The sequence below is a fragment of the Melozone crissalis genome, unplaced genomic scaffold (genome assembly GCF_028551555.1).
Source record: "Melozone crissalis strain CALT ecotype California unplaced genomic scaffold, PUWL_Pcris_2 ptg000014l_1, whole genome shotgun sequence".
Classification (NCBI taxonomy): Eukaryota; Metazoa; Chordata; class Aves; order Passeriformes; family Passerellidae; genus Melozone; species Melozone crissalis.
Genome location: NW_026535792.1, coordinates 19,032,473 through 19,320,830, shown reverse-complemented (window position 1 = coordinate 19,320,830; position 288,358 = coordinate 19,032,473). Strand labels below are relative to the sequence as shown.

At 40.2% G+C, this 288,358-nt stretch overlaps 3 protein-coding genes across 7 annotated transcripts; 1 reads left to right on the top strand and 2 right to left on the bottom strand.

Annotated features, from left to right (window-relative positions):
- Nucleotides 1–15,469: 15,469 nt before the first annotated feature.
- Nucleotides 15,470–89,813, bottom strand: VPS13C (vacuolar protein sorting 13 homolog C). 2 transcript variants are annotated; one of them, XM_054273108.1, is made up of 85 exons: nucleotides 89,666–89,813; nucleotides 88,094–88,137; nucleotides 87,086–87,128; nucleotides 86,281–86,376; nucleotides 85,447–85,548; nucleotides 83,027–83,089; nucleotides 81,333–81,398; nucleotides 79,493–79,602; nucleotides 78,599–78,658; nucleotides 77,980–78,039; nucleotides 77,148–77,228; nucleotides 76,459–76,516; nucleotides 76,041–76,168; nucleotides 75,062–75,168; nucleotides 74,232–74,403; nucleotides 73,718–73,780; nucleotides 72,978–73,113; nucleotides 72,333–72,427; nucleotides 71,586–71,728; nucleotides 70,232–70,424; nucleotides 69,978–70,092; nucleotides 69,484–69,620; nucleotides 68,659–68,785; nucleotides 67,950–68,067; nucleotides 67,483–67,612; nucleotides 67,114–67,192; nucleotides 66,218–66,357; nucleotides 65,509–65,662; nucleotides 65,030–65,106; nucleotides 64,794–64,853; nucleotides 63,321–63,477; nucleotides 63,053–63,169; nucleotides 61,967–62,070; nucleotides 61,505–61,672; nucleotides 60,456–60,760; nucleotides 60,061–60,208; nucleotides 59,265–59,373; nucleotides 58,700–58,833; nucleotides 58,244–58,400; nucleotides 57,501–57,580; nucleotides 56,652–56,711; nucleotides 55,413–55,578; nucleotides 54,354–54,470; nucleotides 53,718–53,821; nucleotides 53,129–53,296; nucleotides 52,398–52,702; nucleotides 51,877–52,021; nucleotides 50,592–50,748; nucleotides 49,607–49,737; nucleotides 48,469–48,638; nucleotides 47,688–47,926; nucleotides 47,242–47,471; nucleotides 46,423–46,515; nucleotides 45,549–45,914; nucleotides 44,304–44,393; nucleotides 43,731–43,886; nucleotides 42,430–42,694; nucleotides 40,847–41,004; nucleotides 40,288–40,409; nucleotides 39,767–40,061; nucleotides 37,977–38,366; nucleotides 37,167–37,271; nucleotides 36,470–36,634; nucleotides 36,002–36,130; nucleotides 35,307–35,440; nucleotides 34,926–35,052; nucleotides 33,752–33,987; nucleotides 33,279–33,429; nucleotides 32,097–32,237; nucleotides 30,503–30,584; nucleotides 30,343–30,412; nucleotides 29,792–29,903; nucleotides 29,367–29,480; nucleotides 28,796–28,932; nucleotides 28,442–28,523; nucleotides 28,115–28,228; nucleotides 27,791–27,866; nucleotides 27,076–27,239; nucleotides 26,225–26,270; nucleotides 25,085–25,208; nucleotides 24,305–24,419; nucleotides 18,505–18,596; nucleotides 17,402–17,525; nucleotides 17,055–17,141; nucleotides 15,470–15,734 (listed from the first exon to the last, which is right to left on the bottom strand). In XM_054273108.1, exons 1-85 carry the CDS (start codon nucleotides 89,763–89,765, stop codon nucleotides 15,645–15,647), a joined length of 11,280 nt encoding a protein of 3,759 aa, XP_054129083.1. In that variant the 5' UTR covers nucleotides 89,766–89,813; the 3' UTR covers nucleotides 15,470–15,644. The 2 variants fall into 2 exon arrangements, with proteins under 2 accessions (XP_054129083.1, XP_054129084.1); XM_054273109.1 differs by lacking the exons at nucleotides 15,470–15,734; nucleotides 17,055–17,141; nucleotides 17,402–17,525; nucleotides 18,505–18,596 and adding an exon at nucleotides 22,065–23,501.
- A 27,303-nt stretch (nucleotides 89,814–117,116) lies between these two features.
- Nucleotides 117,117–118,431, bottom strand: LOC128934942 (C2 calcium-dependent domain-containing protein 4C-like). The gene has a single exon (XM_054272886.1). The coding sequence runs from the start codon at nucleotides 118,413–118,415 to the stop codon at nucleotides 117,117–117,119; it is 1,299 nt and encodes a 432-aa protein (XP_054128861.1). The 5' UTR covers nucleotides 118,416–118,431.
- Nucleotides 118,432–145,733: 27,302 nt separating this feature from the next.
- Nucleotides 145,734–287,104, top strand: TLN2 (talin 2). Of its 4 annotated transcripts, none has more exons than XM_054272473.1 (59): nucleotides 145,749–145,815; nucleotides 149,932–150,041; nucleotides 187,500–187,582; nucleotides 198,684–198,854; nucleotides 202,634–202,704; nucleotides 203,572–203,701; nucleotides 204,991–205,143; nucleotides 206,450–206,592; nucleotides 208,035–208,162; nucleotides 213,177–213,240; nucleotides 215,354–215,458; nucleotides 216,218–216,373; nucleotides 217,262–217,363; nucleotides 220,216–220,292; nucleotides 221,849–222,029; nucleotides 223,591–223,704; nucleotides 224,342–224,450; nucleotides 225,127–225,335; nucleotides 225,478–225,576; nucleotides 227,029–227,196; nucleotides 227,320–227,614; nucleotides 228,929–229,095; nucleotides 230,165–230,293; nucleotides 231,707–231,820; nucleotides 232,116–232,229; nucleotides 233,523–233,657; nucleotides 234,549–234,677; nucleotides 235,298–235,400; nucleotides 236,928–237,136; nucleotides 237,881–238,000; nucleotides 238,844–239,041; nucleotides 241,072–241,211; nucleotides 243,878–243,971; nucleotides 245,476–245,565; nucleotides 246,741–246,863; nucleotides 248,118–248,261; nucleotides 248,895–249,056; nucleotides 250,154–250,294; nucleotides 251,380–251,561; nucleotides 251,975–252,107; nucleotides 253,520–253,621; nucleotides 254,372–254,542; nucleotides 255,146–255,292; nucleotides 256,158–256,259; nucleotides 257,577–257,696; nucleotides 259,209–259,355; nucleotides 260,081–260,247; nucleotides 260,962–261,145; nucleotides 261,771–261,896; nucleotides 262,189–262,305; nucleotides 264,304–264,489; nucleotides 268,121–268,228; nucleotides 270,177–270,282; nucleotides 271,914–272,038; nucleotides 278,635–278,760; nucleotides 280,505–280,567; nucleotides 280,661–280,843; nucleotides 282,924–283,049; nucleotides 284,023–287,104. In XM_054272473.1, exons 4-59 carry the CDS (start codon nucleotides 198,719–198,721, stop codon nucleotides 284,149–284,151), a joined length of 7,602 nt encoding a protein of 2,533 aa, XP_054128448.1. In that variant the 5' UTR covers nucleotides 145,749–145,815; nucleotides 149,932–150,041; nucleotides 187,500–187,582; nucleotides 198,684–198,718; the 3' UTR covers nucleotides 284,152–287,104. The 4 variants fall into 4 exon arrangements, with proteins under 4 accessions (XP_054128446.1, XP_054128448.1, XP_054128445.1 ...); XM_054272470.1 differs by having other exon boundaries at nucleotides 202,607–202,704; XM_054272471.1 differs by lacking the exon at nucleotides 149,932–150,041 and having other exon boundaries at nucleotides 145,734–145,815; nucleotides 202,607–202,704.
- Nucleotides 287,105–288,358: the final 1,254 nt, after the last annotated feature.

Here is a 288,358-nt window from a genome sequence, read left to right as displayed (position 1 = left end):
GGAATGCATCAATTTACAGGGGCAAAATTTGTATTTCTTCGCCACAAAAGGTATAGCATATTGCAAATTTTCACACTGCAAAATGCAGCATTTTTTGTGGGTAGAATCATTATGTTTTGGCTACCCTGGTGTGTCTGTATCTACTAAAAGACTTTTAGTTCACTGGCTAGATCCCTAATTTCCAGATATATTTTTTTAGTTCTGTTCTCCAGAATTAATTTTGGGGTTCTTGTACTCTGTTTCCACTAGGAGAAAACAAGAGGTAATCTGGTATTTCTCTGATGTATGACATCATTTACAAAGAGAAAATACAATCCCTGTATTCCTGATCATGGCTGATTAGGAAAACACCCCATCAAATATCAGGGAGAACCTTTGTTTCCAGAGCATTTTAACTTGTCTTATTTAGGATAAGCCTTCAGATCCAACCATTTTAACTTGTCTTGCCTAGGACACGCTTCCAGATAGCACCTTCATATGCATGTTGAATAAGAGCATGAATATCCCCAGGAGAGATTCCACCTGGCTGCCTCCTGCTGCCCCCAGGCTGCCATGTGGCTGTGCCAGTCCCACCGTCTGCAGGGCCAGGCTGTGCCTTGGACAAGAAACCTGACCCAGGTGAAGAAATACTTTTTAAACACTTCCTTGCTTTGTTCACAAGCACAGCTGATATATGGGTCTCCTCAAGCTAGGTCTCATGAGCTCTTGGAGATATATTTCACACCCAAGATATCTCAGCTACCTTAGCAGGCATAAAATCAGCAGGATGGCTTCTGTGGCGGTGTTGGAGACAAAAAGTTTTAATAAAAAGCAAAATAACAAAACTCTTTACAGAGAAAAACTGAGCTAAGTGCAAGAGGTTCTTGCTCCTGATAAACACCTCACAAAAGCCATTGGTTTCTTTGTTCTCTTCTTTCTCTAGTAAATTGCTTAGGCAGGACTTTGGACTCCTGTCCAATTGGCCATCCTTAGGTTTGAGGTGAAGTCCCCCAGGTCCTATGAGCTGTCTTTTCACCTAATTGAGGAGAGAAACTTCTGGGTTTTTTTCCTTTTTAAGGAGACAAAGGACAGTTTTGCCAGTCCATCACCAGAGGACACATTCCTACACACAGCTGCATGAACAGTGGTGACACCACAACAGGGCAAACACTGAGCTCCAGCAGCAGCAGGAGGATTCCTGAGGTAATCACAGTATTTACTCACATGGCACTGACTGGTACATGGGCAATTGCCAGGTATCTGCTATCAATTCCAACTGCAATGCCATGTTCTTGGTGTGTTTTGGTGTATCACTGCTCCTGACAATTGGCAAAATAGCTACTGGCTACCTGTAACACTGAGAAGGAAGCCATGTCCAAAGCGGACAGCTGGAAGGATAGAAGAGGCAAAAACTATGAGCAGAAAGCAGAGTGGTGCAGCAAAAGCAGCCTGTAATGAAAGATAACTCTTTATAATCAAATAAGGTACAAAGTCCTGCTGATCCAGCTCCTACTGAACCATTAATAACACCAAAGCTGCTGTGAATTCTGAGATCCAGGTTCAGGAAGGCTTCAACTATAATGATGCAATCAGATTCCAACTCAAACATCATGCCTCACTTGGGTTCTTGCTCTTTATTGTGAAAACAACACTGGAAGTGCAGCATCAGATCTCAGATTTGGATCAGCTTATGGCATCTCAAATGCTGGGGGAACAATATGGAGGGAAAAAGAAGTTTACATTTAGTTCAACAACCTTCAAGGGCTCCAGCAGGACTGGGAGATGTTCAAGCCTAGTCAGCCATTTGAGCATATGGCTACACATCCCTTCATAATTAATGAGACCACTCTGAAAGTTGCATTGAAGCTATAACACTCCTTTTTCCTCCTATCAAAACCAAAGGACATTTTTCACATCCAGCTGTAAATACACTGGGTGGGAGCCCAACATGTCACAAATGTGGAACCTGGCATTTTAGTGCCTCCCCTACAGCAGCTTGGAGTTATTCAAAATCAATAAAAATTCTGACCATGCTTTTCTCAGATAAAATACAGCAGAAAATTCAAAGGTTCTTTCTGTAACAGATTAAGCATCAGCTAATGCTGAAACCTTTTGTGAAATTTAAGTGGTGTATTTGCTTTATTGTGGCGGTGTCACTGCTCTGATGTGCTTGGTGTGCATGTAGGACTTTCTGTCTTCATAAAAAGATATTGCCTTTTTCTTTCCTTTTTTTTTTAACCTGTCAGTGTATCTTGATCACCAGAAACAGAGCAATTCTTCACAAACAAAAGTGGTTTTAAAGTTCACCTTCATTTTGAGTAATGAAATCTCCAAACCAGTGCACTGTCCCCATTATATAAAATTCAGCTGCCATCACTGTAACATTCTCTTGAAATAAGGAAATTCTTTATAGGTTTTCCAAAGCCCATATTCCTACAAACCCAGTCACTATGTGCTCCTGTTTTCACAGATTTGATAGAAAACTAACCAAGATCGAATTACTACAGTCTGCTAATTGAACTTCATGAAATAAACATGAACACTCACCAAAAAACAAAGCAAACAAACCCGAATTTAATTCCTTAATCCCTCTAAATGGCACCTGATTGCTAGCTTTGCTCCTCAGGCTAGTGCAGGATCCAGTCTGGAAGATATTTTCCACAAACAGATTGTTCCATGTGGAACAATGTCTGCCTGAGACAGCTTCCACTCCTGCTGCCTATGTGCAACAGAAATGTGGACCTTCACAAAAATAACTGCTCAGCAGTTGTCTCTCTGTGGTACTTAGATTTCAAATAAATATGATCAGAGGAAAAGATAACTTGGTTTTTCTCAATATTTCTGGATTTCCTTAAATGAGCCACTGTCAAGAATTGTGGTCTAACACAGAACACAGATAGAATACAAGGTTCTTGTGTGGAGAAATTTAATACCAAACCATGGAAAACTGGTTTTTAAAGTAATTTTATCATTATGCTGTTCATTAACAGCATCAGCTCCTCCATAGGCTTGTTTTGAGCAACAAAGTTCTTGCAAGGTAGTTAAAATCTGGTATCAGAACTTCTTTCTTAGAACTGCCAGTGCTGACAGTTCCTGCTGAAAAGGAACACTGAAAAACACCTTCCTTGGTGGTCAAGAGGGAAAATGCACACAGTGTACAAAACCAGCTTCAGCCCAGAACAGAACTGAACCCAGACTGACTGTTCAGACCTTCCTGCTCATAATATTCTGTTTGGATAAACAATGGCAACTGGCAGGTACCATCCATCATTTGCATTATGTTTACAGCAAATCTTAAATAATTGTCTCTTTGGAAAGGAAGGCAATTGAGACAGATCAGGAACTGACACAAGCAGAAAGCTCTGTAATAGAGGGGTTTAGATGAAAAGTATTCAACTTAAGCAGTGGCTGGGCAGGCCATGGAGCTTTTACACATGATGATGGCTCACTAATGACATTTATCTGTAGAAACTCTGCACAGGAGAAATGCTGGGAGCTTCACTGTGAACTAGGAATAAGTCTGGGCAAAACTATGCATAATCAGAGTAGAAGCCAGTTTTCTTATATGAAATAAATGGCTTAGAAAGTGAATTTCAGCACATTGAGTGTGATTGAAGGTATAATAAACAGTGCTCACTGGTTTAGCACTGACAGCAGTGAAGACAGAAACAAGTAAAACATGTGTGCCTAATTTTTGGGGTTTAAAAGTTTAAGGCTTTTTTTAAACCTTGTGAAAAATCTTTGGAGGAATTTACTTATTATCACAAAGCTATTATTTTAACTAACTTCATGTAGACCTCCAAATGCACAAAATAAAGAGTTCTGGTGTTAAATGTAACCTAAAAATACTCCATGCTTTTATTTACTATGCTTCTAAAGTTCTTAAGAAAATTATCTAGATAAGCATTATATCTTTTCTAAACAGAAAGAGCTAGCCATCTCCATTTCCTCTTTTAATTCTCAGACTGTTACAGAAATATCTCACAAAGAAGCAAACAAAGTTTAAGCAGTTTGCTGTCCCTACAGATGGCCAATTCAAATGCTCAAACACCCACACAGGAGAAATATAGCTCCAGCCTCTCTAGAACACTGGTGTCTTGAGAAGAATTCAGCACTGCCTCATGTTCTCCATTCCACAGTATCATGCAAAGACTGATATACTCAGCAGACAATTTTTTTTCCTAAGGCTTAATAGGAAAATGTAAGAGGAGCAGGTGGAATCTAAAACCCAGCTATGAAAAAAATCTAATTTCCTGTTCCAGTAATACCTTTTTCACTTTTTCCTTCAGCACCCATTAGGACAAAACCACTAAGTTTTGGAGGTTCCATGATAAAATCAAAGCAAAATTTCAGCAGCATTTGGTTACCTGGAATGTGGAGGCTGCAGCTCTGATCCACGTGTCACTGCTCTTCATTGAGGGAAGAGGGACAGAAGTCTCTGGTTTTGATTTCACTTCTTAACTCAACCCAAGCAGCTCTTCTTCAAATCAATGTGTCACCATACTTACCCTTTTAACTAATCTCCTTTCCCTCCCATTAACAAAATAGGAACACAATATTTCATTTATGAAACTTGAACAAGAACATTCTTTCCTAAGTTTTTGCATACATTATTTGGAAGGCTAACAACCCACTGTGTTTAAATTTTGTGCCATCCCTGAGAGGTTTGGCTCAAGAGATCCAATCAGCTTTGCAAAAAATTCTTAAGTTTGAAAGTTTTGCTTTTACTAGGATTGAAGAAACAACATTTCAAAAAACAACTATTCCAATTTTTGTGCGCTGCTCTAATAGGGAGGTAGATCTGATCAAGCAGTGAGTAGGAGGTCTGGATAGCAAAGAAGCACTTTGTCTTTAAACCTATTTCTTTTTAAAAATTCCAGTTTGACATAATTCAGCTGTTAAGATTTCAGGGAATGTTTTTATTAAAATATTGAGCAGCAATTATTACTGTATTTTAAAGTGCCCCACAGGAACTCTAACTAATTGTTACAGAAGTGAGGGGCAAGGTGTATGAAGAGACAGATATATTTGGCATGTTTTAGTTCACAAGCATCAGCCAAAATGAGCATGTGTAAAGGGATTAATATTTCTGATGTTTATAAAACATCAAAGGATCAACAAACATCTATCATTCCTTGTTACTGACATATGTGCTCTGTCAATGCACAGAATCACTTGAACAGAGATTTAACAGGAGTTAACAGTATCTACATTAATTACATTTGATTACTTGACAATTTTAAACATCAAATACCAGTCATTTACAAAAGCATTGCAATCCTGCTTGCCAGATGGGAAGCCAGAGTGTTTAAGGGTGAGGCTTTAAAAAGCACATAAAAACTCTGCTGTAAGACACCCTCAAAGTCAGTGTTAGCAACTGCACACCAACCCCAAAGTAGCACTGTCATCCCCAGCTCTGCCTTTCCCAGTGAAAAGCAAGTGCCTAAGTCAACCACCTGGGAAAGGAAACCTTAAATTATTGTGATCAGTGGCTCCAGCATTGCTTATCAAGTGGCTAAGATACCTTCCATATGTCTTGTTGCTGAAGTCTGCTACTCTCACAGTTTTCCAATGTTCCAAGCTCAAAATGGCTTTTATGCACCATAATACACTATTCTTGTCACAACTTCTTGGGAGGTCTCAGCCACCTCATCTTGTATGTCACTTAGCTTCTATAAGCTGACAGGATTGCAAAAGACATAAAACTCTCTTAATTTCATTTTCTAACATCACCACTATATTCTAATACAGACTATAGGAATTAGTACTCACTAGCATGGCACCTTCAGCACTCACACAAATCTTTTAGTGTTTACAAGTTTCAATACAGAAGTCATTTTCCCTATGGTCCACTCTTCCAACATTTACTGTAATTTATGAAAGAAATGTGAGACTATATTGTGCTTTCCCCTCCCCATTTTAGTCCAGAGTGAATGCTAAAAATGGGGTTTATAATTATCTTAATTATAAGGTTTTTCCCAAGCCCTTATCACCTGTAACAGGGTAGGCCTGGTGGAACAGCTGAATAATAAATTATGCAGGCAATCACTTATGCTATGATCTCCACCTGGATGCTTAAAGAGAAGAATATTTTCTCAAGAAAAGCTGGTAAGAAAAGCATTCACCTGTGTTGCAAGGACAATGCTATTCCTCTGTCCTGTATTGCTTTGTATCTCACCAACTGAATCTATTCCAGGTTCCACTGAAATGCACAATAAGTCTCTTAGCTGAACTGCTAGAAGTTCAGATCCACGCTGTGCTCTCCCACCATTTCCTTTGTGTATTTATAAACATAAAATGTGAAGAGGTCTTTGTTCCCAAATCTCCTCAGAAAGCCAGTGCATAGCTGCTCTGCTCCCAAGTGCACAGGTATGCTCACACCTTGGACAGACTCCATCCTGCAAAGCTTTTATATCAATTTATCTTCACTAGGTGCACTGGTGACTGGATCCTCAATCATGGCCTGTTTACTGCCCACTGGCATCTGCCTGACTAATGTCACTGCAAGGACTTGGAGCTTTAGCTGCCTGCTTGTTGCTCATCTGGCAGAGCCCTTTGGAAATGCCACACTTGAGTATTTGCTGCTGCATTGATCAACAGCCTGCCTGCCAACAGCCTCCCTGCTAGAACTTCACACTCCTTCCTTTGCTTCCTTCCTGTTTTGGGGCATTTTGTGGAGTCCACTCTGCCAGTGGGAGCATTATTGATGTGCCCCAGAAGTGGTCACAGAGCTCAGTATTGTATTTGTGGGGTACCCTGACGAAGGCAGGAATGATGGATCTGACTCCATGTTCTCAGAAGGCTAATTTATTCTTTTATGATACCATACTATATTAAAGAATACTAAACTAAACTATACTAAAGAATACAGAAAGGACACTTACAGAAGGCTATAAAGATAATAATGAAAACTCATGACTCTTTCAAGAGTCTGACACAGCTTAACCATAATTGGCCAATAAGTTAAAATAATTCACAGAAAATCAATGAAACAATCACCTGTGGGTAAACAATCTCCAAACACACTCCAAAACAGCAAAATACAGAAGAAGCAAATGAGATAATATTGTTTTCCTTTTTCTCTGAGGCTTCTCAGCTTCCCAGGAGAAGAATCCTGGGCAAAGGGATTTTTCCAGAAAATTTGACTGTGATACCTCAGCACACAGAAAAGAACAGAACCAATGAAGCCTCTGAACCTCATATCAGACAACACTGGAACCCTTCAAAACCAGACTATTTCAGCTTCCAGATGAATTTTTTTTATTTTTCTGGTACTCAATTCTTCAGTGCCAACAAAAATGGAAATACTTTAAAAAGGAGTCACTTTTCAATTAAAACTTCATTCAAATGAAAGTCCCCATTTCAGCATGCAACTTGAGTTAAAAAACATGTACTAATTCTTTAGCATTTCTAACTTCAGCAATGAAACAGCAACATAAGAGCTAGAGGTAGAACATGTAACACATCTACAGAGCAAACCTGAAGAACTCCTCCATATGACTTCCATCCATAACCAAAAAAAAGCCTCTATCAAAAGCAAAGTTTTAAAGAACATCTTACAAGTCAAATATAAATGTTTCTGCCACCTAGGTTATGTTAAGGTTTTAAACTTTGTGAGTACAGATCACAGAGAGCAAGTACTGGAGTCAGAACATGATTCTCAAGTCTCTTGGCCTGTTCAGGTTTCTCCACTTTTCATTCTCCCTTTTTCCTTTGTTCTAAGCTCCCCAAATCCTTCAAATGTCACTAGATTAGTCAGGAATGAGCCAAAGAAATTATCAGAAGGAAATGAGAGGCCACCCAGAATTTGTTACTCGGGTTATCACAAGTGTGTCAGTGCTACCACAGCTGGCTCAGTTTGTCTTTGTGCCAATGGAAGCCTTAACCTTTCCCCAAAAATGGGCAGATATTAACCCAGACACAATGTCCAGCAGAATTCTTTGAATAAAAAGGCCAAACTGGGAACTAAAATACAATCTTTGTTACTTTCTGGCTAAGCTGGATACATTAGCTGGACCACAGAGTCCCAAGGTATTTTCTCCTCCTGGCTAGGATGAGAGCAGCTGGGCAGAGTCTACAAAAGGAGTAGGGCAGCAATCTCATTCCAAATGCCTCATCTCCCTTTTTCCTGCCTTCTCCTCAGCTCTCAGCCCTAAATGCTCCAAGGTTAGGAAACTGTGAGTGATGGCAGGAGGATCTGAGCAGCCCTCAGAACCCAGCACAGAGCACTCGTTGCCTGACAATACCAGAAATAACCTGGTTTAGAATGTCTAATTCCCCTACAATCAAGACTGTCTTTTCTCCCATATGCCCTTCCAGGAATATTTTCTCTCACTAAATATTTTTATGCCTGTAAAAAATCCAGCCAAATTATGAAACATTTAGGTAGCCTTACTTTGCAAAGAACTGGGAAGAGAGGTTTAGAAAGAAGGAACTGGAAAGGATCCTAAAACAAGACAGAGACTTGCAACAAACAACACAGACACAAAAAGGGCAAAGGAGCTTATGCACCTCAAGTTCTTGCATGCTGCAAAGGAACATCCATGACTCTGAGCCCTGGGAGCTCAGGGGTGTGAGAATGGCTCCTAAAACTGAGCCACACAAGCTGAGTGAGGACTCTTTCTCTTTATCAGCAGCTTGTTGTGGCAGTCTCTAAGGAAAGAAGCAGAAGTCATGACCAAAATACAGAATAATATTTCTAATTTTTGTTTTGTTTGCATTACTCTTAGATTTTAAATACTATTTGAAACAGGTGCAGTATCTACCATAAAGTACTAAGAAAAATTAGATTTTTATTAACTTTAGCTAAAAAGCACAAAGTACACAACCCTGTTAAAGAGTCCTCTGATGGCTCCTTGGGCTGCCTTAGATCTCTCTGAATTTATCAGATACAGAGGGGGAAAATATGACACTGCCTGTTACACAGACACCTACAGATCAATAATACCATTAACAGATTGAACACATAAGTAAAAACCACACAGAAAAGCTTTTAAACTGAAACATTCCCTACTAAAGAAATCTGTACCCATGGAAATCTGCATCAACTCAGATTATTTATTACACTGTGTACAAATAAGAAATAACATGTGAATGATCATTGTAGTATGTTTTTTCAACACTTGTAAAACTCCAGATTTGGATCTACAGCTTGAAAAGCCCCTGACAGGCTCTGATTTACTGCTCCATGCTCTGCATTGACCACATCAAGCAGGTGATTTTAAAACCCAGGCAGGAGGAGGGGGGCCAGGAAAGATGCAAGACAACAGCAGTGAAATACAAAGGTCCATTCCCCCACCTTGTGGGTAACTACTGGAACAACAATTTACAGCAGCATCCCTTCATTTGCAGCCCTGCCACACTCATCTGTGCCACTCCACACAGATTTCTGCTGTGCTACAGCCAGTGTGCAACTGTAAAACATCTTTGTGATTAACTCCAAGTTGTTTTAAGTAATATTCTCTTTTATTTTTTAAACTTCACAGCAACTTAGAGAATGATGTTTATCAGCATCAGTTACTTAAGGTTAGTGCACTCTGTTAAAGTGTGGAGAAGTTCCTAAAGAGTTAGCTGTTCAACTGTTCCAAGTTTCTCATTATACTAAAACTGCATTTTCTTGTTATTTGATTATATCCCTTTGTGCTGCTTTTACTGACAATTAATCTACAACAATCCAATGGGATCAGCTGCAGAAGTCTTTTTGGATTCCTTATGAGCACCTTAGTGCAATGTCATAGATCTTGAGAAGTCAACAGCAAATTTCTTTCCAGCAGGGAAAGGGAAAGCACAGCCAGAGGTGAAGATGACAAACAGGAGAGGAAGGTTCATAAGCACAACCCAGCCCTCATACATCAACTCAACCAAGGGCACATTCAGGGCCACATTTATCAGTGCAGAGACCAGACCTGTACAGCTCAGTGATTTAGCTATAAAGCTTTTATTCTATGTGAGAGGAATGTATGTCACACCTGGTGGGGAGATGCTTCAAATCCCTGGAAACTCACTCCATTATTTAGTGCACAAACTGCTTCCCTACTTTTCAAGTCTTTCGTTTTGGACAAGTGTTTTGCAGACTTGGACATCTTTACTGTGCCTCTGATAAACAGCAGAGTGTAAAAACAATGTGGACACACACACAAGACCAGCACTGGAATTTGAGTGCTGTCATTTTAGCAATAAAGTGCATTTTCAGTGCTCTATCTGCTGACTCCAGTAAAGTACCTGGGAATGGCACTACCTCTGAATGAAATCAAATCCAATTCTTTTCCTTGTTAAAATCTAACAAAGTTACTGTTTTCAATACTGCTGTTGGTCTTCACAACTAGCTATTTTCCCAATTGCTGATGTAAAAGGAATTTGCGTCAGGATACCAAATCAGGTTTTTAATAATTTGGTTTTACCTCAGAAGGCCTAGCCGTTTCATGGATTTATCACTCTACTGCTTCCACCTTCCTCCACTCCCAACCTACCATGTCAATATTATGGGGTTCCTCCCATCCTCCTTGTTCCCCTGGCCTCTATGCCATCTAAAGATCAGGATAAACAATTGACCATCTCATTTTATAATAAATAATATAAAATGTTGTCAACCTAGAGGTTTACTTGTTGACTTACAGTGAACTGAATCAAGCTTTAAATCCACACATTCCTTTCAACAGGTCAGTTTTTCTCCTTCAGAAGTTACTTCTGCTTTTATGTTTCAGCTTTTCTCCCTCAGACAAATGAGGTAACCAGATTAAGCTACCACCTTAGCTGATGATAAATATCTAGAAAAATCCAAAACAGAAGCAAATTGCAGCACAGAGATAAAAAATAGTGAGATCTGGAGATCTGTGTATTTGCCTCACTGTTACTCAGTGATTGTGCAAATATGATCCATAATCCAAGGGGTGGAATTGCATTAGGATCATTAGTAAACTAAACAAATATTCACATACCTGGAACCAATTATAATTGGATAACTATTTCGAAAACAACTTTTCCCCCCTACTTTGATCTGTCCTTCTCCTGCTATGTGGCATCACAGGTTTAACTGGGAACTGCCCTCTCCCTCCAAAGCATACCTTTGTCCAGGAAATCTTAATAAATAAGCTTAACAGCTTGTAAACAAAGCTGAATGAAAAAGCTTTGATTTGTCCAATGAAACTTGAAGCTGTATGTGTTGATTCTCAAATCCCTCCACTTGTTTCATATGATAAAACGTCTCTGGTCAGTCCACTGGGGCATCTATTCCAAATTAAGTCTTCACACTCAGTTTTGATGAAATGCAACTTTATAAACTGTTGAAAGAATTATTTTTTCAAACAGATGTTAGCTAGTTTCAAAAGGTTTCACAAGTCATTTTACACTGTTAAAACTAAATCTTTTTAATTTTATTTTTAAATCTCCTGAGTGACCCAAGGTACCCTTATATAAATAATCTTTGTTGCCAAGCATAGCCCAAGATTAGGATACACCTACTGTAATCTCTGTGTTATTACACTGCCAGAAATGAAATAAGAACATTAACTTGATTGTTGAGCTGAAATACTTATCCCCTGTTTCAACTTCATCATTTATCCCCTTCAAAACTATTTATTCTCTTACTGGTAAACTACTCCCTATTCTCCCTATAAAAAAACCAAACAATCTTCCAGGCTCTGCAAACTTTGAGAAAATGGTTAAATGTGATAGTGAGAGGTATGAGTTCTTTTGATGCATATACTTTAGCACTGGAAACACAAATGGGTAATTTCAGGTAATTTTCCAAATTCTCCTGGGTAATTTTCTTTGGTGTTGGGGGGAGAGGGGGCATTTTAGATTTCCTGTTGTGACAGAATCCCAGATCAGCAGAGCTTTAAGGCATCTCCTGAGACTGCACAGTCAGGCACAGAGTGCTGTCCAGGACCACGTGGACTCAGGCTGCAAACATCTGCAATGATATCCCACAGTCTGAGGGGGTTTGAGAATGCTGTGATGCTATTTGTTTCTTTAAAATTCCACAGAAGTACTTGTAAGTGGTTGGTTTATTGTAATTCTCTAGAATTACAATACAGAATTGTAGAGAATATAGAATACAATACAGAAATGTAGAGAATGACTGGCAGTACACAATGAATACAGGGTCACTTTGAGAGGAAAAAGCCTAAATAAAATCCATTAAAAATTATCATTGAAAGAGAGCCTAAAATCCCCTTGAACAGTTAACAGCAAAATGGACCAAGCTTGTATAAGAAATTAGTAAAGAAGCTGACTGCATTTTAAAAATACAACATTTCAGCAGGTGAATATTTACTTGTCTCCAGACTGGGCAGAAACTCAAGGAAAATTCTCAAAGTAAGATGCCCCTTAAAGCTCATGGTTAAGTGGAACTGGTAGCACTATCCTGGGAAGAAGCACACACAGCCATTATCTACTCCTCAAGTTCTCACATCATTATCTCTTTTTGTAAAGAATTAAATGGCTCTAAATATGTAAGCACAAGGATATTAATGTGTTTTCCAATGAAACAGCTTGACTGTATTATCATTTTCCTGCTACTCTTTTTTTAAAATGGTCACTGGGTCACAGACCTACACTGAGGGAGGCTGTACTGTGCTCTGCCTTGGGGACAACTGAGCATGCCAGGGCACAGAGGGCACAGAGGGCACAAAGGACTGAGTGAGTTTCACAAGGCTTTCAGGAGGCTGCAGCTGGAGCTACAGACCGAGAAACAGTCACAAGGACTCAACATTCACCCACACCTTGTGACAAAAACACTTTTGAAGAGCTGGAGAAACCTATGATGAGCCAGAAAGCAAAGGAGTAACAAAAACAAAGCAAGGACCTAGGCCTGACCTAAATGCTTGGAGTTCTCATTAACACTAATTTTACTGTCTTAATATTTGGTAAAAAATTGCCTTTGAGACAGCAAAAAGCTTCTGAGCACTCACTAAAAGGAAAAGGTAGGAAGATGTCAACAGCTTGGCAACCTGGTGTGCTCAGTAATACTGAAAAACTCCACAGCTTCACAGAGGCATAAAATCCTCAAGGTATGGAAAAACATTCTGTTGTCAGATACTTAAAAAAATAAAACACAAAATGAACAACAACAAAACAAAACAAAAAACTCCCCACAACAATACCAAAATCTTTGAAAACTCTTTTCACTTGCACCACATCACCTGGTTGAAATTCATCACTCAAGACTGTCTGAAACACACAGTTACCCTCTTACCCCAACAGATGATACAAAAATAATTTAATTCTGCACTTTTTCTTCTGCTGGACATACAGACAGAGATTAGGCAAGAGCCTCTCCTTGTCCCTTAACTTCCTCAGCCAGCACTTCAAGAACATGGACCAGCTTAAGGAAAAGAACTGGCAGGAAAAGTTCCCAAAGTCAGAGAGCAAAGCTCAGGTAGAGCCAACAGCAGCTGCAGAGGATGCAGCTATGCCAAAAGCCACTTTAAAAACAAAGCACAGCCAGGAGATAGGGTAAAGTGGAATGGAACACTAGAGGAAAGCCCAGGACAAGCACTGGAAGCCTATTCATCCCAAACATCCATCTTCATTTAAACAAGAAATGGAATTCCTCTCTCACGTCCTCTTGGTCCAAGTGGCAAAGAAGGTCATTCATCACTCCAGCTGGAGGTCACCTACCAGCTCAAATTCACCTAGCAACCCAAACTGCAAAGATGTGCAGATCAAAACAGAACCTACTGCTTCTTCAGACTATTTTAAATAGAATTTTCTTCATTGAACCTTATCACAAATAGTGAGCAAATGAAATATCTCCTGTTTACAATTCAAGCCAGAATGTTTATCAAAATCACGAGGAAGTAAATAAGGGAATCAAGCAGAAGACTGGAGTCAGAAAGGTGTCTTCAGAACTGTTTTAAACTCTAATTCACCTAAAAGCAGGCACATGGTGCTGTCTGAGCATGCACCAAGTAGACTGAAGTGACATCTATTCTCAAATATGAATTAAGAGGCAGTACTCACACACCTGTCCCTAAATGTCAGATCACAAGATGCAGCAACTGCTGAGCTGTAGAAAGCTCTTTTGCAGTACCTTTGTACTCTGATGGATTTCTTAGTGTCAGTGACATGAGGCAAACCAAAGCACTTGAGAAGAAACAAAACTTTAAATCATAGCACAAATACTTGCATATAAAAATTTATTGTCTTTTTTTTTAAAACATGAACTTGATATACATACAAGCTGGATAGCTATTTTCTTTATTGTTGAGCAGAGCTTTCTAGAAAACAGGTGATAGCAAGAATTAAAGCTGTACCACATTTTACCCCTTGTAGCAAAGTGGATTAATGGCCATGTGCATACAACAACAATCAAATCATGTGTGCAATGCTCTCTGCAAATTCTGTGTTTGGCAGCATACAAATACCTTAAACTTTCTAACTTTGGTGAGCTCATAGGTGCAGGTAAAGAGTGCATTTATACAATGCACCAGCCCTTAAGTGTAGAGTTTAAAAATCCAGGCCTGGTGCACTGTATGGATCTGTAGAAAAATACTGTCATTTTAGTTCATCAAGTTTGTATCTACAGCCGTTATCTAGCACAAAAGAGAAGTAAGAAATAGAAAATATTGTTTCCAAGAAAAGGAAATTAGGAAGGTCAAATTTTCATGAGTTTTTGCAAGGACACTGATTTTCTGATCTGACAGCAACAGCTCCCAGTTCCCTGATCACTGAGCTCAAATCTGTTTGCTCCTCTAGTCCTGACTCAATTACCTATGGATGGACCTAAGAATGGAACTTGTCTCAAGGAAGTTCATGGGGTTATTCATTCCAGGTTTTAAACACTTTGTGCTTAACTGTTGTGTTAAACTGAATGCTGACAGCCTTCAGGAGGAGAAACTGCAACAAAAGTTGCATCAGAGGTGAGTTTTAACTCAGTGAGATGGCATTCTTCCAGTGGAGCAACTGTACACTGAAATATGGACAGCTAATTTCTCAGATTTAAGTTTCTGACATCCAATGCTAAACCCGGTGTGCTGTTCCTCCTGGAGAGTTCTTTAGGTTACAGTGACACAACCAAAACCATAAACAGGCACATGACAGGTGAATAATATTTTCCATTTTTAAAGTGCAGATTTTCATTTACAATGTGACAACATTTCAAAGTAAACATTTCCAGACAACCATAGCCTATTTCTTTTATATATAGAAATTATTACATTGCTTCTATGTAGTATTTTCTAATACTAAACATTCAGAGATGAAATTATATAAGCTAAATTGTGTAGAGTCATTTAAGGAGAATCTTGTCTAAAATAGAGTTCTTAATTTGTTTCAATCACTAACAGAAGTGCTCCATCTGAAAAAACACCACAACCACTACCACTGGTCTGTAAACCATAACCTTAGAGTGCAAATAAGGTAACCACTTCATTTTAGAATCTCTGACATTAAAAGGACAGAAAATAAAATTTCAGAGTGGGAAAACATTTTATCCAAAAATGGAATTTTTAAACTGAAATACAAGTTTTAGAAGCCCATTCCTTCCAAATGATCCATAACTTCTAAAACTGAAGTGTTAATGGCTGCTAACTTTGAAAGAAGACCTCAGAGATTTTATTTTCACTTTTTGCCCAATGTTTCCATGTTGCTTCTAATCAATTTTAGGGAGAAAATTGCATACCAAGTGTCAAACTCGAGAAATCCTGTCATTATCAAGACAGCATTTAAGGTTTCCTCCACTTTAAGGATGCTCTCTTCACCAGCTTCTCCTGTTTTCGTGTTGCCAGGGCTTCCTGAATGGCACCACAGACCCTCTGCAAAACAACACAGAGAGAGCAAACAGCAATGAAAGCAGGTAGCACTCTTCTTCCATACGATGCTACTGTAACATAATTCAACAAAGATGTAAATCCACACACACACAGGCTGGTCTAATTTAGGTACTTAGCTCCTGATTCATATGCACAATATTCAAGTGATAAACAGAAATCCACAAATAGTAAATGGGTAATGTTGTAGTTGAGAGCAGAAAAATTGATTTTTAACATATAGATACCAGCATAAACATTAGCAAAGCAAAGTGCAGTAAGGAAATAATTCCAAAAAAGGTAATTAAATACAAGAAAGTCTCCTTCTAGTGTGACCTGTGTGCTTTGGCCATGCCACTAAGACACAGAGAAACTAAAAGGATTTCAATTACTTAATGCCAAGTGTGATTTGGACAACATGCTGGAAGAGAAAGCTGAAGGAACATTTTTAGACAAGACACAGTGAAGAACTAAGACAGACTCTTCCAGTATATAAAGTGCCTCAAAATTATAGCAATTTTTTTCCTTCCCAGTCTAACCCATTATTTCAGGAGGCTCAGTCAATTTAATAGCAGCAATTTGGCCCTGGTTCTGATTCCATCTGCTGACTTGCCATTTACTGCAGCTACAATTTCAAGCATGCTCCCAAGACACTGTGGCCCTAATTGATTTCACATTTGGTATCAGAACACCTCCTCCCTCATCACCTGGTACAACACCACAGTCACACACATGGTTTCCTAGGTAAATTTTTCTATTCTTGAAGTACCCTGGAATTTCCCCAAATTGATGGATCACCTTGGGTAAGTTAACTACAAGATCCAACCATCCACAGAACAAAGGCTCACAAAACACTCCAGCCTCCCTGGCACTAACAGGAACAAACATTTAGAGATAAATGGTAGAAAAAAAACATGTCTGGGAGGAATCTAAATAAGCGTGTGCATACAAGGCTTAGGTGATCTTGAAATAATGAGGAGCTATGTGGAATCCTACAGACTATAGGGAATTTAATACAACCTAGTACTTTAGATATTGGAGTTATTTTCCTTTAATGAGCTTTAACATACAAACCTTAAGACTATGTAGCTTCAACATTAAATTATTGTTGCATAAACTCTCTTGAATGCTTTGGACTATCTGGTCTCATCATACACTTGGTAAAACACGTTTTTCAACACAAAATTTTGGTAAATGGTCCTCAGGCACAGCAGCCTATTCTCTAACAAGTCTTTGGACATTACCATCTTTTTACACACTGAGTTTCAATAACTGCTAACAATATCATAAGAAAAGAAGATTAAATTTAAAAAGAAAATAATATACCCTTGCTGTAGCTTCATCCCAAAGCTGAACAGTCTTTACACATTCATAACCTGCACTGTCCTTTCTTTGGAACATGTTTTGTTCTTCCTGCAGAGGGGAACAAAAATGTGCTTCAGATGTCTCACAAAACAAGAATGCAGAATCTCATACATAAATGGTTTGAATGCCAACTTCAGGTGAAATTTCAACATGGTCTCTGTCCAACCCAACTGTAATACTTTCAAGAAACATTCAGCAAATCCTGTTACACAGTCTCTTAGTTAGCAGTTAGAACCATAAATAAGCTAAATGCATGTATGGACCTCTAGTGAATATTAAATACAAAAAAATTTACATGCTATTCTTACCCAAACAGTAATTTTTAAAATATTTGCTTCATAGGAGGGGTAACGTGTGAATTCTTCAAATAAGTAATCCCACTCTGTTGTTAAATGGCCTAAGATTTCCACTTCTTTCACATATATCACTCTCCTGTTCAAGAAAAAAAGAAGTTCATACTCAATTTCTCCCTGGGATTAGAAGTCTGCTAGGAAAACTAAACAAAATGAAAGCATTTGTTGAAGAAGGCATTTTCTGTGCAGATTACAAGTACCCACTCAGCCACAGTGCACCCATATTTCCTTAATGCATTCTGAGACAATCACTTGGTATTTAAAAGCCACAGATGATCCAAGACATCACACAGAATGAGCAGGCCAAGGACTGGGCAAAGGAGAGAAGGGCACATTTAGCTAAGGCTGCAAACAACTAAACTGCCCAATTATCCTCCATGGCCTTGAAATCTCATCCATCTGCAGTCTGAATCCTGAGCTGGGCTGGTCACTATCAAAAAAACCACACTGGGAAACCTCCATGGTCTTATTACGGATGAGCCTCTCTCATACATTCAGGCAAGGTGCAAACTGGTGACCTGTGAGATGTGGAGATCATAGTCCTTTTCATTATCTAAGCATATTTAGAAAGTTTTGAGTCCTCAAACTCAGGACTGCCAACATCTTGAATTCTAAAACCTGTCAGATTAATTAAATAATAATTTTCATACTGGTACAAAGACTTAAGACTTCATTTAGAATATTCTTTAATTAACAATATGATAAACATGTATTACCAAATTGTTAGCTTGACTGCAAACACTTATAACAAGCTAATTTGAAAAATCAAAAATGAAGAGGGGGAAAAAAAGACTATTTCCCCCCACTATGATGAAAGGATCACTGATCTCAGAGTAAACCATCTTCCCAAATTAGTATCCAGCTCTGACATCACAACTAAATCACATTGCCCATTAACGAAACAAAATTAAATATTTTAAAAAATCAAAAAGAAAATAGAGAAGGAAAATATATGCAGAATATATGCAGAAAAGAGCAATCAGTTTAGACTTAGCCAGAAGTCTAATCCCCAAGCTGAAATCATCTCAAGCCCTTAGAAAGCACACAATATTCAATACCTGTTGGTAACAATAAGATTTGCTCTTCTGCCTCTTGGAATTGGACAGTGGTATCTATAAACCTCTTTTTCCAACTTCCTGATGTGCAACTTCTGAAACAGAAACAGAAAATAATTCTGGGGCTGAACAGAAACAAACAAACAAACAAACAACCAAAACCAAAAAAATAAAATAAAAAAAAAAAACAAAAAAACAAAACACAAAACACTAAACACCAAAAACCACAAATCAAATTGGTGTCTTGAACTGAAAAGCCTTCTGAAAAGTTACCTCATGGTTAGTTCTTTTAGTTCTTTAAAGGGAGGTTCTCACAGTGCTCTCAGTCCTGAAGCTGAGTCACTGAGAAGTCTGATCCATTCCACTCAAAGGCAGAACACTGACACTGCTGTATCAGACTATTTCTTCAGCTTTGATTTCCTTCCTGTGCTAGCAATTGTTTAATAATGTTCATGCTGCTACAGCCCATGCTGCAGGCTTCATTCAAGAGTGAAAACCCTGCAAAGGTCATCTATTTTTATAAGGCACATGACTCAGACCCTCAGAAAGAAACTCTCAAGATACAAATTCTCAATACACCTCAAAATCAGGCTTCTGAACTGAGCAGATATGACCATTCAATACCCAAAATACAAAGGTGTATGACAGTGCAGATTAAATCACTCATCACGTTTTGATTAGACAACCACAACTCAAGTGACAACCTGCAAACACAGAAAAAGTTTTGAAATGAAGTACTGAAGGATAGGGTCCTATGATACTCCTAGGATTTTTTTGGCACTTATTCATTGAGGTTTTTTTCAGATTTCCCATTCTGTGCATTCTCTTTGACTAAAGTAAAATGTTTCCTAGAGCATGTCACCAGGATTACAATATTCCATCAACAACACAGCACAGAACACAGGCTCACAGTCACCCCCACACCCAGCTCCCAATAACACTGGATTAAAGACAAGCAAGACTCACAGAGTGGTACCTGAACATGTTTGTGGGAAAGGAACACACATCAAAACATGCAGAAAAAGATTAAAGTATGAAATTAATAACATGCTACTAGTGGGAACCTAGCCTCAAAGTGGATATGAAAATAAATCTATATCAACTACTGGTTTTCCTAATACACAGTAAGTCTTTTTTTAAAGACACTTGTAAATAGTGGTTAATTAGCAAAAATTAGCAAGACAATTATATAAGTATAAAGTCAATGTATATTGACTTTGGTCAATACCCTCCAAGGTATTGACTAAAGTCAACAGCACCCTCCAGGTGAATACAAGCACCTTTTTTATGATATAAACTGTTTTAAGGGAAAATGGGCAGCTCCTGTTAGAAAAATGGGGAAACAGAAGGAAGAATGCCTGGATGCAGCATGCAAATACTTCAGATCAACTTCTAGCAAATGGGTGCCCCAAAACTGGTTTGATATTCTTCAGAGCAAAGTATGATGACTTTCAGTTCATTTTACAGCTCTTATTGTGGAATTCAGCCTCTATAACAGTAAATTCCTCAAGGTCTCATTCCTCAAGTTTCTGACAAACCAGTAACAATAACCTGAAGAGGAAAGACTAAGAATTCAGTAGGTTTTTAGTTATTTCTTGTAAATAGCCATTTCTTTTTTATTTCCTTAGATGGACCCAAAAACCAATGAGATGACAATAGAGGCTGCACTTGACTCCACATTTGTCTGTCTGTGATTAACAGGTTTCATTCTATGCAGTTTCAGTAACCAAAATTGAAAGATCAGCTTACATAAGAATCAATTAAAAGAACATTTGAATTTTTTTATTTGCATTTTATTTTCATATATTCAAAAGTTCAACAAATATCTTAAAGCATCATCATACATCACAACTGACTCCAAAAAATCCTTTAATCTCAAAAGTGGATGAATATTCAAGAGCTGAAATCAACAGCATAGTGTTTTCCTAGACTTGCTCTCTAGTGATGTTATGTTTTGAAACACATTTTAATCCAGCATTTTTTAGTAAGCAAAACCATAGGGTCCACCAATATTTTCTATTAAAAATATCCCTTTCTGACCATCTTAAAAATTTCTGAAACTGTACAGTGTACATATGAAAGGAAAAAAAGATGCCAGAAAAACTGCTTATCTCAAAGCCTCTTCAAAACATTAGAAGAAACATGGCAGCATATGACTAAAATGAAAATATGAACTCACATTTTATACCTGAACCTTAGCTGTTTCAAAAACAAGTTAAAAATTTAAGAAATAGAAAACCCACCACCATGTGAGAACTGTAATTCAAAGGCTGCAATCCATATTCTGCATCCTTTTGTTGAATATGAAGAAATTAGACATGCCACATATTTAAACAGATTTATTCATAAGCATATTTCTCTATTCAAACTCAAAGCTTTGGAGAGAAAGCCTGTTTCTCATAACTTCAGAAACAATCCCAATAGTATTTTTAGATTTTACATGCAATATGTTACCAAAGTAAGAGCTCCCACTGAGGCCTGTGCCTAAAAGATGCTGTGTTTGTGAGCTATTCTCAATACACCTGATAGATGCCAGCACAATGGTGGTGGCATTATGTAAAAAGGAGCTTGCTCTTGATGGAAATTACTCCATGATCTGCACACTCTTAAAATTTAGACATCTTAATCAAAAGCTGTTATTTTCATGAGCATACTACAGCACTTTGAAGAAGTTAACTCATTCTTATTTTACATGGAAATGAAAGAAGCAATGCAGATTTACACAGCAGAACAGTGAGTCAAGCAGAAATAGAATCTGCAGTTTCCAGCATAGTCTATGCTCTGCCTCACCACCCTGCCTCAATTATTCATGAGGTGTTCTGCATTCTTTATAAAGCTCCTGCTTTAACTGGGATGTGAAACAAAGTAATGCCACGGGCATTGAATAATGCATGAGTGACATCATGGCAGCCCTGAGGAGCTGGGCCAGCACAGCCCTGCCAGCACAGGCACAGCCCCACCACACCAAGGGCTCCCGGCACCTGCTCCTGCAAAGCTCAGCTCCAACACTGCTCAGGCCATGACTGGCACTCTTGAGAAGTGATTCCTTGGAAAACAATTCCCCTAGAGCTGCCCTATTTGCCCTCTGAGTTCTGCTGTGCATTTCTGAGTAGCAAAGCCATGGTGTGCTGCCCATGAGCTGAGGCACAGCCTGCTCACATCACATCTCACTCCCAGCTTTGGGACTCACTGAGCACATCCCACAGACATCACAGCCAGCACTTCTGGGACAAGGAACTGCACAAACAACTTTGCACAACTCAACTCATCCACTTCACCCTCAGTTGGCACCAAAACCCTCACTTTCTTTTTCCTCACTTTTCTTTTAAATCCTACATTTTGCTCCTCTAAGACAAGCTCTAATGCCTACATTTCACACAAAAGTAATTAAGTAAAACATTTTTCCATCCAATCACTGGATGGTACTGAGGCATCTGATCCTTAAGGTAACTTTACAAGGTTTCCACCTCGTGAGTTTATATTTATTTTAAAGGGACATATGCATTGAATGTAGTTAAAGTAGATGAGAAGGTGTGGGTCCTGGTTGAACTACTTCTAATACAGGATTCAAAAATAAGCAGCACTTGTACCTATTGTGATTAAATTTGTAAATGCACATAGGACTGACTCATTTTTTTCATTAAATATCCAATTTCATGTAAAGACACTGTCCTGTCTTGCTTTACATTGCTTGCTAGCTTACATTAGAAAACAAAGCCTTCCCAACACTGACCTCTAGCACAAAAACCAAGAACAGTTAATTACACCTCTCATGTATTCCATTAAGTGACTTGTTGAAAGAAACCAACTGTACTTAGTGAACTGTACAGAGGATCTATTCCTGGTTTGTATTCTGCTCCAATGTACACCTCTTAAGAAAGTACAAATACCAGATGTGGAAGAACTGCATAATATCAAATTTTCCGTGTTGACTGTGCCATCTTTTCCTTTTTGCCAGATATAAAAGACATAGGGAGAAAAAAAAACCAAACCAAAACATTCAAGAAGAAAAAATTGGGCCTGCTTAGTATATCACAACTTAATCTCATTTAATCCTCTAAAAAAACTCACTAAATGTTCTTTTGAATGATTTTAAATTGACCATTACATTCTAAAAGGCATTGCCAGCAAAAATGCTTCTGTTCAACAAATTTTCACATATAATAGGCAAAAAATTTGCTCTGACAACAGCTTAAGCTTAGCTTGCTAATTTCTAAAATGTATTAGTAATGAAGTTTATGGCATTGCTTAGTACAGAAATACATGTATACTTATTTATATATGTGTGTGTGTGTAGATTCCTGTTAACAGCTGACAGTTTATACTTATTTTTTATGTTGAAGAATAAAGCCCCTGAAGATTCTGTGACTAAAAGCTAGAGTCAACTAAGCTAGCTGTATGCTTAACCGAGCAAATTCATAAAGAACCAGCAGTAGTAACTTGAAGGCAGAGTGGGTCAGCAGACGTGTAGCTGTCAGGGCTATGGCACAGCACAGAAACCACAAGTACAGGTTTTCTCAGCACTTCTGTAAAAACTTGAAATTACAAACAATTTCCCAGAAGTAAATTCCATTCTCTATCACTATTTTAAATTTTACTCAAGATCTGCTCTACCCCTCTGTCCACAGCTCCACCTCTGGAGAGCACCAATAAATAAATAAATTCAGGATCTAACCTACTGTGATCCTTTTTTCCAAGTGCCTTCTGTTGTTGCCATTCATAAGGAGCTAAGCATCCTCAGAAAAATAAATATACAGGAAACAAGCCCTCCCTGTCTCTCCCATCTAATCTTACTGAAGATGGTTATTCAAGTTTGTTTTCTGAGCCTGGACAACATCAAACACCATTTTATTCAACTGCTACACAGAAAAGATTGAGAAGGGGAGAGGTCATGGTAAATGCAATCATGCCCTTGATCTAAATACTTAAGGCAGATGAAAAACCGTGAGGGAAACAGACAAGAAATATGGAAAATGTTTACTCCATTATTCCAGTTCTTGCTGCATGCCAAGAGAGAAGGAGAAAGAAAAGAAATGTTAGAAATAGAACAGGGAATAAGGATTAAAGGACCATGTACAAGCAACTAGCAAATATCCAAGTTAATGTAGACAGTTATTCTACTCCAAACTTTTTAGCAACAGAGTAAAGCAAAAATAAGCATTTAAATGAACATTTAAAGTTAAGTATTAAAATCACAAAGTCTAAAATACAAATTAACTGATTCTGACTATCAAGAACTTGAAAACTCATGTTGTTCATCTCCCATATGTTAGGCACATCCACATGAGAAAGCAGGCTAAATGTCCACACAGTGCCTGTAGCTATGACAGATTGCTATTATGAACAACATAAGGAAAAACCAAACAGCAGTGGTATGAAAATTCATGCAGTTTTTTTAATTGCTGATACAACCAAACAATTCAAGGTCCATTGCTTAGTTGCTTAGTCTGTAAACCAACCTTAGCTTTGTTATAAAGACAAAGATCTGGATCTATCAAAATGGGGGGTTCTCACATATTTAAATCTTAATCATTATAATTTTTAATCCTACTACCTCCTTCCAGAGTATGAGAAGTGAATGTAAAATGGAGAAAATAGAACAGCAATGCTGCAGTTTCCATTTTGCATTCAGCTTACTCCAAGCACTGGGCCTTCCCTGCTATCCAGGTTTGCTTTACGAAATATGCTGGGGCAAATTTTTATTTCAGATAATGACTGCTACAGATTGATTGCACTTAATCCTTTATGGAGCCCTAAAATTCTCTAAAGAGAGTTTTAACTGTGTTTACAATGCAGAACATACCTCAAATAAATCATAGCCCTCAGCCTCCACCCTGTTGTAGGGCCGGATGATGCCATCCTCACGGATGAGGCGTGGGGGACGCAGATTTGACACTTCCTCAGTTGATTCTGCCACCCTGCCACAGACAGTGCAACATGATTCTGGTAAGCTTAAAACAAGCCTGAGTTTCACCAGTACATCTTTAGAAGTCAGCTTTTCATTTGCCACACATCCCACTTACACATCCTGGGTACCCTGCAGATGTAAATAGTAAAGACAGACTGCTAATAATAAATCAAAAGTAGCACTAGTCAATTAAACAGCTACAGAATAAGCTGGAGAAGTTGATTCCCAAATGCAGATAACTTACTAAGGGTTCTCAAGTTTATTAACACACTGTCCTAAGGTCCCATTAAAACACAAGAAGGCCCTGATGGGCACTGCTAACCAAATTTCAGACTGGGAAGTTTTACCCTGAAAATTTCAGTGGTCTGTTTTCACTGTAAATTTAACAGACATTTCTCCTCAGTGCAAGGAGCAAAACGAAAAAATGGATTAGTTACTGTCTGCCTGAACTACCACAGTGATTAGTTACTGTCTACCTGAACTACCACAGAGCAGCATATTCTCTGAAGCACAAATTCCTCGTCATCACAAAATAGATTTGTTACAGGCTACTGGACATTCCTCAACCTCACATATCATCCTGATTTTTGTATTTACAAATAGTTGTGTGGCACTACTAGAGCACTTTACCACCCAGTATCCACCAAAGGAGGAGAACTTCCCCTTGCAGTGTACCTTTGAATTCCCTGGAAGGTGCTGCTTGCCATATCCACAATGCCTCCCGTCGGCCGGGCTACCACTCCTACCAGCCCCTTTCCAATGCCTTTAAAGAATCCAGCTGCACCTTCTTTTTTAGCCCCTTGAAAATAACAGAAACAGAAAAAGAAATGTTTTCATGACCTACTTAATCACAGAATTAAACCGTTATTGCTACAGGGGAGCTGGTTTGTGTTGGAAACAGCCCACAGCCAGTGATTGCAGAGTCCTATTGTACAAAGAGCTGTCTGTGGAAAGTCACCCACTGCCTCCTGGTCTGCTCAGACACATCACTGGTCACTGAACACCTCACCAGCCTCTGAAGGGCCCAGAACTGAGATGTTACCAAGATTCTCCTTCTCACACTTTCCATCTGGACTATAGGCCAATAGACAAGTTTTTTATAGGTTGACAGTAATGACAAAATGTTCTGAAGACACTAAGATGCAGAAGTGTGATAGAAGTTAACTATTTCTATCTCAAAATTACATAGTGCTGGTGATATATCACTATGGGAGAACCAAAGGAGTGTTCAGAAAGCAGGTGAGGTCACCCACCCAAGAGACAAGGACTACGTATCTAAGTATACACAAAAGCTGTAAAACACCACACAGCTACAGCTGACTCCCAACATTAAAATCACTGCCACATGAAGATTAATAAGAGGCATTTTATCCCAGATATTTTTCATCATCTATAATTCTCATGAAGTAACAGGAACAAATATTGACCTCAGGCACAAAACTAGATTTGTTTTTTAAGATTTGTGACCTTTAGAGCCCCAAAAAACTTTTTCAGCTGGTGATTTTTACTTTGTTATTTTTACTATCTTTATTCTGGCTTCAGACAATGAATTGGGTACTACAGCAGGCCTAACAAAATATATCACAGAGATAACCTATTCTTAACCATACAAATGTTTAAAAGGTGGTAAAGCCAACAACAGATATAAAGACATTTGAGGAAATCATCATGTAAATTCACATTAGAATAAGAAATATAAAAATTTTGCTATGCCTTAGCATCACCATACTTGGTTTGCTATTTCTTAACATTACAAAATAAATTGTCAAGTATTGAGAAACCACTTAAGCAGTGCAATGCATCCTTTGTGCTTACCTTCTACTGGTTTAGTGATGATGCCTGTCACACCTCCAACAACACCCTAAAACAAAGATAATTAAGTTCCCAATGAGAAACTGAAATGCTGTCAGTCCAGCTGGGCAATCTGTTGTCTCAAATCTTTATTTTAATAGCTTATAATGTAAAGTTCAGTATCAGAAACAATGTTTGTCTAGGGACTTTGGCTTTGTTTTTTCTCTTAATATTTTTAAGAAAACTATAACTGAGGCATAGACTTGAAAGACAGAATTCACTGCAAGGTCAGGTAAGGGCCTGGTGCACCACACGTCACAGCTGAGATGGCCATGATGCACAGAGTATTACCATGCAATGTCAGAAAGCTTCAACCCAAACAGAGTAACACCTCACCACTTAAGAAGGCTGCCAGCATCTGCTCCTCTTGTTCTTCAGCCCAACCTTTTACACCCCTGATGTTGATGCATTGCCCTGTGTGCCCTCTGCTCCCTTGGGTGGTTGCTCAGTGCCCCTGGGCACTCCATGGCTCATTGCTGCCAGTGCTGCTCACAGCTGTGCCCATCCCCAATTACCACAACCTGTGTACCTACCAGGGCCCAGTTACCTTGATTACCTAACACATTTGTTGAATATGAGTAACTATTTATTTATTTATACAATACACAGCAGAAATTGGTGTTATTTCCTGTTCAAATGCTAACTTCAATTCCTCAGGTGACCAGAAACATGACCTCAAACACTACACCGAGTCTCCTATAAACCCACTGCCTGTCTCTTCTGCTTAGTTAGTTAACTGACAAAAAAGATATCAGACTTGCTGCAGGTGATTTTCAAGCAAGCTGGCACATGAAACACTCATCCCCAGACCATACCCTTAACAGGCCTTTTCCTCCTTTGGCCAGGCTCTCCCCAAAGTCCTTTGGCTGCCGACCCATCTCCTCTCTCCTTTTCTGCTGAAATTCCTCATCCAGAGTGATGGCAGCCAAGCCCTTGCCAACAGTGCCAGTGATCCTGGACACCATCCCTGCTGCCCCACCTGAGGGAACACAAAGAAGGAGTTACTGTGCTTTCACATCTTAACAGCAAACAACACACAGCCAGCAAGTACATAGCAATTTCCCTTCCTATTCACTTTAGACATGGTGAATTCACACAGAGCCATGCTATCCATGAGAAGATTCCAGAATGTGGTCTGATATCTATACATACAGCAACAGAGAACATTTATAGCACTTTACTACATGTTACATAGCAAAATAGATTAAATAGTGTTTTCTCTAATTACTGTCAAGACACACCTAAATAAAAATCTAAAGTAATTGTAACAGAACACTTCTCAGGCTTCTCCAGACATTTTAGAACCATTAAAATAATGCTTTTTATTTATCCAGAGCATGTTACTAATTTAGTTATATATGTAATGTTTCTCACCTTGGTTGCTTAGTCTACAAACAGATATTCAGATGGTCTCAGGTAAATTATCTGTGAATGATCTGTACCACAAACACTGGCAACAGTATGACAACCTTAAATACTCACTAGAAAAATAATGTGGGAATTCACCAAAAAAGAACACTATGAACATACCCACTGTGTGCCCAAGAAGACTTCTAACACCAATTACAAAACCTTCAGCAAATTCTTCAGGTCCTTGAACAGCTCCCTAAAAATGAAATTAAGAAGGAATAGCAGAAAATTACACGATGATGCATCTGTTTCAAGAAAAACTAGGAATTTCTTTACATTGATGCAAGGCCATCTGAATAGGTTATTCCTTTGAAATTCACATTAAAAAATTACTGCTGCCTGCCTGTTCAGGGTGTGGAGTGTAGTGACAATAAACTATAACCCCTACCAGTACATTCAAACAGCCCTTTATAAAGGCACAGTTGAAGAATCAGGAACTCCTACCTGGAATGGCTCATAGAAGAAAGCTTCAACTCCCTCAGACAGCCCTCTGATCAAACCAAATGGATTTCCAAGAACATCTAATCCAAGTACAAGAACATACATCTGTTTCAGGAACTAAATGATGGGAGGGAAGAAAAAAGGCAAACAACAAAAGCAGTGTTAAGAACTGTTGTTACACATGCCAGAACACCAGCCTGGTTCATTTTTTAATTTACTACCCAAGTAAGGTATTAGAGTGCCCAAATATGTATTTGGTGAAGAAAAATAAAATTTTCTTTAAGATACATACTCAAAATTGTACACAAAGACTTGACTAAATAAGCTTACTTGTTCACTGTAATGTCTAATAACTCTCATCCTCAGTTCATCTCTCTTGTAGAACTGGTATTTAATTTCAAAGAAAGCAAGTCTGGAAGACAAGTAATCATACATTAATTAAAGACACCCTTCCTCATTCAAATACTTCTCTGCTTTCCTTCAGAGAATCCTGAAGACTATTGCCTTAAAAAGGATCCCAAACCCCATTTTCTCTCCATTCCTCCCTTTCCCCTAACACTGTATAAATTTACACTACAGTCAGTCAGTAAAGTTTACCATAGACCCAATTATTAAGTGTACAGCAGTCAAAGTATTAAACAAAAAAACCCAAACAAACAACCCCAACCAACTGAATTCACTTACTTGAAAACAACATCATCCACATCTGTTAGAGTAGCTCCAATACTTTTCAACAGCAAATTCAGAGAATGGATGGCTATCATTTCTTCCCCCTTATCTGATGCTTCTCCACCAGAAGCCAGAGACAAACTCAAATGCAACTGTCAAGGCAGAATTAGTAAAACAAGACAAATCAAGACCAAAGGAAAGCCAAACCAGAGCAGGTCATGTGGTGCACATGTAAACAAATCAGTGATGAAAGTTGAGGAAAGCTATCATTTCATCTACTGATGATTTTTCTTCTCTTGCTCCAAAAAAAATCTATCTGCTTTAAGAGAGATATGAAGATAATCCCATCAAAGTGTATTTTAATGCTATTTATGATACATTATCCAGTATTTTATCTGGCTTTCAGCATTACTATACCCACTGATCTCCCCTCTTAGTTATGGTTAAGGTCTGTTTGCACTCATGGGCAACAGAGAAAGTTTTCCAACAAAGTATTAAATTCTAGAGAATGTAAAATCCCCACTAGGGATTTAATGTAATGAATTAATTGGATGATTTATTAACCAATCATCTCTCTACTGCATACCTTAATTGGAGAAATATGGAAATGTTCAAAGAAGCTGAGCATTGACACATCTGTTAGGGAAGACTCCATCAGCTCGGTGTTAAGTGCATCCAAATCTTGCTGAATTAATTTAGACTGGTTTCAATATTTAAAAGAAAAAAAGGAAGTTAATCTCATCCATATATGTAATACAATTAATCATATTATATCTAAATGTATTCATATATATATAAATAAACAGTAGAAAAAATAGTAATAGTTAAATAGTTAACTAACTACTTAAATATGAATGTACTAATGAATCCAGAAAAAAAACCCCAAACAACCCATAACAGACACAAAATTTCTGGGTGATTTTCCCATTTTTTATTATATTGATTTTCACCTAAATTCCTCAATCACTTAAGGTCCCATTCCAGCAAAAATCTGTTTCTCTCATACATTACCCTTTGTCTTTCAGCTTCTGGGTCTGTAGATGGAGTGAAGAGTTCACTAAGTGCTCCTAAAAATCCTTGATCAATTTTCAGTGCCATTTCCTGGATAAGAACCATGAAGTACCTAAAATGAGAAAGAAAGTGTATACCTGTATAAATTCAACTCAAATATTACATGCTTAGCCTACACCAGTGAAGCCTTGCTGTGCAGTGTCACATACTAAGAATTACAATCCACAATATCAATTTATAGTTAGAAGTGCTTACTGGCCAGCATTGCAAAGCAAACACACACACAACTCTGATACTGTAACTCTGATACCGTAGTACAAGAAGAAAATAATTCTGATTACTAAAGAATTTGCAGAACAGTCCCTTCACATGGTCAGTCCTTATTTTCTAAAATTAAGTTCCTTTTTGACTGATGTTTTTTATTGGAGACATTTAAAAACTCAATCTGAAGTCAAAAGTGGTTTAGATAGGAGAACAAACTTAAGAACAAAGTTACCTTCTAAAATATATCACATCTGTAAAATGAAATTACAATTCACTGTTACACTCACTTGAATTGCAGGACTTGGCTGTATTCATTGAATCTAGTGATGATGCTGATGTCAATGAAGGGTTTTGGTTCTAAAAAGAAAAACAAAACTTAAAAATCAATTGCCAAGCTCCTCCTTTCAAGGCTGAATAAATCTGATATTACTATAGGCTTTCTCTTACCTGAATCCAAAGCAATGGACTTGGGAGGGGCCACAGGGTGAAATACAACAGGAAACATCGATCCTGGTAATTGATTATCAACCTAAAAATTTATTACATAATTACAGGAATATTTTAGTGACATGATAATCAAACAGTTCTCATTTCAGAAGGTTTGAGTAACTTGTTTATAAATTGTGTTCAAGAGGAATGCTCTACTTATCAGGGTGGAAGGAGGAAAGAGCAAAAGGATTACTCTGATACCATTGTGGACTGTTACTCATTCAGTTATAAGAGTTCAGATGGTTCCAAGTGCTGCACAAGGGATGCTTAGAGATGTTCACACCCACAAAGACTCCCTTACAAGGTCTGCAGCTGATGGCAAACTGACTGTATAGTGAAAACCACCTTCAGGAAAAAGTAAAAACAAAATGAAAGATAAAAGGAAGGAGCAAACTTCCCACAAGCTGGTCAGAAAAAGCACCAGGGCCCTCAGAGAAGGGCAGCAAATGGAGATGAAGATGGCAATGATGATCACTCAACATCATCTCCCTCTAGCACTGAACAGTTCTTGCCAGTACCTGCTAAAGTATTTTAGCATAAATTAGAGCAATAAATTTGCTCTACTGGCAAATTTAGCAACACTATTAGTACTGACAGGACTATGCTGATCTGCTGCAAGTGTTGCACATTAATTCTGTGTTAATATTACAGGCAGATACATTACTGCATACTATTTGAGCATATTTAAATGCCTGTTCTCTACTTCCCATTAGACAGACAGTTTTTGTACTAAGGTCTCTAAACTCCTAGATAATGTAGATAACTCTGTAGAATAATGTTACACTTCTGTGTAAAAAACACAGTAAAATTTTGAAAAAGGTTGAGGTTTTAGAACACCAAAACACAGCTCTTTAGAAATAAACTCTCCACCATAGCACCCTGCTGTACATTAGCACACAGTTTTGTGGAATTCTTCCCACACTACTTCAAAACCCTGGGATGACAATTCTGCAATACTTTTCCATCACAGCACCCCTGCTACTCTGATGTAGAGAGACAGGCACCACATGCATATGAATTTCAAGATACTTCTTTGTGGCATTCACATTCTCTGAAAAAATTCCTTCACCCAGGGTTTTTCTCCTGGGAAGCTGAAAGGCAGCGAGAGGCCTCAGAGAAAATGAAAATAATTCTTATCTCATTTGCTTCTCCTGTGTTGTGCTCATATGTGGAATGTGTTTGGAGATTGTTTACCCACAGGTGATTTTTCCATTGGATTCTGCTGCGAGTTGTTTTCACTCATTGGCCAGTTGGGGCAAAGTTGTGTTGGGGTCTTGAAAGTCACAAGTTTTCATTATTATCGTCTTTTTAGCATTCTGTAAGTATCCTTTCTGTATTCTTTAATATAGTATAGTATTCTTTAATATAGTATAATGTAATAAAGTAATAAATTTGCCTTCTGAGAACAGGGAGTCAGATGCATCATTCCTGCCTTTGTCTGGGCATCCCTGATTTTTCAATACTTCTTCACATAAATGAAGGAAATCAAAGCCTTAATATGTCTGTCTGGTTTTGAAACCAGAGGAAGGATTAAATATTAAATTGTAGGTACCTGCAGCCAGTAGAGCTGAGCCCGTAGGCTCCTTTGGTGAGGTGACTGCTTGAATTCAACCTGAATTCCTGACAGGAAGTTACGGCGGATGCTGCATCTGACGGGGAGACGCATTTCCATTGGGGACTTGCTAAAATTCACCTGCAAGTGTAAGGAAGCAGAGCTAAGATACAGGTTAATTTGGGAAACAATAAAATTGACAGACTAGCAAATAAACCCTGTGGTTTTCCTCATTATCAGATCACAGGCTGCTGAATTTCTCCATCTAATTAACTGCATGGAAAACAGTGAAAACCACCAGTTAGTCTGACAAGGACATTACATGGCAGCTTTAGCTGTCCCAAGCAGGAACCTCTGTGTCATCTAAGTAGCTATTTCTTCATGAGTTATATACTACACTGGCATAATTAAAGATATTTATATGCAGCTGATTTACTTTCCCAACTGACATTTCCCCCCTGATCCTGCAACTTTTAAGTTATGAGAAGCAGAAGCATAAAGCTCTCCTTTATTGAGAGTGCAATGCAATGACCTACAGATAAAAGATTTGATACCGTGTATTATAAATGCACTACTGCAATGGTCAAAATTCAAGTTTTCAAAGAGCTGAGGGCATATACATGTTTTTCAAATGAAAGGATGATATAGGAAACAAGCCTGACGATGGTACTTTAAAATGGTTGTATTGGACTTAGCCATTTGAATACACTTTCTATGCATGGAATACAGGGATGTATAATTAATGTCTGAACAAGCTCAGGTAAGTGGATTAATTTCCCGAGTCCTTGAACACTGAAGACACCTTTACCATATCAAGTAATGGGAACTGCACCTTATTAAAAAGCTAAAACCAAAATTTTTGCAAAGAATTTAGGGTATATACTGCAAATATAGGTTCACAACTAATGTGCAGACACTGAGCAATCTTTTCTACTACACAAAAGAAAAATCCTTTAAAATTCCTGCTTCATAATACAAGCCTGGATAATACCTCAGTACTGCCTCAGTATCACAAGACAAAAACATTCTACTGTGTAAAATGTGTAACTACTTAAATAAAAATCCTGCCTCTTATTTCTGTTTCTCTTCACACAGCATCTATCCCAACTTAGCAAACCAGAAATCTGTTTCAACTGTTGCACTTGTTCAGCAAGCATTTAAACACTAAAACTCAATACCTACCTCAGTATTGCTGTCCAGTTTATGCCAACCAGGACCTTGGAAAGCAGTCTTGGAGAGATACTTTTGATATGCCTGTTCCAATAGGTTTATTTGTTTTTGATTAAATGGTTTCCACTTTTGCCTTGGTTTCCGTTCCCAAACAACATCAGAACTGCAAGACAAATAACAAAGTTAACAAGTTTAGAGTACTTATACTTTTCTTATGCATGCAAACCATGTAAAACATAATTTTATAATTTCTCAGGCTCAAAAAACTCTATTATGTCTTTTTTAATGTAAGCTAAAAAAGGGGGGCAGTTAAATCCTGTTGGTTCTAATTCCACTATAGGAGTAAATGCAAAATTTAATTTTAATTAAAAATGTTTCACTTAATTTAACTTGAAACATATCCCCTTCAACTCTATTGCTAAAATTATAATACACTGCCAAATTTTGATTATTCAAAGCAATATTTACACTTCCATGGGCAGTACCTAGTAATTCCTATGTAAGAGATTTCTTTTTTATTTTCATTGTTAACTAGAGAAAGTCCAAGACTATGGATTGACAAGTTTATTTCTTGGTCAGGTTGCTCCAGCTCCTCTGCTTGTCGTGCTTTGGAAACCAGAGCCACATCATCTGTGAAAAGCAGCACTCGCTGTCGTCCATCCAGGAAAGACACCCAGTGAATTTGAGTGTTTGCATTGTAGGGGAACTGGCCACAGTCATCCTGTATCAAGGGAAAAAAAAAGTATATTACATGAGTAAACCCCTTCTGTTGTCTGTAAACTTGCTTATAAACATAGAGCAAACACCAACCAGAACTCAGTATTTTTCCTGTTTGTTCAGTTTACTGCACTGTCCTGACTTGGTTGCACCTTGTACCCTAAAACTGGAAAGAAGTTGAGGTTGGGATATTTTTTCCCACTTTTGCAAACTAAACATTCCAGCAATATGTGTTGTTTAGAATAATATTGGAAATCATTAGGGAACAAAAGCCTTCAGAGCAAAGCAAAAGGCTTCAAATCTTAGTAATGGCAGAAGAAGGCAATAAATCATATACCATGAAACAGTGAAACCAGACAATTACTAAGATCTCTGCTTTTCAAAAGCACATACTCCTTATTTTTAATTTGTAAGGCAAAACTGAGATAATTAAAGCCCTTTACTCAAAAGCCCCAAAGAATCATGAATGCAACCCTAATTATATGGTAAGGAAATGGGTTTTAAACTAAAACCATTTTTAAAAGTGAAAAATTTGACCCAAGGATGTGCTTATACAGTAAAGCACACTGTCACTGGTTCTGTCTGAGTTCAGGTGTGTGAAATTAAACCCATTTCCAGTACAACTGAAACTCAAATTTGCTTTCCTACACCTTCTTTTAGCTAGCAAAACTTTTCAATCTTGTCAACTCTGTGTTACTCAACAGAAAAACCAAGCCACCTCTGAAGAATTCATTGTAGTGTAAGGTGCAAGTGGGCAGCTAATTAAAGACAGACACACTGGACTATCAAAACATCTAAAATCTTGCTTCTTGACAGTAGCTATAAGTCTCCTACAGGATGACACAGAGGCAAAGTTACTGATAAAGCTTTCTCCCAGATAGTTTTAATTTTGAAATAGTCCTAAATTGGTTCAGCATTTCCATCTCCCCTCAGAAAATTTACCTTAAGTAGGTCATGTTCACCAAAACATTGAGAGTAGCCCCAAGTCAATTTTCTCGGTTTGGTTGGATCTGTCCAGGCAAAGAGGCATACTTGCCTTGGTTTCAACTCCATTTCCTCCTGTAATCCACTGCAGGTTAAAAGAGAAGGAGAAAATAACAGCACTCAGTGGTTAAAAGCACTGATGGAAGTGGTGCAAGAAAACCCCAGTACTAACAACTCCACCCCTCCAGCAGTGAGGCATGAGGGGCCTAAGCCATTCACCCCAGACAAGTCCAGCTGCTGGTACATCAGCTCTTGGTGATACCCATGTGACACCTTGCTGATGTTTAACCAGGATATCCCTGGGTAAACAAGCAATGGTGAATTGTTCCTTGCACATACCTCTGTTTATATCTGAGGGAGTCCCATGGAGTGTGGTTCACAATCAGAGCTGGGGCAGCTCCCTCGTGGTAATCCATGAAGCTGATCACAGTGGAATGCTCTGAGACATTCACATCTACCAGCAAGCCCCCATTCTGGAGAGGAAGTTAGACAAAGCCCAGCATTAATTCAGGTTAGAACTATGATAAACATTATATCCAAAGACTTTACTGAACATGGTTCCTTTATAAACATATTCCCTAATGCTAGGCTAGGGTGAGTTCTGAAATGATAATAATCTTAATTAGAATCAAATTAATTTAACCATGAACTGTGTGTCTCCAACATGTTATAGCTGATCAAGAAATCCTAAAATAGAATCTATTTTTTGTTACCTACTTAAACAAACTGAAGGCATCCAAGACATATCCTCTGCAAAAAGCCCAGATGTCAGAGGTGCAGTATACCATTGTAACTTAATAGCAATAGAGCTGTTCAGTTTCCTATAAGCTTGTCACAAGCAAATCAACTTGACTACACAGCTATGAAAACAACACTGCAAACTTGATTCATAACTTTTTTAATGCAACAGAGCTGAATGAAGAGCAGTGTACCCATAACTTAAGAGACAAGGTTTTGATGTTGATTTTATTGAGTCAAGCTACCACCGAGCTAAAATGGAGAATTAACAACAGACTACACAAAGTCAGTCTCACCAATTCTTCCAGTTTCAGCAGAGTACCATTATCCTGGGCTTTAAACAGGAATGGTTTGGATGAGCTTTCATAGCCAACTACTCTTACACAAAGTTCACCAGATGAGTTTTCAGGCCAAAATGGAAGACACTGTAAGACAAGAAATACACATGACTTTAACATTTCATATATGTTCAATGTGGTAACTCAGCAGTAAAACAAACAGGGTTGTGTGACTGAGACTATTTCACATGTCTTAGTTCTTAGCCAAGTATCTCCTGATGAACACATCCACATCTAAACTGAAGGACTTGATTAATGTACCAGCACATACAACCTGTACAGTTCAAGTTCCCTTGGGATGTGAAATATCCATGTCATGCCACCAAAGAGACAGCTTCTGTAAGGGAACTCCTCTTCCTTCAAGTGACACCTAAACACAGCTGTTTGTCTACAGTGATATCAAAAGGAAAAAACATGAAGCATTACCTCTGAAGCTGAGATATAATTCCATTTATTAGTTGGAAGAGAACCATTAGGACCAATTTCTCCAACTTCAAGTTCCAGAGAAGATTTGTTTGCTATTGTGTAGAATGGAGTGAAGGTAACTATTCTGGTAAGGTTGAAACTGCTCATTCTGATGCTGACTCCAACCTGTTGAACAAGGAGAATTTGAGCAAATAATCAACAAGAAGCTAAGGAGAAAAGTCAGGATAGAAAAGCCAACAGCAGTGTAATTACAAAGCCTAACACACAACACTCCTGTTCCTTCCACCTGAAGTAAAAGCACCAACCATGCAGTAAAATCAGCAGATTATGCAACACAACTAACACAAGTGTAATCTGACAGGGTTAGCAGGAGCATTTTGCAGCTGTAGCTTTTGTGGGGAAAATCCACCAGAAATCCCTCTAGAGTAAGTCCTGACAACTTAAAATGACCATTATCATCAGAACACAGTTAAACAGTACATGAAAACACAACTCCCCACATCTCTTTATCTGCTTAGTTGTGAAAATGCAGTCTTGGATAAGGAGTGCAGATCCAAACACTTGCTAACAATTGTGAACAATTATCTCCACCATGCACATCCATCATTGTGTTTTCAAACAGAGAGTACTACATGTTTGTAAAAAGTCAACCCAAAAGAACACAGAGATCTTCACAAATCACTGCAACAGATCTTACCAGGTAGTCCATGTTATTAGCTGGACACTTGACACATCCGTAGCTTCCTACAGTATCAAGGGAAAAGCTGTTGGACCAAGTGCTGGTTGAAATACACAGCTGGATCTACACACAAAAAACAACAACATGCAAAGTAATTCAGTAAACTCATTTTCATTCTGTGGTTCATGCATTATGGACTGCAGTTATATCACATATAGCAATGTAAACACAACACTTCAGTGCTTTTAGCACCTCCCCTAAATTAGGATAACCTAACAATGTAGTATCACTATTAATATTGTGATTTATTAATCTGTGATTGAGTTCTGGGAAAGATGTTACAGTAGAAGGTATCAAAGCAGAGTAGTTCTCATTGACTCATGCTCATGACAGCACACATAGATGGGGAAAAAAAGCCCAAGCTTCACAAACTTGAAGAGATGGAAGGAAATAATCAAATTAATAGTTTTTCAACCATTTCTTCAACTATTGTTAGGTAAAAAAAAGTTATTTAAAAAATTCTAAATTCCAAAAAAATTCAATTTTTTTTTCCAAAATCCAAAAGTATTTAAAAAAACTTGTACTGCAGTGCTCTTCACTTGACCATGTAAACATCACATCACCCTAAAATCAAAATAAGAGGAATGTGTGTAACACAAAACAGAATATTTACAGTGTGCATTTTAAATGTCCAAGTACCAAAGAAAACAGCAGTCAAATTAAACTCTTTAGACTTAAAAACTACACAAAAATATTCCTTTCATAACAAGTGTGTGTGTTTTCTCCCTCAGAACACGGCCTGAAGATTGCCACCTAAATTAAGCATACCTTGTTCTTACTAAAAATATTTTTCTTTTTAAAAGAGAACAAAACAATATCTCTGTAGTCTGCTGGATGCTTCACATGAGTGTCTTCAGCTCGGTACTGCAGAACTCGGGAGGTCTTGTTGATAATCCAGTAGGGGCTGAACACAGACAGGACCATGTGGCCCCCGACCCGCCTGGCATGGATGTGAACATCCACGGCCAGCTCTGAGGCACTGTGGGACATGAAACGCACGGGGAAAAATTCACACATCCCATCACAGATTTTAAGATGGCCATGCCAGTCTTTGCCTTGGTATTTTAACAACACAAGCTCCATTATTTCTCCACTGATTCTTGAGTGAAAAACATCTGCAGCACTGCCTTCAGTCAATTCACGGTCTTCTGCAGTTCCCTGTAGCAAAATTAGATAAGGTAAATTAAGTTTTCAACACATAAAAATTAGATTTTATATGCTGGTTCAAGAACCAGTGTTTTATTCTCTTGTAAGATGTACATTTCAGATACCTCAGTAACCCATGCCTTAATCTCCAATCACTTTCACTTGAGATTTATCCTGTGAATAATTTGAGAGCATCACTTTACTTGCAGAGCAGTACAGACTGCTTAATTCTGGATCTCAGGGAGGCAAACTTGCTCTAACACATCCCTTGCTTCCACTCCCTCCCTCTCTCCTCCATGATTTCCAAAGGATTTTGGCAATGATTTCTTATTCATATTCTTACAATTCTGGGTGTAACACTGCACTGGACTATGCTGCAGATCCACAGCCAGGATTTATCACACTAAAGAACCCCCAAGGCACAGACCTGCCAGTTCTGCCATGCTATTTGGTAGCACAACTTGGCTCAGGAAGTAGCATCCAACAACAACAGCTTTCCTAATTTTTACTGATAAAACATTTTTACTGATAAACACTATACTTAACAGTATGGAATAGTAGCCAGGCTTGATTAGCACAGGGATGTGAAGACAATAAGCACAAACCCTTGTACAGGTACAGTGACTTCAGAAATAGATATGAATTACTGGTTTCTAGCTCCTCAGTCAAGGAAACACCACTCTGTTCTACATTCTGTAGTTACATTCTTCAGTTACTCCAAGTACTGAAGTACAATGGAGGTGAGGAAAACTGGGAATAGTGCCAATGTGATGTTGGACAGAGTGAAAGAAAGAAAGATCTCAATGAATGTCACAGCCAGTTATGCAAGCAGGACAAAACAGAACAAACAAGGATGGTGGTTCTAAATGCTCACACCTCTTGTATTTACTAAAATCACTCAGATTAATGAAGAAATACTAGATACTGAAAATATTGAACACACAGAGGAAAACTGTCTGTGTAGCATCCTTCAAAGATTCTTCCAATTTGTACAAGACCTCACAATAGTCACCAGTAAAGAATCAGTGTCAGAATGGAGAGAATTTTCAATTTCTACATAGAAAAAAAAAGGCTCTAGAAATTATAGATGCTTTCTCTTATACCTCTTCTTGGGAAGCTAAAGACAGCTCGCAAAACAGAAATAGAATCTCAGAAGTATGTAAAAGAAAAAGACTAATCCAGTACAGGATTCCTGATAAAGGAGCAAGGCAGAGCTGGTCAGGTACACACAAATTTTTTAAAAAATCTCCAAAACATCCAGAATGTTATATCAGCCTCATTCATTTACAACAGAAAATACAAAACCCAACATTCAGCATCTTCCACACTGCATTCACCTTCACTTCTAACTAAATGCATTCTTACTCAAAACCAAGGCAGGGATTTACAAATAAAACCATGAAGTAACTTACCTCAAGTAAAAATCTCAAGGTGTATGGTAGAAGATTCCTCACAGTCAGTGTAGGGCAAAGGTGGATAATGTAGGCAGGATCCAACTCCTCTACAGAACTTGAAATAAAATTCAGTTCATCAGGTACAGCTGCTGAGCTGATTATTAGAGGCAAGAAATTGGTCTCAGTGGCTGGGCACTGTAACAAGCACTTGACTTCATCACTCCTGTGTAGCTCTTCCCTCCAGGCAATGTAAGTTGTAGACTCCTTGTACTGACCCTCAAATATTCCTGTTGGTTGGACATACAGATGGCACCTGTAAGAAAACAGCAGGAATTGTACACAGTGGCTTTGCACTGACACCTAACTTCATCTATTTTAAAGTCATGGCTTTTGCAGCACACTAATTACCTAACAAAGACAGCACTTTGGAGTTTTAGCCCACTCAGGAAGACTTTCACATACAAATTAAGGTTTCAAAACTAATGCTGTATTTGTGCATCAGTGTGACAGACTGGCCCTACAGAGCAGAGGAAATGTACCTGTATGAATGCAAAGGAACATGAAACTCTTCTTCTGGCTTGGATATGCCAATTGGCTTCAGCAACTTGGAGCCTTTAGCCAGCTGGTAGATCACAAACGGAATTGAGAAATGGTTCTTGATCTGGAATCAGAATGAGTAATTTTTCATTACATTTCTATGGTACGAATTTCTACGGTACAAATTTCTAAAGGAAAAAGTATCAGTAACAACAAGGAAAACCAACATTAGTAGATATAACCAAATTCCTCTAGAAAACAAACTTGAGCTGTCTTAATAAACAAGTGTATGAGAAAACTCTAAGCTCCAAGAATTGAAAAACATGCTTAAAACGTCACATAGCATAAAAAGCATCCCCAATGCTGAGGATATTAGAAAGCCAAACAGGAAAGGGAAAACCAAAGGAAAACTCACATAACAAAGAGAGCAAAACACTTAGTAAGTGGCCTTTAAGTAACATTTTGGAAAAGTACGATCTCGAAGAAATGCCTTAAGGAAGCCAAGGAAGGAGGCTGATGAAGAGCAGTGCTGCCAGGGCTGGTGTCTGTGGCTGGTTTTACCTGCAGAGGGGAGCGCACAGTAATGACTTTATTTCCTTCCGTGGCGTCGATCTGCACCAGCACGGAGTCGGGGCGGTCGGCGCCGTCCCTGACGCTGTACAGGCGCCGGCCTGGCTTGGCCACGGGAATGCTCAGGGCCTCCTTGTATCCCTCCAGTTCTGATCCACAAAAACAGACAAAAGACTTTATTAGGAACACAAATCACACTACCATTTCCTATTTGAACAGTGCTTAAGCTACTGAAAACTCAGCAACAACCAGAACCAAAGTGTCAGAATTCAGGACATCCCTCTGGCTGTCCTGGATTGCCCAAACCCCTGCCAGGGGGCTCAGAGACCTTGGCACAGAGCCTAAGATGCCTCTGCCTTTGATTATGACCCATGGAAAAAATTACCAACCTTGCATGAGGATCTGCAAGCCACGAAAGTCTAAATAGAATAATAATTAGTTTGTCACAGGGTGAAAAATAGATTTTTTGGGGTTTTTAGAATGGGGGTTCAGGAGGCAAGATGGAGGAATCTGGGCATGTCCAGCCTTTCTCCTTCTTCTTGGCCTCCATCTTCTGCTGTGATGCTGGCACTTTTGGATTGGTTTAAGGTAGAAACTCACTGTCTAACACAGGTGATAGGTATTGGGAAGTTATAGTAAATAATGTACACGCAGTTTTTAGTATAAAAAGATAACACCACCCTGAGGGCAGCCAGAGCACCTCTGACCTGCTGAACAAACCTCAGCAGGCCAGAGAAAGAATTTTATACATAAGAAACAATAAACAACCTTGAGAAATTAGATAGAAGAGTCCTGACCTCTTCTTCAGCTGCTGGGCTGAGAAAAGAGACTTTCTGACATATCTCAGGGTCACTCTGAGCAGCAGAAGTCCCAAGACACCAAAGTATCCTCTGGCAAAAACACCTTAAATGGTATTCAAATACCACTGAAGGAAAGCTTTGGGGTCCAAATACTCCTCAACTCCACAACTTTAGATTATGATTTATATACAGCATGGGGAATACTGCAAGCAGTTATTAAAGGTATTGGTTGGCTGAGTTAATGAACACAGAACAAGCCTTGTATCACCTTCATATGGAATGTGATGGAAAGGGAAAAACTCAGATGATTACATATTAGTGGCTATTGTAACTTGTTTTCTCAGGAATATTTCCTGGCAAAGCTAAAACCACAGCATCATAACTGGTCTCAAGTAGCTGGGTAACTACAGAAAGCCAAATAAAAGTAGTGATAGGAGAAAGGGAAATCCTGTTTAACAGGAGCTGGAACACACAGGCCTGTGTCACAGGGGCCTCTAAGATAGTTTATCAATGACTCCACTAGAATAGCTTCCAGTTCTCCCAAGGGGTAGAAAAAAATATCATTCTTTTCTCCTTCTGAAAACTGGAGCAGAGGAATTTTCCATCTTTTTAAGAAGCCCAGTACCTGTTTTGTGGTGTTTTTTTTAATTGGCATCAATATTCAAAGGTAATTCCAACACAACACACTTGACCTGCATTTCTACCACATTGAATTAAACTCCCATCTTCCCATGCCCAGCCTGTGATAGCAAACAGCACTCCTTAGCATAATACCTAAATTTAAAGAGAAGACAGAGCTTTCCTGTCGGTGCAGTGCAGACAACCTTCCTCGCTGGGGGGCTTCAAAAACAGAATACTCCAGTTCCATGCTCTGACCAGTTTCTATTTCATTCACATTTTCTTTTTCAGCTGAACCCACTATCCGAAAATTGGAGCTAGGAATCACTTTGAGAGGAACACCCAGGGCATTCTTCACTATGATAGGTGCTGTCTCTTTAAAGGAATAGCCAAAGGTGGATGCAGTTGCTTCTGAAAATGCCTGTAAATAAAAACATTTACAATATGTCATACATAAATAGCCACAATAACATACCTATAAGGGCTTTAAAAGACAGTTCCTAGCAACTACCTTTTTAATGAGGAGAGGAACTATATACAGTAGATCTATGTTTTGTACAGCAATATTTCAGGCAAGTACGGTTATTTCCAGAGAATCTAATTTCCTTCTGTGATTTGCAGCAAATGTTGATGCTACAATAACCCTTCATGCTCCTCACAGGGAGTCTTTCCAAATCTTAGGTTTGAGAGAAACATAAGATCTGGGACACAGAAGTCACAAGGAGATGGAGCACAAGCTCCAAATTCAATCACAACTTGCACTTACAAACTTTTGTTTGGTTGCACAAAAGCCAAAGTAACTGACTGCCAATACAGGCTTACAGTGTAAGCAAGTACTTACAGAACTGCTGATCATTCAGAATTAAAAAATAAATAGGCATAAGTCAAACTCAAGTGTTTCTGTAAAAACAGATTGATTTAGCGACCAAAATTTCTTCACAACAGAAAAAATAGGAGGGGAAAGCATCCTTGACCATTCAGAAGCACACCTACTATAAAAAGTAAAAGGTAAAAGGGGTAAAAGGTATTTTTAACACATGGGACATTCTACTCCTGCAGTTTAAAGGCCAATCCTAAAATGCACACTTTTCTTAGTATTCAATTAAACAGAAAACATGGAAAGGGAGTAAATTTTTGTTTTAATATTTCAGAAGGAATATGGTAGGAAACAGCTGTGTTTATTAGAGCATTTCATGTTCAGTTAACCTGCAGATGTGACACTTCCTAAGTCCTGCATAGGCACATTTGTTGGTCTAACACAGAAGCTACTTTCTGTGTAGATAAAAAGATAACCCCACCTTTTTGCTGAGCCTAAAGGAGCTGAGTAAAACTCCTCAGCCCTTCCAGGTAACATTTGTCATAGCTGCAGAGAAGCCATTTGACTGGGAGCCAATATAGTTCTTAAAACAAAGATAATTCAGAATTTCCTATGGAAGCACATAACTGATTGTTATTACCTTGGCTAGGTTACTGAAAACAGCAAGACAACATTTGGATATTGTAATATTCATTGTGTCCATTGAAGAGATGTTAATTGCAGTTTGTGGCTCAGGAATAACAATGAAATCATCCCCAGGCAGCAGACTTCTCTCCTGGACAGGGTTAGTCTTCATCTGAAAGAAAAATTCCATTAGACAATTACAAACCTATAGGTTACTTTCTCCTATGTTAAAACAGGAAAAAACTACTTGACTTACATGTGGCAATTATGCAAGTAAAGTAATATCTACTTTGCCTTGTAAATCTCAGATGTTTTAAGCAAAGATGGGAATTTTATACCAACACAGGAGGCAAATTTGTTTCTCTTCTCTGCATGGTTACACACTTCATTGCATCCATGCATTGATAATTCACATTACAGATAAACCTTAAGATCTCTAAAGAAAGATTATTTTTTTTTTTCATGTAAAACTGCATAGCTCCTTCAAGCAACAGCATTCAAAAGGTCAATGTCCCACAAAACTTCAAAGGAATTTAAAAATAGCTGCCTGTACAAACCATTGCACATAATGTCAAGTATCTTTACATACCTCCAGCTTTAAATTCCATTGCTTCCTTCCTCCTTCAACTCGTTCAATAAGTGGCTCCCACACTGCATAGGTTTCATTGTAATAATGAACCTAAAGAAATATACAAAATTAAATAAGGTCTCTAAATACAAAGCATTTTTTATGAAAAACATTAATAAAAATACAACAAATCTTTATGTCATGTTTTGGAGGTCAACTATTAACTTTTAATGGTTTTAAAAACTAATACACAGAAGTGTAATAAATCATATATTTTTCACAAATTACACCTTTTTCAAGAGTTCATTTTCTGGCTTGCTTTGAGAGCAACCAAGCATCCTGGTAATGCCATATCTTTTTAACACTTTCAATTAACGTAATCAAGTCTCTTATCTGCCCCCACATGGTTTGAGAGAAATACTTTGAGACCGGGAACTTCACTGCCACAAATACTTTTTAGTACTATGAAATAATAATTAGTTTGAGCCAATTATAGTCTGAATCTGGCCCACTGGAATGACTCCTCTAACTCATAGCCAACACCAAGTTTTTAATTTGCTTCCATCACTGCAGATCTGAATAGAAGCTGTGGACTCAGGAGTTGTGGATGCTCCCTTTCAGCTATTCTGCTTGTCCCTCCTGGAACCACAGTGACCTCCCCCAGGGATACACAATCAAGCATCCAAACTCCACCAGGATTTGCACACAGGGCAATGGAAGAAAGCTACTTGGATATCCAGGAACAGAATGAAAAAAGAGGTAATTTGGTAAAATGACAAAGGGTAGTAAATGCATTGCATAAAGCAGCTGCACATCTGGCTGTATGAAATTCTAACATGCTGTCTCCATAAGAGACTTTTACCATCTCAGAATGGAATCTCATTTTGCAAAAGAAGTCTAACTTCTACCTTACCAATAAACACAATGCTGGAGAAACAAACAAAATGGGGGGGGCAAGAAGAGTTAAATATGACTATTCAAGTAAGCCAAGCTCATTGTTCACACAGCAGAACTTCAATATGCAAAAATAATACAAAGACAGAGGACTAGATTATTTCACATTACAACTGCCTTTAAAATCCAACTTTCTGTACATCCAACTTTCTGTACAAAGCACATTATGCTCACTTGCCTGACTAAAGAAATCCTGAGAGCATTTCAGTTTAAAGCTATCATTAATTCAGCACATATAAAGTATATTGAAAAGTTATTTGAACTCAGGTACTGTGCAGAAGTGTTTTAAACTAAGAGTTTGACCCCACATACCTCCAGTGACATATCAGCAGTGACCTCCATCAGTGAGGACCAGTTTTTAAGGACACCTGAAAATGTAGATTCCACTAACAACAAAGGGACAGTCCGATGGCCCAGGCCACATTCCAAGGTCATCTGAACTGATTTCACTACAATATCAAATTTCTCTTGCTTCAGAATTTGTTCATGGTCCCTAAAAGTTTCTGTTGCTTCTGTGGCTATGTCAACACCAAGGAACCAAGCATTGCACTCATCCACAGGCTTCACTTGCCACAAGTTCTCAGAAACTTCTGCTGCTCCTCTGGAATCCTCCTCTGTTGTTTTGGGTTTTAGGGCAGCCATAATGGTCACAACAGTATTCAAAATTATTGGTGATATCTTGAAAAAAGAAAAAAGTCTTCAATTAAAATACAAAATATATGATGAATAGAAATAGCAAACATGAAACGTCTTTTCAGGGATGAAACTTCATTTCCAAAGAAAAGAATCTATTCATGGACCTCCTCCTGTTTTCCTTTCCTGTAAAATATCCCAAAAATAGTGGTGGCAGCAGCAGGGGGAAGAGTTATTTTGTAACTTTGGAGGGAAGTGGTAGGAGGAATCCTAGAATCTGAAGTATTTAACTTACTCCTTTCTAGTCAAGGGACTGTCAAAATGACAAACACACAATGACTTCTCCCAACACAGAGCAGTTTTAAAATGCATATTTCTGGCATTAACTTCATGGGAAAATAAAAAACGTAAATAACAATATGCAAACAAAATAAAATAAAATTATAATAATAATAATTTTAAAATAATTTTTTAAACCCAACACAACAACAAAAAACGAGCTACAGTTTGAGAAATGTAGCTGTTCTACCAAAGACAATTTTAATAATCTTACCTTAATAGTTAGTTCCTCCATTGTTACTGCCACAGTGTGTAACCCTGAAGTGTGCACCATATTTTCCATGACCAAAAAGCATGGCCGTAACACCTGAGTGAAAACAATTTCATTATTAAGGTGACTCCTTAAATCTAACCTTTTCATAAGGTCTTGCATTTTTTTCCCTCCATAGGGCAAAGGGGCACTGATCCCATGAAGCAACAACATGTTTCAGAGTAAAAACATTCCATACAGTGCAGCAATCCCACATCCCAATTTGCACAAGCACCACTTTGTACTGGAAGATTAAAAGCCAGTGAAATAAAAGCTTCTGACATAATGCTTAAAAAGCAGACAAAACAAAAGCCCAACACACAGTGATAAAATAGTAAAAAAACCCCTGAATCCTTAAAATCCTGAATGTATAAGGGAAGATAAGCACATGTGAGATGAAGCACATAGGCCACCTTTGGCCTTTGGCAGGAATGTGCCCATCAAGTTCCAGACAAAATGCTGCTCGGGGCTCTACTGCAACAAGGAAACCAACAGGCACTGAAAAACACTGCAAAAGGTTCTGGGCTTCTAAACCCCTCATACAGTTTCTTCACTAAGAAACTTTTAATGTCATTTACAGATGCACAGCACAGGTTTTAGACAGAGCTCTAAGTGCTCAAGTCCTGCACCTACTGATAAAAGATTCACCTTTAAATGGCACAGGCCCCTCCTCTCTCCTGAATAATCAGTGATATGAAAACAGAGTTTTGAGTGCTACAGATATGCCAGCTAAGGGAGATGCCTGCCACCCCTTCTAATTGCTTTTTTCACTGGTTTCCTTACCGTAGTAACATTCTTGCCTTGTTTTTCTTTGAGAAAAGCACAGGCCAACACTTTGAAGGCCATCACTTGAGCAGTCATCCGTTGTGCAAGCTTGTCTGATGTCAAAGAAAAGTCACATTGGAAGGAAACTTTTAAGGCAGGGGCATCAGCACTGGTCAAATTAGCAACAAATACAATTTCTGGATCCAGAATCACAGCTTTTACTGTCATGTTTGGCCGTACAGATATCTCTGTGAAAACAAGGTAAAAAAACCACCTTGAATATAAAAACCAGAAAGAGGAAAGGTATCTACTCTGTCAGTGGCCAATCTACACATCCTGAAGAATAAACTAATTTCTTAAGTCTGATACCAAGACAGCATCTTGAAAGCTTTTGAATGAATAATTTTCAGAACGAAATCTGCAAAGGAGGGAAATGGAGGTGTGTGGAAACTGGTTTTACAGACCTGTATCTGCCCTGGATTTCCCAGCAGCAACTTGCTTTAATTGGAATTGCGCAGATCCTTCAGCTGAAGATACTGGCATTGACTTAATGAAAAACTGTGCTACTGCCAACAAAAATTCCATACTAGCACATATGTACAGCTTGTCGAGGACAGCAACAACTTCAGTTCCATTTTTATCCTGCTTGTATCTTATATCAATCATAGAAGTGTCATTTGTGTCATCTTTCTTGTCTATCATTCTGGAAAACAAGTTCAATAAGAAACATCTCAAACATCATAACACTAGATCTAGAAAAATAAAGATGCAGAAGTACTGCCATTTTTTCTCCCCATGCCCTTTATAAAGAAGAATTACTATATAAACAAGCAGTGTTTCTTCTAGAAATAAAAGGGTGGAGGCTTTTCTTGTAGAAGAGTAATTTCATTTAAGACTAGTTGCTACAGTTTTGAAAGTATGCATGTAGCACATGACAATCACACTGAAGTTTCAGTGCATACAACTCTCTCATTGAGGCTGGGTGCTCTCTATTCAGCTGTTCTACTGCAATATGCTAGCCTCCAAGATTTCTTTTTGTTTTAGATAACTTGAGAAATCAACATAAAAGAGTAGAAACTTCTTGAATGTTGTTAAAATTGTTCATTGCTTAAGCACAGATTATTACAGGCCACAACTGACAGCACTACTGGGTTTTATCAATCCCATGTGAAGCAAAGTACACAACAAGGAAAAAGCCTTCCTCATAAGCTGGAGTTGTTTCATTTCTGATGCATTCAAACCCACCTTGCAGTGACATTCTGAATTCCTTCTCTGAGATCATCCAAGGTGCATGACTTGAGTTTGACAGTGATGTCCATGGAGCCATCTGAGAACATCTCCCCTGCGGATGCCATGAGGTGCAGCCGGAGCTCCCCGAGGCGCAGCTTGTCACTGTGCACGGAGAGCAGAGACTCCTGCACAAGGACAGAGTGCAGGGTTGGGGACCCTCAACAAAGCTGTGACACATTTGCCTTGCTGCTAGCCACGTGCATCATCATCCAGCAACTGAAAGATCTGACTAGCCTGTTGCTGTCATCAGTCCTCCACTCATACAAATGAGTTCAAGAAATTCACTGAGAAAACCAAAATCCTGCTGGGCTGCAGTGAAGCTGTTTCTGCACCACAGTGGCAGCAGTTGCTCAGAATGCTTCACTGAAGGACAATCCATTTGAACTCTAGATCCCTTCCCAAAGGATCCCTCCACTCTCATCACTCTAACTCATCTACAAGAGCACCTCAGCAATAAGTGGGAATTATATAGCAGTGAAATAAAAATAATATCCCATTACAGTGTCCTTCCTTGTGAGGCTCACTGCACAAGAACATCTTAAAAATTATACACTAAAAACATTCACTATACACTATAAAGCAAGCACCTTCACATCTACACAAAGCAGACTTGATTAAGTCATAAAAACAAGACAACATTTCGCTTCTTTCTCTTCTGTTTTCAGCAGAGAGAGGATGCCCATGATTGCTCATACCCAGGGATATGCAAGAGGAAATTATGGGCAATATACAGCTTGGATCTGCTTGCTAACTCTAGAGGCACCATGCATAGAACTAGCACTGCCTGAACTAACAATTCCTACTTTTCAAATATTCATTTTTATTTTGGCTAACTGGAACCAAAGTTTGAATGGCCAAATCAAATGCTGGGTGGTTTTGGTGGTTTGGTACTATTTTTAGTGTGACTTTCAGAAATGCACACACCTTCTTCCTCTTAAGGACACTGCCTGCCCAGGAAAGCTCAAGGCTCCACTAGGAAAGCATTACAAAGCCAGTGCAGCTGATATAACTTCATTTTTCTGACCTGAGTTCTGTCCATGTGAGAAACCCTGGCTGCCCACCCCACCTGTGTGTTAAAATCTTTGTCACAAACCTGAGTTATGTCACTGTTGTACAGAGTTACAGAAAGGGACTCAAAATTGAAGTCAAATTTAAGCAATGTAGAGCACTCCACAGAAGACTGAACTGCAGAATCACATTTTTGTCCAGAATCAACAAGGGTACCTGTCAGTGAAAAGAAGACATTTTTACATTTCTTCTGAACACTGGGCTTGCTGGTTTTAGGTTTTTTTGTTGTTGGCTGCTTTTTTTTTTTTTTTTTTTTTTTTTGTTGTTGGTTAGTTTGGTGTTTGGGGTTTTCTAAATTAAGATCAGAAAACCCCAAAAAGAGGGAAAGCTCTAAATTCAGAAAACTACTCCAAATAATTCACATTTTTAATTTTGTTCTATCCAATGCATACTAAAATTATCTAGCACAGAGTGGATCAGAACCTTAAAAGAAGCTGTCATTAGTTTACTGAAGTTCTTTGTTCACTTTAATGAAGAACAACACAAAGTACCAAATCTGCTCAAGGAGTCTGCACTACCCTTCCTTTCAGTTCCTATTCACAGCAGAGCCATTCAACTATTGGCTAAAGAGCAATTTTTTGACAGTGAAAATGTTAAGTTTGGGGAAGAAATAGATTTGGCAAAGTGTTAATATTTCATCCAGAGACATGCACTGTTTACACTGACTCACTATTTGAATATTTGTATCCTCCTTGATTGTTATAATTGTGCATTAACATTCTGGGGTAGATGATTTGGCTTTTTTCTTTTTTATCCACATGCAGACAGAAGAGTGACTGATATAAACTGAACAACACCATCATATGAGAAATGAATCACAAAAAACCACCACAAAAACTTCTGACCATCAGGAGCCCACACTCCATGTAAGTGCCTACATTCTTATTTATAACTTTTCATGTATACAATATATTTGTAACAGTTAATTTGTAGTACTTCAGAAAAAATTGATATTTGAATCTGCAAACAGCCCTCTGCCTACACATATTCAGCCTCTGAATTGAACATACCCTCAGAGCCATCTGATTCATGTGGAGCTTTCCCTTTTTTAGGTATCTGCATATCCTCAATATTCTCCTGCACAGTATGTGGCTGGGAAGAAGCCCCTCCAAGGTTTTCAAGTAAAATTTTCATGATAACAGTTAGATCACCTTCACTGAGTGCAATCTGTGAAGTGATAAAGCCACAAGTTCAGTTTTGGTGACAACATTGCTCCCAATACAGTATGCAAGCATTGAGGAGAAACAATGGGCTGCTTCCAGCAGAAACAAATGGGACAATCACAATTATCCTGTCCAAAATAATCAAAATTATCTGCCCATTTCTCCTGTATCATTTTTTACTTGTTATAAACAGGAGTTACAAGAAGAAATAACAGTCCACACGATAAATACTTTCTAGATTTGTAAAGGATCTTTGCCTATTAAAAATATGGGTAATTGAGAAACATAAGCACTTCTCAACAATTCAGTAACCCAAAAACATGACCAGAAAACATTAAAGCCAAGATTTGCATTGTACACACTAAAGCAATTGCCATTCAGTAAGCCTTCAAAGATTTCATGAATAAGTATCCAGTCATAACATTACAGAATCACAGAAAAGCAAGCAGTGCTAAGTGACAAGATGCAGTCACTTAGCCCATAGCACGCAGTGTAAAAATATTTTTCCTACATTTGATTCATTTTGCTGGTACTCCTTTAAATCTCTTATTTCCCTGTGCTTCACCAATGTGACATTTGGCCACAGCACAGATACAGGAATGAACAAGTAAAAGGGCTCAGGAAAAAGGAAAAGGTGCCCCAGTTTAGTTTTACCCATTAAAATCCACATGGTTAATGCAGGAAAAGAAAAATAGAGCCCTCCCTCTGCAAAGATAATTTTAAATTGTTGTATACTAGAGATAACCTTTTCATTCCTAATACATCTAATAAGCATTCAAATAACCTGAATGTTACAGATTAAACAATTTAAATTGTCAAATTTTGGTTTTAGATGGTAACTCAGCAAATAATCTCAATGATTTTACTGCCTGTAGAGTCCATGGATATTTCCAATAGACCTCCAGAAAAATAAAACCACATTTTGTTCCACTTGCATGCAGCTACACCAAAACTATTCATTATACACTATCAAAACTCTAAGAAATCTATAAACTGGATGATCCAGCTGGAAGTCTTTCAACAAACTGTAAAGGACACTAACTGAAATGAGTTTAAAAGATCCTTAACTAAGCTGAGGACTATTCTGAGAATCTGCCTAACTTTTGATATAATTACTCATTATATTTATTACCTGCATTGGTTTTAGGTCTCCCTTGATGCCAATTGTTGGGCATTTACGATACCATGCTGCTGCTAAATTTCTCTGGACCATTAAAGTCAAACTCACAGGACGCAGGATTTCAGAATCTGGTTGTGAATCTGTGGATATAATGCACCTGAAAAAAGACAATGGAAGTAACAAAGGAAAAATGTTGACTAGTTGCAGAAGACCAAATAATATCATATTAATCTAGCAAAATTACAGGCATAATTCATTCAAGAATAAGCTCATAGGCACTTACACCCTTATATGCTCTCTAGATGAACTCAAGTTACTGTGCTATCATTGCTTTCTTTCCAAGAAGCTTTAGAGATTGTTGACCTGTGACTCTCTCTAAAAGCACTCCTAAACTTAGCTTGGCATGGTTTTTTGCTTGGTTTTAGCATGTTCTCATTGCCTACCATGTTCAAATAAGAGAAGAATGCTACATGCAGAACATGGACACTTTTCCTTTACAAAGACACCAACTCAGGAAACAGCTCCATATTTACCTTGATAATTTCAAGTGAGTCAGCTGCACATCCATGTTGTCAATGACTGGAGGAAGAGGAGATTCATCTGAGGACACCAGCTTGAATTCATTCTGAACTCTGATTAAGCCAAGATCAGCTACCAAAGCATTAGATGAAGCTGAAGATTCAGGGACAACTATGACTGGAGCTTTCAAGTTGACATCCATCAGGAGGCGGAAGCTCTTTTTAGCAAAGTCCTTCATGCTGGAAGCAGCCATTTCTGCTGCCTGTGCAGTGACTGCAGTCAGGGCTTCTTGTGCTGCTTGGAAATTGTTCAGGAAGTTCTATTCACAGGTAGGAAAAAAAGTAAAAGTTCCATGAAAACAAGTAAGCTTCTCAAAGGCAACGTCCAGGCAAAATGCAAATTTAAAAAAATTAACATCTCTGGTTTAAATATGAAATTGCTAATTCAACCACACTTGTTTCAAAAGAGAAAAATGTTAAAATCATGCATAAGCTTAAACATTATTTAACTGTGTAATTTTTAAGATATTATGAAAGCTATCAGCTCCATTCATTACTTCTGTCACCATTCTCCTTGGCAATCTTCTGTAAAGCAGTGCAACTTAAATGGTAACTCTAATGCAAAATACTTCTATGTGCTTGCACATCAGCTCACCACCAGGTACAGGGCAAAATGAGCTGATTGCATTTTATCTCATTAAAAAGAACTTTGAATGTCAAGAAAAGAACTTAAACTAATGTCTTACCAAGAGAGACATGAAAAACTTATGCAGGTAAATTATTTGGATGCAGCCCACTTTCAGAGACATTTTACCATCCACTCTTGACATATCAGCATAGGCCTCCCCTGCAGTGGCATCTGGATAAAGTGACATGTGAAATCTAAACACTTCATCTCCCATTATGGAGACAGCCTAGAAGATTAAGTTCACACAGTTAATACTACCAGGTATTTATGAAACAAAAACTATTTCCCCAGAAAGATCCACAGCAACTTAGAAGCAGTACTTGGACACATGGTAGGCACAAAAGAAAACAGAATTCCCTATTTTATAGTACATGCCTCTTCTTACTTGCTTATCCATAGCCCATTTTATATTTAACCCCTGCTCCTCAGAATTAAACATACCAGTGCAAACGTAATTAAAAAGAACTAAACATTAATTGGAAGAATGTTTTGCTTCTCTGAGGGGAAGGAAATTAACCAATACATTTTGCTTAGTATTACATTGTATATTGCATTCTGTTACACAGCAAATTAAACTACAGTGCCGTCACTAAATCACTTGAAAAACTGGGTCTCATCAGCTGTTTACAATCTGCTCAACACATTACCTTTTTATGGATTGTTTTTGGATCAACATTTGTAATTACAATGTCCTTAAGTCTGGAGAACACTTTAACCTCTTTAGGCTTCATAGCCACAGATGCATCCATTCCTGAATGAAACAAAAGAAGGAAGGAAATAAATGCAGTTCAACAAATTTCTAAGTAAACACTTCTGCTAAAAAACAAACAAACAATCAAACCCCCAGAATTATTTGCTACTGAATATAAAGAATAAAAACAGCTTTAAATCCAGCCTTTTCCTATGTAACAATGATTGCTAAGCCTGAGAGAGAAGTCAGGGCCTTACTGCACATGACAAAGTTGCCAACATAACCTGATTGTAAGAGTAGAGTACAATTCCCCAACACTATCTAGGATCTAGCTATTAAAAAATGGAAGTCTGTGTTATCTAAAACATAGTGCCTTCACTTCTTTTAATTTTACTACACTTGGAAATCATCTTTGTTTTCTGAATCAAACATTTTTTTCCTTGCAGATCATTTCATACAATCAAAATATATTTCAACAAATGTTAGAGACACCTGCAGTGCACACACTGGCCCTTTAGAAGTGAAGGGAGGGAAACAGCCTATTTCTGGCTACAGCCAGTTTCATTTAGTATTTAAATAAAAACCACCTTACCTTGTACTCTAATGTCTGCAATTGTGCAGGTCTGATCACACACTGTAATACTGAATGCATTTAGCTTTGCAGTGAGCTTTAATTCAGAGACATCATCACAGACTGCATCACCAGACACTGGACAGGAAACACAAGGGACATACAAGGAGTTCAAGTATTACAAGCCCGCTGTTTAAACAAATATTAGACTAGTAGTTCTGTAAATATATGAACTATTCAAAGGAACCTGCAGTCATTCCCTAGAAGATATGATAATCCTCAGTCAAAATGTGAAAAAAGTCATTTATTAAGAGTTTCCTTCAGGCACACAAACTGTCACCAATCAACAAAGCCATCAAGATGTCTTTTCTCCTCATTAATACCTACTTTTCATGCATCAGTTGCTGAGTGCAGTATACACCACATTATTTGAAACACTATCTCATCACATGAGAAGTGTTCCTCTCTGTGTCAAGTAGCAAAGCCAATTTAGGCATATTAGCTGCAGCAACACTGCACAATCAGAAAATGGAACAGCCACTGGACTCAATCCCAATAGTTTTAGGATTAGAAAACTCTGAATTTCACAAAAACTACAAGCACAAGAATCAACAACACAGGACCTGACAAAATATTCGGGAGCTTCCATGCAAAAACTCTTCCTATTTCAAGGTTACAAAGACCCATACCTAAAATAAATACACCACCCCTTCAGTTCAGAACTTCTCTTTGCTTCCCCAGAGCAGTATTTATTTTCAGCAATGTAAGCACTCTTTAGAGCCTTCAGATTGCAAAGCTACATGGTTGTGACACTAAACCTTTGGAAAGGCTGCACACTGCAACATCATTTATTCAACTTTGATTATGAAAATATTGAGTAAGGAGAATTCGTAAAATTAAGCAGCAGGAAAAATGTCTGCTAGGGCTTTTTTTAATAAGATTTTCTCCCCATTTACAGTTGTGCATGCTTTGTTTTCCACCAAATAGACTGCAATGCTATCATTTGAAATACTATCCTGTGAAACTGAAGGTGAGATGTTGTTAAACAACACAAGTGTAGCCTGTGTAATATGACACTACCTGGTCTAAGAGTGCTTCCTTTTTCCTGTTCTTTCATTTGAGGCTTGTGCTCTGATGATTTCTCAGTACTGGGAAGGCCACCTGATGGAACACTGAAGGTGAGGAAACTCATGATGGAAAGCAAAGCCTCTGTGTGAAGCACTATATCCAAACAGGAAAAGATGACCTAAAAGGAAGGCAAGGAGACAAAGTCATCTTGTGATTTAGTAGCAGTTTATACTCTAATAACTCAGAGCTGCTGTCATAGAACCAAGGAAAAAAGCCTCTTCCTCAATTTCACAAGTATTTGACTCTTCTATCTCCATCCCCTTCAGCTTCACAAGCTCCAGAACAGATGAGGGAGCTGTGGAAGGGAAGCTGACAGCAGCTACAGAGGAACTGTGCCAATCTAAAAACTGATGCCTCATGTGATTGTGCCTTTTCAGGACAGTCTCTGGAGTTCTGCTGCATTTCATTGATTGCATTGCATTCAGCATTTTGATTGACAACTTCAGAACCACGTGTGCAGATGTCTTAGGAGATATGGCACAACAACAACAACAAAAAACCCACTAAGATCCAAAATTTGCAATCAGAGCAGGGAGTATGTGAGCAGCAACCACTCCTGCCAGTGCTGCTGAGTGAAACCCAGCATCAGTCACTTATTCCACACAAGGCCCTCAAGAAGCTGCTTGACCCACCACTACTGTTTTAAAGGAAACATTTCAAAAGCACAATGACATGCTTACTCCAGAAGTCACTTGAAAAACTACTCATGAATAGCTGCTTCCAGGAGAAGTAAAAGGACTAATTGCACTCAAGATCCCTGAGAATGCTCCTTGGATATTCCAGCTCACATCTCAATTTCACTGTTACTGTTACAAGCTCAGAAACACAAGGCCCTGGTTTATCCCTGTGCCAAGTGGATCACTCCAGAAACAAAGCACATGCTAAAGGCCTCACTTAAAATTCATAAGGACATTTTTCTAACTAGCAAAAACTGTATAGTTTTTAGTTTAAATAAATTATTACAAACAATACTTCAGTAAATAAATAAATCTTTTTTTTCTACCTGGATTTGATTTTGAAGTAGTTAAATATAAAGCAGTATGTTTTAATGATGAGAGTCAGGGCTTTGGTTTTGGGTTGGGTTTGTTCCCTTTTTTTCTCTCTTCAATGAGAAGTAAAAAGGGAGTAACTAACACAGCTGCTATGATTCAAAAAGCTTAAAAAAATAAATTAAGTACATCCAGTACTTACATTCATGTTTTGCTTGGTGCTTTGGTAAGTAGTAACAAAGTCTGGTCCATCAGGATCAGCCTAAAGAGGAAAAGAAAGAAAAGGGACACAGTCAGTCTCTATTGAATTAGCCAATAATTAATTATGAATACTTTTATTAACTGAATTGCTTGAATTTAGCCTACACACAAGGTTTATCCCAATTGCAAAAGAAAACAAAGGAAAGTGATGAAGCCTGAACAAACAAGTTCTTCAAATAATGCACAAGCAAGATAACCAGAATGGCTTATTCACAATGCTCTGCTCAGGGGCATTTCATAGCACATATTTTGTGAAAATTCAACTGGCTAGTTACAAAACTTCGTCTCGTCTAGAATCTACTTAAACTGGATCCATTTATGCTTAATCCTTTGCCAGTACAAATTAATTACTTTTCACTATGTAAGTGATGCCAGTCCAGATAAGAGTATTGAGGAGCCCACTGGCTCTACAACCTATCAGATTCCCAAGTATTCCTGCAATTTTTAAAGGCTTTTTAAGCTACCAACATATCACTCTCCAAATGCAGTTTCATCACCTGTAGGGTCACTCTTCACTTGCAAAGACCATCACACCTGTTAAGTTTCACAGGGCTCATTTGTGCTGTACACACAGAACGCAAACAAATATTTGTCTTGCCAGTGATTCCAGTAATAGCACTGACTTATGAAGCAAGAGCTATATGGAAGCAGTGGAGAATTAAATGAAATGTTAAACTGAAAAACAGGTATTTGGGAGAAGGCCTGAGTAGGTTTTAGATACCAATCTACAGGCTCAGTATGGAAGCCTTACTTTCCTCCCCATGTAATTTTACTGAAAACGTATTGAAACCTTAATATATTCCATTTTCAAAAGATGTTCATCTGTCTCACTTGAGGAATTAAGAATGCAAAGAGGATCTCCTTTTGAGTCTGCAAACAAAGAAATAAAAATGTCAAGTGTTTCCACTCACAAGCTTTACTCCACCTTTGTGCAATGACTCCATGCTAATTCTCTATTACATACTAACTAAATACTATTCTTGCTGAAATAGTGAAAGTAAACAGCTATTTTCACTGAGAAGCTACACATGAAGCATTATTTTGTGAAATGCTATATTCACTTCATTTTAAATTAAACTAGTAAAAATTAACTTATCTTGCTCTTGAAGCAAGACTTAAAACAAAGTTCTTTGCATTCCTACCTTCATGCTTTCACACTCAAAACCTTACTTTTCTACTTTGGATAACTGGCTATTTCAGTTATCACTTCACTGTCACTTTGAATTGTTACCTGACGAACCAAAGAAGCATTTCCAGTGCTGCCAGAACTGGTCATAAAGCACAGAATCAGCTCATCAAAACCCACTGAACAGCTGCAATATTTCTCAGGAACACTCCTGCTCAAAGTACTCAACTCACTCAAACACATTAACTCCAGCAATGGCAGTAAAACTTGGTATCAGGTAAAACAGATTAATTCTATCTAAATTACCCTTTCCCCTCCCCTCATTATTGGTTGCTATATGTTATCCTCTGGCTATAAATCCAGTTGCACACACTCTACTGATTGTATCAGTTCCCTAGAAGACTTACCATGTATTTCAGTGCATCTCATTGTAATTTTCTTCAGATATGCTGCTGCAGCCAATTCATGATTTCTAATTTTGGTTTTGGTGCCAAGCTGTAGCACAGTTAGAATATGTAATGGATATCTCTCCTTCTGAACCTGCTTCATCAAGGTTATTACAACCTTGAATATAGAAAGGAAAGTAAGTTCAGTATTTCAGTGAAGCTGTTCAGACACAGCAGGCAGTTATAAACAGGCTACATGTGAAACTTAATATTAATCTAGACATTTTGCATTTTTATAAATAGACCCTATAAGACCAATCTGCTAAAGATTTCCCCTGGCCCCCTGCTCTCTTTCACTTGTTTGTTTTCTTTTAGTTGCCAAGTCAAAGTGTTAAAATGGACTTTATAGGCCACTACTTCTAAGAAACAGATGAGTACAGGGCTCAGATTGAGTAAGTTGTACAGATGGATACATACCTCTTTGATTTCAAAATTAAGTAGCATATTGATTACATCTTCATTTAATGTTATTTTTCTCTTTTCAGACAGCATTCCTTCTGAAACACTCTTATCCTGTATCAATACTGATCTCTCCAGTTCCTTCATTTTACCTGGAATATTCAATATATTGCTCAATTTTTGAAACTGCCACCATTTGTTTAGCTGAAGAAACACATCCAATTCTTTCATTCATTTGGATGGATTACATTCACCTTAGATAAGCTAATAACATTTCCATAAGCAGAGCCTCTGAAAGGGAAAGAGAAATATGTTCTGGCAATAAGATGACTCTGACATCTCAAAACCTTGCTAGTTCCTTGACAACTTAGCCAACACAACTACTAAATTTTGTCTTGTAATGTTTCCAATTTTTTTTAAGCATCAAAGTATGAACATTGTCCTTGCAAATTAAAGAGTTTATCGATTAGACTCAGCTTATTACCATACTCTCAGATCTAAACTTCCTTTCCAGAAAATAAATGCTTTTCCTTACTCCTGAAAGCAAACACACTTAGTATTCACAACAAATTCCATCTCTGACCTTCCTTTTGCAGCACTGACTTTGCACTCTTTTGAGTTTCTTCTGCTTCACCCAGGTTTTCCGTCAACACTTTGAGACAGACATTCAAATCCTCTTGACTTAACACAACCTAAAAAGTCGCAGATCACAATTGTCAGGAAAAAACACATTGTTCCTTGAACTTATCACCTGCTAACAAAGCAGAACAATGTTTCCTGGCAAGAAGAATGCTTATTTACAGCTATTTTGCCAGCAGAATCATCGCTTCAATAAGAAAATTAAATTCTTTCAATCATTTATTGTAAAAGTCTGAGGAGATTAAAGGTTTTGACCTCCAGTGCTGTATCAATATACATTGCAGCAGTTAATGCAGTTTCTATCCTTTTAATACATTCCTGTCAGTGGCATGCCCCTCCATGATATTTTCATTTCAGTTTCAACCAAGATGTCCCTGGTACTTTCTTTCACAGTACATAAAATGCCACAACAAAGGGCATGGGTGATAGGAAGGTAGGAAGCTGGAGTTACTAAAGCAAATGTTTGCATTAATTTAAACTCCTCTCAAGATGATTCTGTTTCTAAAGAAGAAAAGAATTCTTGCTTCACTTCAAAGAGTTCTTGCTCAGAGAACTGGTCACAAAACCATTTATGTGATCCCCTCAAACCACTGCATTCACCTAGGTGGGGTTAAGTCCTATTTCTTTGCTGAAATCCACTCCACACCTACTAAAACTTGCAGCTTGAAGCCCCTTTGTGCCCAGAAATAACATTAAGGCTTGCTCTCACAGTATTATCACCACCTTCTCACAAGACTTACATTCATTGTATCCAGATACCCTGTGACCTCCAACACTGGTAACTTGTGAAACCAAGCTGCAGAGAGATTTCTTTTCACAGACAAGCTTAAATTAATAGGGCGAAGTATCTGAATATCTGGATGTGTCAAATCTGTCTCCAAAGTGATCCTTGAAACACAGAAAGGGAAAAAAAAGAAAACAGTTGGAAAGTTGGAAGTCACATGTTAGATTTTCGAAAATCATAGAATCTCAAATGCAGCACCAAACACTTTGCTAAGCAGAACAGTTTCTGATTTTGTTACTGATCTAACTGCTCTAAGATAAAGGGTATTTTAATAGCAGATATTTGACACTAGCACCAATCATGGTTTCTAGGCATGAACATTCACGTTCTGCAGAGCATTAGTCACTCTACCTTGACAGTTTCAGCTTTGTCAGCTGCACATCCATTTTGTCAATGACTGGAGGGAGTGAACTGCCCTCTGAGGACACCAAGACAAACTGGTTCTGAACCTTAATCAAGCCCAGATCTATTACTATGGCATTGGGGGAAATGGAGGACTGGGGGATAACTATGACTGGTGCTTTCAAGTGAATGTCCATGGCAAGGCGGAAACTCCTCTGGGCCAGGTCCTTCACACTGGTAGCAGCCTTCTCTGCAGCCTGGACTGTGGCAGCACTCAGGGTCTCCTTGGCTGTCTGGAAGTTGTTCAAGAAGGTCTAGAAAAGCAGTTGAAGAGAATGGAGAAATGTCTGTAAATAGTTTTTACTCTAGGTTAGATTACTTTTTCATTTTCCACCATCATCCACCAATTATTGCTGCCAGTTATGCTGCCTACATCAATGGGAGTTGAATTTTCCACAGAAAAGGCAACCGAGTATCTTCTGCACGACCTCTAATGGAGGGTCAAAGAAGTTCTAACCAGGGCAATCCACTTATTCTAAATTCATCTCTATTCTTCCTTCTTTCCTTAGCTCATTAGCTTTTAGGGACACAATTTTGAAAGCTCCTCTTGCCCTCCCTGAATAGTATTGAATTCCTATTAAAGAACCTATTGAATGAGAGAAAGCCCACTGGTGCTTTATTGAAAAAGCTATCATTAGGGTACTCAGACACACTGATATTTACACTGGTTAATTTTCAGGAAGATTTTCCTCTAGTGTTAGCTCTGACATGTCTGCAATGAACTCAGAATTTTGCTAGGGGTGGAAAGGGCAGCCAACATAAAACCTCCATACTACCTCAATAGCACCAAGTTTTTCTCTGTTTCCAAAACTGAGGGTGGGAAGTGACCCAATTGAAATTTAAATCAGTTACTAACCAAAGTTTTTAATAGCACACAGGAAAAATTAAACCCATCCCTTGTCTTTCAGGAAATGAAACCTAACACTTGTACTGAGAGCACAGCCCAGAAGACTAATCTGAGAATGCTGCAGAAACACAGAAAGGGAAATAAGACTTACCAGGAGAGACATGAGAAATTTGTGAAGGTACACCAGCTGGATGCAGCCCACTTTCAAACATACAGAACCATCCACTTTTGACATGTCAGTGTAGGCTTCTCCCTCAGTAGCATGAGGATTTAATGTCAGATTGAAACTGAAAACCTCATCTCCCACTATAGACACAGCCTAGAAAGAGAAACAGCACCCACCAGCCATCAACAGCTTCTACAGAGGTAATGACACTAAGCACTAAAGATACCATCAGCCTATCAGATTACAAGTTAGATTACTAGTTTTTCTAATCCTTTCAGAAATCCATTCTTGTAATATGAATTTTTTTTATGATGTATCTTACTTGAAAATACTTATTCATGACAAATCAAATACTTTTAGAAGAGTGGAATGTGTATTACATTTCACTTTTATACACATCAAACTAACCAAGAATCAAGTAAAAGTTAAAATCTTGTAGTTGAGTACTTTTTTATGAAGGGTCCTTGAATCAACATCTGTGACAACTATGTCCTTAAGTCGGGCAAAGAATACAGTTTGGCTTGGCTGAAGGCAAAGAGATGAGTCAAGACCTGCAAAGTACAAAAATAGAAACAGAGTCTTGCACAGCAGAAAGGGTGGGGACACCAGCAGAGGAAGTGAGGAAAAGTTAATAAGTTACTTTAAGCATGACTGTACTACAGCTTCAACCAAAACAAAATAGAAATACTTGTAATACAAATACTGTCTCAATATCAATCATCTCTGGAAATAACTGAGCTACAATTTATAGAAAAATAATCAATCCTCTACTTCTTAATAAGCAAGTTATTGAGTGAGTGCATTTCAAGCTATTGAGTGAGTGCACTGAGATTTCTATCAGGAAAGATGTTACTAAACTGAACTATTTGAATCCAATAATTTTGCATACATAATCTTGTGTGAATACATCATATGATTTAGAGATGGGCCCAAGCAAAAGACTTTATGAACTGCACTACTAATCTTGCATATCACACATTCTTAAATATCCGTGAGAGTGTTAGCAACTATGAGGATGGCAGTTAAAGTCAGACAAAAGTGAAACTCCCAAAAGAATTATTGCTAGCCCTTTCAAGGGGTAAAACCAATCAAGAAAACAAAACCAAAAGAAGGAACCCAAACAAACCCCTAGGGTTAAAAACTAAAGAAAACATTTTGAAGGGGTTTTCTTATCCTACATCATAATTTATCCTAAATAACTTAACAGTATACCATAAACTATCTTAGTGCAACATGAAAAACACTTAGTGCAACATGAAAAGCCACCCATAATCAATCTCCCTCAAAAGATGAACCTAATTATTTGAGTAATAACATAGCACATCTTTCTAGCTGGAGGCTAAAACATTACGACAGACTCGAAGGCTGACTTTAAAAACAGGACAACAAGCCATTCTTGCACAGATAACAATAAATAAACAAATAAATCAAAACAGATGCTGCATGTTTACACCTTATTTTTTAGGCCAACGATTAGCAATTGCTTTGAAACTAAATTACCAGAGCAGTTACTTCAAATAAAGAATTTAATACCTTGTATCTTGATCTCTGCAATGTTCTTTTTTTCATCACAAATATTTAAACAGAAGGCATCCAGCTTGGCAAAAAGCTTGAAGTCAAACACATCCTTATCCTTGGAAGGTTTAGACACTAGAAATAAGAGAAGGTGGGATTTTCAAGGTACCTATAAGTCTTTTTTTCACTTTCATCTTTACTTCTACAAAGCTCATTGTGTTTCACTGGATTTGCTTGTATGCAACACATCCTTCTAGAACCATCATTTGGATAATCACAACTGTACCTTTCTTCAATCTAGAGTCATCTTCTTGCTTTTTCTCTTCTTTGGATGGTGTCTCTCCACTCCTTTCACTGCCTGATGGACTAACAGCTGTTAGAAAACTGACAGCAGACATAAGGGCCTCTGTGTGCAACAGGAGGTTCAGTGATGAAAATGTCACCTGTTGAAAACATGAGAGTCCATAGGACCAAACAGTTACTTACAGGTGTCAGAGTCAGATTGAGGTGCAAAAGCACCCAGTGCAACAGAACCATTCCTAAAAAACAGAGAAGCTGCATGTGTGGCCAGCAACAGATCATGAAGGAAAAAGCTTTCTGTAAAGCAGAATGGGGATAAGCTTAGAAAATAAGGGAACCTAGCAAGATCCCAGCTCTTACAGCTGTAACTGCTAACCTGTAACCTCCACAGTACAAAAAAAGTGATGCAAAATTAATTTAGTCAAACACAGCCTTGGGCTTGAATGCCCCTGCAATAACAGTACTACAGCAGGTGGCTGACATGTAGATATTTAGAATATGGGTATTCCTCAAAAAATCCACTAAGGAGTCTAAAAGGTAAGTAAGTGCCTGCTCTGTAGTTTTAAAAAAATTGTCCACTGGAATGGGCTTGAAACTGGAAACAGAGCCCAAATGCAATTCTTCCAGGCACACAAGTCCCCCTGAAGAGCTGCAAGGCAACAGCAACTCCAGATGATGTACAGAAAATTGAGTTCTCTTGACATTAGCACTAGCCCATAGTATGAAGACAGGTAACTCAGCAGCACTGGAGTATTAGAACTCTCATCTCCTGCTGCAGCTTCAGGAACTGCTTTTTGGCAAAAAGATTTCAGTAATTAAAGCTCTCAGATGAAATCTATAGACACCTAAAACTATTACATAACAAGTGAAATATTTCAGTCTTCATACTAAAATAAGGCAGGTAAAATAATGCCATAGAGGTATAAAGAGGAGAAATAACCTATTACAAAAAACACCATCCTTTCAAGATCATCTATTTCAAGAATGCCTCAAGCCACTCTTTTTCTTTAGACTAAAATCTGCCTCAGAAATACACCATCAGTAAAATAAAAAATCACAGTCAGACATGGGTTTAGACTCCTTATAAAAGACAGCCAGCAGAGTGCTGAATTCATGGCACTCACAACACAGATTATTTGACATGAAAGTGAAAGACTTTGTGACTCCACTGTAGTTTCCCACACTGGGCCCCTGAATGTCATGATCCCTGATGCATGAGAAGGTGCATTCTAACAGTAGTTTGAATTTCATCCACATGAGCTACACAGACACTTTTTCAGCACTTCAACAGACAAACATTCTGCTCTAAAGTGGTATAAAAATTTTCAAGGACGTTTTATCACCTGAAGTCTCCTGCTGGAAGGCAGGAAAACAGGAAAGCAAAACAAGTCTTACTAATTCTTCCATTCTGAGCAAGCAAACCAAAAGAAAATAAGCAATAAAATCTGTAAATACTCACTTGAATCATCTGTTCAGTGTTGTTAAAAATTGTCTGAAAATGTGGCCCATTTCTGTCAGCCTGAAAATAATGATTTGCATGATGTTTAATATTAATTCCAACCAGTCACTGTTCTCTTCAGAAGATACAAAATAATCCAACTAGCTCTGAATAGTAGCTATAGGACTATATATAGACTATATATTAAGAATATGGAGAAATGCTTTAAAAATAATTTTAAAAAGCTTTGTGTATACCTTGACATATTCCACCTTCAGAAGGTCTAAGCCAGGCTTGTCTGAGGAACTAATTAGATGAATGGGTCCTTTTTTACCTGTAAAACACCACATGAGATAAACAGGAATTAGGATAATTTCTGTTCTTTCAGAGAACCAAAAAATTTGTGCCTTGAAGGTAGGGATTAACTTTCAGTACCATTTGCTAAAATACATTGCAGCACTAAATATGAGTCACTGGTTTCTCTTTGCTAAATCCAAAATGGCAAATCCCTTCTCCATCCAAAGACTGAGCTCTAAGCCATTTATTTATCCCATAAGCATTATGGTGAGATTCCAGAGCTTACCAACTCTATCAGTGGCACAAGCACTGCAATGGACAGCTGCACATGAGCTGGGAAACTGGAACAACATTTGCATTTCAGAGAGCACAAGGCACAGGAGAGCTCCAGCTAACTGCTATACACACACAAGTCCACTTCTCTGCCCCTGCTTATTACCTCCAATTCCATAGTAATCCAAGCTTATCTTCTTCAAATAAGATACAGCTGCTAAATTGTAGGTTTTGACAGTAGCTTCTGTCCCAAGATGCATTACATCAAATACAAGTACTGTTTCCTCAATTGTCTTTTGTCTGGTGAGTTCTACTAAAACCTGGATGAACAAGAAATGCAGTTATGCCATATTCTCACATGCAGTATTCTCAGCATTTAAACCAACAACAGAAGTGTAAGATTACTGCCCTCCCTGCTTTGTCAGAAGCACTGTTTTTATTACAGATTTTAAAGTATACAATAGAAAGGAGAAGTGATTGATGGTGAAAGATATATATACAAAAAATATTTGGGGATTTTCTCTTTGCAAGAGATCTGCCTGGGACTGAATTTGTTTCTCCAGTGCAAAATTCCCACTTCTGACACCCTAATTATGAGTTGGTATTAATTTTTTCTAGTAAAAATACTCCAATAAGGAACTTTTTTCTTTTTTTTTTTAATACATCTGTGTGTATGCATCATGTTTTATTTATATGCATCCCATACAGACAAGAAATATCTCATATGCATAGAAATATGTGTGTGTGTATACATGAAGGGTTTTTTGTTTGATGATTATGTTTCTGCATCCACTAATCTGGAGAATACTGGTAAAAGAATATTGGAATTTTTTTAAGTATTCTTTAGGCAGGGGAAAACAGAATTAGAGACATACTTCTTTAATTTCAAACTTGAGGTGAAGATCTGTCAGTTCCTCCTGAGTAGGCTCGTCTTTTCTTATTTCTTCTCCTTTAATTACTGAACTGTCAGTTGGTTCAGAGCTTTCCTCAAAATCAAAATATTCTTCTTCAGAGTCTACAGAAGCAAAATTACTTTGTAAATAAACCTTTTCCAGAAACAGAGCTAAATATCCCACTCTCTCTTTCCCATTCCAATTGCATTTTTAACAGCATGATCACTTCAAATCTAACTTGATAAAATAAACTTTAGATCTATACTGCTCTCTTACCTACTGAATGAGAAGGGAACAAAATTAAAGCCCTGTTAAAGACAGCACTAGAGTCTAAAGGCATCATTGGACTTTCAAGAACACATAAGAAAGTAATAATAAGAGAAACTCCAGGAAATAAGTGTCCAGGTTCCACCATAGGAAATTTTTCTCTAGAACAGCCATGAAAATAAATGCTTAAATCCAGAGTCAAAACAGTAATTTCTCAGTAATGTGCTATTCCAGTTCTGCCTTCTCAGAAAAAGGAGAGCTTTGCTAATACAAAACAGTCAGAACAACCTAATACAGTCAGTATTTACAGTTCACTCATTTGAACAGGTTGCTTATGCAGAATATTGACTTTTTTAAAGAAGTGGGTTTGCTTTTTAGAAAAAGCAAGTTTATTCATCAGAGGTAACACCAGTATCAAATCTCCTTATGTGTTTGAGGGTAGATATGACCACCCTGCTGATCTCTGTTGTCCTTACATGCTTTAACATCAATAACAGCTATAATAATAACAGCTATAATAATATTATTAATATTATATTAATAGCTAAAATATCAGCTATCCCCTAAGTTATGGCTGCTACCTTTACAAAGACCCATCTGTAGCTTCTTACCTGACACCATTTCTGCTAACAGCTGGGGTGTACTAAGCAGCCCTTTACCAACAACAGGAATTGTGGGAATAGCTGGTACCTGGAGGGAAAGAAAAGAGCAAAAAAACCAACACAGTATTTTAAAGTTTATATAACTTCGTATGTTCATATTTTCTAGTGATGCTGAATGTTCCACAGGGCTTTCCCCACATTCTTTGGCAAGGTCAGCTCTGCCAATACTTATATTGAAACCAGCAGAACAATGACAAAGGCTCCACCATTGCTTGAGGAAGCCCAGAATGTTCTGATGGTGAGTCAATAAAGACACTAATGATGTTTTTTCACTTGTTTGGGCTTTTTTAAAAGTTTTTTTAGTTGCAGTCAGCTTACCTTTGTGCTTGGAACTGACATAGATGACTGCTGAGGCAGTGGAATGCTATCAATCAGATCAGAGATTGCCTTGATTTTCTGGTCAGAGAGTCTGACATGCACCAAAGGAAGTCCTCCTGACACTTTAAACCTTTTTAAAAAAAAAAAAAACAACTGATTAAACTCCTACACAAAAGGTACCAATTCTTCATTTAAATCTTAACAATATGGATACTCCTCTATAGAGAACACATCACAGTGAAGCCAGGGATTCTGCATTAAAACAGGGCTTGGACCTAAGCAGTAGTTAGTAACCAGCAAAGGCATCAGGGAACCACTACCCAAAAAAGATTTTGCCAACTGTAGTAACTTATTTCAGTTTCTTAGTTAATATCTTCAAATTACAAAGTGCAAATGAACCTTTAGGGAAAACACTTCTCTAAGTACCAAGTAATTCTAAATTAGTCTTTTCAACATTAATACATTACTTTGCCATCCTGGAATCTCTTTCCACCATTGATTTTGCCAACTGTACATGGATATCCATAGGCTGCAAAATGTGCAAAGTTGATGGGTGTTGAAAACGAGCCTTCTTCCAGTCTTCACCTGAAAATGTCCAGTAAATTTAGATTAAAAAAACAACACTTGCTTTAACTAAGGCATCATTCAAGTAATCAAATGGTATAACTAGGAGGGTAAAAAAACCAACTTAAGAAACCTAAAACAACTTAGGTGAAGTATTTTAAGAGCTTTTAATCCCATTTGTGAACACTACTACCTTAGCAGCACTACACCCAACTCTACACTAAAAGATGTATCTACATTGACCCCTAGAAAAACAAATGGACAGACAGATAAAAGATAGAACAGCAACCTAGTATTCTTTTGATTACATAAACTTAAGTGAAGAACTAAGGCAAATTTTAGCTGTGATTTTCTGTGTATGATGGAAAATATAATAGTTCTTTTTATTTACATTCATTGCTACCATTAAAGTGATGCACAGGTCCAAAGAAAAAATGAGCAGAAACTAACAAATTTTTTCAAAGTTTGACACCCTACATATATTATAACGCATCTTTTCATTAACTACTGATTTTAGTTTGTCTTTTTTTCTTTAAAAATCATATTTATTTATTACAGGTATGTAGCCTTTGACAATGTTTTGCATAAACAGCAGCTATGTGGTTTTGTTACCTGTTCTTCCAAAAAGAAGTTGCACATTTTTAATTTTCACATCAAATTTATCATAAGCTTTGTCCATAATCTCCTCTAAAGATGAAAAGTTAGAGGCTTCACTACTGCCTTGATTTATGCTGTTCAGCTAAACACATAAAAAACAAAATAAAAGTTAAGTCTTTAAAACAGACATGTGCTATTCATTCTAGTGAAGATGAAAAGATGATTCATAGGGGTTAATAACTGACATTTGGACTCTCAAAGAGAAATATAATAAATCACTTCACTTATTCTTGCTAAGTAGATTTTTTTTTTGCTGTTACTTCTATCAATCCACTTAATTCAAGCTATTCAAAACCTTTTTTTCACTATAATTTTACTTATAGAATACAACTAAAATAAATCAGTCATTAAATCAAGTTAAATGATTGCAATCTTTCCATTTTAGAGAAACAATTAATTTTCAAACTTCAAGAGAAAAATTATCTTCTCTTTTATTAATAAAAGGCTGCAATTTTACAAAAAAGGAAACAAAAGTTCATGTATTCTGCTGAAGAAATGAAAGATACTAAAGTATTACAATTATGATTGTAACATGATCATGTTTCCTGGGGAGGATTAACTAGTTCCAGTACATCAAAGATACCCTAACAGCTCTGATCAAACGGCTGATCCAAATCTATCTGGTTAGAAATATGGTAAGTTAAAAATATGTTGACACAGATGATCACCCTGCCTTCTGAAAGGAAGATGCTTCCAGATGACATGAAGATGCTTCCATGATGATATGTTAAAAGAGAATACTTGCTTCCCCTGAGGTTATAAGAGACATTATTTATATACCTGAAATGTACCAAAGTCCAGAATCAGCAAATCTGAATTTTCATGGTAGAAACCAGTCCGTGGAACCACCAGGTAGGAAGGTTTCAGATTAATCCTCAAGTCCAGGACTTTCCTCATTTCAATAATGTGAGCTAATCCTTAAAGGAAAAGGAAAGGCCATGGAATGTCAATGCCATTCACAAGTGAAACAACTGTGACAGTCAGCATATAAAAAGATGTTATCTCAAAGATAAAGCCTCTTGAATCAAGACTTTCATAGCATTCTACTGATTTCTTACTAAACTCAAAGCTCCTTCCCACAAAACAGTCCCTAAATCTCCAAGCAATGAGGTGAGAAGTAATTAACTGCATCCCAGCTGAAATGTGGGAACCAACTAAAGGAAAAATCCCAATCCTACCATTTGGTCATCAATCAGAACAGAAGCCAAGTGTTTGGGTAATCACATGGAAACAATTTAAGGGTTTGCCTTCACTGAGATTTGTTACTATCTCACCTGTAGCAGTTCTCTCCTTGATTTCCTCCAGTTTCATTAATGTGGCTGTTGTTAATCTTTCAAGATCCATTCCCTTGCTTGTCTGAAAGAATTCTACCATTGCATTTATTGTTCTCTTAAAAAAAAAAAACACAAGAATTAGCATTATATAGCATTACACAACAAAACCTCAAAATCAGATCTGGACAAAGCAAAGAGAGTAAGAGCAGAGAAAGACAACCCCGGAACACCTGAGAGTTTTGGTTACTACTCACTGCATCATATTTTACTTCCACAGGCTGTGATTCAATAGTAAGGCTCTGGTCAGCTGTGCTGTCCTCTGGGTTAATATCAAACTCAATCTTAAGCAGAGAAGATTTGCTATCCCCTATGGAAGCCACAAGAGATGGCACAATGTTTTCTTGTCTCAGGCCCGTCACATACCAGTTTTCAAGCTTTGCTTCAACCCTAAAGAAAATGAATAGTTAAAAATATTTAATTGGGCAAGGGTTAGAATCAGTTGCAAGAGAAAAGAAAGGCAGAATATTTATGTTAGGTCAATAAAAAGTGTAGGAATGTTTACTACTGTGTATGGATGTAAAAAGCAGTCACAGACCTCTTTTGGTGCAAATGGGAATTCTGTACTGAGAACTGCCCTGACAGCAGTGTTAAGTGGAGCCTGGAGGAAAACACCTTTGAAGAAAGCCATTGAACACCACCAAACCACACCAACTTCACTCATCCTTACAAGTACTTGTTACATAAGAAACTGATTTTCAGGTCCTGCACCTCCACCATTAAAATCCCTGACTTTGGGAGGCAACATATTTGGCCATAATCAGTGTAATCTGCCTGGCTCTGTTGAGATAACTGAACTTCATTTTTTGCAGAAACATAAAACTTATAGGACTATCTGTTCTACTGCTTCAGTCTTGCAAACTAAATTTTATGTCATGTATTTATGTAAAATAATGCCAAAGCTCTTAGTTTCTGTGCAGCATTCAAGCTGCACCTTGAAAACTCCCCAGAATGGTTTTCAGCAAAAATATTTCAAGTGTCAGCTGAGCTGGTGATCTTATGCATGAAGCCTGAACAGAAGGAACTGCAAAAGAAACCAAAAAGTGCACAGATTCATTTTCCAGACATGGCAATCTTATTCACTGACTGTGTAATCCAATAATCATATATTTCTGATGTGCCCTCTCCTAAAACACAGGAAGGTCTCAGTATCTTATGCTCAGGCTGATTTTCCACCTACAGCACAAACACATAATTTTTCATTTCTTAGGCAGTGAGTAACACATTCACTAGCTTGGCTGGAGTGTGCTGGCCACACCATTTCACATGGCTTAGCTATCACTTCCCAAAAGTCATATTCAGCACTTCAACACTTATATTCAAGAACAAGGTTGCCATTGTTCATGAAAACCAGCAGACAGCATTCCCTTCTTCCTGCCATTCTATATTATTCACCAAATTATATTATTTACAACAGAGTACAATTACAGAATGCCAACAAATTTACAAGGCAACGTACAACAAGCACTACCCAAGAAGAGCTAAGAAGCTGGGGAGTGGGGTGAGGAGGGGCAGAGATGGTTCTACAAAAGAAAATACCAATCCAATTACTTAATGGCTTGTGCTCCTGGGCGCTGGGATATTTTGGTGCTCAGATCAATCATCTGCACTTTTAGAGTTTCTGCCACATTCTTGTCTTCTTTAATTGTAAGAGAAGTGCTTAACAGCTTCAGTGTCACAACATGGGCAACATACTAGTGAGAAAAATAGAGAAAACTGAAATTAATCACCTCAATAAGAAAAAAAATCAGAACTCCTCATTTTAACAAACTAAAATGTGTCTAAGTTTTTCCAGACAACTAAGATTAGAAACTCATCTCTATGCAGAAAGCAAAGTACAGAGTCTTTACTTTATTCAATGTTTACCAGTCATTTCTTTAACATAAAACAGTGTAGTTCAACTAGAGCAGAGCAAATATAGTTTCACTCTTTTCAGCATTAAGGAAATTTTTTTAAACCCTGAAGCAAGCATAGCTAAACTACACCCAGTAGAGGACTCAGTACATTACAAAATCATTGTAATTCCATTAAATAACTACATTTCAGAAAACATAGCCTGTATGCCTTCATTATTCTTACTGCTAAATGTCAAGTCTTGGCCTTCCCAAGAGAGGGTTCTGACTTCCCAACATATGTACCATTTTATTACTACATAAATCAGCAGCTTCAGAAGGATTAAATAATATTTCCTACCTGAATTTGAAGCCTTCACATTTCTTCAGGGTAATGAGAGAGCTGAAGGCATCTTGAATTTGTTGTGTGGTTTGTTTTTTTTAAACCATCCCATAGGTTGCTTACCTGCTTTGGTAATGAAAGGTGATGGGAGCTGTCACTATATCCAATAGCAGTATAAAGTTTAGCTTTCTCCTCTGGTGTCATTAGTTCATCAAGAGCTAAAAACCAAAAACCCACGCAATTTGCACCTTAGTAAATAACCATTACCCCTTTTGTTCACATTTGCCTCCTACTACTTCAGCTGTGGTGATGCATTCCATTGATTCTTCATACTGAACTAAATTCCAGATTGCAAAATAATTCACACAAGAGTCTTCATGTATGGTGGTACAGATGTAGCACAGAAATCAATATAATTTTTATTACAAAAGGATCCATAGCCCCTCATGATGAAAACAGATTTCAGGAATTTTAGTAGATCAAACTTTGGATCCAGACAGCAAATCACCAGAAACAGAGTATTCCAATTGTTGCCAATTATCACTATAGCTGTAAGTGAGATATTTTTCTCCTCACCAAGGTTCTGAAAAGCTTATGGCCAATTTGGAAGAATGCCTTATTTGCCAGCTCAATATTCAGTAAGAGGTGCCATGAAATGCACTGCTTATGCCATACTCTCTCCTGCATTGTAGGAAGCAAAAATATTGTATTCTTTTTAATGTATAAGAAGATGTAAAATCTCCCTAGTGCACTACAATCTACACTTACTTTCAGGCACGAGTGGTTCTTCATCTTCTTTAATCCTAGATTCTCTTTTACCCCAGAAACCACTAAACCATCCTCCACTTTTCTTTTCTGCTTCAGTGCTCTTCTTCTTCAGTAGCTTTTGTCCTGATCTTATTGTCTACAAACCAAAAATTAAAACAAATTGGACAAAATACATAATTTATAGTATCGCTATTTTTCTGTAAATAATCCATGTATGTGTGCATGTTGAACATGCATTTAACTGAGGGACAGCAACACCACACCACAAGGAATTAAGAACCCTTTGACTCACCAGACAGAGCCAAAAAGAGGACCAAGGTAAGGGACATGTCTCTGTGTATCTGTGCATGCACAGACACAAGCATGCCTTATTTTTACTTTGGACAGTTTTTTCTACACATTTCACCAGCATTTAGACTACAAAAAGGTAGGAACCATACAAAAAGACACAATTTAAGAGAGTACAAAAAACATTTACATTCCTAAATCTAGTAGATTTCTTAACCTAGTAGTAACAAACCTGAGGACCAATCCTCCACCATTTAAAACTTTTGAACTTGTTTTTGAACTGGTTTCCAGTTTGGAAATCACTTTACTCATGTCCTGGAAAGATAGGAAACTTGTCTTCCAACCTACCTATGCTATCATACACATCAGCACAATGTTTTTAAAAATACTATCGTGACAAAACCATCCTATTTGAAGTGCTGCAATATTACTGAACAGAAATTACTCCTTACCTCAACTTGTGCTTGTTGTCTTGCTAAGATTGTATTGAAGACATCAAGTTTTCTTTCCAGGTCCTACAAAAATGCATTATCAAATTATTTGCTGATAAAACACATTTAGGAAAGGCTCTCCACTATAAATTTTCTATAAGCTCCTTCATATTTACATTTCAATTGATTTCTAGCTCTGCTCATTTGTATCACAGGTACATCCCACCCCCAGCTGCAAAGGTCACTAGAAGTTAAAATCAGTTAGGTAGTCTAGGTTTTTTTCTTAACTAGATTACTCTTGCTCTTCATTAAAAGTATCCATGCTCACTAATCCTCAACCAAAGATAGATTGTTTTTAATGGCACTTCACTAGTATTTTGTTTTCTTTTCCACAATACTTCAGATTAAGAAGGTATTTTCACAGATCCCTTGTGTTCTTGTAAAACCATCAACCTGGATTACTCTCAATTATATCTAAAGAATTATTTCATAGAGGGACTAAAACATAATTCCTCCAAAGAGAAAAGACTCATACCTGGATTTGCTTCTGTGTTTCTTCTGACAGTTTGCTCTGTGTGAGCTTGTTCTTGTACACATTTTTGTAACTCTTCAGAAGCTGCCTGTGCTGTTTTATGTTACTCCATGACCACATTCGAGTACGTCTTCTGATGTGAACTTCCAGAACACTGTTACCTGCATATTTCCACCTACAAGAATTTCATCTTTGTGAACAACTTCCCATTTCATTTGTGCATCACAACTTACAGGTTGCAGAGGTGGTTTATTAGTATGCAAACACTTTGCTCACCACTTGTGATTTGAGTAACTTGGCTTATAAAACTTTCAATGTTCTCAACATCACTTTTGAAAAATGTTTTTTCATTTTTCATGCAGACTCTGAATACAGAGGGCTTACATTAATGAGTGAAGAGCTACAAACCTTCATTATTGACTTCTGCACATTTGCAAATTTGGGCTGTTACAGCACTAAGTGAATTTAAGCACTCTGATAATCAGCATCAGTTAGTACTTTGAAAAAAGCCAACAAAAAGCGTATCAGTTCAAATCTACAGCTGACACACATTTCCCTTGTATAACATTTGCCAAGCTTTTTCTTTAGCCTTTCTAAAATTACATTTTAACCTCTAGTGAGAGTATTGGCATTTTGTTCAAATTTTGGGGACTTCAGCTTAGCAAGTGAGATTTTCATCAACTCGATCTTTTATCACTTGAATCTAAGGGCTAAGCAAAGCTCTGTGGAAGTTATATCAGCATGTGAGTAGTTTTAAAAGTACTTTAAATCACAAAGGAGAATGAAGAGACTGGAGAAGACTCCCAGAGAATGCATGAATGTACACAGCTTACCATTCCTTGGCATTTTTATGGAGAGGCACATTTGGCCTAAATCTTCTGTAGGGTGCATTGCGAACCATGTAATCTATGGACTCCAGCAGGTCTATCATGCTGAGGTACTAAACACAGGAAAAAGTTTCTTAGCAAGGCTCAGGTTTTGTTTGCAGGCACTGCTCCAATTGCATGGCCTTCACATTCCTCAAACTACACAGAAATTTAAGTCGATTCATTTTCATTAGTACCTGAAAGTGGACTGACTGCACCCACTCTTCTCAAAGAACACCACTTTGAAGTCCTGCTTCCCTCCAAGAACAACAGTTTGTAGTTTTACCAGCCTGCTCAGCACAACCTCCCAGGCTTTCTCAAACCAACTTTTCTGTTTGTCAATGCAGCTGCCCTCATTTTAGAGCTGCATTTACATTGGTGCACCTTACTGGTACAGTTCTGAACTCTAGATATATATATACATTTAGACATCAGTAAGAGCTAAAAAGCTCTTTAGCCAACTAACTGTAAGTTCTCTCTCAATAAATGAGAACACAAAATTTCTGGGGAGCCATCTAAATTACTTCCTTGATACTTCAGCAGGCTTTGTTGCCAAAGCCAGCACACTCCATTCATTCCCACCCTTGCTTGTACTTTGGCATCTCTGCAGTTCTAACACTGGATTATAATTTAATAAGGGCTACTCATGATTGCATTCTCTAGGTGAAAAGAATGCTGCTGGAAGGGCTGAATACAGATCAGATGGCTCCCAGAAGGTCCACAGGTAAGAGTGTCAGAGAACAAGAATCACCAGGAAGGGATGGTTACACAGAGGGGAAAAGATCCTACACTTCTCCCACAGGTACTGCTAAACAGTTTAGAAATCCTACAGACATATAAGCACACAAATCCCTAAGAATGTTTTCCAGTGAAAAAACACTATAGTTCATCAAACAACTGAATGTTCAACAAACTGAAATGTGTGATAAATACCAAACCCACTTGCCTGTGGCTTAGTGAATTCAATGACAATTCTCTGTACTTCTACATTGCAATCAATCTTAGGAGTTTTCAGTTCTACTTCTGCATATGGGTTGATATAGAGTCTTGCAGAGGCTGACACTGGTCTGAAAACTTGAAGATTAAAAAAAAATGAGATGGGTTTTTTACTTAAATATAACAAGGAACAGATCAAGCACATCAATGGATAACATGCTCAAGCCCCACAGAATAAGGATGCAATTCTTACCAATGACAATTAAGATAGTCCTGCATTAGTCAAAAAGCCTACAAGTCCTAATATGTTCTATCACATTATGGTTTTTCTAAAAAGATAGTGTGGCCATTCCTGCAGGATCAGATCATGCTGTTGTACACCAGCATGCTCAGAACAGTTTAGATTCACTCATTCCTAGCTCACTTACTGTACTGGTAGTCTTCAGGCTGGTGACCATGACAGGGAATTCCTTTTTTCAGCTGGTCCTGTAAAGGGATACGATTCTGTCTAACAATTGCTGAAGAGCATTACTTGTTTAGAGTTATCAAAACTTTGAGTAGACCAACTTAAGTTCACGTGTATTTTGCAGACTTTTGCAGCTGTCAATTCAAGCTGTGTATAAATTTGTGTTTTCACTTCAGACTGAGATTCAGAGGAAAAAAAAGGAAACATCCACAGACAGGCAATGTCAAATGAACTTGGTTGTTCTTAGACAGCTGGGTGGTTTTAAGCACTGCACAGTTTTGATTCCATCTTTGATGTTAGAACCAAGTTAAGTACATTAACTTGGGTTAAGTACATTATTTGTTAAGGACAAAATAAAACAAAAATAAAGGTATCCATAAAGATGAGCACAAAAGAAGAAGGGTAAGTAGTAGTATTGTACAAGGACACACAGAACACCTTTATAAACAGTAGGGGAAAAATTTATCATCCTATAGGGGTTGATAACAAATGAGGTTCACAAAATTATTAATAATATTGCAATGGATTAACAAATGACCCTGAATACAGTGACCATAAGTATGAGGAGTGGGGTAGAAATCAGTGTGGTGTAGTTTTGAATACTACAAGAGCCAGACAATACAGTAATTAATGCATTTTCTTCTACATTACCAGTATTTGTTCACGGGAGCCATGATAATACATTTTGCTGTTTATGTTCCAATAAGCACTGAGGCTGTCCAGGCACAAAAGCTGCACAGGAAAGAAAACATGCAACAAACTGCATACTCTGTATTCAACCCATCCTACAAATACAGCTTTCCATTTGTGAAAATTGAAAACATATGAAAGCAGATGAGACAGCAAATTAACCATTAGGATTGAGATGTATTTAATCTGACAATACTATTTTGAAATTATAATTGAACTGCAAGTTCTTAAAGCACACATTCATGCACATCTGTTAAACATGACCCTGGATTACAAGGGCAAGGGTGCACAAAACTGGTACTTGGCCTAATGAAGAAGCCAAGACTATTAAATCCTTCTTAGATTGCTCCTATAATTCCTTAGATCTCTGTGTACTCCTTTCTGCACAGGCTTGGGGGTGGTTCAGGAGGTGGGCAGGGAGAACAGAGAAACTGCTTAGCTCCCAGCATCCCAATTACACTAGGAATACAAATTAGATTAGGAAATGGTAATTTGACAACATGTTTGAAATCACAGCTTCCACTCAGGCTTGCTGTATAGTGCATTGAACAAGGGGATCAGCATTCACATTCAACATAAATTATTTAAGCTACGGAGTTTGTTTAACTTTATGCCTTGCATAAAAAACAGTCATTTGTGCTCTACTTGTGCTTAAACTACATCAAAAATAAAGAAAAACAGGAGAATTCAAAAAGTAAACCATTTTCCAATTTCATTTAGAGCCCCAGGTTTACTAGTCTTCAAGATCAGTTGCTTTCTTCACTTGTGTAGGAAAAAAACCACAATACATTACCTTGTATATTATTTTTGCAGCTTCATTCAGAATGGAAGGTGTCCAGTTCTCGTTTGTTGTCTAAAAGTTCAAAGTGATAAAAGCAATTTTGTGCATCTTAGCTAACATAATTGTGGGTTTATCCTATGCTTCCAAGCAACAAATGCATCCAGTTTTTCTGCATACACACACATCAAGATAACATACAAAAATCTGTCAGTTTACTTTGATACTTTGATATTCAACTCCTCGTCCTACCCATAAAATGCTTAACAGCTAAGGCAAAGAGAGGTTAGCTGAAATTTTCACTTCCCATTTCTCAAAATTCTGGCAAAATACCAAACTCTTGATCACCATGATGCAATGTTTGCCCTCATTTACTATGCCTGGATATAACCTGCCCAGTTTCAAAGGTCACTCAGATCACTAGAACAAATCACCAAGTCTCAGAAAGTGTTATGTTCCTCAATCCTCTTCCCTTCTGCTTGCTCAAACTGCCAGTCTATCTGCATGAATAAAAGATTGTCTTCAGTTCCAGCTGTGTGCACACTGTCCCTGTATCTCCTCACTATGTTTCTTTTCCTTTCTGCTACTCCAAAACAAGCAAACACACAAGAACAGGCAGTCACACACACATTACCAGTAAACTCAGCTCCCCCAATGTCATTCCCAAGGAAATCGGGCACTGTGGGTCTGTGATCTACAAAAACAGAAAAATAACAGGTATTTATTTCTCTTGCTGCAGACAAATGTAGCCTTTAAAGTTGACTGAAATCCTGAACTGTTCTGAGCAACTTCCTTTGCTTAGTTAATCCAACTGAAACATTACTGGAACCTACTAAGATAGGCCAAATTAATATGGCTGTAGTGTATAGACTTAGGACTTCAATTCAAACTGAAAATTTTCTTTTGGATTCTAACATCATCATACAGGAAAAAAAAAAAAATTTGAGTACCACATCTCAGTAAGCTATATCACTTTATGATATGCACTTCTTTAACTTCAGAGTCTCTGAAAACAGTCCCAAAGAAAGGTTTGAGAAATACCCTCTTATCCAGTGCTTTTCTTTTAAACTCGATTGTTTCATAACAAACCGCTTAATCATTTTACTACAGGAAGGTAAAACTAGTAATTCCAGTTTGGTTCATATAAACAAACATTAGTGTTTATCAGTTAAGTGTTTTTAACAGTTTGTTTTCAGGCCCATCTGTAAACCCTTCAGCTTCTGCCCTTCTGGACTCTGCCCAGGACACTGAGAAACTCTGTGCATCCACTGCACACAGCAATATGTGAGAACAGACACTGCCCACATTCGGTGAGCAAGGCAGCACTGGACAAGGGCAAAGAGAACATCTGTTCCCCATATCCATATTTCTGGCATTCAGTCATATCTGGGGCAACTTATTTGAAGAGGTGCAGAAGAGACCACAGCAACTTTTTCAAGGTGGCAAATACAGCTGCTCTATGGACAAGAGAATCAGAACTGCATTGAAGTCCAATTTAAAATTAAGACAATGTGTCCCAGTTACTTACATCATCTTCGTATTTAACATGAATGCCTGTGATTTTGACTTGCACATTTTTTATAACTTGAGTTGCAAGCTTTTCTAAGAAAGTATCCTTCTTCTCTTCCTTTGGTTTGTCTAGAAGAATAATTTTTAAAAAGTCATTATTTAGCGTAATAATTGCATCCTGAATTTCATTACACCAACAACTACAGCAAAGTAAACGTAATATTTCCTCTAAATTAACGTTACAGTTTTCACTTATTTAGATTGCATATTTTTATTTTTTCCTTTTCTGCACACCTTATTCTGAAGATGTGATATTAGCTGCCCATGCACAACTTAAACACATGAAAATACATGTCTAAATTTCAGTCAAAACAGTTTGGCACACAGCAGGTTCTGGATTAATATACTTCTTCTAAGGTAAAAGGTTTTCTCTTAAAAGTACCTCAGTGAGGGGTCTCAAGAGTAAGACGGACTAATTTAACACAAAATACCCTTGAATAACACATGCAAGGAGTAATATTTACAATCCCTCATTATTTCACTCTAGTGATATGGCTCTACCATCTCAGGCTGTGTTTCAGCATTTCACCTGCAGTATGGCTGGATCAGTGAGCTGCTTTTCCTCTAGCTGCCTTTACAGCCTGCACTGCTGTGTTCAGCACCCTCCCTACAACATGGCAATTCCAGCAAATGCCATTGATCAGCCTACCAAGCTCATACATTTTTGTTGGAAATGCTACAGATGGCTCAAGTTGAAGAAATAGTCATGGCTATAGATAAAAATAAGGACTACAGGTTTTCACTCAGCTGACTTGAACTGTTTCTAACTTTTTACATATGCAATGCATGGTGAGCAAAGCAGGTACCTAACTTTGTACATCCTGCTTAAAAAATGAGAATTTTTTTTAAAAGCTTTCAGAGGTTCAGGAAATCTGATTAAAAATGAAGACTTCACTACTGAATATGATATAACAGTTTCAGTCAAGAGAGCATTAGATTTCAATCAAAAAAAAATTAGTCAGGAACTCAGAAAAAACAGAAACATTGTATCACTTTTATATGCCACACACATTTCCTCCTATTAACTGACTAAAAAAAAAAAGGCAGAAGCCCTTATCGAAGCTTCATGATCTCCAAGCGCAAGGAACCCATGAGCATTTTTGCAGCCACATGCAGCTACCAGTAGCAACTTGTGTGACACCTTGCAAAGCTTATCTTGGGTCCCCACAGGGTTTTCTCTCCAACTGCAAGTCTGTGTACAGCTGCAGCTTCCTCCAAGACCAAATACACAACACAACCACATGGGACATGGCAATCCTTAGACACATGCTAATGCTGAATCCTGCATGGTTTGGTGTTTGTGGACAATGATTATCCTCTTGGGTAACAAGATCAATATCATTCCAGTTTAAATATGTCATAGCGTTAAATCAGTTATTTAGAACAGAGTTAAAAGGTGATAAAAAAGACTGTTTACTGCTATAGCACCAGTTTCAGGTTTTCTTTACCTATTACTGGAACCTTACAAAAATCAGACAAACAGATGTAACTTGCACAAGCAGTTTTTCCAACAGTCACTGTGAAGTGCCACTAGTTTACAGTTCTGCTGCAAATACTACAGATAGCTCAAATTAAAGGAACAAGCACAACTATCCAGGTAAAGAGAAACAAGGACTCTCTTCAGCCTCACTGGCTCCAGAGAACAGATGAACAGCAAGAACAGTTCTCTCCAATTTAAAACCTCTCTTTCAAACAGGAGGAAAAAGGTCTCACTGGATGGACATCCAAGGCTATTAAAAATTAATACAAACAGAAAGCAAAAAGAAGCCTTAAAGTTAAAAGCCATAACTGTTACCCACCTTTTGAGTGATCACGACCTCTAAAGGGTCTCTTAAAATGCTTTTTGTACTTTTTACGCTTACGTCCTTTTGTAATGCAAGCAATTTTTTGGAAAAAGGATAAAATTCAAGTTAGTAAAGCAGAAATGTAAGAAAGCATAAGAAAATATGGAAGAAGTTTTAGCCTGTCTTAAAGCATAATGGCTTAGAAGGTGACATTAAAAGCTTTTCAAGAATTGCAGCTGTGGTAAGCAAACAATCAGCTACTTCTCATAGCATAAAATAATAGAAGAGGCTTCCACCACACAAGGACATAATTTTCAAGTTAAGATATAGATGTATGTGGAAACCCAAAGAGCCCTTTTCAATAGGATTCTCATGATAATCAACTCTGAAAGAACAAATCCAGTAACCACAAAAAAGACAGACAAAAATGATGATTCTAAAAGCGGTACATGAAATGAAATTCCATTATTTACACACATTTCACAACCCACACAATCACAACCATTTCATTATTTAAATGATGCTCATGCTTCTCCACAATTCTGAAGAAAACCAGTTTGGTGAGTTACACTGTTTCTTTTCCTCCTCTGGCCATCCTAGTAAAAATAATTCAGCAATAGTGCTGCTTGTGCTTATCTTTATAGGGCTGGAGCATGGGAAGGGTGTATCCCACAAAGCAAGAAGGAAGTAAGTTTAACAGTGTACCTAACCTAACCATGGGGAACACCTTGATGTCATTTGCAAGCCTGTTCAAACAAAGGAGGGAAATTGCCTGCCAAGATTTCAACCTGTCTTGCAGGTAAGGTGGTCACGACATAAATAATAAAAAGGAAAAACTAGACAAATAGAAACATTTCATTTTGCATAGTTCCTTTTAACACTACCAGTAATCCTTTGTCAAGGATTTTGTTACTTTAAAAGGACAGCCTCCTTCACTTACTATTGAATTTGCAGGTCTCAGGCTTTCAGTCCCATGTATGATAAAACTAAGGAAACAGGATATTCCACTTCTTCACCCACATCCACTACTATGGAGAAACTGGGCACATTCCTACACTAAATGTATGTTTTTAAGCTCACTTTAAACCTGTGCTCAGACAACAGCTCAAGCAAGAAACTTTGGCCAAGTGTAAATTTCTGAAAATCAGGTTTCAGAAGTTAAAAATAAAGCATGTACAAAAAACAATAGTTCCCCTGAACTTCAAGGGAAGCTGCTTCCTTGCCTAACTTGAGAGCAATGCAAATAGAGAGAAGCAGGGGAAAGCATGCTAATGCCTTCAACCTGCTAGAGTTCATTTTGTCTGTCCATGGCTTCAAGACAGCCTGGACTTCCTTTATCTTAAGCCCAGACACATTAAGTAAGGGTAATTACTCTCCAAACAGCTAAAGATGGTGTTGTAAAATCATAGTAGAATATTGTCAGCATTTTATAACATTCTTGAGCTCAACATGACTGATGGAAATCTAAGTGGTCTCCTAATCTTCTCAAACAGCCACTCAATTAAAAGGGGACTAAGTCATTTCAAGATTTCACTTGAATCCATATTCATTAAAATCTTATTTCTAGAACCACCAATATGTGGATGTTCACCAAACAAGTATTGTTTTCTCACTTCTACCTTTGGCTGCTTTGGAGAGGGGGGAATTTAAAAACCTCAACTGCCTGTTCATCCTGCATGTATAAAACGTATCTAACCATGCATACCCACCAGGCTTGGTGTCCTTGTAAACCAGGCTCTCCAACCCATACAAGGAATCTTGTGAATGGGCGCCTTGGTCCAACGGCAGCAAATAACCAAAGAAATGCAGTTGGTTTAAAAGAAGGAAATAACTCATGATTTAATATTAAGTTCACCAAATCTGTATGACACAGCAGTATTTCCATTACAGTACCTGACAGCCCAATTCACTTCAGAATATCTGCTTTCAGTGATTACCTACATAGGGAAATCATGCAATTTACATTTCTCCTTGTAACCAGCACAAGACCTGCAGCCTCTGGTCTCCATGTATGAGGTCTGATAGAGATAGATTGTAACAGCTTAGAAAAAGAAAATAGTTTCATCAGCTTGTGTCAGCAGTTTCCACTTCCCCCTCACACATCCTTACCAACACAGTGCCATGACCATTTGGCTCAGTATTTGAATAGCATCTCAAAAAAAATTATCTCTAGGCCTATTTATACTCTTAAATCTAAGGACTGAATCAAGATTCTAAACATGCTAATATAAATCAAGTATTAACCAGAAAAAAATTCATGAACCCTGACAACTTTCTGTTCAAGATATTTCCTAGCTTTTCAGCAGCTATTGTGTGCTCTTAAAAGCCTAGAGAGCTGAATTTTGTTAGAATTTTATGGTTCAGTAGGTCAACATGGGCTCCAAGATTTCTATATCTAGCAAAAGCAAAGGATCTGTTCATGCAAGACTTACAAAAGTCCTCTTGAGTAAAATATTCTAGTACAGCACCACAAACACAAATGGCTACCACTGAAATATGATCACAGGATAACAGAACTGCTCAAATTAGAGTAGAAAATAATCCAATTTAAATGATCCTCTTGCTTTTCCTTGTCAAGGCTTACAGTTTAAAACTGCAAAACATGACTAAATCTAACTCCCATTCTTTATATAACCAGCTTAACTACTAAAGCATCATTTTTCTATGATGATTTTTTTCAAAAGCATTACAAACACAGGATGTAGTAAGTTTTTCTTGAGAAAGAAAACTGCCAGAAGCACACAAACTCATTCTTAAATACATAAAGCTACAGAACTGGAATTCCTCAAGCAGCACCCATTAGGTTAAACTCATCTTATCCTTTCATCTATCTAGCCTTTCATGCTATTGCCACTGGTGCAAAAAGCATTGGCTGAAGCACTGCTGCTGTACAGAATCCAAATGCTACATAACTGAGGTCAAACCTCTACCAACATTCCTTCCCCCCAGTATCAAGTGAATTGATTGGCTGCAAAATTCATTCACTGAAGTTGTCTTAGCCCTCACATACTTTCGGGCATATTAAAGACAAGAAATAAAGCAAAGCTCCTTTCTTCATTGCAGCCAGATTGTCAGATTGCCATTTGAAGGAAACTGCACATGTCCCTCTCAAACCAGCAGAGCAGGAGAAAGGCCACAGACTCTCCCATAATGGGAGAATTGAATGAGCAAAGAGATTACACCCAAACTATCCTTTTTGCAAGTGTTGAAAGCACCATCTCTTTCCCAGTAACTTTTCCATGAGTTGCAGCATTACAAGTATCATAGAAATGCATCTTTAGAAGCATTACACAAACCAACAAATAGGTCTCAATTCAGACAAACCTTCAGTGATAACTTTTTCCTCCAACACATGTAGTTACCTGTCACTGGTTCTGAGCTTGGTTTCTGTCCAAACAAGCCCAACTGATACCATAATTCTATTAAAGGTATGAGTTACAAAAAAAAAAAAAAAAAAAAAAAAAAAAAATCACCACCACAAAACAAGTTAACAGGACTTAATTGAGAGCTTAACACTTTTTAAGATCTAGAGCAAAAGTTTAAGGTTCCTAAAGGTTCCTGTTCATACTCAGTTGTTCTGTTGTGTCATGAATTATTTCCTGCTCACAAGAGTCTCATTTCCCAAACCAGTCCAAACTCAGTACTTCATAAAAGCACAGCAGAAACTGGAACAAAAGCATTGCAGTAAAAGTTTACAAGCCTTACCTTTCCCCTTAAAGGTTCCTTTCACCAAAGAACACCCTACCTGCACCTCTAAACCACACAGTTAAACATCCATCTATTATTATGGTGCTAAAGCAAGGTAACATTACCCTCACACAATGTACTTTCTATTGTTCTGTATGGTCCTGTTCCCCTAAAGCACCAAGGAAAAAAAAAAAAAAAAGACATACCAGATGAATAAATTCCCATTTCCCATGGAAACTGACCAGGTAAATGCATGGTAAATAAACAAATAACATTTCTTTCAAGCTTTAGAGTAAAAAGACATTTCAAAGCACTGTAGTAAGATTAGCTAGATGCTTGAAAAAACAAAATTTGTTAAGTCAATTAGAAACCAGGAGTTTTCTTTCACAGCACAGCTTAAGTCCTCAAATTCCAATGGACATTTGCATTATTAACTCAGTACCTTTTTCTGCTGCTTTCTGCAAGGCTTCCTCAATCCTTGCCAGTTCCTTTTGTTTATTATCCTGCAAGTATTTTTCTTCCTTCTCTGCATCATATTTAACACCTGTAAGCCAAGTTGGGAGAGCATTAATCCTAAATCTCAAGTTACATAAATGCATTATCAAGCAATGCACACCATATACAACATCATGTTACAAAACACCTTGTTTGAGGGAAAGGCTATTCTTTTTTCATTGCTGAACACTGCAGGCAGCCTCCAAAACTGCTGGTTTTACACAATTATGCACTGTTTCACAGTAAGAATTTTTCTGTGGAAATTCAGACTCCTAAGAGTGGCCTATGCAATATAAGACAGATTTTTCAAGTTCTTCTATACGTATATTTCATGCTCCAGGAACTTGCAAGTTTTCTCATCACACCAGAGGTTCTGATTTCAGAGAAAACTAATAAAGTTCTTTGACCCTCTTCCCTCTCCCTCCAAACAGTACAAATGGAATTATTACTTTGACTGTTATCATTTAGCAGCAGATAAACAGCTAAAGATCTAAACCATGCCACAAAGCTGGATTCAGGATAATCACATTTTAGAGGAAACTTGGCTGTTGAAGTGAACTTGGAATGGATACAACCAAGGATCTCCATAAAAGCAACAAGTGCTGTTTTCTCCCATCCCTCTTCCACTAACTTGCCAGCATATGTGTAGAAACTTCCCTGAGGGAGCAGAATGTAAAAATGGTGGCTGACATGAACTACTTGCTATTCTAGACTCATTTACACGGTACCCTTGGATATTTTTCTCTTCCATGATTTAACTGTTGCTGAGAAGTTGACATACTTGCTCCAGGAACTATCAGAAGATACAAGCCTTCTAGAGTTGCAACAACTGCCTCCCCATAGAGATTCTTCCAAGGAATCTTCAGAGTAAGTTTATCTAAACAAAGCAGATACAGTTACATCAAAACAAACATCTCACTCAGTTCTGTGCTTGGTCCAAAAAACACCTCCAGCATTAAAGAGCACTGGTCCTTTATCTTGATGTCTTAAACACCTTAGAAGGTTAGGAGAAACCACATGGACATAAACATTTTATAAAGCCCTTGAAGTGATAAAATACACAGGAAACATAAGCCATGATTTTAAGCCAAAAGTCACAGTCTGAGTCAGAATACTTCAAATCAAAACCTGAGATCATGACTGAAGTTCAATTCACTGGGATGAATATGACTTTCCCAGGAAGGAGAAGAAAAAATACTACACATACATATATCTCCTACAAATAGTTCATGTGAAAAAGCAATGATGATTACCAGGGAAAGAAATTTACAAAAAAAAAAAATCTAAGAGTTCCTAAACCTTTGGCATATTTGTCACTTTCTCTGTCTACACTGAACAGCTCCCTTGATAATTTCTGTCTCCAGGAGGAACCTCTCAGATGTGTTTTTCATCTCAATCTGTAAAGTTACACAAACAGGGTTTGCCAGATACCATCAATGGCAGTCAAGTTGAATTTCTATGCCAGTTTCAACAGTGAGTATAATTACACTTAAGAAAGCTTGACAAAAGAAATTCAGGGGCAAGACTGACCTTACAGCCTATATTAAAATTTCCACTGCAATAGTTGTGTTGGAACTAAAACTTACCTATCTGACCAACTTTTATTCTAAAAGGTACATCCAGTTCACTCTGTAAATGACAAAAATAAAGTATTAAACAGAAGTAGTAAAAATCAAATATATTTAAATTATATTTGCAAAGTACTTTATTTACATACATAAATTAAAAGCTACTTCTTTTCTACTGGAAAATCTTAGAAGGAAAACAAGACAGCAGCAGACAGGCAAACTAGAGGAAAAAAGAAGAACTGGACCATATCATATTCCTTTGATCCCTTCTTTTTCAATGTAGGCTACTTCTCTAAAAGTGGTGTTCAACACTGACCTTCTTATAATAACTTTTGCATGGAAATCTAACACATTGCCATTGTAAGGCTGTCAGAACCATCCCTTACTTTATGTTCTTGATTTGGCCTCAGCTCACTTTCAGCTCTGGTCAGTCACATACATGACTTTGCATTTTTCTACATCAGCACTGCTGGAATCTGAATCAATCCCCACAAGAACGAAAGGTGTGTACAAAGTAATACTTCCTTCCTTTCTTATCTACTAGACATGAAGATATTTGTAGCAAGAGATTTGAAGTACAACAAAGCCATCAGGAATGGATGAAATGGACAAGCAAAATATGAAACTTTCAAATAACAAAGAGAAGTCAGTGAACAGGTCATATAAAGACCCAGTGTGTTTTCAATGCACAGAAGAGTAACAGTTCTCTTTAGTAAAGTTGAAACACATTAAATTTTGGAGTAAGATTCTCCCAGTAGTAGAGATGTTCATTAGCCAAATTAAAGAACATGAAAATTAGCCAAGGCATTTTTTTTTCCAGACAAGATTATGAGAACTTAATGCAAGTTACTTCTTGTTTTTCAACCACAGCTTTTCTTTTAGAGTAAAATCAGAAGGAGTTAACCAAGAACTTACTTCCTATACCAGTCAAAAAGGACTCAGTGCATGAGACTACAGTGAGCAACTGTATCCTAAGCCTCAGTCTTCAGACCCATAAAAGCAATTTGAAGTTTTTAGGATTCTTACCAATGCATTCTCCTTGATTTGTAAATTGTCAAGTGCCACATTACCTGTTTAGAAGAAAGGGAGAAGTACAGAAAAAATTATTTCAAGTATTACTTATGTTGGAAAAAAGAACACAACCACAATCCTACCAAGTACTTATGAATAAAACCTGAAAACCTTATTCCATTACAGAATAGCACAATAAACATGTAATTTGTAAGAGCCACTAAACATGGGTTATAGAAAAAATTCAGTTGGAAGAGATGATAAAAACATCACCAACTTAGACGTCAACATGTTTCTACTCTATTAAATACACCCACAAGAATAGGAAGTCTTTCTTATTACTCACTTAGTGTGAAAGACAACTGCACTTCTAAGAACGTAGGGTAGACTTGGAAAATGGTATCGTGTTTTTCATGATTTCACATCAAAGAAAAATCATGAATCACAGAGCCACAAAAACACATGCCTACTTTCACAAACACATTAACTTTTCCTGACGCAAACAACATAATAGGATTTCTAAATTAAATACTAGCACAGAATTATACCCGAGGAAAGCCCATATAATATACCTCTTAGTGCTTTCATGTTGGATTCCTTAGAGCTATGTTCCATTTGAAGTATAGATATTAATATTGCATAAATGCTAAAATACATCCAACCATGACGAGCAAAAATAAGGCGATGATCTACCTAGGGAAGGCACCTAAACCAGCCAGCTTTCCTGGGCAGCACTTCAGCCGGTTTTCTACATGACTACAGCCCAGCGAACGGAAATGTTGTGATACATTCACCGAGAACAGCTACTCCAGGCACCCGCACTAACCCGGCTGTTTAACACGCATTATTTACATCGATAACTGGAATACACGGCTGCCCAAGCATCTCTGTTTAATTTACACCGATAACTGAAATGCACGGCTTCCCAAGCACCCCTGTTTAACACGCATTATTTACACCGATAACTGAAATACACGGCTGCCCAAGCACCCCTGTTTAACACGCATTGTTTACACCGATAAATTAAATACACGGCTGCCCAAGCACCCCAGTTTAATTTACACCGATAACTGAAACGCACGGCTGCCCAAGCACCCCATCAGCTGCCCCGGCACCCCGCGCTGCCGCCACCCGGGGCACTGCGCCATGAGCCCGCCCACAGACACAACAGCACCATCGTGCTTCCACCCCGCAGCCGAGAGAAGGGATAGGGGAAAAACCAAGGGGTTTATCGCTGGTTTCCTCCCTCGAAGCGCTCCGAGGCCAGCGCCGTGCGCCCCTGCCCCCGCCCCACAGACCGACGCCAGGGAGGGGGCGCCAGGGACCACGGGCACACAAGGAGCGACGGTGCTCCAAGGGAGCGGGGACTGTGCGGCCACACACCGACCGTCCGTCCATCCGTCTCGGAGGGCCGCGGCCCCGGAACTCGCCCTCTGCTCACAGGGGGCCGCCAACCCAGCGCCCGCCCCTCAGAGGGGTCGGTTCTCGCACGGCCCGCACACCCCTTACAGGGCAACCGCGGCCAGCGAGACCCTGTCCCCGGTGACTCCGGCGGCCCGGGAGCGGCAGAGGGAAGGGGCTCCTTACCCCCCCATATGCCCAGCTTGAGCTGAGACTTGTTCAGGTTCTCCACATAGTCGCCCAGGAAGCGGTTTAGCAGATCCGCCACCACGGATTCCAGCACCATGGCGTAGGCGGCCCCTCAGCCGCGGCCGCCGGCTGGGAGGGGAGCGGAGCGCAGGGGAGGGGGCGGCGAGCGCGGCGTGACCCAGCGCGGGCGCGCCCCCGGCAGTCAGCTGACGGGGCGTGGCGCAGCCCAGCGCCTGCCGGGGTGCGGAGGTGGGGGGCGTGGGGGAACTCGGAGCGGCGGAGCGGCTGCCGTGCCGGGCATGGACAGACCCCGGGCGGCCGTGGGAGATCCCAAACCCGCCGCCAGCGCTCGGAGCCGCGGGGCCGAAGGAGCGCGCGGAGCGGGGCGGAGTCGATGGGCGGCACACGGCGCCCCCTTGCGTCACGGATCCGCTGCGCCCCCGGCGCTTCGCGGCGCCAGGAGACCGCGTGAGGCAGGAGCGGCTGCGGGCGCTGTCCCGGCACCGGCACCGCGCCCCGGCTCCTCACCCGCAGGCACCGTCCCGGCACCGGCATCGCGCCCCGGCTCCTCAGCAGCCCCAGAGAGCCGTGCGGGTTAGGCTGGAGGCTGGCGGGGCTGCAGGGAAGGCGGCCGGCCCGGCGGCCCTCAGGTCCCCCTCAGGCGGGTCCCGCCCGTTCGCCTCTGTGGGGCCGCGGCGTGTGGGGCCCTGGCGGTGCTGGTGCCGTCCCAGGGCGAATTGTTCACGTCAGTTCACCTGGGATTGACGGGACCTGGGTGTTCTCACACTATTTCTGCTTTAAAAACTGCTAATTAAACTGTTTAAACGGTTAATCTCTATTGCTGCTTTAAAAATTGCCGATTAAACTGTTTAAACGGTTAATCCAGCAGTTCAGGAAGGTCACAGAGGAAGTAAACACAAATGAGGAAAAAATCTCAAAGCGCAGATGTTTTAGAGGTAACAGCACTGCAGAGAATGTGCATAGGAACGTGCTGCTCCATGTGGTGAACCTGCGGGTAGCAGCGTCAACCCTGGAACAAATTTTTAAATCTCTGGGGTGCTCATCTCAAACTGGTTCTGTAAAGTCATTCTGAACTCACAGGAGCTCAATTATTCATGGAAGCACAGCACTTGGTAGCTCGAAATGGCACATTCAGTCTAAAAATGTATTCCGGAGAGCAGAAAACAATATTAGCAATAGGATTCGCCCTCAAAAGTATGTGAAAATAGATCAACAGCGCATAAATAAGACACGGTGAGATAAATATTGCTTTAAATAGCCTTCAAATGTATTGTGGAGCTTAGTGCAAGCAGAATTTACAAAACCACAAAGCTGAAGGAAAATATTTAAGTTTGACAAAGGAAAGGTCCATCAGCAATTGTTACCACTCAGGTTCTGTTATAGCCTGTGTTTCAGGCTTGCAAGCTCCCTCTTGCTGCAGTTAAGGAAAATCCAGACAGCTTTTCTAGGAACACTTATATGTATATATATACACACATATATTTATGCCTATCTTTATGTTCAATTTATTTGTTTAATTATTTTGTACAGCCTTGGCTTTTCCCATCATTGGGAAGAGAAAATGGAAGAAAACATGTCAGGGAATTGTGAATAAACCTCCTGCTGCCGTTCTATTAGGTAATGAATTTTCATTTGTGATTTTTTAAAAATGAAGTTTTGAAAGATTTTAATTTCTGTGTATACAAACCACAGCTTAAGCAAAAGTACTGGCTAATTTGGGTAGCTGTTCATTAATTTAAGAACAATTGTGCAAATCAATGGTAGTAAATTTTCTCTGTAACAAATATACAATATAGCCAGGATGATATATCCATTTTCTACTTCATCTTTCATAGTGGTCATCATTTCTGCACAGAAAAAAAAAAAAAAAAACCAAAAAAAATTTACTCACAACTATAGAGAGTGTTGAAAACCACAAAAAGTAATTTTTACGTGGTTAAATAATATCCTGATTGATAAAATGTTGTTCTAAAGAACTTAAAAGAACTCCATGAATTTATAAAATCATCTTGTTTGAGGAAATGGCCTCAAGTAGCCCCAGGAGAGGCTTAAATTGGATACTAGAAAACATTTCCTCAGGTTCCCAAGCATTGGAATAGGCTGCTCAGGGAAGGGGTGGAGGATCCATCCCTGGGGATGTTCAGAGACCTGTGGATGTGACTCTCAAGGACATGGTTTAGTGGTGGCCTGGCAGTGCAGGGCAAAAGGTTTGGCTTGATCCTAAAGGTCCTTTCCAACCTAAATAATCCCATGCTTACCCAGAAAACAGAGGCATGAGATGTAGTGGATCAGAAATTGCTGAAGGAGTGTGATTTAACCTGGAAAAGATCACCAGCCAGTCACATTCGTGTCAGAGATCCCATTTCAGTAAATCCTACATAGATTTTTAAAAATAAAAGGAAAATTAAATTGAATTAACAATGGAAAACCTGTGAGCAGTTTTATTAGATATTTTATCAACCATATGTGTGGTTTAAATACTGTAATATTGCTTGGAAATAAAGACACATATTATTGCACCTCTATTACCAACAGTCCTTTGTTCATCTGCCTGAGCCTCCCTGCAGACAGGACACCACTCAGAAGTGACTGATTAATTAATGCTGCTCTGTCTGGAGGTAGGTGCCATTCCTGGTGTGTTCTCAATGAGAAAGGCAAACAGTCCAAAGGGAGTGGGGGGAGGGAAATAACCCCAAACCCCCTCATCCACAGGTCTATGATGTAAGGATTCTGTATGTAGGAGAACAGATCCAGGACAAACAGAAATATTGGTGTTTGCCCACCATTCATTGAATACACAGATAATGTTAATTCTTCCTGGGGAAAACCCCAGGCACTCTACTTGCCTTTTCCTAATGATTGGTTTGATAAATATGAATTGAATAATTAGCTTTACTCCGGTGAAAGTCATCAAAAACATGTTTTAGTTCCTGTATAAAGGCTTCTTTTATATTATTGCAGCACTCTGTTAAAGAGGATCTGATGATTCCATCACTGCACTAATATACTAAAAAATATATAAATACAAAATTGTGACACTTTGTATGTATGCTATTTTATGTGGCAAGGTTTGATCAAACTTCTTAGGGAAACCTTTACCAAAAATACGAAGCCTAAAAAAAGACAAGAAATCTGCATTGAAAGTATCATTTAGAGCTTCAGTTTTCTGGATAACTGCAACAAGTATAGAGTTGCTTGTTCCACAGTCTTGCATGCATCAATAAATAATAGCCACAGCAGTTTTAATCTGAGGTGTGTACGTAGGTTGAAAGCTCAGTAGCCAAGCTTTCTTCTCCTGTTTTACTGCATTAATATTATAAAGTCTCAGCTCCTACCCTCTGAGTGTTGGCAAGTGAACAGGTGGCAAATTTTATCCACTGTACCTCTCTAAACAGAATGTATGCCTGTTAGCAGCTGGGAAATCAGCCAGGTAATGTTGCATCACTCTCATCACAAAGTCTGCAGAGATAAGAGGACTTTGTTCTGAGTTAGATCAGGTTGCCAAAGCCAAAAGTGTTTGGACAACTTTAGAAAGTCTCCAAAAACCAATTATGCCACAGCTTCTCTGGGCAGCTAGTCCCTTGTGGATTCTGATTGTGAGGGATGTTTCATTCCTTCCAGCTACTGAGGATTTCCCTTGTCACAATTTTGGATTGTTACAGTCTCAGATGTAACTATATACTTAAAATACATATTTTTGGACCTAACAAATGAAAGAGATCAATATTCATGTTCTTGCCAAATTGTCTTTTCTAAAGAAAAGTTTAGTATGCTGTAAAATAGTAGTATTTGATACTGGAGTTAGTCTTATTTATCTTTTAATTTTAAATTTTTATAATAACTTCATTTTGCACTGGTTTTAATCTTTTTTCTAAGTAATACACAGGAGATTTCATTAGTGCTGAATGCACTTGTAGACAATAAATGAAAACAAAAGGTGCTTAAACAGTTAAGTCAGATACTAGATTAAACACCCAAATTACAAGGACTAGAGTAACAAAATAGTTAAAACAACTGATACTACTTAGAGCACTGCTAACAATTAAGACATTTCTTAGGAATTTTTGCAACACTAATCTTATTAGCAGTAAGTAAACCCAACAGATTAAGATATATTCAGATGTCTGAGTATATATGCACTAAGCAGATGCCAACACACAGCAATCTGCTTTCCCTTTTCCCCTGTAACAGCTGGAGAGTCTCAGTTCTCAGTGGAGAAGAACTGACATCTGCAAAAAGCTGTGGTACTGTTTCACTGTGTGTCCTTTCTCTCTGTGATCCAACAATAAAATATAAAAGACTTGCTGTGCACAAATATGTAAGAACTAAATGATATGCAAATAGAAGCCTGTCTTATTCATAAAAATAACTTCAATCATCTGCAGAAAGCCCAGTTCTGTTTCTCAGAATAATTTTAAACCAGACATGTTGTCTAAATCTGAACACAATGATTATATTTTTCCTCCTATAAAAATGCCACATCTGTTTCTAAATAAATAAATAAATGTGTAGCCATTATCCTCCAAGACAAACCCTGCATAAAATTATCCTCACTGGTTTCTATAAATACATTTTCAGAGAAATATAGATTTAAAAAATTGGAATTCCCACTGACCTTAGTTAAAAGTCTAGACCCCAAGATCTTTACAGCTTCCATGTGATTAGGAAAAACAAGGACAGCAAAGTGTAAACACCACATGGTATGAAATAATGCTGTATCCACAGATGATGACAGCTCCATGGCCAGTCTGACTGTGACAGGTGGTTTTCAATAGAGTTTGAAGAATCATTTCCTTTATCTACTGCACCTTATCAGCATCTGAAAGATTTATTATAGAATCTGCATTTCTGCATGAAATTTCTAGGCCAAGAGGCTTCGTTTATCTTATCAGCGTTGATCACATGCATGTCATACCAGCTGAAGTTTGGAATCTAAATTACATTGCTGTATTTTATCCTGAGCCAGAGAATCTTCAAAAAGCACCTAAGTTCTATCATAAGAACAATCTAACTTAATTTTTCATGAAGGCTTTGTCTGACAGAATTTTTGAGAGTCATAGCTTTTTGTTTCAGTGATGTGCTGTGAAGATGAAAATGCCACTAATTAGGTAGAAAATTGGTTGAAATAAAATTTTGCTTATTTTTATGAATATGCTGCCTTCAAGTGGGGAAGAAAGCAATAGTAGTCTCATCTGGACAGAACATATTTATTTTATATTATAAGTGTAAATTCATTCATGGACAGGGACTTGAATTTATTCATTGTGGAAGCACGCATAAACATCTATTAATCCAAAGCCAAACCACTGCCCTTCCTAGAAATTTCATTTTTTTTCACATTCACTTGGACATTGGAAGAGTCCTCCAGCAAAACCCAGTAAGTCATAATGAGAGAATTACAGTCTCCTGAGCAGCTTTTTAATGCCAATATCTTCTTTTTCTTCTTTACCCTCTTGTACACTGGCTGGGTGCTTCAAGGGGTGCAGAATCTGCTATCCAAAGCTGAACTTGTGGATGCTGCTCCCAGTGGGTCACACATTCTCCAGAGCCTGCAAGGCCACACTCCAGAGAGGGTAAGTTGCTGGGTTTGGGGACCACCTTTCCACACACCTCAGCAAGATTGCAAAGACTGTCATTTCTCATTACAGAAAAACATAGTCTTTATATTGCCACTTAATTGTTGAAACTAACTTTCATATGAGGAACTAACTTTAAAATGGCATTTTTAAAGCTTATCTAAATTCAGGGTTTATTGTATTTCAATTGAAGATAAGTACAATTACCATTCCAACTTTATTGTTTTATATGCATAATCTGGGTATTTATTAGACCAGGATTCTCATATAAGTAGATATGTAGCCAAATATAAGTAGCAAGTTATCAGTTATTCCAGAAGTGAGGCACTTGAAGGTCACAACATACAACATATTTAAATACTGTACTTGAACTCAAGCACATAGTATCTGCCCTTAAATTCTTTAGTTCTTCTCAACAGATAAGAGATACTAAGCAGCTCAAGCCTGATTTTAAGACCAAAAGTCTGCCTCAAATGTCACTGTAATAATTGGTCTTCCAATCTTCTCTGGAACTTCAGTATTTTTTGGCTTTTTGTAACTTTTAGATACTTAAAGCTGTAGCCAGGAGTTGCAACTTTTTCCCCACAGGCAATGTGACAGTGCAACACTGCCACCACCCAAACAGGAGATTCATGTAAGTACTGATACTGTTCTAGTGAAATCCTGGCTTCACTTCTATTGGAAACTTTACCAGTGACAGTTCATAACATGGTTGGAGATGTCAGGTTTGACACTCAGATTGTGCTGAACCCACATTTTTCAAGGCTGTAATACATCTGTGCCAAATCAGAAAGTGGCACTGGAGTGTCATGGTCACCAAGCAGAAAGGCTTCTTGTTTGGTACAGCTCTCCTACAAATTAGTGCCACTTCCTTTTCCTTGTCTTTCACTTCATATTTTATGAATAAAAGGCTCTCCATAAAAACAGAGAGAAAGAAATGCCAAAGAATTGAGTTCTTTGGCAACATCCTACTGAGGCTGATTTTTTTGACAGTTCTAGCTGTATCCCAGTCTTTGTGATCTCTTAGGTACAGAGTGGATTGTCCCACAGCCTCTTGTATGCAGCTTAGGAAGCAATAAAGGCAACCTGGCCTAGAGTATGTGTTAACTATTTGTAGAAAACACTGGAAAACACAAATCCTTAATTCTCAGAATATTACACAGCCCTAAATGCCAGCATTCAATAATGAAGCTCTTTATAGATTAACCTGATTTCTGAAGCTTGCCTTTCTCATGAAACATTCACCCTCTGCACATTCAGCATACGTGACTTGGAAAGGCTGAAGCCTGTGGATACGAATGGTATTTTAAGTTGCTGCACATATTGTAAGCAGTCACTTATCAGGAGGAAGCTCTTTAATAATACCTAATAAAATAATAGCTTAACAACTACCTTTTACAGGTCATTGGGGTTTTTAGGTGGAAGGTTGTACTTGGCAGATGAGAAAGAAATTAGGAGCTTCTGCTTACTATGTTTTTACATCTTTATTTTTGACAGCAGGAACCATATGTACTTTTTTCCTGGTGTTACTGTAACAAAAAAGTCCTGTGTTAAAAAACACGTACCTGAATTAGGCACTCACGTGCTGTGCTGCAATGGTCTGTGCAAATCAGATTGTTGGAATGACAAATCTCTTGGTTTATGTATTAAAGAATGCAAAGTAGTAATCCTGAACTACAGATGCACATCAAGTTGCCTGTTACCTTACACATTATACCAAATCCTAGTCACTAAAGGAGTTAGCTGCATGGACACAGGGATCTATCTGAACTCCACTGCTACATCAGAAACCACTCATGTTCAAACCTTTCTTTATTTTTAATCTCAGTCTAAAAATCCTTTAAATACCAAACTAAATATTTTTGATCCAGCTGACACCTCTAAATAGTAGTCTCCAGCACACCTTGTAGCCTGCCTGTCCACGCTGGACTTACTCACCTATAGAATACCAGATTCTCTCCTGGGTAGGTACCCAAGTATTTTGTCCCACCATGAAGCATTTCTCCTGCAGTCTTTGTCATTTCAATTTTTATTTTCTCTCCTCTAAAATGCACAGGATAAGATCTACACAGCATTAAAATCAGTAAGAATAGAACAGTCAATCCTCACTTTAAAAACCAGGGACACCCAAACATGGAAGATGTCTCCTGATCCTCTGGAAGAAGTTGAAGTCAGCATGGAGAGGCACAGCTTCCGAGCAAAATTCAGCTTGAAAGCTGGCAAACTCCCTGGTGAGACAGTGTTCTCCTGTGAGGATCAATGCAGCTGAGCACACCTAAGGGTACAATTACCACAAAACACACAGTCCATGTAGTTTGTCTGTGTCCACTTCATGAGAACAGAGAGCACAACAAACACTTGACGTTACAGCAACCTGCAGACCAGATTCTGTATTCAGCATTTTAGTACAGCAGCACAAGAATAACATGGCAGCTATGACTGTGCTGTTGAAATTGTCTGGTCTGCAGTGACATTTCTTTCCTGTAGAGGCTCTGGGACCTGTGAACCTGATAGCTGCTCTTGGAAAATTCCATGGAATAAAGCTGGGAGCATGAGGTTTTTGTGCACGAAGTACGGAGCCAGTCAGTATAAGTGCCCTTGGTGAGCTGAATTTTGCTGGCATCCTACTTCTGAAACTTGTCACCAGCATGAAAGGGGCCCGCCCCCGTCTCTATCAGAGTTTGAAATGTTCCTTCCACTGCTCTAAACCCCATAGGAACACTCTTTGTGTACTTAATGGTCAAATATGAAGATGACACTACTTCTCTTGAGACCAAGAAAAATATTTGGAGTCAGTGGAATAATAATGATTTCCATGACACAACAGTTTGGCTAATAATCACATCAAATTTCATTGCTTTTGAGAGCACACAATTTTGAGAAAAGCCACTTTAAATTATAACAGTCTCCAAGGCTGAGATATCAAGAAGTAAATAAAAATGTTCTTTGACACATAAGCATTTAAGGTAAAGTCACTGAGGTGTCCTGTCACCCACAACCTTGAACTCTAGCTGGCATTTGTCAACATAGGGATTATCTGAGAGAATCACCATTGCCTTATTTCCCATTCCATTTTAACAAGGTGATCTGCAGGAACAGATGTATTTCTTGCCTAATGCCCTCAGTCAGCTGCTTTTACCTCTGAGGTAAAAGTTATGTAGGAAGGAAAACACTGAGCAGATGGGTGTGTTTACAAGGGAGTTAAACTGTGTGCAGAAGCACCACTGTTTCTGGGAACCAGTGCAGACAGGAAAGGATAAAAGCATCTCATAATTAATTAAGGCATCAGTCAGTTCAATCATATAGGAGTTTTTCAGGCTGTGATTGCAAAAAAAGGTTTTTTCCAATTTTTCCACAGTTAATGCTAATAAGCTGTGTAGAAATATATTTTTCACTTAAAAATATTTTCTATAACACTAGCTTTTACTGAATATGTAAGAAGTACTAATAATATGTAACCATAGATTTAGACTGGGATTTTAATAGCTCAAACTCCAAAATACAACCCATATATGTACTGTATAGAGAAGACATGGCAACTTAGGTACATTTACAGCAGTTTAGATTTGTACTTTTTTTTATGAAAGAAAATGTGTTCACATCACACAGAAACTCCAAAACTTCAGTGGACACAGAGGAATAATCATGAAAAACACAATTGGCACATAAATTATTATGTGTTTTCAGATAAACTAAAAATAAAAAAATATTTTTTCCAGTTACCTACCCAAAAATAAATAGTTGGATTCTTTCTGAGATTTTTATTTGTAGCACAGAGGATGAGCACCACCTCTGAAGAGGACATAAGTTTAAAGATTTGCTTGGAGAGGACTGGGTTCCACATATTGTGCCCAAAGTGCACAATTAACTAGACTGTCAGCTAGTGCAGAAAAACTGGTTTGTAGAGACAGTCCATAATTAGCTGAAAAGCAAACCTCAGCTCATAATCCTGTTGATTAAATTGAGATCAAAACAGAGTGATCTGCAAGTTGGCCATATTGATCTACCATTGTTAGTCCTGAGGCTGGTCCAGAGATGAACCCTTATGCAAAACCATTGGCAAGCTTTGTGTTCATGTAGGTAAAGGCAACAAATAATGAAAGGGTGAACAATAGCTCTGCAAGGCAATGAGATTTTCAGGAGAAAGTGTTGGAGCAGAAAATGGCAAAGGGCAAAGGGCCTGCTTAGATCTCTGTGGTTCCTTAACCCTGGCTAAAGAGGCTTTATCCTCTCTTGCAGTCAGTACCCTTCATGCAGCAAACCCTGGCCCTGGCAATCCCAGGTTGCTCAAGTCCTCTGTTACAGACAGGCCTTTACCAAAGGGAAACAACTCCTGTTTCAAACAGGAGTAAAATTAACAAATTAACAGGAATGGGAGTAAATTAACAGGAGTAACATTAACAGGAGTAAAATTAATAAGTAGCCATTCTGCTCTTTGGTAGGCACATGCTTTGATTACATACTGTACCAGATTTATGACTTCATAAAGTTGTGAACACTCAATCTAATCTGAACTGTCATTTTGGTTGGATTATAATATTGCTCACTTTAGTTTATAGTAGTTAAGCCTATGTGATGTGCTTCTGTGATGCTAATATTTACCCTTATCATTTAAAATAATAAAATATGAAAAAGCACACAGAACTAGATTGTGTCTTCATGTTTAACAGCCTTTTGCAAATTTCTCATGAAACACAAGTTAGGACTTCTAAAATCAAAGGCCTTCATTAGAGTTGGCCACCCCTTGTGAAGAAAGATGGATTCAAATGTACCCACTAGCATGAGCAGAGGACAGGTGAACACAGGAGAATAATAGAAGAACTTGACTAGCAAACTGAAGAATGATAGGGATACAGCTCAGTTCTTATGGCTTCCTTTTTGGGGGGGAAGTCAATTCTAAAACCAGAACTTATGCTCTTCTCAATTTTTATGATTTGGATAAGATTTTTTTAATGTTTCTTTACTTTAACAAGGCTCCCATTCCTGTTTAGCCATACCACTTTCTTTGTGGTTTAGTCTTTTTGAAAGCACATTGGATAGGGGTGCATACATCCAAGTCTTTGATAAGAGTTCTTTAAATCCTCTCTGTGCAGCTTATATTAAATCTCCTTTCAGAAGCCTCTTCATTTGTCTTCTTTTATATATTACTGTAGTAAATCATGTTTTTCCTCCTCCAGGGTTGGTATATGAGTGCATTATGGTCTCTACTGCAAATCACAACTATTCATCCACTACTATGTATCTTGCATACTGGTTTAGGAGTATGTCAGCACTGATTTCTCATGCTCTGGGTCTCTGGCTACTTGATGAACCAAGCAATTACCCTGCCTTGTGTCCCAGCACAGCATTTACTCAATATGTCCAAGCAGCTTGAGTTTCTCAGTCTCACATCTGTTATAATTTCATGGTCACCATTTGGATTTTATGACAGATGATTTTACTTCAACTGCTCTCGCTTCAAGCACAGCATTTCAATTCATAGAATTTCAGTACTGTCATATACTTAGCAAGGAAAATAAAATTTAAAAAATAAATTACACATAGAGAAAAAAGGGGGAAAAAAGTAACCACAAGAGTTATCATTTTTTATAACATAAGAGTAGAGTTTGAAATATTTGGCACAGACTTCTTGCATGCTCATCCATCCTTAATAGGTTTGTAATATCCTCTGGTTGCCTTTTCTTCACTGTGAGCTTAATTTGTCCCTAAACTGCAGAGCTTAGCCATGAAAATTTTCTGTTCTCTCCTCCATCAGGAATGCTGGATGAGCCTTTCCTGGAAGATGCTTGTGAATAACTCTTTTTTCTAAAGCAAGCAGGAACTGTCTGGTGCTAGGGTGGTTCCTTTAGATCCTGCTAAATAGGGTTGTGTCAGCATTAAACAATTGAGAGGATTAATTCTTTTCTTCACTAATGATGCTCCAAAATGGTTTCCATGCAGTTTTACCTAATCCAAGCTATGGGCTCTTAGCTCTGTGCCAGCACAGAGTGAGGGGGTGTGCCAGATTTCCCAGACCAGCCAGCCTGCTCAGCACACAGCCCCAGATAGCAGAGCTCATGGCAGCACTCTCCTCCTTTTTTCCCAGCCCTCTGTAACCTGAGGCTCTGTTTTGAATTGCAGCAGCATAATCCCCACTCAGATTTCCGAGAAAACCACCAAATTGTGAGCAAGAGCTGTGTGTCAGCTGGGGCTGGACAAAATGAGAAAGAGAACCTTACAGACAGAGGCAAGATTGTTGAGATGGAGAATGTCACTTCCTGGAAAGGCTTAAAGACCTGAATAAAAACCAGGGATTCAAGGATGGCAACTCAGCAGCTCTGAGGGTGAGCTGGTACCAGGGAACAAGAGAACACTGTTTTTCCTCTGTTGCTGTCAGGTCCCTGCCAGCTCTCCTCAGCCTGGGAACTTGTCAGTCTCAACTCTGTGCATAAGGCAACAAATGATTGCTTTGTAGCTTAAAGGTGTGTGTGTCCTGCTTGCACCACCTCTTTCTACACACTCAGTTGCCAAAGGCCAATGACAGAGAAGAACGAGGCCACCTCCACTATGCCACAGCTGCCAGCCTGGCCAGGGTGCCTCACAAGATGTCTCCCTGAATGATGGTTCATACTCTGCATACAAGCAAGGAAAAACTTGTTGGTGCTTTGATACAGGCAGACAAACTGCCACTAGATGGAAAAAGCAAAATCTGTTCACTTGCAGTGAATGCTGGGGATGGGGGGGGGACTAAACTACCAAATTAATACATACCACTAAATAAACACCATTCACACCTACTTCTATCTGAGTATCAAGCTTTATGGCCTTCCTGTTTATCAGGGCCACTGCCAGAAAGACCTCAATTCCTCACAGCTGGCAGCACAGAACATGGAAGCACAGACAGGAATCTTCCTGATGCTCAGCAGACACAAGGTTACAATGAGAGCTACTGTTTTCAGTGTGATACAACTTTTCACAGAGGACCACACTAATTTCCTGCTTTACTTGTAAAGATCCTTATTTACTCATATGACTGTGGAAGGTTTGTTGCATTTATCCACAAGCCAAAGGGAAGTAGAGATTAGTCTTTAAGGTCAGACAGAATCTGAGTGTCTGCCTAAACCAACACAAACTGACTGCTCTATAATCTCTCAGTAAATTAGTTTTTCTGGGACTGGAGGAAATGCCAATAAGCTTAAAAACAGGAAGCTGAAAATAATGCAGCAGCAAAATGATATCATTTGTTTAACACAGCAGGGAGGAAAATTCAAGAAGTGTGGTGGCCATAAGGTGGCCACTTTTCCTTCACTTTGTTCCATAATTTGGATTTGAGAAATTCTTCAATGAATGCATGTAACCTGCAGGTGTTCTTTGCTAACCAACAGCATTAATCAGATTTCCTCTGACTCAAAGTGACTACCTTGGCTGCCTTGCCCCATCATCCCCTGCCCTTTGACCAACAATTTCCCACTCCCAATATCCTTCAGAAATAACTTGGGAAGCTTCTGCTCCAGCAAAGATCTGGCTGCTTCCTGTGATGGTAGCAATTGTGTTAATGTTATACTTTTGAAATTGGTTGGTTTAAAACACTTTTTGGAAAACACACATTAAAAAATAAATTAACCTGGGATATTTTATCCTCAAACCCAAAAACTGGTTCTGCTGCTTGAGAAACTGCTGCTATTGTTGATTTTCTTACCTTGACCAGTGGAGCAACAGTCCCTCCAAAATCTCCATTGCTCTACCTCTTCTGCTAGTTTAACTCTCTTCCCTCTTTTGTCTTCTCAGAGCCCCAGTTCTCTGAGCTGTTTTCCTGCTGAGTCCCTGGCCAGCTGGGCTGGTCCCCCCCAGCCACCACTGTCTTCCAGAGCCATGACCCACTCCTGCAGAGGGCTGCCATGTCCTGCCAGCTCCTTGAGGTGACCCCTCCCTCCTCTTGGTCTTCACTCCTCCTTCTCATCATACATCCATTGGATTCCATTAGCACAGGATCAATGTAAGCACAAAAAAATACAGGCTCTGTGCTGGGCCCAGAGCAGTTTTGATGGGCAAACTGACTCTGTTTGCATGCATGGGCAAAACAGGCTTAATTACTCTTTAGAGTTCATGTACACACAGCTTGATCAGAAAGAAGAAAAATTAATCATTTTCTCACTAAAATACAGGCTACAAAACATGAGACCAAAAACTTGGGATTTGACAAAGCTAGCAATGACTGAAATCCAGCTCCAATGACAAGAAATATCAAGCAACCTAAATAACCAGCTTTAAGAGCTACAATTGTAATCAGTTTCCTAATGTTTCTGGTACCTCTTCATTACCTGTACTTCTCTGGAGCCATTTTTCAAGAAAACTTATAAAAATAATCTGTTTTCACAGGTTATTTTTACTCAGCTGTTTGGAGCATGATAGGTTCACCTGGCGAAAGGATGTTAAATCAGCTTCACAAATATTTAATCAAGCTCCAGCACAACTTTGCTCCTTTCTATAAAGGCAAATATCTGTGGTTGCTGTAGTTACATCTTACTGGAGAAGCATCCAGGCTGTTCTCCCTTTGGGTTCAAGACTTCCTTCCTAGAGCTGTGGTCAGCTAAAATGCTAACTATATCTTCCTAGAGAGAAAATCTACTCTTGCCAGGATATTTCACTGGCTTGGTGAGAGAGTGTATGTAGGTTTTCAGGAGTTGAAGGTGAAGTGTTGTTTGGTGAAGTTAGATTTTTTTATTATCTGAGAGTGCTGAAATAATAACTCTGTAGAGTTCATTACTATTATAATATATTTAGCGAAATGAAAGGTCAGAACATATGTAATGAGATATATAGCTGTTCCTCTTCTTCATTAGGTGTAAATTTTCTTAAAGCTAATAAAAACAAATCAGAAGAGATTTAAGCACTGCATGTTGTTTTTCAGAGCTTTCATGTTGTTCCTCAGAAAGCCTTTCCCAGAAACACAGTGGGATTTTTAATTCCAGCAGTGAATTCCACTCAAAGAATGGTAATTATTTGTGGTTTAGGTTGCATGTATCAATGTTCAGACTTAATTAGATTGTTGACTATGGCTGCCTGGGTATTTGCATGAGTGTGACTGCAAATGAGCTCTCTGCTCCAACAGATGGTGGAGTTCCAGCATGGAGGCTGTTCCAGCCCTGCCACACTGAACATGTGCCAGACTTGGAAATAGAAGGGACCTTGTTCTGCTTCAACCTCAGCCTTGTCCAGCATCATGCAGTGACACTTGGAGGTCTTTCAAGAATGTGTGTCACAGGCCCTGCTAGAGCAGATAGGAAAAAAAGCTTAACTACTGTACAGCTCTGTGCTGTATGAAAGCTGCTCCCATGCACATTTACAAAGTTGCTACTGGATAATGAAAGAACATTTGAAAACATCTCTTTCTAAAGACATGTATGAAATATATGTTTTCCCACTACTAAGTGAAAGTGAACAATATAGTAGAAAAAGTAGTAAAGATGGAATTTGCTTTAGGAGACTACCAAGAAAGGAGGAAAGGTAAGCAGTTTCTAACAGACTTGACATGCTTGTTAAACTATTCCTGTTACTCTAATTCACTAAACCTAGCTGAACCTTCACTAAACATTTTTCTGTGTCACTTCAGAAGTCACAATCAACAGCTCCTAAATGGATCACTGGGGATTGGATGCCCTCTTTGCTGAGTTGCAGCCATACAAACCCAGCTTCAGGGCCAACACATTACCTGCTGCAGGCAGGTGTTTGGAAATTACTGAGATAGGCAAGTAAATTACTGATAAGTTAATACAGGGAAAAGTGCTAAAAATAGCAAGGATCCCTCAGGCTGCAAAACACACCAGATGATAGAAAGACTTGTAAAATCATTGGTGACAAAAGACACTGAGTAGGGAACAATTGTTCTGTGTTTCTTCCAATGAAAGACCTGCAGATTGTCAAATGAAGATAATAGCTAACTCAAAAGAAGGGAAGACATATTTTCACATAGTGCACCGCTACAGTATGAAGCACTTTGCTGCAGGAATGAATGTTTACATAAATTCCAAAGACTCTGCAACAGATTCTTAGAGGAGAAACCTGTCTGGCATTTTTAAACACATCAAAATGAGCTGCATATCAGAAAGCCCCAAAGCAACTTCTGCAGTCTGGGTTGTGTCACCAGATCTGTTCTCACACTCCTCTGTCAGTCACTATTGCAATATCCTGCCTCAACACAACACTGCATTTCAAGAGCTCTGGGTTTCACCAGGGATGTGAAAACCAGATCACTGGCAGGTCCAGTGATCTGACAGCAGCATTTGTGGGCATTGTGGTGGGCAGAGCACAGCATCACCATGGACTTGGGCTCCTTTTATGGGGAGTTCACCTGCCTGTGGTTTGAGCTCACCACATCTGTAGAGAGAGACAAATTTCTTCCTGCTGCTGTGTTTATTTCTAGCAATTTGCTCAAACATGGACTTTCACCATTGAAATGTAACAGCATGAATATGTAAATAAGAAATCCCCGTCAAAAAGTAATTTAGGAAGACGCCAGGTACCTTATCTCTGCTCTTCAGTTGTGTCGTGACTTATCACAGTTGACATTTCAGTAAGGCTGGAGGAGCAGGTCCAAATTTGAACATTCGTAGGCAGAAGATGCAGTAGAGCAGCTTTGATGTCAATAGAATGTCAGTCCCTGTCGACTTTGTTCAGATTGAACTTAATTGCAGGAACTGCATTAATAGTCAACACAAGCCATCTGTTTAAACGTGTGTTTTGAAAAGAACTGCCATGTACAATAAACATGCTCAACTGTTATGACTCACATATCTGTTCATGTGAAATGAGGATTCGGCAATTTCCCTGACAAAAACATTCAAATACAGGTTTAAAGCATTTTTATATCAAATTAATTTGTTTTCATGGCAGGTCCAGTGGTCTGACTGTTCTGGGGGGTATGTTCACTGCTGAGCTGATGAACCAAACTGTTTGGCCAACCTTGCCTCAAGAACCTGCTTGGTAAGTCAAAGCTGCACCAAGAAACATCAGCAGCTCATGGCTACAGGCACATAGTTACAGTGGCAAAGTGTTCTTCAAAACATTTGTCCACGTGCACTTGGAGGCTGGGTACTGTGTCCTAGGTGTGAAGCAACTGATAATTCCAAAACAAACCAAATAAGCCTGGTGGCCCTGGCAGACTGGCTGAGTGCTATCTGTACCCACTGTGGGCTCATGAAAGGGATAAGCATTCACCTTGATTAAACATTATACTGAGCCCTGATCATGCATGGGGGGAAATCTACCCTCTCCTTTGCAGGCCAAAGCTGCTTCAAGCAGCTGACACACCTGAGCAATTATGTGAGATCACCTGAGCAATCCAAAATATACAATCTCACATTTTATCTGTCAGACTGACTAGGAAGAACAGACTTTCAGCCCTGTGTTCTTTCTTAAAAGTAACAGCTAATATGCACTTGCAGGAGTGAAACAACCTGCCATTAGCTGTTACTTGTGGTATCATTTCTAAGTAAGCTTTGTTAAATTAATCATTGCCATGCTCTGGTACCTGGACTTATTTAGCAGCAGCATAAATTGTGAATCTGCTTTCATACACACTGAGCAGGGACATAGAGTCTGGCTGTGTGCTTCCCTCTCATGTGCACAGAGTAGAATCCTGTTACATTACTGGCACACTTATGGGTGCCTGTATACAGAAACTCAGAAACTGGAAGGGGTGGGGGAATAGGAGGGAGGAAAAACCCTATCTAGTCAAGGCACATAATGAATTAGCAAATCCAGAATCTTTCCTCACCTGGACAGTTAGCTTGATATCACCATGGCCTTGCTTTTTTGTTTTGTTTTCACCTCTAGAACTATTTTAAACTACTGGGAGATAGAAATAGGTCTCTTATTTCCTAAACTATTCTATTGCACAAATTGCTTGTTCCAATGAGGTGCAATGCTTCATTAAATTAGGAGGTCAGTAATTGTGTTTTATGATGTACTTTAATATCACCAGTTTCCTCATCCAATGTTTTCTGCTTCATATACCTGAGCAAGTCCTGCTCTGCTCTGCCAATGGATTTTGTTAATGTTTATATTTCAGTAACATTTAAGTGGACATGGTGTAGAAGAAACCTGTAGAACTAGAGTTCTGTGTGGTGTGCTGGATTGCTCCTTTCCCCTTACATCCAATTATGTCTCCTTTTGTAGTTTCCAGGAAATCTGGCAGCACAGCCTGTGTTAGTTTAATCATGTGAGGATGGCTAACAGGTCTCCTCTCACCTAGCACTACTCAATGTGTAAGAGCACTACGAGCAAGCCAAGTTGAGGTGTGCTGCCAGCTCTTTCCAAATCAGAGAACTGTTATCCACACTTTCAAAATCAGTCACCAGGGCAGTGGGAGATATGTAGGTGCCAATTCAGTAGTTTTGCAGAACCCAAAATGCTCATGTCATTGAATATGAATTAAAGTGGGGGTGATCCTCAGCTTTTCTTATGATGTATCCATTAGAAAATTATCTTATTTTGATTAGCTGATTTATAAAATTGTTCAGCACTGTTTTACTTGGGGATATTTCATGTTTTGTTTCAGGATCCAGGCCTCCCTTCAATACACCCAGGTTTCTGGTTTTGCTGTTACTATACCTATGAGACCTATGGTACATAAGTGCTACTTTCACTTTTTCTTATTCCTCATAATCTGTACAACATTGTAGGTGAAAATAGAACCTGAAATAATTTTCAGGTTCTTTAGCTGGATTTACCTTCTGATGTCTAGGTGCACAGATGTCAGTTTGATACTACTCTGGTTTTCTCCAGATGGACACAGCTGAGGTATCTACCTGCTCACATCATCATCACACAACAAAACAAGGATAAACAGGAGGGCACAGTGAGGCAGATGGAGAAGGCTGCACAGTGTCAGAGGGACCAATGGAAAGCAGAATGGAAATGGAAAGCAATGGAAAGCAGAAAGAGGTAAAGTTTCCATCCCTTTATACACAGAAATAAAGTTCTTACTGCTGCTGCTGCTACCACTAACTCAGTCCTGCCTCCTTTTTTCCATGTTTTTTGATGTTGCATAGGTGGTAGCTATAGGCCTGGTATATTCAAGACTATGGTAAAAAGAATTTACTCCTCTGATTTATTCTGGCAAAAACTTCTCTTCAGACATTGCTGTGTCTCATGTATGATAATACATGTTTATCTAGCATATTATTTTGCAATGAGGGCTCAGGGTGACTCTTCAGAAAAATTTTAAACAGCTCCCATCTTCACTTTAAAACTTCTGTCAGTCTGGTTGATGCATTTGGAATTACATACTGCAAATCTTTTCACCCTTTCACTTGACACACTTTGGTCCTGCAGCCTGTGCAGTCAAAAATCTTGTTAATTTAAGTGCAATGAGCAGAGAAATGGATCATGACTGAATCCCAGTGTTGTGCACTGGTAATCTGTTGAAGAAACAAGACTTCAGCCTTGCCAAATTATTTTTGTCAATATGCTTTTCATGTTTTAAGTATTGCTTAGTTTTGTAACACTTGCATTTTATAGTGATGACAGTATAAAATACAAGTGTTACAAGACGAATGTGTTACAAAACTTATATAAAAACATCTCATATAGGTATTAAAAGTTTTTAACTTGGCACTTATGACATTCTGAGATTCCCTTTGCATGTAATGTAAGCAGGGTCAGATCACAGATATTTGTAGTACTTTAAAATAAAGCCAAGATGAGTGAGACATTTTATATTATTACACTTCTGGTATTAGCAAAACATATAAGCAATGCACAGAGAAGTCATCTCCTGTGTTTGGAAAGTGAAACTGAGTAAAAGGAACAATGGTAGTGTGATTTGAGGAAGCAAAGATGGAGCCACATTCTTCTCAGTGCAAGCAGAATGAACAAAAGGAAATGGGTGCAGATGACACATGGGAAATTCCACTTACACAAAAGATGACACAGGAGAAGGAAGAGGAGAAAAATGCCACTTTTTTACTCTGGGGGTGGGGAAGCACTAGGACAGGGAGGATGTAGGATATCTCCATCCTTTGCAGATATTCAAAACCCAAGTGAACGAGGTCCTGGGCACACTGCTGTGCTGACCTTACTGGCAGCAGGGGCTGGACTCAGGGATCTCTGGCTCCCTGCCAGCATCAGCTATGCCAGGATTCTGGAGCTGACAAAAAGTCATGGGCCAAAGCCACAACAAGGGCTATTTTTCTTTAGGGAAAAAAATTCTTATCAAGCAAAAGTGAAATGTGAGTGGTTCTCAGTTCTCAAATATTTCTTTACAACACAAGCACTGAGTGGAAATATAAATAAATGGAGCAGATTAGTTCCATACTGGCAGACCTGCCCTGCATTTTGGCTTTTGACTTTATCAGGTTTTTTTCCAGTAACTTCCCTGAGGTCTTGCTGCATTTTGACCTTTTAAAAAGTCCCATGGATTAAATCTCCCTTTGTTTTTGTTCATATTTGTGCAATTCTCAAGTGCTCTGCTCATCTCCTGTGCCCATGTAGTAACTTCCAAGGGTTGTCAGCTGGACATGTCTGTTGTCCCATAACTTCCACCCAGTCCAATTCCTGAAGCACCCTTAACTCCTTCATTCCTAGCAAGATATCTTCAAAACAGATGGTGAAAAAAAGTCACATCTTTTTAGAACAATACAGAAATATTCCAGCTGGTTTCCATACCTCTTTGTCTGCATTTACTAGATGTGTCTGTCCTTTCCAATAGATCTAGTTAAGACAAGTCTTAGGAAGCACACTATTGAATTAGATTTGTGCTTAGGATTTATGGAGCCTTGGAAAATGTTCTGTGTTCCCAGCGGGTTAAGAATAGTTTTCAGTTTCACCAGTGTTTTCATACTAATGGTCTTGTTTCAGATTCCTCTGGATTATACCAGAGGAAATAGCCCAGCAAAATATTCTGCTAACAAAACCAGCTGGGGTAATAAGCAACAAAGCTGTGGGATAGGCTTTGTAACTCTTCCAAGCTTTCTAGAAATCAGAAGTTTTACCTTAAAAATGCAAAATTATTTCTCTGGTGCACTGCAACCTCTGCCAGGGCAGAGAGTTAATCACCCATCTGAGGATAAGGGTGGATATTTTCCTTTACAGAATCCCACTTGACAATGCCTTCACTCCCAACCCTGCCATCCTCCATCACTGGTGGAGCACACATGGCAGACAAACAACACTTAGGGCTCTACACAACTTGTCCCATCCTTTAGAAATCATCTGTGGAGGTTTGCCTCTCCTTCTTCCCCCACAGACCAGCCAGTTCAACACTGCACAGCTGAATTACTGCCTTGAATCAGCTTTGACAGCAGCTAATTAGGGGTGTGAAAGTCAGCATTTACCACCACAGTCACTTTTTCACCATTTGTGACTCTGCTTTTGCCAACACTCAGCATGAGCTATTTGCCTTTAACAAGCTCTACTGGGTGATCCTTCTTCTCCTCCCCTTCACCTCCACTGGTTTATTGTCAGCCCCAGCTCAGCAGTCCCTGCGGGCTGGGCAGGTCATGCCGAGCCTGTGTGACACCAAAGCTCTGTCACACTGCTCCAGTGCAGGCAGGAGCAGAGCTGGGCCCAGCTCAGCTGAGGCTCTGGCAGGCAGCACTGCAAAGCCAGCTGTGCCCAGTGCCTTCTGCAAAATGTGAGAGCTGGGATTTCAACAGAAAACAATTCTCTGCTGTGGGCACTGGGCTGTCAGAAAGGATCAAGCAGCACATGCTCACAGCTAGGGTATCTTCTAGGACCAAAATTGCATAAATAAAATAATCCAGTGAAATCACAGAAACCTCAGAGGCAAGCTGAAGTTGGCTCTGGGATTTCAAGACAATATCTATTCCTCCTTTTATATTTACTGGTGTGGTAAATTCAGGTTTATTGCTCATGGGAAACAGGCAGTGGTTAGCACCTAGGAAGATTTGACCAAAAAAAAAAACCCACCCCAGCAAAACCAGAACAAATATTTGAGTTAAAGGTTTCACCTTCTAGAACTGTGCACTTTCATAAGGAGCTTATAGAAATGATCCTGAATATTCATACATTCTAAGCTACTTTATCCTTCACTTCTGCACATGAGCAAATGAGCACCTCCAGTATAAGCCTCTTTCCTGAGTGACATTTCTCGTTGTCTTTCTCACCTCTTAAGGGAAGGAAGAGCTCTCCCTCACAAGCAGCTGAGGAACATGGGGACACAGCCACGGGAAATCCACAGCACACAGGGATGAAGGCATCAGGAACAACTTGTGTGAGCTCCTCTAATTCACAGCAACAGTTTAAACAGGCAGGCTGTGACTTGCTTCCCTCTAAGTGCTTCTCCATCATAGCAATGTAATGAAGATCCAAACCTGTCTGGTCCTCTCACTAAAAAGAAGCAACTCTAAGGTTTTTCAGATTATCTTTCACCTTGTGCTCCTTCAGATGTTTCCTGCACTGAAGAGGCTGATAAAGGTAAGTAGAAAAATCATTTTGATTTAACAGAACAGAGGCAAAGTGGAAAATCTTGTTCAGTTCTTTCCTGTCCAGAACATGCAATGCTTGACAAGGTCAGGTTCTCATTGTACTACACAGGATAGCTAATTTTGCAGCATTGGAATATTTATAGCCAGAAAGAGAAAAGTAGCAGGAATAGGAATAACAAAACCAGAAGACCAGACATGTCTGGTCACCTGTGGTGGTTATCTAAGCACAAAGGGCTGTGAATTCTATTCACTCCTGTTTGTTGGACCCTTCCTCTCATCCAATTGACTGTGCTCAGTTCCCAGTATCTCTCCTCAGTTGCCACCTATAACCAGGAACCTGGGCTGTAGCTATTTCTGTTCCTGACAGGAACAAAGAACTACTGCAAGCTCTTTTCCTCTCAAAAGGATACCCTAAATGCAAAGATGCTGCAGCACAAAACATGACTTGCTTATCAATCCTAATGGAGGCACAAATAGTCAAAGAATGTAGAGACTTTCCCCACTCTGCAGGCAGCACTGTGCACAGGCATGCTTAGATGGGCTTTGGGGCATCATTCCTATGTTTTACATCAATCACCTCAATGCAAATAGGTTTGTTTGCAGACCCTCCACTACATTAAACTTCATTTTACCTCTGCTACAAGGACAGATTGTTCAGCATCTGCCTTTGCTTCTAAGGCACTATTAATAATATGAGAGTACATCTCAGTGACAGTCACCAGCATTAAGTCTGCACTGAAATGCCATTCATTTAAATATACAGATAAATCTTACACACATTTTTTTGTTCAGGGCACACAGAACTTGAAAACAAATAGCCTCTAACTATGCTATTCATTCTGTGAGTGTAAGGCTACTGCTGGTTTTAATCCTGCTGCAAAAAGTTATCAACAGATATTGATCCCTTTCCTACCCTGGCCAAGTATCATGGCCAGGCATTCATGCACCCATTCATTGCGCCAAGCCAATTCAGGCACCCATGCAAGCTGGAGCCCCAACAGGACAACAAGCAGCAGCCAACAGCTGGGACAGGCCTGGTGAGCGTGGAGTGGCCCCATGAGCACACAGCTTGTGGCATGACCTCCCTAGAGCTCCTGCAAGAGAGGTCCTCACACTGAGCAATCCCATTGACACAGATTTCTTCAGGACAACTTCCCCAGCTTGGCAACTCACAGACAGGCTTTTCACAGATTTATATATTTATCTAATTGTTCTTTCATCGGTTCTCTAAGGAAACTAAGAGTTTACCCACAGCAATTCCTACCTAGACTAAAAAAATAGAAGACTTTTTGCCCATTAGGCCCCATCATAAGCTCAGTCTTTCACCACAGTCACTGTTGCTGACTGAAAAGCCAAGCCCCAGGAGCAGAGGTTCCACCCTCCCCAAAAAGCCCTCTCAGATGAAGCACTTGGAAGCAGCACAGGTGCTGTGTTCACAGTGCCTCTCCAAAGGCAGTCTGAGAAATGGGAGCAGCTTAGAAAAAGTGATGCAATAAGCAGAATTTGATACTGCAAACACTGTGTTGCCTAATCCCTGGTCTACAGATCTGTCCTGTTAGGCTTTTTAGGTCACATGTATTTGCTTCCCTTGGTGTTATTTCTGAATTTTACCTGAAAAGGAGCTCAGTTACAGGAATTGCATTTTACTGTACCATATGCCAGTATATTTCTATTCAAATTGTATTTGAGATAACCTGAGTGGATTTCTAGAAAGAAAAGCATAAGCCTTGCTTTGCAGTAACATTTCTCCAGAACTGAAGAGGCATGCTTGAAATAACTGCCTTTGAAAAGGCCAGCAAAAGTGTGACTTCCAGTGCAGCTGAAACAAATAATATTTGCTTAGTAGAACGTGAGTCCAGGATTTTGGCACAATGACCTTCTTTTCCTCAAACGATTGTCTGGGTTTGTTTTTTTTTTAATTTAAATTGAGATGTGATTTTCCAACCAGTGAGCACCACTGAACACAGCTGATCAGACTACCCAAAACAGGATTTTTGCTTGAAAGACTCATTTATGCTCCCATATTTTCACGTTGTTTCAGAAGTTCCGAAAACTCCTGAAGATAATATTTCTTAACTCTGAACAGCTGTTTGCTAATGCCAGGAAGTTGATTTTCTTCTTGCTGCTGACTCTAACAGAAGCATTGAGGCATCATGAGTTTTTCAAGGCTGAAGTATCCAGTTGCCTTTTGTTTGCTCATGCAGGTGTTTTACGTAATTGCCCCAATAAGGCTGACGCTCACGGAAAGCAGCTGCAGCACCGGCAGCGTTGTCGGTGTTCACCACTTTCACCACTCACAGCTTAGCTGGCCTCTAAGAGCACAGCAAAACAAGTCCTGTGCTCCTAGTCAGGCTAATTGAAGTGTTCAAATTATATTTTGGCTTTGCATTGTTAATAACACCTGATAAGCAACACCCCAAAACTCAAAATGAATCAAGTATTCTAAAATATAAAGAGACACACTAAAATGGGGGGAGCCACCAAAGCTGTTTTCCATCTAGTGTTACAGTCATGTCTAGTCTAGTCTAATGTACCTGAATAGATACTTAATTCAAAGTTCTTATATTAAAGAAGAAAATTATCAAGAAAAACCTGAATCTAAATTATTTACTGGAGAAATGTAGGCAAAGCCCCTCTATCCTTCCCAGGCTTAAACTCTGCCTTTGAACTGGATCTGCAAGTCTTCTACTGCTTTGCTTTGTCCCCCTCTAACTTGCAGGCCTATCATCAAACTTCCATAAGGAGGCTTTCTCAGAAATATATCATTTTTTAAAGAGTCTTAAAAAACAGCTGTTTCCTTTCAACCAACCAAAAAGGTGCCCTTCACCTGTTTAAATACTTGAACAGATGAGCCCAGCTGGAAACCTATCTTCCTGTGACAGGAAGGAACAACTTTCTTAAGGACTTAACTCCTTCTCTGCCTAATAAAAGATAAGAGTTCAGAAGCACATTTCTTTTATGGCAGGAACTGCAGTATGCCCACTGGGCTGCACAAGAGAAGGCTCGGGGAGATCTCATTGATATGTGTGAATATCTGCTGGGAGGGAGTGGAGAGCATGGAGCCACGCTTTACTCAGCAGTATCCAGTGACAGGACAAGAGGTCATGAGGACAAATTTAAGTACAGGAAATTTCACTTACGCAGGAAAAAAACCCCTTTTCTGCTGGAAGGGTGGTAAAACACTGGAGTGTTTTCCCAGCAGATCTGGGACTCTCCATCCTTGGAGACACTTTAAGCCCAATACAGGACATGGTCCTGGGCAACCTGCTGGAGCTGACTGTGCTTCCAGCAGCAATCAGGTGATACAATCCCCAAGGGCCCTGCCCCACCTCAAACCCACCATCATTGTGTCCCTGCAGGACAGCGCTGGCATGGCACAGGGCACAGGGACACCCAGCACAGAGTGCCTGTACATGCTCCTCTGAGGCCTGAAACTGCTCTCTATTATCTCAGACAATGTCCATGTGAGTATACCTGTGAAGAGACCCTAAACCCCAGGAGCTAAAAATGTGATGGTGGATGAGTGACAAGCCTGAGAGGAAGCCTCTGCCATTCTGCCATCCTCAGGAGACCCCATGCAATAACTAATTAATTTAGCCTTTTTTTTTTTTGCAACATTATTGATTCTTCCTTGAAGTCACATTTTTAAAATTTCACTTCTCCCCACTTCCTGTAAGTTTTCCCTTATGGTCAATTTGCCCAGATTCAAGGACAAAAGTGACAGTGCATCACCTCCATCTGAGCAGTGTGTCAGTACATTTAATTCCTTCCCTTAGCACAAAGGGATTATTATTCCATTTTATTCCAGTTGGCTTCTGGGAATACACCCAGCCATTCACCTGTGTGAGTTGTCCTTTGTACAAGGATTCTGTTTTTGGAAGCATCTCACGTGAGTTGGATCAAGGATTAGCAGCAGGCATTTCTGAGCACTTGTGGTCACAGCTAACATCCTTTGGGCTTCTTCTGCTATCAGAAGGAATTATCTGCTGTCCTTCCTGGACTATTTCTGTCTGAAACTGAGTCAAGTTATTCACTAGCCAAGGAATCCCACAGTCTCCCTGTGAGCAGTCCCATGATTTGCAGACAACTAGACTCTTGCCAAAATAGGCCAGAGGGAGATCCTGCTAAAATTTCTGTGAAATTGCCTTTAAGGTGTGTATTTGGGCACTAGCAAGGCCGTGTTTCTACAGCCTCAAGGGGAATACAAAAGTAAACCTTTGTTTTCTCTGGCCCTTGCCTGCATGGGTTGATCTCCATTAAGGTTTATCCACCTTCATGTAATGAAGCTTGCAACTTATTCAAGGGAGGCAGCAACACACCTGGACTTTCAAGACATTTTTACCTTCTCCTACTAATTTATCCATTTACCCAACCCCAAGTAAACCTCATTTAAAAAAAAAATAAACAAAAAGAAAGAAAAAAAGAAGGGAAGATGGTCTCAAGCATGCTGGAGTTCTGCACCTTTGTGTTTCCTGTTTCCCCTGGCACTGAAGCAAGTTCTTCAGCCACTCACCACGCGGTGACAGGACAGATTGATTACACTAATTGTATGACAATGACTTGAGCAAGGTATGCATGAAGTCATTAGCTGAAGCAGGAATTCAATGCTGAGATCCCAAACTGTCCTTTGTCCTTGCTGCACTGATATCTTATCTGCTTCAGCTCCAGAAAGGATTCAATAGCTGAATTGCTGAGGGCTGTAGCTCTCAGGAACATTCCTGATCTAAACGAAATTACCTGGCAACTTGATTCTGTGGGCTGTGAAACCGGCCATGGAAAGGGAAGGTAAAAGAGGATGCTGACCGTGCTGCAACCTCACCAGGCTGTTCAAGTGTTGATACTGTAGGGCTGTGTAAAGAGAGCCCTGCCTCCAGTGGCTTTTAGCTGCTGCTCAGGAGCTGATCTTTTTATCCTCAACACAAACTTACACCAGCTTTGGGAAACCAAATCCACATGTTGTAAAAGGTGTAAAATCCACCTCATTCTCCCTCCAAACGCAAGGCTCATTAAAACATTCGTTTGTGCAAATGTGAGTGCTGTCAGAATGGTCCATTTAGCTGATGTTGTACCAAGGAGCTGCAATAGAGCTCAGGGTGTACTGTGTGCACAGACTGTTACCCACTCAGGGACCAGGGAGAGGGAAAAACACTTCCACCTGAAATTTATGGCCTGAAAGCCATAAACAGCAGCCTTGACTTGGCAACAGCCTAATCCTTTATCCTAAAGGCAAACCAGCCTTTCTCCCCCCTCCTGTCAATATCTCAGTTTGAAGTGTTAAGCAGCAAAACAAGGCACAAGAGCATGACACCAAGCAAGGCAGTGCTTTTAATTATTCCTAAAAAAAACCCAACAACATAAAAGTCAACCTAAAACTTTATTCAGTAGAAAACTTTCAGAAGACAGTTTGTTTGAATATTTGAATCACTACACTGCCAACATACTCATTAAGGACAACTCCCGTTCTCCTAAGGTATAATCCCTTTTCATACTGCACCCTTTATTTGTTGCTTTCATCCTGACAGAGAGGCTGTACAGCTCTTCTTCTGCAATGCCATCAAAAAAGAAGTCCTCATTGAAGATGGGATTCTTGCTTCTCTTTATAACTGTGCTTCTCTGCTTCTGTGTTTTCCCTGGCACCAGGGAGAAGGAGATACAGCAGTTGATGCTTTTGGGCTCTACAGAATCATCGTACAAGCCCTCTGCACTGATCAGGCGGATCCGCAGCCTCTCGTTCTCTGAGCAGTATTCAGCTGACAGCCTCAACACGCCCCCCTTGTCCATGACCACTGCACTCTCCCCCACCAGCCTCTCCCGACTGCAGCTCAGGTCCACTGGAAACAAGGGAGAGCAGGAGGGGCTAAACCTCCGGACGCCGAGCAGCCCCTCGGAGGCCCTCCTGATGGCACTGGGGCTGTTATCAGTGGAGCTGCTCTCCTCTGTAGAGAGGGAATTGTTCCTGGGCATACTGTGTTTGCTCTTGTCTTTCAGTGCTCTGCAGAGCAACCCCTCCTGACTTTGTGCTTTGATCAGGGAGCAGGGCCTGGGAGGTGACCTGGTGAGAAGTGGAGAACTGAAAGGAGAGGAATCACTGGAAGAGGCAGTGTCACTGTCACAGGCAGCTTGCCTGTGCAGAGAGAGGTGCTTGGGCGGCAGTCTCACCGAAGCAAAGCTGATGGCAATGGGGTTAGACGTGCTCCCTTTGCCACTGAAGGTGTTAGCTCTGGACCGAGACAGCTTCAGGCTGGGCAGAGCCGCACGGGGATCACCATGGAAGATGGACTCCTTCCTCCTGGTGTGGGGACTCTCCAGCAAAGTGCAGAAGCCATAGGAAGTGGGGGCTCTGGGAAAGTGGGGCAGGGAGAGCGCTGCTTGGGACTGTGGGTCTGCATTGGTGCTTTCTTCCTCTAGGGCAGAGATCTCCTCTTCAACACTTTCCACCTGAATGAGATGTGGGCAAGAGCTGGGGCTGTAATCAGAAGTAAGAGCTCCATCCACTGAACTGTGATCCTGGTGGAAGCCACTGCCCTTAATGGGGCCAGAGCTGGTCAGCCTGGGGGGAATGCAGAATTCAGGGATTCTGTCAGGAGTGATCACATTTGGAAAAGCAGCAGCCCTCAGCTGGGCTTTTTCAGGCAGATTTTGGCTTTGTGACAGTCCCAGGAAGGACGAGCTGGAGAGGTTCCCATTTTCATGTGATGCTCTGATCTTTTCCAACAACCACATCACTGTAGCTGGGCAGGAGGTCCTCAAAGGGGAAAAGTTTGAAGGAGAAATCCACCTGCAGAACACAGAGAAGAAAAGGTACATGAACATCCTTTTTGGAGATGCTACAGCCAAGCAAGGCACAAAGGGTGCCATTCAAAACAGCCCCTGCCCAGCGTACCACCTTTAGCAAAGTCAATTGGTGCAAGAACAGAACTAAACTACTAAAGAGAGAAAACAGCATCGAGTCACTACCAGAGGAAAACGTCCCTCTCGCACAATCCCTGCGGTGCTTTCCCCTCAGCAGAGGACGTACCTCGACAAGCCCAAGCCGTGTTGTTTGCAGCGCTCCGAGCAGGATGGCGCAGCCCGCCCCGCTCCTCCCTTTAGTAGCGGCGCCGGGCGCCTCCCAGCGCGGGCAGGGGCGGGGGCAGCACCCGCGCCTCCCACCCTCATGCGGGGGTGAGGAGGGAGAGCGGCCCTGCCGGGCACTGTGCCGGGCACCGGGCACGGGGAGGGGCTTGCCGCAGGGGCCCCTCACGGGAAAGCGCGTTTGGAGCGCGTCCTGTCGCCCCCGCAGAGCAGCGGATGTTCCCGGCCCTTGGCACTCGCCTGCGAGCGCGGGGGGACGGGGCTGCCCGGCCCCAGCCCCTTGTCCTTCCCCCGCGTCCAGGTTCTTTTTGATTAATATCGACTTACAGAGGCATCCCGAGATAACTAACAAGCTCAGGACAAAAGCAACATTGTCTTGGGGATTCTTTTCTTCTGGAGATCCTGGCAGCTTTCCAGCGTTAGAGCAGTAAGAAGTGAGGATTGCGGTTTTCGAGCTCATTTGTAAAGAACTTTGCTGCCTTTCTACATCTGAATGTGTGTCCACCCCCTCGTTACTCACAAAGAACACGAATCTGCGGAGCCCTGACACAGCGTTCTTATCGCCGATACTGAGCAGCGACAGAAACGGGAATGCAGGTGCAGCGAGGGGAAAGACAAGGCACGAAATGCTTTGGCAAGTCACCTGGAAAAGCAGCACATCAAAAACCCAGGCCCGCCTGATGCTTTACAGACCCTGCTCAAAGCCAGGTGGGATCCATGAACTTCCTCACCAACGCAGCAAAGCCTGAACGGACCTCGGCAAACTCTGTAATTGTTCTGCAAGCAGGAATCTTTAATGCAAAAACAGGAAGGCCTGCCAAACCTGTTGGCTAAATACTCATCTGAAGCCTATAACACAGGGATAGTAAACAAATAATATTCTTCCTCCCTCTTCGCTGAAATGCATGTTTACTGAGTGCTTGAAATAGATGAGATGTGCTCAGAGAAAATAAATCCCGTGGGCAACAGGGGCAGGGAACATTTTGAACCTGCTGTAAGATTTAGCTGGGTACACACGTGTTCTGAGTGTAAGCCCTGCTTCTCTCCCGGTTTTTTTTTTTAACACCAGTTAGGCTTCATTACCATAACAATCTCCTGGTGATTAAAATCTGAGAAAATTCCTTCTGCTGCTTTTTACAAAGGTTCAGGACACTCCAAACATCCCAGTGATGTTTCAGTTGTAGGAGCTCGTGTAGTTTACTTAGATGAACTTACTTGGTGTGGGTGTGCTTCAAATAATCTCCAATCCAATTTAGAGGCTTCTGGAGAGGGTTAGTGCTTTCTCCAGCCCATGAGACTTTACAGCACAGCAGTAAGGGAAATTCCTGGAGATGCTGGGATGCTCTCCTTTAGGAAGCAGTGTGTGCACCTTACAGCTGTTATCCATTCAGACCAGGCAATACCATACCATGTATCCTGCATTACACACCATGCAGTTTCCAAAGAGTGAGTGGGCTTGTTCTATGTGCTATGCACCTCTGCCTTTAATACCAAAAATAAAAATTAAACATTGAGAAAAATTAAGAAAATGGCACTTTTTAATGGAAACCTTATTGCCTTCAGTAACAGATCACAGAGGTTGTTCATATGCAGCAATCATGGCAAGCGGTCTCAGGTGCACTAAGTTCACAGCTGACATCAGGCAGTGACAAAATAAAATAGCCATGAAATAAGTTATAGGTACGTGATTTCTCCCGAGTCTCTGTACCATCAGGGAAAACATCTAGGGCTTCTCCAGAGATGATCAGTCTCATGATCACAGTTGCCTGTCTCCCTCCAGTGACTGCAGAGAGGAAGCAGGTGCCTTACACGGGGTGGTGGATCCTCCCCTTCCTATGCAAGCCTGCACTTTATAGACATCTAACAGATTGCTCATGTGCTGGGAGTTCAGCAACACTGAAGCACTTGGACCTGCCCCATGGAAATAGGCACTCAAATGTGTATATATAACTTCCTGCGCTCAGAACAGATTCTTTCCTTGATTAGCTTCAGAGCGTAATTAAAATATGCTGCCAACAGGACTTCCTGTTGTTGTAAAAAACGTGCCTACAATATTCCACTTCTAAAGCAGATATAATTCGTGGAAAGTCTTTATTAGAATCCCTGTACCAACAACAGGTGAAAGCCTGGGGTCTGGGCAGGGGCTGTAAAAAATGGAATTTCCTACCAGCACAGGAGGAGCTCGGGAGTTTTCCTTCGTGTGTTCTGCTATGATTTATCTCCTCTCCTGCCGTTCGGAATTCCCTGGGCACAGCGGCTCAGGAAAGGTCCGGCCGTGCCTCGCCCACCTCCGGGTCCCTCCCTGCGGGCCCCGCCCCGGCAGGAGCCCGGGGATAAAACATCAGAACACAAAACAGGGCTCAGGCTGGCTGCTCCAAGGGCCTGGAACTGCAAGGAGAGCCCTCTCCGTGCTTTACAGGGGATAGAGAGGTCGGAGAGCTGCAGCAGCTGACAGCCCTTGGAGAATGTGCACCAGGGGAGGGGGAAAATGACTGGAAAGATAAAAACCAAAAAAGGTCTGGCTCTGCTGTGTGTGTGCTGCTATGCAAATGCCAGTCCTGGATGAGATAGCACATAACATCCCACCATTCTTAAAGCAGCAGCAATGGCTGTGCATTATATTACATAAAATATTCAAAATTTCCACAAGCTTTTGTAAGAATAGAGAATCCAGTTCAGCTTTATTTTCCTAAAGAATGCAGCAGTAACTCAGCTGTAGCTTCTTGAAAGAAGACTTCAATCAACTGAGAGCCACTTAGATACAGTTTTTTGTTAGAGATTGGTATCATGAGCAAATACAGCACATTGTATAGTGTGTTAATTCCTTCCTGTCACTTTGACTAATGTCAAATATATCTATTAGCAGACTGCTCACCATTTCTGGCCTAAATCAATGCCCAAATCATTCTGCATTACTCTCACAGTAACGCAAAATAGTAACAGAGGATCAGCAAAACTCATCTGACAACTTGGCCTTTCTTCTTTTGCATCCGAGAGTAGCTTATATTTTATCTCATCAGCAAAGACAAGTTCTTGCATTGCTTTACAAGAAATGCTCCTTTAAATGAACAAATGAACGAACAGGTGCCCAAGTGCTGGCAGCAAGAGCTCAGGAACTGCCGGGCCCTTCAGGCACTTGGGGACTTTATGCCAAGTATCTCAAGTGCTTTGTGTCACAGCAGTGTGAACTGTAAAAATATAAAAGTATGAACTGAAAAATTCATTCTTGATAGCATATTACATAGTCCTGTTATGAGAAGCTGAGAATTGCCATGCAAAAATCCAAGAAAGTTGTGCTGCTCCTAATTCCACTCAGCCAGTTTCCCAAAAGGCAAGTTTCTACAGATGGATAACCAGGATAAAGATTCAACAGCAAAGTGGGGCAGATTTCCCAGGACCAGAGGCTTTATTAGACAGCCTGGGCAGTTTAGTAATGCTGGTGGAAAGGATCCTAAAGACAAAAGAATGTGGGATTATTTGATTTTTTTAAAAAAATACAATAGGCAGAAAGACTGCTTGCTTCTAGGAGAAAAGAGCAGGGATTTCTGAGTTGTGTTACACAGCTCCAACTTTGAAGGCACATGTGACTCCCAGCCAAGGCCTGGCAAACTGCTGCCTTTCAGTGCAGTGCCTCTCAGTGATTAATCTTCAACTTCAAAGGGAAAAAGGGCTCAGGTACTCACAAGGAGGCTGCTGGTACCCCTGTGCACCATTGTGAAGCACCAAAGTGTCTGATCCTCCTCCAGGAAATCAATTTAACCAGCAAAGCTAAAGGGTGTCCAGTCAGGAAGAAAACTTTGTGACTGGACACACGCTCACTGAGGCCAGCCATAAGGTCACAGCCAAGTCACACAGATGCAGACACAAAGAATGGAAATTGTATTTTCTCTGAAAGATTTACATTCCATAGAATACTCTGCAAGTGCCTTTAATTCAGATTCTTGAAGCCATGGCAGTGGCAGAGGTGCACAGTTTGGGCACAATCAAACCTTGCAGCAAGACAGAAGGAACACATATGCAAGGGACTGCTCTATAAACTGCATTGTTAGTGGATGTTTTATTTCAATCTTATAGGGCTAAACATGATGAAAACCTAAAAACTCCCATGACATTTCCCACAGTAACAGCTCTGTGTTACAGACTGTGTTTCTTTCAAGAATTCTGCAATCTGGTGAAGGCAGAACTGCCCCCAGACTGTCTTGTTCAAGTCACTCTGCTGTTGTTGAAGAGTAACTTATTCCTGTGTCAAACAGCTCAATTCCAGGGCAGGCCTCTCCCACTAGGCCAGGTAAGTGCCTTTTAGGATTCTCAGGAAAAAAAGTCTACCAAACTGATTAGGTCATGTCACAGAGTTGTCCTGTGTTAGAGCAGCAATGAGCTCCACTGCTGCCATGGCTTTGTAGAGTTACTGTGCTGTGCTTATAGCAGGATACATCCCCAATAATGAAATGTGATAATTATCATTAGTATTTTCCTCAGAGTAAAAACTGAAATTAAATCAGGCAGTACAACTTTATCATTTCTAGACCAGACTATTTCAGTTAAAAGGGACCTACAACAATCATCTAAGTCCAACTGCCAGACCAATCCAGGGTTCCTCAAAAGTTAAAAGTGTGTTCTTAAGGGCCTAGTCCCAATGCCTCTTAACTCATTGACAGGCTTGGGGCATTGATCACCTGCCTGATCCAGGGTCTGACCACCCTCTTGGTAAGGAAAGGCTTCCCAACATCCAGTGTGAACCCATCCTGACCCAGCTTCCACACATCCAGCCACTGGATCCCAGGAGAAGAGTTCAGCATCTCCCTCTGTGCCTCCCCTCATCAGGAAGCTGTAGAGAGCAATTAGATCAATTAGCAATTAGACATCTCAGCCTCTTTTTCTTCAAGCCAGGCAAACACACTGTCCTCAGCTGCTCCACATTCATTTCAGATTCCCTGCTTAGGCACAAAAGCATAAATAAACACTTCATCCAACCATCTCTATTCTGGTAGCCTCAATAGAAGAATATTTTCTGCAGTTTAGTCCCATACCTAATTTATGTAGTCTAATTTGATGGTCATTCTCATGTAACCTAAATTAATTCATTCCATATAAAGTTACATTGATACCTTTAAGATGAATCACACATATCAAGAGAAAAACTATTCTCTCCATCTTCTTTGTGCTCAAAGTAAATTTAAATATGAAAGATAAAATTACAAATAATTTTTGCTTTCAAATAAAAATAGGCCTTTGTAAAAAGAAACAAAATAAAAAAGTCTCCACAAATCTTAAAATCAGTAAGGACCACTTGTATCAAGGTGAAAGAGAAAAAGAAGGAAACAGTGCCAGGACTGTGTATTAGGAAACTAAATCTATGCTTGTCCATGCTAAGAATGTATTTTTTACATCCATTTCAAGAAGTCAAATTAGAGAAAAGCTATTGGATCTATGTGTTGATTTTTTATCATTTTAGACATAATTTTATACCTCAAAGGAAGACTATATGAGTCAGCAAATGGATAATTATCTCCTACTAGCACCTTCACCAGGTATTACAATGTCAGGAGTTATTCTTTGGAAGAGTAACTCCTAGGATTTCCCTGATTGCCATCTTCCTTCAAAATAAAAGGCTAAAGCTGCCAGGTTAGGCACCACAATTGTCAAGTTATGCCCCATGATTTGCACAAATAATATTGAGAATTTCCTCAACAAGTGTGCCATGTAATACTCCTGTAGTCATGCAGAAACTTGTAAAAGGTGATAGGGATTCCCAAAAGTTTGGCAAGGTTCATCTATGCACTGCAAAACCCTTACTGGCAGGTTTTATTAAACAAGCACTTCTTCATCACCTTCCTCCCTGTCCAGTCACACCCACAAAGTCTCCAAAGAGCACAGACCCAAAGCAACCCTAAAAACAGAGGAAGGATCTCCCTGTAATGCTCCTGAAATGCATGCTCAGGACTTCCTGGCTGGCTGAGTGTGTCCTGCATGTTTGGTACGGATGAAGATAAAGGCACCAGAACACGTGCCTGTGCTGGAGCAGTAACCTGCTGGGACACACAGGGCTCGTGAGCAGGAACAAGGCAGCAAGCCAAGGACATTTCCAAAAGGATAATTCACCTCATCAAAACATGCTGGGTCTTGACTGGGAGTGTTTCACACTTCAAAAACAGGTGTGTTGGCAATCATCACTTCCCATCATTTTCCATGCCATGAGCTACAAAGAGTGAGATGGCACTGCAGGAGGAGTTTCCAAGCTCTGCCCAACAAGTGCAGCTGCCTGCAGGCCATGCAGTTGTACTGTGCTGGACTGAGTGTGGGGACTCTGCTGTTCCTCCCTTGGCCCCAGCCCAGTCCCAGTGGGAGGCAGATCAAGAACTAGGCTGGGGAAGTCTGCCTGCTACTCCAGGCAGCCTGATCTAGTCATTGCAAATTAAATATGAAAAAAGAAAACTCACCAATAACTGAAGGGTAATTTTTTCCTCTGAAGAGTCAAATTTAGTTGAACATTTCTTCTCCTGAAGGTGGCACAGCACACTGCTGGAATTGGCCACAATATCTTGCTGGGTAGGACATGCAGTGATGGCAGCCGTACCTTTAAAAGGAATACATTTCAGGGTAGTCTCACTAACCAGCAGCATCTCATTAAGAAATAGATGGTGCTTTCAGTACACTGAAGTTCAACCTTCAAAGCAGAGCTCAAAGCTAGACTCTTCACCCTTAGGCTGTCCTTGGCATTTCTGTATACAAAAGGATAGCTCTTTTTCTAGAGTTTAAACATTTCTGGATTGTGGCTTTCTGTCCCCTAGGTTGTATTTTTGCTTCCCCTAGGAGTATTTTCAGAAATGAGATAGCATTCCACTTGTACTTTCCATTTCCAAAACAGGGCCTGCTGTGGCCCTGACCCTGCAAAGCTTCACACAGATGATTTATGAATACCTCCCTTTTCTCAGAGCTCCTAATGCCCCGAAAATATTTGGAGAACAACAAGCCCTTGGACCATCAGTGATGGGGGGAAAAAAATCCATTAATTAACCTGATGCTGGTAAGAGGAATCTGACTCCAGGAATCAGCTCTGCAGACTTCAAGCAGCTTTAGGAAAACACTCAGGAATTTGTGGAGGTGCTGGTTTTGGTCTTTGGGAGCAGAAAGGGTGAAAACAGACAGTGACAGTTTTGTTACCATGAGGAAATGGATTGTCTGAAATTTCATTTAAAGGAAAATTAGAAGAAAAGTCACAGGATACTATAATTATATCCTGGGATAAAGCAGCAGCTTTGGGGCACATTGTGGATCATGCCCCAAAATTCCCATGTTAAACATCTGCTATTAATGGTTTACAACCAGAGATGTGTAGCAAATTAGGTTAAAAGTGCTTGGAGAACAACACTGGCTCACAGCAGCAAGCAAAAAGAGTGGCAAAAATGCAAGGATTTTCCTTGACAAAATTACTTCCAACTCAGGAAGCACTAGGCTTGAGAAAAACTGTTTAACTACTGCTACTAAATACAGAGTTTAAACATATGGCCAGATATTACTGTACAAAGAAAAATAATTTGCAGTTATTGCTGTCACACACATTCCCTTTGGAAAAGCAGAAATAGGCTCATGTGGCTATAACAGATTCTCTGGCACTTGGTAAAAATTGTCTCATGGTGAGCAGCTTTGCTTAAGTGGGGAGGACAAAATTAAACCCTTTATTGTTTGGCTTCCTCATTCTTTCATTGCCTGAAGTTTGAATCCTGCCCCAGCCTCCCTCTCTCATCCCCCAGGGCCAGCAGGCTCCTGCTGGAGCAGGCAATGTGCAACACATGGCACTCGTGTCATGGGAACCTCCTCCACCCCAAATGCTTCAAGCAGGCTGCAATTTACTTGTGGTGCTTGTTGCACACACCCCAAACAGAACCCAATAATTCAGCTCTTAAGACTCTTGTGGGGTTTTTTGCTACCCAAGCATGTAAAGTAGAAGATGCTTTGCTGTTTCCTGGCACTTACAAGTATCTTTCACCATTAGTTTGTCTCAATTAAAACAATGAAAGCTCTGGAAAATGCCCCTTCTAGCAGCAGTCTTACAAGAGGCTACGCAGGCAGGTCATTGAGAAGAAAGGAGTGGCATGAGGGGAGGACACCTTCTCCAGGCTGTGCTTGTGGGAAACACAGCTCTTCCTTCATGATGGGCAGCACCATCCTCAGAGCTGAGTGTGGAACCAGCCAGGGGATCCAGCAGGTTCTGTATTTCCCTCTCACATTAATAAATTAGAAACTTTAGCAGTCTTTTTCTGTCCCTGACATTAATTCATCATGCAGATGATCAGCTGAGGGCAGGGACCAGCCCCTCTCAGGTGGCTCTGGGGCAAACCACACCTGGAAGCTGCTGTTCCACAGAGAAAATCCCATCTCTGGCCTCCAGACTGAGATTGCCCTTCTACCCTGTGCCGCAGCAGGGTCTGCCCCATGGGCACCCTCAGACTGTAGGGCCAGAGTCACAGAGCCATCAGCTTGTCCCTGCTCTTTTCATTAAGCACAACTCCTCAGCAAACTGCAGCCAGCCAATGGCCCGGGCACTAATAAACCCAGTACTCTGGTTTTGATTATTCCTAATACTGAGCTCCATGGCAGCAGCACCCTCACTCTGTGCTGATTGCTCTTAATTGCTATTTACTGTGATCAGTGGGAATTGGGAAGAACAACTGATCTTAACTAATTAAGATATTATACTTGGCAATGTACTGCTCAGCAACTTCCCTAAAGCAATGAAGATTGTGACTCATTCAGCCCCTCAGATATTTAACCCACATTGTCCATTCAAAGATCAGCTCTTCCAGGCAGACTCAAGGTCATCCGCAGCAGCCTAACTTCACCTGTCAACAATTTGCTCTCCTCTAAAAATATAATTCAGATCTCTTGTGCTTAGATCTAAGTCTAAGCCCCTTAGAAGTTGTGAGGAACCTTAGTGACCCTGGGCTTGATTAAGTTTCTGAAGGAAAGTTGCAAAATAAGCCACAGGTTTGTAGATTTCTCATTTGTGAGGCATTGCCCTGGCAGCAGTGAGCTGCTACGACACTTACCTTGATAGAAGCCCTTCAGGGATGGTTCCAGTGGTGTGATCTTATTGGTACCATGCAGGAGTACATTTCACCCACTGAAAGGAGTGCCAGACAAGGGAAAAAAGCACTCTTGGGCTTGTGCTATTATACTGAATGCTTTAAATATTTGTTCAAAATGCTTTCATTGTGCTGTCCAGTGAAATTCTGGAAGAGCATTTCCTAAATCAGTTTCTGTTAGTAGCACATGTCCTCCAGGCAGAGAGATCCTTTATGGTTTATCTGTACAACAAGACAGCATTAAAAGAAAGAACTAACTGAGGATTACTATCAGTGAATGGCTGACAATAAGAGGGAAGATTGATCTGATTACAGAAAATGCAAACAAATTATGCCTCATGGGGGGCACCAATGAAAAACAGCATTAAAGTAAATCAACATCAGATCTCTGGAGAGAAAGCAGCTGGGAATGGGCTCATGCTTCCTCCTCTCAGTCATGCTGGCTTCACCTCTGTGTAATGCTGCTGACTTCAGCCTTTCACTGCACAGCTGAGAAGAGAATCACCTGCCAAATGCACACCACACTGCCTTTGACCCAGCCTGGCCATTGGGACTGCAGAGTTACCCCATTAATCCTATCCAAATGCACACCACACTGCCTCTGACCCAGCCTGGCCATTGGGACTGCAGAGTTACCCCATTAATCCTATCCAAATGCACACCACACTGCCTCTGACCCAGCCTGGCCATTGGGACTGCAGAGTTACCCCATTAATCCTTCTATCCATCCTGAACATTACTGGAGCTCTTGAGATCCACACCACAAAGCCCAGTGCTTTAAGACAGCTCCTTTATGAGGAAGTTAGAAGGGTTGTTCACAATCTGCTCCTCCACAGCACAGGTGTGAGCAGACACACACATTATGTGAGAGGAGGCCAGGAGCAGTCCCACAGCTGCTCTGTGTGACCCTCAGAGCCACGAGCTGCACCTCACCTGACAAACCCATCGGGGTTACTTGTACTGAGCCATGAACCAGACATGCCATCACTTCCCCACTATTTCTGGCATCCATAGCCAGTTTCTCTAGACAGTGATGAGTCAAGAGCCCAACATTTCAAAAACAAAAGGATATCACAACTCGCTGCTCTTAGTTGCACTCATTTCTCTCCTCTATAAAGATACCGATTTCCTGAGCCAAAACTATTTCTCTTGCTTTCCCACTGTCTTTGCTCCGTTTCTCTGCCCAAATTATGATCTCACCCCTCACTATTTGGTGGCTGGCTTGCAGATTGTTAGATTGCAATTAGATGTACATGCATGGTACCACCTGCTACATGCTTTTTATTTATTTTTGGCTCTGAAACAGCTGTTGGTTTCCATTTTTGCAAATTCAGTGTAAAAGAGAAGAGATTTTTTTTCCAGATGCTTTAATTTTCTGCAGGCTATCAGGGCATGTAACAAATTCAAAAGAAAATTTAAGATCATAGCCAGTCAATGTTTTACATAAGTTTTGTCAGTGAAACAGTAAAGATGTAATGAGTTTACTTGGAGTCCCTAAAATGATTCAGGCCTATGATTGCATCTGTTTGTCTCTAGGTGTTTTACTGAACCTCCTGATTTTAACAATATTCGCAAAGCAAACCAAGGAACTGGAAATTCTATAAACCAATAAATAAAATAAGAAAATATAAAGCAATCAATGCATCACAAATCTGCCAAAAGGTGAGATGGAAAGATCTCTCTGCTCTGTCTGGAATACCTCACTTAAAAGTGAGGGAAATAAAGATGTACACTACATGATTTTTCAACTCACTGACTCTAAGTCAATCCTTGACTTTATCAATAACAGGGCATAACTTTCTCAGAAGCACTGATGTGTGTGAGCTTAATAGTAACATCTTTTGACAAGTCAGCTGTAGAAAGCAGATAAAAATCCCAGCTTTCTACTACTTGACAATGTGAAAAGCCCATTTCTGAGTTATCACAGGGGAAGTAAACCTGCTGTTGCAGAAGCACAGAACTGGCCATGCTCCCTGAAATAATGGCTCCTTCCTCTTGGGCAAACACTCCCCAGTACCCACCTTTGCTTGAGGTGTTGAACAGGGCTCTAGCAGCACAATATACTTTATATTCCAGTACTAAAGTCCCCACAAAAACTTAGAGCTGCTCACTGTTAACATAATTTCAAATACTGAGTACAAACAAAATGCACCTTACCTCATGGATTTTGTTTGGGATTATTTTCTCTCAAACATTCCACATGAAAAACCCCCAAACTGATGATTAGCATAGCTCCCCTCTTTGGAAGGGCTGTGTGTCAATACTGGGCAGCAGGATACTATTCCCTCACTGAGTTGCTTAGCAGAAGCAGTGTCTTAGCACACAAGGAACATCTGCAAAACCTGTTCAAGAGCCAAAAAGGGATTTTGAACTGTGAGATTGGTAGACCCTCTTGCCCTGTGGCCAAGTTTTCTGAAGCAGCACAAATTGCCTTGCAAAACTATAACGTTGTAACTGACTCCTTACACAGTCAAAAATGCATAGAAAATCCAATGTTATGCTCTCCCTTTTCTTCCCCCACTCCTTGTCTCACAGATTTGCTGTTTCCAGCTGTAACCAGTTCATAGCTGTTTTCCCTGCACACCACCAGTCCCATGCAACTGGGAAACAGCTTGTGATGGGCTGGGCTGTACCTGTGCTGAAACCCTGGAGCTCTCCCTTGCAGTGGGACAAGCTGGCTGGCACAGGGGGAGGTTTGCACACCTGGTGGGCTCTAAGCTGATTGGGATTTCTGCTGTGTCCTTCAATAAGGCCTGAGCAAAGCAGCTCAATGAAAAGTGCTTAACAGTTGTTCTCAGGAAGGGAAAGCACAGCAGAGCTCAGTGTGCAGTGACAGAGTTGAAAATGTACTTACACACTCAGTGATGGGAATAAACACTCAGCAGGGTCTCTTGAAATGAGATTTTAAATAGCAGCTGAATTGCACTTACAGCTCAGGTGCTTTTACAGTTCTGCATTCTTTAAGTCTATGTACACAGGCAATTCCACACCTTCCTTGGCTGTTCAGTTCTCACTAAAACATACAGCAAAACATGCAGTGATTTCAGGCACACATCATTTCCCCCCTACATCTGGTCAAACAGCCAGCTCCCTCCAACCCCCTCCCCAACCTTCAGTCAGGACACACCTCACCCAAGCTCCTCCATCTGGGTATTGCAATGTGAACATCAGGACTTAGTGAAAAGACACTAAAACATCCCTCACAAGCTGCTGTCAATTGAAACCACTGATCAGGGTGTGCAGAAAGCCACCAAATCTTCAGCCCTTAGGCTTTGTCCTCCTTGCTGGCTGAGACTTAAGGGCTCAGCTGTATGTCTGCATGGATGGGGCTCTGGTAACTGCAGATTCCAGCCCTGTCAAAGCCTTTTCTTCACCCCTAAAACAACATGTATTACAGGGTTAGTCTTTTCCTTAAATTCAAGTAAGAAAGGCAGTTACTACCATGGAACATCACAGACCTGAGCTGAAATTAAACTTTGGGATGAAATTAAAAATTATTTTATTGATCATGATTAAACAATTTACGTTCACCACATCAATTTCCTTTAATTCTGGTGCAATACAACCTCGCCATCCTGAAATTCAATTTCCCCACTAACATTAGTCCTCCATGTACACAGAAGTACCCTCATTTTGTTCAAGCACTTAGTCACTATGGCATTTCCATTTCACCCTCATTTCCCCTTTTTCACTGGGAGAAGCATTTTTTCCCCCATCTGGGTTTAGCTGGAAACCTGACTTATGGCTTTCTCAAATAAGTGAAAAGTGAGTCCCAGTAGAGGCCTGATAGACCCTGGGTGTGCAGGATGAAGCAATCAGCATTGGAGATGGCTGCATTGAGGACATACAGCCTCTCTCACAAACAGGACAGCAACAGTGAGCCCAGCCACCAGCAGGCTGCATCCCGGATTGACCCCTTGGTGCATGTCACTGTTAATTTTCTGACACCCCTTGAAACACTCACTTAAGAGCTGTGCATATGCCCCCTGTCTGAGGGTGGCATTACCTCAGCACCTGTAATCATCTGTACCCTGCAGTGCCCCAGCACAAAAGCACTTGGTAATGCAAGACCTTGGTTGCTCTTTTTAGCTCACAACAGATTGCAAGCCCAGCTTTGGAGACTTTTCAGCTGAGCAAATGGAAATCTGCCTTACCAAAGTGCAAAGCATAAAAAGAGAGGAAAACAAGGGTGAACATCAAGTGTAAGATGATTCTATATTGTAAATCTTAAGACAAAAAGGCTGCTCCTGCTTACAGCTAACAGGTTCTATTACTTGAAGAGACTGAGTTCTCAAGGAAAGCCCCATCAGCTGCTTCTGCAGTTACTCTCAAAGTGGCAAAGCAGGTACCAACCTCTGCTTTCTGGGGAGTTTCCTTGGCCAATCCTACATGAGGCCAGTATGTGCCTCACAGGAGGGAGAAACAACCACTGCCAGCATTTTCAAGGGATGCAGCCCAAACATGCCCAACTCCCAGGGTGTGAGGGACACCCCTGTTACTCTCTCCTAGGCAGAGGAGCAGCTGTCCCTTCTGCTGTGTGCTTGGGGCACACACATCTCTTGTTACCACTGTGGCACAGATTGTGGCTGCAGCATTGCACAGCCTTCCCCTCCTCCTCCCTGGCTTTGAGTAACAGAAGTGCACAAAACTGCATTAACTTAGCAAGATAAGAGTATCACAGCATTTACAAAATGGATTCCAGGTTGCTAACCCTGTACATGAAGTGTAGATATGAACCCTTTTCTCATCTGTTACTCCTGGGCTGCAGTCAACAATGAGGAAAAAAGTTCTGTTTAGGCAGGCAAGAAGAAAAAATCTTTTCCACTTTTCCTAATTCATTACTTAAGTCTCTTGTCAAACAAGAGACTTAGGAAAAATGGGGTTTTTCTCCTTTCTACTTCTTTCCTACCCCCAAACTTGCATGATACACAAGAAGTTCCAGCCCTGTTTGCCAAGGAAAGCTTGAGATATCTGCAAAGCTTGCATGCCAGCTTCTGAGGGCAAAGGCTGGCACAGCTACAGAGCCTGTTCTGTTGCTGCAGGACAGATACTTCTTCCTCCCTAGGTGGTTAAGAAATATTTAAACCATTCCAATTCTATGAACATAAAGTAATACTATGCAAAATTCCACCAGAACTGCTAGAGTAAATCTGTATTAGGATACAATTTAATTAAACACTTAAGGGATACAAAACATTTCTGTGCAAGCTGTGTTTCTAATTTGTGTGCTATCTCTAATTGGCACTGTTATATTGAATGACTGCCAAAATCATTCCTAAGGCAGGATGCTTACACTTAGTAGTAGTGTCTAGTATTGCTTGCTGCAGTACTGCAATTGCCTAACTATAAGGTTATCCTGGCAACCCCAGGAGCACTGGAAGGAAGCAGGCCAGCTCACTGTGTCATGAAGGTTACAGCCCCCAGTTCTCCAAAAAACCCCTGATAAAACAGGACAACTCATCCTGGATGTAGCTGTTGCCTCAGCACCATGCCAGCCATGTTTAAGATTCCCCAAATGCTTGCACAGAGAGAGAGCTGATGTCTGGCAGCCAGGGTTCAGATACTGCCTCATCCTATGGCATTAACTCAGCAAGCTGTGGCAATGCCTAACCCTGCCCCACAGATCCCAGCAGGGTTTGTGCCATCAGCTTCAAGAGGTGCAGCATCAATCAGTTAAAAATTGCTTTTCCACAGATAGGACACAGACTGGTATTGAGCTATTTCAAAATTGCAGCAGGGTTCTACTGGTCTTTTCAGAAAAGTGATCCTTGCCCCTTGGACTCTTTTTTCCTCCAAGAAAATGGATACCACCACAGACCTAACCAGTTTTTCATTTCCACTGTTGCCACAGTCACAACTCTGAATATGCTGCTACTGCTGAGACATTCAATCCTGATGCTGGCTGCTGAATCAAGGCCTAGAAAAACAATCTGACACACAGAGCTTTGTCAGAGTGGTAGGAAGAGGCAATGCAAAGAAATCCTGACAAATACTAAAGGGATCTAAATGTGCCAATAGTTACTGAAGCTCTGTGAAAAATACATTTAACAAAGTAGGGGGTTTTGGAGTATTGGAACACATAGACCAATTGACATTTAACTGCATGGACGAGTTCTCCCCACATACTGAGTGCTGTACATTGTGGCACTTCACTATTATTCCTCAAAGAGCAATAGTGAGGAAAAAAAATTCATCTTTGCCCCTGGTGTGGCAGCATTCCTGCTAAATCCATCAATATTTGTCTCACAGAGGTGGCTGCACCTAATATGGTGTAAGTAAGCCTCTATTGCATTTATTTAGATAAAATAAATACTTTGGGATATAATAAAATAAACATCTGGGAGACTCTACAGTCTAGACTCCTACATGGAAATCCAGCTTAGTGGCCACAAAAGAGATTACACTTCTGGGCCAGGGGAGAGTATTGCATCTCAGAAAGCTCAGAACACAAGAATGGTTGGAAGTGTGCCACTGGAGAAAGTTACTCATTGGAGTCAGCAACAATTGGAGACATTATTACAATTTCTTCTGGATAGAATTGTGGAAAAGTAAAAGTAACACTTATTAATGGCTGATTATTCATAGACCAATTCTCTATCCCATAGACTTACTCTCTAGCCCTCAGTTCCCCCACCAGTTCAGAACAGGTTGCTTCTAGGTCCCTTCACAAAGGCCCACAAACGCCCAAGAGCATTCTCCATAACTCTGACATCTGGAGCACCCTCCTGCATTTCTCCATCTTGCCACTTCTCTCTGCACACCATGGAAGAGCCCACAACTTGCTGCTCTGCTGGAATAGATGAGTTTCTCCTCACTTGTTCTGCTCATTTTTCATATTTCATTTCATGTGGGTCTAGGTTTTTGCCTGTCTGTAAATATCCATGGGTGTCCGCCACTACTCATCAATAGCTTTCCCTGACAGTTGTTTTTAAAGCAGTACCTGTTTGATTTGTGAAGTAGCTAATGAATATTTGAATGCATTCTATTTGGAAGACAACCACCAGAGCTGGCCCAAGGCTTCTTATGAGCATGAGCAAAGCACTCTGTGCTGCCCTGAGGATGAGGTGCCCACATCACACACAGAGCAGGCCTTTTCTGCCACAGAAAAGTGAACAGGATCCAGCCAAGGCTCACATGACCCATTTTTCCTGAAGTGGCTGCTGTTTCATACATTCTCATCCCCTTTGCTGGCAGCAGAGCTGCCAGGCTGGTTTTCAGGGCTTTGCCAGAGCCCATTCTGCCATCCCCATTGCTGCCTCCTGTGCCTGGATCTGGCCCTGCCAAGCACGGAGATTAGCCTCATTCAAAACTAAAGAAAAATCCCCAAATCAACTCTTTCTGTGAGTTCTACCTATGCATACACTTCCACCTCAGTAGCAATTATTTATCCATCAATAGCCTTGCCTGCAAAGTTGAAACAAAATCATGAGCAGTATGTGTCAGTTCCCACCTTGAGTTCAACTCTTACTGAAATCTGCTAAAAGAAAAACACATCTGCCCAACTTGCCAGGGTCACTATTAATTGTTTCTCTTTAGTAAATGATGTAGGCATGTACATGCACACACATGCTTACAGGCCTAATGTATTCAAAAAGCAAAGAACTTGTTTTGTGCTTTATTTGAATGGTCAAATTTTTGCAAGGGTACTTGAAAAAAAAAAAAACCCCAACTCTAAAGCCAGCTATGCACAATGCAGGGTGCAGAATGTCAGGTAAAACCTGAGAATGACACCAAGTCCCCATCAGGATACCCATCCCAGTGCAGTCTCAGTTCATGCTTCATAATTAAAAAAGATGTACTACAACTTAAGAAATCCCTCAGCACAATTCATGAGCACAAGGCTAGAGTGATATAAGAGAACTTGTACTGCTCCCTTGCTTTGGGATACATTTTTTCCTTAGCAATTGACCACAAAATGTGTAATAGTGCATGTTCATATGCAATACCTTCCAGCAAATAAAGCATCAGGGATTTATCCACACAAAAGCTCCAGATCTCTCGTTCCCCCTTCCTGCAGGAGAAGGAGGAGGAGCATGCAGCACAATGAAGACTAACCCATTCTAGAAGGAATGCAGGTCTGCCCTTAAACAGTACATTTTGCTCTTGAGGTCATAAATACAATCCAAAAAGAAAATAATTTTATAGAATTCATTATATCTGTGGGAAGAAATCCATGGGTCCATTTTCCAGAGCTGGGACAAGCTGTCTCAGGCCCAGCCCTGCAAAGCATTCAGCTGTGGGAAGGAAGGGGTGGCTTGGCAGAAACAGTAAAGCTGGTCAGGGAGTAAGGGAAAACTGCCAAATACACAAGCCCTGATTACAATTAGTAGATTTAAAGACTCTTCTGTTATGAGATCTCTAAAAAGAAAAAGAAAAGGCTGGGGAATGTCCAGCCCTGTTCTAGTGGTACAGCTGGGTACAAGAGCTGCTCCAGGGCACCCCAACCTCATTTGCATCACAAGCAGCAGAAAAGCAATGGACACGGCCCCTCCCAGGGAATAATGGCACAAAAAGGGGCTTGGTGGCAGCACAGGGCTGGCACTGGGGCTTCCTAGAGAAATTCAAGAAACCTGTGCCTGAAGCAGAGTGTGGGAGAGGGAGCAGTGCCAGCCATCCTTCTCTTCCCACCACCCAGCAGGAGATGGGACAAGGGAACATAAGCAGGCCAGCCCTGAGAGCTAAAATGTCCCCCCAAATCAGCAAGCCCAAAGGTGTCACACAATGCAGCATAAAATCTAGAGTCATGGCAGTTGCATTTATGCTCCCCCCAGATCTCAGGCATGCCTGAATTAGTACAGTTCTCATTAGTAACTGCTGCTATAATTTTAAAAAGGCTGTTCCATCATTATTGACTTAATACATCAACAAAAGACCTTAACAGTCAAGAGATTTATCAATGAAGTCATAGAAAAGGCAGCTTACTTTCAAAATAGTCTAAGATAAGGATTCATAGGACACAAAAGGATGCACTGATCTATTTTTATAGAAATACAAATTACATGGAATATTATATTAATTATGTGCTGTCCATGCTCTCATACAAAGAGTACAAATTTTTCATTTTAGCGAAAGAAAATTAATTTGCTATTCCCATGACTAAAAAGACAATTATATATGAACTTGACAATCATAATCAGAAATTATTAATTACTTGGTTGAGACTGTTATTCTTATAAACCTGGTTTCATATGCATGAACAAAATGATGTGCTCTGATTAGAGCAGGAAGCAGAAATAACAGCACTAGCACAAATGTCTAGAAAATGCCTCTGCAAACAAGAATGCTGCAAGATCTAGACATCAGTTAAACACAGGACATCCTGATGTGCACAAAGAACATGCACACAGGTCGAGGATGCTTGCTCAGCACTGCCAGACAAGGACTCCACTTGCACATTTACCCTTTAAGACACATTATGCAGAATTATCAATTATGCATAATTATAGTCTCCACTTAATGGCAGAAGTGGCTCTTCTCTTCCCACACAGACCCTGTAAAAGCTGATCTGCTTCATCAGGTTTTTATAATGCTGCATTTTTCACCCATTTAGATAGCATTGGATAAACTGACCTAAGACTTTATTGTAGAAGACAGATTCTCAAAAATCTACTGCCTTCTTTATGGTAACTCCTTTTATCCTCCAAGTTACTGTCTGGTTCTATGCAACCACTCGGTTTATGGAGCAAAATTCTACCCACTGCAATCCCTTTCAGAGCTCAAGGCTATTTAAAGCATTGCCACCAGCTGCAAAGAAGTTTCCTTATCTTTTGCCCCCTCCCTTAATTTTTTCCCCTCAGATTTTACTGTATTTTATTTTTTATTGGTCAGCAATACAGTAAAATACCACTGAGCAAAAGCACTGGCATATTTCTACCACATGAAACTTATGCTTTTGTGTACATATACTGCAAAAACACTGGCATATTTCTACATGAAACTTATGCTTTTATGTACATATACTGCTACCACACAAAACTTATGCTTATGTACACATACTGCTTTTATATACATATACTGATTTCAGTAGGGAAAAAAAAAATTTTGCTACTACTGTTTGAGCAGGTTTGAGGATTTGGGTCACTAAGAAAAACAAACCCAACAAGACACCCCAACAAGAATACAAATATCTAGAAAGACACCCAAGCAGAATCTCAGGTGTGTGAAAAGCTAGTTTAAACTAAGGCCAGTGAGTGCTATAGCAGAAGCCCTTGGCAGGGCTTTCCCCTTGCCATGGAAAGGCCAGAATCATCTCAAGCCTGTACAGCACACATGAACCCTCCTGCTCACCTCACACCTGAGTGCAGCACCCTCTCCAGCTGTTAAACATCAAGGGACAAGGACAAGGGAAAGCACCAGGAACAGCCAGGAAGAAACAGACTGAGAAATCCATGTAAGCAGCTTCTGACAGCACAGATGACAAATGCCTTCCTGTGCTCTGGCCTACCACATGCCTTATCTTAGAAGTAACCATCCCAAAACACAGCTCCATTTCCCTGTGATTTCATTCCTTGGCTCTCCAGAGGAGATCAATAGACACAGCAGTGCTGGCTGCCTGCACAAGCCTGGGGCCATGCCATGGAAATCCCAGTGTGGCCATAAAGAGAACAGCAACTGAATGGGAAGCACAGGAAGGAACAAAGCTTATCTAATACTTCAGCTCCTCAAACCCCACGTGTCACTGACAAGGAAAACTTGACAAAAGGAAGGCCTTGGAAAATCATGGCTCAGGTCTGTTGCTATGGCTAAGTAGGGAAGGACTGTGGGAAAGAGACTCAGCTGAATTAGGGGTAGAAAATCAAGTTATTTAACCATGTGTTCACATTGTGGTGTATGGTGGTTGAATCATGTTTGTTATACTTTAAAGCTATGTAGCTGATCATGGGCTCACTGCTTAAAAAGGCCTGGGTTTTGCAATAAAGCAATTCTCCTTTGCACCTGCCTGGGGACTCTGCCCCAAGCAGGGCTAAAGTAGCACTGCAGTAGCACACAGCCCCAAAGCACATACTTCAGGATGGCTTTGCTTGAGTGAAAAGTTTGCAAATAAAAAGTGATTTGGAAGACTTACACTGCTGGCACACATGGAGCTCACCCTATGGGCCCAGATGTTAGTTTTATTAAACACACACATTAGAGGAGACTTGCAATAAAGAATAGTGAGAATGACACCAATTTTTCTCTGGCAAAACTCCAGCAGGAAATAATCCTGTGTCAGCTACAGTTCTGTCCTCTGGTACCACACAGATTCAATGCACATGTTGGATTCATTTAAATACTTCCAAGTCTGTGTTTCATTGTTCCTAAAGACTTTTTTGCTAAAAATCATAAATAACCAATAATTCTGAATGATAGAACAACTTGATAAAAATGAGGCACAGTTCTTACCATGCATTGAAAGAGATTATATAAGGAAAAGGAAACAGAGTTAAATGTCTTCAAACAAATAACTTAGATAACATGTAGTATTAGGTAAGGTGCTAACAAAATGTCTCATTTTAAAGGTAAAGATTTTTGTCTAACACTGAATCACCCTAGTTAGAGAAATACAATAAAAATTACTCTTCATTCCGGAAACAGAGTTAACGTATTGTAACATCTGGTGATCCAGGGAAACAGCAATGCATTTCCTAAAATACCTGGCATTGTTCCAGGGCTTTATCAGCATCCTGAAAATACAGGCAATTGAAAAAATACCCATTATTGCTGCATGATATGAATTTCAGACAAAGCAAAAAGTTCAGCATAATTCCATACAAGTCACATCCAATTTGGATCACACCATGTAATAGCCAAGCAATTTAGAAGGCTGAATTCTGTTTTTAAAATTGCAATAAAGTATTTTCATGTAATTTGTACAGCAAACTTAATGTTCTAGATATGGACAAGAAAACAGGAGAGGGTCAGACTTTTAGAAATCAATACTAATTTGTTTTTGAAAACAAACCTGGCAAAGCATATATACTGCTACTCAGGAATCCCTGTATTAAAGACTCTGTATTACTTACTGCTCATTTTGAGAATTATCACCTAGATGGATGTGGGTTTGTGAACAACAGTCCTCATGTTCATTTTCTGGTCCTTCTTGCAGCACTCTTGAAAACCTGGAAGTGTTCATCAGAGCAGAATGCAGCTCAGCTGCAAACAGAAGTGTTAATGTGTTTATCAGAAGCCACAGAGCTGTAGAACTAAAAGGCAACTTGGGTTGTCTTCTGAGGGACAGAAAACACTGCTGGTATGGAGTCAGAATTTTTCTGATGAAACAAATTATCATAAAATCTGGCTGCTCAAGGGCACCCAGACATATTACCTACAGGATCAATTTATGACCCTGCCACTGCAGGTGCTGTGTCAGACACAATTATGAGGGATGCCACTCTGGTTCTTAGTGTCCTGACCTCCCACACCACCAAACCTGTGTCCCATTAACTTTGCTAGGAATGACTTTTTTTTTTTTGGTATCTCAATCTATATTAAAATCCTATCCTTCATTCTCTTGTAGCTGTTCCCTTGGCACCAAAATACCCTCTTTGTTTTCTGCAGTCTTGGTCTTGAATGTTCCTTACCAATAATGCCAACCCTATAAATTTATTTTGTCATTTAGAAATAGCTGATAAATTTTTGGCAGCTATAACCCCCATAAAAGAGAAATACAATTTCTTTTCCATATTATATTTTTGTAACCACAAAGCTAGAAAATTAATTTTCTAAGATCAGCTGATCCTGCCTTAACAGGCAATGCATTGTCCTTTCATCAAAACTAGAATTAGTAGAGCTGGGAAAATTGTTAGATCACAACAAGACTGCTACACTGCTGTGCATTCCCTAGAATACTGTAATCCTCTACCATAAGATGAGAGGGACATGACCCCTTCAGTTATTTAATTTTTTTTTTAAGGATTGACATAAAAATAATTTTTTTCTAATACAATAATTTCTGGAAGTTACTGTGGGAATCTGAACAGTAAGATTCAGCAATACTGAATGTCTCTTACCAATGACTTACTTCCTTACAGAACTGGATCTTTAGCAGGACCAGTGAAAAGTTTACAGATAGGTCCAATTATTACAAGAATAAAGAGGCCCATGTAAATTAAGAACATGGTTGTGGTAGCACAGTAATGCTGTGGTTTTTGTACAGTGCAATGGTATGGAATAAAGTGGATGTTGCCAAAAAGGAAGACGGCATTTACACCAGGCAAGCAGCAAAATTGTCACCCACAAATTCACTGAACCTTCACTGAATGTTGGACACAAGATGTGGCAGATGCTATTTCACACTGCTGGTGGATTCCTGGCAGCTTCCAGTGGGGGTGAGCAATGGGGAACAAGATCAGAAGCCTCCTCCTTCCCCTATGCCCTGCTCACCTGCAGCACAAGGGCTTGCTGCCCCTCAGCTCAGGGAGGGTTTGGGATGCTGCCCAAGGAGGAGATTGTTATGGCTCTGGGGAAGTCAGAGAGCAGCAATAAGCCTCAAGATGATTTAATCCTCCTAAAGCCCATGAACTGCTCAATACCAGGCACCATGGTATCCAGAAAATACCAAACCAGCAGAAGTAAGCACTGCAGTTAAAAATACCTGTGAGTACTGAGGAACAGGCTAAAGAATCCAAAATGATGGGAAAAATCTGAAGATATGCTCCACTGTCAATAAACTCTGCTACTAAAGAAGGACTCAAACAGAAAATCAAAAGCTTAAATACAAATACCAATTAGAAATTAATCAGCTCAGTATCAGAAGAGCAGAGATCAGCCAAAGAGCTAATTGGATTCACAAATCAAAGCTAAAAAGACACTGGAGAGGGCTACAATGGACTTTGAAAACCATAAAGCTATAATGATCACAGAAGAGTACAAAACCCCAAAGAAATACTCTTTCTATGAACACCTAAATAGGTGTCAAGCAGAGCAAAGAAAAAAATTCAGACTATGAAGTTACAACTTCAATAATATAAAGTCTAGATTACAACCCACTTCTTTATTGTGAGCAGAGGGAGCAGAACAAAAAGAACCCTTCTGAACTAGCACCACAAACCTGCTGTCCACCAAAATTTCCTATTAAGACTGGTAGAACACCAGAACCAGCTATACCAAGAAACTGCAATATTGCCTAGTCCAAGGATTTTAACAATGGATAAAAACCAAAAACCCAACCAAAACCACTCCCAGCAAAACAAAAACCAACAAAACAACACAAAAAACCCCAAACAAAAACAAACACCCAGAAGCCACCCTACAGTATAAAACCAAGAATTACAAGACAAGTATTAGGACAGCAGACAAGCCCAATAAAGAACCCAAATTTCTAGAGAAACTTGCATAAATAAAGCAGAGCCAAGAAGGCTCAGGACTGATCTTATATTGAGCACCTGATCTTATATTGGGTGTGGGTGGAGGCCCCAGGTGAGGTTGGTCAGGGCCATTGAGGGCTCTGAGATCTCTCAGAACCATCCCCACCTGCAATGCCAAAGTGACACTGGCAGTGCTGAGCTTTGCTCAGTGTTACTTACCAAGGATAAATCTGACTTATTATAAAGGTCACTTTTATAAATGTCTTCAATATATCTTTCTAAGCTATCCAGTGTAATTATTAAAATTGTCTTCTCACACAGAGAGAACCTAGTTTACAGGCTTGGGTATGATTTAGGCTACATTTTAATGGACTTGTTCTGAGACAGTGATTTAAAATGTATCTGACATGACAGATGAGAAAATTGTTTATAATGTACTTCATTGCACCCACACTGGTTCACCCAAACATCAGTAAATATGCCAGTGCTGCTCTCTTCCTTCCACAGGATATTTTGAGGGCCAGAATGCTAAAGCAGTTGCAGTACCAGGATTAACAGAGGGCTGTGAACAAGTATGACAAGTATGACAGCATTTGGGGGCAGTTTGGGAGGGTGCTTCATGACTCTTTTGGGGGATCATTTAATGTCTGTCTCCTGACCTGTGGGAAAGGAAAACCACTGGAGACATCTTGACGTTCACACACCACACCCACGGTGAAGAGGGACATTAAATTGTTGTAATTCTTTCTCTGATAAAACACACTTACCCTAAAGTTCTGGGGTTTGGTAATAAGAAGATGGAAAGATGAAGTGTTAGAATAGCTGGGATGGCAGGAAAAAAACAACTTTAGAAGTGAAGCCAGGTCCAATAGAATGCCTTAATTTCAAAGTATTCTCTGAATACAAATAAGCCTAGAATTGTTACTGAAATAACAAAAGCTGAATCCTCACATGACAGATTGACAGAATACCTCATTTATTATTGCATTAGTTTTATCAAGGATTCTTACTGTAGAATGCAGGTATGTGCTCAGACCACCTTGTATTTGATATGATACAACATAAGGAGGAAAAAAAAAAGCTGGCTTGGCACAAAGTGAGACAGTAAATGTGTCCAGGCACAGAGATGTATTGGGAGGAACCAGACACAGAAATGGTACAGTGGAGCCTGGTCTTGGCATTGCACTCCACATTGTAGTGAAATTTTGTTCTTTGGGATTTTACTGACATTCTGCTGAAATCTCTTTGCAGACATTTCTAAAGAGTTATTTGGAGGTCAATGCAGCACAGGGATTTAAACAGCCCTCCTGTGAGCTGAGAGGAAACAGAACACAGAAATGACAAGAGCAACAGAGACTGGAATTGTGGCCTTGCATGTTACTATGTGAGAGAACACACAGGTTAGGAAAAGGTTTAAAAGTGAAGGCAGAAAAAGATAATGCAATCAGGAATACTCATGTTGTACAAGAAGTTTCTCTTGATGCAGTATTGCAGCCAGGAAATAGGGTAATACTGCATGAAGAGAAGAATGAAATGCATCATTATTTATTTTTTTAGAGGGAAGTTTAAGTTGTATGCCACCCAGGGAAAACCACACTGTTGGAAGCTTATCATCATGGTAGTAAAAGGCCAGGAAAACACCCAAACCAAACAAAAAAGCCAACAAACCAAAACATCCCAAACTGCTCTTTATGTAAATATTATGGCTGTTCACAGGTAACTTACATGTGCAAAAGTACCTCTAAACCACAAAAAAAAATACTTCAGTTATCACTTCTTTTAATAACAGGTTGGATAGTATCTCTTTAGTAACAGATGATAACAGTAACTCATTTGTAAAACTCATAATATTGTCAAGTATTGGCAAGTTATGAGGTAAATCCTGTGTAGCTTCTATTTTAACAGAGCAGACACCTCTTGTCTGATAAAGCTGGCACAGCTCAGGGTAACTATTGGGGTGGCAGGAAAAGACAACCTGTTGAAATTGTGATGCTTTTAATTCTGTAGGGCGGGTGTATAAAATAATCTGGTTGGATTTTATATCTCTGGACTGCCTTGAACATGCCCACCAAGTGCATTGATCCAAGCTGTGTAGCTGTGTTGGACTGTGTCACCATGCATTGTGAGTTTAGTGTCTTAAGGTTAATTTATTGGGGCAAGGTTACTCTGGAAGGCAAAACCAGCTGTATACTGATGTAGCTCTTTTAAGCTGGTTACAAGTAAGAATATTTATTAATGACTCTACTTCAGCTAAATCAGGTGAAATTATTTTAACTGCATGATTTTCAACTGTTGCAATTTTACAGAGGCCCCAGTATATATGGCACTAATTCACGTAAGGGACCTAAGCTGGAGTAGGTATTTATTTTCTCATATTTGTATGAATATATTGGTGTGAAAAGCATTTACATGACTCTAACAGTGTTAGAACCGTTCAAATGACACAAGCTGTGTGAGGGAAGCCCTGAGTCTCCTTTGCTGCTACAGCAGTTCATTGGTTGCTGGTGCTGAACCCCAGCCTGTGTCAGGAACGGTGTGGCCAGCAGGACAAGGGCTGTGATTCCTGTCCTGTGCTGTGCCCTGCACACCTCGAGATGGGTCCTGTTCTGTGCCCCTCATTCAGAGGACATTGAGGCGCTAGAGTGGGTGCAGAGAAGGGTAACAGTGCTGGGGAGAGGTCTGGAGCACAGGTGCTGGGAGGAACAGCTGAGCGTGTTCAGCCTGGAGGAGGCTCAGGTGCGACTTTATCACTTCACAGTTCCCTCAAAGGAGGCTGCAGCCAGGGGGGTCGGGTTATTTTCTCCGATAACCACTAAGAGGAGAAGAGGACATAGTTTTAAACTACGCCAGGAGAGGTTTTGGTTGGACATTAGGAGGAATTTCTTCACATAGAGGGTGATCAGAGATGGGAATGGGCTGCCCAGGGAGGTGGTGCAGTCACTATCTCAAGAGACGTGCAAGAGGCGTCCGGCACCATTCAGTGCTATGGTCTGTTTGACATGGTGGTGATCGGTCCTAAGCTAGAACTCTATTACCTCAGTGGTCTTTTCCACCCTAATGGATGCCGTGACCGTACGCGCTCGGCACGGGGCGCTGGGCGGGGGTCGGAGCTGCTCCCGCACCTGTGGCCGCGCCCGCGCCTCTCTCCGCTCCGCTCCGCTCCGTCCCTGCCTCAGGGGCGCCTCACGCCCGCTGGTGCTGGGTCCTGCCCTGCGGGGTCTCTCTCCTCCCCGAGGGGCTGCTCCGGCTTTCCTCCTCCTCCTCCTCCTTCCCCCGAGGAGCTGCCGTGCCCTGGGCGCCGCGGTGCCGGGCGGGCAGAGCGAGAACGACGCTACCTCCCCGCCTGGGTGAGGGCTGCGGCCGGCGGAGGCGCCTCTCCCTCAGGCCCAGGTACGGGGGAGCTCCGGGCCCTCAGGTGAGGCGGGCTCTGCTCCCGCCGCTCTCCGGGCGCGGGGCGGGAGCCGCGGGTCCCCCGAGCGGGCCGGGCCGGGCGGAGGGCGGTGGAGCGGCCCGGAGTGATGACGCGCTTCCTGCCCTCCCCGCCGGGGGTCTGCGCCTCGAGTCCGCAGCGGCGGCGGCTGCGGGCGGCGGTGGAGCCGGCGGGAGCGGGGGGAAGGAAGGACGCGAGAGCGCGGCGGGGCTCAGGCGCTCCGCAATGCCACAGTAACAGCGTTCCCGGTAGGAGCCCGCGAGGACCCTCGTCCTGCCCCGCCGTTGCACATTGCATGGAGCGTGTGGTCTGTGCGGAGCCGCCGAGAGGGGGAAGACTCGGCGCGGGGCTGAGCGGCGGCAGCGCGGAGCCGCTCGGCTGCGCGGGGCTCTCGGTGCGGGCTGCTCCGAGCGGCTGCAGCCGCCGCTCCCTGCAGCGCCCGGGCAGGCTCGCTGCAGCCCGCGGGCAGCGCTGCCTGCACAACAAGTTGCTGGTTCCAGGGGGGACAGCAACAGCCCGGCCCGGTGCCGTGCGGGCTGAGCCCCGGGAGGGGAGAGCGGCCTCGGCTCACCTATCGCTCCTCAGGAGCCGGGCCGGCATGAGAGGGAGACAGCGGTCTCTCGGGATTTCCCTGTGCCGTGGAGGGCTGGAATAGGAGGCAGGTGCTGGCTCGGCCGGCCGCTCGCATCATGCCTGGGGGAGCGTGGCGTGGCCGGGTTGGAGCTGTGCTTGCCCGGGGAACGGAGCTGTTCGCTGTTGGGCGCTATTGGCGACCGCGATGCAGAAAAAACCTTTTCGCAATACGTGGTGAAGTGACGACCTCCCAAGGACGCTCCTGCCGCGTTTGCATATGCGTGGATCTGTATCCATCTGTGTGTCCGCATCTTCCCGCGGGAGCGCTGGCACGGCTGGCGCTGGGAGCGGGGCGGTCCCGTGGGGCCATCCCGGAGGGAGGGAAGGGCGCGGCCGCCCCTGCGCAGCCGAGGGTGGGTGGGCGCTGCTCCCCGGCCCCGCTGTGCTCGGGCCGGCCTGGGCCGTGCAGGGCTCCAGCGCTCCGGGCTGCCTGCCCCGGCGAGCCTTCGCGTCCGGGGCTAGCAAAGCGCTAAACCTCCCTGAGTGCCAGGCGGCGTTGTGTGCTTGCAGCGGGGCTGTCCGCGTCCCGACTGCGGTTCTCCTGTGTGCCCCGCTCCCTCTGTTTCTCCCGTGCCCTCTTAGCAGGTACTGGGGTTCTGTGTGCCCCAATCCCTCTGTCCCATGCCCTCCTAGTAGGTATCTGTGTGCCCCAATCCCTCTGTTTCTCCCGTGCCCTCCTGGCAGGTTTCTGTCTCTGTGTGCCCCAATCCCTCTGTTTCTCCCGTGCCCTCCTGGCAGGTTTCTGTCTCTGTGTGCAGCCTTGCCCTCGGGTGTCTGGAGAGCCCGGCACAGTGTCACTGCGTGGGGACACCTTACTGAGAGCTGGGGCCTCTGATGCCTTTATGCTCACCTTCTGTAGTGCTTTGTTCTGCTGACCAGCCGTTTCATTTCAGCCTTTTTTTCATTTAGGCTTCACTTTTTGTGTGCTAAAATGCTGCTATGACGTCTAGTTAGGAAGATTGTGGGAATGTTCATTGATTGAACAAATCTCTTGCCAGATTAAACAATTGTTCATTTCCCTCCAAATATTTTTAAAGTTTATTTTGTAGACCTTTTGGGGCAAAGTTTGAGCCATATTAAATTTCAAGGCAGTTCTGGGTTTGGAAGTCTGTTACTTAGAGGCATTGAGGAGCTCTGCGTTCTCAGAAGAGCCCAATGGCCATGGAACAATGTCCCTATGATTTAAAAACAAAGAAGCAACATATTTCTGAGATTGCTCTTGCTTGTGTAAAACATGACTTATTTATATGTTTATGTCAGTGTGTTTTAAGTAGGAATGCAAGCTGCCAGTGTCAATTAAAAATACCTTACAAATTGTAGTATATGAAAAGCTTTCATATCTTTATGGCATATTGGTCAGCCATGCTTCCAACAGCACAGCTGTTAGACAAGTTAACTGAGAGTTAAGTTGGCTGAACTACCATTCCTGCTTTAATTTTCATAATGTGGCATTTTCAAGGGAGATTCAAGGTTATCACACAGCTGAGGAGGGAGGGGGAGTGTCTCTTGGTTCTTGGAAGTGCATTTCATTTGAGTTTCCTAATGCCTCATTTAACTCACTGGTCGCTGCAGGACTAAAGGGTTAAGTGGAATTCTGGCTTATCTATTAGTGACAAAATTATTGAGCTTATGTAAGATAAGAATACTTCTTGGTTCTGGTTGCCAGTCTAAGTGGGTTAACTATGGCAAGCTTGAATAGTATTCAAGTTCTGAATCTCAGTATAAAGCTAGATAAAGTCTACAGCCAGTTCATGGGATACCCATTCATTTTACCATTCAGATTACAGGAGTTTATCCTGAATAATTGTCCTGTGTGTTCTTGGAGTAACATCTGTTGCATGATATCATGTAATGGAATGTGGTACAGCCTAATTTAGGTTGATTTGAAACATTGCCATTGCACTGTAGTAGTGCCTGAGAGGGTGCGAGGTTTTGTGGTGTGTATGATGGACAGATTGGTTACAAGCAGACAATATTGAGGAAGATGAACTTGCATTTGAACTGCAGAGGATTAAGTCATTTTACTCTGGGCTTGGTTTGTTTTACACTTTTACTTAGACTTCTTTCATCATTTGCCAGCTAATGCAATGACTGAATTCTACATATATTAGGAAATCCATCTGCAGTTATAAATATAACTATCAGTACAAAGCACCACTACAGCAGAATCCCAGTCTTATTTTGGAGTGGAAGAAGTGGGCTTGAAAGAGCTTGAACTGCATGAGACTTGGAAGTTTTGCTGTGAAAACTTTCATTTATTTGGTGTTTCTACAAAGACTTGACTGCCCATAGCAAGGATGTGCAGATGGAGAGCAAGGATGTTCTGATGCATTAATATTTGGATTGTTGCTTTATAGGCTTATATGATCTGTATCTATTAAACCTGTGCAAATGCAGTCTAGATGGTTTGCAAAAATGCCAGTGCTTAATTAGTCACCACATCTAGACAGGAGTTCAAACATCTCACCTCCATTCCTTTTTGTGGCACTGTAGTGTCAGATAACTGTTGGGTTATCAATATTGTATGTTTGTGAAATATGAGCAATACCATTGTTGAAGTATCCCTACAAGCCATATTTTTAGCAATATGGTACTGAAAACACCATTTGAGTTGATTCTCAGCTGCCAGTCCTATCTGACCTTTGGAGATTTTGATAAGCTGCCAAATACGTAGATATCTTGATATTATTTTTTTTTTAATATGAAGAGTTTCTTGCTAAGCAGTGTTTTCCAGATGCTGCCTTTGCACCAGCCCCTAATTAGGTAACAAGTGCGAATGTCTTTACAGACCACTGTACCAGCTTTCAGAAATTCTTTTCTCTTCCCTGCTTTTGAATCCTTAAAATTTTTGGCAAGCCTGCTTATGCATGTTTCTGCAGACAATAGAATGCTGATGCAAATTGAGAACAGCCAGCAAAATGTTGGGTGTTGTTGCACATGGAGGGAGGCTGTCTGAATAAAGCAGTGTTATGTTTCATTTGTTTACTTTTGGATGTCAGTGTTTCATTTGGGACAACTGGAGGTGGAAATTGCGGTGTCAGGTAGTCCTGAAGGAGAATGCAGATTTTTGCTTCCAGGGTTCTGATTTTGGCTACATATGGTTATTTAAATACACAGTAAATTGAACTGCGAAAATTTTGGGGCAAAGGAGATGCAAATGATAAAGCAGAGGGGTTTTTCAGAGTAGTTTATTTTACAACTTCCAGAGGCTATGTTAAGCAAAATAATCTAGGGTTTTGCAACTCAGTGGATGAGATTATGATTATGGACATCATGCTGTGTCTTAAGCTCCTTTATACTTGATTTTTATTGTTGTGATTAAACAGTCTATTCCTTTTGCACAAAGGATGCCTTGAAGGTAGCCTGAGGTCCTTAGATGTGTGAGTGCTGATTCACAGCATGTGGTGCAATCCTGGGTCTGATCACTGTTCAGTGTTGCCTTTTGTCCCTGAGAGCAGGGGAGTTCCCCCTTTGGAGTGAGGCTGGGATGCTTGAGTGTGAGAAGGGGGTAAGGAGCCCTGTGCTTAGTTTTAACGCCAGATTTTAACTGTGTACAATGAATTTTGTAGTTTTCTGTCCCTGCTAATGCTGCTGAAAACCCATTTCACAGTAGTCAGAGAAGCATTTCCCTGGGTGTGCTATGTGCACACATGCTTATCTTGGAATTGAGTTTGAATTAGCCTGCATACTTGAAGCAATTGTGATAACATTTTGATATTTTCCACTTCCAGTTGCAAGCTGGAATTTCATCCCCAGAGATCCACCCCCTCGATTCTCAAAGCTCCAGCACCTTTTTACTCAAGCATCTTCATAAAGCTAGAAAATGCATTGACTTCACAAGGTGAGGGTGACTATACAACAGTAAGTCTTGTCTTAAAATATCTTTACAGTATTACTGTGCTGACTTACTTGTAGTCCCTTTGCTTGGCAGCTTGCAGTTGATTTCCTGCCAAGATGGGCCAGGCTGGCATTGAAACTGCCTTCCTTTCATTCTCTGTAGGTAGCTCATCTTTCTGTGTTCAGGCAGCAGGAAGAAAGTATGGTCTGAAGTGAATTGTAAATGAACCTTGTGTCTTTATCTCTGGCAACTTTTGTAAGGTTGAGATTTCTTATTTTTGTGGAAAAGTGACATATAACCCAGGAACAAGCAGCAGACTCTCAGGCTTCTAAATCACAGTAAATAACAATTGAGGTGATAAAGAATCAATGGTTCTACATGGACTGATGACTTTTTTGAGTTGAATTACAATTTGCCAGCTGTGGTAGGTTTGTTGCTGTAATATGTAGAAGAGTTTAGTTTTTGCTGAAGTATTTGGTGTAGTGGTGTGAGAACCTCTTAAACAATGGCATTGTCTTCAGTTGTGTAATCCTTTTCTTATTACGTATTGTTTATTTTCATATAATGATCTCTCGACTTTTCTTGAGAGTTGATAGCTGTAATGTGGTGAGTTACCCTCTGTCTCAGCAACCTCAAGTCCAGCCTATCCTGTGGTTTGGTTTCAGTTGTGTTCTTTACTATCAGGAAAGTTCTGATTTTTCTGGAATGTGAGATTTAAACTTTGTGTATAGTTGACATAAATATAAGCATAAAACAGTTCCAAAAAATTGCTGGCTTGAATTTGTTCAGCTGGAAACATTAATTAGGCTTAAAGTAATTTACAGTGAGTACCTTTTACCTTAGTTCAGTTTATGTGTGCCAAGTGCTGTGTAGCAGGAAATGGCAAAGTGGCACTTGGCAGACAGAACAGCAGCAGGAAAGGCAGATTGTCAGTGTCTGACAGAAGTGGTGGTGCATGTTTAAGAGAAGACCTGTGATGGCAGGAGGGATGGTCTCAGGAATGTGATGCTGGTGTAGGACTGATGGGCATCATCCTTAGATCCAATGAGTATGTTTAGATACCATGACAATCAAAAATTAGCAATGGATCTATGAATAAGTGGAATCAGGAGGTCTAACCTGAATATTTCAGTTTACTGTAGCTTGCAATTTCTGTAATTCTTGTAATTCTTTGTCATTTGTGACTGCAAGATTTTCTTAGATAACTTTTTGTTAGACATATCTGTTGACAAGGGCATGTCTGAGCTCCCTGGGGAAAAGGCTGAGTGGGAGTCATTGCTGCACAGCCAGCATGCAGGGCCAAGCAAAAGGAACCAGTGGTGTCTCCTGGGTCAGGGTATTGCTAAAGGCACTGGTACAGGGAGGAAGATATCAGTGTCCAGCTTCAGCTGAAAAATGCAAAGGCTGTGGGAAATGAGATGACTCTGTTGTGATGTTTAAAGTACTCTTTGGAAGTGTTATTTGCAACAGCTGAGGATGTACAGACCCCAGGCAAGAACCCAAGATGTTGTAGTATGTACCAACTCTGAGGAATATTTGGGTTTTTTAATTTAAAAAAAATAATTGGTGGCTGTGTTTGCAGTTGTGAGCAAGGTCTAGATATGCCTGGCTGTTTGCTGGGTTGTCTGTTCAGCTGCACTGTGGTACTAATGAGACTTAAAAGCAGCTGATGAGTGTAGGTGTGTGTCCAGAAGAGCAGAAGCTGTGAAGAAAGGGCAGTTAACTTTTTCTTGTGAGCTTGGGCAGACCAGACTATGGATTAAATACAGAACAAATCCATTGAGGAGGGGATGTAATGAGTTTTGAGTGAGGGCTTTGCATGTAGTGGACCTGGAGGTGTAAGGGGTCCGTTCATATGGATCACAGGTGGTGTATGAGGGAGTGAAAATCTATTCTCTCTGTCCTAGGCAGAGAATGTATTTTTAGAGTTTTCATGTCAGAGCTTTGGCTGACTCTGTAATACCAGTCCCAAGGGAATGGCAGGGCTTTGGTGATGAAGAGATGAGGCAGAAGAACACCTTGATGGTGGCACAAGTGTGTGGTGGAGGTGAGCTGCTTATGCAGCAGTTGTGCACCTGGGGGTTGTTCAGCACAGGTGCAGGAGGGTGGGTGTGCCTGAGGTATCAAACACAGTTGTGCACCTGGCGGTTGTTCAGCACAGGTGGAGGAAGGGTGGGTGTGCCTGAGGAATCAAGCACACCAGAGCAGCAGCAGCTGTAAGGCCAGGCTGTGACAGTGGCTCAGTAATGAGTGAATATCTCTGTGGGAACAGTGTGTTCCTGCCTCAATGCTATTATCATTCCTTTTCAGGGATAAATTGCACTTTGAAGCGTTACAAATGCCATCTGTGTGTGAGGGTAAAAATCCTTTAGTACTACTAAACACAAAGCACTGTTTTCCGTGTGGATCTTAGTATAACCAGTCATTGCCTTAACTTTTCTGGGATAATATTGCCAGCCTACCTCTCTAAACTATTGCCTATTTAAGACAATAGTTTAGAAAGTTTTTTTTAATCTCACACCCTTATCAGTAAAAGATTTGTGAGAACACACACCAAAAAATACATATTATTCATCAATTTGCACACATACTACTCAACTATTATACACATTACAGAACACACACAAAAATGAGAAATTAATTAAAAATAAGACAAATAGAATATGTTTTATTTTTTAACAAAACCCATTTTTTACTTTCATTTAGGAATCATTTAGTGAGAGCTATGTAATTGAATGTGCCTCTCAAAATTTTTTTTAAATGTTGGTTTATCACTTGTATACAGCCATTTTAAGGGCTGGTTCTAAGTTCAGTTTAGTTCATTATTTGGTTTTAATGACTTTCCAAGCCAAATAGGATGCCTGACAACGACAGATCCAAGTGGTAGAAGTGCCTTGTTGGTGCTTACTAAGTAATGATACTAATTTTCCACTCCCATACACTAATTATGCAGAGATTCTTCTTGGAATTCATCTGTTAAATTTCTGCCTTCCCTGACGCCAATCAGTTCTTCTTGCAGACTAATGGGAAGATGTTGCATTCTTCTCTTTTCCTGAAGCACTTCCTTTGGAAGATTATTAAACAGCGTTGGGGTTTTAAAAAGATTTTAAAGTTTTGTAAATTATATACAGCTTTCACAGGTTTTTATAGGAGGTTTTTTCAGTGGAAGCATTTGCAAACATCTATTTTCAAAACAATCTCTGTAAAGTGACTTTTTTCTGGAAAGCAGTTACCCTCTTGCTGCCTGTTAAAACAGCCTGTCAGCTTCAGCTTGAAGGGACAGCTTAGGTGTGTATTTATTTGAAAATATCTGGTAAGTAGGATAGTGCAGACAGCCCCTTTTCAGCACAGAAAAGAACAGGCAGTTTTGAACAGTTGCCTTTGTAGGAAAAAACACATGGTGTGTCATTAAGTGTGACAGCTCTGTTAGGCCCTTTGCCACAACATAGCTAGCAAAACTTACTGTGGGAGTGTGAATTTTGTGGTCACTCCCCATCTTGTTACAAGGTATTCTACTGCTGGAAGCTCTTATTTTTATAAAATTACATAATCCATGACATCCTGAGCACTTGGTGCACTCCTGCCTCCAGTGTTGCTGTGTTGGTTTTTCTGTGAGTGATGCAGTGAAGGAATTTCATGTGTGGTTATGGAGTGATTGCTTTAACTGGAATAAAAAATAAAGGATTCCGGTGTAAAGGTTACAGATAAAATCACATAAGTGTACACTTGCACAGTTTAATAAAACATTGTTTCTAATAAAGAAATAATTTGCTCTTGAGTTTACTCCAATACATCATTCCTGGAGTGGCTCACAAAAGAGAAGTTCCCAGTGTGTTTCAGTGGGGGAACAATTCAGAATATACCCTAACATGAGGCATGTAAGAAACATCTGTAAGGTCAGCCAGCAGTGTAGCACACCTCCCACACTGCATAATTTGTTCTAATCCTTGTTTCCTCAAATCTTTAGCTGTTTTCTGTGAGTTTTCCAGCAGTATTTGCTGACAAAGGAATGCCATATTGTCTTCCATGTATTATTTCAGCTGTTTTTTGCTGCAGTAGGAAGACCAAATGGTCTCTCATGCTATGTGTCTTTTTCTCTTCTGCTGTAAAGTAAGAAACTTTTTAAAAGGCTTTTGAAGGTTTGCCATTGAATTCAGGTGGTTGGGGTTTTTTTAAGTGAAGTACTATATTAAATATCACATGACTTGAGGAAATTGAGTATGAGTATATGAAAATGAGTAAAGATTTGTCCTCACCTCACTGGGTACTTAATTTTTAAATATCTTGCTAATCATGATGGCTTCATATTATCATTATCTAATATCTCAAGGCAAAATGTGTATTTAGAGTGAGGTTCATCATTAATGATGGTAGATGCAAATCCATATTTCATATACTTATCATCATAATTCCAATTTTTTTTGGCCCACTTTTTGTCAGATCTGATTAGATTGTTGATTTTACCTCATAATTTGTGTGACAAGTGGCTTCTACTGGGAATAAGAAGCCAGCTGTTGCATATGGATTTTGAAGCAAAAAGATGATCTGTCTTGGCATTTGTGTATCTGACATAGTAACACTTCAGAGCCTTTAGGATCAAAGGTGATTTTAGGAAGCTTTGCAGCTGTAGAGGGCCCTAAAGGCCCTAAATCATTTGTATATTTCCCTGGTTAGAGTTCTTTGCCTTCATTTGTCTCATGCTACTATGCTTGAAAATAGAGTATTTAGTTACTAGTCCACATGTGTTGTGACAGCATGCAAATTTCTGTAAGCATGCCTTTGTTAATTGTGGTCTTAGGTTGTGCCAGTTAAACCTTTAGAAATAAGCATTCCTAAATAATGGAAGTTTTGCTGCTTTTGGTTTTCATTGCTTTTGGTTTTCTTTGCTTCTGGCACTTGTAAGGAGGGCCAGCAATTCTTCTGGCTTGCTTATAGCAGCCAACGTAGTGTAGTTCCCATCCTGCCTGAGGCTGCAGCAGATAAATTCCAAGTACCTGCAAAACATCTGCTATCAAGCACCAGTGCTGTCTTGGTACCCACCCAAAAAGTGTATCTTTTCTTGTACAGCTCATCTTTCTGTAGCTGCCAAGGAGTGAAATACAATTTATGCCCTGAGGAAGATGGAAAAACAAGGTGGGATTGCAGATAATTGTGTTTTGGGTAGAAAGAGAAGATAAAGCAGGGAGTTGCTTTTAGAAGTTGTTTACAAGACACTGAGAAGCAAAGGAAGAAATGTAGAATGAGGACAGAAAATGATAGAATAGAAAGAAAAATGAGAAAAGCATTTTAAAATGTTTTTCTGCAAACTCTGCTTACAGCTTTGTAAAGACTGAAGGTTTCTAGTAGTGTGTACTGACTAATTGCTTTTTGTTTTTTGGCGTTTTTTTCTTTTAATTTGACTCATGTCAAATTTCTTGCTTTGTGTTTACCTCTTATTATTTTAACCAGAACTATATTACTGCTTGTCAAGTACTCTGTGTGATTATGACCAGATGCAGAAAGCAGCCATGCCATCACAGAAACAGACCTTACAGAATAGCTGTATTTTGTATCAACACTTGTTCTGATGTCTTCAGTAGTTTTGCTATTTCCTTCTGAACTTGAGTTGTTCTGTAAGAACTCTCTAATTTGGCTTTCTTTTATTTGGCACATTTTTCTTTACATGTATTCTGTGAGATCTAACTCTCCCATGACAAGTGATGAGTGAATCAGAGTGCTGGAGACTTGAAATTTGTCTTCCTTTTGGCTTTCTAGAAGAAAGTATTTAGTAGAAGTTTTGTTCCTTCCTGGTCAGTCTACAGATGCTTCAAATACTTGTGCTTGTTAGGAGTTGCCATTTGAATCTAAGCAATTCATACTTTAGATATCTCCAAGTGGCTTAGAATTAGAAAAGCTTTCTTCTGGCAACATTCATGGGATATTCAACTAAGCAATAGGAAAATGCTTCTTTATAAGTAATAAGCTAATGAAAGCCTAGTATTTGTATGATCAGGTTTGTCTGGGGAGTATGGCTGTCTTGTCAGTGGCTGTTGGAGTGCTGCCTTTGACTGGGTAGGAGACAATTCTGTGTTTTGAGTGGTGTGAGTGACCATTGGGTGGTGAAACAGCTGCACGTGGGGTGGAGGAGTTGGGGCAAGTAGGGCAGGCCAGTCTGGGCTTCTCTCTTGGGGCTCTTGTTGTTAGAGCTGGTTTCATGGCAGCACTCCCTTTCTCCACAATGCATCTGATGCAAAATGGGGTTAAACTGAGCTACATGCATGAAAAAAAACATTATCATGCTTGGTGAAGGATGTACACAGGTGGATCTGGGTCATTGTTAGGCAGACTCTGGTCCATAGTCGATGTCTTGGGAACAGCAGAAATGAAACTCGAGTGGGATGGAGATCTTGGTGCAAGTCCCAGTCTAGAAGTGCAAGGGGTTGTTAAGAAGGAACAACAAAAAAGCTCTGGTGATGTGTGGAAGGCAGAAATCCTGACTAAGAGTTAACTGAAGAGGGGATTTAGAGAAGACCTCTTGCAGTTCCAGCATCCTTTTGTTACCTTCTTTGTCAGATAGTACTTCTCTATTATGCAAAGCTTTAAATGAGCCCTTCAGCACACAGTGGCTGATATCTCACTGAAGGGAAATGAAGTCTGGGTGTTTTTAAGGGTCTCTAACATGGGTGTTACACTGCAAATGAATAATACAGTGCTGTATCTGCCTAGCAGAATGAATAAGGAACTAAAGCCCTCAAAGCAAGTTTTTATTGTAGAAGAGCTTCATTCCTTGAGCTGGAAGGTATAACTTAATATGTTTAACTGTTCTGAGAGTCTAAGGCCAAGTCTGCAGGGTGCTGCAACTTAATTTGTTTGTTTATACTGCTGGTTTCTGAATGTCTGTTCTTGGCTTGTTTGGGAAGTTTGCAGTAGTGATTTCCTGCAGCTGAACAAAGGAGCAGTGTTGAGTGTTTGAGGGAGTGCTTAGCAGGTAGTCGAGAAAAGGTACTTCCAGTAACTCAGCTTTGAAATCCTGGAATTGAAAAAAACTTGTTTTCTCACACATGCTCTGCTTTTCCCATGCCTGCTCCGCTGTCTTTAATGATTCCAAATACACAGGAACTTGGGTTTAGTCCTACATAAAGCAGTGTGTAGGCAGGAGGAGGTTTGCCCACTCCCAGATCTCTATGAGCTGTGTGTTAATGTTGAATAAGTTCTCACATTGAACCAGCTGGTTGCATTTTCTGAGCTGATGTTTCAAATTCTTGTCCTGCTGAGATACCGGTGTGACTGCTTTGGTTTTTAAGGTGCTCTTAACAGACATACAAAATTGAGCTAGTAATAGCTTGGGTCTCCATGGTGACCATGGGATCCTGAAAACTAAGGAAATGATGTTTGACTTCCTGGGGCTCTAGGTTACTCCTAGGCCTATGGATTCAGGCTTACAGTGGCAAAAAGTTTCTTCAGGCAGAGCAGAAAACTATATACAGTATAGAACATAAACCCCTGGTTTGTTATTACAGGAGAGACACTGTGGTGGTGTTCGAGTGAAAAAACAATAGGAAGCCTTTGAGGAGGTCTATAGAGATGAATTACACTTTACAAATTACTTCAAAAGAATCTTGTAAATAGTACTCTGGGCTGCCTCCATAAAGTGTCAGAAGAATGAGCTTGCTGTATGACAGTTACTGCACTTGAAGGCAATGTAAGTTATTAATGAGATAGTGAAATTGTGCTTTCTGGGCATATACTTGATATCTTCTAATCTACTGAGCTCAAATTTTCAGTTTTTCACAGAGGCAAAGTCATTGAAGCACTATTGAAATCTGAGGATGAGGAGGAGCAGCTCTGAGGGAATGTGTGTGTAAAATGAGCACATGTGATGTGTCACATCTGTCTAAATGAGTACCAATGCAGCCTGTGGCTGTGGCAGTTGATTACTCGCTATAATTCAACCCTCACATCAAAATAAATTCCCTTATTTAGTGCTGATGGTCAGAAAGAATAAATATACATTTTGAAAAGTGGAAATCATTTAACTTCAAGATGCTTTGTTTGACTTTACAAGGATAAATAGACCCAGGAGTCTGTGCTGTTGATTTTGAGTGCTTTAGCATAGTTATTGTGAGTCAGAGACCAGGACCAGGCTTTATGCCTCAGTGACAAAGTGTCTGCACATTGAATTGAAATCTGAACTATTTCTGTAGAGTTCTCCTAGGTAGAATGGTGTAACATACCCAGCATCAATAAATTACTGGCATTCATTATTTTGTTTCTACGTTTTCTTTTGGAGAAAAAAGGGTTTGATAGTTGAAAGCCAAGTTCTCCTGTCATTTGATGCTTTCCCACAGCATGGAGCCCCTCTGTGGCTCTTGGCTGTCAGGGCTGGGCAGCCATATGGGCTCTGGGTATGCAGTTACAGCTTCAGCCCCAGCTTCAGCCACAAACACTTTACAGAGAGCCTGGGGGATGCTTTTTCCTTGCATTGCATATGCAGGCATGGCTAAACAATCAGGATTTGACCTTTCTCAGAAGCATTGCAGGCTTGTAATTGCTCTGTCAAAGGTAAAGGCAGAAACCTTGATGGGCAAGGGGAAAGTAACTTTGTGTGTCACAGCAAATTGAGTTCCTGAAATGTCAAGTTTGGATTTGAAAATTTAATTTGAAATACTGACTTGGAAGGCATATTCTGACCTACAGCTTGAGTTTGAAGCTTTATTAAACTTGCATCCCTCTTTCTTTCTGATGCCATTCTCCAGTAATGTTTCATATACTCACTGACTATGATAGAAATAACAAATCTGAATTGCTATATTCTGATGATACTTGAGAAATTCAGGGCATGGCTATTGCACACAAGTATTAGTAGTGTGAAAAGTCTTTTCCTCATTTGCAAAAGTATATATTTTTTCAGAGAGAAAAAAGGACTAATATATTCCAATTGTTGCATTATTAAAAATAAGAGCCAAAAAATTGGCAGCAATTCAGGAAAAATTGAAAATGCTCCAGTTCCCCAGGGATATATTTATCTTTTTGTGCTCACTGTTGTAACTGACCCCAACTTGCAGTGACATGTAGCTTAAGTTTATTCCAGCTTCCTAAGCATTAATGACTTGGGCTTGAAGAAGTAAATAGGTTGTAAATAGGTTTTTAGGTTGTGGGTTGCTCTCTAATTGTGCCTCGTTTAGGATTTGATAAGTTGTAAGTTTGGTTAAAATTAAAACTAAGATGAATTGTTAAGGGTGTTATTTTAAGCTGCTTGTTTGTTTCTAATGGCTAAATAGAGAAAGTGGAAAAATCTTGCTCAGCAGCTTGCACCTGGAATGTGAGAAACCCATTTTGGTGTGCTGCAAGTATTATGCATTCTTGAAATTAAAATAAATCCAGTCTCAGTTAGATTCTGTTAACTCTTTATCCAAAAACTCAAAATGAAACTTTTTCAGCCTTGGTTATTGGATTTGGTTCTTCAATTTGTGCTGCCTCACTCTTTCCCATACCCCAGATTCTTGGACTTTTTTTTCCCCCCCAAATTGCTGCTTGGAAGCATTACTGAAATAGTTCCCAGCTGCATATTGGAAGGTGTCTGCCTGCATAGCAAACCCTCATTGTTCCACACACTGCTAGACTCTGAATCCCATCTTTCTGTTCTGTAAAGAGATAATCCTCTTTTATTAAAATTAAGACTTGGGGAAAAAGAATGTGTCCCTCTAGCAAGGTTTGGGTTTCAACACTTGGGATGAACACCATAAAAATAATTTCCTGTGTCCAGCTACCACTTGCCCTCAGTAAGAAGCAGCTCTTTGTGTGAAGGCTGTCAGGTTACAGGACAGACACTTGCTTTTCTTTGGTTCCTCCTCAGCTGCTCTTAATAGGGAACATCTTTTCCAGCTGCCTGCTGCTAACACTAAAGAGAACCCTTGTTTAGAAGTGTGGGATATGTTTGGCAACAAATATCTAATTCCAAATCCTGCAAGAAATGTTTGTTATCAAGTAACAAACTTTATTGCAGCCTCACAAAGCACATCATCCATACTGAGCAATTGTCATTAATGCTGTTTTCTTCTCAGATTGTCTATTCTGTGTGAAAATAGGGGTCTTATTCCTGTACTGATGTTTATTGAATCTTGCATCACAGCACATGGAGGGCTGGGCTTTGGACATGCAGCAGTGAGGAATCTGCCCTGCTGTGGGTGTGACAGGCAGTGTGTGCTGGTGCACACAGAAAATACTGGGAGTCTGGGGATGCTGATCTTGGTGACTTGTCATGTTTTTCCTAAACACAGTTTTCAAAAGGCTTGTGGCATGTTAACTCTACAAAGGAGGGTGCTAATTCAAATAGTGTCCAACTTCTGGCTCATGTTTGAAAGAGCATCTCATCAACAGTTAGTATAATTTCATGTGTATTTTGTGCTGGAAACCCTTTTGTTTCATTTCAAGTGAAGTTATATTGATATGCTGTTAGTTTCTGACAGCCTTTCATCAGCAGTGAAACTTTTGATGCCAGCTTTCAAGAACAGAACTCTCATCAGGTTTCTGTATTAGGTACTCTGGTAAATATGGTTCCAAAGATTGTTTCCTGCTTCAGGTGATCAAAGAGAATGCAGAGATTTCTACTGATTATTGTGGTTGTGAATCCCTGGCCCATCCAACAGTACAAAAAACTGTTTTACAGTCTCTTGTGTGCAGAAACATCTACAAACAAGCTTCCTGATGGGATTAACTGCTCTGCTGAGCACCCTTCAATTTTTCCTGAAATCAGTAGCTTAAGTAAACTCTGGTACAATATCTATCTGCTTGATGGAGATGGGGCTGAAAACTATTTGGGCACTGTATTAACAGAAGACTTGGTTGACTTCCAGTGTTCTTCTCATGAACTTTCAAAGTTTGAAAGCTATTATTCAAAGTCTGAAAGTTATTATATTCATGGTTTTAAATTTAAATGAGTTAGAGAGTGTTAGGAGAGATTCTGTCTAACAGTGGGACAGAAGTTTTAATCAACTGTGTGTTTTGATACTTTAGTTGTGTGAAAGCAAATGATGTATATCAGTTTGCACACTGTTTTTGGGTTGAGCTAGAAACTGAAAATTCCTTTTGGAAGAAATTCTTTCTGAGGAGTGAAGTCTGCTTGATGGAGCACACTTGCAGCCAAACCAAGTTGTCAAATGAGCCCCACCAATGCAAAATCTAGTCTTTCTTTCAGCTGAAAAGCTGTGGGAAAGTTGGTATTAATTTTCCTTGTTTACTCCTTATTTCAGTGCCAGGTGCTTCCAAGTTCACTGCATTTGGCATTAAAATAAATGTTCTACACAGAACACTAAATGTTGACTGTTACTAATTTGTGTTGTAGAGATGATCAGCATGTCTTGCTGGCAGATGAAGCCTAAGAACGTTTTGTTTGGAATACTTGTACCTTTCATTTTTTCCCCTTCCCTGCAGAAAAAGTTACTTTAAGAACTGCCTGTTAAATTGGAAATGACCTTACTTGCCTTCAGTTATAAATAGCAGTAAAAAGGAAGGGGATTCCCCTGCTGTCAAGCCCCATTCATGGCTTTCTATTTTGGTTAAAGCCATGTCTTACAATGAGTGCACTGTGACTTCCAGCCCTCAGCATGCTGCAGCAAATGGAGTTGCATTCCAAAAACTGTGTGCCTGAGGTCACAAGCAGGTAACATTGCTCTGGTACAAGTCCTTCTTGTTTCTTTTTTTAGTTGGTGGAGTTAGAGATGCCACAATATGTATTGAAACAGTGCCCATGTGTTATTTGTGTGCCTCATGTGTTCCTTTGGGCTCTGTTGAATCAGGAGAAGCTGATAATGGTGAAACACTACTGTGCCTGAAATTTGAAGAAAGAAAATCTTGTGTATATGACAGCTTGAAAGGGCAACCCTTTTTTCTGTTCATATTGCTTTCTCTTTGAGGGCTGTGGTTCTTGTACTGTTGTGGAAGCAAAGCACTTGAAATAAATGGCAAAATATCTTAGTCATGTTTTGATGTGTGCTCTGTCTTTAAGACCACGTTTAAAAATAGTTTTAAAAATCAGTTCTACAGAGTGTTAGTGAAGATATACCCTAATTTGGTACTAGAAGTGCTAACTGTTCTCAGTCATTTAATTGTATATGTTGTGTATCTTACTAGCTGATCAGTTATCTGATTAAAATACATTTTTGGCCAAATGCAGGTTGGTATTGGTGTCCAGTTTGCACCTCACCTTCAAGTCACGCTGTTTATATCTTCAACTGTGCAATTATGTGAGTGTGTTGGGAGGAAGCATGTGATCATTTAGGATATGATCATATGATTGATACTTGATCTTGTAAGGAGTGCCACTGGACATGAGGATTCCTAATCAAAGGTTTCTGGTGGGGTGTATGGAAAAACAGCTCCTGTAAAGCAGTGTAGAAAGCTCTGGATGCCTGGCAGGACATAATTAGTGATATTCCATTATTTTGTATCACTATAACCTAGTTTTGAAGGGAGAATGAAGGCAGGCTTGGCCTCTGACTTCAAGTCTAGTTAAATTGATTTGACATTAGTAGTAGTTTCATGTCATTTCCCAAAACAAGACAACAAAACCGTGGGCGAAGGTAGAATTAGTTTGAAAAACATCATCTGTTATGGGCTCATGTCAATCCTTTTCCATCCTTTTGCTCATGTCAGACAAACTAAAACCAGATTTGTCTGGTTCAGCTTCTCTATGATTGACACAAGTAGGTTATGAGTGGTGATTGTACTTCCAGTTGTTGAGATTAAGAAGCAGCTACAGTTGTGGGTTTTTCAGTGCTCTTCAGTTCAGGAAGGAAGCTGCTCATCTTCATCTGCTTCTCTTTGCAAAGCTCTTCTGTGGCAGCCAAGGCCATTGTTTACATGTACCATACATAAATTGAGTGTTTTGTCCTGTATGAAAGTAAAGAAGATTGTGGAATGTGTTCTTGTTAGTAAGTTACAATTGTCTTGACAAAACATTAACTATCTCCTGAGACAAGTATAATTTTGGGGTAATTTAGAACATCAGATTTAGAGGTATTAACCACCATCAGCTCTTTGTTACATTTTTGGTTTTGAAAGAAACAGCAAAAGACCAGAATATTTGTGTAAGTATCATTCTGGGAGGATGTATGAAATGTAATTAACAAGCTGATCTGCATGGAAATGGAATCAGCTTTGTGTGCTCCATCTGAGATGGCTCTGATGGTTTTTGAGTGACCAGTTTATCTCTATTCATTATGTATCTGTATGGCAATGTATTCTTTTCCTGGCTATGTAACCATCTGAAAGCTGGGTCTGAGCAGTAGTTTTTACTCAACACTACAAGGACTTGGACATGCACAGACTGAAGCATCTTTTGATTCAACCCAGATGTCATAGAAAAAGTCTGAATTCTGCTCTGCTTACAGTATGCTGCTAGTATTGAAGTGCAGATTGCAGCAAGTCCTTACTGATCCCTGATCTGCAATGGGCACCACATAGAGAGCAGAAGGCATCTCTGAGTAGTCATTGTGAAATTTTGGAGCATAATACTACATTCTGTATCTCAAAAATACAGGGATTGTAATTTCCAGTTTGGGAACAGCTAGTCTTGTAAAAATTCCCCGAGAGTGCAGCAAGTTCACCCAGTGCTACAACAGTGCTGGCTGTGTTGTGTTCTCCCAATTTCCCCTCCAGAGGATTGCTGAAGTCTTACAGTTGCAGTGCTGAGACCTCAGAATTCAACCTGGCATTTGGTGTTTGAGGTGCTTTTTCACTAAAATCCCTGACAGATCAGCAGTTCTTAAATAAAGTGAGGTTGCTGGTGGCAACAGGCACAGGATCATTCCAGAAGAACTTGGGTAAGATAGATACCTAACAATAGATTATAGTGTAGGTTTGTTTTGAGACTCCAGTTATTTCTGGCATGGCTTCAGTTTTCTTAAATAAGATTAGCATTTCCTTTATCTGTAAACTCTTGAGATGAAATGATTTTAAATAAGTTGTACGTGTTTATGAAGTACTTCTTTGTACTGATCCCTAAAACTGAAGGAAAGCTATTGATGCACTTTATTTTCTTTTAATCACAGGGCAAAAGGCTAATATTTTCTATTAATTTTGTCCATTTTCCTCAGTAGGTGTGGGATAGTGAACTGAAGGGCAGGAGGGCAGGTGCTCATGCTGGAATATCTGATGTCTTTTGGAATGTCTGGCTTCACTGCCTGCAAGAGCAGCAGCACTGCAGTGAGTGGCAGTGACAGCTGCTGGAGTTTCAAGACCAACAAATGACTTCATTTCCTAGATAATTTTTTTTTTTTGTGAAAAGTTAAGCACTTGTATTAATTTAATACATTAATTAAATTAATGCTTGTAGCCTCTAACAACATATTGTAGTGGCATGTCCATTCCTGAGGCTGGGAGCAGTGAAAGCAGTCAGGATAAAGGGTAGCCTGTGTATCTGCATGCATGTGCAGGGTTGCTTTTGTGTTTGCATCACTGGATAACACCACCAGCACCTTCCAAGTCCTGTTTCAAACATTGCAATTCTTTTAACTTTGTGAGCATGTTGAAAGTTTCAAGGGCAAGTATTAAAGTGAGAAGTATTTGTTAGACTTGCATAATGTGAATTTTAGTGATTTGAAAGGGAGATGAGGTCTGTGAAGAAGCACTTCAGTTGTAGAAGATACATTTCTTCTCAAATTAACATTTTAGAATCAATGTTTTAACACTCACAAAGACTAAAAACCCTTTTTGGATTGCAATATTTACTCTACTGACTCTAGTGTAATTTCTTTGCTTAGTTTGCTGTGTGAAGTTTAGCCTAAATATGTCAATGCTGAATTGATGAGTTGCATGAGAATGAAATACAAGATTTTTAGAAATATGTAAAAATTGCCATTTCATAAAGGTACTCTGTTATGATTTGGCAAAAATATTGTAGTTTTTGACAGTCTCAGACTTTGGCCTTCAGGTTCTTGGATGTCAGTGAGGACAAATGACATTTAAAGAGAAGCTGGGTTCACAAACAGTCACTGCTTGAAGCATTGCTGATTGGCTGTAGTGTTTTATCGCAGATATCTTGAAAATGAAGATACCTTGTCTACAAGTAGGTGTTGGGTGGTAGAAATAGTGGCACTGCAAATTTTAAAATTATCTATCAAGAGTTTCTTCTCCACACATCTCTAATATGGACTTTCTTGGAAGCATTGATGCAATGCTGTAGGTTTGCTATAGCTCGTGTGTGTTTGGACAGCAGTTGCTGCTGTCAGGTCATTCCAGCTCAGTTCTGCAATTTGAGCTGCCCTAGTTTGTTATTAACTTTACTCTGAAGGACTGAAACGTGGTTGCTTTGCTGCCACAAGTCAAGTTATTCAAGTTTTTCTGTTATTTGGCTTGGTGTGGCTGTCACTTTGAAAAGCAGCGTCACAACATGCTGTTTCTTTCACAAACCTCTTAGCTTAGGTAAAGTATTCAAAGTGTTTTTCTCCCCACAACAGTGCTCTGGTGTGAGTTAACATCTAAGTCTTGCTTGCTGCTGGATTGTCCTGTGGAGCTGTTCCATTATTCAGGGATCCAGACTGGCAGGAAGGAACCAGGAGGTACAATGGTATGGGGAATATTTTACTGGCATTTAATGCTCTGCATTCCTCAGAGCCAGATAGCACCAGTCAGAGTGATGCTGTGTGTGCTTTGAGAAACCTGGCAAAACAAGGGGCTAGTGCCAGCATTTATTTTATTCTTAGCTTTTATTCTTAGCCTTAGCTGATCAGTAATCAGGGTTTAGGCACTGATGTCTTAGAACTGTATTTTACATCTGCATCCTTTAAAATATTAAATGAAAAAAGAGCAGAAAAGATTCTTTTAATGTATCTATCTTCTTTACAGTCTTACCATCTTAGGATAAATATTTCCATAACCTATAAAATTGTATCAACAGGAGGAAAAATACTATAAAGTATTTTAAATAAGAGTGTGATCAGATTTAATTTGACAATCTGGAGGTTTGCCATGAGGAACTTTTGTCTTTGACAGGACCTGATGTGTATGTGTTGTTGCACCTCATGTCAGTGTTCTTGGCGTGTGAGTTATGTGTACACTGGCACATGGTAAATGCACAGGAAGGTTTCTGTTGTGGTACATTTTGTTACAGTTGCTCAGTTTGGAAACAAGCCGTGTCATCCGAGCAGCATTCTGTCTAAATGCCCAGGGAGTGTCTGGTAGGTGGCATTTCTGGCAGAGTCTGGTATTTCTGCCCAGATGTCTGAGCTCCTTCAGGAGCTGAAGCACTGTACCTGTAGCAGCTGATTTGATTTCCCCACTCATCTCATGCTCAGTGAGTTCTTTTGCCTTTTCCTTTTCTGGTTCCCTTCTTGGCCACCTCTGCAGCTGGAGCTTTAGCAGGTAAAGGCTGAAAGGCCTCTCTGCTTTAGGCACATGTAACTGTGTCATCACCAGTGTGTGGTTTCTGTGATGCACAGCTGAATGTGTCACTGCATCTCTTATTTCAGACCCCTGAGGTGGGTCCCTAATCAGCAGCCTCAGGGGACTACTTGGGTGCCTTTGCTGCTTTGTGCTTCGTTTTGTTGTTGCAAAGTTGTGGATAAAACTAGGAATATCATATTTGAGCAACTACTCTGGAGGAAATGGTATTATCTGTAGAGGAATGGAAAATTAAGAGAATGTTTTTGCTAGAACAATGAAAGAAAGTTTGGGGATTTTTTGAGCAATTCATTAGGTTCTCCTTGCTGGGAGTGCCATAATAAACACTGCATAGTATTCCAAACATCTGTCATGCTGCAGTAACTGGGTGCTAGAGAAATATCTGAACTGAAAAATACCTGCTTTTTTGTTGCCAGGATTTCATACTGTCATAGTTCAGAAATGGGAAATGCTAGGATATTTTTATCATTGCCTCAATTTACTATGAGAGGAGGCAGAAACATGAAAATCCTTCAGTTGAAATGTGATGGGAATCTGCACATCTGCCTTTGAGAGAACCTATTGAGGTTTTCATCAGTTACCTTGCTCTGAAAACGAAGGTTTCTTCATCATGTGACAAGTGTTTCAGGTTTCTAACTTTTGTTCTTTTTTTTCTCTTTTAATGAAGATTGGCATGGTAATTTAACTTCCCCAGTATTTTGTTTGAGGCCATTTTTGGACACAAGAACATTCAAGTGTAAATAAAATTAATTTTCTTCTCCCATTCCTGTTTCCACTGGCATGACTTTCTTCTGTCAATACAGTTGATTCTCAGTATTAGTTATATTTAACTGTCTGAATACTGACTCGACTTTGAAGTGCAAACACTCTGATTTACTGGAATTTTCAGCCCTGAAGAATTCAGCTGCTCACTGCCCTGCTGATATTCATCTCTGGTACTTGGGGCTGCTACTATGTGTACACCAATGGTCACAACTATTGCCAGGAGGTTTTGCCTCTTCTGTTCCAGATTTGGAAACAACTAAGAGAGAAAAAAGTATCATTTACTTTCTTTCCTTATCTCACTATGTATCTATGTAGAGTAACTCTTAAAAGCTTCAAGATTAATCTATTTAAAGGCTTCATCATGCTAGCTTTTAAGAAGGAGGACAGAGTACAGAGGGGGAAACCCAAATGAAGCCAATCTCCCCTGCACTGTCAGTCCAACAATGAAGTCACTGTTCAGGCAGAGCTGCCCAGCTTGGCTCTTTGGCTTGTGAGGGCTGATCTAGGCAGCGCTGAAGCTGCAGCCCAAGCATTCTTTGTTGTACTCAGGGCTCGTGCTGCGGCACCAACCCCACAGCGTTGCCCAAGTGTCCTTGACTTCTGTTCAGATGGAGTTCCAGGAAATTTGCCAACGTGTTGTTGTTCAGCTTCTTCAAAAAGCTACTGCAGCCCCAGGTTATGTGTTTGTGTGCTGCTGCCAGGCAGGGTTGGCTGCAGATAGGGTTGGTGGCTGGATGGTAACAACTACACAGTGTGCAACTTTGGGTTTAGTGTTTTTGTGCTGATGGGTTCTGTGGTTCAAAGATTATCCTAAAGGTTCTTTTTGTAAGAAAGAACTGCTCACAAAATAATGTAATCTAAGATGCAGAGCCAGTGTAAGCAGCCTAATAAAGAAAACTCCAGTGCTATGAGTTTTAGAGAGTTGTGTCAGTTCATATTTGAATAAATGTAAAATCTGTAAGAAATTGGTGCTGACTGTAAAGCTAAAGGAGTGTTCCAGAGGGTCTTTGCCTACTGCCTTTTCTAGCAGTAGGGAAACACTCTTTGGAAAAAGCCTTGAATTATTTGTCCTGAAGTTAAAATTAAGGCATTATTTTTGTTTCAGTATTTAAAAAGTCACAGTTGAATCAGGTATAAAATGGTGTGCATTTCAACTTAACTCTATGCACGCTGCTTCACTTTTTTCTGAACCTTGTAGATAATAGGAGGGCCTTTTGTACCTGTCCACACTTTAGCAGAATTCTTCTTCCTATTACTGTTATTCCAGAGTTGTCTACCTCTGCTTTTTCTCCCTTAGATTATTTATGTGTTGTTCTCAAAGAAAAACAGTCCAATTTATGTGACTTTGAAGATGATATTGGACTTAAGTGATACTTGGTAATCAGGCATATCTTATCAATCAACTCTATTATATCTGGAGAGTTTTCTGATGTTTTCTGAGATCTGGCTTATAGAGAAAGCCTGTTTCCTGAGAGGTAGGAAAGAGTGAAGAATTCCAGTTTAAATATTCTGTTCTAACACATATTTTTTCTTGGTACATGCTTTCCATACTTCAAATGAATAGATAAGCAGTTCTAGCCAATTAATTTCAGGATGTGTCAGAAGCTGTTATCTTCATACGTAAATGATGAGAAGTTAAATATCTTTTGAAAATGTGTAAAGAAATATTGAGCTTAAAATATCTGCTTTGACCAAGTTAATTAAATGGGTGAGATACATTTAATAACTAAGGGGAGACAGAAGGAAAGCTTAAATATTTTAGGAGCTCTTCCAAAAGTCTGAGGAGCTACCAAGTATGCTAGGACTGTAGTATCCGTGATAAAGATCATGATACATAGTGTAGAGTGAAAAATCTGGTTTTATGTTGTCAGTGCTTTTATTATCATTACAACATAGTTCTTTTCCTGGAATTTGAGGAATATAGGAATTAGAAATGCAGCTAACAGAAGGAAAGAAACTCTGAACAGCTTCCAGTATTTGGGTGGTCATTGACTGATATTTGTAGTAGTTGAAAAGAATTACATTACACACATCTATGATTTGTAGAGCCTTTTCATCAAGGGTCCTTTAAAGAAAGATCTTGTTTAGATAAGAGATGGGAACAGAGTTAAAGTTGTACTTTCTTGAGTTGAAGTGCTCAGCATTATAGAAAAAAGCTTCTGCCTGAAATTATGTAAGAGAAAGAACATTATAGTGGAGTTTAATACTTGAGACTTCAAAGATTTTCAAGAAATGGGAGTGCCTTATGCGTATTCCCTTTTAGCCTACAGAACAAATGTTTCCATGTGTGGAAGAGCTCTGGGCAGGAGCTGCTTTGCCCCTTTGTCAGCAGCTTTGATTGCTGCCCAGACCTGGGTTCTCAGCCTCCTGCAGGGTCAGTGCTGCTCTGTGTGAGGCAGCAGCTCCAGAGGGCAAAGCTGTGACAGCTTGCTCTGCAGCTTAGGGCTTTTTCATATTTCTGCCACTCTTCTTTGATGGGTGGGAACTTCATAAACAGCTGCCATGATCAGATCCTTAAAAAGTCTTGGGAAACTTTTAGAAGACTCTAAACCTAGAGCAGACTCTGCAGCATAACCAAGGATATGTTTGGTCATGAAAAAATACTTTCCCTTCCTAGGTAAACAAGTTAATATATACTTTTATAAGGTTCTTGCACGAAAGCTCAGTGTAAATTGAAGAATAGGTTGCTTTTGTTTACTTGGAATCTTAATTTTCTTTTGCAGTTGGAATTTACAAATGCTGCCACCTCAAAAATCCAGTGTGCAGTTTATTAAGGTATTATGCAAACCAAAGCAAGCTTCCTGTTTAGCAATTATGTGTGCAGATGTTGTGTGATGAGTTTTTTGTTTTAATTCTTTTGCTTTCACTAAATGATTAGATAATCTCTCATTTTGAAGTGTATTATAAAATACCAGACTGAATTTTAATTGCATATCTAGACCTAAGAGGGGCTAGTTCCAGAAGGTGCTTTCATCATTGGGTGTTCATTGGCATCCTGTTTGTCTTTTTTCTGTAATACTTGTGCCAGAATAGCTGAAACTAAATTCCTTCCACCTTGCTTTTGCTTGGGCTCTGAGAACATGTATTCTAGGTGCCAACAGTAAAAGAGAAGTGTTTGTTTACTAGAGAAGATTAAATAGGTGACATAGTGATGGTGCTTGGAGTGTGGGACCGAACAATCTGTGCAGGAATAGGCCACAAAGCCTGTTGAATTACAGGGTGGAGAGAAGCAGACCGAAGTAAACTGAGTTCCTCTGGAAAATATCCTTCAATTCGCAGTGAAGAGCTTGCTTTGACTTCCTTAGGGCACATTTCCTTGCTCCATGTGCCATATCCCTGCTGTCAGTGTTTCCATTGCATGGCTGTTAGCACACATCTCTTTTATCCATGGATAAAGGCATCTTAGAACCCCAGCAAGAGACCAGAGTGAGTGAAATTGTGTATGGATTCCATCCATGGGAAATGGCAGTACAGGCTGGGGTACTCTCTTGGGCATTTAGGTGTTTTGTCTATGAAGTAAAGTGCTTCAAATTATGCTGCTGTTGTCTTCAAGTGGCTCAAGTGATTTGAAGTTCATATGAGTGGTGCCAGGAGGGTAACATGTGCTCATTTAGAAGGTGGTCAGGGGAGTAAATAGAAAAAAAAAATGAAATATGCATTTCTGACAAATGAATTTTGCATTTTTCCCTGACTGTAGCTCTTCTCTCAGTGTTTCTATGACTTGAGCTTTGATGATACACTTGGGTTACTTTCAGGATAGCTGATGTGGTGGTGTGCAGTCTGTGAAGTTAAAACTGTGGAGGTCTGTTGATCTAAAGTTCCAACACTGTCAGTAATTGAGCTGAATGAGGAAAAGTAGGCAGAATAAGTGTCTGCAGCTTTTCTTCCTTATTAGAAGCACTGAGGGATCAAATTCAGTCTTCACCAGACAGAAAACTCAGTAGGATTTACATTTACTCCGTTTGCATTCAGTGAGAGGCCCCTTGGTTTTTAACTGTTCACTTTGACTCTTTCAAACCGTCTGGGGATTCTACTCAGCCTCTCTCTTCCTCCAGGGAATGTGGTTAAAGGAAAGGTGTCTGCAAACTTGTCAGTACACATTTGTCACTGTCAGGTTCTATCTGAATCTTGATCTCATTATTGTGAGCTTCTGTTTAGCTTACCAGGAGTTCAGCCATCCTGCCATTAATGCAGGAGAAAAAAAAATGAAAACAAACCCTGCATTTTCATTGCAGTTGTTGCTCTAATGTAAAATTTTTAAACTGCTTAAGTCCATACTTCGGTCATCTTTAAACAAGAGTTTTGTTTGAGGTAAATTGAGGGAAGATGCTGCAATGTCTCAGCCTTTATTTGATTCCTATAATGCTGCAGCTGCCTCTGCATCCTCTTTTTCTCCAAACCACAGCAACTGTCGTGGTCCTGCTGTTGTCTTCAGTGTGCACTATTGCTTCCTTCTAGCACACTTAACTTGTTCATCACCTGCATGCTGTCAGCTTTCTCTTTTTTGCAGCCTGAATTTCCTGACTTGGCTTTTTGCCTGCTGCTGCTGAAGGCTCCTTAGGGAGCAACGTCAGAAAGGTCAAGCTTCTTTAATATGACAACACTGTCATTTTTTGTTACTTTAAGCAATTTTTTTCTCTTTCCCATTTTCAAATATTGTAAATTATTTTCTAAAATTACCCTGTGTAATTTTTCAGTTGTTACTTAGAGTTGGTAGTAATTAAAGGTGCCGTGCATGTGGTTGAAGTCAGTTTTTTGGTTAGGAATTAAACACAGTTAGGATCTGCTTAATACTCCTAACATGGATTTAGGTACAAGTGAGGGGCTGGATTTCTTCCCATTTCATTCAGGTGAAGTTGGTTCCACTGAAAATCTGAGCTCTGAGCATGGGTCAGCCAATGGGTGACTTTTCCCTAATACTAAAGGACAGGGACTCAGCAAAAGCTGCAGTTCTGCAGTGGATTGGCTTGCTCAAAGCAGTTTTGGAGAGCCACCAAAGGTGCTTTCCCAGGTGTTCAGCCTCCTGCAGCTGTGTGTCTCAAGCTTCTTATCATCAAATGTGAATGCCACAGACAGTTTCTTCACAAGCACTCCATGGAAGGAGGAATTGCTGCCAAGCCCTTCTCTTTATCTTCCCCTTCAGGCTGCTGTTTTCTACCCTCTGGTGTTCAGGTTGCACAGTCATTGCTGGTCCTTTTAAAGCTGTATATTTGCTTTGGAAAGGGCACTGTTACTCCTCTCCATATCCAGAGAACCAAGGCAGCTGAAGCAATCCCAAGCTATCAAGCACCTGTGAAAGATTTCATAGCTTTAAATACAAGAGAAATGCTCAGTTCTGGTCCTCTTCCTTTTGTGGTTTGTGTGGTTGGTTGCCCTTTCAAGGGTAAAGGGCTTGGAAACCACAGAACTTAGCTTTTATCTGAGGCTGTGGTGGCCCTATTTGTGTCCCAGCCTGGTGGAGAAAGGGTCTTCTCCACTGAGAGGGAGAGCAATTAATCCCTTTCCATCCTTCACTAAAGAATTAGTACAGGCACCTTTGAAGGCAGGAAAGTGTGACAAACAAGGTGTCCAAGTTCTCCCTGGCAATGCCTGATTTTATATCTCTATAAACCTTAACCTAGTCCACAGGAACTTTCCATCAGCACTTTCATGTTTACTCTTAAAAATTCTCTTGAGCACATGCATTGCCTTTTAGATTTAAATACTGTAATCTGAGAGGAGAGCAGTATATCAGCACTGAATATATCCTTACAGCAGAGCCCAGAAGTGCAGCATTTGAAATCTAGTTTTTGAAAATAAGAAGGACTTTGGTTTTTTTTATAAAAATACTATGTAAGCAGTTTTCATGTGGTAGTGTAATTTAATTTTAATTTATTTGTACATTGTCCTGAGGTACTATTAGAGTTATGGGAGCTGGTTTAATGAAATTAATGTGAAGCAAATCAATTTAGGCTAAATGGTAGTGTTTAGTTTGTGGGGACTATGGATTTGCTTAAGTAACAAGGTGTCAGAGTGTAAGTTGTAGGCTGTCATGATTGTCATGTAATGCCCTAATCTGTTCCATTTGATGGCAGAAAGGGTTGAAATTGTACTGTTGTCCATAGTGGAATATGTTCGTTGAATGGTAATGGAGAAACACATGGTTGGTTAAAATTTTTGTGTAATTATTGCATGAAATTTTGCATTCTGATTATATTTTGTCTTGTCATACAAAATGTGGTGTAGAGTAGAAATAATGACATAAGAAAACCTGAGTGACTGCAGCTGAATTTCATTGCATTTTATAGTATGCAAGTGCTAAAATGAAAGACACTGGTGTTTGGCCTCTTTTTTGTTCAAGTTTTAAGTGTTAACTTTCTATAGCTGAACTTCTGTTGTATTCCAGAGGTAAGAAAATGACCTAGCCTAGCTGGATTTTGTTTGGTTTTTAAACCATAGCAGTTTTCATGTGGGATTCTCCTGACTGAGCACATCACACAGAGTGAGGAGAGGCACAGCCAGGAGGAGGCAGCTTTACAAACTGCATTTTACAGATGAAACCTATGGGAGCACACCAGGGGCATAAATGACCTTCAGTGGTGGGACAGCAAGCCCTGCCCTTGGTTGGAGTTTTCTGCATTGCAGATGCTCCCAGATATGTTGGTTGCAAGCTAATGTTCCAAAAATGGACGTGGCTGTCAGGTCTTTTTCTGCATAGTTCTGGTCAAGTTATGGATGTTTATAAGGAATTGTGGGCAGGCATGAGAAGTGATGTCAGCTCAGGAAGGGAATAGGGTGCCAGCTTCTTATGGCATGTGTGATTTGGTTTTGGTGTTCCACTCAGTAAATAAATAATTTTGAATAAAGCTATTTGTAGTCAAGGTTTTTTACCAGGTAGGCTAGAAATGATGAACATAAACAGTTAAATGTTGCTAAGAACATTTTAAAACTTACATTTCCCTGACTGAGGATAATTGCAAGTAGTCAACAGGTTTCAGATTTTGGAGAGCCTGATGGAAATTGGTTGTCTCTTTTGCTTACTGGTTGTTCATATTGTTTGAAAGGACTGTGTTTTGTCTCTGAGAATGCTAGAAAAGGATCAGTGAGCTTTGGTTCATTGACTGTAAGCTCCTCCACTTTTGTCTTTCCAGAAACTCTGCATGTAAATGAGGTGGTATTTCATGGCCTAGATTTTAGTGTTTGCCTGCCTCTTCATCATGCTCACAACTCCATGTGGAACTCCAGAATTAGAATCTGTTTTACTTTTCCTTCCCCTTGTCTAGGCTGTCATTTAGCATGCTCAAAGAGCTCTCTTGGATAGTAGTGCTAAAAAATGTACATATTCACCTTTCTCTGGTTCATTTTGCAAATTCCTTTTCTGTAGGTTCAACTTAGACTGGATCAAGCAAGGCAGTGGAAAAGCCTTGTATGAAACAAACCATGCCAGAGTCAGGAGTGATTAAACTGTGGCTTTGCTGTCAAATTACCTGAAATTATCTTAAAATGCTCTAAGAAAGTATGCATAGCATATTAAAAGGTACCAAAGGTATTAATCTTGGCTAGAGCATGCCAGTGATTTTTTTTTTCCCCCCAATCTCTAGATGAAAACATTACCAGAAACATTTGCAGTCAAGCAGAAAGTGCAGGGCTGTGTTGTAGAGTTGGGCCTGGAGTTCTGATGCTCCTTTCTTGCGCAGTTACTGATTATCAGTTAACTCTCTGAGCACGGTCTGCCACACCTGGCATTGAGCATCCAGAATTTAGCTGCTAGGTGAAGAACACTGAGCATACTGGTTAAAAATACCTGATTTTTCAGAACTATTTTTATAAGAAAAAAATTAACTTTCACCACAGTTTGATTTAAGAAAAAGAAATGCCCCCCCAACCTTGTACTAACAGCAAAACAACCCTTGCAAGCAGTTTTCCCATAAAGAACTCCTCTGTTCAGTCTTTATTCTAACACTATCCATTCCTTATAGAAATCAATTTAAGAGCAATACCAGGATGTCTGGTTGTCTAGAAAAAGAACTCAAATTTCCAGTTATCTTTAGCAGGTATCAAATAGCACAGTAATTATTGTCTTGGAATCACTATTTCTGATTTTAAATTTAGTTTTGTTTGGAAAGTTGGCTGCTTGTTGCTGAACATTCTGCCATTAGTGTCTACAAATCTTAGTTACAGAAAAGATAGAAAAACAACTATTCTGAGTATCATTCAAATTTACAGCTTGTGTGGGAAGGCAAATTCCTTGGGAGACTGAACCAAATAGTCCCCATAACTTTTCTGGAAACTGTCTCATAATTGGAAATTTCTTTTTGTGTGAATATTTAATTTGGAGCAGGGACCTTTGAAAATTTAGATTTTATAGTTCTTAACCACAGAAACATGAATTTTTTTCCTCTGGGCTATATTCAAGTATTGTTCAATCCTATCACCCCAGTGCAGGGCATTGGAATAAGGTCACAGCTGGAATTTGACCATGTGGCTGAAACGTGCTCTGCTTGTTGACAATGTCTTCTCATTCTCCAGCTCGTATTGCTGTGCACAATGCCTTCTGTGAAATAGAGCCCTGGAATTCCAGTGGAACTTTGTTCTGGATGACTGGATTGAAGCAGGGCTTTTGCAGCCACAAGGGAAGATATGGAGCTACAATGTGACTTCAGTGAGTTTGTACTGCTGTCACTTTAACAATTCAGCTGGTTGTGCACTAGGGTTGCACATATGGTGTCTTCTTCAGAGGGTAGGTTAGGGCATCTCTGCTTTGGTAGTTTAGGGCATCTCTGGTAGTTGAGGGCATCTAGAGTTTGGCATCTCTGCTGGAATTGCCCATTTAAAGGCTGACAGCTTCCTCCAGCCCTCAGAGGGGTGGCTGTGTTCATGAAAATACTGTAAATGGACCACATGACAGAAACAACTGCTTGGGTTTTGGACCAGTGGGAAAGCTGGGAGTGCTTCTGAATCCCCTGTGGAGAATGAGAGATGCCTTGGAACATGTCCTGAAACTTGGTTGTTTCAAAGGAGTGCCTGGTAGGGGGAACTGTGAAGCTGTTGTGGAGCAGTTGCTGCTGGAAATGAAAGCTAAAGGGGAAAAAACCTCCTTTGCAACTTGAAGATGAAAACTTCAGAGAAACTGGCCTTCAAGTAGAGAGCACAGCAGTTTCTGGGAGAGTTATAAACCTCCACATGACCTTGAAGAAAGCTACTGTGTTTTTGTGAGGGTCTATTTGGCTCCCTTGTCATGAAAACACCTGAAGCTGCCAAGGTCCTGGTTGTTTTTACACTGGTCCTCTTTGCAGCTACTTGAATCTCTGAAATTCTCAAGAATCTCTTTTATTGTCTTGGTGTTGCAGCCCTGGGGGAGGTGAGCATGGCTAGGTGTCCCTTTCTTCCCCAGAGCCTGATTTCTGTGAAGGTTTTGTGCAGCAGTGACCTGTCAGTCCTACTGAAGCACAGAGGTCAGGGCAGAAGCTTCTGCAGATACAGCTTCATTTATGCTTTTACTGCTGTCTTGATGTTGTTGTAAACTTTGATTTTGTTGTTTTAAAAGTCTCCTCTGTGATAGTTGTACAGCACCCTTATAGACACTTCCTTTGTACAGAGGCATTTCCTCTGAACTCTTTTATTTCATGTATACTTATCAGATTACTTTTTTGTCTTACCATTTTTTGAGTGTTCTCTCTGCTGCCTGTGTTACAAACAGGTTAGGATTGCTAAGATTATACATACCCATATGTCAAGGGAAAATCATGAAATCAAGAAAGGAAAAAACCTTCACTTCTGTTTTTTGCCTAATTTTTTTCTCCTGCTTTCCCTGTGACTAGAAGTTCAGTATTACAATTTAACTGAAGTAATTCTGTCTCTTCAGGCATATATGTCTTTGGGGCAAGAAGGCATAAAAGCTCAGAGGCACAGACTGTCCATTATAAGGCTTTTTTACTTCCTCAGCCATCTGGTTATTGTGAAAAAGTCTTTTCTGTCACCTGAATTTTTTTAAGCCTTCACTTCTGGGTCCATGCAATCAGAGGCTGATGCTCTCCACCTTCACAGATTTCTGTACAGCTGCAAAGATACAGGAGGATAGCAACAGTGCTAGAGCAGATGAGCTTTTCTCAAGTGCACTGGCTAAGTTCTAAGCAATTGTGGGGATTTCTTCAGATTTAAGATGCTGATCCTTGGTCTCTTCCCTGAGGGAGAACCTCTCCCCTCCAGCAATTCAGAAATATTTCAGAAGAATTGGATATTGTGTAACTGAGTATTCTACATTGCTAAAACTTTGCTCCTCTGCCTGTTGTGTGTGTTTCTGAAGCTACACTAAGGTCATGCAGCCTTTAGTCTTTGTTTGATCCTACAGTGGTGCTTCTAAACACAAGACCCGATCTGTCATTTCCAGGCTCTGACTGATGTGTGCCCTGTCACTTTCTAACCAAGAGAAAAGTTTCCTCTGTAAATATTTGCCAGTTGCCAGTTCAGGGCAGCATTCCAAGTGGCAAACATGTCAACCAGAAGTGTGTTTCTTCCCACATGCTTCTCCCCATGCCAGCCCAAAAAGAGCATTTGGCTGGGACATTCTTGGCAGAACTGCTTCCAAAAACTTGCTGTCCATCTGCTCCTACAGCTAAGTGTGTCCAAGGAGCCAGTAACACATAGTTGTAGGAGACTTGAGTGTTAATCATTCATGAGAGCAGCTGGAGTGAAAGGAAATCCAGAACACAGCTCTGAGTTGGGCTGCTCTGAATTTTCAGGCAAGTCAGAAGCTTTGCTTCCCGAGTGCACGGTGACAGAAGTGGAATCTATCACTTAAAGGATAGTGAGGAGTACTTGAAAGCTGTTATGATGAAACCCATTTAATATCTAAACCACAGATTTAGAAACAGGGCAATGAAAATGCAAGTTGAATTCAGATATTGCCTTTTGGCCTGTTAAATGTTACCTACCAAAGTACAGTTGCATTATTTCACCAGTTTTCATGAACATGCTCACTTGCTCTGTTCATCCCAAATGGCTTTTGCATAATGTTGTGCTAATCATTTACTTAATGTTGTTTCATGCATTTCTGTGATCTGTGACCAGAATGAGTGCTAGTGAGCTTTTACTTGTTGCATTCAACAGTCACTTGCATTCTTGATAGATTCTTTTATTTTAATTTTAAAATCTGTACCTTTTTCCAGCAAAAGCTCTGTGGGCAGAAGTTTCAGACTTTTTTGCATCTCTGATTAGTGCCTGTTCTCTGATTGCTGGGCTCAGTCTGTAGCTGAGCTGTTGCATTACTCCAGGTCTGAATGTTCCACATCAGCTTCATTTGTCATTCACTGGGTTCTGCCTGGGTTGGCTGTGGCTGTTCTCGTGTGACACAGCTGGCGTGTCTGCAGCACTGAGCTCAGTTGTCACCTCTGTGCTAACTTGATCCAATAAAACCATTAAATGCAGCATTGGACACAGGTCATGATCATCAAATTTTGCTTTTCGTGCAAATTCTGAATGTGGAGTTTTGGCTTTTTGGCAGAGAATGGAGGAAAGGTTAGGGAGTGTTGGATGCAGTAACTGAAGGTCCCAAGTTTGCTATGTTTTTCAAGCTGCCTGCACTCTAAGTTTTGGGTTGCATTCATCTTCCTTGTTAAATCTATTTTTTGCCAAAACGTTGAATATGGGCTTTATATGCTTGGAGAATTAATATACAGGAAGCATGTCTTTTCTGAAGTGAGACTTCGGGATGAAAACCAGAGAGATTTTAGCAGAGCTGTTAAGATGACTCAGCTGAGTTATAACAGTAATTTCTCCTTTCAAAATCTGGAAGCAATAAACACTTCAGATGTGCTTTTCTAATGCAGTGGAATCAGTCCCTTGGGCAGATGTTGCAGGAAAAAACTTTTGGAATTAACTTTGGATATCAACTGTATGTTATTGTGAAAATACTGAAATGCAATATGCTGACTGGAGCTGAGAATGCAAAGTTTTACCTCTCCCTTTCTAAAGCCTTCATTCTGTGCACACTGTTAGTGTTTCAAAAAGACCAGATAGGAAAATTACTTGATTTAGTTGGTTTTTTGGCTTCAACTCCAGGACAATGAATGGAAAATCAGTGAAAATACATCTTTCTGGGATCTCTGTTATTCAAAGTATTACAAGTCAGTTCATTCTTCCATACAAACAGTTTGGTGTGCTGCTGACATGTTGAAAATGCTGAGTAGTTCTGTTCTAATTTTTTTTGCATTTGGTGGTTTTGTTTTGTGGGGGGAGTTTTATTTGAGGATTTTTTGGGTTTTTGAAGCATGAAATCCTGCAGCTGTATGGGGCAACCATGCAGTGGCAGGTAAAGGGCATTGTCTCCATCTGCAGTGTTGCAGGTCCACAGTCACCTGAAACAACTGAAGCAACTGAAGCCAGCTCTGAGTGACTGAGATTGAGTGCTTGAAGTTTTTTTGCAGTGTTTAAGTAGCTTAGTTGACATGAAGGCAAACAATGCTTTCTCTTTAGCAAATTGCCTCGGGGTGACCTGATTTCAATTTCTGCACAGCAAGATTGTGGGAGTCTGGGCTGGTGTGTGGAGGGAGCTTACAGGAGGTGATTTCAAGGTGAACCACAGTGAGGCAGGAGGTTTGAAATGGAAGCAGTTCCTGTGTGGGGGTGGATGGAAAGGACATTACTTGGGATTTGACAATCTGTGTACACATCTGGGCATCTTACTTGGTTCAAGACCATATCAGTGCACAAGTGTGATGGAGACTTGCTTGCTTTTTACCCTGTTGAATAAATATATTTATATAAAACCCCCTTGATCTAAGACCACCACATATCTAGAAGTAGGGGAAGCAACTTGAAAAGGATTATTTCATATTCTCCAATGTAACTCAGGTGCTGTTTCATTCCAGAAACGTGTGCTTGGAAAGCTCAGTGTGTCAAGAGAGGGCATCTCTCCTCTATTTACTGGAAGGGGGGAGTGAGAAGGAGGTTGAGCTTCTCATATTTTCAATTTCAATTGAGTATTAAGTGTATGCATTTCTTAGGTGTGTGTTTTCCAGCACTGCCTCTCCTCCTGCCCCCACTTTAATAGCCCTTCCTGACAGTGTTCTCCCCTAGGACACAGTAAGTGCTGTTCATCCTGTCTGTGAACACTGCAAAGCATCATTTCTGTTCTTCAGGGGACTTGAAGGGAAGTAATTAAAATGACAGGAAGTGCTTGGGACTGAAAGATTTATGTCTGTGGAAAGATCTTATGAAATTCAAAGCGTATTAGAATCAGAAAGAATTGATTTGGCAGCTGCATAGTTAAAGAACTGCTGTTTCTTTCTGAAATGTTAACTTAATGTCCTCCAAGGCAAATCAGGCAGAAAGGGAACTGCTCTATGCATTTTTGGTGTAGTGAACAGCATTAATGTGTGCAGTCTGTAAACATACTAAATTCTCCCTTGCTGAGGAACACTAATAAGTAGTTGTGATTAAAGCTGCCTTTCAAATTCCCCTTCCCACAGTCACATCAAAAGACATGCACCTCCTTCAAGAAGTCAATGCAGCAGGTAGACACTGAGCTGCTGTTTGATGTGTCTTTACTCACTTGTATAAATGGCTGTGATTTGGAGAGGGAAGTGTATTGAAAGTATTTTAGAAATCATGGTTAATGTTGAAATTTTGTATAGACTTCCTCCTGTTGGAAACTTCTCACCTTGACTGTGTTGGAAATATGAGTGTGCTGATGTGATGGAGTGTGGAGAGCACCCAGCTAAGGTCATGATGAGCTCTGGGAGAAGGCCACGTGTGCTTGCATGTCTGAAATAACAACATATATGTACCTGTGTGTATGTATGTAGAGTTGGGCCAGAATCACTTCCTCCCACACCTCAGTGAAATTGCATTTTGTTTGGTAACCAGATTTCATTCTCAGGAGGTCTAGGACTGGTGCTGTCTGTCTGTTTGGAAATTCTCTGTAATGCAGGCCTGGCCCATCGAAGCTTTGTTGGTATGCTAACAGAAAGGAATTTATATTTGTTTTGTGTCATTCTGGTTTGAGTTCAAAATACTTTCTCACTCCATACATCATAAATTTCTAAGCTAACATGAACTTTGAATATTTAGTATAGTTGGGATTCAGTGTGTTTCCTTGCAGGATAGTTAATGTGGTGCCTAAATTAAGTGTTTAACAACTTAGTGCGAAGATATGGAAATTTTACAAAGCACTGCTCTTTAAAAGGAAGCTCTTCAGTCTACTGAAGTAATGAGGATAGTATAAAAATGGAAGATCCAAATTTTCTATCTGCTGGAGCTGGGTTTCCAACACTTTGGGTCTGGCCTCTCTGGACTATTACTCCAGTGACCCTTTGGATGCAAACACAGAGCAGCCCAGCTTTCTAGGAGTGTGTTTGGAAGTTGGCAAACTTGCTGTTAGTCATGCCAAAGAAGTAAACTGTATGTTTTGCCTGCTGCAGGGTGAGTGAGCCATAGCTCTGTTGTGAACAGATTTAGCTGGCAAAATTTAGCTGCAGTCAGCTTGAGCATTGCACCATCAGAATGGCAGGTGCCCTGTCTTGGGAACATGCTCTGAAGAAGTTGTGCCAACAGCAAAAACCTGGTGCTGTTTTGTGTGGGATTGGTTATTTTTCTTCTCTCTCTCTCTCACCTGCCCACTGGAAGATTACTTTTGTTATTTCATTGCCTCTTCAGCTCATGCACCAGCCCTGGATGTGAAATCTCAGCTTCTAGCAGCCATATTGCCAATGACTTTATTCGCAGGTATTGAGGCAGAAGGGGATGATGAATTGCATGTCATTGCTCAAGGTGAAAGTGTTCACATTGCAGACAATCTCAGAGGGGATTGGGAACATGGCCTGTTGTATCCTGGATTGATATGCCTTTTGGGATAAGTAGTTTAAAGGGAAATGTGAACCCACTGTAGAATATTGAGGAGAAAGGTTTGAGGCCTGAGTGATTAATGACTCAAAACCGAAGCAAAAGTGCAGGTTCCCCTATATTGTTGTTTTTATGGTAGTTGTTTATGACAGCTGAATTCACACCTTTTCATAAAGGTCATGCAAAATGTACTATTTTTTATTTATATTGCCATAGGAGGGCAGAAACTCAGCAGGTGCCACTGAACCAGTGAATCTTTGCCTTAGACTGCTGAAATACTGATTCTGTAATGTTTAGCACCATGAATAGATGAGAAACCTGTTTAATTTTGACCTGAGTGCAAGTACATATTTGAATATTCAGAGTGTGCAGCAGCACAGCATGAGAAGAAAATAGTCCCTTTGCTGAGGGATTTCTGATATTTGGGGTTGTGTTCACTGCCCAGCTCCTGGTATCCTGCAGCTGTTCTACACTGGCTGTTCTTATGAAAGCTTGGCTTAGCATCTTGTTTAGATTTGTTAAACTGCTTGTACATTGTCTATTTTGAAATAAGGGATAACATTAACATAGATTGCAAATTGTAAAAGGTCAGAAACTACAAGTAATGTGAATGGTACCTTGGTGAGCAAACTGCCATGCACTCATTTTTTGAGGACCTGTTGTTTCACATCTTTACTTGTCATTTTAAATTACTATACATTGAATTATACAGTTGCAAATTATATATTTAGCTCTGCTTTTAAAAGACTATATTCTAAGCTCAAATCTATATGTGGTATTTTCTGGGGTCCCCATGGCAGGAAGGAAATGATGACTCTGTTTCCATGTTCTTAGAAGGCTAATTTGTTATTTTATGATATTATATTAAAGAATGCTGTACTAAACTATACTAAAGAATAGAGAAAGGATGCAGACAGAAGCCTAAAAGATAATAAAGAAAAACTTGTGACTCTCACCAGAGTCCTGACACAGCTGGACTGTGATTGGTCATTAAGTTAAAACAATTCACATGTTGGATAAACAATCTCCAGCCACGTTCCAAATGTTTGAAATAACTTACCAAGGGTAGCTGAATGTGAATATTTGCTGTAGCTTTTTCTGTAGTAGCTGTAATAAGAATCATAGTAATACAAAGATGGGAAGTTATCATTTAACCATAATAGGAGCACAACTTACTTTAAACAAGGTTTAAAGTCCTTCTCCTAGACAACAAAATTGGAAACTTTTTTTAAAAATTTATCTAGAAACTGGAGTTCAGAATAAAGTTCAAATAATAACTGCTCCTTTATGAAAAACTATTGATTGCTCTTGAAGAGCCCTGAACAGAAGGCAAGTAATATTTGCTTGACAAAAAGTTCATATTCATGAAAACAGAACATTAATCACAGAAAGTTGGGTCAGCAGCATAATGTAAGAGATGAAATTTACATAATTTTGAAAATTAATCAGAGTATAGCTGACTTTAATGATCACAGCAGATACTTTTTCTCTGCTACATACAAACATGAAGCTTTGAGAAGAAATTAATGCCAAACTTCGCTCCTGTGGTGCAGAATTTACTTGTTCTACCTTGTCAGACTTCCTCAAAACTGTTATCCCAGATGTGCAGGTTGTTGTAAGGATTGATAGCTGAAATACAGTAGTTAAGATCTGATAAGAGTGAAGCAATAATAGGTCCTGAGGGGCTGAAAGCTGAGTTTTGGCAGAGCAGTGCAGGGGTGAGCTACCACCATCTATCAGGTTCCACAAAGTCTTGCTTGAACCAGCACCTTAAAAACTTCACCATTTTTAAGGAATAACATTTTGTTCCAAGTAGGGAAGAACTGCATTGGAGAGCATAGTTTCATATGGGGCATAGCCAAATTTGCCTAAATGCTGCAAAATCTTCTAGTAGGTGAATTGTGATCATTTATGAAGCAGTCTTGAAGCAAGTAACAGAGACAGGTAAGAAGGAACTGGAATTTAAAGAAGTCGCACACTACAGGACATGTGAATTAGTACCAGCCTGAAACAGCCATTCAATATCTTTATTATGAGCAAGGAACATAGTTTGGAACTTAATATAGAACTAAACTCCTCAATGTTGCACATGTCCCACAGTAACTATTCCCCTGTCTGTAGCTTTACAATATTAAGCTGTCAGCAGATTCATGTAGCAGAGGTGATACAGTGAAAGTGAATGCCAACAGGATTAAAACACACCCTGTGTAATGGAGCATAGATTTGGGGTTGATTGTGGTGGAAAAAACCCCAAACCCACACAATCAAAGAAGCACAAACAAAAAGAACAGCCCACAGAACACAGCATAGGAAAAACACACATCATAAACCCATTCAGAAAATGTAGTATGAAATGATGCTGGAATTCATGTTTGATCTGAGCCTGAAATCCAAATGCTACTGAATGAAACTGTTACCACCAAGAATTTAGAGATTAGGAAATATCTATAAAGACAAAACTGGAATTTACTTCTAATTCATAGTGTAGGAATCTGCAGTAGAATGGAGAAAGTACATTCTGCTTCAGTGCTTTTGTTTATTTAGTTTTCTTGTTTTGTAAACAACATCACTAGCATTTGAACCAAAAAGATTTCATAGAAATGTAGCTGCAGCTAAGGAAAGAGAGGAGGAGGGGGGAGCCAGGGGGCTACTGCTAAGAAATACTCCAAATATTGAGAAAGCCCTGTGTAAACCTCTGCAATAGGTGCTTCATGCACTCAGTGCTCCCACTCTCCAATAACTGTAAACAAATCCTGGGTTCGGGGCAGCTGCTTTGCTGACTGGGCTTCTAGGCAGTCTAGTTCCCTCTCTGACTGCATTCCAGGAAGTGAGCACAATAGCATAAAAAAACAGTGATTAATAGGCTTTTTTAGGGACTCTCTATCTCCCTGTTGATAAGTAAAAAATATATATGGCTGCTTCAGCAGTAAATTAACCCACTTGCAAAATGAATGTTGTTTCCACAGTCATATTTATTCCAGCTAGTCTTACAGTATATCATAGTAAAACAACTTTTGTTTTCCTCACACTCCACAAGATATATTCAAATTTCTACTCTTAAGTATTTTGATAACTTAAAATCTACTATTTAAAATTGGCATTTTGAAACATGGTATTCTATTCATTGAGTTACTCTGGTAGTACATGCAAATTAATTGTGTTGTTTCATCCCTGGATGTAAAATATTAAGACAGCAGTTGCCTTACCCCTTTCCTTCCTAGTCTCATTAACACTTGAGTAAATAGGTAGACCCTTCTGATAAACTGCAGAAAAATAACTTTCTAGTTACCTATGTTTGGTGTACAGCTTGAAAAAAACCCAAACTATTGGGGGGGTTTTTTTGTGTTTGCATGAGTTTTTGGGGTTTTTTTCCTTTTATTTTAAGCAATGATTCTCTTTTGGAACTGCCTTTGAAAAGGGCAAATTTCAAAGCAGTTTCACAACTATTTAAATCACCATGATGGTAACAACATCTATTGAATTGGAAAATTTATCTGAGGGTCTTTGTGTGGTGCAGATAGAAAGGAGCAATATTGGGATGGTCACTTCATTCTCCTACATCTGGTTGTGCTCTTTGCTAGATGTGGTGTGTTCTGCAGGCATTCAGGTTTTGGTACAAGTGCAGAAGGTGTCAGCCTGCATTGGTGGTGGCTCTGAGGAGAGGTGAAGATGCTTCAGCTGCTGCTTACAGAACATGGGGACTGGGAAGGGCTCTGGTGTCTTTGTTAACAGACAAAGAGAGCAAAAACAGTGGCAGCTGCAAGGGACTGAACTACTTCACAACTCCTCTTGATAGAAATTTCAGAAGTTTCAAGTATCTGCAAGTATGGAGAAGGACATAGTGATGTAGGAAGTGGGGTGGCTGGTGAGTTTCTGGGCTGTGCTGAACAGGAATTTGGATGTTACTGTAATGCAGATCCTTGTCTTGCAGATCAATCCCTATGCACTGATACAGCCACCTCAGGGAATGCTCAGATACTCAGATTTCTGTGAGCTGAACTTGCTGTTCTCCTCACCTGATGGTTGAGGGAAGCCCATGAGGTGCAGGCTGCTGGCACACCTTTAATTAGATGTAATTGTGCATTACTTGCTCATTACTGGGAACTTGGCAGGCATTGAGAAGTTGGATGAGAGTGATCAAGGATCTCAATTTCCAAGTAGAAAACGACTGCATTGCCTGTTTTAATGCAGGTGCAGGTGATAAATTGGGTGCTGAAATAATTGTGGTATGTATCCTGCATTTACTCTGGCCTGCATTAAATCTGTTAACCTGTAGTTAATAGTTGTGTTGGCATACAGCTGATGTTGCTTAAAAGTCCACTGAAAGCAAAAAATCACTTTTCTAACCAACCAAGACAAGAAAAACATTAAGTGATGAATTTGTTTTATCAGAAATGTTTTTGGCAGCTTTGGTTGGTTAAAATTTGCAAGAATTCTTTTGTTGCTGTGGGCTTTTCTCAACTAAAGGGCATTCCCTGCCATGTAGCTGTATGAAAGTGTAACTCTATTCTTTAACATCCTGGTCTTTCTAAATTGATGCATTAACTGGTTTCAAATTTGGGTAGCTGCTGTGGATCAGAACTTCATTGGAATTTTTAGCTTGTCCAGGAGGTATAACAGTGGGATGAGAGCCTTCCCTAACTGCACACATGGAACCCAGGGCTTTGCCAGCAGCCAGACCTGGGCCTGGTAATGCTGAGCCTGGGGGTGTTTGGAGATCCTGGGAGAGATGCTGGTGTTTATTTCAGAGCACTCTGGGCATCCACAATTGCTAAATGGCTTGTGTGCAAGCTGATTTGCCATCCTCATGATTATTAAACCACTATGATATATTAGCTTTTGTTTAGAGTAAAAACTGACAAAGGAGCCTAAGAAACCTAGGGGAAAAAAAAAGAAAAACTCTAATAAACAGAGCCTGAAAATACCCAAACAAGAAAACCCATCTCCTCAAAACAGCCAAAGCCTATGAAACAGAGTTTGTCATCTTTTAAAAACAAAACAAAACTCTGTTTTTACGTTTTTTTTTGCAATCATACTTTCAGAAGGGAGATTGCCCAGAGAGGTGTGAGTTGTGGTGTTTAAACTGTTATTCCACACAGGGACAGTAAACCATGGAAAAGCAAGCTAATGCAAAATAAATGAAATGGTTTTGAGAGGTCAGTGTGATAGTTTGATTTATGTTAACACCCAGAATTGTGCTACAAGTGTTTTCATAATTGATACTTTTGGCAATTTCAAAGTGTTTACCTGTAAAAACTAATGAATTCATTTATTATGAGCTCTTATGTGTGAGTAATTTAGAAGCCTGGACTGAAATTTATTTTCTTGAGCACAAAGGCATTTTGGCAATGCAAATTCTGACTCCTGAAGGGAAAAGGAAACTTACAGCTTTCTGAGTTGTTTTCTTTCCAGTGTGTTGACAGTGAAGGCACTTGAAAAAATAGAAATTATTGAACTGGGGATAAGAAAGTAACTTGTTTATTTTTTGTGTCACAGACTTGGTTGCTGGAAGCCTTCCATGTGATCAAACAGTACTTTCAGACAAACTAATTTTCTATTAAATGAAGTTTACTTTTGAGGTAAGGTCCTGTTTAATTTTCTTTGTTATGCATATAATGACATAAAACCTACAGTAATTTAAAAGCTTGTACATATTAGTATAAAATTTTCTTTAGAGAGAATGTGAAATATATACTTCTGTGACTGTGTGTTTATGAAGAGAGAATCTGAGCTGAAAAATAAATGTGATGAATGAACATTGAAGTGCCAGATAAATATTGTAATTAACAGCCTGGAGATTAACCTGACTGTGACAGACATGGACTGTTTTGAATCAGTTGCCAGGGAGACTGGAGAATATGATCATGTAATAAGTGATTTCTCTAAGCCTTGAGAAAAAGGGCCATGCCTTTCATTGGTATGAAACAAATAGCTGAGAAATGAATTAACTCTTTCATCTGACTGCATGTAAGAGGTGGCAGAAAGAACAAGGAAAAATCATTGCTAGAATAACTTTACAGATAAATTACCACTTCTGTACTGCAATGCTCTCAGAAGAGAGTGTCACTAAATGGTAAAATTGGCTTTGGGCAAGATGTTGATAAATCTCACCCCATGTTCTTCATCTGTTGGAGTTACTTTGACCTTGTCCACATTACTGTTCTAAATGTGGCTCTGGCTTTGACTGCTCATCTGGAAATGGAGCTTGAAATACTCAAAGGTCGCTAATGGAATTTTGTCCTGCAATTCTCCATCTTTGAAAAATGTCTTCAGTGAACTTTCACAGCAGCCTATAATTAAAGCAGCATGTCAGTTTGTATCAAATATGTCTAAGGACAAGGGTAAATGAAGGTGGTTTAGGTACATATTGAAGTAGGCTTTGCTAGGAAAAATAACAAAATGTGTGAATTTAGCTTCAACCATTTTGAGGCTGCCGAGCTGACTTTGAGCTTATTGGTGAGATGTGCTCTTGGTGAGCACATTTGGTGTAGGAGGAGGTTTGACTTCACATTAGCACACAGTTGGCAGTGTACTAGACTCAGTATAATCCAATTGACATGTAATGTTTGCACACACTGTCACCCCCTGTGAAAAGTTCAGCTGTTTCATGATTTCTTTGTTCCTCTGTCTCTGCTGTAGAAGCAGTGGATGTTTTGGGGTTCAGTCCTGTTTCCTTCTGAAATCTAGCTTTCTCTCAAACCCTGCTCATAAATCTTTTTAAGGACCCCACCACCTTCTGATTTCTGTCCTTCCTTATCCAGTGGTTGTGAGCTTATTTTTACCTTGTGGGTATGGAGTGCTCTTACAGCTGGAGCTCAGTCTGTGTTGTCCTGTTCTGTGGCTGTGACAGAGATGTTAATTTGATGGGTGCAAGCACACTGTTCTTGCTGAGCTTTTCTGTTTTCATTAATGTTGCTGATTCTGGTAGTAACTGAGCTTTCTGCAGTCTCTAGCTATAGATCTTTTTCCTTTCCTCAGCTACTCTCTTTTTTTATTTTTTTTTTCCCTTTTTATCCCTTTATTAATTGTTCAGAGCTCTTTTGACTAGTCATTCCCTGTTTGTTTATTCTTTTGGAAGAAGTGTTCTTTTTTAATAAAAAATAATTTAGTAATCAAAAAGCAGAGTCTGACATCTCTGCCTGAATGTTCAAAAAAATGTTTAAAGCTGGCACTCAGCCTTTGAGATGGTGAGAAATGGTGAAGTTTTGAGACATCTTGTTGTGCCTTCCCTCTCTGTTCAGGTGCTGGCATCAGAAATCGAAGGGAGCATGCACTCAGGTCATTCAACATTGCTGCAGTAGCATCAGCCAAAGCATTATTACTCTAAAAATTGTAAACTATGGCTGGTAATGTGTGTGTGGTAAACTATATGTGTGTGTGGTAAATCTCAAGGAGGTAATGGAGGTTGGAAGAGCAAGAGAATGTTTTCTTTAGTAGCTATTTAAACCCATTGGAAGGCAATTGCATGATCTGCTGTTTTTCTCTTTGGCATGGCACCATCTGAGTTGTGTGTAAACTTTCCAACATTGCCAGTTCCATGTGACCACCTTTCTAATGAGGGATATATGTTGGATTACAATTGCTGTCTTCACTGACATGGTTTTTTATTTTTACTCTTTTTTTGTAAACTGTTTTCTATCTCCATGGCATAAAAATTGATAAAGAATGATAATTTATTTTTAAAATTGTGTTAATCTCATATTGATACCAAATTGTGAGAAAAAATTGTCTAGATAGTACTACAGTAGATGGAATAGAGACCTCAGTGTTTAAAGGGTAGAAACATAACTGAATTAATTATAATTTAGATTTAAGTAGTGCTTGACTTTGTTCTGAATTCTCCAATAGGTATTATCTGGCAAAAAGTGTGCTAAAGTAGTGAACTTGCATGATGCTGATCTATGTGATTTTAAAGTGCATTTCATTGTTCTGTGTGAACATGAAAGGGATTTTAGTGCATTCTGTGTTCTTGAACAGAGGAAAAATGGATTATCTTGCCTAAAGAGTACCTGTAGCTGTGACTGGGACCCACTTTGCCATGCTTTCCCTAATATAAATGACAGTCAGTCTCCAAGCTGTCAACCTGAATTTTCACTAAAGGAATGAGCTCTTTACCTGGCTTTTAAATGGGCATGCAAGAAATAAGTTTTCCAAGTCAGAAATCTCTTTGCCTTCAACTTGAATTTGTGAGGATTCTAGGTGAAGAGTTGAGGCTTATTGTGGAGATCATAGTTTGATTGCCAATATGCCAACCAGTTGTGTGAATCCTCCACATTTTCTTGGCTTATTTAAATAAGTGGAATGCTGGCTTGCTAAAACTACTATTGCATTCATTCAAATAACATTTTATAAATGTTTAATTTTTTTCTGCCTCACTTCCTGTTTAAGTGATCTGTTTTAAATAATTGAGTTAATTGATTTTTTGGACAAATGGATTAAAAACCTACTGAGAGCAATTTCAGTGCCTGTTAAGTTTACCATTTCAGATGGAATCAATGAGAGCAGAGAACCATTCCATAAAAACCCCATTACAGAACTGGCAAAAAATTGCTGTATTTGAGCCTCACCAATTTTCTTCTGTGTAGCAAAACTGGTTTTGAAGACTTATCAACCCCATCTAATTCTGAATGGTGATGCTGATCAGAATTATCAATGTAGATTTACTTCAGTGATTGCAGTAGCTGAGTGGATTTCATATCATTAAATAGTTCAAATTCCTTAACAAATTAGTAAGGTTGTTTATAAAGCCTGTAAGAAACTTGAGCAGCCTATTAGTTCCCTTCATGTTCCCTGAGGTAAATAATCAAGTGGATGTGTATGAGGTAATTGTTGACTGCTGTTCTCCTTAAAGAAAATTATTTAAAAGTTCCTGGGCAGCATCAGGTGATGTTCATGAGGGTGAAAGGAAAGCAAAAGAAGAATCCAAATATGATTTACCATGACAGTTCACCTGGGTCTTTGCAATACTGTTTCTCTGCCAAAACATGTTACTTAAAAAAAGAAGAAAAATGGAAAATGCAGAGTAATAGAGCACAGCAGGTGAACCCAAGCAGTCTTGTCCTCGCTGTGTCATTAAATGACTCAGGGAAGAACTCCAGGGGATTTATTCCATCTGACTCCAGGGGATTTATTCCATCTGACTTTGTGGTGCCTCCCAAGAATGGCAGGTGGAGCTCTGAAGTTTGACTGGTGGCTTCAATTAATTCAATGGGGAGGTAAAAAAGCATTGAATTGAGTGTGCTCAGAGGTTGTAGATCTAGGCATAAAAGCTTTAAAATTGTCCTTCAAAACATTACAGTATTTAAGCAATTGAAAATAGTGAGAATATACAGAACTGCCCTAGCCTGGATTTAACAGCCTATTTTCTAGTTCAACCTATTCTTAGATTTAGATATTTGAAACATTTCACCTAGATTCTGTGATTTAGAATCTAGGTGAAATATTTCAAATAGTCACGTCTGCTGCTTTGGAAAACCAGTTTTCTATCAGCTAAACCTTTCCACAGAATAGGAACTATTTTTAATCATCATTTATTTTTCTTATCCTATAATTTACATAGGTACTACAGATTGGATAATATATTTGAAGCTGTATAAACATATACAAATATATCCCACTGTAAGCAAGTTGCAGTGCTTGAGGTGGACCTAGATTTACCTTATAGGAGTTGAGTTTAAAAAAATAAAGCACCCCTCCAAAACCCAACATATCCTTTAAAAAGTGGGAAAAACACACCCACACCAAATAAAAATGTCTTCTATACATCAGATACCATTTTAGCAATAGTCTGTGCATAATTTACTGCTGTCCTCCCAAGGACTCTGGGGGAAGAACCTGGCCAAAGGATGTGATTCTCTTCTGGTTTCTACAGAAACTCATGCTTCTGGTTTTGCTTTTCTCTTGCAAAACAGGAAAACAAAGTCTGGAAGGCCTCTTCAAAGACATGTCATTGAGTGCCACAGTGAGGGCTCTTGCTGCTGAGCCTTGTGATTTCTGTGCTGCAGCTAGCTCCAGTCAAGCTCTTGGCTTATCTTATCTAAAAGCTGTTTCAGCTCTGTCTGGGACAGTGACATTCCTTCTGTAGTCCTTGTAATTCATACTTCCTTTTGAAGATTTATTCAAGCAAGTTAGTTTGCAAATATGCCTTTTGACTTAAAAAGCAAGCTGAAGTTCAATTGCTAATAAGCTGACTGTCCTGTAAACAACTCCTAATTAGACCCAAATATTTTGGTCTCTTACATAATTCTGCTTAAGGGAGCTTCCTTGCTGGGCTCTTAGCAAAAGAGATGCTGTTGCTGAATGACTATAAAGCATGGACTGAGAATGGTATCTATTAATGCTAATAATTACAGCCTGATCTCATAGTAACCTTTCAAAGCTTGTCCTGGTTCATCGTTGTTTTGCTGTGGGGATTTTTTTTCCAAGTAGTTTGTTTGTAAAGTTTAGTACTGCATGCTACAGCTAAATGCAGCGAATTTTTCCTGAGATTCTTGAAGTTTTTTAAGGTAGAAAACTTACCAGCATGTGTGGTGTGTGTATACAGCCATAGTGGTTGAGCAGGGATTTTCTAAGGGCAGGGGGGCATGTGAGAATTCTTGCATTTTAATTGTCTGTGCATACTTGCAAACAGAATAAACCATGTTTGGTGCTGTACAGTGTTAAGTTCCCTGTATTCTAACCAGTGGAAGGAAGGGTTATGCTTTTTTGGTTGCTTGTTCAAACTTCAAGAGCTCTGATCAGCCCCCCAGACAGTGTGTGGTGTCTGAGGTTGTCAGGCTGCTTCTGGACCCTCCAAGTTGATCTCTTTGTACTTGCTGCCCATTTAGAACATCAGCTTTTCCTCTCTTGTTTTACTGCTCTTACCTTCTGCTTTAAGCTGACTAGAGGGAATCTAAGAGATATTGTTTTGTTTCCTTTCTGACCAGAAGAGATTCTAACCCTAATGACAAGACAACTTCCACTCCAGTGCTTACCAATGTGATATTTGTGCATGAGTGATAGCTACCCCTGAAAGCACCTCACTACACAGCTCCCAGTGGGATGGCAGCAACCAGTGATGACATCTTCACAGTGTCTGGTCCAGCTAGGAGCTGATGATGGCCTTGCTGTGACATGAGGGCATGCATTTCAATATACATCCCACAGGTGATGGCTTGGCTCCTGTACTGGAGAATCAGCTTAGTCTCAGAAATGCTGTTAATGGCAGCCCTTAAGAGATTGTGGTGTAAATGAGTTACAAATTGACAGTGCTGGAGCACTGAAGGGAGGGCTCCTTGAAAGGTGTAGCGCCACCTCTTTTATGGTAAGAGCCAACACAGGTGCCATTGTGAGTTCAGAGTAAAATGGGTGTTGTTACTCTCTATGCCTGTCTCCCTGCCTTGTATTTGCATTATGCTTGATTTTTGAAGCATGATGCTTTCATTTCCCTTAATAATTTTTAAGTACACAAAGCTATCAGTTCAGCTGGGTTTGTACCTCAGAGTGCATTTTGCTCACAGGGGTCTGTAGCAGGCACCAGTCCACTAAACAAGTATTTCCTATGTACAATAGAATTAGATGTTCAACCTCTGTGAACAACAGAAAATATCATCTGTCCTGTGTTGCTGGTGCCCAGTGCCAACAGGTAGTTGGTAGGAATACTGACAAGAGTAGAGGACTCGTGTTCCATTGGATTTTGTTACAAAGTTAGTCTAGTATAAAAACACATAGCTTTGCCTCTACGAGCATGTACACGTAGAGGCTTTGAGGCTGTGGCAGTCTCATGACCTAGATCTGTGTTTGCTCAAGCTTGAATGAACCAGTTAAGAAAGATCTCCAGGGAGACAGACCTTTACTGAATCATGGCAGAGCTGTGCTTTAACCACACCACTGGCAGTGACAATTCACTTTAACTGGGTGAGTGTGGTGTGTCTGGCAGTGTCAGTGGTGGCTGTTCCACCTTTGCTTGGTTGTGAAATGCAGCTGGGTTTGGGCTGTGAGTTACCTCAGCTCACTTGGCAGGGATGGGAAATGCACATGCCCTCATGGCACTGAGCTGACATTTTGCATTCTCTGTTTGCTTAGCATTGCACTTCAGAATATCCAGATAAAATCATGGCCTCATCAGCTCAGACAGCATAGATATGAGGGTAGCAATGGTACAAATTAATCCAGGTGAATGGGCAAATGATCAGGGTCAGTGTGCACTATCTGGTCTCCCCTCTAAATCCCCTTTCTCCCTGCATCTTTATTTTGCTATTTTGTTTTGTTTTGTTTTATTTTATTTTATGCTTTTCGCTTGATGGTAGTTAATTCCTGTTGAAATTATGTGATGCAAACTTCTCTCCTTGTCAGTATTGGGAGAAACAGCAATTTTCCCTGTGTTACATGTGTTTTGAGAGGCCTTGTAAAATGCTTGTTGAGATAACTTTGCTGCCCCTTGCCTTGTCTGTGCCCAGCAGCTGATGAGCTCAGTGCCACATTCCCAGCCTAGCAGAGGTGGACTCTCAGGTACAATTTGGTTTCTTGGGAAATCTTTTCTGGAATTTCTGTAATTTTGGTTTTATCATGTCAGTTATCTCAGCAAGGCATTGTGGAATGGAGACCTGTGTTGTACATTGCCTGAGCCTTACATTCAGAGTATTGGTTTGACTTGTGAAATTTTCACTGGTTGGATCCTACACTGATTTAGTACTCTGTTAATGACAAAAAATCATGGAAGCTCTCTAATTAGGGCAAGTCTGAACCTTATCATATGTGTGTCATCCATCTCAATGCTTTTAACATTTTAACACAGATGCATTCACAAACAGCAGACAAAACTCATTTTTGCATATTGTTACAGAAGGCTTTTTAAGGAGCTGGTTGGGGAAGCCATTTGTTGGTGAAGCAGAAGGAAGTTTGAGAGTAAATCCATGCAAAAACTGTTCATTTACTGTGGTAGCACAGACAGTGTGTACAAATTACTGCTTAGTTAGAGAATACCCTTCCAGAAATTACTGCTAGAGCTGATGGAGGAAGAGATGCAGTAGGATATGAATAAATTCATTTGTTACTCAGCTTTGGCAGTCCTACTAGATGTTGGTTAGTTCTGTTTTGCTCCTCTTGAATGACACCAGGAGTAAAAGCAATTTTAAATTAATTCCAGTGGAAATGAAGGGTGGGGGTGTTTTGGCATCAACTTTCTTCCTGTTAATTTGGGAACATTTCTCAAACAAATATGTTGGAGCTTTTGTTCAAAATATTAGTTTGTGACTTGCAGTAGGCAAGTTACAGATTTATTTCATAAAATAAAATAGACTTAATATATTTTTATATATAATAATAGACTTAATATATTCTTATATATAATAATAGACCAAATATATTTTTATATAATAATAGATTTAATATATTTTTATATATAATAATAGACCTAATATATTTTTATATACAATAATAGACCGAATATATTTTTATATATAGTAACAGACTTAATATATTTTTATATATAATAATAGACTTAATATGTTTATATATATATAAAAGTGTTTCATCAAATAACTTTTTTTTGGTAATTAATGTTCAGATTGTTTCACTGAAAACACCTGCTTTACAAGATGAAGAGATGTTTAGTTTTGTAAATATTGGTCCTCAGATTTTCGGAATTTTCAGATTTTTCTCTTCATTTTTTTAATGAAGAGAAATTATTAAAGAAAAATATTTTGACATCTCATTGCTTTATGTCTTATTATCTTGGATAATATGTGCTTGAAATCCTTGTGCTTGTTTGCTTTGTTGGTGAGGTGTCTTTGTGAGCACACCAAGGCTGCTCATCTTCATTCAAGCACTGCTTAGAATTCTGTGTTGTTCAGATTTTCCAGAATGTGAGCCCTGTGATGGTTCAGCTCAAGGCTTTGACATGCACACTCTGATATGTATCTGCAGGCTCTGGCTTCTCTGAGTTATGCTCTGTGGCTTTTTTAAGAGCTCAAAGCTGCTGCTATTCCTCCCAGAGCTGTCAGATTCATAATTTATTATTCCAGTCTCCCACCTTACAAGCACAGATTAGTCACAGTCTGATTTAGAAATTTCCTACTTTATTACTCACAGTACGAAGCAAACTGTTCCATTTAAAATTTTCTTAATTTTCAGAATCCTTTTAAGTTTTGGTCAGCCATTCCACAGACAGAGTGATTCTGGGGGCACAGAGAGTCCATTGCTTGCACAGAGAAATATTTAAATTATATGAATCAATGTATAGAAGATAAAGGGAATGTGGAAGATATTTTCCCCTTGTTTTTCTCTGTGATCTCAGCCCTTTTTCTTGACTGAGTTCTTAGATCTTTTGAGAAAGAACAGCTGTCCTGTTCTGGCTGTTACCCAGGACATGGAAACTGCCTATCCCATTTATTACTGAAAGCCAAATGGAGAGATTTAGAGCCTGAGGATAATCTGGAGGTGGCAAATAAAAGCCTTTCTCTTGAGTTTGAGAACATTCTATTGGAGGAAGCTGATCAGTCATGAGCTCTGTTTCAGATGAAGCATCCTTTGGTGTCTCTGAGACCAAGAACCCTGAGCTGAAGGAAACCAGACCACTGATATATTTAGGTCCTTCCTTCTTTGAGTTGAATATGGCCCTGGAAAAAAAATTAGGAGTGGTGGTGGGAGGAGACAGTAACAGGTTCCCAACTTGTAAAAGTCCATTAAAGATATCAGGGATAAATTTGTATCTATTATATAGGGAAGGGAAAAAACATTCTTTTGCAGAGTGGAGAGCCTGAGTTGAAAACTTGGATGAGGGAGAAGCATCCAAAATGTAGAAATAGTAAAAAGAAAAGTAAAGATGGAGCAGCTTAGCTGTGGATGTTGTGGACTCCCATTTTATGGAGCTTTGTCAGAATGGATTAAATGAGCATCTGGCAGGGACAGCATGGGGATGCATCACTTTGCAATGCAAGGCACTATGCTAGGCTGCCTTGTGATGTTCTTACTGACATGCATGTTTATGGTTTATGGGGTGCATGATCACAAAGTGAAAGTATTGAAAAGCTGAAAACCTAAACCATTTACCACCACATTGGTGGTTTTTACGAAGGTTGAGGGCCATTACTTGTTTCTGTATGTGGATATGAGGATGGATAAGGCGAATGATCCTAAGTAGGCTTTGATTAGACCAGAATGGAGGGTGGTGGCAGTTTTGGTTGCTATTAGTTGTAGGTTTTAAAACATTTTAAACTGTACTTTTAAAAGAACATTCTCTAAGACACAGGACCCCTGCTTGTTTTTGAATTAGCCAGTGGAGCATTGTGTCACACTAACAGAGTATACCTCGCTGTTAGGAAGCTGTGGCCCTGTTGCCTTCACTGAAAGCTGCTGAGATGAATCCCATGGCTGGGGTCTCACTCTCAGTGGCTTCTGGTGCTTCAGAAGGGACAGGAGTGAGGGGAGGGGGTGGTGTTACCCTACATCAGGAGAAGGTGCCAAGAGCTGGATCTGAAGAAGGGCTGTGAGCAGGTTGAAAGCCTGTGGAGAAGAATCAGAGTGTGAGGAAACAAAGGAAAACCTCATGGTGGGTGTCTGCTGCAGGGGAGCCGCTGGCACAGTGCTGGTGCTGCTGGGGCTCTCCAGCCACCCCTGCAGCTGCTGGAGAAGCAGCACTGGGAGCCTGGGCAGTGCAGGAGCGAGAGGGAATTTGTACAGCAGGGGATAAACATCCCTTCAGGGTGATGCTGTCCTGGTGACCAGCAGGGATGCTGAGTTTGGAGGCAGGCTGGACTGGCAGCTCTGAGGAATGTGGTTCAGATGAAGAGTAAATTCAGGCCCCTGAACTTGAGGAAAACAAGCTTCTAGCTCTTTGTTTTAGTCACTAGGACCCCATAGGAAAGTCCTGTTTAAAAACACACACATCAATGTATGCAGAAATTATTTGGGCATTCTAGTGCATTCTGTATTTGTGGAGAATGGATTTAAGTTCTGAAGAGTTCTTGGAGATGGTTGTGGAAAGTCTAGTGATGGAAGAGTGATTTGGACTGTTAAAACAGCAAGGGAAGACACTGGAGACAAAACCCAGACTATCTACAAAATGAAACAATACAAAAAGCATCTGTAACTTCCTGTTTCTGTAAAAAAATGCTGTCAGATTTGGTGTAGTTTTTAAATATAGCTGAAATGAAAAATAACTCATTCTCAAAGCTTTCTGTAGCTGTGCAACAGGCTAAAAACATCTAGCAGGTCTATGTGGAGACTTGAGAAAAACCATAACACTATATTGCACATTTCAGAATCTTCAGGGAGGAGTAGTTATGTGCTAAGAAAATCCTACTTTTGATAAAGTAGTTATTTTAAGCTGTTGGTTACAAGCTGGTCTAGATGATCTAATAAAAATGTGTGGAGAGAAAAAGATGTATAAGAAAAAGTAAGTATGTTGCCAATATACCCGGTAAGTGTGTTGGCTTTTTATGCACCATTTTAACCTTTCTCAAAGAAAATATGAACATTTAGTATGTGTACACAAGTTTTTGAAAAATGAATTTCAATTACACCAAGAAAAATACGTGTTTTGGCTAGTTTCTACCTTAACGATCCTAATGAGACTTTATATAGAAGTGCAATCGAATAAATGCAATTTTACTGAACTAGTTTCATTCGTTTAATGAAAAGCTAATTATATTAAAGCATTAAATGAAAAACTAAGCAACAACACCACTCCTCCTTTTTCAGGTGCTTCAGTAGGAGCTTGCAGGAGGCCTGGCACCATGGTGGCCCTGTCGCTGAAGATCTGTGTGCGGCAGTGCAATGTGGTGAAGACGATGCAGTTCGAGCCGTCCACGGCCGTGTACGACGCCTGCCGCGTGATCCGGGAGCGCGTGCCCGAGGCTCAGACCGGCCAGGGTGAGCTCCTCACTCCTCCCTCCTCCCTCCAGTTTCACTGAATTGGAAATGGACGCCAGCCCAGAGGGGGGGTTGACACTGTCCTGTTGCTGCATTTATTTTTTATGTTCGAGAGTGTTGAATTTGCAGGCAGCCCTGACATGGGGAGAGATGAGAATCTTGACTCCATGTTTCAGAAGGCAGATTTACTATTTTATGATATATATTATATTAAAAGAAAATGATATATTAAAACAGTACTAAAAGAAGAGAAGAAATGATTTCATCAAAAGGCTAGCAAGGAGTAGAAAAGAATGGAATGATAATAAAATCCTATGACTGACCAGACAGTCCGAGCCAGCTGACTGTAACTGGCCATTAATTAGAAACAACCACATGAGACCAAAGAGTCACCTGTTGCATTCCACAGCAGCAGATAACATTGTTTACATTTCATTTCTGAGGCCTCTCAGCTTCTCAGGGGAAAAATATCCTAGCAAAAGGATTTTTCATCAAATATGTCCGTGACAGGAGATTTTGGTTTGGTTTTTTTTGTTTTTTTTTTAATTTAAGTTGTAGGGCTCTGGAGTGAAAGGAGACAAGTGCAAACAGATTTTTAAGGGACCAAAAGTTGTTGTCAAAACCCAAAACATTCCTCTGACTGCCCTAGAAGACTCAAAACCCTAGCAAAGAGCTCAAGGACCTTAGCACAAAGTCAAAGACACCTGTACCTTTGATTTTAACCCACAGAAGCAATATACCAACTTTGTGTGAAGATTTACAAGCCACAATAGTTTAAGTAAAATGATAGCTAACTTGTCACAAAGTGAAAAAGTACAATTTTAAAGTTTTTAAAATAGAAGTTCAAAAAGCAAAATAAAAAAAAATCTGAACGTATCCTGTCTTTCTTCTTCTTGTCCCCCATCTTCTGCTGTAATAGCGACACTTCTAAATTAGCTTAAAGTAAAGACAAACTGTCTAACATAAATAATAAGTATTAAGAAATTATTATAAATAAAGTACACATAGTTTCTAGTATAAAAAGCTAACACCACCCCAAAAGCAGTCAGTGTGCCTCAACCCCACCTGCTAAACAAACCTCAACAAGTCAAAAAAAGAATGTATGAAATAAAAATAAACAACCTTAAAAACCAAAGCTAAAAAATCTTGATTTCTTCTTCAGTCACAAAACTAAAAAAAAAAAGCCCAACTCTTTAATACCTCAAAAGCCATTTCAGCAACACAAACCCCAAGGTTGGCATCCCTGGGTGGGCACGACCCTTTGAGCTCTCTGCGGGGTTTTGAGTCTTCTAGGGCAGTCAGAAAAATGTTTTGGGTTTTGACAGTTGTTTTTCTTCCTTTTGTCCTGACAAAGGTTTTCCTACGATGGATGTTTTTAGATTTCTTAAATAAATATCTGGTTTGCCTTAACGATGAGAAATTGCTCTCCTGCTTGGAGAGCTTTTTTTTTTTTTTTTTTTTTTTGTATTGCCTACTTAAAGCAGTGTTTCTGGCACTGTGTTCTAAGAAAATCTGCACAGAGTTATTTTATGCCTCAGCAAAGGAAGCAATGACACGAATTACAAAAGAATGGCTGGGTACCTCCAAAATGTGCAAAGAGAAATGTTTGAAACTGGTTAATAACTAAAGTCACCCTGCTGTGCATACCATAGTTACCATGGTGCTACATGTTAATCAAATGTAACTCTCTGTACCTATTGAGCAAATAAAGTGAATACAGACTGGGAAACACCATGGACAAAAGATCTGGTTTTAACACAACCAAAGTTGTCCAAAAATTCAGATACTTCAAAGCCCTTTGGTGCTGCATTGTATATAATGCCACCAGAATGTAATTCTTAAAGCAGGTTGTTTATTGAGGTTTAAGCTCTCAAACTTCACAGCCATTTCAAAAATCTTGTTTGGAAAACTTATTAGTAATGGACTTCATTACTATGACTGAGAATTGCTTCTTCTTTGCAGGAGCCCTTTGGAAATCTAGTCCCAGAGCTTCAGTTTTCAGATAAAAGTTGTGCATTTTTACCATGCTGGCCTCTCAATGCAGTGATTGTAGACAGCTGTTGAATTTGGAGAAGTTGAGTGACAAATATCCCTGAACATGATGAACCTCAAAGAAAAGCCAAGGAATTCTCACATTTTATAGCAGGGCTTTTCCTTTGCTTATGATTGCAGTGCACTTGGAGTCTTCAATAAAAGATTGAGTGATGAACAGAAGTGTTTCCAACACATCCTTTCCCTTTCTTGGTGGATGTTAAAATGTGTTTGCCTGTTAGTTCAGGAGACTCACAGTGCTGCAGTACAGTTGACAAACTGGATGTGCACAATAAAAAGTGTCCTTATGGCTGTCAGCTGTGCACATTCACTCTCCCACAGCCTGGTCCCAGCACAGAGGTGCCCATGATTTCCATGTGCACGTGCACAGCTCCTGCTGCTTCATTTCCAGGTGCATGCAGCACAAATGAGTGTCAGAGCTCTCTGTGCTTCCTTGGTGCTGCTGTGCTCTGGGCACTTTGTCTGCTGCTAAAGGTCACAACCTATTTATAGGCACAAATTCTCAAATCTTACAGAAGTGGTTCTGTATTGAATCTGTATCGTAAATATCCCTATATGGACAGATCACTTGACCTTTCAGGGGAGTTTTCAATTAAGGCCAGCAGGGAAAGTTTTTCATCTTAGTTGTTTATGGAAGGGTTCTTCCTTTTAAATTGGGTCTCTGTAAGTCAGTTGCACTTCTATCAAATAAGTGTAAGGGCTTTTATATAAATGCATAAGTAATCATGTATTTAAGGTAAATCCTGTTAAATATAAATTATTGCTATGCATGGCATTTAAGGATGAAATATTATCAAAAAATTGTAGGTATTTTTACCTGGCTTTCTGTCCAAAGGGTCCACACATGGCTGACAGTAACAAGGTGGGGCCCAGAGCTGCTGCAGCAGGCTCTGCACTGCTGGCCATGGGAAGGGGCATTAGCTTGATGCAAACAGAGCAGGCTCAGCTGCTGAATGGTTGTTTGTTTGTGAAGTGGAATCTGTATTGGTTCTTCATGCATATGGATAGGCCTTAAATTAACAGTCTTGATGCTTCATTTTGTGTATCTGGAGTTTAGTCTTTGAAACCTAAGCCTGGGTTTGGTTTTGTGTGGCAGTGAAAATTTAATCATTTACTTCTGAAAGAATCAATTGGTGTTGTTTAGCCTTCAAAAGATACAAGTTTTTGCTGTGTTTGCCATGGGTATAATTCTAGAAGTTTTGTATATTTTTAAACAGCTAAACCTGAATCATCTACCCAAAAGATTCCCAAGTTTATAATAAACTCATTTTGTGGAGGGTTGAAAGCAAACTGTGTTTTGAAAATAGAGCTGCTGCCTGAAATAGTACACTGTGGTTAAGGCCAAACTTGCTTGTATTTTTGGTTAGTCAATTCCAAAGCAGGATCTGTGAGCATTTAAAACAGGTTGTCTCAAAAAAAAGTAGTTATAAATATAATACACAGAAGATGTGACATGTGAGGATGTGATGACACAGTGAAGCTTTTTTCCAAGCCTTCTGTAAAGCCCAATGTACCCTGCTATCTGCTGCTAAACTAAATTTTTCATGAAGCACAGAAAAATATTCTATCCAAGTTTACTAAGAATGGAAGGTGAGTGTAATGTAGGCTTAACCCTGAATCTGATTAGCCCTGAATTAAACCATGCTGGCTTTCTTAGGTTTGATATTTTTCAATGTGTCTCTGTCTGTTCTGTCCCACAGCCTCTGACTATGGATTGTTCTTGTCAGATGATGACCCCCGGAAAGGGATCTGGCTGGAGGCTGGCAGGACCCTGGATTACTACATGCTGAGGAATGGGGTATGGTGCAGTTACTACATGCTGAGGAATGGGGTATGGTGCAGTTACTACACGCTGAGGAATGGGGTATGGTGCAGTTACTACACGCTGAGGAATGGGGTATGGTGCAGTTACTACACGCTGAGGAATGGGGTATGGTGCAGTTACTACACGCTGAGGAATGGGGTATGGTGCAGTTACTACACGCTGAGGAATGGGGTATGGTGCAGTTACTACATGCTCAGAATGGGGTATGGTGCAAGGCTCTTGCTTCTGTATTCTTGGAAATCTTGTTTCCTGAACAGCAAGAAGAATGTTCAGCATTTGGAGGGCTGGGAGGGTCTGAGTCTGTTCCTGAACTTGACCCGGTCCTTTTCCTTGCTGTGCCTCAGAGATCAGTTTGTTCCTGCTCTCAGGTTGTGACTGTGAGCTGCTGTGGTCAGCAGTGTCTTCAGAGAATGATTAACAGGGAGTTGAAAAATAACTTTGGTTATATCCTTTATATTTGATGTGACCTTGTGTTGGAGGTGGTTTCTTGTGTCCTGGAGGTGGTGAGGTCCCACTGGCTCCTGTTCTGGCCAGCTTGCTGCAACCACAGCACTGCAGTCCTTCGGAAATGCTGGGCTGCCTTTCACAGCACAAGGGTGCTTCATCTGTCCTGCCCTGACTAGGGCTTGCCCCTCAGAACAAGCCTTCAAAAATGACATTGCCAGATCTAAAAGCAGTCACTGCTCAAGTTTATTAGATGAGTACCTTTGCCTATAGTGTCACAAAGGAAAAATCCAGCTTGGAGGGTGGGGAGGGAATCCTGTTTTAGGCATCTAAGGTAGTGGTTTGACTTGTGGTGGCTTCCAGAAGCATTTAGAAACAGTTGTGTTTACTTCCTAGGATATATTGGAGTACAAAAAGAAACAGAGACCTCAGAAAATCCGGATGCTGGATGGTTCAGTGAAAACAGTCATGGTGGATGACTCTAAAACAGTGGGTGAATTGCTGGTTACCATTTGCAGCAGGATAGGTAAGGTTTTGGGACCCAAATGCTTAAGAATTTTTTCTTCTGTCATATTTAAATTTTGATTCAGTCATATTCTGGCATACTCGGTTTTGTTAGGATGTTATGTGGCTAGAAATCAGCATACATGTGAAAAATTTACATTTGTTTTAAGTTACTACTTACCAAACACTTTCTTGGAACCTGTTGTCCAGGTTTTATCAAAGTCTGTAGAGAGTCAGCTGTATCCTTAGACTTCAGGATTTAGCAGTTGAAGGCACAAAGTTATCCAACAGTACAGGTACCAATTTTTTGTTGCACATTACATTTATGTACTCTTTCTTGCTATGACATAAAGGTTTAGAACTGAATTTATACTCAGTGTTAATTGGATAAAAGAAGAACATTCCTGACCTTGAAATGTGCCCAAGTTTAGGACTTTGTGTTGTTGATCACAGAATTGTATCATTTGTAAAACAACATACAGAATCCATCCAGAGCAGCTGGTCAAAAATGTGCAATATTGCTTATAGTCTGCCTCAATACTTAGCTAAATAGACATTTTTTAAAACAAATTTGTATTTAATACATGTACTATAAGTATGCATCCAACATGGTTTGATTTAAGTCTTAAAACTGCTTAAATCTCATTTAGAGTTCAAGCAGCCTTAATTTGATTTATATTACTTTACTTGGAAAGGGAATAATCTATTTCAGCTTTGAGGTTGTGTATGTTGGATTCTCATGTGCTGTAACTAATTTACCTCAAAAACTAGTTTGATTTGTTTTCATGAATGTGGTCATGTGGGTGAGCATTTAATTTGCTGTCTGGTATAACATGAACATGCTTTCCCAAACAGTACAGAAAAATCAAACAGAACAAAGAAATTGGAACAACTTAGCATATATGCTAAATATTTTGAACTGATTTTTGATTCAGTTTCATGTAAAATTCACAGGAAGAGTTGAGTCATAACACTTTAAACAAAAAAAATCATGAATTTCACATGGTTTCTGTTCCTCAGTTGGCTCTGCCACATTTCTTTTACATCACGGGCAAGCTGAAATTCCTCAGTCCTCAGGAAGCAATTGTAGGCATCCATGAATGGAAATTTGCTATAGCCTGTCCCCATTTTTGAATTTACAGTTATTTTACATTCCATCATGTTTTTAAACTGACAGCTTCTCTTGGGTAGGCAGCAGAAAAAAAAACCCTTATACTTCATACCTTTCTGAAAGTGGCAAATGCAGCATAAAACAAAGAAGTTGTGTATTGGAAAGATGAGGTCAGATATTGGATTTATTTATAATTCCAGGAATAACAAATTATGAGGAATATTCATTAATCCAGGAAAGCATCGAAGAGAAGAAAGAGGAGAGTACAGGAACACTTAAGAAAGACAGGACCCTGCTGCGTGATGAAAGAAAAATGGAAAAACTCAAGGCAAAGCTTCATACAGATGATGATTGTGAGTAAAGTATTCCAGGGTAATTCTTTGATTAATGTCTTTCCACAGTATAATGCAAAGCAGCCATGCAGTGGCCATTCAGTGTGCTTCAGTTGGTTCCTAGCTGTGTTTTGCATCCCTTTTTTATGTAGTGCTGTCTGCAATTGAGTATTTTTTAAATTAAGTGAATGAGCAAGTTTGAGAGTTAGCAGGTGTTTTGGTATGTGTTTGGTAGGGGTATTCCAGCTTCATTGGAAGTTGGATATTTAATAATTGATGCCTACTGAAAGCCATCAAAAGGTAGTTTTGTGTTTGAAGGTGTAAGTTTTAACTGTAAGTGAAATTTGCCAAAGAATTAAGAGAGTATTTGATTTGGTTTGTGTGCTAAGTCATGGTAACTGTGTTTTCTGTTTTACTGTAAGACACTAAGGTTAACTGTAAGTGGCAGGAAGATGTTTTAAAATTGTGTTCAGGGATAAGAAGGGTAAACAAATTATGTGTTTTAGAGGTAAAATGTGGTACACTTATTTTGTTGTGAAGCTTTAAAGATACAAATTTACCAGTAAAACATTACTGTAGTTGTTTCTTCAATATTAACAATGTTTATGTTGTAGTATATCCTTGTTTCTCAGCAGTGCTACTTTACAGTTCTCATTTGTAGCAAACCTTAAGCACTTATGACAAGCACTAGAAATGAAAGTAACATTTCCTGTGGAGTTTTCCCCCACAGTGGAAATGCCCATTATCCCATCAGTGTGACAAGGGCTGTGACACTGCAGCAGTGTGGGTTTCACAGTGTTCATGGCTGTGTCTCTGTTGCAGTGAACTGGCTGGATCACAGTTCCCCCAGTGGAAATTCTCATTATCCCATGGGTTTCACAAGGGCTGTGTGGGTTTAACACTGTCCCTGGCTGTGCCTTTGTTGCAGTGAGCTGGCTGGATCTGAGATTCTTCACACTGGAAATTCTCATTATCCCATGAATTTCACAAGGGCTGTGACACTGCAGCAGTGTGGGTTTGACAGTGTCCCTGGCTGTGTCTCTGTCGCAGTGAACTGGCTGGATCACAGTTCCTCCACACTGGAAATTCCCATTATCCCATGGGTTTCACAAGGGCTGTGTGGGTTTGACAGTGTCCCTGGCTGTGTCTCTGTTGCAGTGAACTGGCTGGATCACTGTCCCCACAGTGGAAATGCCCATTATCCCATGGTTTCACAGTGTCCCTGGCTGTGTCTCTGTTGCAGTGAACTGGCTGGATCACAGTTCCCACAGTGGAATGCCCATTATCCCATGGTTTCACAGTGTCCCTGGCTGTGTCTCTGTTGCAGTGAACTGGCTGGATCACAGCCGCACCTTCCGCGAGCAAGGCGTGGATGAGAATGAAACGCTGCTCTTGAGGCGAAAGTTCTTCTATTCGGACCAGAACGTAGATTCCAGAGATCCTGTTCAGCTTAATTTGCTCTATGTTCAGGTACAGTACTTTCTACCTTGTCTGAGGAAACCCACATGGAGGTTAATTAGAAAAAATACACTGCTCAAATACTCCATCTTCTAGAATTCCAGTTCTGGATGTGCTTTAGTTATGCTCTTTTGTCTAGCCCTCCAAAAACACATGATAGTACAGAGGCTTTGCTGATTTTTTTTTTTTAATCCAATGCTTTGAACCCAGTAATGGACACTGAGCCAAAACTCCACTGGCTTTCACATCCTGCTTCCTTAAAACTGGTACATGTCTTTAGTCCCAAGCTGCTCTTTTTAGTTCTTCTCCCTCTTCTCTTCTCTGGATGGTGCTCTCTGTGTCATGTGGAACCTCAGGCCAGTCTTGTGAACAGCTTTCTGTTTCTCTTGTCTTTTTCTCTTCTGCCTGATCAGTGGGACTCCTTTCTAATCTTCTGCCCAGCAGCACACAAGGCAGGCAGGCTTTCCATCAGACGGACCATGTCATGGAACACAGTAGGATTCCATCCAGACAGGTTTCCTGAACTCACAGAGGGACTGTGCATGCCTTAGCAAAGGCAGGAGCTTTATGCAGAAGATAGTATTTAACTGAAGGTGCCATTGCAGTTGCCTGCAATTCAGTCTGAAAAGAAAAAAAACAACAAAAGTAGGCTTTAAATTCTTTCTTAAAGTTTTTGGGTGTTTTTTCAAAGAAAAAAAATTAAAAGTTTGATGGAATGTGCTGTTGTTATACTTGATATTGCTATAAATTACATTTTAAAAATCTGAGGCAAAAGGTAAGGCTGTTCTATTGCTTGTAGAACAGCAGTACCTTTTTGAAGTACTTTAGAAGACCATCACACTGAGCTTTCTCCTGCCACTGAAATATTTAATCCAGGCTGGTGTGACAGTGTGTGTTGATAATGCTTTGTCAATGCTTTGTCTATGGGTAGGTGAGCTTCTACTGCCAGAGCTATAAAATATGTCATCTTCAATGACCACCAAATTTACTCAGAAGGAAGAAAAATGCTGTGGGCCTGTCCTATTGCCATATCTGTAACAGTAATTTTGTTTTTACCTTTATAATTACGAAGATCTCTCTCCCTCCTAGATGAGGCAGTGGGATGGAAGCTTTTCAGTGTGTGTGTTTGCACTCACATGCATCTGTACATGTGTGTACGTACACAGAAGTGTCTGTGCAGGTTGTATTTTATTTACACATATACACAGGAAATGACTGTCAAATTCTCTTTTTGATCAAAGCTGATCCAATCATAAATTCAGTAAGCCTCCATAGGTACTCACCATGAAATAACCTAGCCCCTTGTTTTATTAGTGACATACACATCCAGAATGGAATAACAAAGACATTCAGAGGAAAAGGGTGTGTTGCTGGCTGTATTGGAGCTTCCAAAGAATTGGAGATGGGTTTAGCAGTTTGGGTGTCTCTGACACATCTTTGTTTGTCCCCTCCAGGCTCGTGATGACATTCTGAATGGCTCCCATCCTGTCTCCTTTGAGAAGGCTTGTGAATTCGGAGGCTTTCAAGCACAGATCCAGTTTGGACCTCATGTAGAACACAAACATAAACCTGGATTTTTAGAGTAAACACTTCTAACTTCTAACTTTGGGTGACCTCAAGTGTAACTAATGTTGAGTTGTCACAGATTAAGCACATTTTGTTACTCCAAGCAGAGGTAATCAGATTCAGTGTATTTTCAACAGCAAATCTCCCAGTGAAAGGAGCTTTATTGCACAAATCAGCAGCCTCAGCTGATGAGGGCACCTTTGGCAGTGGCTTATCAGGCAGCACTAATAAGGACACTGGCTCCTCCCAGAGTGCCAGTTAAATACACACTTAGCACCAGGAAAGTACAAGAGTGGGAAGAAGTTTTGTCCTTTGAATAAAGTGAATACTCACGTGTGTAGAAATTAAATTTTCAAACTTTTTAGTGGCATTAATCACTTGGTCAGATTCAGCCTCTCCTGGTGTTGTATGAATGGAATTCCAGAACTGTGCTCTTTGTTTCAGGCATGGACAGAAGTCCTGCTCACAAGTGGCTCATCCTTTCATCTTTATTGTGACACTTAATTTACTGCTATCAGGAGGGCAAGTTAAGTTTGACTGACATTTAGATGTCCCATCTTTCTACTGATTTGGATATTCTGATTGGCTTACCTGCAGTAGGATTAACCAAGGGCTGAAGTTTGAGGAAGGCAATGTAGGAAGGTACAAGAGAGTTATTTACTGCCCAGTCCATCAAGCCTACATGAGGCTCATAAATCCCTCAGTTGGAGGCACACAGCAATGGCTGTGTATTTGGTTTCTGTGCTGTTCCACTGGCAGGGTACTCAGTGCTGCCTCAGGCTCCCTTTGTGAGCCTCTTTGGGGTTTATGGTGTCTCAGGGAAGCCCTCTGAGGTGGTGTCTTGCTGTGGAATGGGCAGTGCTGCAGCTCTGGTTGTCTGAAACACTTCACTTCTGAAGCCTATTCCTGGAGCAGCAGTTCAGTTATACAAATAAACATGTTTCAGTTCCAATTAATAATCAGCTTTTCCTTTTACTGTCTGTCTGCTCCTGATTGGTCCATGAATCTTTTCTATTAGAGCTACTGATGTCCAAGAATTACAGGGGCCCAGTGTAACAGCTTCAGTGTACTTTTGGGTTTTATTTCCTAGAACTGTGACCAGTTACACAGCAATCTTTCTCTGGATTTGTCCATTGCCTGCTTATTCTTCCCTTCTCTCTCCACTCACTGAGGAATATTCCTGCAGCAAACCATTGGTATTATGTCATGATAAGCTCATGTTGTGTCATGGTAATGATTTCAAGAGTTAGGTGTTCCCTGAAATAGTTGCTTTTCATTTTTAAAGCAGTAATTTCCCACAAGCTTAACCAGTGGCTTTTGAAAACTGCTGAACAGCATTCAGGTGCTTAAATTTTTTAGGATTTTCTAATGCACTGCTTGGTTTCTTCAGTGAAAGTTTCTTTCTCTTTTCCTTTTTTGAAGTTCCCATACAGTGAGTGTGTTTTATGGTGTACTGAAGCTGCTTTGTGTGCATGTACTACTTGTACTTTGCATGCAGTGCTGGACAGTTTGGAGCCCATCATGAAACAGTCATCACTCATATAGTGTGCATTATGGTTTTTAATCCTATAGAGATGAAAGGTAAATAACTGAACAATTTGTTAGAAAAAGAATGTTACTCCAGTGGAAACCATTTTGAACCAGAATTCCAAATTTCAGAACCTTCTTATATTCAGTAGGGCATTTTTCTCTCTCTTGTTTTATTTTCATTTAGGACTTTGATTGTATTTGAACCAAACTTGGCAGGTAACCAAGTGTCATTGTTCTCTGTCCTGGTGTTTAATCAGTTTCATAAAATTAAGCATTTCTTATTTGGAGGTAATTCAGTTTTTTCCTCTGTAGATGAACCTGCTCCAGAGCTGTAAGTCCCTGGTCATGGTCTCCTAATTTGAAGTGTACATGTTTATGATTTACTGGTGATATCTTTATTTTACACAGCCATCATGGCAGCCTTGTTGGGAAACCTCCTGCTTTTGTTTTGTGAGTCTAAGTGAGCCAAGTGATCCTGGCTCACTATGAACAATACAGAGAAAAGTGTAGTTAAGTCCTCATTATTTTTTTTCTGAAGATTCATGTCTTATCCTTTCAGAAAAAAAACTTCATATTTTTTTAAACTTTCATCCAACTATTTTCTACTGTTTAATGCATAAACACTGATGCTTTTCAAGTAAGAAAGTAGTTTTCTTGAATATATATAAACAGTATGCTGTAGCTCAATATGTGAAATACATTTGGGAGGTATCCAGTCACTCACTGCTGAAACCTTGAGATGCTACAGGTTCCCTTAAGGAGAATCTGTCAGCTTGTACAAAAAATAGAACAGAACAGCACTAGTATTTAATGATATTGTTTGGAAACAGCTTAGTTTAGTTGCCTGTCTACAATATGTTTGTGTAGAGACACCTTTTGTATCTTTTTTTGTCGTTGCTAAAATATTCTTGGCACAGATGAAGATTTTTTTCCTGCCTCTTGCTAAGACGTTGGTATTGGTTCTTGGAATTCCCTTGAAGCTCGTGCCAAAGTAAATTGTGAAAGCATTAAACTGTCAATTTAAAAGCAGTCCTGCTCTGTGGAACAGATCTAGTTTTGCATGGCACCTGCAGAGGCTGCCCTGGGGCTGAATTTGCTGTGAGAATATCTAATAAAGAGCTCCCCCTGCTCCTGTGCAGGTAGGAAAGGAGCACTCGAACTGCACAGCTCCATTCTGTGCAGGCACACTGAAAAACAGATAAACTGCAAATGAGGAGTGAGCTTGGTGCTGAGCTCAGTTCTTCCGTCTAACCTGGTTTGCTGAATGAAGCTGGATTTTTCAGGAACACATTTGTGCTCATGAGAAACAATCCAAGTGTTGGCACTCATGTAACTTTTTAAGGAGCTGGAAGATGAAACTCAGTGTAAACCAAGTGAAATCAACCCTGCTTGCTATTAGCTGGCTTTTTTTTACTGAATTCAGTGTACACATTCTAATATGTGTAATTTAAGGGATTGAAGAAGGCTAAATGACATTTCTATTGTTTTTGCTAGCTCCATTAAAAAGCTGCAAAATAAAGTGAAACTTGATCTGTAAAGAAAATATCTGGATTATAGGTAGAATTCAAATAATTTCAGTCTGTTCACAACTGGCATTTCACCCTTTCAGATGAGGGGATCACTTGCCTCTTGATTTAAAAGTAGTGGAAGGTGATAGAAGGAAAAAACTTCCAATCCAATTGCCCCCACATGTGCAGGGGTATTACAATTGCTGTTAGTGGACAAAGCACAAAGTTGTTTTCTCAACCCTTGCTGCTTATGGAGCTCCAAGTAATGCTTGCTTAGCAATGTTTTTAAGTGTTATATTAATTAAAAATTAAGTAGGCAAGCTTAAAAAAGTAATGGTTCTGATAGTTTATCTGTATGCAGGTAGCTGAGAAAATTAGCTAATAAAAGATGATTATTTAAAGTGTGTTGATAGCTTTAAATTATTTGTTTATATCAATTGATTTCCAGAATGAAACTTTGTTTAATTCAGGTTTGAGTTTGTTATTTTGTTAATTTGCCTTCTTAACTAAACTGGTTTGAACGTGTGAAATTAACCACCAGTTATTTCATAATAGATACCCCAGATTTTTAAAATAATTAACTGTATTCAGTCCTTATCTACAGTTTTAATTTGGCTCCTCAACCTTCCCTGCCCCATGATGTGTCTTTGTAAATAAGTTTCCAAGAGGAGATTTCTTTATCATGGATAAGTGAGATGTAGCTATGAGAACATCAGAACAGAGATTATCAAGGACAGTTGTTTTATAATATGGAAAAGACAGAATGTGTGATCTCAGTACTGAGTAATATTTTTGAAGCACAAAATCCTGATTTAGTATTTTGATCTATTTTTTGATTGTCTGCAATGGCAGTGTTTTGTGTTTGAAAACACAAACAAAAAACCACAACAAAAACACCTTCAAAATATAAGAACAAAGCAACTCCCACAGACCAGCTGAGCAATATTTTGCCAATCTTGTTTAAAACAATCCATCCTTCTCAAATGTCTAACTTTGTATCCTAGTAGGTAGTCTGGCCTTCAGTGTTAAGTGTTGCTTGTTCACTGAATCAATCAGAACAAGGAGGACATTCTCCAGTCATTCTTTTTCTATGATTCTTAATAGTCCAAAGTAGGGGGAATCCTTAGGGACTAATTATTTTAACTGTGCAAGTTTTTTCAGGTGGAAAGTGACCTGCTGAATATATGACATGGTTTCATCAGAGTAGAATATTCCAGATGGGAAGGGACAGTCTAGATCACTTATCTGTTAAAGGATGATGCTGATATGCCCTCAGGTTAGGGTGAAATCTGGCTGAGATCAAGGGTTATTTCATTGTACAGCAAGGAGGGGCAGATGAGGTGCTGAGGGATTCCTTCTGACTGAACTCTGTAAGGGAGGCTGAGCTTGTTTAATTCAATCCCTGTTCTGAGAGCCTTGGAGACTGAGTGCTGCAGAAATTAAAACTGCTTCTTTTTTTTACTTTGAGGAAACACAAAATAACACAAACTGCTATTAAGTGTCCACTTAAATGAGTGTCTGGTTTTTCATACAGTATTAGTGCTCTAACACTTCTTGGATGACACAGAGAAAGAACTTGTCCCACCCATCAGTAAATCCAAGTGCTGCTGTGGAGTGACAGCAGTGTCTGAACGCAGAGCTGGCCCAAGCCTCCATGTGCCCTTGCCCCAGATCACACTGAGTGTGGTTGCACTTAGATATGAAACCTCTGAGCTGCTGAGACACATCCTATAATTTAAAATTGGAAAGTGTCCCAGCTATTGTTTATTTTTGATGAATTTTCAAAGCATGAAAAGCTACTACATGGGGCAGCAACTCAGGTGGTAAGACAGCCACTTGCTCTTGCTCTATTTAGTTTTGTTTTGTTGTGCAAGTATTTAACACCCACATCAGGAGGCCTGGGGGACCTAGTGCCAGTGAAGATGTATGGACAGCATCCCTCCTCAAGGAGGAACTATTAACTTTGGAACTTCTTTTTTGTTTTTCCCCTAGCCTGAAAGAATTCCTGCCTAAAGAATATACCAAACAAAGAGGGGCTGAAAAGAGAATATTTCAGGTAATTGTGAGGCTGAAAAAGCTACTATAGTTTCACTACATTTATAAGAAAAATCTGAGATTCCCAGGTGTACATTTTGTTGTATACAAAAAACTTTGAACTATATAGCTCTCAGAAAATGAAGTATCAAGTATTTGACAGCTTTTATTTTATTTCTTCGGCAGGTTTATTGTCCTGATCATTTTTGGTTTACTGATAATTATCCAATGTGTTTTGTTAAATGGAGAGAATGAAAATTAAGTATTTTAAAGATCTTTTTGTCAGTTGCATGGAAATATAAAGATGCATCTTTGTATTGAAATAGACACATGTTTAGGAAAGCCAGTTTTAATTTCATGCCTCATTCAAACATGAGCCTCAATTCTGCTTGTTAATGCTTGAATTCAGTGATGTGTATGGGAATCACCCCATTGTAAAAGACTGGAGCAGTTAAGTACCAATGGTAAAATGTGCTGGTATTGTTAGAAGTGGTCTGAGGGCCTGAGTGCTATGGATGGACCAGGTAACTCTGCCCACAGAAATACAGGTGTGGCAATACAATGGAAGTTGGAAAATTCTGGGGTCAGCAGGTGAGATGAAGTCTCATGGCTTCTGGAAGGACACACCAGAGATCTGAGATCCCAGCTAGGGAGACAAGTTCAAGGGCAGGAGCAGGTCACATCCTTTCTTTTGTCTGCTGCACTCCCAGCTGAACAATCCTCTAACTTAGTGAGTCTGTTCTACCTTGAGTTTTCTGTACTTCCTTGTAGATGAGTGTGTCTGACACTTTCCTGTGCACCTTTAGGTGGTGCAGTGACATTGCAGTTTGAGCAGAAACCAGATTCATTCACTTCTGAGTATCACAGCCATGCTTTTCAGAGCATGGGATTTTTGCCCATGTCAGATATGACCTAGGAGCAGTTTCACTCATTATGTGCTGTAGTGCATGGACCAGAGGCTCAGCAGTGTGGGCACTGCTCTGGGCAAAGAATCAACAAGGTAGCGTATGTGAGCTGTCTTTTTCAAAAAAACTCAGTTGTTTCCCAAGCCATGAAGTTGTGCTCCTTGTTCTTTGGGGATCCTGGTTGTGTTCTCTGCTGAACTGACAGATTGGAGCAGCCTGTGTCCTTGGGACGCAGGAGGTTTTGGGAGTTGCATTTCCCCTCCCAGTGCTGTCCCTTGGAAGCTCCCAGGCTGCTGAGGTGGGAACAAGAGGAATCAGAAGGCGTTTCCCATGTTCCTGCTGCTCCCCCTGCTGCCATCAGTCAGCCCCAAAGAGGTGGCAGCCTGCAGTTGAGAAGCACATGAGGGGAAGATGGGGTGGGATGGGGAATCCCACAAACAGGATTTAAACAGGGAGACACTGGAATGTGGATTTCAGCACAGTGGTCTGGATAGGAGAGCAGATCCTATTTAAATTTAATAAATTTAAATACATAAGATGGGTACCTGTCATTACTTACACATAATCATCAATCTACTAATGACCACATTGTTTAAATAATAAATAGAGACTGAGTTACAAGGCACACTTAGTTGAGTATTTCAGGCCACACTATCCAGAAAAATAATTTTTTGTTCCTCAGCTGTAGAGATATTTTCCTGTGATGGAAAAAAATTTGGATAATGCTCCAACTGGCAACAAAAGCCCATTGGAAGTGCCTACAAGGCATGAAAAATGGTCTCAAGTACAAGGTGTGAGGCTGTCATGAGTCAAGTTTTGGGAAAGCAGAAATAAATAATCTATTTCTGGGAGGAAAAAATAGGGTGTGGGTACACTTAAATGATGTTTAAAGGAAGTGAAGAGGCATTAATTGTATGAAACCTAATGATGTCAAACAGCAGGAATACCTAGAATTTTAAACTGTATCAGAAGGGGTTTAATGTGCATGGTCTGAGGCACAGATTGGTTGATGGTCCAAGAGGAGTGTTGTTTGCCCAGGTTAGTTATTTTCTCTCATGTGAGGCATTATCTGATAGTTTTGCTAACATTTCTACCCAGTATTTTTTTTCAAATATTCTAATTGTGATGATTATGAACTAAGCATCCTGAAATAGATAAAAGCTGTGTCCTTTTCTTGTTTGTTTGTAGCAAGCTTTGGTTCTGGCTAATTGAGACAGAGCTCTCTTGCAGGAGCACAAGAACTGTGGTGAGATGACAGAAATAGAGGCCAAAGTGAAGTACGTGAAGCTGGCGCGTTCCCTGCGCACCTACGGCGTCTCCTTCTTCCTTGTGAAGGTAACACAGCTCCTGCTGGGAGCACCCTGTGCCCTGGGTTGTGGGTTATCTCAGCTCCCTCTCTAAGCCAAGGTTTGCTGCCTCAGCCACTGAGATATTTCAGTTTCCTGCAGGAGTGAGAAGAGGGGCTGTGTGGGATTCACATTCTCTGAGCAGAGAGAGACAATTCTCTCTCGCAGGTTTTTGCCTGGAGAAGCAGAGAAGAGAATGATCAAAACATTTCTTATCTCATTTGCTGCTCCTGTGTTTGTGCACAAGTGGAACGCATTATGGGAGATTGTTTACCTGAAGGGATTTGCTAATTGGATTCTGGTGGGAGCGTTTTGTTTTCTTGACCAATCTCTGCAAGCTGTGTCCTGATGGTTGGTCAGGAGACAGTCACAAGATTTTGTTCAGTTGAGTTCTTGTTTCAGTTTAGATGTAGTGTGAAATAGTATAGAATAATATAGTATAATAAAGTATTTAATGAGCCTTGTGATATCATGGAGTCCTGCTCATCATTCTTCCCGCCCATCAGGAGAAATTTCACCAATAGGGTTGTCTTTTGAACTGAGTAGTAAAGCTGCACTAAAGACCAGAGCTTCTTAATTAATGCATTGTTTGAAAATCATTGTCTGTAAACAAACTAAGCCTGGAGTTTTAAATTGTCACTGTCGGCATGCCAGTTGCTTCCCTTTGCAGTATATTCTATCTTGCTTCTCTTTTGTCCTGAGGAAAGCTGCATTTGTAAGGAAAACAATCTTCCACACCTTGTTATAGGAGAAAATGAAAGGCAAGAACAAGCTGGTTCCCCGTTTGCTGGGGGTCACCAAGGACTCGGTGATGCGTGTGGATGAGAAGACCAAGGAGGTGTTGCAGGAGTGGCCCCTGACAACTGTGAAACGCTGGGCTGCCTCCCCTAAGAGCTTCACTCTGGTAATCTGGCTGTGTGTGTTCAGAGGACAAGGGATTTCTGTGCCAGGGAGGCTCAGAACAGTTTCTGTACTGTGACTTGTTCCACCTCTAATTCTCTAGCCTGACAGAGTCACTGAGCCCCCAAGCAGTAAACTGGCACATGCTGTAGTCCAGGTTCAGTCTGGGGTTTGGTGCTTCTGGACAGGCCAGTTCCTCAGAAATACTGTTTAAATCTTTCAACAAACCACTGCTTAAATCTCATTTGGGCCTAACTGAAGAACCAATTAAGAAAACATTATTATTCACACTTGTGTACATAGTTATGATGTCATTCATAATGCACTCTGTGACTTGCAAGATGTGAATATAAACAAAGTCAGCTGGCTCATTCATATGTTTGATAATTATGAGTTTAGAGAAGCTTCATGAATGTGATATTTTGCTAATTATTTGGTCAATAGGAGACCACAGCAACATACATTTTGTATATGAAAAGGTTGTTTGAAGTGATGGAGCAAGAGGCAGAAGCTGGAAAATTGCATTCACTTAATTCATGTGCATCTAATTTCCAGTTGCATGGATGATTATGGTCTAGGATTAAATTCTAAAAAAACTTTTCTTCATCTTCAAGTGACTGAATCTGATAAAGTTAGATGAAGTATCTCTTGGGTATTTCAGTTTATGAAACATCTGTGAGTAGACTGAAATAAAAAGCATTCTTCTCTCTTCCCTCAGTCTCACATACAGACTGGTTTAGAATCTTGGAGAAGTTTAACTTATTGTAGGATATAATAAAATGTCTATACAATTTCAGAAATTGAATTTTCTCACTTATATTTGATATTGTTTCTTCATTTACTTACTTTGCATTTTCAAATGAGTTTTGGGGTTTTTTCCCTTTTTCTTCAGGATTTTGGTGAATATCAGGAAAGCTATTACTCAGTACAGACCACTGAAGGAGAACAGATCTCTCAATTAATTGCAGGTTACATTGATATCATCCTAAAGAAGGTACAGTATTAACATCTTGGCATGTAGCAAAAAAACCAATGCAAAAATTCAGATATGTGCAAACTGCAGTTTTTCTCTCATGGAGTCAGTGTTGTATCTTGTGTTTTGATGTTGTATATTTTTACCTGCAAGTAAGGCACTGCTTCTGGAAAAATCAAGGCTATTTCTTACATCTCTAGCATGGGTCTGGCTCAGTACAGCACTCCTGGGCTTTGTTTTTCTGTCTGGAAGGTGACCTGGTGGCTGTGAGTGTATATCCAGGGAAGAGTTCAAAGCTTCAGCTGAGGATTTTTATGCTATGGTCCAAAGTGATGAAGCAGGTGGGAAGAAATTACCCTAGAAGCAGCATTTAAAACTACTGCCAGGACTACACAATAGTTGTCCAGATGCTCTTGTATATAATGTACCAAAGCTGAGAAAGTTTTTGGCCAGAAAAACAAACCAAAAGCCCCAACAGTACATTGCTTTAGAAACACTGTGATTAGCAAAGCAAAGAATTAGACCTGAGTTGTGCAGAGGGGGATAGAAATCTGTGCTTGTGAAGAGGTCAGACTGCCTTGAAACTTGTTTTTATAGAATGTGCCTGGCAGGAGAGAGGAAGGGCTGATACAAATTTCCAGTACTCAGAATATTCCCAAGCAAGCAAGTGCAACAGCAAAAATGGCAAATTTGCCACCACACATGGAGCTGAATGGTCCCATTCTAATCGTGTTACATAGAAAAGTGAGGTGTTCAAACAGCACTGATTCATTCTTGTCAAAATTTTACTTCATTGACATTCCAACTACATCATTCTTTACTGTAATAGATTTTAGTAGTAAGAAATCACACAGTTAAGAAGCCCAGAAGAATTTATTGCCTTTGTTAGTGTGAGCAGTTAGGATGTAACATTAAGGGTTACATAATAAAAGGTTGAGGAGGATTGCCAGAATTCATCACACAGAGTTCATCACATGCCTTTTGCTCTGAGGCTGTCAGGCTCAGGTTTAATAAACATCAAATAAATTGCAGGTTTCTGTAGATGGTTTAAAACTTGATTCAAAAGTAGCATTGCTGTCTAGTGCCAAATGAAAGCAGCCTTCTGTCTTGATAGAATACAAATGTGCAAATTTCCACTCCCAGTTCTTTGATTTTTTTTTTCTCTACCATCTGCTGACACAGGCAGTTTGAAACTAATGAATTAGGAACAGGTTCAATCATAAACACCCCTGATTCATGTGAGAAGCTGCAGTTTGTAGTTGTTGAGCCCAAGTAATGTCTGGGATGGATGCATCAAAGTGGGGTTTGTTGCTTTCAGTTGCATATTGTTAATTCTTGCTGTGTTTTGGGCTGGTCCAACTCATTTTCTCCAGTGTGCATGGATGGGTACATTATTTTCTGCTCAAGTGTTACTAGTACAGTGTTCCCCCCCACTCCACCCAACCCTTCATGTCCTGCAATTTTAGTGATAGGTCATTAATCAGCTGACAGAGGACCCAGAACTTGAGTAGCATGTATCTAAATTAAAACCAGTAGATTTCTTCTTTTACTTCACATTATTACAGAAGTCAAGCACAATCATGACTAGCCAGAGGGAGTTTCAGTCCATGCATGAAATCAAACTCTGGTGGGAAGCACTTCTTTCTCCAAAGCTGTGTGTTCATATGGATGTGCATGAGGAGTTCCTCTTGGATGGAAGGGCACAGTGGATACTTCTCTGTTTATATTCCTCTATATGGACTCAGACTACAAATCATGTAGCAAGAGGGAAAGCAGACAGTTTCTCTGCACTAGGCAACAAGTACAAATAGACTCTTTTTATAAGGCACTGTTTCTATGATTTGTAGTTTCCTGTTGTTTCTACTTAGTGCCCTTACACATATTTACAAATCTCTCTTAGCACTAAAAAACCCCTGCCTCAATCTTCAGCCTGAAGTCAGCCTGAACATTCAACTTTAAAGTCTTTAAAGTCAACTTTAAGGTTCTGAATTTTTAAAGACTATGATAAAATGACTTGGAGACACTATTCAATTTATTGTCTTTACTTGTGGGTATGTATTTCCTGCTGGCAGTGATGCCTTTTTTGGGCTTACCTAGAAACAGAGGCCAGGCAAAGATAAAGAATAAAAGTGGATATATTTAATTTATATTTTAATTTTAAATAATTAAATTTAAATCATTAATTTTATATTTTAAGTATATCTTTCAGGTATATTAAGGGCAGACAGAGCCTCCCCAAAATGAATGGTGGTGATGAGTTTTTCAGACAGATAAGTTTGATCCATTTACATATCAGGAGTTAATGCTCCAATTACAGCTTCAGGTGATGAAGTTACATTCCCTCAGTTTGCTCCCCACTCCCCTTCCCCTTCACTTTTGTTTACACTTTTTGGGGCCTGAGGCTGTAGGGTGTCCTTGGATCTCAGGCCTAGAGGGAATGTTTTCTCTGAGCAAAATGTGAAGACAGGGAACTAACACGTTAACAAGTTAACTAACACATTTATATGGAGTTTAGAATTATGCATATTGCAGTACAAGATTTCAAAAATATAAAGGCTAAAATCTTGAGGCATCAGGGGGTAGCACCATACAGTAACACTTCAGCACTTTCCTCATACCTTTGTTCACAAAGGCACCAGCAGGTTTTTTCCTTTACATATTTCATCTGCCAGGGTTTAGAGCCTGGGCTGTTAAATGCTGAAGAGTTCCTCTTCTCTGGGGGAGCTTGTGTTATCACTCACTGCTCAACAGTGTGGTGTTCAGCACCTGACAAGGCTCTGCAGGTCATTTGTTTATGTTTGTGATAAATGGTGGACAAAAAGCAAGAAACAACACTCATTGTTTAACTTATCTTTTTTTTTTTCCCCCTCCAGAAACAAAGTAAAGATAGATTTGGGCTTGAAGGTGACGAGGAATCAACCATGTTGGAAGAATCTGTTTCACCTAAGAAGTGAGTGCATGCGACAGGAGGAAAGGGTCTGGTTTTGAGAGTGCCCCATTTAGCAGTGGCAGCTTTTTCAAATGAAGCATTACAGTTATTACTGTGGTAGAATGGTTTTCTACAGAGTATTTCAATAGGAGGAAATGCTGTCCCCAGGAAATTCAGCAGGCTCCTAGCTTCATTCAAGGATTGAAGAGCAGATATTGGTCACAAAATTGTTGGTTAGAGCAGCCAGCAATGGCACCATCAACTTGACTCCTGAACAAAGGCACTCAGGCTGTAATTCAGTAAAATGCTGAGGCAGAGAAGGGGATAATAAAGAAGAGCCGAAAAGTTGTAGTATTTTTTTTATCTTCATGTGTGATTTACAAGGTTTTAGATGCTTGTGTCTGCTGGTTCCATGGTTTCCAGCAGGTTTGACACCTGTCAGTTTGGTTGTACACAGTGTTATGAGCTGAGCTGGCTTATTTCAGCAGCCAAAGCCATCAGCATCACACCATGTGTGGTGTGGGTAGGGGAAAGGGTTTGGTAGAGGTAGGTCAGGTTGTGGTTTTGATGGGAGAGTAACTGAATAAAGCAAAACACAGAACTGTGGAGCTGGCCGCACTCTTGCAAAGGAATGTCAAATCTTTTTGTGACATTATAAGCTGTAATGAGCCACTCAAGTCTTTTCTTGGAGCTCTTGAGGGTGGCAGTGTCAGCAGTGTGTATGTGAAAAGTCCATTTGATTTATTGTTAAGCTTACAGTTTATATGAGATAGATTTGTTAGGTATTTCATGTGGCCTTACGGGAAATTTCATCTTTTGATGGATCACACATGTTCAGATGTGCTTTATTTTGACATGGCCCTTTCCAAATCACTTCCAGCATATACTGTTAGTTAAGTGCTGTGCAGAGAAGCCCAAAACTTGTAGTAGATAAATACAAGATTTTTCGTGGTTGAAATCACTTTTTTTTTCCCTCAGCAGAGTGTTGTTGTTACAGCCTGAATTTCTGTCAACACTTATAGCTATTGAAGGTTGAATCATGTTTAAATATGAGCAGTATATCTGGCAAGGCGGTTCAGGATGGCAGTAACTTTATTTATTATTCTCCAGTCCAGGATCTGGGGGACTGCCAGATTATTTGCAAGTACTGTGTGTGCTTATTTGTATAAAGGGGGAAGAATTAAGTTTTTATCCCAGTTCTAGGGAGTGCTTGCAAAAGATCTCCACAAGGTTCATGCTTCTATTTTGTATTGATCAGCCTGTGATACAAGTGAAACAAAGCAGTTGTTGTGCCATAAACCTTTTTCTGGTTCTGTCTAACAGGGGTAAAGCCATTGTTTCATGTTTAACAAAACTGCACATTGCCACCTTTCCTGGGTGCCTGTTCATTAGTGCTATTAATAACTGATCTGCCAGAAGCCCCACGTTATCTTTTGTCCAATATGTTAAAAAATGGTTCGAAAGAAAAACCATCAAGTTCTCCAGCTTCTCCAAACACTGTGAAATGCAACTGAAAGCCTAGAGGAGGCAGAGCTGAGTTGGCAGGAGCTGACTGAGTGTGTGTTGGTGTTTTGCAGACCCACCATCCTGCAGCAGCAGTTCAACAGGACGGGCAAGGTGGAGCACGGCTCGGTGGCGCTGCCGGCCGTGATGCGCTCGGGCTCCAGCGGCCCTGAGACCTTCAACGTGGGCATCATGCCCTCCCCGCAGCAGCAAGTGACAACTGGCCAGATGCACAGAGGACACATGCCCCCTCTTGTGAGAAACACTTGCTGCTGGGAAAGAATGGGTTTCTGCAGAGTATTTCAGTAGAATGAAGTGCTGTCCCAGGCAGTGAAGCAGGCTCGTAGCTTCGTTCAAGGATTGAAGAGCAGATATTGGTCACAAAATTGTTAATTAGGGCAACCAGCAATGGAACCATCAACTTGACTGTGTTACAGCACTCAGGCTGTAATTCAGGAAAATGCTGAGGCAGAGAGGGGGATAATAAAGCAGAGCTGAGAAGTGGTAGTATTTTTTTCATCTTCATGTATGATTTACAAGGTTTTGGTTGCTTGTGTTTGCTGGTTCCATGGTTTCCAGCAGTTTTGACACCTGTCAGTTTGGTTGTACACAGTGTTATGAGCTGAGCTGGCTTATTTCAGCAGCCAAAGCCATCAGATGTGTGGTGCGGGTAGGGGAAAGGGTTTGGTAGAGGTAGGTCAGGTTATGGTTTTGATGGGAGAGTAACTGAATAAATCGAAACACAGAACTGTGGAGCTGGCCGCACTCTTGAAAAGGAATGTCAAACCTTTCTGTGCAGTGAGACCATAAAACCAGATTTTTTGTGTGTGAAATCTGTCTGTGCAGCAAGTAGTCAGAAACAAAATGTTATACCTATTTGAGACCGAGAGTCCTGGCTGTAATGCTCTGACTGTTCTACCAAACATAACTTATGAATATCCCTTAAATATTTAGGGTGTCACTTTTTGATTTATTTCCTCATTTTCTTTAAAGCAGGCTCTTCCAGCCTTTTCTTTACCTTTAAGTAGTTAAAACTAGTATTCAAAGGGGAAAAAAAAGGTTTAGATACCTGCTGCACTTGGCTCTCTCCCACAGGCTAAGGAAACTGAGCTCTGCTGTCTTGAGCGTGCCCTCCACATCCCTGTCAGGCTGTTTCTTGAACTCCTTGTTCCTCACTGCCCTTTCTCACCAATGTTTTCCCCTTTGTCACCAGTGGTTTCCCAGAGGTGCCATCAGTTTGGGTGCTGCACTCAGCTGTGTCCTGTGCTGGGTCTGTTGGAGCTGTCTGGAACCAGCTGTGCCCAGTGTGGGGCAGCCTCTGGCTGATTCTCCCAGAGGCCACCCCTGCAGCCAAAACTCCTGCCACAGACACCCAGTACAGACAGCATCCTGCTCTGCTAAACCCCTTCAGTTTTCTGTTAGCTTATGCATATTGATGACAATTTAGTTTTAGAATCATCCTTGATTGCATTGGGAGGCTGTCCCAGGAAATCGGTAATGATCTCCTAGAAGCAAATTGATTTTTCACGTTGTTCAAATGCAGGTCAGTAAGACAGCTCAGTGGGTTTGTGTGTATCTGTTGGCCACTGTTTGAGCTGAGAAAGGTGAGCAGTTTATGTGTGTGTGAAAATAGCACAGAGTGTAAAATGGCATAAGCAGAATCAGGACTGTGAGGAGAGTGTGAGTGCTTTGCTTTCTGCACTGTGCCAGGAAAAGGCAGCTCTGGAATGGCCTGGGGTGGTTGCCGGGCTGCTGTCACTTGTGCCTGGAGTGCCCTGTGGGCACAGCCCAGCCATTGCCCTGCTCTGCCTTGCAGACCTCAGCCCAGCAGGCCCTGATGGGGACCATCAACAGCAGCATGCACGCGGTGCAGCAGGCGCAGGCCGACCTCAGCGAGGTGGACAACCTGCCACCCCTGGGGCAGGACATGGTGAGTGCTGATCCACACAGCAATGGCCTTTGGGGCTTTGGGGTGTTCACAGAGCAGTGCAGTCATTGCCCCCAGATCTAGAGTGGTACTGCTAAAGCTTTTTAATATGGGGTAAAATTTGTGCTCTCTCTAAGGAATTCATGTACAGTGGCTCACCTCACTCTAATCAGTCTCCTGAGACCAGATGTAGCAGACTGCATAATCCTGCCTGGAATGCTCTTGTTTTGTGGGCATATGTACAGTTAAACACAAACTATGGGCAGTATTAATGGTGGGACTTACTGCCTCTCAGAAACATGGAAAATGAGAACAAAACATGATTCTGTTGTTCATGATCCAGGTTAGGGCAGGATGGCAGAGCCCCAGAGGGTCACTGCTTATGGGGGACTGTCAGTCAAGAGTGTTTAGCCTTTCTTATGGCATTTACCTTAAAAGGGCAGCTGTTGAAATGTGACAGCAAATCTGTAATGAATGAATCAGCAGAGGAAAATGCTTGCATTCTTATTTCACTTTAGGGGCCTGCTGTTTTTCTTCTGTTTCACTTTTAAAAATCCACAAAGGAATGGGATATGTACCTAGTATCTTAGTGTACAGAACCTCACTGTAGTCCTTAATTCTTTTCATTATTGCTCTTCAGGCATCAAGAGTATGGGTTCAGAACAAGGTTGATGAATCAAAACATGAAATACACTCTCAGGTTGATGCAATCACTGCAGGAACTGCGTCTGTTGTTAACCTTACAGCAGGTAAATTTCAATGGGAGGGATTTCCTTGCAGTCTCCTCACTATTTGTCAACCTAAATCAAGAAACATGAACTGAGTATGGGGCAGCTGCAGAAAATGTTCTTTAAAACACATCAGTAGTTAAGTGCATTGACATGTGGAACAAACTTGGTGTCCCTCCCAGCACAGTTTTTTCTATCTTCAGTTTCTCTAAAGGTGTAACAGTCAGTGCAGACAAAATCTAGCTGGCTTATCCAACAGAGTAGAGTGCTTGCAAGGTTGCTACAAGAAAGCAGCATTGATCTGGCAGTTGTTAAGGAGAGATTCTGTTTTTATTGACTGTGGGTTTTTCTTCAGCAAATTACAGGTTGAGGGAGCTGTGAGTGGCTTAAATGAGACGAGACTGTCTTGCGTTAGGTTCTTTTAGTATTGAAGGAGGCTGAAACTGTGGACTTCTCAGCAAATGGCATTGAATGAAGAAACATTCTATTAGAGGATAGATTGTTGCAGAACAAGTGTAGAAATGAGAAAGTTTATAGCAATCTAATGTGGTTTTAAGTGGCACATTACTTACTAGACATTGCTTGGCTGTCTTGAAATGTCTCTTTTATCTCTCACCAGTGTAGCTTGTTGTAGCTGCTGCTGTTTCCCTTTTAGCCACTAAAGCATTCTGATCATTGAAAACCATTTGCTCTGCAGGGGACCCAGTTGACACTGATTACACTGCTGTGGGATGTGCAATTACAACCATCTCCTCCAACCTCACTGAGATGTCCAAAGGTGTGAAACTGCTTGCTGCTCTCATGGATGATGAGGTTGGAAGTGGAGAAGACCTCCTGAAAGCTGCTCGAACCTTGGCCAGTGCTGTCTCAGACCTGCTGAAGGCTGTGCAACCAACTTCAGGAGAGGTGAGCAAAGGAAAACGTCTCAGGTTCCCTCTTTTTGGCCATATTGCCTGCACACTAATGCACAAGTTCCTTGAGGAAATGTAAAATGCAAGTGAAGTTCATTTTCTGTGAATTAATGCATTTCTCTGTTACCTCTTCCCAGCCTCGCCAGACAGTTCTGACTGCAGCTGGAAGCATTGGACAGGCCAGTGGGGAGCTGCTGAGGCAAATTGGGGAGAATGAGACAGATGAAAGGTTCCAGGTAATGAGGGGATTGTTTGTCACTGTCAGAACTGTGCAGTTTTAATGAGGAGGTCCCTGCATAAAACCAAGCTGCTCAGAGTGTGGTTAGAAAATGCTGAAGTTTCTCTATGCTAATTGAATCCATTTTGAAGTTGATTTTAATTACACAATTATTGTATTTGCTGGCAATGCATTCTCATTAAATTAAATTAGCCTCTCAGAAGGCTAATTTATTACTTTATTATACTATATTATATTAAAGAATACTATACTAAACTATACTAAGGAATACAGAAAGGATACTTACTGAATGATAAAAAGATAATAATGAAAACTTGTGACTCTTTCCAGAGTCCTGACACAGCTTGGCCATAATTGGCCAAAGAGTGAAAACAACTCACACCAGAATGCAATGAAACAATCACCTGTGGGGGTAAACAATCTCCAAACAGATGAGCAAAACACAGGAGAAGCAAATAAGAATTGTTTTCTTTTCTCTGAGGCTCCTCAGCTTCCCAGGAGAAAAATCCTGGGAGAAGGAATTTTTTCAGAGAACGTGAATATTACACACAGTCACAGAACGCTGATTTCATAGAAACCTTTACTTCATTCTGTGCATCATACAGATGCTTCATGGAGAGCTTTTTGCTCTGTATTTCTTCTCATTAAATATAATGGGGTTTATGCAAGTGTTTGCTGTGTCTGTATGTATACATGTAAACATGTAGAAGTTAATAAAATCTTTTGGTAAACTGAGTAGAAAAAAAAGCTATATTGCAAACAAAATTTCTTCAAGATGAAAAGTAGCATCAGTTACAAAACCATTAATGCCTTATGATTTAACAGTGTTTGCTGTTGCCAGTTCTCTTAAATCCTCTGTAAAAAATGTGTGGATTTTTTCACTGAATGCCAAGGACATGTTTGCACCAGAAGCAAGGGAAGGCACTTTTCAGCAGCAGCTACATCTCTGGAGTGCACTGTGTGCAAGGTGTCTGCTGATACAACTTACAGGCCATTTTCACCCTTCATCCAGCAGTGAATCTGTGAACTTCATCAGTTCTCATTTGTATTCCTAGCTGAATATATCTGTTACAACTCTTGGCTAAGAGAAAGAATTTAAGCATTCTTATTAGTCTTATGGAGTGTTGGAGAAAGTGGGTAAGGAAAAGGGATGGTTTGTCATGTCTAAAAGCAAAACAAAAAGTAGTGGGTTTGGTTTTTGAAATGGAAGATTTTCTGCCTGCTGTGATGTTGAAATTTAAATAAGTGTATTGGAAGTATTTCCTTTACTGGAAAACCAGGTTATTTTAACAGTAGAGGCATTAGGAAGACTCCATCCTATTAAAAAACGGAAGTATATGTGTAGGATTTAAAGTGGGGAAACGGGAAGAAATTATTTTAACTTAGTGATTGCAGGAATTAACACCTGGATGTGTTTTCATGTCTCAGACTTTTCCTTTTCCTTTACCAGGATGTCCTGATGAGTTTGGCCAAAGCTGTTGCCAACGCTGCTGCCATGCTGGTGCTGAAGGCCAAGAACGTGGCCCAGGTGGCAGAGGACACAGTGCTGCAGAACAGGGTCATTGCTGCCGCCACCCAGTGTGCCCTGTCCACCTCCCAGCTTGTGGCTTGTGCCAAGGTGAGCCAGGGCTGTTGGTCAAGGGCCAGAGCCTCGTGTCCAGGGGGTGCTGCTGCGTGTCTCCAATGCCTTGAGCACGGGCCGGTGAATAATAAACCTTTTGTGGGTGCTGTCCCCACGCAGGTGGTGAGCCCCACCATCAGCTCCCCGGTGTGCCAGGAGCAGCTGATCGAGGCAGGGAAGCTGGTGGACCGCTCGGTGGAGAACTGCGTGCGGGCGTGCCAGGCGGCCACGGATGACAGCGAGCTGCTGAAGCAGGTCAGCGCCGCCGCCGGCATCGTCAGCCAGGCCCTGCACGACCTCCTGCAGCACGTGCGGCAGTTCGCCAGCAGGGGGGAGCCCATCGGCCGCTACGACCAGGCCACCGACACCATCATGTGTGTCACCGAGAGCATCTTCAGCTCCATGGGCGACGCCGGTGAGTGCCCGCAGCACCGGCTCACCGCGGTGTGTGACCGTGCTCGCAGGGGTCTGAGGATGAGGGAGGAGATGAGGATCTGACTCTGTTTTAGAAGGCTTGATTTATTATTTTATGATATATATTATATTGAAACTATACTAAAAGAATAGAAGAAAGGATTTCATCAGAAGGATGAAAAGATTTCATTCATTCATCGTTCTTTCTTTTCTAAGAATAGAAAAAGAAAGAATGATAGCAAAAACTTGTGGCTTGGACAGAGAGTCCGAGCCAGCTGACTGTGATTGGCCATTAATTAGAAACAACCACATGAGACCAATCACAGATGCACCTGTTGGATTCCACAGCAACAGATAATCAATGTTTACATTTTGTTCCTGAGGCCTCCCAGCTTCTCAGGAGAAAAAATCCTAAGGAAAGGATTGCTCAGAAAATATAGCTACAATGGTTCACATGCCAAGAAAATAAAAATCCTTCTTCTCTGTTTTCTGCTTCTAAGCTAGTGCTGTCATCATGGGTATCCAGCTCATAATATTAATCAGCAGTGTGCACATAGCTGTGTGCTAGATGGAGTAAGTATTCAGTGAAAACAATCAAAACCATGCTAAAGGAACACTGTAATCTTTTGTGTTTTCTGCCACTGCTTCACTTCATAGTATTGTATAGCAGTTTCTCATCTCCAAATAAGAAGACAGGCACCTGGGCAAATCCTTCACAGTGATTGGTGTTACTATGCATAGATTTTGTTGTAGGTTCGTAAACTTACATCTGCTTTTTCTTCTGAGATGTTTCTAAAAAATGCAGCTTCTAAAACAGGAAACGATGTTTTTGGCTAAAACCATCTTAGTGGTGCTAAGTGTTTTCTAACAAAGTTTTCAGTTTATATTAGACAAAAGATAATTCCCCAGAAACACAGGAAGATGATGGATGATTTTTATTAAAGGAGTGAAAACTTGGCTGTGATTTAAAAGCCAAGTTGTTAGTTTTTGCTGGGACAGGAGTTTCCTTGAACTGTATATTCAAAATTACCTAAAACTACTGATTGTTTTTGTCTTACCATCTAGATTGCAAATACTACACTTTTATCTCCACTGTAGTGATTTCTGTCATTTATATTGGGGTCCAAGATTCGCATATGAAACTTTCAAGTTATATGTGTATATACATGTGTATCATTTTCAAGTGAAAAAACACTTCAGCAAATGGAAGTTAAATTTTTACCTTGTGGAAGGATGCCGAGGTTTGAAGCAAGCCTGCAGTGCAGAGAGGAGAGGGTGAGATGGGGCTGTGCATTTTCCATCCCTGTGCTCCCAGGTGAGATGGTGCGGCAGGCGCGGGTGCTGGCTCAGGCCACCTCGGATCTGGTCAATGCCATGAGGTCTGATGCAGAGGCTGAGATTGACATGGAGAACTCCAAGAAGCTCCTGGCTGCTGCAAAGCTCCTGGCAGACTCCACAGCCCGCATGGTGGAAGCTGCAAAGGTACCAGGGAAATGAACTGTCAGCTTAAAATTGTAATGCTGTGCACAAGGAAGAGAGGCTGTGTGGGATTTATGAATAGCATCTGGCTGTTTATCTGCTTTCTCTTATCCTGTAAAAGTTTAGCATTTAATGACTTACTACATTCCAAAAACCAATTTATTAGCTGCCTGGATTTTTTTGGTTTTCAAAAATCATCTTGCACTGCTTTTGCTTTCCTGTGTGCATTGTGGTCCTGGCTCAAGCCCTGTAGGGCAGTTACCACCAGCCCTGAGCCCTGCTGTGGTGCAGGGGCTGTACCAGTGAGAGGGAGCAACAGAACCACAGCAATCTCTTCCTGCAGTCATTACACAGCAACTCCCCTCTGTTAAAGAAACAGTTTCCTTCACCTGGGGAATCTTGCCTGTGTTGTTCCCTTCCACATTCTCCCCTCCTTATTTTCACAAGAGACACAAATATCACAACTTTTCTTCCCTTTCTGTTTCAGCCTGCTAGGGAGGAATTGAATTTTTGAATTCCTTTGAACTGTTTCCCAGATCCTGCACTGAAATGATTTTTACAGCAGCAGAGCCAGCCATTCTTGCTGGGACTCCAGAAGGCCTGTGCCTGGCTGCCTATCCTTGGCTTTCCAGTATTTTCTGACTTCAAGTGGAGATGATCTACTGTGTTAAACTTCAAGTTTTGGACTGCAGTTACTGGAAGACATATTGATTTGGGAATTTTAAAACTGTTTTTTTTTTTTTTTCAAAAACCTGTATTCATACAAGTACATTATTTCAGATCAAAGGAGAAGCAGTTAAAAAAGGCTTTTTTCCCAAGCACCTGAAGTGGTATATGAAGCAAATGTTCATCTTTCTTCCTCTAAGTACCAGACATAGTAACAGCCTTCCATTAGAAACAAACTTTCTGAAGTTTTGTAGTACTTCAGTGTTCTTCCAATTTCCTTATGATAGTTTAAGGAAAATCAATGCTGATGTAGCAGATGCTGTCTGAACTTGTCTTGATGCTCATCCACGTTTTCTCCAGTCATTTTTACTCAAACTTACAGTTTTTGCTTGGACATTTTGTGCAGGGAGCTGCAGCCAATCCTGAAAATGAAGATCAGCAGCAGCGTCTGAGGGAAGCAGCAGAGGGACTGCGGGTTGCTACAAATGCTGCTGCACAGAATGCCATCAAGAAGAAAATTGTCAACAGATTGGAGGTTGGAAACCATGTAGTGAAAGTGCTAAGCAGAGAATGACAGTGCTGTAAGCTCAGTTCCAGAGTACAAGCTTAGAATTAGACATGCCAGTATATCATAAGATAGTTCTCAGAAAATTGAGTAACTTGTGTCACAGATGTGGTGAAGTGCTGTAAGGATTTGACTCAGAAGGCATATGAAGGTGGTTTAGTCCTAAAATTAAACACCTGAGCTGAAATGCCTTCACTGCTGTGTTAATTTATCTCTCTGGTGTGCCATTTACACACAGTACCTCTTGTGCCTTTACTGGGATATAGAATTCCAGACGAATTTCTGTACCAAGTTAGTTGGATCACAGCATGTCCAATTCAACTGGGGAATTACTCAGAGTCAGGAAGCAGAAATGGAAGTAAAAAGATAGAGCCTATCTAGTGGCCCAGCCTAGGAGAAAAGCAATTTAGTAAGGATAAAATACCATGGGAGTTTGTTTTGTGGGCAAAGTTTGATCTTCACATTCTCAACTAAAATGAAGAAAAGACAGATTGAAAAAAGAAACTTTTCATAGTTCCTAGTTTGCAACTGTGATTTTTGCATTAGTCTGATTCGAATGCAGTAAGGTGACCGTGTTCCAGAAATACATTGAGTTCCTGTGTCTGTCTAGAAGTAAAAATCAGGACTACTGGAAATAAAGGCTGATGTCTGTAATTTTCTAATTGCATTCAAGAAGGTTTTCTAAAAAGAATATTTAAAATGTTTTGCTGTTATAACATATACTGCCTTACAAAGGAGTAAAATGTGTAACTAACTTCATGCTTGCTTCTATATACTGGGCCAGTTAGTGTTGTACAACATGTTGAAGTACCTTGGATAAGGGGTTGAATTTTTATTTTTGTGATAGGGAGAGGTTGATAATAACATTTGAAGTAGGTCTTCAGGATGCTTTTAGACTCAGAAATAGCAGTATTTTGTACCTCTGTGTCATTGTAGGATCTTTGCTTTTGCCATAGAGCAGTCCCAGCAGAAATTGGCTCCCTTGAGCCCTGGCTCAGAGGTGTCAGTGTGGCAGTGTGGGGGCTTTGCTGTTTCCTCTGGCCTTCAGAGGAGCTCGTTGTTTAGACCATTTCTGCTGTTTGTAATTCACTTATCTTCCTCCTGTTGAAACCTAAGCTGTGAAAGAGTAAAGGCATAGAATGCTTCTAAGTCTGCCTTTTTCTTTATTGGCAAATCAGAGATGGGTAATTGAATTCCAATCATTTTCACCTTGAGAGAAGAGCAGTGGTGGTCAGTTGAGGTTTCCTTAAGGCAAATCAAATTAAGGGATAAAATTTATTAATTTTTCAATGTTGTTACTGTCAAAGTTACCTATAGTAATGTGTGTTCCATCCTCTGAATTACTCACTTTCAGCACTGATTTAACTTTCTTTTTCTCCAAAGATTGCAGCTAAACAAGCTGCAGCTGCTGCTACTCAGACCATTGCAGCTTCTCAGAATGCAGCTGTTTCCAATAAGAACACAGCAGCCCACCAGCAACTTGTGCAGAGCTGCAAGGTAAACACAGCCCATGGCAAACAACTCCTGAGCAATGCTTTTGGGGACCTGATGAGGATCACCAATCAATAATGAAATCAGTAATGATTTCTTGCATAGAACATCTATTAAAAGTCCTATTGTGTACTAGTTTGGTTCCATGCATCCTAAATTAATTCTATGACAGCATAGAAGGAATTTACTCAGGAATACTGCAGTTGTCTTCAAGGGGAGTGGGAAGGGTGCTTGTTTTATTTTCAGAGGATTTTGAGTTTGTATTTTTTTACTGAAAATCTTTTCCCTTTGTCCATTTTAGACTGTTGCAGACCACATTCCTCAGCTGGTGCAGGGTGTAAGAGGAAGTCAAGCTCAGGCAGAAGACCTCAGTGCTCAGCTTGCTTTAATCAATTCCAGCCAGAATTTCCTTCAGGTGAAGTGAACCAGTCATTGCAGTAGATGTAAAAAGCATTTTTTTAGTGCTGTATGTTTTCATTTGTGATAAATAACCAGTAAACTGCTAAGAACCATGTAAAGTTCACTGCTCTGAGCCATAGACAGGCAGAATTTTGTTTCTCAGGTTAGGTGGCCAGAATTCATTGTGGCTATGGAGAGTGAGAACTGCTGACATTGAGGTTAAAAGTAACAAGAAAAAAGTATTTTTATGGAGAAGAAACAGTCATTGCTGTACACTTGTCTTCTGGGTTAGAGTTTAAAGAACAAAATGGAGAGAATTTAGCATCTTTCTAAGTAGAGGTCTGAGTCTGAATATGTGTTAGGCTGTTGTGACCTTTTTAGGCAAGGTAAACTTAGTGTTGCAGCAACAAATTTCAGAATTCCTCAGAAGCAGAAGGGAATACTAGCATGGTTTTTTAGATATTAGCCTGCATAATAGATCTAGATTGATGGTTTGGGAAAAACACAAAATTTGACTGTGTGCTTTTTCTATAACATCTTAAAATAGAAAGATAGAATATTGAGTATTGATAACAAAACTATTGGCTTATTGTTAACATTACAGGAACCAGCACCAGAAACCAATTCTCTGTGCAATGGCATGGTCATTATTGGCATCAGTCTTACCTTAAATGTGGTGGCTGTTAGCAGGTTTTTATGGTCCTGTGTAGGTAGAGGGATCACAAACCATCCTCTCACTCTGAGTATTTGCTTTATGATTCCCTCTGGAGTCATTCACATGATTGATCCATCTCCCCTGTGGCTGTATGTGTGTACAGTGGTGATGGTGAGAATCAGCAAAGGGTTTTAGTTGTATCAGCAGTAATCCCTGTGTAGAGGCATTGCTTGAATTACAATTTTAATTTCATAGAATTTTGGCAGAGGTTAATATTTAGAAATGTAGAGAGAAATTTGCCATCTCTGCCACCTTGAGCTAATTGTACCACATGAATGCTGAGTGGCAAAATTTCACATTTCAGTATTTTTAAGTAGTTTACATGAGTAGTCAAAGGCCTCAGGCAGAACCTATGGAGTGGTCACTGTCCCAGCGAAGCACAGATGAGTCCTGCTGCAGAGGGCTTGGAAATGTGACAGAATTCTGACAGGATGTGCCAGCTTAAGGAGCAGGAATGCGCTAGTCATTAAAGAAAAATCTAGAAACCTCATGAGTGTGTGAATGAAAGAAGCTATTTGTTTATTGAATCCTAAACTTTCTTTAAAGAAAATGAGCTGGTAAAACTAACTGTGTTCACTGTTGTTCTCTGAACAGCCTGGAAGTAAAATGGTGGCGTCTGCTAAAGCTGCTGTCCCCACAGTGACTGACCAAGCAGCAGCAATGCAGCTCAGTCAGTGTGCAAAGAACCTTGCTACCAGCCTAGCTGAGCTGAGAACTGCCTCCCAGAAGGTAGGTAAATAAATCCTGCTTTTAATCACCCAGAACAAGAGGACTTCTTGTCCCCCCTGAGGCAGTGCTCACCTCTCGCTGCTGTATTTTGTGCACACTTTGCTCAGACTCCCAGGTGGCCTCTGTGTCATGAGAGAAGGGGGAGGGAGAAGTGACAAGACAGCTAAAAAAGCTTCTGCTTCCCTTTCCATACCAGCCAAATGGGAGCAGAGTGTACACAGCAGCACATCAAGACTGAGCTGCTGTTACATTCAGGGGAGAGCAGGGAAAAGGGAACACAACTCGTGCCCCACCAAACCAGTGAGAGCCAACTACAGCTGTGCTGTAATTGTGAACTGGAATGATCATCTCTAAAACTCAGGGAGGCAGATGCTCTGTGTTTCACACACAGATTTCTAAACTATGTGGGGCTTAAAATATGCAAGTGGAAAATCTGATCTCTTTTGTGTGTGTACACTGAGGCCAGGATGGTAGCACTGAGGTGGCCACACCTGAGCTAATGCTACAATTTCTATCCCATACTGGTGAGTGTGGGCTGCCACATCAGGGAGTCACTGAGATTTTGGTCATGATGCTCAGTGTGGCCACTGCCCAAGGGGAAATCCAGAGTGCCACAGTCACTTTCTCAGTCCCTGGGCTGCCTGCTGTGAAGGGACATGCACACAAGGCAAGTGCACCTCATTCCCCTTTTAGCAGGGTGCTATTCTCTTCACACACTGAAATATTGTTCAGGAGTTTGGAATCCATGATGTAAAACCCTTAGAGGGCTCACAATGGCCTCTAAAGTAGGAAGAGAAATAATATGGGAGGGAAGATGAGATCTGAAGCATCTACTGTTTCTGAAAGTTGTGTACAGCTGCTAACAGTGGTGCTGATCTGGTTTCTGAACAGGCTCATGAAGCTTGTGGCCCAATGGAAATTGATTCTGCTTTGAATACAGTCCAGACACTCAAAAATGAACTGCAGGATGCGAAGATGGCAGCTGTGGATGGACAGCTAAAACCTCTCCCAGGAGAAACTGTAATTGAGGAAGGATGTTCTTCATTTTAAAACAAACAAAGTTAGCTGTTAAAAACTTAAATATTAGAGGCAAAACAAGTCATGAAGCTTTGGATAATGATCATGCTGATAGGATTTTGCACTGATTCTCTTAAAATTGTGTATGTTACTACTACAGCAACAGTGTGTTCTGTAGTAGAGTTACTCATAGGAATGTAGAGCTTCCTTCTCTATTGTCCAAATTACAATTTGGTAACAATAATGTTGTGGTCTTGTCAAAAAGGAATTTCTTTTCAATAGTGACAATGATAAGAACTCAGGATAGCCAGTTCTAGTAGGCATAGAAAATGAAATGGTTTATTTGGTGGGAGGGAAAAAAGCCCTTCCTTGGATGAAAGTATTTATTTCCATTGCTAATTGTAAAATAGTTTTATTGTTCACACTACCTAACACGTTAATTTATTTCATCCTGAACAGGGAAAATGTGTTAGTCAGATTTCAGAGAAATTGTGTGTGTGCTCAGTAGCTGAGGTGGAAGTTTAGGTTTTTTGTGGAATGAGGAATTTTTCAGTACTATTTAAAACAAAGTGCATTTTTGTTGAGCTTAAACTAAGTAATTTGTCCTTTGCAATTTTTTACAGCTTGAGAAATGCACTCAGGACCTGGGAAGCACATCCAAAGCTGTGGGTTCTTCCATGGCCCAGCTGTTAACTTGTGCTGCTCAGGGCAACGAGCACTACACAGGTACTGCTTTATCCATAATGGCTCTGAAACTTCTGCTTTCCATCACCTTGAGGAAAGGTTTTCTTATCACAGACTACTTAAATCAAGAAATTCCATATTTTTTATAGTGCTGATAGTGAATTGTGGTAAGTTATGAAGAATTGAGTGTGACTCACACTTCATAAAAGAACAGTGATGCAATCTGCTGTGTCTTTAATCAGAATAGATTGGGAGATCTGTTGTTTTTGTAAATATGTGCCACTGAAACTGTGAAAGGCTGAAATAATTGCATTTTAGTATTGCATTTTAAAGGTCAGTGCCACTGGAAATGTTGCTGTGTCCTTGCAGAAGGTTTAAAGGGTGCCTTGGATGTGTTTTGAAGCTACAGGGTGCAAACATAGTGGGCACAGCTTGGTGACATTCAGAACTGCATCTCTTCCTAGCTGTTACCAGTCCATGTACAATGCAGCTGCTCTGGCTGATTCATTGAGCACATTTGCATAGTTTGAGGTGAAGCCAATAGGAAACCTGGGCACACAAATTCTAAAGTTTATTTTTGTACCTGTACTTTTAGTTTAGAAACAAAAATGCCTTAATAGAAAAATGCTCTACAGGAGGGACAAAAGCTTACTTGTAGATGGTAAAATGTTCTGTGTCCTTATTCCTGTTGTTGCAAATGCTCCCATAAGATTTTTTGTCTAATATTACTGATAAAATGCATTATGGCAATTACCACTTCATTGGTTATAATTGCATCTGGGCTCTAGAACTTAGAGTTGTTTTCATTTGAAGCAGATGGAATTTCATCAAGATAGCTCATGTTTCTGTCACATAGTTGTGCACAAGTAGGCACTAGGTATCAGGCAAGGGAGTACAGACACTTGCAGCTGATAATGAATAGCTAAATCTAGTAGCCCTGTTTGCAGGAAACCCTACAAAGCAATGAGTTCCTTTTCAATAATTTCATAAATAGAAGAAGGAGACCATTATTCACATAGTCCTACACCTTAGCACTGGAGTTGATAGATGTCTTTTAACAGAGGGTAATTTTATTACATCCTTTCTGTGACTTCATTCAGTTATTTTTTTATGTTTTTACTCACAGTGACGTTAGGTTATATCAAGTTGTATCATTCCTAATAATCTCTTTTTTGATTGCTTGAAGTTAAACTGCTGTGCTGTGGCTCTGAACTCCTGTGCACCATTCTTGCAGACAATCACTGCCCCCATAGCTTGGAGTATGAGTTTTTCCTCATCTTCAGGTTTTAGCTCCTCTTCTTTTTCAGTGCTTCACTAGGATGTAGTCACTGAGAGCTGTGCCCAGAATGGGGTTTTTGGGCTATAACATTTACTTTATGGATTCACTACAGGCATTTCAATAAGCAAATGATTCTGTGTATTTCAAATTTGTTCCTGTTTGAAGATTTTCTTTTAAATTGCATTTGCAGTGTTATTTTGCAATAGGATCATTACCTGGAAGATCATGTCATGAAACACAAAGATTGTTTTAAAGGTACTAACAGAATCCTTGGTGCAATGTGACCACAGGAGTTGCTGCCAGAGAAACTGCTCAGGCCTTGAAGACTTTGGCTCAGGCAGCACGAGGGGTTGCAGCATCCACCAGTGACCCTGTGGCAGCCCATGCCATGCTGGATTCAGCCAGGGATGTCATGGAAGGCTCTGCCATGCTGATCCAGGAGGCCAAGCAGGCCCTGGCTGCCCCAGGGGATGCAGACAGCCAGCAGAGACTAGCCCAGGTAAGCTGGGACTTGGGCAGCTGCAAGAGTTGTCAAACATGCAGTGAATTCACTCCAAACCAGCACTGAATAAGGAGAGAGAGTGACAGAAAATAAGGCTGATGGATATTTCAACTTTCTATTCCTTTCAAGCTCTCAGACAATATCATGCCTAGGTTAAACAATGTAAATGGTATAAGTATGGTATTTTAGTCATCTCTTAGGAAAACATACAAAGATGCAGCTCTGTGCTTTTACCCATAACATATGTGAGGAGACTGCTTGACTGCAAAAGTGAGACAGCCATTAAACTGATAATTTTCAAATAAAAGATCTATATCCATGTTATATTAAAAAAATGAGTGTATGTTTTCTTTATGTGTGGCACCACTATGTTTGAATTCTTTAGGAGTGACAGGTTCATTTTTACTGATTTGAAAAGTTCTAGAATTGGCCTGCATTGTAAACAATTTCTTATGAAGATATCTTTGTTTTAATCAGATCTGTGTAAAAAGTGGCATGCAACAAATTTCTGTGAATAGTTTATAGATAAGGGAATCCTCTGAAGTTATCTGCAGTGCCAACACTGTCTTGTCCCATGGGTGAGCCTGAATAAAGACTGCAGGGCAACAAACTGAGAAAGTTGCAAAAATGTTCCTGTGAGGGTCAGAAAGTAGGAATTGCTGGCTATGGAGTAGAGGCTGTGCCTCCCATTAATGAGCACTTAAACCTCTCAGTGTGACTATGTTCACCTGTGTGTTGCAGGTGGCCAAAGCAGTGTCTCACTCCTTGAATAACTGTGTGAATTGTCTGCCTGGACAAAAGGATGTGGATGTGGCCTTAAAGAGCATTGGGGAATCCAGCAAGAAGCTCCTGGTTGATTCGGTAAGATGGCTTTTCATGTGCAAATAGATTTTAGAAAACTGAACAGCAGATCTGAGTTCCTCATGTGGCAAATCATTATTTAGTAAGTGAGCCCTAAGTGTACTTCATGTAAGCTGTGTTTAAGTTTATGCACCTTTAGGCAGCTGCTATTTAGACTGAAATACCGTTTTTGTAGTTTTATGGGGAAGGTGAAATGTCTGTGACTTGTGAATGCAGTATTAAAATGGTCATAGATTGGTATTAACTTTTTGGTTTTGAAAAGGGCAACTATGACTTGACATTCTGAAGAAAATGAAAATTAGAAAATTATAGTTCATCTCCCATCTAGAAGTGATCAGTTTACTTGAAGGAGCATTGTGATCTGTCAAAAAATGTGCTTGGTCATTTTGTGTAAAGAGTAGAATTGTTACTTTGTTTAACTACATTCATGTCAAAAAACCCTTTTTGCATTGGTAATTTGCCAGAAGGTTATACTGTTTGATCAGCTTTTTTTGTCTGCGTTTATCACTGACCTTGCTATCCCCTGAATGAAGGAGGAATTGTGTTTTGATATGTTTGTGCAATGCCTTTTGATAAAACCAGGGATTTTTTTACCAAACTGGTTTACTAAAGAGAGCTTAGAGTAATTCTGAAGAGCTGCCAATATTTGTGTCCCTTGAAAAGCTTACAGACTTGTCTGTCCCTTGAAAGAAACAGCAGGACACAAGTTGCTGGTCAGAGTTCTGGTTGACAGCTGTCCCACAGTTCCAGCTCTGCTGCATTTGGGATTCTCAGCACGTGTTGAACTCTCCAGGAAAGGCTGGTGTGATGTGACAGTAAAATACTGAACTTTGTCTCTTACAGCTACCTCCAAGTTCTAAGTCATTTCAAGAAGCTCAGAGTGAACTGAACCAGGCAGCAGCAGACCTGAATCAGTCAGCTGGAGAAGTTGTCCATGCCACACGGGGCCAGAGTGGGGAGCTGGCTGCAGCCTCTGGCAAATTCAGTGATGACTTTGATGAATTTCTTGATGCTGGTATTGAAATGGCTGGCCAAGCACAAGTAAGTCCTTGATCCTGGTAATTGGGGATAATCTTGGCCATACCCTCTGGCAGTGTTTATGTAGCACTGCAGTGCAGCACAGCATGCTGCTGTGTGAGGAGATGTTTGTTGTGAGGGAATCATCTGGAGCTCTTATCTGGAAAGGACAGGACTCAACATTTGCATCTTCCACAGGATGTTGGGATTTGTTTCTGTGTCCAGTCAGAAATACAACTTCATACTCCTCTGTGTAGTTTGAGCTGCAAAGGTACAAAGGTGTGCTGAACCTCTGAGCCTGTGGAAAGGGTTGTTTCTTTCTGGTGGAACTACCATGGAGTATAATTTAGATGAACACTGTTCAAAATGTAGCACATTTCTTTGCTACTTTTGTTAAGTAGATGGAGGAAATGATGCTTTGATATTGCTCCATGGTGCTGTGGACCTGCTGCAGAGTGGAGCAAGCACTTGAAGAGGGCTGCCTAAAATGCCATCCTTGGATGTGACAGCAAGCACTTGGACTTGTGTTCAGTGGTTTAAAATCTGGCAGAGTTCTACTCTGAGGAGCTCTAACAATCAGGAATGTTGTCACACATTGCTGAGCTCATTCCTGGTAGCTGGAGGTACCACCTTCAGTTTATCTTAGTGGATAGAGTTGTGCTGAGCTACAGTAATTGGTCATTTGGCAATGATTAAGCATAACACATGTCAGCATATAAAAAGGAATTGTGTATCAGAAGAGATGGGAGGACTTGCAGAAAAAAGAATCTGCAGATGGTTTTACCCTGGTTTGTAGGAGGACCCTACAAACCCCAGAAATGATTGCCAGAAAGTGGCCAGGAGGGCCTGAGTGTGTCAGTCCTTTGAAGTCATTTATGAAAGGTCTCTAGTGCAGATACTTTGTACATAGAAATGAGACATCTGACAGTGGTTGGTGGTTTTTCTCCATCAGGACTCCATCATTCAGGTTCCAGATGTGTGAAGTGAGTTAGGCTCCATGTACAGCTGACTCTGAAAGTGAGCAGTAGTGAGGTACCTGACTGTCTCTTTAGCTGTGGACCACACTGACTTTTAGAATGTTTTGTTTGAGGCAATTCAGTGAAGGCAGAGGTAGAAATGATGCTGCAAATGGCTGCTTGAAATGAGAATCCAGCTGCTGATGACCTTGTGGCCCTTGTGAATTTGCGGACCCTGCTGACACAGGGGGTGGTTATTATTCTGAATTATTAATGGCTGATCTTTCAAATGAGAAGGTCCTGTGTATGTAGTTATTTGGCCTGAACAGAAGCAATACCAGGGATTTTGGGTGAGTAGCAAAATGTAGGGGCAGGGAGGAAGTAGAATGTAATAAATATAGAGTAAAAGCTATTCATACCAACTGAATAATATGCAACCCCTTTACATAAAACTGTGAACAGACTGTTAGAAAAAATGGGTTCACTTCTACTGGTCATTGGCAGAAGAATCTAGTCACAGCTGTTTACTGTGAAGATGCAATACTTTTCTGTAACTGGATTTAAATACAGATTTCCCTTTTCAAGCAATGGCTTAAAATAAGTAATAGGGCATCCAAGTCAGAATGTTGACCAAAGTAGGCTTATAGAAAGTTGTTTTATTGGGAAAGATTCCTTCCTGGAGGATATATTTGTGTAAGCAATCCCAGTTAGATGCTGGAGAAGCCTGTGGGCTGCACAAAGGGTGCCAGAGAGCCTGCACTGACTGAATAATGGGAAGCAGTTGTGCCAGGCAGAGACACATAAGAGTCTTTTGTCAACAAAAGCATTGTTCAACAAGTAGGGAAGTTCCTCCATTGCTCATTTGTGAATACTACCAGTGTTAGAAGCCAAGCTGTTTGTTGGAAGGGTCTTTTTGTGTTATGTAAGTGAAGCTAGGGGCACCTGTCTGGGTGAAGGATGGCTTGAGCCCTCCTTCTCTGAGCTCACCTGTGTCAGTGGTTTCAGGTGGATAAACAAACTGGGTCTCCATGCGTGCTTTTAGTACACTCTCTTAATTGCTAATTTTGTATTTAATGTTATGCTGCTGTGGCTTTCCAGACTAAAGAGGACCAGATTCAAGTCATAGGTAACCTCAAGAGCATCTCAATGGCTTCCAGCAAGCTGTTACTGGCTGCCAAGTCTCTGTCTGTTGATCCTGGAGCTCCTAATGCCAAGAACCTCTTAGCAGCAGCAGCAAGGTAAGGATGTGTTGCTTGCTGTGTTTTCCTGGGATATTTGCTTTTCTCTGTGGTATTTATATTGTGCTTATATATTTTTCTACTGTTGACAGTTAAGTGAATGGCTGGAACCTGCAATTCTGTTTAAATGGAAGTAGGCCAGAGGAGAGTTGGAGTAGTTCCTCAGCTGGGATAACTTGTTACCCTTGTGAAAATAGGAACAGCATTTGAGGACTTGGCCTGGTTTTTGAAAGGAACCCCTTTCAAAACCCTAAAAAAAGTGTATTTTACTTACTGTTTTCTCACTATCTATGTTCTGACAAGGCATAGCTAACATTAAGCTTCTCAGTCCCTGAAAGAAAAGAAATGGAATAATATTCTTAGATAAAATGTGCTTAAAAATCATAGCTACCTATCACTAACAGTGTGCATGTGTGTGTGACCAGGAATGCTTGAAAGGGTTAGATGCTACATTTCTGCAGTGGAGCATGCCCTTGCTTTAAGGATTATAAATCCACTCCCAGAGTAAAGGGCTCCTTAAGGACTCACACTACTTCACTTTGTTGTATTTTGTTTAAAAAAACATCTGTATTATCTCCCTTGAAATAAATAACATCTATGCAAATGATAGATAACCAAAGACAGGCTGCTTAGAAGTGAAGGAGTCACATGAGATTTTGTCAGTGCTGCAGCACCAAACTGCTTTAGGCTTGGAGCATTCCTGACTGGAGTGCAGAGGAATTTCACCCCAGTGAAACCAGGTAGTTGTAAGTCCCTGCCAGGTTGGGATTCCCTCTGTGGAAGCATTGAATAGAAAAAGGGAGGTGAGCCAGGTCAAGCCTTCAGCTGTCCTGTGTGTGTGCATGTGAGACCTTACACAGACAGCACAGAGCTGTGGGAAGTTAACACTGCACCAGTTCTGGTTGTGTTTAAGGTGCTGAGGTGACACTGTACTCCCTTCCCAGACCTCTGTTCTGGCTGGGACAAGCTTGCCAGGGCTCTCTTCTCTTTCCCTGATATGATACAATCAGCACAAATATTTGTACTTTCTCTCTTATGAAAATGAAAGAAGAGGCACAGCTGCCTTATTTTATGATAGCTTTCCTTCTCATTTTTCTCTCATCATCTATGGTACTGTGATTAATCTGGGGGTTTTGCTGGGTTTGCTTTCTTTCATCCCCATCTGCACCAGCTGTAAGAGACACCACCTTTTCAGTAGTCTTGTCTTCCTTGTGGAGGGATTTTTCTTGACCACCTCTGACAGGGCAGCAGAGTTCCCTGCAGGGCCCAATATTTGTGTGTTGTATTTGATGAGAACAGGTGTGGCCTTTAGGGATCTAGCATTCCTCTGCCACTCTGGGATTGGTGTTTGAGGGGCCGCCTTCCTGGTTCTACTGTGTCCAAATGGTTTTCAGAGTAATGTCTGTACACTGGATGGATTCCTGGGAGAGGTACCTGGTGTGTAATAATGATATTTGTGGGACCATGTGGCCTCCTCTAGAAAGATGATAATTCTCTCCCTTCAATTGCTGATATTCTCTGAGTCAATATGAATTGTGTCTCAGATTAAAATCAACAGCAGACAAGATATTTTTGTGTGAAGTTTCTCTGGGAGTGAACAGAATTATAATTTTTGTCATACATTCCTATGTCTGTATGCAATGATTATTTTCTGATGCATAGAAATCACTGATGTTCAGCAGGTGAACACCAGGTCCTCCACAAGGACACCAAGGCTGCTGAAAAGGGTAGGAGTCTCAGTTAAACATGTCTATTAGTTTCCATTATTTTTGCCCTGGAATTTATCATAAACATGTTAAATGTAATAAGCACATCCTGTTTCCTTTTGTGACAGTAGGATACCATCCAGCCAGGTAATCATGTTATTGATAAGTTACCAAGTGCCTATTTTCTCAAAGGGAAAGTGATGCAAATGCTGTTCAGTTTCCAAGGCCAGAGGAAAGCATTTTCTCCATGCACTCCAATTTCACTGATTTTTCTCTTCTTCTAGATGCCACTTTCCTGGGTTGTTAGTCATGAGTCTGAGTTAATGTAGTTAAAATGAATGTTGTCTATTATCAGAGCATTGATCAGAAAGACAGACAGTGACTGGTGTGTTCAGGTTCAGCCTGTGTGCAGGAGCTGTGAGCTCCCACAGGAACATGATGCCCTTGCATAACCTGTTCTCTGGGGATATAAACCTATGGGAGAATATCAATTATTAGTTAAAGAGAAAAAAGACTGAATGACTAAGAGACTGTAGAGATGTATAGCAGGATTGTGTGTGTTACAGTATGTGAGACAAGACTGCTAGAGAAAGGTAAATAACATTTACTTTACATTTACCATTGTTTTCCATACCAGACACTTGTTTCTGGATCCTTTAGGGCTTCTGGGCTGGAAGTTGAGAAATTATTCAGTTAATGTCAAACCTGGAGAAGTGCTGAAATACCTTTTAGCAGCTACACTGTGTCACTGTGCCAGTGTACTAAGTTGGCCATGGCCTGCTGCCAGGTGGTGTTCTGTCCTTTGTCACCAGTGTTTTCCCAGAGGTGCCACTGGGCTCAGCTGTATAGTAGATAATCCAAGTTGTATAACTTTATGCAGTATACATTTAATGACAACAGTTTTACTAAGAGGAATAGTTCAATTTTAAAATGCACCTTTTTTCCTCCTACTCTCCCCAGAGCTGTGACTGAGAGCATAAACCAGCTCATCACACTGTGCACCCAGCAAGCTCCTGGGCAGAAGGAATGTGATAATGCACTCAGAGAACTGGAGGTATTACTATATGTCAAAAGTTCTTATATTGTTTCCCTTGGATTCTGTGTCTGAATAGCTCCTGTTACTGTCCTCTCACTTCATCTGTGGCAGGGGTTTTAGCTGTGTACAAGGTGAGCATGGAGCCCATGTAAGCATCTGGTAGGTTTGGCCAGAATGAAATTTGCTGCCCTGTCCCCATCTCCTCTGTCCTGCCTCCAAAAATACACTTTAGTCCCTACTATTCATACTTACTGTAACTTGAGGAAGAATCATGACAAGATGGACATTTCTACTACCACCAGTGCACTGGAGGGAGCTGCCATATCTTGGTTTTTCCACTTGCAAGAAGTTGTTGCTGACATCCCACCTTAGGATGATGTTTGGAATCTTCTACCTTGACCTTTCTTGCTGTAGACTTTTAATGCCTTGTTTGTGCCTTCCCTGTCACACTGATACAATGTGTGTGTCAGTACAGGCTCTTGCAAATAAAGTTCTTGGTCCTGAGTGAAAGGTTTGGCTGGCTAAATAATGGTCAGTTGAGAGACCTCCACTGATCACAGACAGGCCACTCTCAGTAGTAGGAAATAATCTTTTAATTTAAACTAGATATTTGTTGGTTACTGTCAAGGTCAAAACATCAAGGGGTGACTGGCCTGTGTGGAGAGCATAAAATACCATTAAAATTTTTATTTCCAGCCCTTAGTATCACAAGGTTACTAAAGTCATTTCAGGATATTGTGATTTTTCTTAATATGCAAGTCCATACTGATTTCACTTTCATCAGAAGGATTAAAAGTCTTTTCTGCATGATATTTGGCAGTAAAATAGTGTTCCTTAAGACTTGAAAAAAGGTGTGCTACAGATATTTTAATGTATAAAAGAATTAGCCTCCTGCATTTTGCAGCTTTTTACAAGTTTCATTATCTAACTACATTCATTCTTCTCAATGCATATGTGACTGATTGTCACATTCTAATATTCAGGACTCAGAATCACCTCAAAAAAAGAAATTAAACCCAACTATGTAGTTTCCTGACTGAAAATTTTCCTGTGTTGGGGGAATCTGACACTGTAAGAGGCAGGCAGGTGTACTCAGTTCAGTAACCCTTTGTGTTTCCAAAGTGCTCAACAAATGGCAGCTGCTTTTCTTATCACTTCTTTAAATCTGGTTATGAAATTTAAAATAGTACTGAAAACATGTGTTACACTGTTGACACCTGACAGAAAACCAGACTGCCTCATGTCAAGCCTTGCACCTCTGGCCATATATCACTCATCACAAACATGAGGTAACCTGAATTTCCAAGAGATTGTTGGTGCACAAACATGGAGTTCCCAGAGCTCAGTTCCTGTTGGGTGCAGTTTCCAGCATGGCACACCCTCAGGAATGTGTAGCTTTGGCTGCTTGCTGGAGACAAACATGTCAGCTTACACTGGGATAACCAGAATAGCCATGAAGGTCTGTGTTCTTCTCAGCTCAGTGTTTCAGACTGTCAATAATCAGTTGCTTTCATTATTTCAGACAGTGAAGGGAATGCTGGATAACCCAAATGAGCCTGTGAGTGATCTCTCATATTTTGATTGTATTGAGGGCGTCATGGAAAACTCCAAGGTAATTTCTTTTTCCCAGCTCTCTGTCAGTTATGTGTTTGGGTTTTCAAAAGTTTCCACATGCATATTGAATGTTAGAGGTGCAGTCAGTGTTTATTGCTAAAATGTCTGCTACACTCCTTGATAAACTCTGCCTGAGATTGGTCTCTTACAGGTAATTTCAGGGTTTGGTCACTTAGAAGGTGTATTGCCTCAGTAAGAAATTTTTAATTAAGTGATGGGTACACAATGCTCTGAAAGCTTCTCCTCTCTCCCTTCCTCTCCTTGACATGCAGTAGACAGCATGTCATACTTTGGGTGCTGTATTTTGACTGCAGCTATGTTAGAACAGCCCCAAGCATAAATGGGAGGGCTTGATAATGAAATCCCATTGTATTGTTCTGTGCAGAACAGCTCTGCCAAATGTCTGAGCAGTCCAGACACCCCACCACATCAGAAAACCTGTGGGGAAACCTCTTCACTTACTTTTAATCAAACTCTGCTGTACATCTTCCTTTGAAGCTGGCTTTTGGGTCCTTATTATTTGATTTGTTGGAATGGTCTCATATTCCTTCTTCTGTAAAAGAAAAAAGAAAGTACCTAATGGATGTGTGTGTCATCTTGCATCTAATGTTCTACTGCAGTCAGAGCTCATTTTGAATTTTAAATCCAAGTGAACTGAATTCAGTGGGACATACTGTGGGAATTCATGTGCATCCTGACCCTAAGATGGTTCCAGAAGTCCAGGTGCAGTTTCATTCCCACTGAGCTTCAGTGAGTTTGGGTACAAAGATGATCCTGTAGGTGTCAACAGCATCTGCAGGACTGCCATGCAGGCTGCAGGAAATGCATCTAGTGCCAGCTTAGCTGTTAATTAAATAATAATTAATTAATAAATAATAATAAAAAATAATAAATAAATAATGGATGACAGCAGAATGAATGAGGGGTAATTCTGTACCCTCTCAGTCATCTGAGCTGCAGCAGAGCTTCTGTTCCCTGTCAGTCCAGTGTTGGTGACCATGCCTGATCCCTCACACCACACAGAACAATGTGCCCAGTTCAGTCAAGTATAAAAATTCTGAAGCTAAGTCCAGGGGTTTTGTGGGCCAAAATGGGTTTCAGGCCAGCAATTGCTTGCCTCTAAGTGGAAGGGATGCATATTTGGAAGATAACTTTGTTTTTTTAATTTCTGAGGTTCTTGGAGAATCAATGGCAGGCATTTCCCAGAATGCAAAAACTGGGGATCTTCTGGTCTTTGGAGAATGTGTTGGAGTCGCATCCAAGGCTCTTTGTGGCCTCACAGAGGCAGCAGCTCAGGTAAGAGACTGAAGGCTGTAAAGCAATTAAGTTTTTATGTTTTAGCAAGCTCATGTTCTGGGTCTGTAATCTGAAATTCACTTCCCTGAGTTCAAACAAGGGATGAGTTTGTATTACACAATGTGTTCTGTGTAGATCACATAAATTGCAGAAAGTGCAGGAGGAGCAGAGTGCAATAACATGAGTATTTTCTAAGGAAGGGAAATGCCATCTAGAAGGAAGCTTTGCTGAGGATAAAGCAAAGCTGCAGCACAGGGAATTCATGTTTCTAGCTCAACCTCAGAACTATTATATCATAGAGAAATGCACAAAAAAGCCACAGTTAAAAGTAATGAATCAAGTTCTGGTTTGTAGAAGTTCTTAAGGAGCACTACAAGTTTCAGACATTGGAACTAAGAAACCTGTTTCAGCTGTTCAGATGCTTTTGGTATAACCAAAATTCTAAAATTAGGGTCTGATCTCTGTGGTTTCACTGATCTGATAACAATATAGTGAACTATAAAGAGCTGATACAGTCACCTTGGTGAAGGATTTGGCTGTGGGGATCATGCTCTGCATCTGAAAACCTCTTCTTGATTTCCCCAAATGTATGATGCCTTGGTATGGACTAATCTCCTTCACAGCTAACTCTGAGTTGCCTTACTGGCATATTAAGGTGCCAGATAATTGTATCTGTAAGAGACATGAGGAATCTTCATGTGTGATTGTGACAGTTAAGTTGTGGCTGTTGAGAGGCATGAAACCTTTAAATGAGAGAGGAGGTAAGGTTGGCCATCAGACACTCTGGGCTGCAGTGAGACCAGCAGCTGCAGGCCTGGTGGGATCTGCATTCAGCACAAGTGCCATTGCTGGATTGCTTTTATGATCTTGATAAAAACCTCCACTGCCTCCAACCGTGGCTAATACAGTAAATAATTTGCCAGTACCTGCAATCCTTAAAGCTCTATTGGCTGTGCAAGTGACAAGCAATGTTTTCAGGAATAGCACTTGTCTGAACAGTGGACTATTAGTTTTGTTTCAACTAATTAAATTTCTCAAGTGTAAGGGTATATTTTCTTGGTTTCAGTGGATTCTGGTGATGTATTGCTAAAACCAAATGGTAATTGTATTTCATGATTTCATGATACAAAACAGTATGATTTCTGAATAATCTCTGACCACTGTGTGCTATGACATATGGCCAGCTTACCAGAGATCCTAGACACAATGAACATGATTTTTTAGGATTGTTTTCCTTCTTTTCCCCATTTGCAGGCTGCTTACCTGGTTGGTATCTCAGATCCAAACAGCCAGGCTGGTCAGCAGGGCCTCGTTGACCCAATCCAGTTTGCCCGTGCCAACCAAGCGATCCAGATGGCCTGCCAGAACCTGGTGGATCCAGCAAGCAGCCCATCCCAGGTGATGCAGAGGGACCATCCCAGTTGGGACAAGGGACTTTGCTTTGTTCCTGTCCATTCCAAGGAGTTTTGGTTGGACTTTATTGCCTGGCTCTGGCATTGCAGAGCTGCAGTGTGGTTACTGTCCCACAGTAACCTCATTGTGCTTGTTCTGTGCTGGTTTTTACAGGTCCTAAACATTGTGGCTTAGGACTTTGTGCCTGTTCTGTGCTGCCTTTTACAGGTCCTAAACATTGTGGGTTAGGACTTTGTGCCTGTTCTGTGCTGGTTTTTACAGATCCTAAACCTTGTGGATTAAGACATTGTGCCTGTTCTCTGCTGGTTTTTACAGATCCTAAATATTGTGCCTGTTCTGTGCTGGCTTTTACAGGTCCTACACATTGTGGGTTAAGACATTGTGCCTGTTCTGTGCTGGTTTTTACAGGTCCTAAACCTTGTGCCTGTTCTGTGCTGGTTTTTACAGATCTTAAACATTGTGATTTAGGACTTTGTGCCTGTTCTGTGCTGATTTTTACAGGTCCTAAACATTGTGCCTGTTCTGTGCTGGTTTTTACAGGTCCTAACCATTGTGCCTGTTCTCTGCTGGCTTTTACAGGTCCTAAACCTTGTGCCTGTTTTGTGCTGGTTTTTACAGGTCCTATCAGCTGCCACCATCGTGGCCAAGCACACGTCTGCTCTGTGCAACGCCTGTCGCATTGCTTCATCAAAAACAGCAAATCCTGTTGCCAAGAGACACTTTGTGCAATCTGCCAAGGAAGTTGCAAACAGCACTGCTAACCTGGTTAAAACTATCAAGGTACAAATGCTGCTCAGTTGTGCTTTCTTCTTCCTTTGTGATTTAGAGGATTTTCTTGTTTGGTTTTTTCCCCCTGTTGAGACAAAATCAGAACAGTTGTAAATATCTTTTTATATTCTTGGGCATGCATGCTTTAAAAAATAACTAATTAAATTTTTGAAGATCTGAATTGGAAAATATGTTCAATGGAGTAACTGCTGAATTCAAGTTGAAAAAAATTGGGCAGTTTTAATATTAGGAGAGACAGCTGACCCATCCAGTATGATGGGATTGATGTATTTAATGGGCTTGTACCGTAAGAATAATCTGCAAGCAACTGAATGTGAAGGTTTTTTATGGTGTTAAGTTCCCCAGTATACTGAGGGTGTTGGAGCTGTTTCCGACAGCTTTAAGTTAACAATAGAGGGGGAAAAGGGAAATAAATAATAGTGGGAACCAAACAGAAGCCATTTATGTTGCTAGTAGTCTCTTGTTAATAGTAACCTTTTATTTTCCAGATTTCTTCCAGCAGTGTGGTAGGGAGTAGGTTTTTTCATGCAAGCAGAAGTAATATTTGTGAAGCTGTGGAGAATTCACAATTCTGAACCCTTCTGGAAGTCATTAACGGATCTAATCTGATTTCATTAGCTGCAATGTTTATTCTGATTGTGAGAGAGATAAGTTGACTTGGGTGAAAATGGGAGCAATATATTACTGGTTTGCTGATAACAGAAATAACTGAGAATTTTCAAAATCAGTCCATAGAAAACAATCATCTTCACCAACCACAAAAAGGTGGGAGTTAGCCCCTTCCACCCTTTGGAGTTTGAGGTCCTGGGACACTTGAGAGGCTTGAGTCTCATCAGAGAGGGACCTGAGAGACTCATCAGAGTTCAGTGACAAAAAACCTGCAGCAGTTTAAAGTTTAGGGTCAGTAACCAGCTGAGGAAGGAAACACTCCTGAAAGATCACATTCTTTGCATCAGTCTTGTTTGTGAAGGAGCTTTCAAATATCCTCAACATGCAGTGGTTTAAAACTAGGAAGACTTAAGCCATCTCCCTTCCATTTTGCTAAAGAAACCTGTTCAGGCAGAGCTCAATCCTGGTTTCATTTCCAGGCTCTGGATGGAGATTTCTCGGAGGAGAACCGCAACAAGTGCAGAACTGCCACTGCACCTTTAATAGAGGCTGTGGAAAATCTGACAGCATTTGCTTCAAACCCAGAATTTGTCAGCATCCCAGCACAGATCAGCACTGAGGTAAGGCAGGATACTGCATTTCCATCCTCCAAAAGCTGGAAATGTTGAATTAATCACATGTGGGAGAGAGTGAGTGTAAAGACCCCAAAGAGTGAGCGTAAAGACCTGGGTGTTTTCAGGACATTGTGCTGTCTTGTGTTTAACCTCTGACCTTGACTTTTCTACCAGCAGGATGCACAGTTTGGCTACAGTGAGTGCTGCAAGTCTGCCGTTAGCAAAGCCATAGGGCACAGGGGATTTGCATGTTTTGGTAGCTGGATCCTTCCATGCAATACTATTGTAAATATCCTTTGTTTTCCCTCAAGAGCAGTTTCAACAAATGGAACCTAGTTAGTTCTGACAAGAATCAAAGGGATGTTGCTGGCTTTTTTTCCTTTTTGCTCAAACTGTGAGACCAGAGCAGAGTAGAATGTGAAGAGACTAATAAAGGATTCGTTGGATTTAGGATTTTTTCACAGGGAAAAGAGAGAAAAAAAGCAAACCCCTCAAGCTCTGTAAAAGCTTTGGAGTAGAGGTCATGTGTTGTTGCTGGCCCTCCAGGGGCTGCTTCCTGCTTTTGTCAGGCTCTGCTCCAGATGGCAGTATCAGATGATGCAGCAGCTGTTGCACTCTTACAGCTGTGGGGCTGGAACTGAAATCTAAATGTGTCCTCCAGGCCTGTGGTACCTGGCTTTATCAGATTATAAAATAAAATGGATACACAGATGAAAACCCAGGCAAGAGTCATCTATCATCACTTGGAGCTAGTCTGACTGGGGAAAGGGCACATCTGTTGATGACAAGAATTTTTGTGACAGTGTATTTTCAGTGATATTTCTGTAGTCTGCAACTAGACAAGTCATTGTTTCTCAGCTGGAAAATGCATTTCTTGAGACATGTTTCTTAAGTATGTTTCAGAGAAAGCTGTTGGACTGATTTTTGTTCTATTTCTGTGTTAACTATCTGTGAATATAATAGTACAATGGAGGAGATTATAATTCTATATTAATGCTGTTAATTAAATAGACTTTTAGGAGCAGAAAGTGTGGATGAACTCGAACAATAATTCAGATGTTCTTTCTGTTCTTATATCTTCCTGACCACAGGGATCACAAGCTCAGGAGCCAATTCTGGTTTCTGCTAGGACAATGTTGGAGAGCTCATCTTTGTTGATCAAAACTGCCCGTTCTCTGGCTATCAATCCCAAAGACCCTCCTACATGGTCTGTACTAGCAGGGCATTCCCACACAGTCTCAGATTCCATCAAGAGTCTTATTACCTCTATCAGGTATGTCTTCTGTAGTAATTGAGCTACCGTTCATAAAGAAAAATGCCATATGGCCATTAGCACTGTGTTATTTTTCTCTGATGGAAATTACTCTGTGATGCACAATATCTCCCCAGTTACACTGGGGTTTTAATCATAATTGATTACTGCAGCACCCTGCAGCACAGGGCTTTCTGTGTTTGTGTTCTGTTCTCCTTCTCTTGTTCCACCCTCAATTCACTCTAAGGTAAATGTAACAAAGAATGTTGTGTAGAATGAACACTTGCTGATATTACCTCCATGTAGATCATATAGCACCATGTGGGAAATGGATTTTTGGGGGGTTTTTTTGTGTTTTTTTTTTAAGTGGCCCTGTGTGCATTCAGGCAAGACCCTGCTCCTTGCACCATGCTTACTGACTGTTTGTCTTGCAGGGACAAGGCCCCAGGGCAGCGTGAATGTGATTTCTCCATCGATGGCATCAACAGGTGCATCAGGGACATTGAGCAGGCATCGCTGGCTGCTGTGAGCCAGAGCCTGGCCACCAGGGATGACATCTCTGTGGAGGTGAGACAGAGAGCAGGGACAGACACAGCAGGGCTGGATACCCTGCTGCTCAGCCACAGCACTGCCAGTGAGGGGAGAAGTGTCCTTGCTGGGGTCTTTCTAGGCAAAGTCATACGCAGACAAAAGTGTATCACTTCTTCAAAGATGCCAAAATCACCAGGGGGTAGTAGGGGTGAAAGTAGGTATTTTTTACTGACACCCATGTGTTACTCTTACTTCCTATGCTGATATGACAGACTGATAAGAGTTTTTGTGGTGCCTTGCCATGTGGAAGCCAGGATTAGTTTCTGAAGATCCTTAATAAATTTGTTTCTGAAGCTGGTCTATTATAGAAGTCCAATGACATAAATGTCAATGTTCTTTATTCTTAATGCCTAGTTTGTCCTTTGATAAGTGAAATTTGAAGTTGATATTGATATGTTCACTTTAAGAAAGCTTCCCTCTTCAGTGTGTCAACCCACACTGAGATTCTCATCTTGGTATTTATGTCTTTTCATACTGTTGTTTCCTGAACTGACATGTTTATTGGAGTGGTTCCTTCAGGCTGTAACACTGCATACTAGAAACATGTCAGACCAAATGAAGCTGTGCAAAAGAAGTCATTGCAGGAAATATGTAATCATTCATTTTAATTGAAATGCAGTTGTTGTGTTCACCATGTTGAACTGAAGTAAATGTTACCAAAAATTGCACTTATAAAGCAGTAAAAGAATGTAACAAAGGGCAAAAATATTTTTTTTCTGTTCCCTATCATGAGAGTGGCCTTAATCCTGACAGCTGCCAAGACATCAAGTGCCTCTGAATTAAAAGCCAGTATTTATGTCTTGACCAGGCCACTTATATGCTTTTAATGTGTTTACTCCTGTCCTGCAGATTGTATTCAGGAGGTCACTCCTCATCTCTGTCCTTCAGAGATGTGACATTTTTCCTTTGCCAGTGGACTTGTCCCACTTGCTTCAAAATCTGTTGCAGAATTTTTTATTCTTGCATTGTATTTTTTTGCTTTGAAAAATGTCTCTTCACACTTAAATCAGTGCTCCTGGCAGTTTTCTGATTGGTGCAGTGATACTAAATCTTTGTCAGGGCAAAAATAGCTTGGGAGGTGTCAGGGGGGTCCTTAATCACATTGCAGTGAGAAAGAACACCTAGCCCTGAGTTTGCTGGTGTCAGCACTCTCTCCCCAGATCTGTCATACAAACCTAAGAGGAGCAGGCCCATCTCAGGGTTGCTGTTGTTGAAAGAGGATAAGGGAGAAGAAATGAGGCAGTATGTGAGGAAAACCAGCAGTGTGGATCCCTGCATTCTGCCATAGCAGGTCACTTGAACAGCTTTGAGGGTGTTGGCTGGTCCAAGGGTGATTATCAAGTGGGAGAACAGCTGTGATAGCAACTGACAGTTTCTCTCTCTTTTAGGCTCTACAGGAGCAGCTGACCTCAGTTGTACAGGAAATTGGCCACCTCATTGATCCCATTGCCACTGCAGCTCGGGGAGAGGCAGCTCAGCTGGGGCACAAGGTACTGTCCTGCCATGACAGAGGCATTTGAGATCTTGGACAGCTGAATGTTAGGGAAGACCCCAATTTTCTGGCAGTTTCCTTTCCTATGGGAGAGCAGAACAACACATTTGTAGTAAGAAAAAAAGTAAGAAAAAAAAATGGAATTTTCAAATACTCAGAGCCAAAACCAAATAAAGCTTTTTACATTTTGGGCCAGAGGGGAGAAATTCTTATTGAGGTTTTCCATTAGGGGCTTTGTGTAAATGTCTCTCTCTCCTCTGTTATATAGAGTGTAAGTAGAGTCAAGCTCATGCTTGTAGGATGTCTGTCCAAAATAACAAATGTTAGAATGCACATACCAAAAGCATCTTTACCATGGTTTTTGCAAGGTTTAGAAGTTTCTCACATAGCAAGTTGTCATCCTGTATATTCTTGAGAGCAAAAACTGCAGAGGCAACAAAGATTGAGAGGTTTCTCCCTTGCCCAGAGGAGATGTTGAATAGCATGTGGCTCCTGTGACAGTCTTGAACAGTCTGATGTAACCTCAAGGGACCATGTGCTTGTGGAGGACCTGTGGCTTTGCAAAGGAGTTGGGCAGTGAGGGCAGACCAATCCCTGGGCACATGATCCAAACCCAGTGCTGTACAGTGCAGGAGCACTGTGCTCCTTGGGCTAACCCACATCCCAGGGGCAAGCAGGGAATGTGTTCTCTCTGTTCCACCTGAGAGATGTGGTTAATGGCTTCCTGGGGTTCTTCTGGCTTTCTTAGGTAACACAGCTGGCAAGTTACTTCGAACCCCTCGTTTCAGCTGCAGTTGGTGTGGCATCCAAGACACTGAATCATCAGCAACAGATGACTGTGCTGGACCAGAGCAAGACTCTAGCAGAATCTGCCTTACAGATACTGTATGCTGCCAAAGAAGGGGGAGGAAACCCCAAGGTAAGGTGTTTGTGTGGCATTAAGGGTGAGAGTGGAAGGCAAGAATGGCAGAAAGCCCAGCATGTACCTGCTGTACAGCCAAGGGATATGTCTGCAGTCCAGGTGCCAGTGGCAGCTCTCCTGGTGTCTCCTGAGAGTAGGAACATTTCTCCAGGACAGGATTCCAGTCTTCCCTCACAGCATTGTCTCAGGGGACACATCAGGGTATGACAGCAGCAATCTAGGCTTTTACAGAGAAAGCAAAGGGTTAAAAAGCAGGGCTTGTCTGGTGCATGGCCCAATGGTTTGGGGACCCTTGGCAGGAAAGAGCAGCATTACACAGCATTACATAACTCAGGTGCCATTGGTGACTTTCAGAGAGCTGCTGTCTTTAGAGGACATTTAAAAAGGCTGTGGCACCTGAGGTTGATAGTGTCATGTGCCACAGCTCCTTGCAGGAGTTACCAAGTTCTGTTCTGTCTGCTTTGCTGCAGTGTTTTTACTTGTCATCTTTGCCCAGAAGTGTTATTTTCAGTGCCTTTACTGTTTTCTTACTCTCTGATTCACACATTGCTTTGCAGAGAGAACATCTCTGTCTCAGTTCTCTCATTCTGTGTCCTCCAGGCATCTCACACTCACGATGCCATCACTGAGGCTGCACAGCTGATGAAGGAGGCTGTGGATGACATCATGGTCACTTTAAATGAAGCTGCAAGTGAAGTTGGCATGGTTGGAGGTATGGTAGACTCAATTGCAGAGGCAATGACCAAGGTGAGCATAGAAATAAACCCCTTTCTCACTTTGTGTTTGAAAGCTGATCCACATTGCAGAGCTTTGGACAAACTGGTGCTGATTTAGTTTCATGACTGATTAGTGTTCAGTCATGAAACGTTGTCACAGGAAACCTGAAGATTATTTGATTTTGCATATTGTAAAATAAAACTGATGTGGGTCATGGTGCTCACGTTTACAACCTACATGGTACCTGTCAGTAGAATTCCTACAAAATATTTGTTCTGTAATATTCTGGCATTTAACTATCATCTTAGGTCAAGTGACCTCTTACTTTTCCTTCTTTTTTTTTTTCCCAAATCTTTCATGTTAGTCTCTTAAATGAACAGCAGCCAACCTTGAAGCAAGTTACTTTCAGAGAAGCTGTCAAAGCCTGAAATGCCCTGCTGTGCTTTGTAATGCATTCTACTGAAGATGTGTAGTTGCAAAGTGTACAGAAGTTCAATCCAAATATTTGGCTTTTCCTATCCTGACTTAAAGATTAAAGACTTTAGCATATAAAGAAATATTACATTATCTTCTGTCATGAACATTTTGGTTTGTAACTGTTTCACCTTTCTCTATTAGCAAAGAAGAGCAAATTATTTGATCTTGCATGAGAAGCAAACCTCATGCTCAAAAACTGTACTTTGCTCTGTACATTCTCTGCATCTCCCATGCTCATAACCTGGGCTCAAGTATTTGCTGAGCTTCTTTGTGCATCCTGGTGCACTTTTTTCACTTGTGTATTTTGAGAGAGATCACAGAATTGAATATCTAATACAATTTTACTGTTGCCTGTAAAGTATGCTGTTTATTGTGAATTTTTAACGCTGTGAATTTTTAATTTCCCTTTGTCTTGCAGCTGGATGAAGGTACACCTCCAGATCCAAAAGGAACTTTTGTTGATTATCAGACCACTGTGGTGAAATATTCTAAAGCCATTGCTGTTACAGCACAGGAAATGGTAAGAAATTACCTTGACAGGGTCCACACTCTGTGTACATAAGGAACATGGAATTATCTGCACAGTATTGAGACACTCTTGATCATCAAATTTTCAATAACCTCATCTCTTTTGGGGTAATGGAGCAAAAGGAGTGATGATCTTGTTGATTTGACTCTTGCATCTTAGTGGTATAATAATGGAGGGGTCCTCTACAGGAGGAGCACTGGATTGTATTGTGGCTCTTCTGCACAAAAGTTCTTTATTTGGCTCATTTTTGAGGAGAAATAAAAGGAAAACCACATGTTTTTTCATCAGCCCACATAACTGGGCTGAAATGCCACCTTTTGTTTATCAATGACTTTGGGATATTTTTTCACACTTACTGTTTCATGTAGCCAGTGAAATAACATCACTGTTTTCAGAGCTCTGTAATGCTTCATGAATGAATGCAGATCAACATCCCACACTGTCCTTTTCTTTTATTTCTATGACTCACCTGGGTTTAAAGAAAGAAAAAAGTGACACCTGTTGAATTGAGATTTTTCTTGACTTGTGTTTCACAGTAATGCATAATGTGTGTTCCCTTGGAGCAGTACAGGGGATGCCGATTTGTTGCTGAGAGAGTTGAGGTGACTGTGAGTGCTACAGACAGGATTTTTCATGAAGTCGATTGCTCTTGCAGTCAAGACAGGTCTATGATTCTATCTATGACAGTAGAAACTGGTCTAAAACTAGTTTTGTCCCAGGAATGGACCTCCATTGCTTTTACTTACATTAATTTGAGACCGAAGAACTATCTCTGTTAAAAGATAGGAATTTTCTAAAGAGAGATTCAGTTATTTGTACTGAGACATTCTGTGTCATCCTGCCTATTTCTTCTCCATCCTGTTCCCTCATCTGAGATGTGTTTTGCATTGTTACTCAGATTTTTTCCATTTCTATGCTTCCACATCTCAGCTGAGGCTGATGGGTATTAGCTCACCTTTGACAAAATAAGGTGGCTGTGACACACAAACCCCACTTTCCTTCCCAGTCTGGATAGCTGTACCTGGCAATGGCCCCTCTGTGTCAAAGAGTGAAGTATTGGATCTAACTGCTGCTCTTGGATTCCTCGGTACTGCAGCACCTGCCCAGTTGCCATGACTCTAATAAAGCATGTTTGCTTGAGTTTCCTCTGGAATTCTTGCTGGAGGACACGTCCCTTCCATGGCAAGCAGATTACCCCATTTCATCAGCGTGGCCAAACAGATGAGTGTGCTTCTAACTGGGGTGTATTAACAAGTTATCCTCATGCCTGTCCATTTTCTGTTTCTCTTGCCTGTGTTCTCTCTGCAGATGACTAAGTCGGTTACTAACCCGGAGGAGCTGGGAGGACTGGCATCGCAAATGACCAATGACTATGGGCATTTGGCTCTGCAGGGCCGAATGGCTGCAGCTACGGCAGAACCTGAGGAGGTCTGCAGCTCTTAGACCTCTTTATTCCCTCTACACGGTGGTGTTAACAAGGGTGTTCTTTTACTGTGAAGAGCACAGTAAAGGTGACAAGCCTTGTTGTAAGAATTGCCCAGTCAAAAAACAGAAACCTGTTGTCAAAACCTCTGTCTGGCTTTAGAAAGAAACAGCTCGGGATAAAAGTGGATAATTCCATAGACCACAACAGAACCTCCTAAATTACTTGGGGCTTTCACTTACAGGCAACTTGCAAATACAATGAAAACTCTTAAAACTCTTATCTTGTTACTATGTGGCTTTCCTTCGATCTTGCATGTTTTGACAAGTTACAAATATTTATATGCATTTTTAATCTTGCCTGTAAGTGATTTTAAGTATAACTTGCTATCCTGAAAGTGAGATTCATCACACTTTAATCACATGGGGCACAAGGGTCTTTTGCTGAAGGACATCCTCCATAGCTCAGAGCTGGAATGTGATGTGGGAGAAGTATCTTACTGGCCTCATGCTATGTGAGGAGGATGAGCTGTTCAGCTCAGTTGCATTAACCTGTTTGGGAGTTGCTGCATCTTCTCTGAGCACAGCTGCACAGCCCTTTCACCCCTCTCTTCTTACTGAAGCATAGACAAACTTTGTCAAGATGGGGTAGAGGGTATCTCACCTTCTCCAGATGTATCAGATTATCTACATAAAAGTCTTTTCAAGAGTTTTTGACTTTGTGCTTACACATCCTGCTGATAGACTTAAGTGTTTTGTGCTCAGCAGCTACATGAAAAGCAATGCCTTGCACTTGGCTCAATATAGTTAAATTGAATTAAGATTTCTGCATGTTACTTTGTGCCTGAGGTTAAAATAATTCCATTTGTGATACTAATGGCTGTGATTCCTGCTCATGTATTAATCCCAAATCACCCTGGAATGAGGGCATACATGCAGGGACTACAGTTATCATGTTTCAAAACAGGGACCACACGTCTTAGGATGTGGGATTATTAATAAATCAGAAGTAATAGCAGGATTTTCCCCATTTCAGTGCTCCACATGGATGTGATTGATTCTGGAGAGTGAAGACTGTGCAAGGTTCAAAACCAAGCAAAGATACTTACCTACTTTTTGACCCATTTTCAGCAGTGAACAGTACCATGTGCTTTTACCTGTTGAACATACCTTGAGTAGAGCTCATGCTGACAGGGCAGTTCTGGACTATGCATTGTTTAAATGTCAAGTTGCACATGCTTGAATTATGTCCCTTTGACTCAGTTACCTGCCTTGCCCTTCTCTTTCTGAGTCATTCCTGCCCTGTTTCATTGGGGAACCTTTTATAGGGTTTTGCTTCATGTGTAGATGGAATTACATCTGGGCTTTTTTTCTGATCTTTGGAGAAGTTATAGTGGTGGGCAGAATATTGATATTCACCTGAGAGACAGTGTTTCCATTTCTGCTGACACAGTGTACCAGCATGACATTTATTTATTTGTTTTCTTCCTTTTTCCCTGTGCCTTCTTTGCCATCTAGATTGGGTTCCAGATCAGGACTCGGGTGCAGGAGCTTGGCCACGGGTGTATATTTCTTGTACAAAAAGCTGGAGCTCTCCAGATTTGCCCTACAGACAGCTACACCAAAAGGGAGTTGATAGAATGTGCTCGTGCTGTCACAGAAAAGGTAAGGTGGCTTTCCTTGTCACCCCACAGTGTTTGTCTCCCCAGCTCCCACTGGGAGTAAACCAGTCAAACTGCATTCAGGAAAGTGTTTCTTTTAACTTTGCCCTGTAGTACAACAGTGTCTGAATTACCCAAAGGTCTTGCTTCTCTTTCAAGCATTCAGTGTTCCTGTGCTGGATCAGCCCATGATAGTCCTTCCTCAGGCCTTGCAATAAAACTTCAACCTCCTATCAGAGGGAGATTGGTCCAAACAATCTCCTAAGATGTGAGATTGCTCTTGTGCCTTATGAGGCACTCCCTGGCCACAGTTACTGTGAGCTTGGTCAGTGGCATGTGGTTTCATGCAGCAATGTCCTCCCCTTTTAGGACAGAAGTAACTAGAACTGCATCTTCAAACTCTGGGGCTTCTTGTTCCTTGGAAACATCCCCTTCAAATAAATGGCCTGGGTAGTTTTGTTGAACCTTTTTGATGGCATCTCTCTCCTTTTATTGGGCATGAACATTGAGAGTTGGTGCTAGGAGTTTCAGATCTCACCAAACACCATTGGTTCAGCCTGTGTGGATGTGCTCTCAGCTGTACCAGTTTCATGATGGATCCCAGGAGTAGTGACAATTCCAAATTTAGACAGAGTTAGTACCTTGTAATTAAAGTTAAAGCTGATAAAGAGAGTAGTAATGATTCACAGGACCAACTTTCTTTCCATTGTTGCTTTTTGCTGTTTCTAGGTCTCCTTGGTTCTATCTGCCCTCCAGGCAGGGAACAAAGGCACACAAGCCTGTATTACTGCAGCCAGTGCTGTGTCTGGGATAATTGCAGATCTGGACACCACTATCATGTTTGCTACTGCTGGAACCCTTAATGCTGAGAACAATGAATCATTTGCAGATCACAGGTCAGTGTTGCTGGAAAAGATGGAAGAGTGCTTGCCCAGTGGAACTGGAAGAAGAGACTGGGACATGGAGATAAATTTTTACCTTTTTGGATTCCTGTGAATGAAATTGAATGAGGCAGGGGAGTGAGAGGAGGAATAGGAAACCTAGAATGTGACTTGTTTGTGAACTGCATACTCAAAATTATTTCTTCTTTTACCTAAATGTTGCTTTGGCTTTGTTGTCCTGACAAGTCAAAACACGGATACGGGTGGGAGGGCGTGGGGAACCCTGACCAGGACACACTCTCTGTTCATGCTGCCATTCTTCCTTCTACCCCCCTCACCTGTGATTCCTTTCGTTTTTCTTACAGTATGCTGATTATTATGGATGTTCAGTAGCTGGTACTTCTCTCACAGCATGGCCAAATTTTCTTTTAGCATTCAAATACAATGATCTCCCACACTACTGCCCAATCTCTTTCTTTTCAAGATGGGCTCATTTTATTACACTGCCCTGCATTTGCCCCAAATGCTCTGCTGCTGTTTTCATAGTTGCTTTTGGGTTTGTTTTCTTTTAACTTACACCTTTGACCTGTGTTGTGTTGTGTTATGAAGGAACATTGGTATGATGATTTAGATCAGCTCTTTCATGTTAGTCACCATAACTCTGGAAAAAACATTTTTCCCCTCTTCTCATTTTCCACTGCCTCCCTGCTTCCTCTTCTTTTTCTACAGGGAAAATATCCTGAAAACAGCAAAAGCTTTAGTTGAAGACACAAAATTGTTGGTTTCTGGTGCTGCCTCAAGTCAGGACAAACTGGCCCAAGCAGCTCAGTCATCAGCTAACACCATCACTCAGCTTGCTGAGGTAGTAAAATTGGGAGCAGCTAGCTTGGGATCTGATGATCCTGAAACACAGGTGAGATGTTTTAAGGTTTACTGATACTCTTATAGAGAAGAGTTTTCATTTGGTAGAACTTTGTGTGATTTAATGCTTTTAAGAAACACAGTATGGTTCATCTCCTCTAGGAGTTTTCTGGGTTTACTCAGATATCACTTGTTTAGAATACAGTCAAAAGGCTCAAGCATTGATTGGAACTAGTCAGGCCTTTGTGTAATCCTTCTGCTTTTGTTTCACTGCTGTGTTCCAGCTGGGATGCTTCTGGCAAAGTATTTGGCTCATTTTTACTAACCTGTCATTGGAACTCTGGCTCATCCCATTTTTGTTCTGAAGAGCTTGCAGGGCTTTAAAGCTGTTCATCCAGCTGATGTCTGGACTGTGCTGTTTGTTATTTGTGTAGGCTGACAAACTCTTGCCATTCTCCAGCTATATGTGTCTTGTTTTTCAATTAACTCTACAACTTTTTCATGTGGATAATCCCTAATATTTCTTCAGTTTCTTGTTTGGATCTCAGTAAAATGGAGGCAGGCTAGCATATTGCAGATGTTTGAAAAAGAAAGATTTTTTTTTTTTTAGCTGTGCTCTGAAAATCACACCTTCACACTTTATTGCCTGAGCCTTATGGCTGTTTCTCATTCCTTAGGTTGTTCTGATCAATGCTATCAAGGATGTTGCAAAAGCCCTTTCTGATCTCATTAGTGCAACCAAAGGAGCTGCCAGCAAACCAGCAGATGATCCATCCATGTACCAGCTGAAAGGTGCTGCCAAGGTAAAACCTTACTCTTAAATTTTATTTGCAAGTGTCTGTACAATCACATTTGATAAACATGTGGAATTTTGACTTCAGCAATTTCTAATTGCCTGAAGACTCCTTTATTTGTTTAATTATCATGGTATCATGTCCAACACAGGAGTTGGTATTTAGTCCTGTAACAAGCAGAATTCATCAAGTCTCTTAGGTCCTATTAGAATTGACAATGCTTCCCAGCTTGCCTTGCCTCATACCCTGAAAACAGGAGGAAGGATTCACGTTATTTTTTTGCTTTGCTTCTCCTCTTCAGGTGATGGTAACAAATGTCACATCCCTCTTGAAGACTGTTAAAGCAGTAGAAGATGAAGCCACTCGAGGGACAAGAGCCCTTGAGGCCACAATTGAGTACATCAAACAGGAGCTCACGGTACAGAACTGAATTGTTGTAGTGGTTTTTGCAAGTGTGTCCTTACACAAAGCTGGGAGCAATTGCTTCCTTTTTCATTAGACCTTCAGCTTTCAGTACAGATACTGTTTTCTGTCAGATGCTGTTCACTTTTTTTCATCCTGCCTTTGGTAGTGTCTCCTCAATATCACTCTTATACTGTATCTGCAGTTCAAACTTGTTTCTATTTTTCCCTTATTATGGAATGATCGTACCTGTGATACATGGCCTGCTGTGGATATCCTGTGTAAGCAGGAATTAATGGTAGTGTGGAATTCTCTCTCAAATTAAGTGTTATACCATGACAATTGTTTTCCTTCCTCTTAAGACATAAAGTATATTTAGGGGTTTTTCTTTACTAGCATAATCCTGAATGACATAAATTAATACCTGCATGATTGTGAAGAAGCCTGATTTTTTCCTTCATTTAGTTACAGTCCATTTTTGTTTTAAAAAGTCCTGTAGATACAGTCTTCAGCAGGAAATGCTTTGTTGCATAGGCTGTGGATTAGCAATTCTTGCACCATAACTGCATGTGGCACCATTTTGTCTTGTCAAATGCTCTCCATCAAACATCCACTTTTCACTGTGTGAGCAAAGCTGTTGTAATGAGGAAATTTATTTTAAAATATTTTCTTTTTAAATATCTGTTTATAGTCATTGGGAATTCACATGGCAGTCATAAAACCTCCTGATGTGGTACCTGATCAGGCATGTTCTGTACATTATCTCACCAGTTACTGTTGTGTGTCCTCATGAAGGCCTGGCTGTTACATCCCATCCTGTAACTCTGAGCTAAAACCTGTTCAGATCTGTCACTGGGTTATCACATCTTTCTCAGTTTGGTTGGTACCTGTTTGAAGTGTTCCTCTTGCTTTTGTCAGCATTGCTGAGGGATGAACCTGTGCTTGTGGTGTTGTCATCTCATTCCTGGGGAGAACAGAGGGTGGCACACAGGTACTCAAGAAAATGTGTCAGGCTTGATCTGGAATTCCAGGGGCTGACTCTGAGCAACACTGAGGGATGTCTTTGCATGTATAACTAGAATTCATTTTTTAACATTGCTTCTGTTTCTGGAGAGAGGAAATTAATAACTGATTTACCAGGAGCACAGGACAGACCAGGCTCATTTGTGTCCAGACATTTGCATTCTGAAACCATTGGCCTGCTTAGGTTGCACTGTGCGTGGTCAAGAAACCTCCTGATTAGTTGTGCACTCCAAATTGCCCCTGCACAGTAAAAGAATGGCAGGCAAATACAGGGTGGGCATTAAAAGAATGGCAAGGAAATACAGACTAAAGCTTGGGAGAAGAAAATATGTGATCAAATTAAGGTTGTGCAGCTCTTGTTACCTACACCTTCCCACAGTTCTTGTATTCCAGAATTTGTGTATTGTCAGGTAATTTGAACTCTTTTCACATTATTCATCCTGCAAAATTCTATCTTCAGGTTTCTGAGGGAGACTAAATATAGCCTCAGAGACAACGCTCCACCTCTGCTTTTTTAAGACACATTTGAATATTTCAGTGGTGATGTTCTCAGTCTCCACTGCTCTGTGCTATCAACAAGCACTGGATAGGGTCCAGCCTCTGCAGGGGAAGGATCTCCTCATGTGAGCAGAGCAGCCTAAACAGCAGTCAGGATGAGAAAAGAATATAATGAAAGGACAGTAATTCTTTTCCCCTGGTAAGGCTTTGAACAGCCGCCTGTAACTGTCTTGTGGGTAGTTAAATGCAGATGAGATGAAAGGGTTAACCTTTTTTACTGTCTCCTTCCCTCAGCTTATTGTTCCTCCCTGGTGTCTGTAGGTGAGCAGGCTTATCAGATCCAGGCCCATGACAAGCAGCAATGATATCCAAGTTCTCCAAATATGTTTCTCATTTCCTGCTGTGCAAAGGCTGCTTCCTTTTGCTGTCTCTCTCATGGTTGTTGTGCTCTGACTTGGCTGCTATCAGACTTTCCCTCTGCTTTCACTTTTAGGTGTTCCAGTCCAGTGAGGTCCCAGAGAAGACATCATCACCTGAGGAATCCATCCGGATGACGAAAGGCATCACCATGGCAACTGCCAAAGCTGTGGCAGCTGGGAACTCGTGCAGGCAGGAGGATGTGATTGCCACAGCAAACCTGAGCCGCAAGGCAGTGTCTGACATGCTGACAGCCTGTAAGGTAAACATTCCCTTCCTTGCTAACACTGCTCTTCTTGTGTTTGTGCCTCTAAATCCATAGAACGTTCTGTATTTTGTTCATTTTTCTGCTTTTCGTGTGAGAAAGTTAAGGTAATTTTAAGGAAAGCTCTTTCAGAAAGGGTTTTTTGTGAGTTTTTTGAAATTTCCTGGTTTCCAGTCAGGAGACAAATAATTTGTGCAAGTAGTAGAATATACAAATATTCCTGTGGTCACAAATATAATGTCAATGTTCCTAGAACAGTGAAAGGTTTGGTAAAAGAAATCACTCTGATCTATCTTTAGTTCTTTTCCCTCTGACTAAGTCTGTGGGTTTGCTCAATTTCTTTTGTGCTTTTCAAAAATGTGTGCAATTTTTATTGCACATTTTTATAAAAATAGCTGTAGCTCTATTTTCTACACTCTATGCTACATAAATGACTGTTAAGCCATTTGCCCTTGTTCTGATGATAAAAAATTCTAGGCATAAAGGATTAAAAAATGGGATTATGAAGATCTCATTCTATTTGATTTTCAGTAGTGATTGTAGTAGCAAACTGCCTTTGCCTGTAAATCACAGTTATTTACTTTTGCCTTTCCATGAATGGAAGGTGACAGTGAAATAATGGTTCTCTGTGTGGTGTCTGATTTTCAGTATCTGGTCAAATCCTAACTGCCTACATCAGTCCCAGAGTGATTTTTAGCCTAATACTGCCCAAACAGAAGGGTTATTTTGTTTTAAATATGATCCTCTTTCAAAAGTGCAAGTTCTGATTTAGAACTGCCTTTATACAAAACCATTGAATGCAACTTTTTATATTGATTTAGTTTTGTAGCAGGTTTTTTAGTGTCTAACCACTTTGCATGCTTCAGATTTTGATTTGTCTTTCCAAACAGGCAGCAAATTCTCAGGAACAGAATCCTCTGGTTTTAGTAATGTTATAAAACACTTCCATGCATGCACAGCCCACTACATACTTTTGAATATCTATTTATGAACATTCATTTTAAAATGTTTTTATGTCTACATTTGCTCCCAGTTAATTTAATGATTTTGAGTGGTTTGTGCATTGTAAGTGGCTGACAGGATGAAGCTTCCTGCAAATGGAGCAGTGGAGGAGTGGGATGCTGGAAAAGCCTTTGTGATCTCCCAGGGAATTGCTTTCACACAGAAAGGATCCTACAGAAGGAAAAGGGCTGGGAATCATTTTACTTGCTGTAATGACACAGTGCCAAGGCCTGAGATCTAGTCTACTCTCTTAACACCAAGAGCATTTATTGGACAAACAAGAATAAAAGTCTCCAAGAATACTAATTTTATGCATTATCTAAAATGTATGAGAAAATAGCTGTATCATTTAACAAAGATTTTAAATGCAGATTTTTAACCAGACTTGATTTAGAAAATCTTGTTTCTGCAAATTTTCCTTAGAGTCTTAGAAATCTTATGTCATTAATTCTACAAATTGATTACTGGATGTGGCATTTCCAGGATAAGCAACATTCCTTGAATTTTAGGGATAGGAACCAGCACTCTTAGCCCTACTATGCTGTAAAAGCTGTGTGATGCAATGGGGCTTGGGTTTTGTGGTATTTGACAAACACTGGAGGGGTTTTATAGTGATGTTAAGGTACTCTGTAGAAATAGCCCTGATAAATTATCAGATTTTTGTGTTCTTTGGGACAAGACTAAAGTGCATGTATATGATTTGTGGTAGAATTGTGCAGAACATAGCTCTGACCTCCCCAGTGTCAAGAATTTGAATGCAAGCTCTATTTAATTGCCTCTTGCCTAAGGCAAGTAGTAGAAGGAGTCAGGATTAACAGTTATGTAGATGCCTGTGCTGTAGATGAATTTACAGTGCTCACTACTAATTCAGTTGTTATGAGGAGATGCCATTTCAAAAGACAATAAGGATGCTTATTGTGGGATGTACTGAGACAACTCTCATTAAAGTCAGTGGAAATGCTGTAATTACATTTATTGAATGTTAGAGCAGGCCCTAAGCTGACAATTTCTGGTTTTTTATTACGTGTTTGTATAAAATAATGCAATAATTAACCTGTGCACAGGATCACTATTTGGAGTGATTGCTGTTGGAAAGGAAGCAGATATGCAAGGCCTATCAAACCCATGGGAAGCAATGGAAGTGAGCAATCACTGAGCTCATTCCAGAGGCAGTGGATTGAGGGAAACAGCTTCTCACCTTTTCTCAGCACTGGAGGCAGCTGAGCAGAGCCAGGCTGGAGCACAGGCCCTGGGAGCAGACACAGCCCAGCTGGGGCTCAGCCAGGGACAAATGGCTCAGGGGGAGCTCCCTCACACACCCCCCTGCCCAAGGCACCAGTGCTGCTGATGGGCTGGGAGTGGGACCAGAGGCAGGTGGTGCTGGCATGTGCAGAGAAAAGGAGGGCTGATGGTGGAGGAAGCCTCAGCGTGAGAAAGAAATGTGTGTTCTGCTTCTTCAGACACTTTTCAGTTTTCAGCCCTTCTGCCCAGGCCTGGAGGAGAGAACATTTCTGTTGTTACTCCCCACTGGTAGAGTGAGATGTGTGTTCAGATGGTTCTGGATTAGGAAAATGATTTCCTAAAACGACTTCTGTCACCTCTTTAGCCTGCTGTGAAATACACAGAATTTATACTGAACCTTAAAAATGCTCCCAAAGTATTCTGATACCAGTCTTGGCTATGTATGCAAAACACAGAAGGAACTTCCTATTTCCCTCCTACAGATCCTTGCTCTAATTCCCTGTGTTACAGTAATTTTTAAATGCAGAAGAGACATTTTAGGATGCTTTGCAATGGATGCATAAGAAACACTTAGAGGCCCTTTGCCCTGTTTAAAAATTCCAAAACTGTTCTGAACTTTGTGGGCTTCAGCCTCTCGTTTGAAGCATGCTGAGGATGAGGAAATTCAGTGCTGTTCTTCCCATCCCCATCCCCTCGGCCAGGGTGTGGGGATGAGGAGGGGAGGTGGCTCCTGCGGTTTCCGTGCCCTGCTCATCCCCAGCTGCCCTGCAGAGGGAGCCCAGAGACCAGCGCCGCCCTGCTCGGGATGCTGCGGGTTTGCGGAGTAAGTGAGCTGTGAGATAATCCCCATCGCAGCGGGAGATAAGAGGCGCAGGAATGGAAGGAGCTGTTCTGTAAGGGGAAATGCTGTGCGTTTGGGGAACTCCCCCTTGGCAACAAGTGGTACTTCTGCTCAATAGAAAAGTTCCCCAGAAGTTATTGGAGAAAGTACAAGGCTTGAAGAGGCTGCAGGTTTCACTTTTTATTAAAAATGAAATGGTTGAATTAGTCGGGCTTATGTCAGATGCCAGCCATGACACTCAGTGGAAATCCTTACAAAGACCTGACTCTGCTGCAGCTCCTCTCTGTATTTTAGCAGATGGTTCCAGCCCTGCTGTTGCTGTGTTAGATCTCTGTCAAGCTAACAGCATTAATGAGCCTTTGCAGAACTGCAGCTCTGCTGCTCTTCCAGCACTGTTTGCTTACAACAGAAATGGCCGGCCCTTGAGCTCAAATGTCATTTGCACACTGAAAAAATCATCTCCTCCCTTCTCTTCCCCCCATCTCTGTGCTGACCTACTCTTGTGGGATCCTTTTGGATGCTGATGTTGTTTTGCCTCCTCAGCAAGCATCCTACCACCCAGATGTGAGTGAAGAAGTTCGGGAGAGAGCCCTGCGCTTCGGAACAGAATGTACTCTGGGATACCTGGAGCTCCTGGAGCACGTTCTCCTGGTGAGGACTCATCTGCATGCACACTGGCTTGCTTCCAAAGAGAGTTATCTCCCTGCCCTCTTTCTATAGTGACTGCTAGTGACACATTTTTGTCAGTTTGTCACAAGGCTATGCAGTTTTGTTGTCAGATAAAGCTAAAGGAAACTCAATATTTCAGCTCTGTGAGACAGGAGGAATACTGGAGTACTTAAATGGAGCTGCATTCTGGATCAGATTGGAGGCAATCTGGATCTGAACCTAAAAAATGTTGTGACAAAGGAATTAAACTAAGACATTTCAGCATTCTTTTAAGCCCACAATAAACACCAGACGTGTTAGGCATAGGGCTGTGCCCCAGACTGAAGAGATTACACAATCTTCATTAAGGCACTGTTACATCAGTGTTACTGTTACTCTCACAGCCACACCTACTCCAAGCCATCCCAAAATCCCCAGCCAGCACTTCCTCACAAAGAACCCTCCAACACATCAGACATGGCACTCCCAAAGCTCTGCATAAAACTTCTACACTTAAATCCAAACTCTTGAATCCTGCTGTCAATGGGCTTTGCTTGACAATACATAATTATCCCATAATTTATTAGTTATCCCATAATACTTGTTCTTCTGATGCTATTACTTTTGTAGGAAGCAATAAAATGTGTTTGAACTAATGTTTATGAGAAGACTTAAATCAGCAATCAGCTTCATGGATGACCAGCAGTTTCTTTTAGGTGGCTCTCAGCTGACATATTAAAGTCTGTGAAACTGAAATTTGCAGCCATAACTGCACATTAGCAAACCCAAATCAGTTTTTTCTGCTGAGAACAGAGCATGTGTAATTATTTGCATCAACTTGCTGAAATTTATATATAAAGTAAAAGTCCAGTCACAGTTGTGCTTGCCACTAGCAGTTAAAATAGTTTTAAAATAATTGGAACTTGCTAGTGGAATTCTTAGAGCTGTATTGCAGTAAGTGATTTAGCATTAGATGTCTGATCCATTTTTAGTTTAGAGGACTGTGGGGAATTTTTCAGATTTGACCCCTAGAAGGCCAGCACTGTGTGTTTCAACCTGAGTGCCAGAACAGACCAAACACTTTTGCTCATTTTATTTCTGTCTCTCTGCAAAGTCAAGAGGCTTAAGGTAAGAAAGACATGTTCCATTTTATTGAAGTAACAGGCCTTTTCTACCTTAAGCCTTTTAACATTCAGTGCCCTGAAGGCACGAGCAAGTTCTGCCCCCTCATACCCACCCTGTCCCTACCCCAGTGTTGGCTGCCTCTGGTGGTTTAGAACCCCTAGGTCTGCAATCTCATTAATTTATAACCTCCAGAAATGCAGATCATGTGGGATGAGGAATCTCTGATTGGTCCACCTGGCACCCTGTGATACAGCTGTCAGTAAGTTCAGTTATACCCTCAGTGCTCAGGCTAGGGATGCTTACAGGGCTGCCTAGGGGGATTCAGCAGCCATATTTCTTTGGAAATTATACTTGTTAGGTACAAGAGTTGTCAGATGCAGTATCTAAAATTTCTCAAGCCAGGGTATTAACTTGTGTAATGTTGGCACAAAGTGACTTGTTTGCTCAAAGCACTATTGCACTAATCACCTAGCTGGGGGTAGGGCCAGGAACATGCTAATTCCAGCTGAATTCTGCACATCATAATAAAACTTGTAAGTATTAGTGAGAATCCAGAGTGACCTGACCTCCTGCAGATCCATGTGCTCCATCCTGGCCAGTGCTGGTCCATGCTGAGGTGAGGGAAGTCTGGAGCTGTGCAAGGCAGTGCCACTTTCCTGGGGTGCATCCAACACTGTAGAGTAAGTTTTGCCCCTAGTGCCTCCTGACAGTTACAGTTCTCTCACTGGGCTTCAGACCATTGCTATACAAAATAAATATTTCACTAGAGTGCCTTGGGAATCTTCCAGCATCCTGGAATTCTTAAATGTGCATTCTCTTTCTCTAGATTCTGCAAAAAGCAACTCCAGAGCTGAAGCATCAGCTGGCCTCTTTCTCCAAGCGGGTTGCAGGTGCTGTCACAGAGCTTATCCAGTCAGCAGAAGCAATGAAGGGTGAGTTGGGAGCAGGCTCCCAGTGTGCTGTGCTCATTACTGCAGAAATCATGGTCTGATATTCTGTGTCATGGACACTGCAGGCTCTCCTCAGTTATTTCCTGCAGTTATCAGTACCTGATGCTTGCAAATTAATCTGAACTATAAGCAATTTTCATATATGGGAATCCATTTTTTCTCTCCTCCTTCCCTCCTTATCTCTTAATAGAGTTACTCTTTTTCATAGAACAGTGATCTACATGATGCTATTTCCCTGTTCAAGTAGCTTTATTGGATTCTTCAGCTTTTCCTGCATTCTCTTATATTTCAAAATTTCTGTTTTCATTTGCTAATAAGGCAAGCCAATATCAAACTTCTTCTATTCCTTAAGTGCTTTTAAAAAAATCTCTATATCATTCTCATCTTTGGACACATTTATTAATTTCTGGCGATTTTTGCATTTTAATTCATATTCACTAAAATAAAAAAAACACTTCTTATTTCTTTTTTCACTTGCTGCCTGTAGAGGATGTCTTTTTTCACTTTAGAAGCTTTTTTTGTGGGAAGTAAAATATGTTTTAGCCATTCACAATTTTCTTTCCTCATTTTCATTTATAGGTACACAATAAAGCTGTCTCCTAACAAATTCAACATGTAAATGTTTTAACCTTTGTGAAATGCCTTTTTTTGAAGAGGAACTAGTACATCTTACAAATTTGGGGTTGACTGCATTTATACTTGCTGCCTTTTTTTTTTTACCCTGTTTATCTGCCAGTATTAGAATTTAATATAGAGTATCATCATTCTGTACAGCATTTGAGCTGAGAAATGGGTTTTAGACCATGCCCTTGGAGGTTATGAACTTCTTCTGGCTGTTTCATTGTTCCCCTCAATCCAGAATATGGATGCTTTCTGAATCTTGTAATTCAGAGAATGATGTTAAGAAATCAAAAATAATAATGCACTGACAGCTTCAAAAAATCTGAAACCACTTCCAGCCAAGTATTCATTTTGTGGATCTACAAAAATTCTTTGAGAAAATAGAAATGCCAAAAAGTCAACAGCAAAAAAAAATTTACCCTTCAGATGTGGTACAGAAACTGCTTTGGCCTTTTCTACATCACTGTTAGGCACACACTGCCAAAAGTGTGCTTCCTTCAGGCAGTGCCAACTTCACCCCCAGGCACTGCCAGTGCACAGACTGCCAGGGCAGAGCAGGGGGACTGCAGAGTGTGCTGGGGGTGACTGTGCTGGCTGCAGCCTGCTCTCTGTACCACTGTGTCAGACTTCTCAATGGCTTGATCAAGTTGGCAACCATCTGAGTAAGACCTCTGATAAACACAAGTTGAGTGACAGCTGGTTTTGTTCCCAGTATGGACAGCATCCCTTTTTGAAGCTTCTTTGCTTACACAATTATTAAGGAAGTTACTTTCATGAAAAAATAATCCTACTAAATATTTCTTCCCCCTCTGCTTTACAGTTTTCTCTGTGACATAAACCAGTGGTTTCATGCCATTATGGCACTAAAATCAGCTTTCTGTGGTGTACATTCTGTACTGGACACTTGAGGTGTGATTGCAGTTCCCCCTGTTTAAGTGGCAGCTCACTCCCAGTGACACTGAAGTTATTGTCTCCATCTCCATTAATTTCAGGGACAGAGTGGGTGGATCCAGAAGACCCAACAGTCATTGCAGAGACAGAGCTATTAGGGGCTGCAGCATCAATTGAGGCTGCAGCAAAGAAGTTAGAGCAGCTGAAACCAAGAGCCAAGCCCAAGGTGAGTGTCCATCCCCACTGTTTGTTTGTGGTTAACAAGGCAGAGGATGCACACTGCCCATAGTTTGGTGTGTATTTGCTACTGGCCACAATAATGGTGTAAAAAATCAAACCTTGCATGAGTTTTAGTGCCACAAAACCCTGCTCTGGATGGCACTTACCCCTGAGGGCAGAGGGTAAAAAGATGCTTTTCAGGGAGTGAGTCAAGCACCAGCCATAAGCAAGCAAAGGAAGAGGAGCCAAATGTTAGAAATGCTTGTAAGAGTTATGGCATCGTTACTGTTGAATATTTACCTTTCTGTTTGCAAACATATTTTACTGCTGTGTAGTCATTCTTACTTGCTTTCTTTTGAAGCCCCTTTGTTCATATCTGAATTTGTGTGGTGTAGCAGGAGAAAGCAGCAGTAACACAGCTGGGATTCAAGAGAATGCAAAGGACCTGCAGGATTTTCTAAGGCTAAAACCAGCATTTTCTGCCCTGCTTAGAGAGTAGCTGTTTCAGTATAGAATCAGATACACTGTATGATTATTACTATGTCATTTTCCTGAAGGAAATTAAATTCCAGTTCATTATGGTATCAAGTAGTGTTGCATGTTGCCAGGTCCTTTCAAATGTGTCTCTGAAGATACTATAAAATTAAGCCAACTATTTTCACATGCAGTACAGAGGGAATATATGAAACTGGTGGGTCCCAGAGAATTGCTACCTTTTGCCTGGTGTTAACCTGCAGGTTTTAGTAGGAATTACTATGTTGCATCTCTTTAAAATGAAAAACATGTTTTGGCTGTGTAAGTGATGTCAGGAAAGGACTATGTATCTATTTTCCTCTTTATGCTGCTTTGTAGGTGCAAATCAGTTTCAAAGTAAAGCTAATGAGAACTCTTTCTAAAAAGCAGAGCCTCAAGACCATTCATTCAGTGTTGGATGATTCCATTGGTGCAGGGTAGTATTTTGTTATTTAGGAGCATCAGATGAAATAGTTCTTGGAAGCTTCAGCCTTTGAGGACCTCTCACCCCCCACTCCCTGTTCAGTAATAGGAATAAATTAGCTCATGAAAAAAAAATGCTCTTTGTCTGCATTTTTTAACAAGTACATCCATTTTGTTTATAAAGAAAAATGGTCCTTTCTAATGAGATTCCACAGGCTGAGTGTGAGGAGTGGAGAAGTCCTCCATCACCTTTTCTATGCAGTCACTGCACAATAGCACATGTGTGTTGCCTGGGAACCATGGAGCAATTTCCTGCCAACATCTAAGCCTCTCCAGGGTCATTGTAATCTCCCAGTGAATTTCCCAGTTCTCACACCTGCTCATCATTTAACATGTTAATTTGAGTATCCAGTCTCCTTGTGACTTACTGGTTTGTTTGTCATTTTCTGAAACTAAAATTCATATCCCACTGTTTGTTTGATTTGGGATTTCAGCAGCCTTTGCATCCTTTTCAGATGTTTAATCTCTTTCACAATAAGGATTATAATCCACATCAAAAGCTACAGGAAGGTCACAGAGTGGCTCAAACAGCACTTTTTCTGCTGCAGACTTGCAGATTGTATCCTCCCAGAGCAGGATTTCCTGTGGTGAGCAGGCTGTGTCTTCCTAAAGCCATCTTTGACAACACCCAGGGTGTTGAGTAGGAATGCTTAGACCAGGGAAGGGCTGCTTTGTCTTGTGCTCAGTCTGTGAAAGGCAGGAATAGGAGTTACTTTCTACAATGGAACAGACTAGCTAGACAAAATCCTGCTTTGGTTAGCAGCAATCATCCCCAAGCGAACTTGCAGAGTCCTCAGTTAGTAATTTTAGAATGTCTACCTGCAGGAAATAACATCATCTTCATCATTACTGCTTGGTGGCTGATTCTCTGTTTTTTCTGAAGTTGTTTTATTAGTGCAGTGAGTAATTTGATTTCAGCTTGAAATTTTGATCTTTGTGTTCGAGTTTGTCTTTTAGCTCTAAAAAACCCCCAAATAGCTGAAGGTAGGGTTTCTTCTCATTTGTCCCACCATTTTTTTTTTAACTTTTGGATTTTTTTTTTCTTCTTTTCCTTGTTACCTCTTCATATTTTTGCACCTATCATACCTCCCCTTGGTGTCTTAAATTGACACAAATAGCATGAGACATGTTCATTTTCTGCTGCTGGGAATCATCTTATCCCAGAGGACAATTTCTAATGAGACACAGTGCTGGTAACTGCTGCCTGTGCTTTATTGTACAGTGCTTATTTTGTTTGTTTAAATCCTGGCTGTTTGGCTGCAGGTGAATGTGCTCCCAACATGCTCAGTCCCCTAGTCCACAGCCCCACTGACACCCTGTAAATATCTGTGTGTCTTCTGAGCTCATATCTTGGAAGGACTTTGAGGACTCTCCTGAGCAGTTGTTTGTGACACAAAACCTCTTCAGTATTCTCCTTGCAGTGTTCAAAGTGAGAAATTATCTGAGAAGCACTGAGATCTTTATGGTTTATTAAGCAGGAGTTGGCTGTCATGTTTCCTTTAAGTACAATTATTTTTCCTGAATGTGGACTCTTACTTTTTTCAGTTTTCCATTTGGAGAGTCAGTTGTATTGCAATGCAGACACACATTCCTTCTGTTATGCAAACATGCTACTTCCTGTAAAATAACCCCCACAACTAGTAACTTTCTGATGAAGAAAACTATTTGGTCTAGTAAAATCTTCATGGTAATACTGAGGAAAACCCACTTTTAAGTAAAAAGGTATGGTAGATGAGGTACAAAGGAGAGAGCATTGCTGTCCCTCCCCTGTTCTGTCTGCTCTCCAAGCTTCTGTGCAGGCCTCTGCCTCCACACATGGGTGTGCTGTAGTCAGGAAGAGTTCCCTGCTGGCAGCTTTCAGCAGTTGGTCCTTTGGTTTTTTTAACCCAAGATGAATCAAACCTGGATGCCTTTTTCTGCAGGACTCTGTGTGATATGTTTGATATATTAGGTTGTTATTTAATCCAACTATATATCAAACATATTCCTACAGTGTCCTGCCCTGTCTCCGGGGGTTTTAACCTGGTAGAAGGAAATATGAAGGAGCAGAGTCACTCACAAGCAGGTTTAGAAGACTTCCTGTAGACTCCTAATCTAATCTGGTATAAAATACATACATGGAGTGCTCCTTTATCAGTAGAGTTGCACTTGGAGAGACTTCTGAGTTGTGTAGGGATCTTTGTGACAGTGAGCAGCAGCTGACTTTCACTGAGATTCTTATTGTGCTTTCCATGGCTCAGTGCAGTAACTTACTCATATTGGCTTGCTTATTGTAGAGTAGAAAATTAGAGGTGCTTGAAAATAAAATGGTTTGTCTTTTGTAATTTTTGCTGCTGTTTTGCAAAGAGATTGGGGGCTCATTTGTTTTCCTATTAACCCTGACTTTATTTATGCTACCCCTAATAATGGAGATGCTGTAGAAAAATTGTTAAAATACAATACAAAACCATATCTTTTTGGTTTTCTTTTCAATGGCATAATCAACATTTTAAGGATATTCCATACTAAAGGCTTTGTAGTGAGCCAAATGTTTGTCTGTTCTGGTGTCTTAATTTTCCAACATTTTTATAGCTGTACATGGTTATTAACAGCATATTAGCTCAGGCTTGAGGAAAATGAGATGCTGATCTTCATGGGGCTGCTTGAGGAAGGAGAAACTTATCCCTTTTGTCCTAGATCTGGTTTTCTAAAGAAACCTGCTCTAAAATGTCACAATGTGATATTTTTTGCCATCATTGCTCTCAACTTTATTAATGAAGGCTGTGAACTGACACATTGTAGGGTACTGTTTATGAGTGTGAACTTAAGGCAGTCCAGGAGACACACTCTTTTAACAATGGGGATGGTGAAACATTTCCTTTTCTTGTAGGGCATTTTGCTGTGCTCAGCCTTGTGCTGCTCCCTGTCCCTGTTGCTGAGGAATGCTCTGGGTAGAGCTGTGGCAGGAACACAGCCACAGTGCTGGCTGAGCATTGTGCCTCCCCCACTGAGTATCCAGCCCTGGGATGTGGCACACCTGAGAATGGTGAAGGGAAAACCACAGAGAAGGACTAGAAAAGAAGGATTTCTTAGAAAAGATTAAAAGCCAACAGGCATTCAACAGTTTGAGTGCTGTGTAAGGCTGCTACAAAAATAAATTCTTCACAGAAGGGATCAACTGTTAAGAGGTTTTTTTTCCCAGAAGTAAAAAAAGTTGTGAGATGTCAAAGCATGCAAGACTTGGAAATTTGAGAAATTTGACCTATGGCTTGATCTCCCAAGCCCTGGATTTCAGTATAATTGGAAAGAAAGTGATTGGGCAAACAGGGGAGAAAAATGATTGTTATGAGATGAGATACTAAGGTTTAGCTGTTTGTTCTCCTGTTGAGCTTCACCTGCTGCTCCACAGTGGAAGTTAATCCAGCCATTGTACAATGGCACTCTTGATTTCTTGGCATTCTCTTTGAAAAGCAGTAATTTTTGCTTAGGAATTGTGTGCAATATTTAGTCCACTCACTACCCTGAACTGAGTTTAAACAACTGCTTTTGTTCAGCATCTTTTTGGTGGCTGTTTTTTCACAAATTGAACTCCATCTGAGCACATTCATAGCTGCCCAGCAGATCACGCTATGGCCATGAGCATTTTATTAAATGTCAACAAAGACTGACACTTCCTTTGTAATAAATAAGCAGATACTGAAGTTCTTGCTCATTTAAGTCTGAATTCCTGACATATAAACAGTAATGCACATAATGTATTTTATGTTGGAAATGAGAATTTAAAAACTTGATAGTAAGAAGTTTTGGACAAAAGTAGAAGTGCAATAACAGTCTTTTAAAAGTGCAGTAACAGTCTCCTCAATTTACTGTCAGTCAGTGGTATTTTTGTTGATATTGCTGTTTCAGTCTTTAGTCAAATCAAAGTCAGTAATGTATCTGTTTTAATAAGGACAGTAATTCTGACAGACTGTACTAGATTCCATTTAATCACTCTGGTAATGTCATGATTGAAATAAGAGTTTTATTTATGAAATTTGAGGCCTGTAGAGGACCAGTGTGATTGTACTTTGCTATAACAATGGTCATGATGTGGCATTGCAAGCACTGCCAAAACTGTATGTGGAACATGACTTGCTCACTTTCCAAAGTAATTTCTTTTATTACAAAGACATATACTTAGTTGATGGGAATAGCCCAATAGCAAGGCAAGACAAATAGTTTTCTGTGGATTAGGTGGCTTTTCTTAAAAAAAGAAAAACTTTAAAGTGCCAAACATCTTTATCTACACATCAGTTTTGATTTTCAGATGATTCAGTTTTTCTGGTGTATGTGGATGCTATTGTTTCATCTCCTGGGCTTTTAGTTATGTGGCAGTTATGTGAAGTGCTGTAGGACTGAGTGCTGCTTGATGGGTCATTTTGTAATTACTTATCATTATCCTTTATTATTTTATAATTGACTATTTCATCAAACTGCAGTAACAGGAGAACTAAACCTGACTGAAATTTAGATGGGTGTGCTTAGACTTGCAAATGATTGCCCAGTTTTTTAACTCGTGGCCCTCCTGGCTGGTGTTTCTAAAGTTAGTTGTGTGGCACAAGAACATTGTGGTTGTAGTTAGAATAAACCTATTTATTCTATATATTCTATATAATATTTCAAAAGCCTTATCTCTCACAAAATAGGATGTCCTGATACTTAGCCACTAGCCCTGCCATACAGCCTTGGATTCCAGTAGGCTTGTGATTGAGGCACAAACAAAATACATTCTGTTGGAATATTTTATATAAAAAACAATCAGAATACAAGGCCCAGGCCTGGTTCTGTTTAAAATAACAATAACTGTTCATCTCTATCTATTTTGTTAACTGTTCAAAAGCTAGTAAGCATGCTTAGATGGACATAAGTTTTCAATATTTGCTTAAATTATTTGAAAGTCAGGAAAGTTTTTGTAGAACAATAAATTTACATTTTAAATAGTAAGAAACCTCATTAGGAGGTTCTGCACATGCTTGTTCAAAGACATTCTTGGATGACTGAAGTGTTCCAGACAGAGCTTTGGAACTTCCTGTGTCCAAGATCACTGAACTGGACAAAGCTCCTTTCTGTGCAGTGACAGCTCTTACCAAAAGCTGTTAAATCTGTGCTCTTGCTTGGTATCTACTTTACATTCCTTACTGCAGGTGAATGAGACAACACATATTTATCATTGTTCTTTTTCAATGCCTTAAGTCTTCAAGTATTTAGAAAATGCTTTCCCTAGTTTAGCAATCTTGGAAGCCACTATTATGGCACTAGAGAGATAATGTTGATAGGAAAAACAAGAATTTCTTTTCAGACCTGCACTTTTCTGAATGTAGTTTAGAGTAGCTCTGGTGGAGGTAATGCATTAGAAAGTTGATGGCTTTGTTTAAATATCTTGTGTGAGCAGGCACAAGGGCAAGCTCTAATATTTATGTTGACTCCCAACTTTAGTCCACACAAAACTCCTGTGCAGAAAATGATGTTATAGATCTTACTGACTTTACTGATGTGTTCCAGAATCTTCTTATCTTTGTATATGTCCTCAGTATGGAAAGTACAATTGCTTTCAGGTGAATGTGTAACATTGTTTTTTCTTGGTTATAGCAAGCAGATGAGACTCTGGATTTTGAAGAACAGATCCTGGAAGCAGCTAAATCCATTGCAGCTGCTACCAGTGCCCTTGTGAAGTCAGCTTCAGCAGCCCAGAGAGAACTGGTGGCTCAGGGAAAGGTGGGTAAACAGGACATGTAGAAACACTAGTGGGGGAAAGCATCAAAAATGAATATAGTCTCCTAAAGGTTCTAAAAAACAGTAGGAAGGAGCTTTGGAATGACTAATGAAAATGTAAATTGTTCACTGCTCATCACAATACATGGCCCAGACCTGTTTGAAAAAATCCCACAGTTACATTTATTTAAACCTCACAAGTGTAATCAAGTGCTTGACTCTTCAAATTATTCAGTTGTGGGGAGTTTTGCTGTGGGGCTTTTTCACTTCACGAAGATCTGTGATTCAAGCTGGAAATGTACAGTCCCACACAACAGTTTGGGGATCCAAACCCAAATGTCACCATGTTCAATACTGCTCTGGGCCAGAACAGCAGAAGGCCTCAGTAATTGTGCCCTCAGTGTCTTGTGATGCAATGGGGGCACAGGCCTGCATGTCAATTCAGGACATTTCAGTGGCCATGCTTGTAGTTATTGCTGCCATCAATGGAAGGAGTCTTTACAGCATGTGGCATCATTTTGGTGTGCTCAGAATTGAGATTTTGTAAATCGTTTCACATCCATCACTATTTTTCACAGTCAGTATACTCTGAAAGATAAAATCTAAACATCAACCAGGTATGTTGCCTGTGAGAACAATAATTATAGGACCATTGTAGTTGTATAGTTATGGTTTCCATTTTCACCTGACTGTTAACTCACAGCAGGCTCTGTCATGGATCCCACAATCAGGCTCTGCTGTCTGCTTCAGCCTGGGCTCTGGAAAGCTTGTGCTTTTGTTTCTAACAGGACCAACAAGCACTTCATCTGTGGTCTGCTTAAACATATCTGTTCAGGGGATGATGAGGCAAGAAAAACTTGAAACCTAAATACTTTGGGGGTTTTTTTATAACTGATTTTTTTTTAGTTGAATAAGTGTCACCACAGCCATGAGAGAACATATCTTCTGTTTATGTTGATGCTGTACTTAATGATTTGATTTAATTCCCTGGAATTCTCATTATGCTTGAATGCCTGTTTACATTTCTTTTAAAACACAAGTTTCTGGACCATGTTTACATTTCACATCTTCCAGCTTCTCTCCAAAAACCACCCAGACCCATGCAGCTGTGGGGATGTGGATCTGGCAACCAGCTATAGGGTTTAGCTTCATTGCTTTCATCCAATATGGGAAGAAAACTGTCTCCAAATTGTTGCTGGTACTGCTGATGCCATGAGCACTTCAGTGGAAAAGCCATGCAGAAAAGTGAGCTGCTCTCCTAAAGTGCCATTATTGGGCATGAAGGCACGTGGGGGCTTCCCTGTGAAGCTTTCTGATCTGTACCTTCCCACAGTGCTCAAATCAGAAGAGAGGAAAGAATAATGTAAATTCAAATGTATTATGGAGACAGAAGTAAGTTATTTTAAAGCCTGGGACTTAAGGAACTGCTGCTTCAGCTGTTGCTTCAGCTGTGGTTTCAACCACCATAGTCTGCTAATTACTGGTTATTCTGGTAATTACTCCTGTGTGTTCCAAGAATGGGTCAGCTGAAGCAGTACAGTAAGCTGGACACTTCCTGAGCAGGCAGATGTGTGCTGGAAGCACAGTCACTGTGACAACTGACTGCCAGTTGGATTTTCTGCTCTTGAATGTGCTGGGCACAGTCACAGTTACAGGTGTTTCCTTTTTTCATGGATTACTGAGTGTGTGAGACAGAGCAATTGTATTTTCTGTTTTCTTGTAAGCCATCTCTGAACTGTTTTTTCAGGTTGGAGCAATCCCTGCAAATGCAGCTGATGATGGACAGTGGTCTCAGGGACTTATTTCTGCTGTGAGTAACTACTTCTCTTGAGAAAACTGGCACATTCTCTGAAGAAATAATATCTGTGAGAATACCCAGTGGCTTTTTTTTGCTGCCTTCTAGGCCAGAATGGTGGCAGCTGCAACCAGCAATCTCTGTGAAGCAGCAAATGCCTCAGTGCAAGGCCATGCCAGCGAGGAGAAACTCATCTCATCTGCCAAACAAGTGGCAGCTTCTACAGCACAGTTGCTTGTGGCTTGCAAAGTGAAGGCTGATCATGACTCTGAAGCCATGAGGAGGCTACAGGTACCTGTGTTTAATTACTGAGAACCCATGTAGTGCTGTGTGAACACTGTTTCAGCACTCCAGGATTATGCACATGTTCAACAAAGTATTTCTCTAAGTGCTAGGATTGTGGTCAGACTGCCTTTGTTTCTAGGAGTCAAGAGACAGCAGTTGTAGATAGAGCATTTCTAAAATGGACAATCATTGTTAGACAAAAATAAGAGGAGAATCTGATGCAACATCTCAATTGAGGTCTGAGTGAGCTTCTTTACATAAAACTGGTTCCCTTTAATGTTACACATCCATTTCATGTTGAGCTTCTCTGAACTGCTGCTGAATTACCACTGTGTTTTGATGGGTAAAATCTGAAGTCTCTGGAAGTTTTGTTTGAGGATGGTAATTTTTAAAATGACCACAGCCTTCTCTGCAGGCTCAGCCTGGAACATACAACTATTTCAGCTGGTTTTTTTATACCACCTTTGGTGAACAATGAAAATTCCTTTTTTTCTGCTACTAATGGACATTCAGTGCAACAGTTCATGTATGGCTGGGCAGAATCAAATTTAACAGAAATACATATGACAGAGTATCTCTCTGAGCATGAGGAACTGATGTCATCATTTTATTCAAAGTAGAAACATGGTTTAAATATTTAGGAGGGAAAAAATATATGAATGTGTGAAAAATCTACATGTTTCTACAGCAAACAGTGCTATGCCATAGGGCAGTTATAGGGCTGAGATGGTTTTAGTGCTTTACAGTCAATCCATGTAGATTGACATTGCCAAAGGGTGTGGGGAAGGTGGCAGGAACTGGAATAATACAATTTGCTCTGTAATATCTAGGTGCCAGGATGGGTCTGAAGGAATTTTAAATGCAGAACAAACAATAGAAACAGGAAAAATTTAACTACTACAGATTTTTCTCAGCTCTGACAGGAAATTTGGGGTTCTCAGTCATTGTGGGCAAATATTATTAAATAGACATCAAATGTGAGAAATTGGAAGGGAATGTGAAAAGAAAACAAGCCCAAGCATGGACTGAAACTGAACTTTGCCATTTTACCAAGTTTCATTTTAGTCCCAGAATGAATAATGAAAGGAAGAGCAGTTTGCACTTGGAAATCATGTCCTTTATCATAGCAAAAACAATGAGTTGATGTCTACTAAATATTTATGCTTTTTGGCATGGTGGACATGCCAAAACTGCTGAGACTTTTCAGCTGGCTTTGCCCCCAGCAGAAATGCTTTACGTAGCTTTAATCAATAGGTTGGATTGAGGACTTTGAGTGTCTTGGTTTTTTCCTTCATACCCCAATTTGAACTGCATTTCCCATGAATGTAAATTTGGACTGCACTGTTACAGAATCTTCCAGAACTTAATGAAGCAATTGGAAATATTTCCACTCTTTCTGGATGAGCTCCAGACTGAGCAGAGTGAATTTCAAACAAAGATGTCCTTGGGACATCTCAGGTGAGGAAGACTTGAAAGTGAGATGCAGCTGGAAATATGGGATAGGAAAATATATATATATTATATAACAACAAAATATATATATATATATATATATATATATATATATATTCAGTCAACAAAAGAAATATTTTGTAGAAACAAAAGATACGTATTACAACAAAAGATATATATTACAAATATTTGACTGTTTCTCTGAGAATTTTTAGGAAATAAAAGTTTAAATGTGAGATAACCATGGCTGTGTAAGTTGCTAACTTGACCTGATTAAAATCCATTAATTTTAAAATTTTATTGTTTTATATATTTATACACTAGTTTTTAGTTTCTGTTCTTCTCAAAAAAAAGTCTGATCAGTAAATTATAAATTGGAATTTCATCCACTGCTTTTTTTCAAATGATTGGAAAAAAAATCTCATTTGTGACTTCTCCAACATTCAGCTTTTTAAAGAAAGGAATTTTGTTCTCTCTGTACCACTGATTTTCACAGATTAATTTGCTTTTCCCTGTGGAAAAAAAACCCCATACCTTTCCTGTGCAGTCAAGCAAAGATGTTTGTTTTGATGTTCAGACAAATCCATGTTAGTTATATATTTTCCTTATTACTAAGTTTCTTTTTTTCTCAAAGGCTGCAGGAAATGCCGTCAAGCGTGCATCAGACAATCTTGTCAGGGCAGCCCAGAAAGCAGCGTTTGGAAAAGCAGAGGATGATGACGTTGTGGTCAAAACCAAGTTTGTGGGTGGCATTGCTCAGGTTGGTACCATCACTCCAGAAATAAAGCAGGGAAAAACTAGCACAAAAATGAGGGGTGTTACAATGTCCACCTGCTGGACAAAGCTATTGAGATTAATTACTTGAAAATGATGATGATTAATTACTTGAAAAATCCATGATCAATTACTTGAGAAATCCATGATCAGTTGCTTGATGCCTCATTATTATGGAACCCCTGATATAAGAGCACAGTGATGTCCTGCACTTCTCCACTGAGCATTTGCTGTAATAGCAGATTAAATGAATAAATCTTTTCAGAATTCTCTCATGTACTTTAACTGTTCCCAAATCTTAATGAAACAATGATTTTGCATGTATTTAAGCAAAGAAATAGGGAATGAGAGATAAAAACCAATGAGGTTTTGTTACTGTGACCACAATAATTATTGAGAAATAATAACAATATTTAAAAGTAGATTTCAAGGCTCTGAGGTACCAACTTTTAGATTCCTTAAAATGAATGAAGTACATCATATACTGTACATGCTACTTAAAATATACTGGACTTGATTATTTCTGCATGTCTGTACTGCTGTCATTTTTTCTTTGGCATTCTGAGATGCAGGAAAATACTGTGGATGCATGAGGAGAGTTCAGTTTTACTGTCACTCAGACATGTTAAGACATAGTGCTTATTCTACATGTTCTAAACCCCCACCCTGCTGAATGTTGGGAGAATGCAGAACTGTAAAATTCAGAACTGTAAAATTCATCATGGATGCATGGTACAACTAAGGTGGTAGATTCTTTTTTCTTTTATTCAAGTGGAAATAGAATACTTTTCTTGATGGCCTAGTCCTGGCATCTGGAAAAATTTGAGCAATTCCTGATGAAGTCACTGAAATTAGGAGCTTCTCTGGAGAATGCTCACATGGCCAGCTGTGACTGTGGTGTCATTAGGGAAAGAAATATTATTTTACAGACAGTATTCCTTGCTGTTTCTGTTTTCTAGATCATTGCAGCCCAAGAAGAAATGCTGAAGAAGGAGAGAGAACTGGAAGAGGCAAGGAAAAAACTGGCTCAGATCCGCCAACAGCAATACAAATTTCTACCCACAGAGCTGAGAGAAGATGAGGGTTAACTGTTAACCTGCTGAGATTTTTCTTCCTTTTTATTGTTTTGTTTTCTTTTTTTTCTCTTTTTTTCTTTTAAAGAAATAAGCTAAAGGGGGACAGCACATTGAGAACTGCTCTGACAGCATACTGATAAGCCAAGCACTTAGCTAAATAAACTGCCTGTCATAGCTTTGGATGAGCAGAGGGCAATAAACAATTGTTCCTTCCCACCTGCTCAGCTGAGGTGCATGATGATCAAACAATGGTACAGTGTTAGGTTCATCATTCCTGTTCCTCCCTTGATTTGTATCTCAGGAGAGAATGTTTCACTTTTTACTAAAGATACTAAGTCAGTATTATTGTCACTTTCCTGATGCTTGAGGTATTTATCATTCCTTGACTTGTTCTAAAACATTGATAAGATTAAGTAGGAAAAGAGTCAAGAAGTTTTTTATATGATAAATATCCCATGAGCTGGTGGTTGTCCCCCAAGTACCCTTGTAAAAAGAAGACCAAGATGGAGAAGGATGTATTGCTGAGTGGAGAAACACGCACGAGTGTGGCTTTGAAGAAGCCTGTCCTCTTTCAGTGTTATATAGCTGGTTCACCCCAAAACTGGAGGAATTGTCTCTGCAGCTGTTTGCACTACTAGTATTATTCCTTACCTGATACCAACAAGCTTCTGCTTGTGCAGTATTTAGGTTTACATAATGTGGCAATAGCCATTCTTTAAAGAGCTCAAAAAACAAAGAAATGGAAACCTTGTCACTGCCTCAATAATAGCAGGTTCATGAAAGAAAATGCTGTTTCAATTATATACCTCTAATGTGTGACTACTTTTACAGTATTATACACACATACACATGCTCTAACATTGGACTGAATCGTTTGCATTTTGTTTTTTAATTGAAATTATCTGGTTTGTACTGTGGTATTTCTGTTAGAATGTATCTCAGTTAAAAAAGGGAAATGCCCAGTACAACAAAAGACTATCACAACTCTTGTTATTATTTTAATAATTACATTTATAATTATTATGTTTTGAAACCTGTGGGAATTGTAGGAGAAAAGAATAAGTGATTTACAAGTAGATTTACAATTTTTCCTGTAATATATTTTTTAAAAATTTGGACTCTAGAGAGTTTGTTTTCATAGTTGCTATTGATGAAAAAGTATTCACCAAGGAATTGCAGAGAAGGAATAGCAGCAGTCTATCAGCAATCTTTGTGCAGAAAGGTACAGTATGCTCTCAGTATCTGTTGTGACCTAAATAGCAATTTGGGTAGAGTAACATATTTCACTATGTCAAAAAGAGAACACAAATCACAGCAACTTCAAGTAGCAAAAGCTAAACTATTTGAATAACTACAGAAACATCATCTTTCCTAACAGTAGTTTCCAACTCCTCTCAAGCCCTCCTAACAACAATGGCAAGTCTGTTTAGGTCACAGGATGCTGCCCCTCCAGTCCTCCTGAGGGCTGGGCTGTCCTTACATCCAGCCAGGTACGTTCAGCTGAGCCTGACCTGTGTTCTGTGCATCCCCACCTCGTTGTCCTTGCTGCAGGAAATACCTGTCTTGTACATCCCCAGTAACCCCCAATGGTAGTTCTTCAGTTTAGATAGTGCTAACTCCTCATTTAAGTTACCTGCATGAGACAGAATTATCAGGAATTTTGTTACACTAGTACTAAATATATAGCAAAAATCTGCTAGATAATTAATAAATATTGAAGTGTAAAAAGGTTTTTATTGTCTCTTCTCTGATACTGACATATTTCAGATTCAGTAGAGTTGCTGGAAAATCCACAATCATGAGGAAAATAAACTGGTGTGTCCCAAATGGAATCACTGGCATTGACAGATGTGCTGTGATGTGTAGGCTTGTGTGCAAATGCAAACCCTGTCCTATCAGAGATGTGCAATTCTGAGTTCTTTCATTTGCCACTTCAACACAATTCAGGTTTTTGTTCAACTCACTGTGAACAGTGTCACAGTCTGGAGTCCTCCACCAAAAAAAGGCTTTCTGTAAGTCTTTGGGCAGAAGGCTAAACTGGTATTTATTGCTGTAAGACCTGAATAAAGACTGCTCAAGTGATGGGGATTTTCTGCTGCTGTTGGTAGGTTCAACTCCTTTGCAGCTTATGCCTTTCCTTTTCTTACCTGCACAGCTTCACTTTCTGATCTCTTTCAGAAAGATCTGCAAGACAGATTTGCTACTACTTCCCTTCCAACCTGCCTTTAAGTGTTATTTGATCTCATTAAAGCATGAAGAAAGATGATGCTGTCTTTAACACCATGCCACTATTTTATTGTAGGGATAATACTGATGTAATATACTTCAGTCAGGATGGTGTCTGCCAGTTTGATATAAGCCAAAAAAACCTTGTCAAATGCAGCTATGTATGGAAATGATATAGCTAGAAAACTTTATCAGTATGTAGAAGGTAAGAGCATGTTCAAATTGTGCTCCAGAGAAAAGTGTTTGGGAAGTCCATTTTAGCCCAGCTATTTTGAGACTTCTCTGTTCTGATTTAGTGCCCCCTCTTACATGACAAAGTATTTTTTCCTTAGCTGGGTGCTCCATGGAGGAACCACAGTCAGGTGAATAGCTGAGCTGGACAACTGAAGTATTTTTTTACTCAGAATTTTGGGTCTTTATTTGTGAACCATTAAGAGAATATAAGGTCATCCAAAGCCTTTCAACTTTTTTCTTGCTGTTATAATTTGCAGTATCGCTGAAGTTCATGTGTGAACATCTGTGGAGTTTGGAACCAGTCCATCCATTTCTTTGGCATGGGAACTTGCAGCAGGAAGTGACAAATTGGAGTAAGGGGTAGATGCTAATTAATAAGAAGGACAGATGTTTACTTTGTTCTGTTAACTTGTGAAATGATGAATGAGCTCTGTTGTATCTCACCCTTCTTCATGTGGAATTCACTCTGAGAATTGTATGCAAATTAAAAACAAAATGCCTCAAAGTTCTTTGTGTACAAATAGTCTGATGTCATTTCCCCAACTGCTCAGAAAATTGAATATTTCATCATTTGTCAAAACTTCTATACTTCAGAAGCCTCAAAAGTTAGAAAAGTTCTGAAACAGAAATTGAATTCCAGACTTTTTTGTATGTCCCTTTCCCTTTGATTTTCTGCTTGTTCATTACTTAATTGCTAATGAAGGGAGGAGTACAAAAATCTACAAACCTCCTCAACCTAAATATGTTGAGATCATGAGTGCATTTCTGTTTTCCATCAGTCCTTATCAAACTGATAAGATATTCAGCCCAGGAGTATGGCATTTATCATCCCTCCATATTTTGTAACCTCTTGGGTTTTGGCTTTTTTCCCCTTTAGGAGTGGGCTTGCTTTAGGGGCAGGTAGCTTACACTGGAAATTTTCTCCTTTTGTAATTGCATCATGGTTAACAGAGAGAATGATCTGCCCAGAATTGTCATGATTTCTGAAACCTGCATTTCCATATTCATGTTACTACATTAAACACATTGTGGTTGGTCATGGTAATGGAACATCACATTTCTGTGGCACAGTTAATGATGCCAAATGCCAAATGCCAATGCAAAAACTGTTTAGTCACATGAGTCACAACTCTGTCACAAATTGCCCTCATTTACTGAGCTATAAGTGCCATTCTGTCACTTTTTAAAAAACATTTTAAAAAATAAAAAAGCAGTACAAACCACTGTTTTTTCTTCAAATTATCACTTTGTTGCAGTGGAAGAACCTTCTTGAAAATAGTTTTGAAATTTTATACTGAAGTTTCTAGGGGTTTGAGCTCTCACTTCAATGTCTTCCTTTCCTTTTAAAGTTTTAACCTCAAGAGAAGTGCAGTGAAGTTTGTAGTCATGCTACCATATATTATGTACAGTATTTATCTGGCCATAAAAATAAGTAAGTAATATATTTTAGTTTGGTCTTCACCAACAATAAGCCCCTTGAAAGATTTTTCTCTTTTTCTTCTTCTTTTTCTTCTTCTTTTTCTTCTTCTTTTTCTTCTTCTTTTTCTTCTTCTTTTTCTTCTTCTTTTTCTTCTTTTTCTTCTTCTTTTTTCTTTTCTTTCCTTTCCTCGTCCCTTTCCCCTTTCTCCTTTTTCCTTTCCTTTCCTTTCCTTTCCTTTCCTTTCCTTTCCTTTTTTTCCCCTTTCAGGTATTTGTAACTTGCAAAAGATTATATTGCTCCTTAAGCAAAATAAGGCTGTAGTTGCCTGTGAGAGGTTAA

Excerpts from the sequence above, each read along its gene's own strand:
- VPS13C (XM_054273108.1), bottom strand. The coding sequence starts at position 89,765 with ATGGTGCTGGAATCCGTGGTGGCGGATCTGCTAAACCGCTTCCTGGGC. Across the intron at positions 46,516-47,241 it reads AAGGCAAGAATGTTACTACG|GTGTTACGGCCATGCTTTTT; the intron begins GTAAGGAAACCA and ends GTTTTCACTCAG. Across the intron at positions 36,635-37,166 it reads CTAATAACATGGACTACCTG|GTTGGAGTCAGCATCAGAAT; the intron begins GTAAGATCTGTT and ends CTTGTTCAACAG.
- LOC128934942 (XM_054272886.1), bottom strand. The coding sequence starts at position 118,415 with ATGTGGTTGTTGGAAAAGATCAGAGCATCACATGAAAATGGGAACCTC.
- TLN2 (XM_054272471.1), top strand. The coding sequence starts at position 198,719 with ATGGTGGCCCTGTCGCTGAAGATCTGTGTGCGGCAGTGCAATGTGGTG. Across the intron at positions 203,702-204,990 it reads TACCATTTGCAGCAGGATAG|GAATAACAAATTATGAGGAA; the intron begins GTAAGGTTTTGG and ends TTATAATTCCAG. Across the intron at positions 205,144-206,449 it reads GCTTCATACAGATGATGATT|TGAACTGGCTGGATCACAGC; the intron begins GTGAGTAAAGTA and ends TCTCTGTTGCAG.